Below are 283949 nucleotides of genomic sequence, written 5' to 3' on the forward strand. Positions count from 1 at the left end.
GGACTCCAGCCGCTGCAAAGTAGTTTGAAGTATCAAAGAGGTAGTAAGATAAATCAAGTTAAATTGCTGTCTGAAGGCAGTTAACAAGGTTATAGCCAGAACTGATTTGTTACGCTCATTACCAGGTCTGTTGCAGTACAGTGACAGTGAAAACCATTTGTAAGAAATCATGGGTTTATGTGGTTTTCAAAAAGGCGTACAGCAGGGGAGGAGGAAACAGCACTTCTTACCAAAGGAAAAAAATACTAAATATTGAGAGAATAGTTACCCTGAAGATTCTGAGGGAGCTAAAAGAACAATTGAAGGGAATATTAACACAGCTAATTTGAGCTTGGAGAAGCTGATCCCCTGAGCTCGCTGGGCTGTGGGGAGCCCAAGGGCAACTGGGGCAGCTCTTTGGTTTCTGGTCTGACTCATTCCCTGGGGGGTCTCTCCATGGGCAAAGGGGGTCAAAGTCTGAACAATCCGGCTAGCACTGTACATTGGAAAAAAACAAGGCAAACCTACCGAAATCTCAAATAATAACTATAATAATTTGGAGTCAGTGAGAGTTTTTCTATGTACATGAGAACTTCAGGGTCAGACTGATACTGTATGTGTTTGGTTTGAATTCTCTCCTAAAAGGTTGTTCCTTTGTCTTCTTTAAATTGTTGTGTTCCACTATATTACGTTCAAGCAGTTTAATTCAGAAAGAACAGAGCACAGTGGTTCTGATACGGTCGAGTTACTGGGGTTCAACAGGATGGTTTTTTTATTTGATTTTATTTTTTTTGTTAGAACAGTCAATGTCTGTACTTTAATGGCATAGAAAAATGCTTTGTTTTCACTGTTGTAGAGAAAGACTAGGGAGAACTTTATTTTTCAATAAACCTTTTTCTTGTGTGATTTGGATTTATGATTGCTTTGTGCCTAAATGGTGTTTGGGTGGCCTGTCCTCGCAGTCGTGCAGCTGGGCAGGTGAGCATGGAGAGTCCCATCTACTCACATCTCGGTCATATGAACAACAGGCAAGTAATTATCTCTATGCTTTGTTTTGTTTTGGTTTAAATCCAAGTTGGATAACGGATGAAGTCAAGGTCTATTTTAGGAGGGCAGCTTTGCCACGGCAGTAGTTTGGAATTCCAAATACAGGCCAGCGCTTTTTTATCTATTCTAAAAACATCCATTTGTAATACAGCTACTCTGTAAAACTACACCAGAGAGAAGCAACTGCTGCCGTTCTTACAGCAAAACCTTTTGCCAAGTTTTTCCTATGTCTTTTTTTTTTTAACATGTAAAATCAGAACAGTACAGCAGTCAGTAGCTGCCAGCTTGGGATCCTTTTTTTCCCCTGTCCCAATTAATGCTGATTAACAATAGCATAAGTAATTTCAAACTGAAGTGAGAAGGTGGAATGGCTGCGGGGTGGGATAGGGTTTGTGACCTGGGGTTGGCAATTCACTTGCACAATCTATTCACTGCCAGAATTCGGAAATTTAGAGCATCGTGGTTACACCTGATGGTTTTCTGCTGCACGTTTCTTGCGGTGAGTCTTCAAGAGCCTTTTCTTACTGTTCCAGTGAGGTGAGGGATGTGAATATCCTTCACCAGCTGCCTCTTTTTATAGGTATTTCTTCCTATTTACTTCACCTCAGACTAAAATGGGTGAAAAGTTTGTTGGTTCTGTGTTGCTACTCAACGTGCTGCAATTCCCCAGTGTTTCCATACATCAAAATGAATTAGTGAAGGACGCTGCTCATTCAGTCCCATGTTCTGGTTATTTTTGGAAATGTTTTCCTTCCTGTTTCATTCCCCTAATTGCTGTTCAGCTTTGACTTTATAAGGGGACGTCTGTAAACTGGTGAGCAGCTCGAGTCAGATGTGGGCTGTGCTGCAGTCACATAATGGAAAAAAAATGTATGAAAATTGGAACTTGGACTAAAAAATACACACGCCGTGCAGCTGTTTCAGGAAGATCATTGAGGAAGCTTAAATACTAAATACTTAAACTCTCACACACTTAGATGGTTCAGTCAAACTCCATCTGGTAGAGAGGCCACAGATGGAAACGTTTTGTTGAGACTTTGTGCAGCTCTCAAAAGCTTCATCATGTGAGAGACGGAGCATCCCAGTTTACTGTCTTACAGTGCCCCTTATTTATGGTTATGCTTGTTGGGACTTACACATTATTTTACTGATTATGGAGATTGTATTTAACTAAAATCCTGGTAGTACATTTTTGGTGCCAAAACCAGAATATTGTTTGCAGCAAACAGGCTGCAGCTGTTGAGTCTCGCTGCATGTCCTGCTTTGCCTTGCGGACCCTTGGCTCGTAGGCCTCCCAAACATCTGTGCGGAGGGAACTTCAAAGCAGAAAGTGCCAGACAAAAGCTGCTGTAAAGGTAACGGCACCTCTAGAGCAAGTGTACCGAGGTATGGGCCTCTGGAGTTTCAGCAGGTAACAATTGTTGCTCGCGATGTAAGTGGATCTTTGAAGCAAAAGCTGCTAAATCACTAGAGACCTCTCATAGCTTTTATTTTCTCCTCACCTCTGCAGGCAGGAGGAATCTACATCACTCACCCAAGGCCGTGCCACAGGCTTGGATTCTGTCCAGGGGGTCAGCGCCAGTAAAAGGAGGTTTGGTATTTCTTGTCACTTGGCCATTTTGGAATAGGTGTTGCCCTCACTCCTTGCCCTGTGGTGAGGGTGACAATCCTGGGAGGCCGGGGTCAGTCAGGAGTGCAGAAGGACAGTGAGGTTGGTGGCCAGAGCTGATAAAATGGCTGTTTCCTAGTTACTTGCCAAACTAAGAAGGAAACTTCCCTTCTGTGCAGGCTGTGGATAAAAACTTCAGCCTTCCTGCATCTGAGGGTTCGTGTTGGAGCCGGTGTCAGTCCCTGCTGGACCTGCACACGGGTTCTGACCTTCTGCTCTTGCGCAGTCCCGTGAGGGGGCTGCAGGCTGCTGGGGACCAGCCGTGCTGGGCACCCTGGCAAACTGGTCCCACGAAACAGGGAAAAATTCAAGACCCATTCAGTGCTGCCTCAAACACCGACCTTGTGGCTGAAAGGCAAACATCAGCTCCCCAGCGCGGGAGGAACCGGAGAGGGAAATATCCCTGGGTTGTCTGCTCCTGGATCGAATTATGCTCTCACTTGCGTAACCTGGCCCCGCGTGCCGGGCCGCAGGAATGTGTTTTTGTGCTACTCCTGCCTGGTTACTGGTGCTGGATAAACACAGCTCGGGATGTCCTTGTCACAGCACCACTTGGTGGCACTGCACCCAGCACACACTTCAGCAGCAGAGGTAAGAAATTAGAGGTGCTGCCAGCACAGCAAAACCCTTTTCTACCTGCAGGCTCTGGCTGGGGCATCTAAACAGGTCCGTGCGTCCAGGGATAACCTCTGGTCATGCAGCTCCAGCGTTTCTCTCTGCTGCTGCAGAGGCAGCTTGCTGCTGTCGTGGGCCTCAGAGACTTCAAAACAAAACGGGCAGTGAAGACATTTCTTGAGTATAAATTTGTCTGGGAAAAAAAATGTATTGCCAGGTTGGGAACAAATACTCCTGCTTTGTCTGTTATTAAGGCTTAGAGTTTTTTTCTAGTGATGTAGCATCTCCACGAGCTGGCCCACAGAAAGGATTCCAGAAATGCCTGTGCTTTTTTTTGCCAGGCAGCTGGGATTGCAACAATGCAACTGGTACTGGTAGCAGTGAGGAACTCGGTGGTACCTTCCCAGGTGCAGGTCTACCTGGAGCTGAATTTGACCCCATCTGAGAAGCTTCTAGTCTGTGGTCTTTGCTTCAGGTCCATTCCTGGGACATCATTTTTAGCAAAGAGCTTCTTTCGAGGCTCAGTTTTTCCAGCCTGGTTGGGTGATACTGATTTACGGCTTACCTACTACAGCTAGAAGTGAAATGGGGCTAAATCAGCAAGGGATGGCTGGTGACTTCTTAATGACAGTCTAGGTTCCAAAAAATCTGGCTTTTAGCCAGATATGGAACATTATCATGTTCCGTTATTAAAATATACCTCATGCCTACTTGGTACATGCAGGGCATGGCTTGGGATTCAAGACTGCAGGGGCTGCAGTCCTTACTGTAAGAGGTTTTCATAGCTGTTTCTCTGCCAAACACTATGGCCAAATTCAGAGCACCTGCCCCGATTTGTAGTCACTTTCAGGGGTTAATTTGCAATTCGCAGTTTGGCCAGACTTTAATGTGTCAGTTTGCAGTCTCTGCCCTGGCCAGTGCTGTCCCTTTCATGAACAACAAGCCCCTTCCTTGTGTCCTGCGCACAAGGAGGATTGGGAGGGGCCGACCAGCTGCTGGGGCCCTGTGATCACCAAGAAAAGGGCGACGTTGGCCAGAGCCAAGATCTAGGTGATTAGGCTGAGAGGTTTTGAGCTATTTCAGCTTTGGTAAAGTCCACCCTCCCTTGGCTTAGCTGGAAGCACACTTGTTATCCCATAGTTAGAAAAATCAGCTGGCACAGACATTTAAAAAAGAGAACTACTATAGAGGCTGTTACCTTTGAGAGTGGCCGGCAAGCGCAGAGTGTCTGGGTAAACTGGATGAGCAGTTATTTTCTATTGTCACCACACAAAGTCTCCCTGATGTTCTCTGGCTTTATCAGCAGGTATTTGCTTTCTTTTCTGGTTATCATTATTTCCTGGTCTTTTTCAAGTATCACAAGTATTTCAGTTATTTTCTAGTCTTTACCTGCTATTACCAGAAACGCTTTGAAGCACCAGTGGTAACGGAAAAGTCTCTGCAATTGGTTTAAATTAATCTGATAAGAAAAAAACTATTAACTTGTTTAACCACATCTGCTTTCCAGCTGCTACACAGCTGGAGTCCACACTCACAGACACCCCCTAAGAGTGTTCCAGAGTTCCAGAAAGAACTGTGACACCTCACTTAAGCGTTCAGCTTTGCTTCATGCATGAATACATCTGCGCAATCCTATTTACGCTCAGCATTTTAACAGAATGATTTGCTGTTTGAGTTGGGTGTTGGTTTGAATGTCCTACATACTTTCAGTGGTCTAGGACTTGTAGTAAGTGTCTCGCCACAGCAAATTACAGCTGGACTTGACTTGTAGTAAGTATCTTGCCACAGCGAATCGCAGCTCCTCACGTCCCTTCAGAAGCACTTGGCGCTGGCCTGTGCTACAAACAGGCTGCTGGAGGACACGGCCCTGCGGAACAGCCCTTTTGGTAGTTCCCAAGCGCCATTCTAATGCCTAGTGATGGGATTGGAGACATGGTAAAGCCCCTGGAGAGGCACAAGAGGGTAAACAGCACTAATAGAACCAATAAAACCATGAAATGTCTAATATAGCTCTGGTCAGGCTCTGGTTCTGTGATGCTGAGGCTGAAGATGCTTGACAAAAGCTCGTTAATCAGTGGGGAAATATCTGTTCCACAGCTCATTTCACGGAGCTGTGAGTTAGAGAAGCAGCATAATGGGAAAATACCAGAACTAAGCAAAACAAATTAGGAACATGTGTAAGAAGTCATGGGAGGGTATTTGATATTTAAAAATGCACCTGTGATGAGTACAGTAATGACTCCTATACTGTCATTCTGGAGTCCTTGCTGAATTCATTTATGAAGTATTGTACTTACTTTCGTCTTACCGCTGAGCAACATACAATGATCTGTAACACCATCCTGTGACAGCAAGGCACAAGCAGCATCAGCACTGATAGCAACAATATTTTCAAGTTTGCATGTAAATATTTATCCAAAGTTAATTGATCCAAACTATGTGCAGACAAACTACAGCAGCAGAACAAAATTCATTTTGCTGTCAATAATTTTCTGTTTCAAGCAGAACCAAGTGTCACCTTTCCAACACTGTGCACCTCCCGTGGGCACAGTCAGGTCAGTGACACCCTTGGGTGGTCTCTTCCTACACAGATCATTGAGAGTTGGTTTGTACTAAAGAGCCTTAAGGCTCTGGCTGAGAACTTGCTAAATGATGGGAAACACAGTTTTAGCATCACAAGGCACCAGTAAAAAACAAAAAACAGTGTCCCCATTGTACCTCAGTCACTGAACAGTCTCGTATATCTCTTCTAGCTTGTCATCTGCTGCCATGTAGCCAGAAACAGGCGTGTCTGGCTACTTCACTACTCACCAAGGTCCTATTTTTAACGCTACAGTAGTCTCTCTATATTTTATCCACCTGTGATAAAGAGAAGCAGCAATACTGGTTCTGTGTTGTGAAAACCAACCTGGAACACATAAAATAAAGAGAAAAATGGATGTAGCCAGAGAATCCAGTTTAATAGACTGCTATACAGGAAGACTTTTTGTTCTATGATACATTCTGGAAATAGTTTTCAAATGTTACTTACAGATACTGTATAAAATAGATACCAGTTTTATTGATTATACATCACGATTCTTTGATCATTTAACCTGCTATTAAGTAATATATAAGATGTGTGATGGAAGGTGAGCAACACTTTACAGGACAATCTAAATCTAACAAATAGATCTGTACCTCACCACCAGATTGAGCCACTGCTGTGCCCTCGTCAGACTACAGAGCAACCACAGAGCCACGCACATCCGCATAAAGTACAACAGAAACTGCGAATTCCGTTCCTCGAGCAGCTCCTCTTCCTCGCACAGCGTTTTGGCTTTGGTCTGCAACAGTAATACCGTGGGTGTGCTTGTTTGGTCCATGCAAAGCTATGAACAGTGTCTCGTTAAGAAAAAAATAGAATTTAAATTGGAGAGGTATCGTTTTGGTTAATTTAGGATTAAAATGAAGTATCTCTCTGGTCACAGAAAGGTTTGTACCTGCTCCTTCTGTGTCTCTTTGACTGGGGGGGAGGAAATAGCTACTTAAGTGTTTTAAGCAACACAGCTCTTGGTGTCCAGACTCTACGCAGGATACTCTGTTGGCTGAAGAGGTTAGCGAGGATGGTACTTCTGTCACAGGATGTGTTCGGGAAAATACAGGCCAGGAATAAAAAAATAATAAAAAAAATAATCTGAAACTGGCACTTCTTCACCCACAGGCTCATCACATCATGAAGAACACTTACTTTCACTCTGGAATATACAACATGGCAGCTGGGTTAAAACTTTAAAACTGCAAACTGCATGTTTTCTATTGTCACAGGAATCAATAGCATACATGGAAAAAAAAATGCTGCTGTTTCGCTGAATTGCAAGCAGTGTGCACATTTGCCAGTTTTACAGAGAGATTTCCCATTAAAACAAACTTCAACAAAAACAGACCACGGGAAACAAACTGCATATTTAGTAAAATACCATCGGCACCACTTGCCAAAACGTACGATGCTGTAGTTTTACAGTCCTGACAAAGAAGAGGGTGTGATCTTCACTCAAACATCTCGTAATGGCGCGTTTGCCTTACGCGGGGTATCATATCGATAAGCAGCCTGCAGAGAAAGCACAGGAGTGTTGAAGCAGAGGCACAGGAAAGCCCTGGAGCTGGGCTGTTCTATTTACTTATAAATATTCATCTATTTTACAAATTAAAAAAAAAAGAGCTCATGTGCAGTAACAGCCTTATCGTGCTTCCTCCTGATCAGAATAAATTCTGTCCCACAATTACTTCTGCCCAAAAGGGAGCGTAAAACAAACTGTGTGGAGAGAAACTGCACTGCACCACAGCCACCAAGGGACCAGGGGACGGGAACCGGTGGCGTGTACACAGCCTGAGTTACAGTGGCTCCACAAAACACTTCGGATGCTGTTTGGTATGTTTAAATAAATCACTTTGTATGAATTTACTCCATGGTTTTCCAGAACTTTTCCAAAAACTCCAAACTCGTTTTACAATGGGAGTAGTGATTATAGTGATTTTTCCAAGAATGGTATTTCCCATTAACATGTTAATTTAATTTTCCAAGTTAAAAAAAATAACCACACGGCTTCCAGATGACGGCAACTGTAGCCTGGCCAAGGTCTGCTTCTCAACAGGCACCGTTCCCGTTGACTAAGATGCTGCATGTCCCCCTTTCTCTTACAGCAGAAAGCAGAATAAAATGCAAAAACCCCAGAGTCCATGCGGTTGAGAGAAATAGTGGCAGCAATGAAGCACGTGGCAGAGCTTCACTCTATTTTGTTCTATTGCTCGTGTTGTGATTCAAGAAAGCATCTTAAAATTCAACAGAAACAACGTTTGAAACACGACTGGCTAACCTTCAGTTCAGAAGTTGGGACAGGGTAGGATGGAAATCACCAGCAAGGTCATGTTGTAAACTTGGGGACCTCACCTTTAACCCACACTTCCTTTGGAAAAGAACCCAGTGCTTAGAAAAGTGCCACAAAGGCCGCATGGAGGGATTCTCATCCAGGATTTTTGGTTATTTTTTAAAATATCTCAAAGCCTGTATTTCCAAATTCAGGTATACAAAAGTATTCTAAAAGTTATTCCAGTTTCTTTTCCAAGCCCTGGCTTCTTTCCAAGCCCTGGCTTCTTTCCAAGTGGTGTGAGACGCAGGATCTTTTATCTCTTTCCATACACTCGGCCTCAGTATTGGCAGCTGCCATCACAAATTCCAGTGGCTGATGTGGCTGGAGGTACATAAGCCTTTAAGAGCTACAGCTTATTACATTAACCAGACTGCTGGACATACCAAAATACCTGCTAGCAGGAGATACTCACTTGATTCCATAGGCAAATATTGTGAGTCCAATTAAAACCCCTATACTGCCATCCAGAAACCAGACAGAAGAATTGTGTTTAAAAACTTCTGCGCTGAGAAGGATGGAAAATCCCATTATTCCGCCTACAAGAGAGTTGAAACCTAGAAGGGGAAAAAAAAAATGAAAGTAAGAACAAAATCTCAAGGAATTTGCTTTAAGCATCTCTCCTAAGAAGAGGTGACCTGCAGGGAGACAAGGAATTGTTATTCCAGTGTCACCAGAGAGGGACAGACCTGCGGGAGCATCTTGGCAGCGCTGGCACCACACTAAGGACACAGTGCGACTCCTTCCCACACCGTTAGCCAGGGGTCGGTGCCACGTGTCCTTCCAACAAATCATACACAGAACATCTGGTGTCCGGCGGTACATTGTGAGACCTCTGTCAGTTGTCACGTCTGACAGAAATAACTTTACAGTGATTTTGCTGCACTGTGTGTCTTGATTGGGTCAGCCCTGTCATTCTCATTCTCTGTTTAGTCCCAAATCCCAATTCTAGCTTTCGCCTCTTGATGCTCATTGTCCAAACAACAATATTCCTTCAAAATGCTGAGCCTGCTGCGCCTTGGCCATGGCAGTCAAGCACTGATCTCTCGTACAGCTCATTGTCAGGAATGAGGCATTTTTGAGTTTTGCACAGTAATGTTTCAAAGACCTTCTCTTCCAGTTTTTTACCCCATTCCATATAGTTATTTACATGTATTTGGCACCACAGCTGAGAGCTGCATACACTGCTGAATGCATTAGGGAAGACACTGTATAACCTTAAAAATATTTTCCATTTATGCCTCAGATATATCACAGGAGCTTCGCGTTTATTGTTCGCAATTTTTATGAACATCTTTTTTGATTCCTCTTTCTTCTTAAAAACCTTTGGTAGAGACATATCATATTTAACCTAGTTAACAGCTGAAAAATCGGATATGGAATATTCTATATTGCTTGGTGAGTCAACTGTTGTGAGCTGCTGCTTACAGTACGTATCCAGTTGTTTTCCACTTCCCCACGACTGCCAACAACCACGTACATGACACTTATTCCTGAATGTCTCATCCAAACCTCTTACAGCCAGTCCTCACCTAAATCACGTTGTCCTTCTGAAAAATGTAGCTAAAAATTGACTTTTCCTATGTATCCGTACAGCTGAAATACCTCTATAAGGCATCAATACTGTGATTAAGATTCACCAGATCCCTGGCAGGAGGTGTTGAAATGCAAAGGAAACCTGGCCAAAGAACAGCACTTATCACTCAGCAAACCTGAGGCAGAACGGGGCACACAGCCCTGCAAAGAAAAGGGGGTTCAGGGTTTTTTTGGACTATACAACTGGCATCACAAGCATTGCATGTAAATGCCTGATTATGGATTAATTATAACCCTACAGTTTAACCAATACAGACACGGTTCCTCTGTCAACACTGTAGTCTAGAAGAATCCTGGTTCTTTCTTATTCCCAGGCAAGAAAACTTATACTGCTAATAAGTGCTGAAGAAATATATATATTGTGTGAATATATATATATAAAAGATTAAGTATAAATTAATTAACTATAAACTATAAACCAGTGTTACTTCCTCTCCTCCAGCTTAAGTCAGCATCCATCAGCATGACATGCAAAAGGCATGAATGATACATTTTCCTGTCATTATTGGCTGATGGTTCAAATGATCTAAAAGCAACTTTCCTAAAGAAAGTGTTTTCTCCAGTCAAACCTTTCTCTGCTGGTGTGGCAGGAGATCACGTAGTGGCTGCAGGTATTAATCCAGCCCCATGTGCTGTGGATAGGGCTTGAACAGGAAAAAACAGGTGGCTAAATCTGGGAAGGAAACAGGTATCTGACAACTTACAGAACAGTTGGCTGACATCACCCAGCTGGCACATCTCTGCTTTTGTCCTCCGAGATGTTACAAAATTCAAGATAGGAAAGGCTGTTTTTATTGTCCAAAAGACTTTTGCTATAAATAAATTGTACAAACAACATTTGCTCTTATTAGGATTCATACCTTTAGGCTTTAAAGAGACAAGCTCAACTCTAAAATAAAATTATTCTTTAAAAAAAGTCATTAATAGAGATTGACATGTATGAGAGAAAATTTGCAGTTTTGAAAATAAACCTATTTTTCAGAAAGAAAAATGTATGCTCTTATTACTCAAAACAATTTGTTGGTCTACAGCCAGTAATTGCAAGAGGTAAATTAGCAGGAAACAGAAAACACTAAAGAGAGAAATGCAAGGGAGTCCTAAATCTGTCTCAGCTGCTGAATTACGTTGTCTCCTACTGATTGTTAATAAATCAAGTATATATGTAAATATATCTTGTGAAAGAAGATATTTAACCACACATGGTAAGATCAGCCTCCTACATTTTCTAAAGTAGTTGTGAAGGAGAGAAAAGAGAGATAAAAACCAGACCGAGCTCATTGTATACTTTGTTCCCTAATTTTTTTTAATCAAAGAATGAGCGATCTCCAGCTCTGAAGCAACATAATTAGCACAAGGATGTAATTATGAGAGAAGATATTTCTGTGCCATACAGGAGACCAATTCAGAGCTATGCAGGAATTTTTCAGCTAATATACTGTCTGAAAAAACCTGCTCTGTTTTACAAACAAGTGACATTTTTTGAAAGGGAGGGTTAAACGTCTGCCTGCCTGGACCGAATTGTGAAAGGGTTGACATGTCCCACTTGCACGGTGACAGAGAAGGCAGCCAGACTCACTGGTCTGTAGCTCCCAGAATCCCTTCCTGAAGCCTTTTTGCAGGCTGGAGATGATCTTTTTGGTTTCAGAATGTCTGGGGTGGCAGAGTCCATAGTAAGGAATAACACCACCGAGCAGTGTGGTCTGTTGGGAGGGAATCACAAATGCAGGGAGGCAGTAGCTTTGTCACAACCCCTGCACTGCTGATGTGATGCCCTTTTTGCTTATCTTGTATTTAAAATATAAATACTCATTAAGAAATTATATAAGTGGGACGATGTAAAATATGAATGCTCATAATATGTTATCACCCCTTAAAAAAAAATCTGCGCAGAAGTTACTTAAAATAAAGCAATTGTATGTAGCCCTAGAGTAAGCTGAAAACTGAATTTCTTTAAAGTGAAATCTTTAGCAAAGTAATTTATGTACCACAATCCATGCATCATTAACACCCCACTGTGTATGTTTACAGAGCATTTCAAACTGGCCTGTGCTTGCAGATAAAATCTGCTAGATGTCTGTAGGGCGCTGTGAAACCTTCACCATCATTGTGGCCTCTCTTGTTTGCAAAGCAGATCCGCATGGCTTTGCAAAGACTCACAAGCTTGAGCCCTGTCCGCAAGAGGTGTATCTGAAGCTGCCTTTAAAATACGCCTTTAAACATGGCTTTCAAAAGAGCAACAGTGAGGTGCTATGCACCTGAGCTAACAGTCATGGCAGGGAGGTTTTCTACAGCTACAGCGGATGAGATTCACCTTGTGCCAAACCCGGGTGGGGCAGCAAGAAGCAAATGCTATCACAGACTGTTCTGCATTGGGTTTTGGGGTTTTGTTTGTTTCCCATTTCCCAGTGGCCACCTTATTTCAATGCTCTTTCACAGCTGCCCTCGTGCAGAGGTCACTCGTATCCTCTGTGTCTGCAGCATGTCCTAGAGAAGTCTATAAATGCAGCAGGATCAACTTCACACTCACCATCGGTTATCAGCGCTCTGCTTGTAAGGACCTTTCCCAGCATAAATTTGATTACAGCCAAGACAGTGCAAAGGATTCCACTTAAAACGGAGACACTATAGAGAAAATCATCCTGAAAGAAAAAATGACAGACGTTAGTATGTCTTCTAGTCATGCTTCATATATTAAATGACAAGTTGTACTAGTTATTGTGCAATTGTTTGTGCTGCTGAAGGATACAACCTGAGAAAAAGATTTCCTTAGTTATGACTTGCATGACAGCTGGTGCTTATTTTACTTATGTTGCCGTCTGTAGTTGCTTTTGCAAATGTAATTAATGATGGTTCCAAGCAGCAAATTTAGAATCGACCCAAACTCCTCTGAATCAGGAGGTTGTGTACCTGCAGGGCTGACTGCAGACTGCCAAGGAGTCCAGCGGCCAGTGCAGGCAGTGATGAAGTCCCCTCAGGCAGGAGGAAGGCTTGACAGGAGAATCCCACTTACCACACCTCTGTTGATTTTTGGTGTGAGAAATAACCATGTAGTATTGTTTCTGATTCCGGACTTGCTTGGGTTTTGTTTGGTTTCCTCCTCCTCCTAAGGTAAAGTCTGGTGCAAGCTACATTTGTAAGACTTGATACTGATGTGCAAAGTCAGGCTCAGCTCTTTCTTAGAAAATGATTTTTCCATGGACTTTAATTTCACAGCTCCCGAAATATCCACATTGCTTAATTTGAATGTATAACGTGGGCTCCCGAGGCTCCCTCAAGAGAAAGCTGCCTGTCTATGCAGGGCAAATAAGAGGAATTAATTACTGTTTAACACAGATTCTCTCAAAAGTCATCTGGAGGCACCTGCCTCTATTTGCTGAGCATTTTGTGTTTGGTTGGGGTGGGAGGAAACACTCTTGGGTGCTGAAACACCAGCACTGCAATAAAGTGCCCCCAGAGGTACATCAGGCGAGGGCTGTGCAGAGAAACCCAGGCCAGCTCCCCTGCCATTTAACCACGGAGCTTGGAAATTCATTCATCCATTACCCTTAAGAGAAGCTTTAATTTAAGCTGCTGCAGCATCAGTACAAATAAAGGAAATACTAAGAATATATATTTTTTTTACCTGCAGGTTTAAGTGGGCCAGTGCCATTGGGACCCCGATACTGATTAAAATACTTTGCAAAAATCCCCATTGATAGTAAACATTGTCATGGTGATTCATTATCAGCTCCGTCCATTTTCATTATTTTAGCAGCAATTCAAAACCCAAAGAAATCAAAAAATGGTTTCAAAAGCTGCCTAGGAAGATACTGGGAATTAAATTACTACTATAATGTACTCACATCGCTAAATAAATCATTCAATATATTTTAATACAATGTTTAATGTCATATAATTTTCAAAGTCTGCTTCATTCACTCTCAGTCATGAGTTCATTCTCTCTAGTCCTGATATGATATTGAATATGAAGACAAAATGCACTTAGGGAAAGAGTAAAACAGAAGCAGTAAGAACACAGAACTCAAGCACTGGGTAAAGCATTTGTAAAATTAATCTAACAAAACAACTGGAAAATACCCAGGCAATTTTGGAGTGCCAGTGAAGGACTAAGGAAGGACTGGAGATATTTGCTTGCTCTCAGCCTAGCAAAGAAAACCTGGGAGCTTTCAAAGATCTGAAATGACAACAAAGCTCCAGAAGTCTGGATAAGCTTTGCAAAAAGCACTTGAAATTTGAGATTCTTGTCTAAATTTTGTGCATCTTTCTCAAAAATGTATATACACCGAGCTCAAATAATTAACTTTGATAGCCTGATACATTCTGATTGGTCTTACGGTTATCTAATCCCACATAATATTAGGTACTTTACCTAATATTCGGTATACAGCATATGTGTAAGACTTCAGAATAATCTGAAGCAGAAAGTGGTGCTCCAGTCCTTTCTATCCCAGCCTGCCGAGTTTGTGCTCCAAGCGCCACTTCTCTTGCACCTCATTTGCCAATGCTCAATCACTGTGTGAGGTCTCTTATCTCATCATCACCCCACAGACCCTCCAAAAACTTATTGCTGGCTCCCAGGCATCCCTACCTCATCCTCATCTTCCTCCTCAGCAAAGCACAAGCTTTGCCACTCGCGCAGAACCAAACGTTGCAGACCTGGTGGAGGTGACAGCATAAACTGCTTTGCTATCAGAGGTCAGGTTACTGTCAGCCTTGGGCTGACAAAATGCAGTTTTCCTACACCTATGAAAGTCTTGGGGATGGACCTGCAAACAATTACAAATTCACATAATTTGGAAAAAGAAAAAAAACCGCTATGAATCTCAATACAACAGATTTTGAAAATTATTGATACAAATGCTCAAAAGTCCAAGTATGAATTCAGAATCTTGAAGCTGCTATGCCTTATCCCCTGTGTTACAGCACAAGATTTCATCCTCTGCATGCGACATTATTTTGAGCTGGTTTGGTTTTCAATTGTCACGGCATGTACCATAGATTTTTGGGGTGAATTCGGTTCTTTTTTCTGCCTCTGTCACTAAGCTCATGGTGTGCGAAAATACATCTTGCTATTCGTTCTGGCTATGTGGTTGTGACCAAATTGAGTCTAGCCACAAAATTAGTCTACGTCCATCAACGACTTATCTGTGATACAGATTTCTGAATCACTTCATAAAGTGCAAATTAACAGGCTTGTTTATAGGATTCAGAAACTAGAAATTCTTCATACGTTTGGGTTTTCATTGAATCACAAAAGACAAGCTCATTTCATTGCTAATACTGATCCAATAAACACTGATAATGCAGAAGACCTGACATGCTGAAGGTCCTTTGTTATCATGGTGGACACAAAGGGAAGACCTGCTCTTAATGCAAACACTTCAGCAGTTTCTTGCTTTAGACTGTGCTGAATAGATTTTTTTGGAAGATTATACTAATGGTTTTAATCTCTAAAGCTCTAAATCTAGATGGTATATAAGCAATTATCTCCAGTTGTGTGCAGCTTTGCACAACAGCCACCGGGAGGCAGCAGATAACGCAGTAACTGAGCAAACGAAGAGGAAAAAAAATACTGTAAATTCACTTTCCTCAGTACTTTGCTATGCTTTCTGAGTATCCAGGCTCCCAAGAGCTGGAAGAAGAAGAGAGAGTCTATTTGCTACTAACAAGAATGTTGTAAGAAGATGTAAGAGATCAGCACATGCAGCGAAGCCCAGCAGCCTGGGCAGCCCCTGCGGCGTCTTGCCTGGGAGAGGTAGCAATGGGAGAGGAACGGATCAAATCGCTGCCTTGGCGCTACTGTGTTGTGCTGGCCAGAGCTGGGACCAGTCTCACACAGTGGGATTCCACAAATTACCTGAGGGAGGGCTGCTGGGGGTTAAGCTGCTGCGCTGGAGCTGGAGCCGACTGATGGGACACACGACGGATGCACGTGTTTTGCTGCAGCGCTCCAGGCTCTGAAGAGTTAAACACGTCATACTGTGGCTGTGAAATGATTCCCATTAAACTAACTCATCCTTTGGAGAAATGAAGAAAAGGGAAGCCATAATGGAAGTCTAAATTAATAACATCAGCCTGGCCATCTGGCAGCATGTCCCTCCGGATCTCCCTGCAGCCCTGCCCTCCCTGCACCCTGTGCCTGCCCATCTGACAGTCATTCAGAGCAAGGAGCACATCCAGCCAGACTCATGGTACACATCCTTGGTGTCAGTTTAATTAAAGCAGCCGCAAATTGTGACAGATGATAAAAATTAAAATTCTGATCATTTCCATGTGATAAAGGCTTCTACGCGTGGTAAGTGAAGCTCTTTCCTTCTCCATTTCTTTTCATCGTATTCCCTCATTACACGAGACCTTAATTAAGGACATGTATATCTTATTAGATGGCTTCATGTATAAAACTGCAATGTACACAAAACATCCTGGCCTGCCACCTCATTGCATGGCACAGCTGCAATGTCCCTATTTAAGATTCTGTGCTGTGGCCATTTCCCAAAAGAAAGCTTTCCTAGGATGCTCTGTTTTCGGTCCTGGGAAGGAATAGCAGAAGCCAGCAGGCAGCTCTTCCTCCACCTCACCCAAACACCCTGTGCAGCTGAGAACCGGGGTGAAAAAAAATGTGACAACAGTTCCACCCTACTTTCAAGGATCTCACCAAAAAGCAGCAGTAATCTTATGGCTTAAGGAAAATTTGTTGATGATGACTTTGATCTCTTTCTGAATCTACTGTACAAACTCCAAAAAAAGCCGCGGGGGATGTTTCAGTGCTTGGCTTATTAGGTGGAGATATTTTAAACCAATTCCCAGCCTAGTAACTAAATTTCAGCTGATTTGTGGTCCTAATCTTCTCCTAGAATGCATCTCGCCAAATCTGACCCTAAAAACTTTGCCCTGATTTCATATATTATTTCTACAGACTCTTCTCTGCCCCCTCCTCTTTAATTACAGTCCTTTTACTTCCCCTTCTGGAATGTAAAAATGTTCTAATTTCCTCCGAAGTGTTCAGTGCTGAGTAAAAAGGAATTAGTCAGTATGGGAGAAACGCAGCATGTTCAGTGTTCCTCTCCAGTGGCCACAACACATACAATATTATTAAAATCTGTGTACGATCCTCCTCTCTGGCCATCCTTGGTAGCCCATTGTAGTGTGACCCCAAAACAAGCTGCTTCTCCTGCACCCCCCAGCTGCAGATTTCTTGCCACCCTTCTGCCCTCCTCGAAGCTTCTTCTCTGAACAGGCCAGAGGCTGAACCACCTCCCCGCTCCCATGGGAGCTGGGAATTACTGGTCCCAGCTTTCTCAAGCCATTTTTTCCCTTCCCGGAGAAGCCGGTGTCTCGTGATTGTGCACCTCTGCTGAGCCTCGCTCCTCTTGGCTGAGGAGGCAGGGACATGTTCTGGAACAGCACAGATGCTGTTGGCAGGGGCGATGTCATGGCTAGCCCCAACTGAGCTGAGTTTGTGTTGTTAAATATTAATTTTGCCCATCACTGCGACTCACCATCTGTCTCACAGCTCCTGACAATGACCCTTCTTCAGTCTAGCTGACTTGTCACCATCGTCCCCTGTGTCCACCAGGGTATGCTGCCCCCCTGCTCCACATCCCCACCTCCACAGTTTCCAGCGCCTCCCACTCCTCCAGGTCCCTCAGCAGCCCTCACATCAGCTATTGCACTGCTAAAAGTCCCTCTGTGGAGCATGTTATTTAACCAAAAGGCACTGGTTTCCCTCCTCTCTCCCCTTGAGGATTTTGTTTATATAGATGCTAACTGAGATGGTTTGAATACGAACAACAACCAAAAAAATCCAAACCTCTATCACTTTCTCCCAAATAATAAACATTTTATATAATCAGTCTAGAAGGAGCTTCTGGGAAGCCGAGGGTCTCTCTCACCAGCTAACTTCAAAAGCGACAAGAGTTTTAATTGCACTTCACTGTCAGAAAACAAACCAACAGCCCAGTGTATGACTCAAGTAGCAGACAGTTTTCACATGGAGATATAAAGATCTATTATTAGCGCCAAAAAAAACCCCAACACACCACACCTCTTATGAATGTTTAAACTTATATCTGTGGTGCTGAAGTGCTGTGACAAAGCAATTCCACAGCGCAGAGCACTTCTTCAAGAAACAGATAAAGGATGCGCTGAATGCCACAGCGGGGGCACCGGGGCTGGGAACCGAGGGGCGATGAGCCCCCAAGAACTGACTTACGTGATCTTAGAACTGCTTGAAACTTGGGCTTCTCATTTTCCCAGAATCCATCTACATTGTTTTAGCATCAGAGAGCTACAAAACATAACGTTAAATGGGATTTGTCCACCCTGGGAAGCGCTCCCTAGTCAGACTGCCATTTGTACAACTAGCAGAGGACTGAGACCAGCAATACATTTCACACAACCTACCCAGTGGCAGGTGCCAACTTTTAGTTCTCATCAACATAGCAAAGTCTGAAAATAAGAATTTTCACCAATCACTTGAACAAAGAGCAGCTGATATGTTGTTCCTAACCCTAGCTCCACGTATCCACAACATTCTCACCAACCCATAAGCAGCATACGTTTTTTAGGGTTAAATTAATTGTTTACAGTCAAACATCAAACCACCAAACCATACATAATAGGTAACAGTTATAAAACAGGATTCTAATGTATAATTAATGTACAGGGTACTTTGACTTGAAAGGGTAAGCAATAAATTCCCTCTCCATATATGAGAGATTAGAAATGTACAGTGAAGGAAGTGTAAGGACATGTATTACATTTGTATAATCACAACTAGTTTTTGCTATATTGGCATTGAGCTATAATTCAACTGTTCACATTGTTAAATGTATCTATGATGTATTTATTATGAACAATTAAATTACTAAATAAATTAGATCTCATAAAGCTACACTATGCCACCCCTAGCTCCCCATTCCAACTGCCATCAATAGCGTATGATAGAATTACATGAGCCTGATCTTTCAAGTGATTTCATTTATAAAAGCCGAGGCGCCACATCAGATGTGCTGCACGTCTTTCGTACACAAACTGATTACATTTTTCCTTCTTTGTTCGGCAGGAAATGTCAGAAATATGGCATGATGCTTGCTTACTCTTGCCAAATCATGTCCTTTGCCATCCTAATGAGGACAAATGCCAAACTGCATTGACATAACCTGTGTTATACTATTACCTAGGGAAATGCAAGCAGGAACGGAATAGTAAATGGATATTGATTTACAACCCCAGGTGAAATTAAAATAGTCATTCTCAGTGTGGCTGGGCTGGGCTTTTTTAGCCTTCTTTAACAAACAACAAAAGGTTTGCAAATTCTTTGTGGTCACAGTTAAAATCAAAGATGCCACTTAAATGACATTTCTACTTCCCCAGAATATATAGTAATTGACATGAAGAAGGTACAGGGGCAAATGAAAAAGGATTTTTATCAGGGAAACGGTGAGTGTTAATACTAGCAAATGCTCGAAACCTAAGCTTAAATTAGTTTTATCCCCTTTTTCAATATATTAACAAAACATTAAAAAAAAACCCAATAAAATTTACACAAAAATCTAAACATGACATCATCAACATTACGCAATATCACTTTTCCTCCTAACTTGTAATGAAAAGTGAAGCATATCAAATCCTCAGGGTCAGTACTGGCTGTGGCTACAGCTCTCTGAAACATCAATAAAGGAATGGTAATGCCTTTTCCTAGTGGGAATTATCTTATTACAGCTAACACAGGCTGGAGAACAAATGCTGTGAGTAACAATAGGAGAAATATTCTGAATCTGATAGCTAGGGCACAAAAAAACATAGTAAATCTGAGCCAACAAGAAGCAATTCTATTTTAGGCTCAACACTCAACATTCTAGAAAAAAAAAAAGTGCTTAAATTACATGATCTGAGAAATATTCATTTTAAATTAAGTGGAAGGATAAACAGAATGAAGGTTTTATATTCCAAATGTCAAACACTAATTAGCTTTGCAAGTCAGGTGTATTGAAGAACTGCTAAAATTATCAGAAAACTTAATTCCAAACACTCTGGAAAGAAGAGCAGCTGGCCTGCTTCTAATACTTTCAGCAAGTATATTAGGAATAAAGGGAAAAAGAGAAACTAATAACTGCGGCATGTCATGCTGAAGCAGACCCTCAAACAATAAAGATTCCCAGCTATACAAAAATCAGAACAACACCAAAAGTAGAATTTGTAGCTGTAAGGTTCTCATGCTATAATGGCACATCTCTATTTCCTGTAAAAAAAATCTTGTTGTCTTTGGACTTCGGGATCTTTCAGTATTATTTCAAGTTTTCCAGGTGTACAATTGCATGTTCACAGCTACTTCTCATTGCAAAAATATGCATGGTGCTTGGGCAGATCCACTCTATAGAAGGTCTAAGAGAGTGTCACTTAAAAATTCTGAGAAAGGCTCAGGGCCCCGTATGGGCTCTATACAGCACAAGTGTACCTACTTTTTACAGGAAATCTTACCCAAATATCTGAGTGTCCTAGCTATATCCTAAGGATAGGAGAGAAACAGTAAGATTTCCTTGAAAACAAACGTATTCCAAGATAAATGGAAACATCATCATATCTCTAAATCCATAAAATAAGAAAGCTTGATATAAAATATTTGCAAGCAAATGAGAATGGAGGCCACAGTTTGACAAAGAAAGTGATTTGTACGTATGTGTTGGATGTGTGCAGAAACTGCGTCTGCACACACACCCCCACCCAAATCTGCCTCCAAAGGAAAATGAAACCGCTGCAAATTGAAGGTAAGGTTAGATAACAGACAGATCCCCTCTGGAAGGGACATGAAAGCTTCATTATCATTCATTTCTCTGTCCAAAAATCAGAGACCCTTAATACATTTTCGGACACTCCTTAGAAGTAATGTCCAAAGCTTAGAAAATGTGGGAGAAAAAAAATCCATTACGCTTCCCACTGCCTATATGCAATATTGGCAGTTCCCAGACTTTTTGGACAAATAAATCCCTTCAGTTACAATACTTGTCCTGTATCTACCATATCACCATCCCTGCAGTTCTCGGCTTCGGGATGTAACTCATTCAAAAACACAATAAGCAACAGAATTCTATGGAGCAGTTGCTGAAAAACACTGCTCCACATCACAAATATTGAAAATGCTAGCACAAGGGATTGTGTTCTGAACCCTGAGGATTAATATATATCTCAATTACTTGCAAAGAAAATTTTCCCCATGATGGTAAGTAGCATAGAATTAATGTAAGTGTAGAATGCTATAGTAACTGTCTAATTAATTCACTGGCCAACTCTCCTGACACAGGATGTCATTTTTCAGGGGATGCTTCTTTTTAATTATTATAGAAAGTATTGTGCACAAGGAAAACCCTAAGTTTACCTAATAGTGACAATTTCTGAACTTGCTGTTAACTGTGGGAGATGGAATCTCCAGTTAAAGTGCTGTAGAAGTACCAATATAGTGCAATTTGCAAAAATGGACATATTGTATAAATCCCTGGTAATCCCTATGCCTTGAATCCTGTGGGCTTTTAAGGCTTCTCCATCTGAAAACTGATATAAAACTAAAAAAAAGAAAGGTATGAAGGAAGCCAGTGATGACCAAAAATCAGTTTTTAGACCAACCCAGCATGTCCATGGTTGCTGTTTTGTACATAAACCACACACACTACCAGGAGTCAACATTCCAAACCTTTATCATTAATATCATTCATATTTTAAACCCATTAATTTATCTAATCATCTGTATCCTGCCCTACAGGCTATTCCAAAGGTAACTGCAGTCACTGGTGCATGGAGCAAGGGAACTAAAAGGAGAAATGCACCATTTCTGTGATTCCCAAGATTTTGAAGCATTTAAAAGAGTTACAGAAACAGTGCCTGGTGCTGAAAGCACGTGTAGTGACACACACTACCTATTATTTATTTTTACTTAAAACAGAGAAAAAGGTAAAACAAACAAGTGCAGCAAAGAAAGACAGAGGCAGTATTAAGAAACGCAGAAAGTCAGGAGCTCTAATTGTCCTCTCTCCTATGCCAGTGCAGATCAGGAGTTCCGTCATTCACAGGGTTTCAACAAAATCAAATTCGGCATGGAATAATGGAGAATTCAAATAGGTGACTGAAAAATGCCTGACTGAGCTAAACCTGAGCTCCCGTGCTGTAAATTAAGTAGCTCCTCTCTGCAGTTTAACAAGAAACTCTGGACATTTAAGCCCCTTACAGGATGGGGTGCTCGAGCTGGAAATGCCGTTATCATGTAACCCTGTCATTTTCCTTTTGCTTCTCTGAATCCTGGTGAGGATTGTCAGATCTGCAGCTGAAATCCTTGTATGACATGGCAAAACCCACTGATGACTCCTGCTTTTAAATGTCCACATAAGTAAAATAAAATCTGTTTTCAAAACATTTTTAAAATCATTCAAAATGATTTCTTAATCGTGTGAATTTTATAACCTTTCTCATTGGTATTATTTTCATGAAAGCAACTCTTCTGAGATCCACTTCAAGGACAACAGAAGCTCTACATTAAAGATCTCATAAATTCTTTCCAAGGAAATATCTTTCTTGCTTCATGCATATTAAGACCTGACAGATAAGTAGCCAGTGGATTTTATACACAACAAGAAACACAATGAACTTTGTATGATTGATCCAGAATGATTCAGAAGTGACTGACTACACTTTTAGGATTTTAATCACAGCACCGTACAATTAGCAGGCAGGTATTTAATTGCTTGATCTGTTTAATTTCTTAAATTAAACTTGTCCATATCATACTATTTTCTCCAAAACTTATGCAAATTAAAATGAACTGAGAAATGAGAAATTAGAACTGCTCCCAGTTTTCAACTCTGATAAATTCACTGGAGTTTACCATAAATTAAGATGTAAAAAGAGACTTTAGAGTTGTGAGAATGATACAGTCAGTCACATTGCTGTGCCCTAGCGTTATATGAATTTTAAATTTCTCACAAACAGTACAGCAATGTATTTCACATCATTTCTGTCTTCAAGATTGACAATACTAGCTTTGTATTCAGCACTTGAACATGAAGAGCAACGTCCTCCAATTGGGTCTTAGCTACATAATCTCCCCTAAAAATTAAAGTCACACATCTAAAGTTTCACAAGACACTTTGAAAAGTACCCACATCTTCAACAAACTTTGCTTCAAGAAAGACTAAAAAAGATGTAAACTGTACAAAAAAATCACGTGACTATGGCTCACATATGAAGATTCTGTTGAAGCATATGTCCTCTTAATCTAGTACAGAGATCTTCACCCAAGTTTTAAGCCAGTTTTTTACACTACATTTCCTTGGTATTAATTTTATTATCTTCCTCACACTACTAAGATACGTCCCTGACATCAGAGAAGCACACTAGTATGAAATCTCAGAACTATCAGAAAATATCTCAGGTCACTATTTTGATGCAGAACTGGTTACTTCACTGCCATGCAAAAAAAAACCCATTATCAGAAAATGCTGCTCTATTATTTTTCCATATACATCCATATATTATAGCTAAATTACATTATAAGATATTACAGGAATTAGCTCAGCCTTGGTCCATGAAGTAGAAGACATCACCCTCAATAAAAGAGTAGAGGTAGAAACTTCTTGCCTTACTGATTTAATCTGAGCAGATTTCGACGCTTCTAAGATGCTAGAGACATCACCTGGTACATCCTTGATCGGCAAAGACCCAAACAACAGGGAAGAATGACTAATTCCACTGAGATGCAGAGCAGCTGAGGGAGCATCATGCAGACAAAGTCAGTATCAGATTCAGGCACAGCCAGAGCAACTGAAAAGTCTTCTATTAAACAACGTCCTTCTCCCCAAAATACTTTTAATGTAGCAGCTCTTAAACATAATACCTCACTGGCCATTACTTGCAGCAATATCTTTGCTACAATGCTCCCTGAATGAGCTAAAAGGAACTAAAAAAGGTCTCCCTTTTTTTCAGTGTTATTCTTAGTTTACACAGAGGAGTTTAACCTGTCAAGCAATCCTTTCTGAATCAGCTCCCCACAGTGAGAGGTACTGAAAGACTTTGAAATAAGAATCCTTGCCATGTCATTTGACACTGAGCAGAAGTACCATCTTTTTCATCCCTTGTTCTAACCCACTTTCCAGGCAGAATTGCAAGGTATAAAAGTCCTTTAAGTGTGTGCATGTGGTTCTTACCCTGCCACCAGTCAGCCGCAGTCCATGCCCTGCCAGACACATCTTTCAAACCCTCGATAGTTCTTGAGTGTCTAAATGAGCAAGAACAGTCAGCCCAATGTCACAGGAACAAAATTATCTATTTAACCTAACACTGGGTCAAATGTAAGCAGTATCCACCCTAACTTTTACCAACTTGATGTAGTTGTAGCATGCTGAAGTCTAAATTTAAGGCAGTCTGTGACAAAAGGGATCTGTACAAATTATTCTTACAAGACACTTCAAATGTAATGGGATCTTCTCTTCAGGGATACCTTTCCGTAGCTCTGATTTCACATTTTTCCTGCTCTAAATGCATTTCCAAAATTAAAAATAAAAAGTCCAATATATCTGCAATTTGTAAATAACTTTGATGCTGTAAACAGGAGACATTTCTCCCCATGTAACAAACAGAGCCCTCACCTGTAGACAGTACCTGTAATGATAGAAGAATGAGATATATATGCCACACCTTTTAAACTTTTGTTTCTACTGCTGAAATCAGTAGGGTATTTGCCCACAATGAATTAGATTGAGACATCCAAATTAACATAAACATAAATTCACCAAACGGGTATTTTAGCTACTATTGTAGCCTCCTTTCTTTACATCGGCTTCACAAAGTCAAGACTATATATTTCATTTGCTCACTAAATAGGAGTCACTTTTTGTACCCACTTTTTGGGTACAGCCAAGTTAAGAGTTTGTCCTTCAGTTGGCCATCACTGTAGGGTCTCCCCTCACCCTTAGCAGGATCTCCTTCAGCCTCACTGGCACAAACCCACGCTCACTCCCTTACCCAGTTATGTCAAAATGTTTTGGTTGAGTTTTAGAACAGACTATTGAAAGTGTTTAAGTTAACCTAGATTACTTTGACAGAACCAGGCTGGTGAACAACTACATGTGCTGTTATGCGGCAGAGCTGAGGAGACAGTAAATTATGAAGAATGGAACGGAGTAAAAGTAAAATGCAAAGAGAAGACAAAGCAGCTGCAGCCAAACAATGCACCTGGCTGAAATTCAATAATGCATTAGTTCATCGGCTTTTGCTAAGCTACTCATCATCGCCCAAATTTCGCTAAACTACTGAATATAAGCTTCTGTACCTGCCCAGCCTCTTGGAAGTTTCCATGAGAGCACAGGAACCAGTAGGTCATTTGCATTACTAACAGTGGGTAACAAGGTGAAATTCTGGATTTTGGATTTTTTATTTTCCAGCTCTGCCTCCATCTCCTGGTTGAAAGTGTTTAGGCTTCTCTTTAGTGATGTGTTGAGATGGTACTCGGCAAGGTGAAGCCCTGATGAGAAAGTCTGCATGCACTTACAAATAAACCAGACTTCATGAGGGCTGAATGCAAAAGGTCCGGGTGAGGTTGTATGTACCGTAACTGAACTGAAGCCCATTTTGTTTGAGCACATTAGGAAGAATATTCTGGGAGTGGAACCATTACCAAATGGCAACGAGTAGCTGGTTTGGATGAGCAGAGCTCAGGGAAGTTAACAGTCAGTACTGAGAGGAAGCAAGCAGGACAGGACAGAGCAGAGCTGAGAGAAAGGCCGCTGGGAGAGCTGCTCTATAGGCCAGGTAGGGACTGGCTTTCAGAACCAAAAGAAAGCAGAGAGCAGGAGAAAAGCCCTTTGAATGCTCCACGGTGAGGCAGTCAAAAAGCCAGCTCTTTCACCCAGCATGCTCCCCTCACCTGTTTCATTCCTGCTACTCGTACATGGCTCTGGAATTGGAGGCAAGAGCTGGAAAACAAAAAATACAATCCAAAAATACATTTTTTCCAAATTAAAAATAAAATGCTGAAGCCATTTGAGTAGTAAACTGTGGAAACATACTCCTCATAAAATTCTTCTACTTTCATTAAGCCCAGAGAGACCTCCTCTCTGTACGGTCAGTCCTCTATAAATCTTGAAGTTATTATATGCTGAGAAAGATTTGGCCCATAAAAGTAATCATGGAGATGAAGAGACGGGCTCAAGCCTATAAAACCCCATAAAGACTGGCCTTCATCATAAGGCAAAAAGACTGTTTTAAGACTGGGACCAACATGTGCAGCCAGGCAGGAAATGCACCTGCTACAGCTTTGACGAGTTCAACAGGGGCTTGTTGAAAGGCGACACCGGCCTTTCTCAGTCTCCCTGGCAGTGTATGCAATAAAGAGAACATTTTAAAGAACATGAATGACCTTACCACTTCTGGAAGCACCTTCTTCGCAAGATCGTGGATAGCTTTGATCACAATACATATAGATGACAGGAGGAATATAACACCCAAGATAACACAAGCTCTGGGGAAAAAAAGATAAAAATAAAAAGAAATGTTAAGAACATATTTGGAGTTGTCAGCTCTCCCACTGCTGAAGGATAATACACAACAGAATATTAATGATAAAAAAATCGTAAGTAGCTAAAGATGGAGACTTGAATTACAGAAGAAAATTAAAATACATGTCCAGTTCCTCTCCAGTTCTTAAAACCTGGATTATATATGAGAAGACAGGGCAGACCAGATGATGTTTCAGAGTGAGAAAGACATGTCTTCTGCTCCTGATGATTTATGATAGAGCCGTCTAGAGATCTGTTTCTCTTTGTTTGTTTGCTTTGCTAGGATCTCACATTAGAAATAATCAAGGGAACTTCATGCTCTTTACCAGCCAGGACAGATGTTTGGTAAATATGGTCAGTAGTCTAACAGAACCTGAAACATCTGCTTCCTCTCCAAATCTCCAAGAAAAAAAGATGTTTAGTGCAGATATTAAAAAAAAAATCAGCAGGTCAGGTGCATTTCATAGGCTGTCCAAGGGTCACTCAATATCTTGATGAGGATCAGAGTCTCCTGAGATTAGGTGTTGTGCAGAATTAGACTCTCTATTCCTGCTCTGCAGAGCTTACAACCCAGTGTTATAAAAAGCAGACAAATAGGTTAATAAAGAGAAGATACAGTAAGAGAGAATAAACAACATTAAATAATTAAGTTTTGTATAGGACACAGGCACAATGAGGCACACAAAGCACATAATGCCTACCCAGAAATTCATAGTAAGAAAAAAACCCACAATCTCTTGCTTTTGTTCAAATATACAGACTGATACTACTCCAAGATGGAGCTCCTCTTGCTGTGAAATACTACAGGATATAAGGCTTTGATCTCCTCTATGCGACCAACAGCCACTCTATTGCAGTACTGATATATCCATAACTCCATTTTACTAATAGGTCTCCTTATAAAATTCTGTTACTACAGACAGATATACAGTAAGAGCAATTTTAATGTTTAAAGCATGAAATAGTTAACAAGTGATATCTGTATGTACTTTTTTTTATCCAGAAGTTGTATTTCCTTTGTTATTCATTATTTGGTACTTATCTGTTCATATCTGTTATTCATTATTTGGTACTTATCTGTTAGCTCAGTTTATGGATGCTATAATTATTTCAGTAGCAAGCTACTGTTTTCAACAACTCAGACATCAAGCCATCTTGTGGTTGGCAGCACATGTAATGTTCACATCAAGCTCAATCTAGAGACTGCAGCTGAATGGGTATCGCTTTGCCTAGGTCAGAAGACAGGTGGTGGCACAGGTGAGTAGCTGGTCATTTTGTTCCCCAGAACAAGCAACACTAAATCACGCTTTGGACAATCCACATAATCCTACAGACAGGTCCCCAGTAAAGGGGCTGCTCTCCTATGGAAGAGCTCAGACAATGCAGAGGACAGCATCCCTCCTGGCAATGCAGCAGTACACTATGAGAGGTACTCCCAGGGAGGCAAAACTCTGTGCTACACCTATTTTAAGACAGATGTTTAACTCCTTTGTAGTAAAATGCAACACAGCCCTCATTCTTGTTAAACGTTGTAAAAAGTAGGCAGAAAAGGCTTGAGACAGCGTGGCCACCCTGGAGTCCTTCCCCTAGACTCAAAGATAAGAATAAAAACCTATGGCAATATGGATGTGAGGAAAATTCATGTCCCAAAAAGAATGAGTGATATTGAAAATCAGAGGGCTTTCTATTCTTCATTGCATATTTGCAAGTAGGTCCCTGTTCTGCAATAGACTCTTTTCAGAGATGTGCAGTTTCACTGCACCGAGATCTGTCACCTACTTTTGTCACACTCAAAACTTTCCAGTATCACCTTTATGTTTTACTTCTGCAATATTTAGCACTACTATAACCTAAGGAGCTTATACTGAAGAATCTTACACAACAGATTCTGTTGTCATGATGATTTTGTTTTTTTGGATGAGGTACAAAATGTGTATGAAAAGTTCTGCTCATTTACCAGGTACAAATGCAGGTGTTAGGCAGTTTGAACACAGAACTGGTCCACAAAAGTTGGCTGACTGGCCTAAGGCCATTTGCTGAGTCAGTGACAGGTTGACATAAGATACATACATGTCATGCAAGAATATGCTGACATCTCATCTGAAAGCAACACTGTCATTCTCAGCAGGCTTAAACCAACATAGCCACAAATCTGTGAGCTGGAAACAATGGATTCAACTTCCTCGCACTGGTACGTATTGCTAAATACCAAGAGCACGGGAAGAAAGAGAAGCATCGTCAACTTTCCTTAGCAGAACCTGTTTTCCCTATGCCCATCTTCTGAGGAAGGCAGGGAAACACTCCCTAAGGCTTCACATGAGCTTTGCCGGCACAAGTCTCACGTGTCCAGGGAACCAGCACTTGCCTGGATTCAGCTCTCACATCCATTAGAGAGTCTGGGGTTATCTCTCTAAACTCTCCAAAAGCACAAGCCTAACGGCAAATATTTTGCATTTTTGCCTATGCCAGCAGATAAATAATGACTTCAGCAATCTTGAGCTGCTTCTTTTATTCACCAGATCAGTTTTACTGTGGCAAAAGAATTCCCATACACTTACTTAACCAGAAATAGCTAAAAGTAGAAAGAAAAAAAGGAAGATGTTAATAACAGCGACAAGGGTATTAATAGCAGGCAGAAATGCAGTCTGAGATTTAAATCAGCATTCAGTCATCATATTTAGCAAGCCTAGCTTCTCTTTTATATGCTGGCCTTTGGAATCCACAGCCATGCAAAATTCATGAGTAAAGGCATAGTACTTTAAGTGCAAAAATCCATGTTTCTTGTCTTCTTAAGTGTATCAATTTATCTGCAAAACCACTAGAACAAAATACTGCACAGTGTCTTCTCTTTCAATCGCATTTGCCAGAAAAATAATTTCTATCTAGACTGTAAATCATGCAAAACTCAACTACAAATGTACAAAATAAGAAACCTCCAGAAATTAATGTGAAATTTTAACTGTAATACATAATAAACAAATTGTAACTGGTTATTGTAAGCTTGCTTTATTTCCCAGCCATTAGGCAACAAAAACTTTAACACGAACCCGATAACTTCCATCTACTAACAATTACTCAACTGCTTTGTAACTAAACACTGTTTCCAACTGCATACAAAAGGTGCCAGTGCCAGGGCTGTTGGCAAATGCAATTTCATTAATAACATTCAATTAAATTAGAAGAGCCAACTGCCACTATTAAACAAGTTAAATTCAACTCAGAAGTACTCACAAAAATTAATCAACGAGGGGTTGTACAGAAGTGGGGTTTGACTGAAAATCTAGTGAAGATTTTATCGATTCCCCTGGCTTGGAATCACCTCAGTGTAACAAACGCTCCTCGATCCCCAGGTCCCCTATGATCACTGTCAGCAATTCAGACACTCTGGAGTAACTCCTGGTCCACCTAATGTCCTCATATACCAGAACACTTGTGTCTTCTTGCTAAGACGTGAGGATACTCTCCGTCCAGCGACAACCATGAAAAACATGTCTGCATGTGCCACAGGCCACTAGTACCACTCACTCACAGCTCCAGAGCTATTGGAGATCATGCACTTGTTTAACAGCTATTTCTACATGAGTTAGTAAAAGAGCTTCCTACTACATATCTACTGCATCATTAGAGATAGAGTTGACTTATAACACAAAACAATTGATCACTACAGGTTTGACAGGCAACAGAAAAGATCTAGGGAAGAATGCATGAATCTGAAATCTCCCTCAGTTCCATGTAATACGTTGCTCCTAAAAAGAAAAGAGGAACAGAGGCAATTTAGTCAAAACATTTTAAAAAATAATGGAAACCCATGATTTGATTTTCAGAAACAATAAGCTTTCTGGAATCTTGCAAAGAAAAACAGACTAATTCAGAAAGGACAAGGTGAGGGCACCTCTCTGATATCCAAGCAATAATCAAATTTTAGGTCAACTAAAGCTCAAATTTCCAAAGGCTTTTTTCTTAGAGTAATGGCACTTGTACTGCAAGAGTAATAAAACCATATAATTAAGTTGTTGGTAAAGAGAATTTAATATTATGATTTTAACAGTGAAACCACCAAGTCTTCTTTAGTTTGCTGCAGGTCTTGGTAGCAGATCATGTTCTGCTAAAGATACTTCTTGATGCCTTTTGACACAGTATTTCTATCTGAAAATCCAGAAGATTAAGTCTAATTCATTGCATGAAAAGATGAACTCATCAATTTTATCAGCTTTTCCATATAACTTTGCCACCGATGAAACATACTGTTAAATCCGTTGTACTGCAGCCTCAGGCATTGAATGGATGAAATTATTTGAAGTTTCAAAATGGCCGAAGACTTTATACAGCTTTTGAGCTTCAGTTGCTGCTAGTTCACTTCTACTGGAATTCAGAAACATGATTATGTCTGACTCATGTCTCCAATCTAAAGCTTCGTTCTGGGTACGCTACAGCCTGACAATTTCCAAAAGAAATTCTAAAGAAGTGCTACAACCCATATCCAACCCATTTATATTTATGCAACCCTATAAATGCCCATTTTACATTATACCAGTCCTGGATATTTGCACTCACACCCATCAAAGTAAGATCAGTGTAACTGTATTACATGACATGCAGCTGCCACCTCATCTTTCCATAACACATGCCCTGCCCAGAGCTCTAATAGACAGAATTCTTTGTTTTGATGACAAATTCTCACAACTCATAAGGAAATCAGAAAAGGAAATCTATTACTGTAAGCACCTGAAAAGTCTTTCCCTTAATCACAAATGTGTTACTTTGCAAAAGGTAATGGCTTTTAACTAAGTAGCTTTGAAAAGTACGGAGATTCAGAGGGGGTGTATCTCCACAAACTGTCAATTTTCAAGCTGCTATTAGTAAGCTAACGTTTTTCCCCCCTCTTTTTACCACAAAATTAATTTCCTAAGGAGAAAAAAATGAACTATTCAATTCATTTGCATCTAGCAGACACAGCAAAACAGCCTTCAGATTCAGGGAATTATCCTTAATTCTGTCCTACATTTGTAATTATTTGTTATAAGACTAAATTTCTGTAGTATTTCCATCATGGAACTAAAGACTCAACCAGATCTCTATGGTGATTAATCTCCAAAGGAGTTTTCCTCATATTGGTTGACTCCTATAAAATAGCCACCACAAGGGACTTCCCTTCTTCATTATCATCCTGCGATGTTTCTGACAAACGGAATACAGTGGCACAGCACCAATGAGGGTTCATAATGAAACACTTGGTAATTACTCCTCGAAAGTCAATCTATGCAGCAAAGGTGGTGCGAAAGAATTAAGGATTCAGAATAAATTATTGATGCATACCAATCTAATCTGCAAAGATATGTTAGCTTTCTCCTAGCAGCTCCCAGACAACAGTTGTTTTGGGGCCACGGAGAGGGAATGCGGTCTCACATACCTGGAAGTGTGTCTGTTACATCCTGGAACCTATTTTACCACCACACTTCATTTCATTAAAATAGTCCCTGAAATGTGATAACATTATGTGGAATAAAACAAGATTGTCAGTAGCAGCCTAATTAGTTCCCAGTTTTGTTAAAATATGACACACCTACAATGCAATATTAAAAACCTGACCTTTTTGTCAAATACTGCTCTATTCTACCACCTTTTTTATTAATTGTTGTAAATCAGATTACTTGATCTTTTTTGATCACAGGCACTATTGGGGAGTGGTGTATTTGTTTGTTTATTTATTTTATTACTTCTACCAATGTAAAGAACCCCACAGAACAGTTCAGGTTGGAAGGGACCTCAAAAAATCATTTGGCCCAACCTTTCACAGGAAGGAGAGCCTAGATGAGGTTATCCAGCACCCTGCCGAATCTCATCTTGAAAACCTCTCACGATGAGGACTCTACCACATCCTTGGGGATGTTCCATGACTGATTGTTCTCCCTGTAAAAAAAATGTCTTTCTTGTGTCAAGATTACTCACCTTATTTATTGAAAACTTCACTTACCTTATTCAAGGAAAACATTTTAATAATTTCAGCAGAGCTACAGAGATAAATGTGAGCAAAGAGAACTGTGAGAAAAGTCATTATGAACCACTAGCATTTGTAATAATATTCTAGAGGTAGAAAATATATTATCACATTTGCAAAGCTGCCATCAAAACAAGCTTCAGTTCCTCATCCTCTGGCAGCTATGACACTATAAATAAAATACTCCTAATTACTATGTACCATTCAGTTACCTTCCAAGAGCTGGTTTACTCCAGTTTATTTTAATTCTGTGTTTTCTTGGTTGTTGAGAATCTTACCATGATTTAATTTTCTAAGAGAAACAAGTTTTCCACCATGGGAATAGTGGAACAGTTTGCCCAGAGAAGGACCTGACTGGATAAAGCTCTGAGCAACCTATTCTGTTCTCACAGCTGACTCTGCTTTGAGCAGGAGCCTGGGCTGGAGACCTCCTGAGGTGCCTTCCAACCTGAATTATCCTGTAATCCTATGAATTTTTATTCACAAAATCTTTATCTCTGCAGGCTCTGTCAAGATCTTTCATCACTAATGGCTCCTAATAGCCCAAAGGAAAGGTAGTTAAAATCTCTTCAGGCTCTTTTCACCAACGGAGCAAAGAGGTAGAGTTAAAACTGTTACTTTGCAAGGAACTGTAACTTAGCATTAAAATGAGCTGCAGGCCAATAAGAGCAATATGAGCTCTAAGCCCAGGAGTAATGTGAGCTTTTTCAGGAAAGCTGAACAAATCAGTTTTATGATGGATACAGGATTTAATCTCAGAATAAACCCACTAACGAAACCTCGAGTTTTCATTTTTCCATGCCTTGCATGTTGTGCTCTATGACTTCCCTGAATGATTCCATACATGATATTCCCTCTGTCACTCACTAATACTAAAATACTTTCAAATCACAAGGAAACAGGAATTAGCACATTTATAGGTTTTATTAAATTAATTACTTTTATAATTTAATTTTGGAGTGTAAGTAAGAAAAAAAATAAATTATAAATGTATTAATTCACTTTCCAATTCTTTATCTCTCTATACATTTTTTCTCAATTGTCTTCTGCATCTAGCCACATGACAGGCACCCTTTTGTGTCTCTTTGTTTTGCTGGTACTCTGGTTTTCATCCTTTCTTCCCACAGCCAAATACAAATTACATTCTGTGAATGCTCCTTCATTAGTAATTTGGAGCTTGCAATAATCTGCACATTTCTTCTAGATGAGAGGCAGACAACCTGTTTAAACAGAGCTAGGCCTACTTTCATTTGATATTTGTATTATGGCAGCTCTTACAGTGTCATTACAGTATAAAATTCCAGCCACAGCCAGATCAAGATTTCTCAAGCATAGGCAAAATCGAAAGTTGATACTCAAAGGATGAGAACTTCAAGGAAAAAAGCTGAGTATTCTGGTCACCAAACAATTTTGTTATGGCAAATGAGTGGGTTCTGGCCAACAGGGAGTAAGTGAAGCAGGGTGGAAAAAATACAAGAGGACTCAGAAAAGTCAGTGGACAAGGAATGTGGAAAGAGAAAATGTCAGAGGATGTTTTGGACAGAACAGGCTGAAGGTGTTCATTCTGGTTTGCAGGCCTTTGAGGAGCCAAGGGAGGGCTGGGGATGCTGTAGATGTGGGCTTCTGATCTCTCTTCGCTTCATGTCTCTCCATGTCTTTCTGAGCGCAAGGAAACACCCTGTCCAGTCCACTACACGCTGTGCCACAAGTATAGCTCTGCTGCCCACTATTTTAAAAACATGCATTAAAGTTACAATGCAGTTGTTCACTAACATTTGTTCCTTGCTTTCCATTCTGCAATACTGCTGAGATAATTCTAGCCATGTTTTTCATTAGGGTGACATCCAGAACTGTGAAAACTGTAAAATCTGCTTCTTAAACCCACTCAAGGGCTTAATCAAGAAAGAAAATTACTAGCCACTGTGGCATATTACTGTAATACACAGGCAAAAGATGTAATATCAGCCTCAATCTTTATGTTCCTGCGTCTTTGTCACGCTCTGTTGCTAATCTTAAGCTTCTTTGCGTCCAATTAGATAGTTATATGGCTTGTTCGTATTTGCGGTGTAGCTTATCTGTTATCAGGTTTAGTTTCTGAGGAGTGCTTGGACACCAAACTGTACAGAATCACAGCTGTTCAGAGTATTTGCACCTGCCTGTTGCTGGGTAAAGAGGGAATAGAGTCAATTTAAGATGCACTTTAAAAGGAATTAAGTGGGCTTGCTGTCAATCTCACACATCCCATAATCCACCTCCAGTCACCAGAACCCAGATCAGCACTGTTGCAGCTACTCCTTTTTCTCACTACTAAGTATATATTTTTAAAAAATTTTTAAAAAGCAAACACAGATTACAAAACAAAGAGAAATCAAGTAATATTCCAAATAACCATTCAAAGCTGATTTCTCAATTATTATATTAAACAATACACTGTGTTATCACATGGTCCAACCTCTTATTCCAGAACAGGGGAAATGCTGTTTCTATCTGAGACTCAGATTAGCTATGCTACATATCCATTTCTTGTTGAAATTGTTATAGGCCTCCTAAAACTTTTATTATCCTCAAGAGTTCAACTAGTTACTGCAGAACAGGGTTTTTACATCCTTTAAAAGCAGGCAGCTGAACCGAGGCAACAGTTCCATAAATAAGTTGATTCTGCAAGTATTAAATATCTGCCAATAAAAGCTAACAGGCATTTCTACAACTCAGAGATTTTGAAAAGTCTTACAACCTATTTTCTAGTTCCTGGTCTGCACAGATTGTACAACTGCACTTACAGTACATCTGTCTCACAACCATCATGCCACCTTAGGAAGAGCTGATCTCTGCTCCCAGCCCTGTGGCAGGTGATCAGAGATTCTGTCGTTCCATTGAAGCTGGAAATTCAAGTTTTTTGAGAATTTCTGTAATACTCATTTTTACGGTGATTATCAAATTCCAGCACAGAACGACACCATATCCCTGATTTATAGATATATCTGTGTATGTGTACTAGGAAATATACACAAATATTGCCTAATCAACTACCAGTGAAGTAAAAAGGAAAGGCTTTCATAAATTAGATTTTGGATCTAGCTCCAATAAAATCATTGCCAAGCCTACAGATGCCACACTTTTAGAAACAGATTTTAGAATGTATAAATATATACATTTGCTATTTCATATTTAATATAAATTCTATGTGTGAGGACTTTGTGTGTGTGCATGCATAAATGTATGCATACATGCATTTCTGCCTGGATAAGAGCAAAGTTTATGATTGCTTCACTTTTGCCTCAACATGGGATAATGGATTTATGGAGAAATTCTGCATTTTAATAAGTCAGTCTAATGAAGCACTGCTAAAAGCTGTATCTAGCGCTGTACCTGGATGTAATATTTCAGCTAAATAGTTCAGAAGAAAGAATAGTTTAGAAATTTTCAGTGTAGTTTAAAAAAATGTATGTATCTCCTCCTACAAAGCAGATATCCAAGCACAAGTGAATACTCATTTTGGAAACTCTGCACTGTGCTCCACTGGGTAAGAGATACATGGATGTGCCACACGACAGCAATCCATGGCAGCTGAGAATCAAACAAGAGCTGCAGAGCTGTGTTCTTAGCTATTTGCAGTTTGCAGGCTATCTCCATGCATTTGACGTTTTTCCAGATCACTTCGCTATTCCATTCACTCAGCACAAAAGAGTTTTTCCTCCAGCCACAGAGGTTTGCCCTCAACTGTGGGTAGGTGTGGATTTTGCCATCTGTGCTTCCAGTCGCTTTAGTATGTATGGCATAGATAAAATTGTCCACAGTTTTTTCAATGTGACTGATATGTTGGGTCTGAATTGAGAGGATTATTTTCATTCAATACTACCTAAATAGACAGTGCTCATTTAGTTGGGCTAACCAGTACAGCACAGCCAATCCGCACGAGAATATTTAAATACAGTACTAATATTGAAAATTAGGGGTTTTTTAATTCTGAGAACCAAGAGAGAATATACCCTGCAACTATATAGGTCAGTATGTTCTCTTATTTGAATCAGAGGAAAAGAAAGGAGAGTCAGACCTGACCTGTCAGGATCAAAGCCATTTCCTCCCATAAGAATTGGTTTCTAACCCTTTTAGGATTTGAAAGTAGGAATAGTATATGTCATGACTCTTATTGGCATGCCTAAATATATGTATATTCAATGTAACTTCCTTAAATCTCCCGACGACCAAACCCCAGGGTAAATATTCTCAAGTGGTGTCACCTGAACATAGGCAAAAGAGAAAAAATGGTTACAATTACTTTGGAAGGAGAGGTTTAGTCCATCTTAAGGTCCAACCTGTCATCGCATTTTCTCAGTAAGAAAGAAGATCTTACACAAACTCACCAGCCATGAACTCCCCACATTTCCCCAGCAGCCACACAGACGTGCCCAATTCCTTTACCAGCAAACACGGCTCTGCAGGAGGTGGCAATGGGGATGGCTCTTCGCAGAATCTGCACAATTCCAATGATAAAAATCAAAGCAAAAATCACTGGCAGGATGAAGGGCTCTAGGGTGCCCCGGACTAGGCCACAAGCAACTGGACAAGAGACTACAGAGCTGAAGTAGATTTGCAATTTGAAGAGATAATGTAGTGCAAAGCAGTAAGGTATCACTTCATGAAGCCATACAGCATTTTTCCCTAGCAACTGATGGAGGATTCCATGTACATATCTGATTACTCTTGTCTTCCAAAAATGAATGGCACCAGAAAGCAAAGAGCAGGAGAACAAGGTATCAAAGGAACATTTATCTGTAAGATACCCACGCTGACAAAGGACAGTTCCTTCGGGTATATTCAATTCAGAGTGGATGTCTACTTACTGTACACAGAGCTGTACAGATGATTTTATTATTGCTGTTTACTCAAGTCCAAATTCCAGAGAGAGTGTAACTAAGCAACTGGTACGGGTTTCTAATCACTTCACTAGGCTTCTCCAAAGGTCATACGCCTTAGAAGATGTAAGGTTATAAAGGAAAAGCTGTGTGAAGTTGTATCCTTCTGCTTGATAAACATCCGTTGATTCATGGCAGTATTTGAAACACTAATATGCCCACTTGCTGAACTGCCTGTTTACCTGAAGAGGCTACTTATAATCAAAAGCTGGAAGCAAAGCACATTCTGTGAAAAGATAACTGATGGAGAGTACATACCCACAAGGCTATCGAGTAACCAAGGAAAGGGCTTGGTACACCGGTAATTTTCTAGTCATGGAGTATTCTAAAAAGGTTGCTGATAACGCTTCATAATTTTTAAATATCCTTATTTCTGTGGCATCCTGTCACACAGCTGTAAATTTAATCCCTAGTGCATAAAGTCCTAGGAAAGGCTCAGAATATCCTTGTTCCCTTCCTTCCTCTCTTCACTACATATCCCTGTGTAACAAATAATCCACACAGCGGATTCCTAGAGTTCTCTGACACCTGGAAGCCCCAGTGAACCACCACCAGCTTCTTCTTTCATCAGGTAGAAAAAAAGGTACTACAATGCTGAACACTTAAAAACTGGAGACATACATCGATATGTAAGTACTGAGATTAGAAATACGATGTACGTCTTTACCAGTGAGCATACTTAAACATAGGGGTAGGGTAGTGAAGGATGCAAGAGATCTTTTAATTGTTACTCATTATGAGTCAGGTTTCCTATATACTTTGTCCCTGAGGAGCAGTCAAATATCTTTCTTGGAGACTGGTTTTAGCTCAAACTAAGTTAGAAATTCTTAGATCAAGCTCTTAGAGTTGTTCTCTTTTGGATGTCAAAATATATGAGAATACCAGTTCCTTCTGCCCATCATTTAAGAACCTAATAAGAATCAAATCCTCAGAGCAAGCACTTTGAATTGGCCAGTGGGTTCAGTACTCTGACAGTATAAAATACAGCTGCCACAGCTGAGGTGCAAGGTATGGAGATGAGAGTTACGCTGAACTGACACACAGCAACTTTAGACAAAGTCTAATTACAAAAACTGCAGAGACTGCAAGACCTACCCAATTCTTGATCCACTGTTTTTAATCTTAGCATGACGTGGGAAAAGATACACAAAATAAATACACGAACAGAGGTAACTAAAGCCACCTACTGCTCCAGGTAAAGTGTTACCTTACCCCCAAAAAGCACTCCAAAAGCATATATGGCCCCACTGAAGACAGGAATGACTATTTTCTCCTGGCAAAAAGCTTTCTCAGCTGCAGGTGGAGGTATGACACACTTCTACACCCTTGTCTCCCACTAGGTAATTCTTGCCATTTTAATATTACTGCCAATGTTTTGGGTGACAACTTCTTCAATATAAGAAAAAAAGGAAATATCTGCATTCATTATGTATTATTTCATGGCAACACAGTGTGCCATGAGTTCATTAAAATTATCTGCCTGTGATAGAATATAATTTTCTTATTACAGTAATAAAGGAAAGAATAGCCAAGTCTGACATATGTAATAGAAAAAACACCCAACAGTAAAAGAAATGTGAGCTTTCTCCTCTTGGCTTTATCCAGCGTGTTCATTATGAGTAAGGTTTCCTATTTACTCTGGCACTGGGTTAAGAAAGATGCTGACAGACTGGTTCTTGGGAAACAGAGAATTTAACTTGGTACCATCAACAAAATAATATACCATAAACACCAGCTGCAACTGTCAAGAAACACTATGTTAAATATGCTGTACACAGTTAGTTTTTGCAATATCAAACATACAAGCTCAAACAAAACCCATTAGCCGAATAAGCCTCGGAGCAATGGATCCTATGGGCATAGGCAGGTACTCAGTCCTGCACTGCATTGTACAGAAATGCAAGATTATAGCTCTGTAATGTAACAACAGGGATTTTGCTTTATCACCTAAGAGCAAAGTCCTGTTTTCCTGAACAGAGGGGGAATCAAACAGATGTTTCCTTGGTTCACAGGTTTGGGACTTTTCCAACCAACTGTACATAAAAAGCTCCATCTTTTATAGCTTCTTCACCAGGTTGAGTGCCCAAAGTTTGTTCTTCTGTTTTCTTGATCTTTCTGCTTTTAGTGGTATTTCTTTCTCTTCACACACAGTTCCAGCACTCCAATTCAAGTCCTTCATTCTTGAATTAACAGATCAAAGAGCTGCCCTTTGGCTGTATAGCTGGTTACTAGTTACTAGTTACTAGTGCGACTCATGAGACGTTTTTCCAGGTCCCTAATGCTTCAGTCTTCTATTAAGAAATTACTTCTATTGCTATTTACTGGGTTTAATTATGCACACGAAAAAACACAGTTACCATATCAATTTCAACAAATTTCTTCCTTCAACAGAATTTAGATTTGCTTCATCAGTCTAATAAGTAATTACCTTGCTAAAGATGTAAGCAAAATATTCAAGAATGTTTGTATACTGGTAACGGAGAGCAGGAAGGGGACCACTCAGATTTCTTTGCACATCTTGAATGGCTCAGCGATCATTCAATGTTCGAATCACTAAGACTGGATTCAGACCTTTCCCCCGACAGGCTGCTCTAATCGACCCTGCTTTGAGCAGGGGTTGCACTGATGATCTCTGGAGGTCCCTCCAACCCCAGCCGTCCTACAGCACAGCACCACACAAAACTCAGACCACGAAGGACTCAGCTGTACCTGGCCCTAAGTGCACAGGTAGTGGCTCTACCCTATTTTTACAGTCTCTGGTTTATCAATGACATAGGAGTATATTCCTTCCTTTTAGCTTCTCCTCTCATGAAGAAAAATTGGCAATTGCAAGAATTTTATTTGGTTGTAAATTTTCATCCTTTGTTGATATTCAAAACTATTTCTCAAGTTATTTCAGCACTCTTTTCTTCCTTAGATTTTTTTAATCATTGCTTTTTTAATTATTTGTTCTAAGTTTCCTGCACATTAACTCACAACCTGGAAGATCATGCTGAGAAAATCACTCATGAACTACGCACTCTGACTCTTTCCAGATATCTGTAGTCCTTCTCAATTTTTGCGTTTTCTCAAGACCTACAATTCTTTCAACCACTCTTCTAAAATACATGGAAATGTAGCAGCCTCTTTTATTTGACTGCTGAAACAGAAAGACAGTGAAGTGCGAAACTATCCAAAAAGTACCAGTAACAAACACATCAAATATTCATCCCATTCCTACACACTCTTTCATTAATAAGCCAGCCAGGCAGAACCAAGCAGTGTCTCATATGGCCTACAATCTTACCAGGGTTTATACCTGATCTGATGAATACTCATTATATTGTCCAAGCCGCTTGGTCTATTTTAAAATAAAGTACAAGAATTTAATCATAATTTCATCATAATTTAAGACATATCTTGAATATAACTAGATATATCTTTTTGCAATGACTTAAGAAAAAAAGTCTCACCAATAAAAGACTTGAAAAGCCTGCGAGCTTTAGGTTCTCAGGCCATCAATATCAAAGAATTTTCACAAAGACCAAACTGCAAAGGCAAGCTAAAATATATTTTGCAGTTACTACATGTGAACCAACATGGTAACATTCTTTCATTCAGTACTGATCTCATCATGTAACCTTCGCTGTCTTCAACTAGAGGGCATGGCAAGTAATTCATTGACTTAATTTAGCCTTATGTAAAGGAGGAAGATTATATGAAAGCAAATTAAAAGTGAGCATAAAAAGCAGGAAAATATGTTTGCTGCTTTGCTTGTTCACTTTATTGACTTAGAAAGCACAAAGACTTATATATAACTTTGTATAACTTTGGCACATGTAAACTGAAAAAGTACATTCTCATCTTGCCCCAGAAAATGAGAGAAATTGAATGATTTGGTAAAAATTAAATGCTTTAAACTGATTTGAACTCAGCAGGACAAATTTTCATGATAGTTTTAGCACTGCAATTCCCCAGAAGTCAAAAGGAAATGCATTTGTTCAGCTCAGCAGAACTTGGCACAGCAAGCATTTTGTACTGCTCATTCCAAACACCAGTCCAGGAAATGTTGCATTTCTAAGTTCCATATGGCTGCATCATAAGTAAGATTACGCAGTTCTTTTACATCTTAGCGTTTTATTCTAAGTATTTAATTCTTAGCACATCATGAGTCAGGCTGTATCCTCTGTGTCTTTTTCTGGGGTTTTGTTTTTCAACCTATCTTTACATTCTCTCTCTATGACATACATCGGTTAGGACTAGATCTAACGCTGCCCTTCCATAGAAGGCTTTCCACTGATTTCAACAGATTTTGGATCAATCTCTTGCTGTCAAGTTTATGAAACGGGAAGTTTTAGAAATTTGCAATTCATAATTAATTGGAAATTGCACTTGGTTTCTGTCAAGCTCGAGTTATTTTCAGTTATGTTAGGATACACACATAAATGTAATATTTAAATCAATGAAAGACAGACTGGCACACTTTATTCTGGTAGACAGTAGTTTTTGCAGAAAGCCAGAGTTTTGCACAGGCTCCTATGCTAAGGCGAAGTATGGTAGGCACACAGAAAGAGGGCTAACGCACAGCATGACCTGAGCACCTACATGAATTTGCACCCAGCTCTTGAGGAATGTGAGAGCAGACTTCCCACCGAGGCACTGGGAAACACCTGGTGTGGTTTTAAGTACACGATACAAAGATTATTTATGAGGTAAGTAAGCAGCCAGAAGGAATCATGCAACATTCTCCCAGCACAGAGGAAAAATAATTACATGCAGGCTTTCAAGCAAGAGATTGATTAAACACAACAGGAAATTAGAAATGCGCCTCCCTCAAAAATCTGACACAGTAAGAATTGCCTTAGGAGACACAACCGTCTCTTCGCCTTTCAGTACTATGATTATTCTCCTGTCAAATCTAGAAATGGAGGGATAATCAGACTGCCTTTCCAGTGATTCATATTCCCAGCATATGGTAACATTCTTTCATTCAGTACTGATCTCATCATGTAACCTTCGCTGTCTTCAACTAGAGGGCATGGCAAGTAATTCATTGACTTAATTTAGCCTTATGTAAAGGAGGAAGATTATATGAAAGCAAATTAAAAGTGAGCATAAAAAGCAGGAAAATATGTTTGCTGCTTTGCTTGTTCACTTTATTGACTTAGCCATAGGGATATGTTGATTCTTCTTTTGTATTGGGATTTATTTTCTCTCTAAAGTACTTTACAAGGTTCACTTGAAAAAGCTCAACAGAAGGAGATTTCAAAAATATGTTAATTGAATGTTGACAGGAATCTCTGTGGACGCCCACAAAAGCAAGATACTCAGGAAATGTCTGTTAAGATCTCCAAATTTGTGCTGGAAAACTAATTTTAATGTCTTATTTCTGGATTTATTTTTATGAATCAATGCCACATCAGCCTTCTATGGCCTTTTATTCCAAACTGTTATGTATGGAGCCCTGCCAGAAAGGAACTCACAGCACTGGCAATCTGTTGCATGAGTCTGAATTAATGCACGTAACAACACCGCTTACTGGTTCTCCAGTTTTTAGAAAAGGACTATGAATATAAGTTATAGTCCCCTCTGAGTGGCTTTTTTCTTTCTACTTGATTCTCCAAGTTATGCAAAAGCTCTGTTTCATCAGTTTTCCCTTCTTGTAGAACGGACTTCATTAGAGGTGTTTCAGAACAAAAACTGCCTTACCGCGTTGATCGTAAAACTGTAGCCCATCCAGGAGACAGCTGAACCGTCTTCAAACAAACCAGATAGGACAGTGCTAGCAACAGCAGCACAAAATAAACCCAAAGTAGATCAATGTACTGCAAGTCTCCACCTAGCTGTACCGAAAATTTGAGTAGGAGGTTAAATTCTTCTTTATGCACTAGCTGGAACAATTCTTGAGCAAATCTCCACCTGATCGTCTCAGCTATCATACACATTGCCCATAGGAATGCTGCACAATGCACAACAATGCAGAATATAACTTCCACTGTGATCAATACTGCACTGCAAATTAAAGACTTTTTCCATACATTTATATAGCAATCATTAAATGTACTTACTTTGCAAGAATATACTTTTCTCGATAAAGAAGACACAGAAGTATTGATATACTCTTACTTACCAAAACAGCTCTATAACAAAATGGGTGTATTTCTCTCTTTGTACAGTAGTTATAACAAAACGTGGCACCCTACTATCATATCACTAATGCAGGCTCAATCTTATCAGATGTTCTATATTCTCAACTTCTAATAATAACACTAGCAGTTTAAGTGATTTACATTCAAAGAGAAGGCGTTCATACTCCAATCTTGTCAAGGGAAGCACAAATATAATACAAGCATCAATTTTAAAAGCATATTCTAATAAGAATAATGGAGTAAGATGCAAAATAAAAGATTTACAAACCCATTACAGATTGTGAATACAGTTCATTTGATAGAGATGCTGGAAAAAAAAAAGCAAAGCCCTAACAATTACTATCTTGGCTAACAAGAAACTGAAAATCACAATCACAGGGAGGTTTGCCTATGGAAAGACTACGTATTTGGGACCAAACAGTAAGTTGGCAGGAGGAAAGAATACTTGCTGACATGACAAAATGTTTTTTGTCAAAGCTCTGGAATCTGTAGCATCACAGCTTGACAGCAAAAGCTCTGCAGGCCTCTATCAAAGCCAAAGGTAATTAAGTGTACTTACATGTACTCCCTGTGTGCAGAATGCACAGCAGCTGCGTTGCTGTAACGCCACAGAACTATCGCTGATGACAAAACATCCAGGGTAGCATCAAACTGAAAGAGACACAGAGTCAATTGTTTCATGGGCCATTAAATGTGCCTTGTACTAACAGTAATGCATTTACCATCCTGCTGTACAGGCACAAAGCAGCTTCAAATAAATCATTTTAATGAAAGCGGGATTTAGATTCATTCAACTGATCTTCACATTTTTGCCATGTATTATTGCACAATGATGCACTTCAGAGCTCATTTAGTCAATTAAAAGATTAAAACTTTTTATTTGTAATCCATTACCTGCAGAGAAGTTTAAAACAAAGGAAAAAAAAACACACCAAACCTAACACATGATCTGTCACTGTTGGACCATACGAGTTAAAATATTAATATGATCCTTATGCAAAGATGCCTGTCAAGCATTCCTTTTTCTTTCAAACAAGTTTTCTACCATAGAGTGTTTTGTTTCAAAGTAAGGAAATATTAACACCAGAAACCAGGCTTGTCCCACTGTAAGAACTTTCATCCTCAAGTTAAACTTTCTGTAGAGCCAATCTAACTTTCAAACTTGAAAGCAAAAGCCAAATTGTTTTAAATTAGGAATTTTTTGCTCTGTCACTAATCGGGAAAGTCACAGCAACTACTACAGCAGAAATCTGTCATCCTGAAGTCAACAGGAGTTTTACCATAGACTTCAACAGGAAAAGGGTCACGCAAAGTTCAGAAGGGAACTTCAGAATTTGGCTCGAGCTCAACAACAGAACTGATTAAGCTGAGATTTTGTAGAAGAAAAGCGTATCTGGTGGATAATATCAGTGATGAGATATAATATTGACATTAACACCAGACTTAGTAGTCAGAAATTGAAAAAGTACAATGAAAGTACCTTTACTTTTCTTTCCAAGATATGACTTCAACAATATTTTTCTAATCCATCATTGACTCTGCACACCTTATTATGAAGCCACAATAAGAGAAAATACAGTATTTCATGTTCAGAAAAAAAACCATTAAAAAAATGGTAGAGAACATTTAAATTGTATCTATACTTACAGCAAATCCAAATGATGATGCACTGTATCTCATTACGGAGACAGCTAAAGGAAAGAAAATATTATTTAGAATCACTTTAAATCTTTTTTGTATCCTTTCTTCTTCTCTTGTCCAAGAGCTAAAGAAGTAGTTTAAACATACAGCCCTAGTTTCACACAGTTCCTACTAGAATGACCTGATCGACACTTCAATTTCTACAGGAAAGGCCTTGTGCTGCAAGCAATGGTTGGGGCAGTCGAGAGATGCTTTGCTTCAAGAAATGCTTCAAATTCCATCAGATTGGTGATTTCCAAAGAAAAAAGCATTAGCAGGAAAGATTTTTCCCAGCTCCAATTTAGACTGCGTACTGTCTCTAAAAAAAACAAAGAAGACTTTAAAAATGGGCTAACATATAGGAAAAAATATATATATCATTTTACTCTATGCATCCTAATTCTGTCACCTCAACATGTCCAATTCTAGGAGGTACTGTGCAAGGGAAAATACCTTTCAAGAGGGACCTGGAGCTGGGACTCCACTAAACCGCAGCTCTCAGTACTGAGCAGCTCCAGCCTCCGTGCCACGTTTCGCAGCCTGTGGAGTGAGCACAGGACTCACCAGAACTGTGCTCCCGGATTAAAGTGCACAGCACTCTAGTTTCAATATTAAGAGGGCTCAGAATAAAGCCTAATAGGATTAATTTCACTGCGCTTTCATGAACAGCTAACTTATTAAGAAAAATACATTTTTGTAAAAATAACAGTACTTGAAGTAAAAAACACTCATCAATGACTTTGTCAATCTTAGGCTGACAAACACAATATCTAATTTTCAGTATTCAGTACTCATTAGAACAGTTTGGCAGAACAGAGCCGCTATGGTTTGACTGTTCTTTTCAGTAACGGCAAGCTGCAGTTCTAGGGCACTTATCTGGATAAAAAGAAACTAAAATATTAGAAAAAAATAACGCTTTTCTTATTGACCTAAGACTTAGCTGTGGCCATAAGCATCCCAGATATCACAAATATTTGGACTTCAATGCTACAGCTGGCCAAAACAAAAAGTCAGCAAGTTCATTTCCAGATTCTCATTTTCTCAAAGTTGAAGAGCATTGAAACTGTTAGTATGGATTTACACCTCTCATTGTTAAATCATGATTTCCCACACTTCACATCCTAGGTGAAAAAAGAGGCTGTATTTCTTGGTCAGACTTGCCAGGCAAGAGCTACACTTGACAAGCTGATACTGGTTTGCAGTGATCTTACTGCAAATATGAACACTTCACTGCATAATAATATATTGCCTATCAAACTTTTATTGTATGCCTCCTTAAAGGCACACATTTTCAAAAACTGCAGAAGTTGCATCCAAAAAAATATGGGCTTTCACAGGTACACACAAGCTTGCAATGTTCCCGTTGTTACCGCTTTCATATGATGCAGTTCAAAGCCACACTTTTAACTCCTGCTTCTATTTCTAGCCTGCCTCTGTAGTGGAATTAGCTCCTCGGTTTTTACTAAATTGCCAGCTTTTTTCCCCACTCTAATCCAGACTTAAAACAACCTAACTCTATGGTTCCCTTAAAAATAAATACATAATTTCTACATGTGATGTAGATAGATACAGGTGATGCATACAGAAAGCCACACCTTAAGAATGCTTTAGGGGACATATTTGGTATATTTAAAGCATAAGGTTGTCAGGATGAGAACCATCTTTATTTTTATGTATTCTACCACAGTGAATATCCACAGCACTAACATACAATCTGTTTGGCCTGAAGCTATCTAAAACAGTAATCAAAACCAAGTATTAACTAACAGTGTCACAAGTTTTCTTAAACCTTTTTGCTAGCTAACGAATACGAGTGGAGAAAAGACTTTCCAACAACTGGTGCCCTATAATACTAACTTGTAGTGGTAAAAGGCCATAATAACAGTAGTAATGACCATTTAAGCACTGGAAAGATACAATTTTATATTACTTATTTACATGCTGGTTTTCTAATGGGAGTAACAGCCCATTTGTCTTTCAAAGTCAAATAAAAATGTTAAAAGCATCTTCAGCCCTGACTTAAGCACTTTAATACTTCAGGCTGACAAATACAGTCATAAAGCTCAGCAGTAAATCACCCCGGGTTAAATGTGATGTTTGTCCATGAGTCTCGGCTCTGTGGCAGAGAAAACAACTGTAATATTGGCATCCAGAGTACCAGGTCACAGACTGAGCGCATCCTCTACAGACAACTGGCTCCTGTTCCAGGCACTGAAGCTGAAAGAATTTTAGGGAAGTTTTGCTCAGCATCCAAGCACTGGAGACCCCTGGGCAAAGAAACACCCAGTGGTCCTTCTGTCTCCAGTATCACTGCCATGCTCCAGGAGCAATGTATGGAACTGCAAGAATGGATCATAGAGCTTTTGCTGAACCCACACCTTCCTTCTCAATACACATTTTCAGTTATTCCCAGATAAGCCTCTGATATAAAAAACCACAAAGATTCCTAATATCCGTATTGAATCAGTACAATGGTGGAAAACAAGCAATGAAGAACAGAGCAGGCAGCTTAAAAATCCTGCAGAGCCATCGTATACATTTAGCAGCTACACTGCCATGACAGTGGGAGCCTACTTTTAGCTATTTTATTGGCTAAATTGGACAGCATTTTATTAGCTCTACAATAAAGCAGATAATCTTAATGCATTTTTCTGACATTTGTAAACAGAACTTGTGATTCCTTCTCTATGATGGAAAACCACCCTGGTACCTTTTTGCTTCAAATGCAGGAGGCACAAAATAGGGCAGGGAATTAACTCTGCCTCCAGTTTTCCCAAACAGAATTCTTTGGGATGCGCCTGGCTACAAATGAGAGATGGCACATACAAACAGCTCCTCCATCTGTCATAAAATCTCTTCTTACCTACTCAGGAAAAACTATTTTTAGGAAGCTCCTCTTGACGGGACAATCACTCCATCATGTTCACTTTGAAATTAGCCTTTCTGAAAGACATGTGGACGTCAGCACATAAAATGTCATAGCTTCAAAGCACAAGACCTACACTCAGCAGGAATCAGGTGGGCAATTTTAACATCACTGAAAGTACTGGGTTTATTTATACACATATTGCCCTGTGTATATCTTGCAGGTTGTACAGAATCACAAACAATAGGAACTGGAAGTTCTACTGAATCAGAAGTGCAACTGAAATAGTCTGTTTTCATTGCCCGGTGTTGGTAAAACATCAAAAACTAATGTAACAATAAATATTTAAAAACAAATTAATTCCAAACACAGAAAAACCAAATGAGTAATACTTTTTAAAAATCCACCAAAAAAATCCCTCACAACAACAGAAAGCAAAGAACACATGTGACTCTTGATAGTGTGAATATTTGTAATGAACTGTACTGACCAGGACCAACAGATACACATATACTTCCCCAGGCACCTTCGCCTCACACAGAAATTCTTGTAGAGCAAATTTTAAGGGGTTTTATGCATATGCCCAAGATTTCTGCAATCAGCACAGTAGCTACAAATGGCTGCTAAACATCCAATATCTCAGCCATGAGTCTGCCAGAAATCTGATCTACACAGGCAGACCCAGTGCTATCCATTACTATCATGTTCCCATATTTCTATCCCAAATTCATCAGCAAAACTGTACCAACCCTATTCATACAAAACCTTCAGCTCATTTTCTCAGTTTATAATTGCATCAACATGGTAAAGACCCTTATTTCTGGGCAACAGCATTACAACGTTATGTATGCATCCACCAAGTAGATGCATAAGTTTAACATATACTAAACCTGGATCTTGATCTCATTAGAATTTGTGGCTAATTTGTAAATAAGTCCCTAGGGGGTTCGTTTTTCCAGCTGTGCAGAATGAACTGCAGCAGAGTATTAATATTGGGAGACTCCTGTCCTTGGGGACACCTCAGCTATGGGATGTACAGTGTGACTTGGTGAATGGGGCTCTGAACCATCCAGACATCATGTCCTCTAAATGTGTACAAAAACTACAAACCTAGGATTTACTACTCCTTTCCTTCAAAAGGAAAGTGCATCTCACCAAAAGTATTTATCAGCTTTACATTTTCCTTAAGGACCAAGATCCTTGATATAAATGAGTGATTTTATCCATTATTATAATAACAATTTACTTCTTCCATAACAACAAAAAAAACCACCCAAGGTATCCTAGAAAGCTTGGCAGATTCAGTCTGGTAACAAATTCTGCTACTGGTAGCAGTAAAACTTTCCAGGAATATCTTTCTGTCATTGTCTATTACTCGCTTAATATCACAATTTGTTTGTTTGTTTACATCTATTGTAATGGCCAAATCTCAGCAGCTGTAACTTCCATTATTCCATTTACTTCAATGAACTACAACAGTGAAGAGCGATTGAAGATTTCCCTTATTTCTTATTACGGAAACAGTAGAATTTCAGGGTTTTCTGCAAAAGTTTTCCTTCATGTTTAATGCAAACAATTCTATTCAGTTTGCCGACATGCTAGCAAAACCAATAATTATTATAATTATCTCTGACTCCAGGATTTTCTATCTTAAATCATGCATTTTTCAATGCTTCCATTTCAGAACTTTTTTAAAGCCTGATTTTTGTGGTTCTTGCAAAGAATCAAACACCAGTACTCCCTTAATTCCCTTTGTTTACATGTCTTCTCACCATATTTGTCTTGTGGCTGCATCAGTGCCTCATGATAAAAGATCACACGACTTTCATTTCAGGGGTTAAATATTCATGGTACTGGCTTTCACTCACAGATGTATTTTCCTAGACTGATTATTCATTATATCATGGTGCTCACCAATAATAGCAACCTCGAAGAACAGCAGAGCAGTCCAGTCCTAAAACTATTTAGTCTTCTGATTCACTTCTATTTAATTCACTTTCATTTTCACATTTACTACTCTTGCCTCCACTGGTATGACACAAACGAACAGCAGAGACTGGGCAGCCAAGCAGGACTGAACTATAAAACAATCCTACTATGAAAAAACAAAGTATAACTTATGAAATGACCAAAAAAAATTCATGTGGAGAAAACAGTGAACCAGCTTTCTCTACAGTACACAGTATACAGTCCTCAAGAGCATATAAGTAATATAAATACTATAAGTAATATATAAGTAATATAAAAAACCTGTCCAGGATCCCACTGCTTGACACACTCCTGTGTTTCCTTTCCCAGGTGCCAACCTTCTGTTTTCAAACAAGATCATCTCAAAAAAAGAACATAAATAAATCAGAGAAAAAGAAGAGTGGTATTTTTGGTTAGTTTTGGCTTTCCAGGGGGCAGGAGTTAAAAGGGGGCCCATATGTTATAGTTCCAGTTGAGCTTTTTGGGAATACTAAATGCATACGTTTGCATTTAAGAACAATAAAAGATCTACTAGAAACATACTATTTTTTTTTATTCTAGGTACATGGTGCAAACTCTGTGCAATTGAATATACAGGTGCATAGTTTAATATGTCATATTTCAAATGGGGTCACTTGAATCACCCAAAATAACTCAGTGCAATGACATTAAAGCACATTGTCTTTTAATGAAACTATGTATTATTGATGCCCCAACTCCAAATATAACAACTGAAATGGCCTAGAATGTTGCAAATGCCTTTAACTGCACATTTATGAGGGAAGCTTTTGCAGCTTATACTTAAATCCACAGGCTTTGTAATTTTGAGCCTTAAACTACCTTGAAAAACCAAAGGAAGCAGAGTTTGACCCTGCACAGGGCCAAGGAACATGTGGTACCTTGACTAAAAAAGCCACAACCAACCAGAAATGTTGAGTGATACAAGTCATACTCAACAGCTGTTTCTAAAGCCCTGTGGCAAAGATTTATAACTCTCTGTATCCAAATGAAGGTTATTTTAGATTTAATGACCCAGGAGACTCTCCAAAGGCAACGTTTCTTTTGTGTTACACTGACTGGAGGCAAAGCTAGCAGAGAAGTATTCAAGTCCCGTACAGGACAAAGAATGTATGCTTGGAAGTTTGGCCAGTTGATTAAAAGCAGGTTTTACCTAAGTTAAGACAAAAAGCCAGAAGACCGAGGTGAAGGTTTGTAAATGCTTATTTGAATTAACTGGGTTTCTGGAAGCTTCACAGAGATTCAGCAAACTCATATTTTATATGTGTATCCCCAAATCTGTAACAGCTTGGACTATGTCTAAATGTTTTTACCAGACACAGAAGGTTTTGAATGGTTAATAAAAGAGCTGAAATACTGCCATTATTTCATTATGCCATTATTTCCAGGTTCTAGGAAGCTCCTGTCCTGTGGTCACATACAAAGATGGAGAGATCCTTTCAAAAAGATCATTAAAGAATTGTATTGTATGCAAGCTACAGCTCAGATGTATTGACCCAGAATTTACACACAAGGATTCAGGCTAACTGCAGCACAAACAACAATAAATAGATGGATATTGTTGGTTGTGTTATGTACTAATGTCTAGATAAAAAAAAAATAATATTTTTAATTAGATTTTATTTAGAACATTTAAAAGAACATAATCAGTGAGAAATGCATCCCCTCACTCTGGGCAAGGTTATTTGTCTCCATTACTGTAAAGATGCCTAGTGGTTTAATTTTAAAAAGACGCTTAACTTGAAGTTTCCAAATTTAGACTAAATGAAATATATCAGAAGACTCCAAGTTCCAAACTTCTGAATTCAGTATCTTTTTTTTTCTTTATTTTCTCCCTATTTTTATGCTACTATTTCAAACTTCACATGGTAATTGTATTTTCAATAACTGTGGAACAGCAGGTAGCAAGAGCATTAGAAGAAAAATATCACCAATGCTGCTGTTAAAAAAAAAAAAAGAAAAAGGCAAGTCTGGTTTGAAAATACTTCTAAGAAACAAAAATAGTCCAACATCATAAAACTGAATTCTTAGCATGATACAGAGATTCAAAGCAGAGGCCTTATGGTGCATGCAAACGGTATTGCGTTGGTTGACATTTCAGGTTCAAAATCCTCACACCAGCAGAAAAACACAACACAGCTTTAAATACCTGGAATCATACGCCAATATAACCTCCGCTCCATAGAAATCAGCTGACTGAAGCGCAACATGGAGGATTTAGATCAAGAGAGGATTTAGGTAGCTTTCCCACTCATCATATCTCTTTCTAGAAGTATTCCAGCTACCCTGTACCTTAAATATAGTCCTTCAATAAGAAAAAAAAAAAATCATCTATCTGTGATTTAAGTTTACTCAAGTTGGATTCTTCCTGGTGATGTTTAAACTTTGAGAAAAGAAACATATTTTAGCCATGATAAGCATTTAAAATCAGTCCACAAAAGCACTGGCAAAATCCTCACTTTTCCACATTAACTGTAAGAATGTTTTCTTGGTATCTGCTATCCACAATACAACACAGGTGAATTTTCTAGTTATAAACAAATACAGACCTGCCAGATAATAGTATTTTCACTAGAGTTGCATCTGAACTTCAATATACAAATTTATGATCAAAGGTCGTCTTTTCCTAGAATTTCAGTAAAATTTTAAGCAGCTCAATGGATGCAGCAATGAATTGCAAAATTCTGCATTTACCATAGAAAGTTTTCCAGATAAATTAAAGTTTTGGGGGTTTTTTTGATGGATTTTAACTTTTTCATTCAGTGTGTGTGTGAAGACAGTTACATTTTTTAAGGTCATTACAGACCCATAACTATATTTACAACTACCTCAAAACACAAATCAAACCAAACAATTATAGCAGTCTCCCTATTTTACAAATAAGGAAACAGAACTGGATCAGGGATCTCATGAGGTATTTGAAGATCAGGGATCCAGAAGTTCAACAGCCACAACAACTGGACTCTGGAGAGAAACTACAATTGTTTGAAAAGGCAGCTGGGTTGGCACAGTCTCACACATCATACTGTCTTACTAAGCAGCTTTGTAATAAACCCTTAAATATTCCCTTTTTTAAGTGTTCTTATCTATAAAATGGGACAAAAGTACTTCCACAGTTCAGGATGTTATCCACAGAAAAAGTCATTTTACCATGTGGAAGCATCTAGTAATTCTGCAAAGAGTGACAGCAGGCACCATTAATATCTTATCTATTTGAACAAACTATTTAGTAATACAATTTGCCTCTTATAACATTTCACATTCTCAAAGCACTGCCCTAACTTAGAAATTTAAAGTTTAGCTACTGAAAATGGTAACCCAATTAGAAATGATCTGAATGATCTTTATGGCATTCCCATACCCGAGCAGTTGTAACATACTCTGAACTCTATCAACAGACTTCTGAAAATCAAAGCAGACTTCCTTTTATACAGAAATATAGCAGTAATTCAGAAGTGGATCAAGTGCTGAAAAAGAATTCATACTGATATGACTGAACTGATATGACTACTGCAACCCCATCAATTAGGTACTACAAGCTCATTTTTGTCCTGCTGAAACCTCTAGAACACAAATGCAGTGAGACCCATGAAAGCAAAGGTGACTATTTTAAGCATCCTTTGCCTTAGATACCTTGGAAAGGTTCTGAATTTGGAACACAGAAAAATGAATCCACACAAAATTGTCAGCTGGACACCCAATAATGAAGACACCAAAAATAATTATGAGAAAGAGCTGTGGAAAACTACATTCAGATTCAGGTAACTGAGATCACATAGACAGGTTGGTACTTAAAAAAAAATTAAAAAAAATATTTCTAGTATAACAATTTAGCTGTGTGTCTATTTTTTTGGAAAAATCACACAAAGGCAGCAGAAAATCTGTCAGAAGGAATGAAAGTAAAGTAAGATTGGTATTTTTGTCTGGTTCCTCCCTTAACTAACAGGTGGTTAAATCCTGCAATTCTGTTCATACGGAGGATAAACAGAATTAGAATAAATTCTCTGCATATACCCATTTGTGATTTAGAAATCTAAGGCTGCTACCCTGTCTGGAGTGCATCCGTGAGTGACCTGGGCTCGTTGGATCCTGGAACAAGGAATGGCCACTGGATGCTGGAAGCCGGAGGGCACAGAGCATGATCTGCCGCAGATGTGCCTCACACCATAGTAGCGCTGGCTGCTTCTCTGCAAACAACTTCTCTATACATGGGTCGGTGCCTTCCCCAGCACTTCCTACCCTGTGATTAATGGCACAATTGAGTCCCTCCATCACCAATGGGAACAAGAGACAAGCAACATAATAGACAGGTTTTCCTTATCGTAATAAATGAGATTTTTTTTTAAAATATAAAAGGAGGCTTATACTCACTTCTCTAAGTATGGCTTTCCTGAACATGCCAAGAATGGAATGTGGTATGTGAAGACAAGGCCAGAAGAAATTCACACTCATGACATTTAGTCTCATTAAATGTTTGTTCTCTGAGCATTTTAATGACACTAGAAATATGAAAACCAAGAAAGATTTGAACTGAAAAGCTTTAGTCATTGAAAAATAATTAGTCGTCTTCACAGCGTTTTTCATCATTCCTATCAATTTCAGAGACAAGACACATATCATGGTAACCCTCATTTTAATTAGATGGCTAGTGAGCTACTCCAGAACCAAAACAAGCTGCCAAATACCATTAAGCAGGCTGCCAGAATATAGCACAATACTACAGAGATTTCCTTTTCACAAAGTGAGATTAAGATTGCAAACCATTCCAGACACTTCAGTGAATTAGTGAAGAACCTTTAAATCCTGGATTTACAGACACATTTAAAAAACAGACTTCCAATTTAAAGTTGCTTTTTGGTGTAAAAAGCTATTAGGAAGATTCTTTTATTCACAGAAAGTAATTAAATAGTCCAGGTAACTGCAAATAAAATGTACTGATAAATAAGGGAGGGAATTACAAGCGTATATATTGCTATTCACTGTAAGTGAATTGACGAACCTACTGATTTCCACATGAGTCAATGGGTCTCTGAGGGACAAAGGAGGTTTGTTCATAAAATAAAGGATGAAACTAGGATCTAATATGTATAAAGTCATTTTTTGAGTCCTCCAAGCAGAGAGGAAATAACGTTTGCTGATTGCTTCTTAACGAAGGCCATTTTGCAAGCCCAAAAGAGAAGGAAGCCATGCACGTATAAATCTTTAAGATAGGCACTCCCTACAGCCTTGATTCTACAAAAGCAATCCACTCTTCGCTTTATTTCAGCATTATCTTCAATGGAAGGCATGTTGGTTCATTCTTTTATAATAATTTTACTCTTTTCTATTCCCCAAATACACTTTAAAGTGTACAAGTCCAGAAGATTCTTTCTTTGCTGGACCTTCTTTGCCCATGCTTTTTTAACTAAAACATACCTCATGTGTCTTCTTAGCAGGATTTCAAGTCAGCGACTGAAAGACAGCAGACTCTTGCTTTATTTATCATACATCTGCTGGAATGTCAAGAAATCTTAAAGTTTGAACTGGATTATTAATGCTCCTTTAATACAGATCACCAAACAATGAAAATTCACCCTTCTTACACTAATTTAATTAAACATCCAAATTCGGAACACAGACAATTCTGCTAAATACATCAAAGATCAAGAAGTGAAAAAAAAAAAAACAAACCTTCTGGAGAGAGAATGTGTCTCTGTGTGATGTGTCTCTGTTTAATTTAACTGTAAGAAGGAATCTCAAGTCCTTCAGACAAATCTCTTCCTCAGGTAACATGCTCATCTGAGCAATCTCTTGCTAAGGGCCGCAGTGAAGAATGTTGCCATCAGTCCCACTTTGAAGTTGTAATACAGAGATTCTCTGCTAGGAAGGATGACACTGACACACTTTACACACAGAATAGCACTGCGGTCAGGTTTAGTATACAACTCGAGAACAAACCTGATATATTCAGTTAGCTGTGAGTTCTAAGTCATTAAGTAAAAATTGCGATGAAGTATGAGTCTTAATCACAACTTTCCTTTGTTCTGGGGTTTTTAATTAAGCTTGGGTAGCTGTTTAATGCAATAATTCTAAATAAGTCTTCCTGGAAACTTGTAATGCTGATTTACTAACAAAAACATTTCTTAACTATTACAGTTTTCTTCCAGTTGCAGAGTCTTGACAACAGGCAGCAGCAGGAAATCCTACTCAGCAATTCACAAGACCAGGAAGATTGTAACAGCTTCCCTGAAAGATGCAAAGTTCTAAAACTAAAAGAAAAATCAGGAAATGATTGACATACCATACTACTTTGCATTTGTCCATTTTTGGAGTAATTGCCTTGACATGTCTACTGCTAATTCTGATCAAAGTAACAGAAAACTTCCAATCCTGTCTCTATGAGATGAGATGAATTTATGCAGGCAAAAAATAGTTCAGGTAGCATCAGAATAAAATGTGATGGTAAGACAGAAGGATATTCACAGCTGTACATTGCTATTTACAACATGCAATCATGTCACTAAAACTGTAACTGCATCAATTATTGTTTGTGTTCCATGCACAACTACTCCAAGGAGGAAGCTCTTAAAAAGTGTTAGAAATACATTCCCAGGATAAAACCCCTTATGTCAAGCACCACAGACCTCTTCTTTTAACACACAAAGGGCTTTTGCTGTTGGTTTTTTTTTTTCCTGTTATACATGCTTATTATTAGCATGAAACAGCATCAAAACTATGAAAATTGTCTATGTTTCAGTACACAGAGAATGTTTTAAGCAGAGCTGACTGGTACCTGACTTGCAATCAAAATTACTTTCCACTGGAAGACCCTGAGCACTAACAATCCATGGAGTCATCGAAAATTATAAGCACAGTCTATGAAAACCCAGGCTTGAGTTTTCTATCAGTAGCACTTCTAAAAATGGAGCTAACTTTAAAAGAGTTAGCATATCTTCTACAATCACGACACCAACAGTTCTAAAAAGTTTTGTTGGCAATATATATTTTTAAAAACTTTGCTTCACATCATCTAAAGTGAAAAATCACACACACATTTTTAACATTCTTAGATCCTCGTCTGCTCTGCTTTTAGGGATCAGTCATTCTCTGGCTCCATGCATAAAGTAACCATGCTTTTTCTTTTATTTGTAAATCACATTGAGAATACTTGCTTATTCATAAAATGAGAAATCCAGAATTACTAATACCAGAATTCTAGACTTGTAGTTTAAAAAAAAAATCATAGAATCGTTTTGGTTGGAAGAGACCCTTAAGATCATTGAGTCTAACCATAAAATCCAGTGGTCTGAATTTGTAGTCCCCAATCCCAATCCTTAATTTACTAGAACTGGTAGGTTTTGCAATGCCTGAGAATTTTAACAGTACTGTAGCATTTCATGTTGGCCAAAGAGGTCTTGCTCACTATTCCCACTGTGCCAAACTTACTGCTTCCCTTCCCTGGTGAGGAAAGGCACTGAACTTCTTGGCCTGATGCACCAATACGGCTTAAGCTCGACTCCCTCAATGACGCCAACACCGCAGCCCCATGTGATTTCAGCTGCCTGCTGCAGAAAAGATGTTCCTTTTGCAAAGCCTTCCAAGCCAAAATAGGTAGTTCATATTCAACCACAGCCCAAATAATGTTAACTTATTCACTGCTTTTGATGACGTCTCAGCCTTCCCCATCAGGTAAGACACTATTTAAAGTTTACATGTTATTGTATCGTTTTTTCCCGTACTGCTCTTGCTCATCTTTCCAGCTAGGCTAGTGGTCAGAGCCGTATCAGGATGTTAAGCATGATTCGCAGTAAACAGAAGAGAAACTGCAGGAAGTTCATTCAGCCACTTTAAGAGAAAATCAAGAATTAAATCAGCAGTGTAAAACTAAAGTAAATGATCTGAAATCAATGTGCAAAACCATAGAATTTAGATACCTTTGTAGCAGTGTTATAGAAGAGCCTAAGAAATATTTCCCTATACTCCCAAGCAGGTCCACTCTCAAGTCCAAAGATGTTATTGCAACATTCAAAACAAGTAGACTATATTCCTACATTAAATAATATCATATGACAAAAGTATGTCACTTTTGGAAAGCAGAAAGAGCGTGCTACTATTTATTGACTGTGCAAAGAAAATTACAGTGAGTTCTGGAGTACTATAAATTCACCTCGCAGTCTATTTTATGGTTACTTGATTGTATACATAAGAGATAAGAGTCCAGACTTTTTGGACTGTGTAAATTTACATCATGTTCTTCAGATATGCTTATTTATGCTACTTGATTTTTTAGCCTTTGCATAACTGACTGTGTTCCTAGCAGCCTAAATTTACAAATTTCCCATTTTGAAGTGTGGTAAGGAAGCCTGAAAATTTCCATGGAAATTATTGAGATAACTTGATCAATGACACTGCCAGATAAAAGAATACTTACAATTGAAAATATTATTTTGCAAATACATTTTTGAAATGCAGGAAAGACAATATCCTTTCTTCAAATAAGAATTTGCAACAGCTTCTCAAATATCTTAATAATGTAACTTCCTTCTGCACACTAGATTTCATAAAATAGCCTGCCATATACCTCCTCATTCTACCAAATAATAAAATAAAAGGTGATTAAAAGGAACAGCCAGGGAAAAAAACATTAATTCAGAGCTAGAGCTGAGGCTGCTCTGGGTAGGATGTCAACAGCTGCTTCAGATGGGAACCATGAGATTAGTCAAGTACATACGTGAAGTCTTGAAAGGGCTTTAGAACAATTCTGACATTTCTTCTGCAGCAAGGAGTGTATCCTTGTACATGACAGGAGGTGATCATCCTGTACTTCTGTAGTTATAGACAGATAGACCTAATACTGTTCGTAAATCAGATTTGCAGTAAGTTAAGGCAAATAAAATCTCTGTGCCAGAAAGCCCTTATGATACGGAAGCCAACTTTGATGCTATACATCTATTTATAGGCTCATCATTTCAAAAAAAGTCATTATTTATTTCTGGCCTTCTTAGCATCTTTCATAAATATATGACAGAAAAAAAAAGTCGTGGTTCAGGATCAGTCATCTAGGAGACTACAATAAGCCCACTCTCTTTGCTGGGGCACACGGTACCACACTGTATGTTGAGTTATCAGCCACAGGACTGTACAAAAGATCCAAGAGGCATCTTGGGGCACAACACTGCCAGCCATGTTATCCAAAGGTCTGGCATCCATTTATGACACATCTTCAGCTGTTGCCATGACAACACTGACATCTCCCCATGCTGCAAAGTGCTCTTAGTTTGAATATTGTATAAGTGAACATAAATCTTTCATATATCTTATGCAGCTATTGTTTGTGCAATGGGGGCAGTATTCCTCTACTCAGTTTTATTAGAGGAATAAATATTATGCAGATCAGTCATACTGTTATTCACTGAACACTGAAAAATTTCAACAGCCTAACCCAGCATAACATTAATATTTTTAACACAAAGCAGTATAGAAAGGGTCACTGTATCTCGAGTGTTTCAACAGATTTTCTGTCCTGAAAAGAACAAGGTGTGTTGAAAAACAAGACCTCCATGATAACTAATTTACCACATAGAAACGTAAACTAGCTTAAGTAAAAGAACTTTTTAAAATGCTTTGATTTTCTAAGTGAACATTTTGTGAAGGTTTCAGATTGTTTCCAATTAATAGGCCTATGAAGACATTCACGTAGGCATTATAATGTAAAACTGGCACCCAGTTCTTATACTGTTATCACAGTATCACAGTATCACAGTATCACAGTATGTTCTGGATTGGAAGGGACCTCAAAAGATCATCCAGTCCAATCCCCCTGCTGGAGCAGGAACATCTAGGTGAGGTCGCACAGGAACATGTCCAGGTGGGTCTTGAATGTCTCCAGAGAAGGAGACTCCACAACCCCCCTGGGCAGCCTGTTCCAGTGCTCTGTCACCCTTACTGAGAAGAAGTTTTTTCTCAAATTTAAGTGGAACCTCTTGTGTTCCAGCTTGATCCCATTGCCCCTTGTCCTATCATTGTTTGCCAACGAGAAGAGCCTGGCTCCATCCTCATGGCACTCACCTTTTATATATTTATAAACATTAATAAGGTCACCCCTCAGTCTCCTCTTCTCCAAACTAAAGAGACCCAGCTCCCTCAGCCTTTCCTCATAAGGGAGGTGCTCCATTCCCTTAATCATCTTGGTTGCCCTACGCTGGACCCTCTCCAGCAGTTCCTTGTCCTTCTTGAACTGAGGGGCCCAGAACTGGACACAATATTCCAGATGTGGTCTCACCAGGGCAGAGTAGAGGGGAAGGAGGACCTCTCTTGATCTACTAACCACCCCCCTTCTAATACATCCCAGGATGCCATTGGCCTTCCTGGCCACAAGGGCACAGTGCTGGCTCATGGTCATCCTGTTGTCCACCAGGATCCCCAGGTCCCTTTCCCCTACACTGCTCTCTAATATGTAATTTCCCAACCGATACTGGAACCTGGGGTTGTTCCTGCCCAGATGCAGGACTCTACACTTTTCCTTGTTAAATTTCATTAGGTTATTCCCCGCCCAACTCTCCAGCCTGTCCAGGTCTCGCTGGATGGCAGCACAGCCTTCTGGCGTGTCAGCCACTCCTCCCAGCTTAGTGTCATCAGCAAACTTGCTGATAGTACACTCTATTCCCTCGTCTAAGTCGTTAATGTCACTTTACGTGACTGCTTTTGATTCAGTTGGTCACCTTCTAGGGGGCTGACCCCTGTCTTTGCAGACAGAGCTGATAATTTCCACCCAGATTGGTACAAAACAAGGATGAGTTTTGCTAGTGCTAAATATCTTCTAGGACTGGGAATGCACATACTGCACTAGGCACTGTAACACTAGGGCCAGTGTGTTTCACCTACCCAAATAAATCCACATCCTTCAGTTCCTTTGCCCACAATAGGTATCAGCCTCTTGTGTGAGCGAACTGTTCTGTGCCCTTCTTTCCGTACAGAGAGTATGGAGCTTCTACTAATGCTTCATAACATATCTGTAGATTTTTCTATTACTTATATACAGATATTCCAGAATAAGATGACATGGGGAGCAGGGTATTTTTGTTTGCAAACACACAGCAATGCTCTAATGACCTATAAGGAAATGCAATAAATAAGACCAGACTCATCCTTAATCACTCCCTGCATTCTCCTATAGGCAGGCAGATATACAGACAGATATTTCATCTTCTCCTTTTTCTTTTAGGCTCACTTTTTGTGGCTGCTGCAGCATTTAAACAGAGTTAATCAGTTCCCTCCAGAGCAAAGGCAAGTACTATAAACAGAGCTGCATGGCTCAAGGGGTGCTCAGCAAATGTGTTCAATCAACACTTGCTCCTTCTGGAATAAAGAGGATGTGCCTCTGCATCACATTTAGCCCTTGTCTACTGTTTGAATAGCGTGGCAGCCTCTGTCTATGCCCTAATATGATTTATATTGAGGGTAAAAGGGCATAGGGTTATGCTAAAACTGTATTGCAATGCCCAATTTTCATCTAATGAGGATTTTCTAATTTACATCTGAAAACCTGTACCTACTGCAAATGTGCCAGTTATAAAAGAAGGCGTGTGCAGGGCTGGAGCTGGTGAGAAGGCAGATTTAAATTACTCTGCTAGGACTCTTGTTCTGTATGAGCATGTTAATTATTATCACTGGAATAAAGATTTTATTAAGGAAATGAATAAAATCTTGAATCGCAATATTATCCTTTTTTTTCTGATTAAATATAATTGAAAATAGCAAGCTTACGAGCATAGCACTTGCTGGCACATGAGATGGTGCTGCTTCAAAAGGTGATAGCTGTAGTCATTTAGTCATAATATGCATTAAAGAAAGGATCCTTATGAATGTCACCAATAAATAAGTATCAAATAGTAACCCCTGTTCTGTAAATCCCCACAGAAACTGGCAAATTCAGCCATGTTTAACATCTAATTTAAAACTGGCAAGATTACTCTAATTCTCATAAGTAACATTCTCTCATTATTTTAGTAGATTATAGGTTCATTATGAAAAGATTTGGAGCTTTCCTGACCTATTGCTTTACACCCCTGAAATCCATTAGGAGGGTCATTGTTGCACACAGACATATAGGTTCCTTTCATCTCTGAAGCCAAGTTGTGTGACTCCAATTTACTATTAATTAGATAATATTTCAGAGGATTATTTGCTAATTGTCCTCAGGAGGATTTCGGCATATCAAAAATACACAGAAACAAAACACAAAGCAAGACTTTTCCAAGAAACCTGGCAAGCTCTGTGGAATGCAGCCTGTGAATACCCCACAGATTCTTGGGGATCCTTCAGCCACAACAGTCCAGATATAACAACCTACTTGTGGTAACTGCTCCTGGGCAACAGGGTACCCACGGTCTATTATACTTCAGAACTACCCAAGACCAGGCAGGGCTTGAAAATAAAATTATTTTAGTAAAAAGCATGTTTAAGCAACTACTTGATAGATTTGGAAACAACACAAAAAATAAGTGTGATATCTAATACCTATGTGCCATGTGTTAGCTATGGGAATTTCCTTCTTTTTCATTCTGCTAGCAGAGCTGAAGACAGACACAGGGGGCGATTTTTGCACTTAAAATGACCAAGGACCAATTCTCAGATGAAGCAAGTTTTCCCAAATTGAAATGTTTGCTTGGGTGAGAAACTTCCCTTGTAAACCACCCTACTAAGAACTCCCGAATTCCTCCCTTTTTCCTGTAATGTTTAATTCTGACAGCAAATCCAATCACGAAATATTTACAACTTCCTTACTAATGAAACACTATTTGTGGTAGCCGTACTTTTAGCTATACAATGGTGCTTTTGAAACATGTACCCTGTTCTGCCAGACCTAAAAAATATTATTAAAAGTAATATTGACATGTGGTTTATTAATAATATATTCATATGATGCAAACATGATTCTTTTTGCCAGAACAGCTCAAGTCTCAGTACATAACATGTATTTTGAGAATAACTTCTCACACAACACTATTCATGACACTATGAAGTGCACCTTACTGTTTGCTTTTGATTGAAACTGTCTGTAATGGATTAATTCAAATTTGAGGATTCTGATATATTTGGACAAGGTTATAGCATTACCACAATTTCCAGGATGCGGAGGGCATGAATTTCTATATAGTCTTGCTGCCTACATGCTTTTTGCAATACCACATAAATAAAGGTACTAAGATGACTCCATATACTGGTTAAATGAGCTAAACAAGAAATGTTGAATGGTTGCTTCCATTAGAGCTGAACATATGGTACTAAATAAGCACTCTCAGACAGTATCTGCTTGAAGAAATCCTCTTGTTTCAGCCTTGCAATTATAACTATCCATGCTTTAGAGACCTTCTTTCACAGTCCTTCTCAAAAGTTAAACCACAGTTGCCCGATACTTGTGATCAGCTGACTTAAAAGCTGGGTTCTGGGTTTTAAGTTACTACATGTCCACCAAATGCTACAGAGATTGCACCTTATACCAGTAAATCTTTCCCAAACTGCTACTCTATTGACAAATTAGACAGCTGTAACCAGAAAGGATGAAATAGGAGGAGAGAGCTGTCAGACTTATCCTAGCAGTAGCAGAGTTTTATTCCTTCGCCTCCTCTCAGCTAACCAAAATACGGCACACAGTTTTGGCTGTTGCTGCCCTTGACTGTTCAGACTGGCTGCTGCCACATTCTCCTCCATTATTTCCAAGGCACAGCAATGCCTGTTCTGTTCCAGGATCTCCTACACCCAAAATTTGAGCAACAAGGTGCAGTCACATGACTCGCAACTGAGATAAGCAACATGATACCTCAGCCAACACACTGGCAACCAGAAAAATGATGGATCAATGCTGGCAGCTGCAGACCACAGCCTTGTTTGCTGCTGAGTCAAGCATTTGCAGCACATTTGACAGCCATAGACACAGCCAAGTGTGTTTTAAGTTCCAGTAGCACAGAAACATCCTGCCAGGAACTCCAGAGCCACAAAAATCCTAACGAAGATATCATCTAAGTTCATCAGCCTCCAAGTACTTACTGGATGTGAACTCTGGTCACTAAAGTCACGAGAGCTACTCAGAGAAAGTCAAGCATTGCTTATGCAGTTGTAGAACTTGGGTGCCTTGGGTACATCAGAAATTTAAAAAAAAAAAAAAAGAAAATTGTGTACATGTCTATATGTGAAAAAAGCATCTACCTCTTTTGGTGATTCAAAGGAAAGGTAAAAATCCTTACCTATAATAGATTCACAAATATTTCTTATGCTACATTTCCCGTGTAATGTGCTGATGTCTTGAGCTACTGTAGATTGAGTATAGCCAAGAAGATAAAATAATACTGTCCTGTGGAATTTGTATATAACATTCTCCTGCTGAGACAACAAGAATATTTTTTAGTTCGATACAAAGGAAAGGAAAAAAAAAGTACGACCTGCTCAACTAGATCTGATGGTTTACCAGTAAAGAAGACTTTCTTAGAGCACTTTAGGAAGACCTGGATTAAACATGCACCTCACAGCGCTGCCTATACTTTCTGAGGGATTGGTTTTGTAAAGAAGTAATACGCCCAAACCCACTGCTGAAGAGTCATATGTTTTTTAGCACATCAATCTTTTTGATAGTATTTAGAAATCTAAGGGATATTTTGTTATTGTTACAAACTTAATGGCTATAAATACATTGTAAACAGATTATTCTCACTATACCCCACTGAAGATTTCCAATCACAGATACTATTATTTACATACACCAAAGGGTAAGGAATTCAGTCCTTGAAAAAGGAAAAATAATTGCCAGCACACATATATTCAATGCATGTCTGGTGGTCCAACTACAAAAACTGGCAATTGCTTTCTTCAGTAAATCATTTTATATTTATCTAACCATGCTATCATGCATGTTATCTGAAAGTAGAACTCTAACACAACCTTACTTGCTCATCCTGCCTAATGCCTCCCAAGGAAGGCAAACACATCTAGGTCAGAAAAGGAAAATATAAATTCTAGTACATAATATGAAATTGTTACACTGTCTGTGGCATATAAATGAAAGGTCCATGGGTAAATACGGTGGGTATTCTGTGGCCGTTACAGATGTGGTCAGCATACTGTCACATTCACAGAATGCTCAGAGCAAGCAAAGCAAACAGGGAAAAGGATATTCCAAACAAAGCCATCTGGACAAGGCACTTGAGCAAAACAATGTCCCACATTAATGAATGTGCAACTAAGGGCTATTCTTCTCTCTTAGTACAGCTAAGGCCCAGGAGGGGAACACATCACTAATCTCTGCATTACAATTATCAGAATGATTTAAAATTTACATTCTCTGGTATACACATTTGCTGCCAAAATTGGCTTCCCTTATACTTATTCACCAAGAATACAAATGTAGTGATGCTTCAGACTCTCTCCTGGACAGTGTAAAAGGCTGCACCTAGTGTATCTATCCCTCGTTATGACATTTTTATTGGCATCAAACTGCAACAAAATTTTGAGCTCCCTAGTTGTACCACACAAAGACTGCTGGCATTAAAACTTAAAGAGCAGAAGCACTTGCATTTTTATTTTCTCTTGCCAGTTATCTGCAAAGAAATCTAAGAGACCTTGCATTAGATCCAATATGCGGATTAAAAAAAGAAAAATCTGATTTCTATTCTTTAAATAACTAAAATAAAATAACAGGTACAAAGTTTTATATGGCTAATAAGCAGCCCTGAAACAGAATTATTAATTTGCCCTGACAAACTTCCTATTACAAATGCAGACCTTGAAAGACAAATATTAATGTCAACACAAAAATAATTTGTATCTAAACACTTAGTAACACCAATCATGCCACTACAGTCTACCATAATAGTATATTTTAGAAAATGTTATAAAACTCACCTTATAAGTAGGGTTTTTTGAAAGACTCATTACAAGCTCCTCTACAAATACTGGATGTTCTAGTGTTTTTCAAACCACTGAATTGCTGTAGGCAGTCTTTTCCCAAAGACAGGACTTAAAGCTGCAATATATGTTAAGAGGTTTCTCAAAACAAAGCTAAGCCATAGAGAATTTAGAATTAAATTCTACACTTAGATGATGCCAGTTCTGTTTATCCAAGGAAAAAAAAGCAACCATGTATGATCAAACATATTAATTTTATTTTACATTAAAAATTTAAAAATACACTCACAGAAGACCAGAGTAAAATTTCCACACGAGTACAAAACTGATACTGCTCTGGCATAGTGCAATATCGGTTTTGTTACTGAAAATGCTTCTACACACACTAAGTTCCTAGAAACTCCTGGTTTCAACTCTTATTGAGGAGCCACATCCAAAGCTTCTTACACTTAACAACCTGCAGTCTAAAGTCACCCTGAAGATGACTAACACAATTTGGCTGAAAATAAGAACAGATTTCAATCATGAATCAATTTCAAGCTATAGCATATGCATTGAGGCAGTCTCATCTATGTCAAATGGTATCCAAATTTAGAGAAATTCAAATAAATAAATGAAAAAAAATAATATATATAACATTATGACTTATTCTGAAACTTCCATTTCTCCCAATCTCTGTCTCCCACCCTTCTGACATACTAAGAATATATGCCAATGAAGTAACCCCCAAAAAACCCATCCACCAAAGCTGTTCTGAATAAGGTTCCCTTTCTTCACCAACTATACCTAATTTTCATTATCACCATATGAATCTGACTTTCTATATTCTTCATTTCTCAGTTTTTATATGCATTTCCTTCATAATATACCAGACTGATGAATTACAGGACTGAAAACTGTCATAATAACTACTCCTAAAATGAGGCCTAATTACTTTTCAACTCAATTTCATTAGTGAGCCAAAGCTGTCTGGGATGCTCCAAGGTTCAGAATCTCCTGTGTCTGATTTTCAACTGCTGAAATTCTAAATTTGACAAGTGATAGCTGTTGAATCTTATTCTACAGAATGGGGTGCTATATAGACATCAGACTACAAAACAGCTGAACCTCAGAGTAAAACTGCCTCCTGGTACTCATAGTATTAACACTTAGTTTTTACCAGTACATGGGCAATCCATTAGAATTTCAGTTCCTTAGATATAGCCATGGACAGTACAGTTAAACACAATCTGTTAAAATACGTAATAAGCACAGGAAGCTGAATTTAACACAACAGCTGTTTGCTACTCCTCTGCCAAACTCAAGTCTCAACAGATTCCCAGTATCAAATATCTGAATAAGAGGCAAGAAAAAATAATTGACTCGGAACCATTAATCTTCCACGAAGGACTTTCACTGGTCAAGACTTATGGCAGCTGATGACAGCAGTAGGTATTGTACATGAAATTGAAGATGAAATCCTAGCTCCAAATTCCATGCCAAATTCCAACAGTACTTTTGAGCAATTCTTAGCCCCTCTGACTCAGTTTTTGAACTGTCAGTTGAGTGGGAGGTGTGAATTGAGGAAATGTTTTCATGAGTTTCCTCATTTAGCCATTTTTCCATAACATACATTGGCAGAGCTCACAGGGAAGGAAAAAAATAAAAAAACCCCACACCACTCTGCAGCCTGTTCACTGTTTTCCGAGTGAATTACTCAGCTTTTTAGCTAAGCCAAAGCTTACACCTCCCAGGGTTTCCAGAAATGCTGAAGGCTGCAATTCATACTCCTCAACACAAAGAACTAAAGCCCAGGAACAATTCTCTTTCTACGATCATGTTTTTGCAGGTCCCTCATCATATAGATATCCACATGAAACCTACTAAACTTCAAGTGATTACCGAAAGGAAACAAAAAAAGCTGCTTGGAGACTTTAATGCAAAGAAGAAACACGTTTGCATAAATAATATCAATTATTGTCATAATTTCAATATTCAACATAGATTGAACTTCAGAACAAACTTAAGCAGGCTGGAGTGGGCAGGAATTCCGGAGCAAGAAGGCCAAGATGTCTCTGACTATCAGGCCAAGAGCTGGCAGTGTGATCTCTGAGGTTCCATTTCCAGCTTTGCTACTGCCTGATTCTGTGACTTCAGAGAGTATGGTACGTAATGTAAAATGTAAAGATGCCAGGAAGGCCCAGTCAGCTCGGTAAGTTTTGGCTTGCCTTTATGAATTCAAAACAGAGAGAAAAAAGAAACATCCCCCTGTCTTTGAAACATTTACTTGAAAAGGGATGAACCTTCAGCATTCCTTCTTTGAGAGAACAAAATGTCAGGATTCAAGTCATGACTACAGGATCAGCTTGGTGAGAGGGCAGACAGAAATGAAGGAGAAAGCTGCTGGTGAAGGTATATGGAATTAGGTATACAGGGATTCAGCAAAAGTCTTTTAATAGGTGGGGACATAGAGGCATGGAGCAGCCCATCATTAGATCTAAATAGATTCATTTCAGTTCCGATGGTACAGCATCTTTAGACACTGCAACGGTTTCTTGGACTATGTAGAACAAAGAGCTGTTGGGGGAAAGGTCAGACCTAGAGTTTTCAACAGGACTCTTCAGGTTTTAACTGCTTCATACTTCCAGGACCCTGAGTATTTTAAATATTTTCAGAGGTGTCTGCCTGGCCCACCCACGGCAAAAAGGCCTGAAGAACTGCTCTCAAGATACAGGGGAAGCGTAAAAGCTACAAGAAAATGAAGCATCCAAAAAGCTGTCTACAAAGTGTCTGCCCAAACCTGACCATGCTAAAGAAGATGACATCAGGAGGAGCATGAAGAAACTTTCAAAACAAAGAAACATAAATGTTTGTAGTAACAGCAGGGAAGCAGCAGTGGGAACAGCAAGAACCAAACCCAGATATTTTGTTAATATCTAATGCTGCGGTTTACCCACTGCATTGCTGATATTGATCCCGAATGTACAATGTACCAATTGCCAGTTAATTACCTGTCATTAATGCATCAATAAACCACTTTGATGCTTCTTCGATTTAATCCGTTAACTGAGCAGTTTGTCCCTACAACCAGCATTTAAATTGAGCGCCACTGCAGGAAGAAACTCAAAAGTCACTATTGCCTAAATAATTACCTGGATATCCTCAAATAAAAAATTCCTTTGTGGGCCACAACACGCATGGAGAGCTGCAGGGCAGGCAGCATTTCCAGCCAGAGCAGCGCTGCTCTCCGGATACACTACAGCCCCCTGCACACATCAATCCGGGCAACCACTGCATCACTATAAATCATTATGCATGTAAACTATTGAAAGGATTTTGTATTTCTGTGCTCTGCTCATAGAGCACTTTGCAATGGTTGGGAGAGAACTCATAACCTAATAAATAAAAAATGAACTTTGTTACAGCCACCATTGGGAAAAGTGCTTTTTATGTACAATGTGCCACCAAGAATCTTTGGGCTCTCCTCAGTTTTAGGCAATATTTCTTTGCATAGCAACAGCCATTATGCACAGGGTCTGCAGAAATGTATTTGAATGGATCTGTAAGCTTATCACAGCTGATTTTGTTTAAAAGGTAACAAAGAAATCAGGAGGGAGATAAAGTAAAAAAAAATAAAATTCAAATACATTTTAAACTTAATCCTTCCCAATGGGTCAAATTACTTCTCTTTTCTGTGTCTACCATTATGAGAGCATTTCTCAGTTACACAGGTTTACTAATTGCCAGTCTCCCCACAAAATGTCGACAAAACAAAACCAAAAATAATGAACAGTAGAATACATAGCACTGCTTTCTCAAGGGACACATATACGTGTTGATGCATGACTGCAACATGAATAATTCAGAATCTTCCTATCTGAAAATGTTTTTCACATAACAAAGGTCTAAAACCCCTTGCATTCATTAAGAAATATTAATAGCAACAACTGCTAATTCTGGGATTTATTATTGTCATTAGACTTCATGGTTAGCATGTGAGTTTTATACAGACAAGGGACAATGACCTCCTGTCCATGCATCTTCTGAATAAATCACTCAATAGCTTCTCCTTAAAATGTATTTTAATGATATTGATTGGTCAGGTGTGTCACCTCAAAAAATGCACCATTTAAAATACCATCAAGGGAAACAGCTAACTGGAAAGCTAAAAGGAAGCTTCTAGTAAGCAAGAGCATGAACTCTGCCAACAAGACAAGGATGTGTCATTTTGCATCACATCACTGATGAATCTGAGCAAATGTGGTATATACTACATGGTGCTCAGGGACTCACCCTGATTCAGGAGAAAATCTTTAGCGGGAGGAAGGAAAGGCAGCGGATCCTGCAAGAGCCATTGTCTCTTCTACTAAGGAAAGCCATTCCTGTTCTCTGCTTTTTGGAGACATTAGTAGATGGTGTACATTAGTGACTTTTATTTATGCCAGAGCACTCACAAGTATCATAAGGATGTTGAACTTCAGAGAGGGAAGGGAAGTAAGAAAGAGAAAATGCTCCAGGCCACCATTTTTGCAGTGTCCTAAGGCCAGTTAACCGTGTCACATGCAGTTCAAATAGACATCAGCTAAGCCCTACAAAATTCTCAACTCTATTCTGTCACCTGAGTGTTAGCAAGGGGTGATGTCCAATTATTTGTTAGCTTTGAACAATTTTAAAATCAGAAAATATGTTTATGCTTCTAAAGAGCAGCCTCTTCAAGAAGAGCAGCCCAAACACCAAACCAAAAATGAAATATCCCATAACCTTTTATAAGTGATCCTTCTAATATTAAATAAGGTTAAACAAGCTTCACTAAAATGATTCCATTGAACTATTTATGCTTTGTATTTGTGGCTTTGGTGTTCCTCTGTAGAGCCCACTAATGATAATAGGGCAATTCAATATGCATGCATTACACGGTACTATCTCATTAGCAAAAACATAAAGCCCAACTATCAAAAAATGTCTGATAGTTGCAGTCCTTATACAGTACACCAACAGTCTAAGGGCTGCCTATGTAACTCCATTAGAATTTTAACGATTTAAACTCATTAAATGAGCAAATACTGAAAAGTAGTCAGGTTCCTCATGCCAGATTTATTGATATCAGACACCTAAGTCCACAGTCTAAGTTTTAATTCATAACTACTTCAGAAATGGTGCACGCATTGATCAACAACTTTCTTCAAAGCAAGAGTGAATGATGAATGTCCACAGGCACAAAATAAGCAGGAAATCAGAGAATTGCTACCAAGTAGCTGAATAGCAAGGACACGGAGCTTCCCATGGCACTTGCTGTTTCACTGCTCTCCTCAGTACTTTTGGTCCAGGTCTGCACAAAGTGAGCCCATGGGCCAAGTCTATCTTGCAGCCACCAATAAGACTATACTGTATTATGTCTTATGTGATATTTCAAGAACACTGAATAATTTATATCAAGTATCACTTGTACTTCCAAATGCTAAGACATCAGAAGGCACTTTTCCAGGATAAAAAATAATCGCTGCAGAAGTTGGAAGGAACTGTTCCGCTTAAGCAAAATATTAACTACCAAAAATATAAGTGATATTTTCAAGTTCCTCCAAATGTTTTCAACTTGCAAAATCAGAACCAGAAAAGCTCATGACGTGAAGTCAACAATGCAGCAAAGCACACAGTCCAACCATTCCCTTACGTACAAGTATTTAATTGGTCTTAAAAGACTATATACGTATGATGATAAAAAGTCAGTATTAGGAAATAAACATATGAAAAACTTGGGATAACTTAAAATTATCCACTAAAAACGATGCAGACAGAATTCACTACAGAGGGAAACATTCTCAAATTGCGGTAGGGAAAATAGAGCCTATTCTCGGACACAGAGATTTTACACAGTATCCAACCAAGACCATAAAATACTCTTCAGTAAGGAGGACTTCCAGCCCAGTTAGATCCTTTAAGCTCAATAGAAGAATGGGATTTTTGATTGCAATTTTCTAGCAGAAACTCATATGCCAGACATTTGAACCACTGATGGCAGCATGACAGTTTTAGGTTTCTCTATAATCCTCTCATGGAGTTTCATGTCACTTCAGAAATTTCTACACAGTTTCTTTCAGTGGTCTTTCCTATTCTAGGTCCAGGAATATCTTTTTGTTGATATGCACAATTTCAGAGGTCAAGAAAGTACACAGTACTCCCAAAGAAGTCTCTATTTCTACATAAGCTCTTCATTTCCAACATTGCCTTAACCAAACCTCTTCACATGAATGGCTCATTGCATAATTACCATTTAATTATCAGATTAAATAGATCAGACACCTCAAAGGCACTTCCTTTGACAGTCTTGCTGTTTTAATAGCAATGCATCCTACCCAACTGACATGTGACGTGCAAAAGCTGATGGTGTAGAACTCCACAGTGGTAGCACCTTCAGGTTCTGACACAAACATAGCTTTAATCTATTCATTTATACAGCACACAGCTTGTTAAAATAGCTTGGTGTTTTGAGTTTATATAAATTTAACCCATGGTGTAATTTTTAAAATTACGATTTCCCGGCAGCTTGCTTCAAAGCAGAGCTGTAAATTACAAGACTCCTTTCTGAACTCTTGCACTAATAAAATAAATATCTCATTGGAAAGAATTTTGCTATTTTTTCCTCTTTTCAAAAAAATCAATGCACATTTACGACTACTATTCAGTGAATACAATTATATTTATTATTGGAAGTACTCATAAGGACTATTACCACCCTCTGCTTTCTGATAATTATAGTGGTGTTACACATGGAAAATCAACTCATGCCCAAATCAGAGGGCAGGTCAGATGCTGACTGTGCATAAATATTTGCTAGTAATTCATTAATATAATTCTCAGCTGCACAACAAGCTTTTCATCCTTTATTCTAACAAAATGTGCTTCAACTAACATTTTATATTCCCAACGATAATTGTTGCAAAAACATGTCTCACAAGCAGATATTAAATGATCTTTTCCTTAACGCTCACAGGCCTCCTACTGAAATTCTGAATCCTTACTGAGCATTGGCACAAAGTTCACAACTTCATATACTCTAAAACTGGATTTCATAAATTTCAAAAACTTGTTAGCGCAGGGCACACTATGACAAACACAATGCTAAACTTCACAGGTTTGAATTGCGAATTCCCACCATGTAATGGGTTAGATTTTGAAAACAACCAGTCTGATGAAAGACCAGTGTACTGGCCTATGAGCCCTTTGGAATTAATAAAGAAGATTTTGAAAATATTACAGACAAACTTCCTTTAAAATGGAGAAGGTATGGAAAAAAGTTGCAATATTTCTATAACATCTCATCAGAAGCAGTTTAAGAAAAACACCGTGTAATGCAAAACTATCCACTGGGAAAATATTCAAAGAGATGATCTGAAATACTAAGAGTCAAGATTAGGCCTCTGAAATCGGTATTTACATGTTTCTTCTTCAATGGTACCTTCCCAGTGGCACAGAATAGTAATTATGACCCCATTCACAGGCATTTAGTTGCTAGTGATAAATAATAAACCAAAACCATAAAATACGCAATGTAGTACAGACTCAGGATCTGCATCTGTAGTTCTGAGACATGATCAAGACAACAGCAGAGTTTAGGTCCAGGTAAACCACAGAAACAAAGAGGACCCGGTTAAAATGCCCTTGAAGCCACAGGGCAAGGTTATCAATGTTATTTTATTTAAAGGCAGGTAACAGCTCAAGAACAGGTACCTGCCCTCAAAGTCAATAATCACTGTACATATAACCTAGACAGCAGACTTCCATTTAAGAAAGATAAACACGTAATAAAAAGTATAGAGGTCAGTGATCAGAATGGTTTCTAATGTGCTATTTAAGCACTTACACAAAGCATAATTTGAGATACAAAACAAATGGGCACTTGGGAGAGAAAAAAAATTAAAAAGACACAAACACCGAAAACCAGAGATATGAAAAAAGGGAGTCAAGTGGACAAGAAAGGCAATTTGCAGTTGTTCTAAGGTTTATAACTTCTAAAATAGTATCCTAAATTATTAAGCATGTAATTTAATTGTAATGGGATTTTTATTCTAAAGGCTATTTCTTCAGAAGAGAAAGATTTTCCCCTATTTTTCTGAATATCTACGCCCATAGCAAAAAATAAAGAAATTAATGGAAGAGTAATGATCAGAGGGGACAAATTATCCACCGATTTGTATCCCAACAACCCACTATACCCACCAGACCTGGCTCTGAAATTGTATTTGTCTTCCTTTAAGAATAAGTTGCACCATGACAGAAAACTGGAATTTGGGCTGCGTCTGTGTCCTCATTCTCCGCATTGGGGTGAGAAAAGCGGCACCATGCCTCTTGTTTATTCCTTCAGAGGCTGCAACACAGGCAAACACAATTCCTGTCTTTCTTAGGACTGTCAATCTCTCATCCAACAAACAGCATTTAGAGTAACATTCTTTTCCAGAATAAGGTTGTTTCTCCTCGCCAACCTTTCTTTTTCAATTTTCAACCTCAATTACAAAACGATTGCTTTCTCAAGTACTTCTAGAAAATCTAATTTAATTTTTTAAGATGACAAGCTATTGAGTTGCCTGGGACTGAAAACCACTCAAATGCCAACTGCTTTGAAGTCCACTGTTTTCAAGGCTGACCTAAGTGCAGCTAAAGGCAATTAATTGTATGAACTACATCAGCAAAACAGACTCGCTTCATGAAATATCAGAAATACCACAAAATTACTTGTAGAGTGAGCACAGAAGGGAGGAGGTTGCTTAATATTCCTAATCTGCTACATAGACCATCTATCTTTCCATTAAAAAAAAATAAAAGCTAAGAAACTTTTCTGATTTGAAAAAGGGTTTCATCCAATAGATAAGAGTGGAAATGCATAAAGAATTCATGTGTCCAGGTCCTGATGCTTTCACACCATCCCTTAAAGCTAAATTCTGCCTTTCAATAACCTAAGCAAGTCAGGGAGAAAGAAAAGAAACTGTCAATTAATTTTGGATTCACAAGCTTGACAGTTGTTCAAAGCAGCTACCCCTGCTATTTTTACTCATCTCAAAATTCAACATACGTTATGTGCAGCGTTATGAATCACTAGGTTATTTTCTAAACCAGCTCAGCTTTAATCATCATTCCACAAAACAGAAAAGTAACACGACGTTCTGGATCCTTCACCAATATCTGTGGAAGTGGGCATGGCACTAAAGGCAGACACTCTACATGGGTTTTTCAGTGTGATTCAGGATCAAAGCCTGTGTGAAATAAAATAGCAGAGTACAGTAGCCCTTGCCAATAAGAGAGTGAATGAAAAACTGAGAGAATTAATAACTGTCAGTGATCAAACACTGTTGTCTTTCCATGTATCAAGCAGACAAAAGTTTGTCTCTGTATGGAGCAAGGAGAAAAATCAGGCCTGTCGCACCTCTGTATTGCTGTTGGCCACTGGAAACAGCATCCAGCAGTATTTTTAGGCTTAGAAGGCTTAGATTTTCAAACAGTCCATGTAAATAGATCTGGGCAGCATAAATAATATGTCCAATATACTCCTAAATAGTGTAAATAAAACTGTGTACAAGTAAATGCTACAATCAAAGCAGGTGTATCTTTAAACTCACATAAAGATTTTGTACTCTGAAATAACTATTTTCTTATGGAATACTAATGTGAAATGTCTGTATCGTGTCAGATTTTCTACTACTGCAAACCAATAGTTAAATCTTTGAAATTTATTAACAAATACTGAAAACAAACAGACCTCATGTTTTTAATCAGAATAATATGACTAGATTAATAAAAATAAGTTGAATTCCAGAATGGCATGCCTTTTCCAGGATGCAGACACCTTTGAAAATACCAGTCTTAACTTGCATTTTTCAGGAAAATAAACTTATCTTAAGCGATAGATAAAGTTGTGTGCAACACACTAAGGCATACACAGCAAAACAGGACACCAGCTCAATTCTCAGCACAGCCTCCTAGTTCTCAGAGGAAACCAACATTTCTGAGTTGTCACCTGAACAGTAACTCCAGCTGTCCTCATCTTTCAGCATTTTACGTGTACTGACCCACAACACCTTACACTATTTTAATGGCAACTTGCCTGAAGTGTAATTTGCTGTAGCAATGGGGGCAGGAGCAAAGATAAAATGAGCTGTACAGCAACGAATCCTTCTCCTCCTGAAGCTTCTTCTTACTGGACAGTGCTAATGGGGTTTAGTAAGTCATTCTTTTTTTGAAACAGAAATAAAACATTATTATTTCCATCTGCTACTGGAAAAAGGCAACAGAGGGTGTAAAAACCTGGCCTAGAAAGCAGAGCACACCAGCTTACAACTTAGAACTGAAACATGATGCTTCTTTCTATACATAAGTCAGTCTTACAATGTACAAAAAATAAAAAGGGCCTGTTTTTACTGTTCTCTGTGTAAATAAAATTAAAAGTGAATAGCTACATTTTCAACAGTGGCTATTGCTCCTTCTCTGGCTCTCAGTGATTATAAGCCTTTCAAAATGGACCTGAAATTGCACTTGAAAATCCTAGCTCCTGAAATCAAAGAGTGTTTTTCTCATCATTTGCTCATCAGTTGCCATTGCCTCAAAGGCAGCATTCCAATCTGTATCATTAGCACTTCCATAAAAAATAATATAAATTTAATGTTTAGACATTCTGTAAGATCACAGCCTATTATAAACCACAGGAATTCACTCAAATTTCTGAGTCTGAATTTGTTTTTTCAGGTTTTTTAAAATCCTTGCTTCCAGACAGTATAATGCAACACAGTTGCTCCTGTACTATGGAACAATCCTTTGCTCAAACCTTTTGTCCTTCCAGAGAGCAAAAAAATAGCACTTTTTCAAGGAGCCATTAGATTTCTCCTAAAATAAGAATGGGAATAGATGAAGCAAGAGACACATAAAGCACTGTTAAATATAATTGTGGGACATGAGGGGTTAGGTTTTGTTCTTCAGCTTTGAGTTGAATACCACCACTGAATCTGAACAAAACAAGATTAACGATTTATTCATGAACAGAAAATTGTATTCAAGTTACAGATTTCATCATAACAACCAAAGGCAGAAAACATTCCAACAACATTACAGGCCAAGTGTTTTTAATGGGGGAAAACAAATACTCCTTGAAATTCTTAATACTGTTGGCAAGTGACATTCTGGACCTATTGAAGAAAGAGGAAAAATCCTATAAAAGCTTCACTGGGGCCAGGGTTCTCACCCCTGCCTTGCATGCTACAGTGTTAGACTTATGGGTGACATGGCAGCATGAAGTTTTGATCCCATTCCACCCAACCTCAGAAGGAGGACTGAAGATGATCTAAAAAGACAGTATCAGAATTCTGTATTACGTTTTTTGTGGGTTTTTTTTTTTTTAATAGATGAAGTCAAGTGGAGGAAATTCAACAAAACCATACGCAACTACATTAAAAGCTTCTTCAAGATTCTGGGTACCTTCTCCTGTATTTCTATAATTGCTGTAACTATCTTAGTGTCATTTTTACCTAGAAATGGTGGAATTCTAGAAGATATTCTACACTATACCAACACGTGGAAAAACATTATTTCCTGAGAATCTCAAAGCCTAAAACCATGTTCTTACTAAGGCTTATGAATACAATGTGAATAATCCAAATTAAAACAAAAGGAACAATTACATCAGTCATTGAAGTCCTAATTTCTGTTCAATTTCTGATTCTTCATCTTAAATTAGAATGACCCAAACTGAGTGCAGTCCTCAAAACCCAAGTGCAATGTGGTAACAGGAAAATTCTACCAGTATCAGAACTAGAAAGTAAATTCAGATTTTCTAGAGCCTATTTTTTGACTGAGCTAAAACAATTTACCTACATTTAAAAAAATCTGGATTTTATGAGGTAGTAAATGAAGCACGGGCAGTAAATGAATACACTCTGTCCTGCTAACTCCATTGTAGGGACAGCACCTAGAGGCAAAGGGACAGAGGAGACATTCTAGGACAGTTTGCTGATAAATTTTTAAACCACAGCAGCAAGATTCACAGAGCTTGATTGCTTCAGTGAAAATCCCACCTCTAAAGAGTGAACAACAGTTCACTGCAGTATCTTCATAATGGGAATGTCTTTCTTCGAAGCAGACTGATTCTTAGGGTCATTAGTCCACTGTTTCCAAACAGCCACAATGCTTAGGGCATAGTGCTTGGTTTACCCTCCATGCTTATTTGTTTGATTTTATTTTGTGGCACCTATGGAACACTGAATTGGAGAACATAACCTAACTATCTCTTTTATATATTTTTATTCTTTGTGTTTTGTGTACTTTTTTGCAAAGTCAAGTCTTCACAGCCATTGATCTCACCCTATGTCACAGGATTTCTTTTGGTTTCAGTGAAGATAACAAATACCAAGTATCTCCCAAACAGAACTTCTTTATCAACATCTTCTGCTGGCCCAGGATGTTGACTTAGCTTATTTTTTCAGCACCACAAGTCATATATTGTAGCACATGAATGTAAAAATTGATTCTGATCAAAGTTATGCAAATTAAATCAGAGCAGATACATTACTGTGAGTAGAAGAGCTACACATGATCATTAATGGGACAACTTCCCTGCATCATACCTAACCTGCTAGTGAAATCATTGTATAAACATACAGAAAGTTAGAATGCAGAAAACAGACGGTAAATGTTTAGGTCTAAAAGGTGTTCTTGCACCATATAGTAACTAATACTTTTTGCAGTTCTAGCTCACTGCAAACGTGAGGCCCAGGCCACGAGGAAAGGCAAAGTATGTCATCTGTATTCATTCCTAATTGGAGCCCAGAGATGGACAGTTCAAACTGAAGACCAAATCTGCTGCTTTTTGCAATAAAACTGCTGTGAAGCTGCAAAACTGCCTGTAAAGCACATGTAGCACTACCACTTCTTAAACTACAGTTAACTGTGAAATGTATCACTTGGATTATAGTTAAATAGATTCATTACAAGCAAAGGTCAGGTCCTCATGTGTCCTCTGCTTTTGATGAATAACCTATTTATACTTGCATGAGAATTTCTAAAAAAAAAAAAAAAAAAAAAAGCTGAACACAGCAAGCATCAGCAAAAGCCATTCTTTACCTTCAAAAGTGCCTTTTCTCCAAAGATTTCTGAATGTTTCAAAAACTGACAGTCTGGGACACTGTCCTTCTGAATTAAATCAGTTTTGTATCATTATCTGCCATAAACAACCTTGCTCACTGTGCCAATCAGCAAGGGAATTGCCTGTAGTGCAGAAGAATACAAGTCAGGTTTTATAACCCTTGTCCCATAGCTGCCCCAAGTCTCTTGAGATTTTACTTCATCTGAAACTGAGAATGCATTTTTAGAAAGAGCGCATCCACGCCACGTAGCTCCTTATTTCACAGCACTTAGCAAGACACCACATAGTTTGTACTCTGGCTTTAAATGACAGTATCTGCATTGCTTATGTTCATACATTCACATTAGATTCCAAACCAATATATTATTTCTGCAGCTTCTTTGCAACTCAATTGTGCAATTTGTTTTCCCATGTGCCCTCTACTATGCAGGACAGGATTATTGATTATCACCTCCCTGTTTATCAAGTGGGGTGCTGCCACGTTTGATGTGGTTTTTACCCTGGATGATCCACTGACGAGTCAATTTCCACATGTATTTAGCATTGACATCACTGGATTCCATCCCTGCTTCCCAACTGGAAGCATGTCTGCTTGCTTCAACTATGTGAAAGTCATGGAAATGCTCAGGCCAACCTACATTTTTAAGACTGTCATTAAAAGAAAGGCTGAATGTGCTCACCTCTATACAATATAACAGTAAAATCAAGAATACACAAAAAATCAAAAAGTTCCCATCTTTAAAATCACTCAAGTCACTTGCCCGTATGATGATTCGATGAGCCTTTGGCTTTTCCTCATTCCATGGACACCCAGCATTGCCAGTGTACAGGAGAACAGTGAGGACACTGGGACTGAAAGCAGTCCTGTAAACAAAGTCTGTTTCAAAGACTTGACAACCACAACACAAGACATCAAAACCTTCTCAGGACTAACCAATAGATCCAGCGGATTCAGTGTTAGCATGTAATCTTCCATCCCTAAGAACTTCTCTTTGTGTCTTGCCCAATTCCCATCCATACCCTCAAATGCTGACTATGCCATGTGAGGCTGCAACAGCTGCAAAGATTAGGCAATACAACAATTCTTCTGTAGGTCTTCCTCAAATCATCTACCTGAAGTTTCTCCCCATGCCATGCATTGAAATAACAAGTATAACAGAATGCATCATCACAGAATCATGTACCTTGTGCACTCAATAAGTGATGAGCATTTGATTGCGAAAAATTGATGCCATCAGTGATAAGCACAGTCTGTCTTAATTTTTAAACAGACTTAACACAATATTTCTGGTGCTTTTTTTGTTTTGTTTTAAATCAGTATCATATTTAGCAAATGTTTTTTCCTGTATTACAGAAGCTGTGTATTATTCTGGCTTGCTTTTTGTAAGAGCAAAATTTAACAAGGTTTTTTTCTGCTCAGCAGAAAACTGCATTGCAGCAGGAAGCCTATGCAGAAACTGCATATAGTACATAGCAAGAGCAACAAATCACCAACCCCACTAAACTGCAGTGTGCCTAACAGTCACTGCAAAACAGCATTTACTTCACAGCGAACTCTAAGAATACCAGCAGGAGATATAAAGTTAAACTACATATGCAGAAAGTTTATTATGGTTGTAAATCGACACGGCAAGACTGTCTTCCCCATTCTAATATAGGTGAATACAAACTTTCAGCCACCTAAGAAAAACATTGGGGACACCATTCTGGTTGTCAGAATTGATGCTCATTTTGGTAGACTTGCTTAGCATTCATAAATGGATCCTTGCTTAATTTTTCAGGATTAGAGACACATCTTCCAACACCATAGCAATCTTCGGGGACATACATGCTGTAGCTACTCTGACCCATTAGACTTCCATCTCACTTCCCTGTGTCATGACCTGAAAAATATTCACAGCTCAGTTACAAATTATCAGCAGATTCTTACAGAGTGGTAAATGGAGTGACCAACCTGTATATATTCTGTGAAAGACATAACTTATCTAGTTTTAGAAGGCCACACCTGAGCCAGCCAAACCCTAAATGCTTGTTCAACTCCTAGGAAGGAGAAAAAAAAAAAAAAGAAGTAGAATAAAAGAAAAAACACATTTGGTAACCTCATGACCTCATGGAATCCAACTGCACTTTTGATGCACCTTTCAAACCTTATTTGAACTGTGGAGTGCTGAGCTTTATTACAAAAAATTTCAACACCTCTGGCTCAGTTTTCCAAAAAAAAAAAAAAAAAAACACAGTTAAAAGTATGTGCAACAAACCCAGCACAGCCCTACAAAAAATAACATCAGACTTGTGCTGACATGAAAAGTTACATTGAACATTGGGTCAAACATACAGCTACAGAAAACAGGTTATTTCTTGAAAGTCAAGGCCTCAATAATGTGTTCCTGACAACTGTTAATGGTTAAAACCATCTTACTTGCTACTCAAATACACTTTAATTTTTTTTAAACTGTCATCTTCCATAAGGATCTCTTCCTTGATCTCAAAACCTTCATGCACTTAGGATTCAAGGAAGGTTATTTCCTAGTATTCTCCCATCTTCTATTTCTCAATGGTATTCTATTAACACTAGTTTTAAGTTGTAAAAAGTTATTTCCAACATCTATCCGACCAATGAAAATGGTCAGATATATGTTTCCCAGCACGGAAAAGCAAATGTTTATAGCATTTACCTTCCGCTTCCATCTATGAAAGAGAGGAGGAAAAAAAAACACAACACCACACCAGAAAAAGGTCAAAGGCCTCAAGTACTTCACTTCATGAACCTCGAGGTGCACAATGCAAAGCTATTCCATCAACACCCACCACCATACGCAACTGCACAATCCTGTCTTCTTACTTTCAGTAGTCTAGCACAGCCTTTACTCTGTTCCAGGTCAGCAGCAAGCAGGTTAACTGCATCACCAAAATACAAACAAGAATAACACCACCACATTCTTCAAAACCCAGCCACCCAAAACATATCACTCAATGGCAAAATTACCACCGGCCCGGCAACAAGAAGTCAAATACATCTAAACACGTTCAAATCACAAGCATTACAGCACTAAAAATTATTTTATTTATGAAAGAGCCTTCACAAGATAAATCACAGCAAACCACGGAAATTATCCCACAAATCAGCAGGTCTAGAACTGATTTGCAGCCTGCAATACCTGCCTAGAACTGCATACACAAAATTCAGAGCATGTTGTGACTAGGGAAGACTTAGGATACACATAAACGTGTCAACTACTACACAGCAAAACACTCCATTTTTTTGGCAGAAAATTCAGTTACTTTTTCATGTATCAAAAACTGATGTGTATAGATGGAGAAGAAGCTTACAGCAGTAAAATAATTTTCCCAAGGCTACATCCAGGATTAGCACAGTCCCTGGAGCAAATTCTTGGCCCAGTCTCTGTGAACCCAGCAGGATCTGAGTTAGCATTAATACATTTTTTTCCTCAGCACTTAAAAACACTTGTGAAAGTTTAAACAGGCTGCCTTCAGCAAATATTATGTCACAAAAATGAAGCACAAAACAAGAGTTAGTATCAAAAAACCCCACAAATAAACAGCAACAAAAAACCCAGCACACACACCACAAGAAAATGCTAAAAGGAAATATGCCTGAAAACACCTCATCTAGTCTAAGTCCATCCTATGATTTGCCATAAGCTCTAAGGCCAGGTGCTTGTCTGTTTCAAATTGAAATAACCACATGGAAGTCAACAAATCTACATACTCCCACTAAAGATCTGTCCCTATAAACTACTTTAAGTGTATGTAGGATATTTCAAGCCTAAAGATTCCATTAAACATTACTTGCCATTATCCCTTAAATCTAAGTCTTGTTTCCATCCACCAGATGCTTCTCAGCAGGGAAATGTACACACAATAACCCAATGAGTACCTCTTAGTGGGAGAGTAACAGGAAATCTCCCTTCAAGTTGGATTTGTTCGAGTGTTCACCAGGGCTCAAAATAACAAAATGGATCATTTTGCTGCCCACATCTCAACATCAAATTTTTTTCTTGCTTTTCAACATGCACAAGCAATAACTACGGGTTTCCCACAATCCGAAGTCATATAGTAAAAGACACATAACTATGAATTTTACCTCCTTAACTAACAATCAGTACAAATTAATTTGCTGACCTATTTTTCCATGACTAGAGAGAACTCTTAAAGAAGCTCTCCTTTTCTTGTCACAGCTAATTACACACAGAAAAATCAAGTCATGCTCAATAAAAAGCAGACATGGTTTACTATCAGTTTCTCATATGCCACAAAGATGAGCAAATGAATTGGCTCTTTTGGGTACCATTAGTTCCACATAGTTAGACATTATAGTCCAATATATGTTAGCTGCAGCAGCATGTCAGAGAATAGTCATGTCTACCAAGCCAGGAGGTAGTGAATAATTCTGCAGGCACACATATAGCCCTCATTCAGTCTCTTACGAAAAAACAAGCTGAGACAGATGCTTTTCATCTGCCCTTCTGTATCCTCAGCAGCATTCACTTACATACACATCGATCAACATAAAACACTGCTCGTACAGGCTGTCTTAATTTTTCTTACTCGTAACTCCTTAGCCATGTAGTTAGGGAGTGATTTGCCACCACTGCAATCACAATCAGTTTTGTCAGTAGCTTCCACAGTGCTAGCCAGGTCTGATGCTGGTTACTTGGCTCTGCCCTATGTTTTCCATGGAACTGTTACAAATGTTTTCCTAGGATTAACTCAATTCACATTAAACGTGAATCTAACTATTCTAAACATCACAAATCTGTTATTAAATATCTGAACTCACTTGTTGCTTTGAAAGAGCGTTCTTATCATCAAGGATCACAAATCATTATTTTGATCCAGGTAAAGTAAGTTATATAATTCCAACAAAATACTATTTCTAAGGAAATTTCTAATTTGGACTTCAGCATTTCAAGAATACCTTCACCTGCATATCAGTTGTCTATCAGGCCCACCAGAATGGGAATGCATGGAGCTACTTTTCCCCAGCTACACATCCTAGCTGACACTGCAGGCTGCATTTCCATTCTATTAAATCTCCCACTGAACAATAATAAATCTTTCCTCTAAAATTTGGGATTTTTCTTTTTGGAGCCTGGGGAAATACTGTCATTATTTGGCCATTGAAATGTTTCTTTAAAAAACATGATCTGAGGACCATGCACTTAGAGGTATATTTTCTCCACCTTGATATATTGAAAAGATACATTATACTTAATGGTTCTTTGATGCATAATCTCTAATAGCAGAAGATAAACAGTCTTCATATCTGATGAGAAATCTTCGTTTAGAATTCAGCTGAGGATCCTGTTCTGCAGTAGATCTTACTCATGTTCTCAGAATTGCACCTAGCATGAAAATGGCCCAGAGATCTCTCCAGAAAGGCAGAGTTTGTGGTGCAAGTACTCTGCAGCAGTTCCTGGAAGGCAGATGCCTCCTGTCTAACTATTTTTATGCTATTTGTCAGACTATCCCCCTTCCTCTGCAGTTTTTCTGTCTAGCAAAAATACCAGCTGGCTATTTCTGGTCACTCTTCTTTGACTAAGCACTGACTAATCTGCTGCTTCTAACTCTGAAGCTGAGCTTATCTGTCCCCTTTTCTGCACATTCAGAGAAAAATGAATGGTAACGGGTCATACACGAAAGTCAGAAGAGATACTCAGAAGCTCTTTATGGATTTTCTGGAGAAGGCTGGTTTGCAAATGAAAGTTATTGTCTTTAAAAGTTATCTTGCATTCAACAACATCACCTCCTGTTATAACAGATTTTCTCCACCACCAGTCTATACAAAACCACAGCCCCTCAGACGCTCCCATTTCTCACCCAGCGCTCCCATTGCTTCACCAGAGCTGGCACAGGACAGCACAACCCACAGGACATTCTGCTGCAACATGGTATGGGTCTGCTGGGAGCTATATTGCATCGTAAAGAAGCAGGTATTATTTACGTGATTATTTTACTGTTATTAAGTCCTCCTACAGTGCAGGCATACCGAAACATGATGAGTCATCTGCAAATAAAATTCTGTACTGAAGGAGGATTAAAATCTAATAAGCTTCGACTTTCAGCGGGAGGAACTCAAACACTGCTACTGAAAAATCACAGAGAATAAGTGCCAAGAAGTAAACACCAAGCGCTATCAACCTCCCCAGTAAAGCAAAAACTAGAAATGTTATTAAAAAAATTAAGTCAGGTCCAAGCTTACATTGTCGTGTTTACATTTTGTTATCTACTAAGTTAAAAATTACATTAATATTTAAAAATTTCTGGCAGAAATGAAGAACACATAAGGAAAAGAAAGCTCTGTTCTGATTTTCATCACTTTCATTGCTGCCTGAGAAGCGTGTTTTAACTCAGTAGTGCTTTACAACCTCACAAATTTCAAACAATAAAGTGATACTGTACAACGAATATTAAACATTTTCTTCCATTAATCTTGGTTTTCAGCTCCAGATACAAAGAATTACAAGTTCATCGTTGCCAATAAGCAAAGAAGCACATTTTTAAAGTTGCAGAGCATAGGAAATATCTGATAATCTATGAAAATCAAATTCTACTGGTATATCAGGCTTTCATAAAGAAATCTGTTAACACGTTCATGCCTTTGCACAAGAGATAAGCCTGCAACAGCTGAGGTACCTCTCTGTAGAACCGATACTACAGTGATCGATTGGAAATACATTTGACTTTTAAGACTGCAATGATGTTCCTTTAAAGGGCAGATGTACAACCACTTACCTATGTGATATACCAAATAAAGTAAAAGCAGCAACTGAAACTTGTACTAGAGAATAGTTTTAATTCAATTTTATACAGAAAAATCGAACAGTTTTTTACAGACAACAGTTAATACTAATCACACGCAATAAACATAATATTCCATCCTTTTCTAACTATTTTTGTCTACTTCTAGCCAAAACAGACATTTTTCATCCACTACAGGCTAGGGATGGCTGTTTGGCACATAATTCCCACATCACCCCACTATTGCCAAGCAGCATGCCCAAACCCTCCCCATTTAATGTTCATTTCTTCTATTCCCATTTGCAAAATTCACCTTCTACCTACATCTACCTCTTATGGCACAGTATAATTCTCTCAGGCATACTAGTAGGATCCATGACACCAGCCAAATTACTTAACACTGCCTAGTTATATTTGTATATTGTGCCTTGCTACACACCTGTTTTTTCACAGTTGGAACCTCTGAATCAACGAACACAAAGTTGCCTTTAATGGAATCCCAGCAGAAATCTGATGGCAAAACTGAAGACCAATTTTAAGTGTCTAAAATCTCCTGCTATAAAATAAATATAATATATATTATAACATGTATATTATATTTATTTCACATGGTATAAATTATGTAATATGGATGTTAACTCATTTAAAGGATGTTACTGTTCTTACTAGTCTAGATAATGCACAGACTTCTTTCAGATTTTTATACAAAAGAAACAACAATCCCAGAAAGAAAAAGAAACAAAAACCAAAAAACGGGAAAGAGCTGTGGTTATGATTTTTACACTAAATAGCCTAGACTTAACATACTTGTGTGTTCCTCATTCTTCATGAAATGCTGTTATCGTGCTAGTATTCCCTCAATATCAGCATCCTGTTTTAATTTCAGAATCCTTTGGGATGATCTCTCACGAGGAAGGAATTGGTACTTAGCACAAAGAATAATTAAACTGCCATTTTCTAATGCAAAAATACAACAGGCACATACGTTTTAAAGGTTAGCATTTAAACGTAAACTCCAACACAGCAACAATTTTTTAAATTGTTTACTGTTCAAATACACAGACAGAGATCATTATATAGCCTGTTCCAGATTTCAGACTTCTATCATCATTTTGCCTGCCAACTAAGGAAAAGATTTCATGATGTGTGAAGAATTGCAGATTTTAGACCTATACTTCTGTTCAACAGCTATCAGTCTTGAACTTGACATCCATATGCTATTTTCTCCTCCCAAGAAAGTCACTTAGACTTTTGTATGCCTAAAAAAAATCATGCCCTTACTGGCCTCTCATTTCATTTTCAGTGAATGAAAATTGCATTTTGCTGTTGTAAGTACAGACTGACCTATACAAAAGGCTATATTTGCCAGTGCTGCACAGGCAATGGATTTTTTTTGTCCTTTAGATCTTACGTATAACACGTTTAGGATCAAACTGTTTTTGACTGTATTGATGCAACTATAACGAGGACGATAGGGTTGCACAAGTGTCACCAACATCAGAACGCTACCTTGGGGATTTAAGTTCTATATTTCATTAACCCTTCTGTGAGACTACAGGCCTGAAGCATCTGTCCTTTTGTAACTGATGTAATGAAATGCCCTGAGAAACATGCAAAATGTGGGATCTGCATCCTATCACACATCAGTTCTATTCTGTATTTAGCCTCCACTTGGTTTTAAGGGTCTGCATGGTATTGTGAATTGAAATGTAACTCTCTGAAGAAATGTAATGTGCTCCACTGAGGGGAAAAGATAGATAGACAGACAGACAGACAGACAGACAGATAGACAGACAGACAGATAGACAGACAGACAGATAGACAAAATCCCTCAGGTCTTTAGGAGTGAGAAATGCAATTCTGTATAGCTCCTGGAAGAGAAAACAAGACCAAGGCTTTTTATGTGGTCAGTGATCCTGGAGAATTCTGTTTAGCTACCCAGCTGAGACACTCTCAAACAGGTCAGAGTTCTGAATGCCCATCATTTGTCTGAAATTCAGTGACCTTTAAAGAATGCTGAATTGGATATCCAAACTAAAGGGCCTCAGAACCATGAGCTTTCACTTATGTTCTTTATTAGTATTATTATTCACAGCTGTGCCCAGGGTATACTAAGTATTGTGCAAACATAAGGGAAAGCCCATATATATTTAATTTTTCAAGCAAGAATAGGAATGGGTCACTGAGAAAATGATATATTCATCAATGAATTAATATAGTCACTCCCCAACTCAGTTGTCCAAGTAGTATGCCTGAGATAAGGAGTGACAGATTACATCAATATATCCACATCTGAGCATCCAGGGGATAACACTTTCAATTGCTCAATGTTTGTCGCATGTAACTCCATTTGCAGTGCACCAGAGTAGCATAATAGGGGAGGAGGATCAGCAGTCATGTCCTACAGCTAATCAAAATGAGATTTCATGGCTCAATTTAGTCATTCCGATGAAGAAAGTGCACCTGGATCCATACTATCTAAGGCTTGTTGGCATTTAAATCTGCCTGTTAGAAAGTCTGAACTGGGACGAAGCTTTTAGCTGAAAGCAAGCTCTACTGTGACATTTCTGAGCGTATGGACCATGCATTTCAAACAAAACTCCAGTAAGTGGAACATCACTTTAATAAATTATTTTCCAGTAATTAATTTTGAAACACAAATAATTTTGTATATAAAATCATAAAATCAGTTTCTTTGTATTTCTTTCTAATATCTTAACCATGAACCAATAGCTAATCCTATAAAATACTCCCACTTACAGAATTGTGTCTACCAAGTTTCCATCTGATATACTATATAGATTAATAGAATCATGTTGGTTGGAAAAGACCTTTTAAGATCATCAGGTCCAAGCACTAACCTAACACTGCCAAAACCACCTCTAAACCATATCCCTAAGTGCCACTCTATGCATCTTTTAAGCCCCTCCAGGGATGGTGACTCCACCACAGCCTGTTCTAATGCCTGACAACCCCTTCTGTGAAGAATTTTCTCCTACTATCCAATCTGAACCTCCCCCGGTTCAACTTGCAGCCATTTCCTCTTGTCCTACCACTTACTGCTTCGGAGAAGAGACCAACACCCTCCATGCCACCACCTCCTTTCAGGCAGTTATAGACAGTGGTAAGGTCTCCCCTCAGCCTCCTTTTGTCCAGGCTGAACAGCCCCAGTTCCCTCACCTGCTCCTCATCAGACTTGTGCTCCAGGCCCCTCACCAGCTTCATTGTCTTCTTTGGATGTGCTCCGGCACTTCAGTGTCTTTCTTGCAGTGAATAAAATTCACCTTCTCAAAAAAGCCAGTGCATATTTACTACACCGGACTAAATACCAGGATAGGACATCAAATCATGGACCTATTAGTTGCATTCAAGTTTTCAGGTATTTCTATAAAGGTAAACCCATAAATATGTCTGAGTGATCTCTAAAGCAACCCTGAGGACAGATTTCACAACCTGCCTGCTGTTTCCCCAGCATTTTGCAAACAGCCCAGCACCAACTCTTCCCGTGAACCATTCACATGCAGAGCCTCTTCAGGCACACCTGACCACATTGGGACATGCTGGCTGCAAGTTCCATGTCGACCGCTGCCTCATGAACGCCCTTTACAAAGCCTACAGTTACAAAGGCATACATTCTAAATCTTTACTCAACCCCTGACTACAAAGAGAGATTTTAGTGCAGAATTTGGCCTATACATTGTTTTGATATATTGATATGACTACTCCATTCACTGTGAAGCAATTGTAGCTAATCAAATCAGGAAGATGAATGAACAAACTACATTCTGTGAATCACAAGTCTACACTGGACAAGAAATACCAGCTAGAACGAGACTTTGTTTTCTGCTTTGACAGTATTATCAGACATTAGCTGCTTGAGCAGAAATTGTAACGACAAAAGCTGTATTTGAATGTTTTTCAAAGTTATGTTTTAGCAACATAAATATCACAAAACTAAGAGCAATGGGTTTCAAAGCACTGTAGTTCTATTCCACCATAATAGTCCCTCATCCTCTGTTACAATTCTGAAACTAGGCTCAGTATGAACCTACAGTACTACAGCTACAGAAAGGAGAAGTTATAGTTGTTATTATGAACTTATTTAGACTGGAGCCTTATACTACACATATATGTTGCAAAAAAATGACATACATCTTATGCTATCATTCTTTTCTTGTATTATTGTAAAACAGAAACAAGTAGTTATATTGAAATTATTATCTCAGTACTTACTTGGGGTGCTGAGGAATAAATTAATGTTCATGTTAGTAATTTTTATCATGCCCAGTCTCAGTTTATGACTACATATTTATAAAAATGGAAATCCACTCCTTATAAGAATTCTACAAGCATACATATTTGAGGCAGCATCAAAATGAAAAGTGAAATGAACTTATTTCTCAGGCATTGCTCAGTATCCCACCATAAAAGTATTGCACAAAACCACAAATGTCAGAATATGCATAACCAATTCTAAGCGAGCCTAACTTTCGGTCATTAAAGACGATTCTATAGCGCTCCGTTGACCCTAAGGATCTTACAGATTTACGTCTATAAAGATTTTACTGAAGCCTTGGCCAAATATATGCTGGAAAGTAACACCTTCAACAGCATTCAAAGCCAATGGGAACACAACCATTACCGCAGAGCACAGGAGCTGTACTTAGAGACAGTAACCAAATCTCTCAAATGGTCTTTTAGAAATGTAACATTTCTGTGGTAAAATTTGGTATATTAAATACCTGACAGGAAGAGATCTGTTCTTTCAGCTAAGGAAAACAGCTGATTCTACAGTCTGTGTAAGTCCTGCTTCTCAATATTAGTGAATGAAAGATGATGACTTAATTTTCCCTTTAGCAGCTGTCCAGCTCCAGCCTAGCCTAGCCTAGTTTAGATTTCCAAACCTAAAGAGACCAAACACATTTTGATGCATACATCAGCGTTTCATCTTCTGTGTTACAATATTTCAGGCAACAGAAAAGTCCACCCCAGAGAGAATATCTACTATGTATCTGTTATGAATCAAATAATGATATGTATATATCATAATTTGAATGTATACACTTTCATAATACATTCCACATAGTTTCTTTTTAATACTAAGTCTAACACACAGTTCAGATCAATGGATCTCACACCTGTTGTGCCACAGATCATTACCTAATAAGGAAAACACTTTATGTATTCAGGTCAACATGAGATTTATCCATCCCTTTCAATATTACCAAGCAAAACTTCAGCTGGAGCATCAGTATAATCCCCCCAAAAGAAAATATCTCATACCAGTCAAGATAACCCATTCCAACTCACTCTAATGCGGGAAAAATATAACTTTGGAAGCAAATATACTAGTCTTGAGAGGAAGGACAGTGATCAAGCTGCAACACCCAAGGGAGGGGGCAGACCATAAAAAAGACGCTCCTGAATCACTTCCCCACTCTCCACACAGACCATGCACACAATTATCACTTCCCTTAGTATTTTTTCTTACCCTCCATGTCCTCCATTTCTCTAACTACAGTTATAAAGCAATGTCAGTTCCTTGGTCTAATATCCTCACTATATCGTGTGCTGTTGCAAAAGCAGCACTGTAAGATACACTTGCAAGGAAGTATTTTGAAGCATACAAGAGGATAAAACAGAAATTTATAGGAAAATGTATAGGGAATCAGAAAGATTAGTGAGAACACAGCCAGTGTAGCCTGACAGTTAGCATAGCAAGGCCCCATTTTTGACTGAAATGGAACATCAGGGCTGCATTGCTAACATTTTACCGCTACAGACAAGAGGCAAAACAAGAATGGGATGCTTTAAATAGCAGGTGTTCGCAAAGAACTGGCAGTGTCAGACACCCCAAAGTGACAACTAGTCATTTATATCAAGCAGGTAGCAAACCCTGCTCACCTAGCATGTCTCCCAACTTATGGATTGGCTAGAAGAACCCATCAAAAGGACAGCACAAAGGAAGAGAGAAGCCAACGTGAGATGATAAACTGAGCAGAACTGCTGAAATTGTGTGGGGGAGCAAAGTGATTCCAGAAAAAATTATTTTCTTCAAAGACTAAAAAGTTTTAATACTAAGCAGATCAAAAGCACTGGCAATGCTTTTGTGACATGTAAGTTAACTGTCAACTGTCTATTAAGAGTCTGTTTCTACAGATTTAACATGTATTTGTGTGCTTTTATTTATTTGTGCTCTTTTATTCTTCATAAATTTAGCCCCTTCAAACCATGAGGAAAGATACATTCCAAAGACATACAACTAGTCAACTAACAGCTGATTTCAGTTGTTCAATGCCTATCCACTCCAGCTGAGTATGCAGTCACAGTACAGCCAGGCAGAGACTACCTTCTCTGCTGGGCTTTTTTGTAGAGTTTCTAAACACTGCCAGGGTGCCACGAGTAGTGAAAATGGAAAATAAAAGCTTTCAGGTAGCCTTACTAATCTTAGAAAAAAATTTTAAAGACCCTTTTAAAAGAAATGGAGTATTTCAGTTATCCATTTGATACTTACGTCTTGCAAATCTGACAAATGAAAACGTAAAATAAAATGAAGCCATTTCTCATTATTCTCTAAAATTGTATTGTTAATAGGTAATAAAATTGTTCTATAACACAGTACTTACTTTTATGTTGCTTCAGTAGCAAAGACAGACTATTGCATTTTCATGAAGCAGAACAAAATGGAAAGCCAGATGTCCTGCTTTCTTGTAACATTCAAGTTCTTTACAGTGTTAGATTCTGCTTTTAAGTGTTTCTTCTCTTTTCTTTTTTTGAATCAGGTTATTGTACCTGTGTTTCTATATAAATCGCTCCGAGTAATGTATGTTGAATTTGCAGAGACCATTTGGTCAGATTCTAATAATCTCTCCTGGGAGCTGACACCAACTTCCAGCAGCAGGTTGTACACTGCAAATTAGAATAATAAAACACATGCTGCTGCAGCTTCAAAACAAAAAAAAAAAGCAAGTCTGTCTTTATTAAGCTGAAGGATGATGTTTTGAGACATCTCAGATGTCTCCTAGACAGAGCTTTCCTTTTATTTATATAAACATGTAAATCCAGTCACTTCTGGTTTTCCTTCTTTTCAACAGAGAATGTGCTATTGCAAAGCTTTTGTTCCAGATTCCACATTTCTTTTTGTCCTTATAGTCATGCAGCATTACTTAATTGACCAAGAGAGAAAACTGGTATTTTAAATTTGCATTGAACGACGATATATATTTATTTACACAATGTAGCATTTTCTTCTGTTTTAAAATGAAAGAAATATACTTCATTTTCTCCACATAAAAGTGTTTGGGGTTTTTTTTTAATTATTTGTGTAAAGGTAATCTACACAAATGTCTTGAAACGTAACCAAAAATACTAGTTTAAAAAGAAACTTATTTCTCCTCCAGATTAGCACTGTGTTTCGGTATCTGTCAATGTAATACAGATAAATTATATATTTCTCCCTTACAATTCACTATTCTTTATTACAGCGTTCCCACTACAAATCCCAGGTGGATTAAGACTTGTCATATTTGACCTCTTTGGTTAAAGGCAATCCACTGCATAATGAATTTTACACTATTCTGTAAAATGAACAGTTCCACATGCATAAATGTTAACAGGAATCAACATCTACTATTTCTTTCTCTGACCTTCAACAACCCTGTCCTCTGCAGAAAAAAAAACAACAGTTTTACTAATTTATAAGCACCATGCAGACACAAGCAATCTAAACGTCTTTAGCAGTTGTGAAGAAAAAACACGAGAAAGTTTCTACAAAGTGAGAAATTCTGAGAGCCCAAAAGAAAAAAGAAAAGAAAAGAAGGAAAAGGTGTGAAGATTTAAAATATTCCCAATACTCACTGAATGCAGCCACTGCAAGAGCCAGTGTGACAATAATGGAGACCCAGGAAACCCACAATGCCTTCTTTCTGTAGCTTTGAGCTTCATGAGGTTTTAGCCTTGTACTGCTTTCTAGTAAACCTGATAAGCAATAAGCAAAGAGGGTATGAACAATACAGTGCTCCTTTTAAAAACACAGCTGTGTTACTTCAGACCTAGATCACATATTTACATTCTATATTACATACAGAATCAAATCCTGCTCACATTATAAAGGTTAAGTGCATAAAGCCACCTGAAACATATGAGTACACAAGGAGAGCACACACAAGTTGTTTTGATTTCACACACATCAGTCACTTAAAAAGAGCACTGCAATTGTAGGGCAGTTATGGAAATTCACATCACTTACATTTTGCACCTGTACATCTAAACAAGAAAGGGCTCAGTCCTATACTCAGATCAAAACTTGTTTCAGAACTTCAAGATCCTGGACATAATTAACATAGGAGAAAACACGTGTGCTCACCAGTCTCTGCAAAATAACCTACCAATGCACAGGAACATACTGCACACATTGAGCATCAAAGCAGAAGCAGGCATGCTTTAGAATCAAAGCTACCACTGTTGAAAAGACCTCTTCAAGCATAATGTCCTTCATGTGAGGTAAGAGCACATCCCCATCTAGAACTCACTGAAGAACCAATTCTGTCCCCACTGCAACCAGCACAGAAGTCTGTTGAACACTAGGGAATGGGATTGCTTTCTTTTTTGATGCTTTCAATTTGTGGAAGTCTTTTGTCCACTCAACTTAAATCACACAGAATTCAGGTTAAAAATGAAGAAAATAACAACATTCCTCAGTTTTCATTCTCTCGGTCTTAAGACACTTTTGAAATGCACTCAGAATTTAACATATTTGCCTTCTGTATATCCCATTCAGATTATTTTGTGTTTAATACATTAATCTAACTGAAACCAACATTCTTTTTCACCAGCAAGTTCCAGCTCAAATGTACTTAACTGGAGAGAACTCCTGATGGCTTTTATATTTCTTAACAAATTACTCCAGAAAATGTCGGTGGCCCCTCTCTGGTGATAATCACTTTTCAGAGGGATTTGCCTGCACTGAATGCACTGAACTGGGGCACTGGTTTAATAGCACAACCTCTCAGTAGCTCATCTAATGTCTTAGACAAAGGGTTGAGAACAGGGACTCTGGCAGACTGAGCAGCAGATTAAAACGTAACAGCCCAAGCTATTGATATCCTCACCTTCCCCGGTTTTCTCTCTGATGGCTCTTGCCACTTTCAAGGCAGGGACACCTGATCTGGTTATCAGTGTACTCCCAAATCCACGCCAGATTCATCCAGTTTATTAACAGATATTAATTTTCAGCCAGTAATATACTGGCTGAAATATACTGGCTGAAAACTGCAGTGGTTTGGGAATCAATTCTGCAGTGAATCAGCCATCTCTGCCCCAGGGGCAGCCACGTGTCAGCAGAGGGGCAGGCATCCAGGGCTGCTCACAATTCAAGCCACCAGACCTTTTTCTGCCACTTGATGTCTGTCAAAATTACTGGTTCTAATCCTAGCATAATTGGTGGGATTCACACTGTCTTGGAAAAATACTCCATGCTTTTTTCACCTCAATTACAATTAAAAAAAAAAAAAAAGAGAGTTTCCTTCTGGTAGTTCAGAAAGCCACTGTGGGAATATCATGCTTGTACTGTCTTTTTAGAAGATTTAAAATATTACCTCAATTTTGTGTTACACATTCCCCTCTTTCTGAATGGAAAAGAATTTCCAAACTTGAAAGCTAGAAAACTTCTAGTCCCTGTATAGAAACTATGTGTTTCTTATTATGTGTGTTCTTTGTCTGTTTAATACCTGAAAACTACTAGATGACAACTCTGAAAGGTTTGAGTCTTTTACTGATAATACTGCACAGATATTTCTCACACAGCCCACTTTCATTTGTGTGAAGAAATACTTTTTTTTCCCCAACGTTTGGCCTATCATCTGCCACTACATATAATGATCAGCAGTTTAGCTGCTGTCTGATAGGAGGTAACTTAATAACACATCTTGAAATATAGGAGATATTTCTACTAATATAACCTTAGAGAAAACACATCATATCAGGTTTGATGTGTTCACCCCTCATGCCCCCTCCCCAAATCACGGATTTTAAATTACAGCCCAAATCATATTGGAATGTAACACAAAGTACATTTTCTTAGCCAGTTTTGATTCTCGGTATTCCAGACCTGAAATAAATACTGATCAGAATGACAGACGTCTTCACCTGTTTCTTTCTTTAAAGCCATGCTATGATTCATCGCTACAGCTCACTGTTACCTGGGAAGTCCAACATACACAGTTGATACTTACAAATCAAATAATATCCTAATTAAGCTGAGAAATTAATAAGCCCCACTACTAGTGCAGCACTGCTGATTACTATTCACACATCAAGCACGTGTCCAGTATGACAGAGACTGCAATCCTTACAAAACTGAACCACTTCTGCCGTGTGTGTATGTCTTTCCCTTGCTCTCTCAAAATGGCTGGCATATTCTAGCTATCAGAGATGTGATCCCTTCCTTCCTAAACTAATTCAAATATATTTTCTGTATTTACAATTTTTATCCCTGGGAAAGATCATATTATTCTTACGAGTGTCCCAGGGGAAGGCACACAAACATACAAACTCATTCACATGACCACCAAGCCCATAGGATGAAATTATTTAGAAGCAACAACAGTTCATTAATTTACACGCAACAACACAATTCACAAGGTAAGCCTCCATATTTTTCCCACTGACCATAAGAAAACAAGTTCTAAGCATCCACAGCAGGCTGAAAGATAATCTTCCAGTATGATCTGCAATGCTACAAAAAAAGCTAGTACCTACTGATAAAATTCCTCACCCTGAAATTAACATAGTGAGTAGTATTATTGCCTTTAATTTATTTAACACATAGATATCCTTAAGGTAAATAAAAGATTATGAGCTGGTTAAATCCACTGGATTTTTACTTTATTTTTCAGTACCTTCATATATTAACAGATTTTCTTCCCATAAAAAAAAAATCAGGAGAAAAAAACCTGCCTAACAGTTGCAGAACACAAGCTTGGCATATTTGCAAAGTGATTCTAGGATATTCTTTACCATATGCTGACTTACCAGAAGTACTTTTCTATTTGGCTAACGGATCATTTTAAAATGTCAAGTTAGAATTTGTGGAAGAGATAAGGCTAATAGAAAAATTGTTCCTCTAAGATGTTAATTTAAGGACCTCATCCACAAAATTATGACTGATTTTGGATCGAGCTCTTAAAGAGCAAATATCTTGTCCCAAAATTTAGGTTTAGTTTTTATTTTTAGCAAACATGGAAGTATCATCTCTATAACTGGACCAGCTATGATTCATTGGAAAGGATCATAAGAAAAAGTACAATCTAGAAGGACAGACTGTAACAATTTCAACAGGGACAACCTGCAAAAAGCATACCAGATTTTCCTCTACAATGACTGGGAATTATCCTGGTAGATGGAATTAGCAACTATAGGAAATGCTAAGAGAAAGCTACTGCAAGGGCCATAGAAAGAATGTGAAGGCAGAGAAGGCAATTAGCAGCTTTACTCTCATCTCCCTCCTAGAGATAAGGTTAGGTACATCAGACACTCTCGTTTTGAAATTACCCTTAATACCAAAATTGCCACCTTTCACCTTCAGCTCTGTCATACTGGGCACTTCCACATTTGAACTATAATCAAAATTCCTGATACCCATTTTTTAAAATAGAACCAAAGCCTCAAATTGCCCTCAGTCACCATGTCTGTCCCCTGCTGTTGCTGGTGACAGTGAGGAAACCCCTGGAAAAGGGCTGTCCCCAGCCCGGACATGACTGAAACCTGTCAGGGAAGATGGTGACTGCTCTTCTCCCTTACTTCTCCACTTCGTGTCTATGGTTTGCGAGCAAGCACAGACATTTGTGAAGCTGAAGAAAGAACACGGGATACAGGGGTCGTGTGTAGGATGGGATGAAGACTGAGAATACAAAAGGGACTCTGGGATGCTGAAAGCAAAAACAGAAAGGAAGAAAATTCAACAGGGAGGGTAAAGAAAGCCTGTACATGTAATAAAAAATGGAGACAAACTGTGTGGAAGAGGCGTTGAGGAGGACAGGGCAATGGGCAGGGTTAAAATGGCAGCTGTCTCTGTGGGCAGCCGGTGAGTGAGCGCCTCACACACCGGGAACAGATGCCCGAAATTGGTGTGCTTCGCATTAAAGAGTAACACCGTTTGGAAACAGGCGGTTTTTCATCCCTAGTCAGATATTTAGGCGAATAATAATTTTAAAAAAACGAGTTGCATGCAAGTGCATTATACACTATGGAAGGGAAATGAGGGGTAAGGAAAGTGCCCTGACCTCACTGCCCAGCCTGGTCCGCACTGAGCCACCACAGAACGCCCCGTTGTGCCCCTGCTCGGGCGGCGGCCGCAGCCCCGCCGGCAGGTACCCTCAGCGGCCTCCCTCTCCTCAGCGGCGAGAAACCCTCCGGCACTGCCTGCTCCCCCCCCGGGCCCTGCCGCCCCCTGCGCCCCTCGGCCCGGGCTCTCCCCCTCGCCTGCACAGCGGGAGCTGCGCCATGTGCCACTCGCACCCGCTTCCCCGCCAGGCAGGCAAGTTTTCGGGCGAGGTGGGAACAACCACGGATAGAGTTTATAAAAATATTTCAAAGCTGTCGCGGGGCGTTCGCATGGGAACTAAACAGGGGAAAAGCTTCGAGGGCGGAGCGGGCTGGTGGGGGAGAACGTTGAGCGGGTGCCAGCGGAGGGCAGGCGGCGGGGCGCTGAGGCGGGAGCGGGGCCGGCGGGCGAGGCGCGGAGTGAGGGAAGAGCACGGGGTCCGGAGGAGCCCCGAGCGCTGAGAAGCGCGGCGGGCGGCTGCGAGCAGAGAGCGGCCGCTGGGAGCAGTTAGGAGGGCAGGAGCCGGTGCGGGGCTGCCCAGCGCTGAAGAAGAGGGGGCGGGAAGGGCTGCTGTGGCGGAATGAGGAGAAGGGCATGAGTCCGGGAGAGCCAGGCGTGAGGCCGCTGCAGGGACAGCGTAGGGAAGGCTGCCGGGGGTGGGTGTGAGGCGTCTCGGGGCGGCGGGACGCGATGGGACATGCCACACAGGAGGGCAGCGTGCAGGAGGGCGGCGAGGGACGGGCGGGTGCTCACCTCTGTCCTCCAGCCCTTCGCTGAACTGCCCGCTCTCCCCGATCCGCAGCTGCTCCGGCTGCTGCTCCCGGGGGGGCACCGGCGGGCTGGCACCAGGGGGCTGCACGATGGCGGGATCCGGAGTGGTGTCCAGGGGGGCAGCGGGCGGCTCCATGTCTTGCGGGGCGGCGGGAAGCGGCTGGCGACTGTGGCAGCGAAGCGGGGAAGGAGCGGAGCATCCAGCCCGGGTGCGAGCCCGGGGAGAGGAGGAGACTCCGGCTCAGAGCATCAGGGAGACGGCGACAAGCAGCAAACAAACTCCTCCGGCTGCTCCCCGACAGCCGCTCCTCGCGGCCGCCTCATCACTAACCTCGCCGGCGGCGGAGGGGAAGCGGGGGGGGGCAGGTGGGAGAACGGTGCCGCCTCCCCGCGCTGCCCTTCCCCTCCCCGCCCCGGGGAGCACCTCCGGCGGCGGCAGCGGCACCCGGCTCCGCAGCGGGGCGGGGGCGGGAGCCAGGGCCGGGCGGCAGCTCGCCCCCGTGCGGAGCGGCGTGTGGAGGGCAGCTGTGAGGGCAGGAGAGCTGGCGGGAAGGGCTCTGGTGGGTCGCCCTTGGGGGCTCCTCGCCCTCAAGAGCCCGCAGGCACCTGCGGAAGGTGCGGCAGGACCTTGGGCCGAAGAAGCGGGAAACCCGTCAGCCCCCCTCGCCGTGGTGCGCCTCAGCTTCCTCCTCCCGCTGCCGACTCCCTCAGGGAGAAGAGTTGTCCAGTGAGTGTCCAAACCCGGAGCCCTCGCACAGCAGAACGAGAGGCAAACACCTCCCGCTGCCTCGCCTCACCTCCCCTCACACAGGTAAAGACCCAGCACTCCTCTCTGCTCAGGGGTTTGCTCGTTTTCCATCTGCCATAACCCTTTCTTCAATATCAGAGCTGAATTGCCACACACACACACACACGCACCCCTCAGACTCCCCAGCACTGATACTTTGTTACGCTGACAGTTGGTTTTACCAATATTGGCCTAAATGCTGGCCTAGAATACATGGCAGTCTCATGCTGATTAGAGCTGGAGTCTCCTTGGCCTTCTGGGCCGGTCTCACTTAGCTCACCTGGTGGTCCTAGGGCTGCAGAATAACATAGGGAAAAAACTAAAAGCTCAGGAGAACGGAAATGTAAAAAATAATAATAATAATTATAATTTTACTGATAGATCTGTGCCAGAACTGCCTGCTTCTCTGCTGGTTTCTAATGCCTAGATAGAGAGGTGCAAATAAACAAAAGCATTTTCCATGCTAGCATATCTCCCAGATGCATGCTCACTAGCATGCGATGAATTTTGAAACTGCGTTGTATTTTGGCTTGGGTCTAAGAAAACGTCAGAAGACAATCAGACATTGCAGAGCAGGTCCTCAGCTCATATGTATGGATATAATTCCCACTTAAGTTATCTGAAGATCAGGTTGCCTTTCTCTTTTGAGAAATTAGCAAATTTGGGGAGTATAGAAAGGCCAGCAGGAAATTAATATTTATGCTAGCATAAGGACATGATTTCATAAGCTGTCAGAATCTTGCTGGTGTCAGCCTTATAAAAGTTTTGCATAGTTTAGTAATACCTCTTTGGGAATGGTTAGTGAAACATTGCTACCAAAATGTCTTAATTTTAATAAATTACTCAATGCTGTATGTATTTTTTAAAAATCTTTTCAGTTGTATTTCAAAGCATAAATTATTTGAAAAAGTAAATATAAGTAAATGTTAAGGTAAGTGACGTAAAATATTGTTTAAGAAACTGATTGGCATTCTGGCAACCTCGTAGAAAGGCGATGGCTGTTGTGGTGTTAGGAATTAGTGTTTGCTTTTTACCTAATCATACAATTCCTTTGTGTATAGTCTACCATACCTACTATATGAAATTGTTTTGAAGTCTTCATGCCTCTCGCCTGAATTTCATCTTCACCCTTAGCTATCCTACCCTTTGTGATCCCAGAGCTTTCGCTCTTCTAGTTGGATCAGCATTAATACAAATATAAGCAATGTCAAATGTATTTTCTTTTCCCTTACGCAATGGATACAAAATTACAAAGTGCCTATTTGATGTTAATGTCAAGAGAGGTTCTCATGTGCGTAAGCAAACACAAGTGAGTTCTTCTGAGGGAGGTGTTGTTCTTTGGGTTTGGGCTGAGTTGGGAAGGGCTGAAAACCAGTAACTCCATAAAACAAGTACAGTTATTTTCTTTATGGGTTCTTCATTAAGCTCTGGCGGCCTTGAACCTACGAGATACAAGAGAAGATCTGTATGGGTATGCATGTGGGAAATGAATGAAGAGTAGAAAAGACTTACCTTTTGCTACTTGCCATAAATAACAAATTGTCATGTCTCTCTACCACTTCAAATGTGTTTGTAAAGTGAGAATCTTTAAATGGGTAGAACCAGTTTTGTAACGTGGTCACAGACAAGGGATTGGGGCCAAATAACTTTTCAGGACCTCCCAGGGATACAGAAACCTTTGGTGAGTGAGTCTGGGGAGACACTCTCTCGTGCAGAGTGCATCCAGTACAAGCCATGAAGAGTCTCTTGAAATTACTGCAATAGATCTAATGCTCCCTAATACAATTATTGCAGGATCCTTCCTCTTCTAGGGAGATAGTTAATATCTGATCCATTCCAGTAGGAACTTTCTTGTTCAGTACATAAATGAAAAAGTGACCAGTGACTCCCTTTGGCCACTAACTTCTTTCTGTAAGTCTCTCTAAGCTACTGTGGTATTCTTATAACTTCCAGAAATCAAACCAAGAGGAAAGTCCCTGGAGATTCTTAACTCCATTTCTTTCAAAGGAGGTGAAAGGGGTAGGTTTCCAAATAATTTGGAGGAAAACTGGAACTAGGAACACCAAACCACAAGTTTTAAACTTTAGTATGTTCCTTTTTATTTTTTTCAGTTCTTCTCATTTGCTGTTCTTACATAAAACTGTGTCTGGCAGGGACTGCAGCTGTCTCCATCTGTATAAATGTTACAGTGTTCAGGCTATAGCAAAGACTATAAGGCTTGCAAGGAGTATTATAATTTCTTTTAAATGATTCTCTTTAGTGCTTTCAAATATGTCCTCATGTGAGAAGGAATATACTCTGCATTTAGCAAATACAAATTCAAAACATTAAGCAGATCCACAATGAAGAGCCTTTCAAATCAGACCGTTATTTATATAAGCTAGCTACTAAGAAGCAGAAAGACTGCCATATCATAGCAGCTGGAAGCTACTTGGTAGCATTGCCACTTATTTCCCATGATGCCTCTTTCACCCAAAATATGTTCCATTGGGTAAAGATGTAGGGCTAGGGTTCTAAAGACGTGGATCCTGTTTTCCAGCCCTGTTGGACTTCTTGTGTAGGAAGCCTATAGGCAAAGTCATTGAAGAGGAAAAAGGACTGACTGGAATAGCTATATTCTTATATGATTTTATTTCTTGGTCCCTCAAACCTCCCTTTGTTGGATATGAATAAGGAAAAGCCAAAATCGATTAAAAAAAAACCAAAAACAAACACATCTCTGGATCAATTGAAATAGACTGATTCCATCCTGTATTTTATGTCTGCTGCAGGATGAATACACATTTGCAGAACTTCGTTGCCGGTGGGAACTGCCTATAATTTCCATAATATTTTTGCTTCCAGAGAAAGGTGATTCCAAACATGATGGAGGTTTCTTGCACCACAGCAACCTTGAAGAGAATTTCTGTTGTTTTTCTTTGTCTGGATTGTCTGTGGTCTGGTTTTGCTGTAGTTATTTGTGGTGGTTTCTTTCTTTCTTCCATTCCTCCTTCCTTTCTTCCGTTCCTCCTTCCATCTGTTGAATAAATGAAACATATCAATCAGATTTGAGGCTCTTCCTCCAGGCCCACTCTAACTTCTCAGTAAAGTCAGAGAAAGAACTTCAATTATATTTGAAGAAAATCAGATTAGGTCCATCATTTTATTCTTTTTTTCAAGTTAAGACATTTTCCTGAGGGAATAAGCCATCTCTGGGCAGTAGGTAGACCTACTTTCCTAAGTCACAGTCCCTTTGGTTCACTTAAATGCTATTCCCATACTACCATCAGCACCCATTATGGGATGCCAAAGAGGAGCATGGTGCAAAAAGGCAGAAGGAATGTGGTGCTGTTGCATCGTGTAGAGTGAAAGTAGAACCAATGGGTGACAATGGCAAAACAGGTCCTGGTCTGTCAGTGAGATATTGGTCACTGAATGAATGCAGAACACTTTCAGTTCCTCCTCAGTCAATGTGGAGCTGAAATAAATCTGTTTTCATTGTAAGCAATTTTGGATGTGTTAGCATTATATATGTTCATTTGTCATTCTAAAAATGAGAGCTGCATCTATTCTGGACTTTCTGTTTTTCCTTTTCTTTTTAGCGCTACTGACTGGAATGTTTTCACCTGAATTAGCAGAACACAGTGGTGCATTCAGAGACTCCTGAGAAGGAAGTTTGCTTGATTTCATTGATGTTAACTAGTCAATGTTCCGTATTGACCATCATCCTAAGTGCAGCACTTAAATTAAGAGCACTCTTGTATATTTGGAAAGAGTTGGTCAGCTGGCCCAATTATTGTTTTTTTAGTATGTTTAAAGGCATGGAAGCAAAATAACTATACTGTCACCATTCACCATTTTGTTTGCAGGGTTGCATTTCATACACATATTAAACACAAAGCTGCCTTTTTCTGGCAACAAAATACTTTATTTGTCACTGGCATTGTATTACAGTGTCAGGGAGTGCTAGTGTAAGCCAGGGTGGTTTATCAGTTTGGTCTGTTGATGTCTCATGCCTGACATTCAAAAGAAAATGCTTACTTCTTCCTTTCAACAATATACCTTTCATGGAACTACAGCGGGAGGCAATGGCATCCCCATTCAGTTTTACAGGAGACACAACTGAAACAAAACCAAGGACCAATCCAATTCTAAACGAACAGCCAGGCATCAGTCCTGTAAAGGTCATCACTATAGATCTTAATCTTAAGTGTTATTCCTCTAGGACCAAAGTCTGAGAATTATTTATGCTGGTATTCCTAAAGGCAACACCTTCAAGTGTTTATGCTGTTTAAGTGCGCTGATAGTTTGCACTACAGCTACCATTTTGTGCCTGTCCTGTGGATGAGATAGTAAGATACTTCCGATCATTCTCTGCCTTTTAGACATGTGTCCTCTGCTGAAATTAATACATTAAATAAGTCTCTTTAGTGATGAAAACCTCTAGGTTCTGTATTTCACTGCCTTTTTTCATGAACCTAGTCTTTTAATAGTCTCTTAACCATCTTGTGCGAGATTCACTACCATAGTTTTCTTTTACAAACAAATACAAATTAGACTAGATTTTGCAGGATGTTTTTTAACTTTACTTTTGTTTGCTGGCTTACTTGATGGCATGTAGGCAGAGGCAGAGGTGTATTTTGCTGTTGTTTTCTAGATCACCTGTAGTCCCACAGCATGTTCAGTGGTCAACAGAATGAGAAACTCTGCAGTAGGTTCTTTTAACTTGGTCTAAATACTTCACAGCCTGGTATTAGTCATGCTATTTTTTTAATTTAAAATAAAACAATAACTATGATGTTAGTACAATAATTCTACATTAATTTTTAAACTGCAGAGCATGCTTAAATTATCATCTAGTACGTGGGGGTCATTTAGTGTTTTCCTCTTGCACTGGTTAAATAGAGGTTAAATAGAGTCTAAATTGAAATCATCTCTCTTCTTGGCATTTTTAGACTGAATAATGTTACGTCAAAAATAACCAGAATGTTGTTTTGAAAAAAAGAATATTATAGTTCAGTATCTTTTCCCTCAGGCTATGAAAGAGTGCCTATAATATGATTCCGAGAGAATACAGCATGTGGTGACCTTGGTGAGTGATGACACCTCATAGAAGCACCTACTCTTCCTCTATGAGATGTTGCTGCAGGATCATATTTGCAAAAGATGCCAAAGCTAGCAAGAGCCACAAGCATGAATAAATTCCATCATGGCAACAAAGGAAGAATACAAACATAGAATACAAAATATGTCATCTTAAAGTAAGCAGAAGATCTTGAAAAAGATTTTTCACAGTAAGTACTTTCCATCTTGAAAGTATTTTAAAAGGGGTTTTTAATTTGAGTTAAATTTGCTGTGGAAATACGGGAAACCAAAGGTTTACCCACCAAAACTAAACTTACTGTTTTGTTCAGAGAAACATTATGCAGTCAGGCAAGACTACATGCCTTTATTTCAAACATGTTATTTTCTGCTTCCCATGCTATGTGGAAAGATCTTCTAGTGAGACTCTAACCATAGTCTAATAGATGACATGAGTGTAAGTAGCTGAGATTTAATTTGTGCATCAAAGAAAAGAAAAAAAGAAAGCTAGGAAATTCCTAGGAAGCAAAAGTCAATATAATTTTGTAATAAACTTATCCAATGACTTATGATCACTTTATGATAATTCCTATCCAAATGCATCTTAACTACTAGGGATATCTAATGTATTTGCGTAACTTCATGTTTTCTCCTATATCTTTTCAAAAATAATACACAATTTTCCATTAAGTTTATATGATTGACCACAACATGAAATGCAAAATCACAAAACATTATTTTCATTATGGGTGACTTTTCCTATTGCCAAGCCAATGCTTATCCCTCTGTTTGATTTAGCATGATTAAAAACACTGTGAATGTTCGCAATTATCTATCCTATGGATAAGGTAGTTGGTTAGTAAGCCTACTAAAACATCTATATTACGTTTAGCAGCACTATGGCTTTGCACATGGCTTTTAGCAATAAAACTGTCCCGTACACAAAAAGGAAGAGGGAGATGTCAGTCATATAATTTAATCTGATTATAATAAAATTCAATTTCTGCCTCCTTCAAATTTTCTCTTAAGCTGTCGATGGTGCCTAAAAGTAATCAAGGGACAGGCAGTCACATCATACTGTAGACAGCTTCCCCTCCACCATCAAGAGTACACATATTTTCAGTATCGTGGTGCAGATGTGCTTCAACAGCAGCAGAAGTTTCATTTGATTTTCACATTATTTTATTAGAAAAGGTGTATTTTAAGAGGTTTTATTTTACTGACAAAGTTTATATACTTGGATTCAGTTTATTCATTGACTATCACAGCTATCACTGGACTACATACTGGGTGTAGTTGTATTTACAAGTTTAGGCAAACTGAGGCCAGATCTGTAAAAATAAGTAGTATGTTTTATTAAACCAACTGGTGTAATTAGTTTCCCACTAATATGCTCAGAAAGTGTAGCTAGATGTACATTCTGCATGACTTCAGGAAGGGGTTTGTGTGTCCAAAAGTACCTGATTTTTTCACCTGTTGGCTTAATTTGAAAAAACTATCTATAGACATTGCCTTATTTTTGTACCAAAGTGTCTTCATTTCATATGTCTGGGTTTTGTCATATTTAGGATGTCTGTATAATTCGTTGGCAGGAGATGCAACATAAAATGACTTTTCAGGTTGCATCAACTATGAGTTGTATTTGGGTCAGAAAGAAAATAGTATATTTCTATAAAGTTTGAAAATCTGCAACAGCTGGCTTGCGGAAGGAAAAGAAACAACTTTGGTTTTACACCCCTTCCCTGAATCACCTCAGTTTCACTTTGAGTTCGATAAATGTAATCCTTCATTTGAGACTCAACTCATTGCTTACAAAGAAATATTCAATTGTTGTTTTGATAATGTGATGTACCAGCACTATATCTTGCCCTTCTGGCTGGTGAATTGTAGGTTGGATTGACAAGCTGAATTTAGTAGGTGGGACTTCCAATTGGCCAGTTGAACATGGCAATATGGCAGTTCTGGGCAGGAGTGCCCCCATCTGTATTCTGTGGCATCCATGTCAGCAGCCGTTCAGACAAAGGTGAGATAAAGATGCAACGGGGTAAGGTGACGTGTGTTTTAATTAGCTGGACTTTTAACAAGTATTATAGCACATATGTGTGACAAAGATAAAGGCCTCACTGTGTCAGTTCCAGCCCCCAAATATTCTTACAGACCCACTGCACATTTCATGTACAAGAGGAACACAGTTTATGTTCTCAGAGCAGCCAAAATCATTTTTACATCAGGCAATACTTATCAGAGGTTATTCGTGCTTAAGTATAGCTATTATTGAGTTGTAAAATAGATCTGGCCTTTTGCTTCTTGGCTCTTAACTTACACTTCTCCAACTTTGCTATGCATCAGCACTATCTTGGCTCATTTATTGGAACTTTGTATGGAGACTGAGAATTTGGAACACACAATCAGTTCATGCCCATAAGATGCGGGTTTTTTTCATTATTCTGTCCAAAATCTCTTTTACTTCTTCAATAGAATTGCTCATTCTTCTTCCCCTTTCAAAACTGACGAGGAAAAATAAGCAGTATTGTAAGAATGGATGGCCTGAGCCAGTGGTCACAGACTGTGTCTTGAGAGGTTGAGACAGGACATTAGGAAAATATTACTCACTATGATGTTAGTGCAGCAGTAGAAGTGGTTATGGAAGAGCTGATGGACTCTTCCCACTTGAAGGATTGATTTATAAATTCAGCTAGCAAAAAAGCCACAGGTAGCCACAGCTGACCTGGTATAGTGGTGCTTATAGTCCTCCTTGGGGAAGAGAGTTGAACTAAATGATTTCCATAGGGTCCTTGAGGCCCACACTTGTATGATTCAACCGATATAAACATCAAGGGCTATTTAACTAAGGTTTTACCCAGTAAATTATAAATTAAGTAATATCAAAATAGGTTGACACAAAATGTGCAGCAGTTTAGACACAGTGTTAATTCAGGACTAAGAGCAGGTTTATTCACCAAAAAAGGGCAAGTGATATGTTTTTTATGAAGGATAAAATTCTGATGACTTACTCCTCGTAGATTGTTTCTTTCCTGTTCATTTTAGAAGAGCTATTAATGGAGTATATTACTTATCTGATACAGACAGTCTCCGTAGGCCCTTTATTCTACTCCAGTCTTTTTATGACAACCCTATTTCCTTTACTTTATATAACTTTGATTTTGAGGCTCCTTTTTCACTGTTTCATTTTTTATCCAGAAGCATAAAAAGGTGACCTCATAGTTATAAAGATTAAGATCATTAATTTTGAAATGCTCTGGAACTACAGGTTGTTCTGGCTGGTGTATCAGTAAACTTCCTTGAATTGCCTCTTTTATCAACTTAAAGGGCGTGTAATTCTCTTGACCAAAAAATTCAATCTCTAAATAGAAGTAAATTACGAAAGAAAATCAAAAGCCTTTCAAGGTCTGTTTCACATCCTAAAATCATTATAAATACAAGTTCACTGAGATTGTTTTGCATATCTTAACCTTGAAGATAAAATATCTTTGGAAGCTATTTAAATTTTGTGAAGATTTTTTTCATGAAAGTTTTTAAAATTAAATTATAGTCCTTTTTCTTTAAATATAATTCAGTATTAAGACTGTCAAGTGGTTGCCACACTAATTAGATTCATATTGCATGGAATATCTAGACAGACTTGTTGCATCTATACTTGTTGATTTTTCCACTAGATGGCATTATGCATTAACTACAAGTTAATTTATGAGTTTAACCATAATTTCACATGCTAAAGATTTAAAAAATAAGAAGTGATCTATCGTGCTTGCTCTTAAGAGCTCTCGCAAGGGCGAAAGAACTGTGTCTCAAAAATCACTTGACCTATTTCTACCTAACAGTAACCCAATCCCTTCGTAATGCATCAAGTATGGATTTACTCAGAAGCAATAAAGGAAGTCAGCCATGGCAACAGTATCTGATCCTGTGTGCGGAGTGTCTTCTAGAATAAAACTCTTCCAACCTTTTCTGCATTTAATTTTTAAAGAGTGACTTCAGTGTTGCAGATTCCTTCCTTTTTGGCTACATGGCTTCAACTGAAGTGATAGGAAGTGTCCTAAGTAAAGCTGCAATGCTGAAGAATGCTGTAAATAAAGAACCTCAGATGAGCTTTTTTTTTTTTTTATTTGGAAGCTAATTCAGGATAGATTATCAGAATAATTTATCATTTCAAGTTTAAATATAGATATGCTTTTGTTTCCTCCACCCAGATAACAGTGATCCCTAACAAAATTATATGGTGCTCAAGAGTGAGGTTTGTAGAACTTAAGCTCTTGACCAGCGAAGCACCATCTGATGTGAAGCAAAGGTCAAATACCTTCCCAAGAACTGACTAGTGGGACTTTTGCTTTAATCCCAAGATTTGTGGTGACTGGACAAGGTAAGATCAGCAGTCCTGGCAGCAAGAAGGCAATGGCAAGGATTTGGTATGTGAGAACCAAGGGAGCAGCGCTAGTGGTCTGGGAGATGGAAAGGAAGGAGATGAAACAGGGACAAGTAACAAAGCCAGAGATGTAGAAAAGAGGAATCACGGAGGGAGAACAATGTGGTGAGAGGAAGGCCCAAATTTTTCATGCCAGGCTTGCTGTTGTTTTTTACGCGTGCTAGTGTGTGTAGGTACATGGGTATTAATTTTAAATCTGTATTCTGGGGTGATCCTTTGTTTTAAACTTGTCTTCCAGAACTGAGATAGTATTCACAAAAGAGGGTGCATCAAATTGCTGCTCAAATATGTGTTACTTAGGATACACTTCCCTGCATTCCATATTCTGAACTGGCTTTCTTCTTGATTCTTCATGTAGAAAGTAAGAGGCTCCAGGCTGGAAAGGGATAATCTAATATAATAACAGCTAACTTTAAGAAGGGGTATAGAATACAAGCTGGATGAACCAGTTCAGTTAGCTTGGGCTGGTAATGGGAAAGCATCCGAGGCCAAGAAAACACGTAAATATTAGCTTGGTATTAAACAGGTCTTTTAAATTGTCGTTGTGGGCAAACGTAATAGAAAAGGAGTTAAACTTGTGCTTAGAGTTGTCTCTGCATTGGGGTTTTGTGAAGAGGACTACCAATGCCACTTGTAAAAACTTATCACAGACATTGCCATAAATTCAGGCTGTTAAACTATTTGTGTTTTCTATTTAAAACTTTATTTTACTCATGCTACCTCATGAGCTTTAATAAACTAGAATTTTAACTGTCCTATGCAGTGCATGGCTGTAGATAATGCAATATATCATTCTTTTACATACAAGTGTTTATGGTTTGTATTTGTCTATGATAGTCAATATGATTCAACTCTTTTGTAACACTGTTATGAAAGAATATGTCATGATACCTGCCCTCTACCACAATGCTGTTAAACTTTTTTCAAAGACTACGTCAGCAGGGTGAGTGCCAGGAAATTTTGGCCAAGCATCCATCTTTTTCGCAGCACTGATCTCTCCTTTCTTAATCCCCAGCTCATGTTGCAGAGGCTGGAATCAGCTCAGAGGTACATCGCTGTATGATGGAGACTGTAACACTAGTTAATGCTGGTGTTAATTTCTATCACTTCCTGTCACACTGAGGTATGGGACCATTTACTTATTCCAACCAGTTCAGGCTCACACTCTGCTCTTGCAAGATCGTGTTTTTACCTGGGGGCTTTGCTCCCCTTTTTTTTCTATGAGCAAAGGGAGACACCACTAACTAAGGAGGAGGGCTTCATACATTTGGAATTGCAGTAGCATCCTGCAATAGTGTCTGTACTTCTAGTCAGTGACCAACAGCCAGGCTGTGAAGGAAAGAGGAGTGAATCCTTGGCAACTGGTTCCGTAAAGGATCCTGTTTTATCCCTGGCAGCACAGGTCTCGGTAAACTCATGATTCCACTGGACCTAACTATAGGCATCCAGAAATTGATGTATGAATATTATTATTTCTGGTTCCCAAAGGGCAAAATATACTTGCAGCATATATATGGCTTTTATGTTAGGAAAAAAACAAAACAAAACAAAAACACCATAAAAAACCTCTCACCAAACCAATAAAAGAATTAAATATGAAGTCTCCATGGGAACATAGCAGAAGGTCCATTTTGCTGTGGCAGCCCTCCTCCTTTGTTCTTTCCTGGCCACGTCCCCAGCAAGCAGGTGAGTGTCTGAAAGAGGCTGTAAATACAAAGTATAGTAATAGAGGTGAGAATGAACCAAATCCTGAGATTTTGAGTGAAACACAGAGATCCACGTATAAAAGACTAATTTAAGAAGTCATTTAACTACATTTCAGTGATATTTTTGAAGCGCCTACAAAATGCAAGTACGGACTAGGATATAGTTCCACTGAATTAGAGTAACTGGTTTCCTTTTGTCATTTGAAATGAAGAGACTGAATGTAGGTTTTAGTTGGTTAGTAATATTAGAAATTTATTCCCGTTAATTGTATTATTGGTTAATTTTTATAAGCATACATATTTCATTACTAGGATCCAAAATGTGAGAACTTCACAAATGGTAGCAAATCTTATTACTAGTTATCAGATTTTCATATGAAAAAGGTTAGTGAGATGAGCAAGCATGTTAGAAAAGTGGATACTTGGAAGCGCGTATTTTCTTTTTGTTCCTAAAAATGCTCTATTACTAGAGACAAAGGAATTTTAAAAGACCCATTCACCAACCAATTAATTACCTGAATATGTAAAACATTCTTTACAAATCCACCATACTTAGCAGCAGCTCAACCCAGCTGTATTTTGACATTGCAGCATTAGCCACAAAATCAGACAGCCCAAGCTTGCGTCACTTACCACAGGCAAAATCCATTTCAATCAATGTGAAATAAGTGCTCTATGTGTATATTGTAATCACTGTTTGGTGCTCCACCTAATGCACTACAAATTGCAACCTGTGGTATTCACAGTGAGCTGCACAATTATTTTTAACAAATTTATGGTTTATAATGCCGTTCTCTTTTTTGAGGCACCATACTGACATGGGCAATCGGACATAATCCAAAACTGGCATTCTAAACTGCCTTTGTATTAGATTACTGAAATCTGGGCAAAGTTTACCTGTAATTCTTCATTTAAACTGGTCTTTCCAGTGGCTCAAAACTATTTTTTGAACCATGACTTGATAGCTCTCTTCTGAAACAACTGGATTTCCTGGTAACTCCAGTGGGTTTTCTGTTGGGTTCAAAATGAATAATTATAACAGAGTACTTCTAAAACACCTTCACTATTTTTACATCGTAAAAAAGTTAACATGAAATGTTAGGTTGTGAAAGAACTGGTATGAGTGAAAGCTTCAATATTTGGATCTTTCTTAATTCCTGTGATAATCTGAACTGTATTCTCACTCTGGTCCCTTAATTTTAGTATCTTGTGGATTTCAAAAGAAACAATTCTGAAACATAGATCCTATATTGGAATTAATTTAAGTGGAAAAAATAAATCCTGAAACTTAAAGACAGAAAAATCTTTGTATCTCAGCAAGTGAAAGCAGGCTCCAGAAATCCTCTGTGGAGGCATTCCTCTGCCAAGCTCCCTCCTCCAGATGAACAAATAAATGCAGCTGCACCGCTAAACCCTAAACATTTACATCGTAACATCTGCATAGTTGGAAAGGTCTTTGCTTTGGCACTCACTGCTGTAATCTACAGATACCAATATTCCTGCCTGTCAGAAACTCAGTAAATGCATCATCAGTCTAAAGGCACGGCTGACCACAAGCACAACACTTACTGGGAGCCAGGGCTTCAGTGCAGAAGAAAATCTCTTTGGTGACAGGGATTCACAGCGCCTCAGAAATGATGGAACATCAAACTCCATGCTCAAGCAGAACCTGAGGACCCAGGAGGAAAACTCTGTCATTAGCCCAGTCCTAGGAGTGCAGCTACTGCTTCTGCAGGGTTCTAGAGGCAGATGTAGGAATTCATTGAAGCAGCTGAAGAAATTCGGATACCAGCTTTTTCTGTTGGTTCATTGGCTTCCTTTCTGAAGCAGTAAAAGCTCTGAGAAGACCATTCTTATCCCCAAAATTCAGATACCCCCAAACAAAGGCACAGAGAGGCCTCTGCAAGGAGAGAAAGGTGGGAATTTGAGTATCTAACAAACAGGAAAAGAAGTTGTTAAAGACAACATTTGGCAACAGTTACTGTTTATTCATTTTAGACACCAACCTTCTATATAATTGCAACAATCTCAGATGTCACCGTGAGGTATTAGCTTGAAAATTATGACTTTTTAATAGCAGTATCTGTAAGCTTCATTCCATCTGTTCTTTCTGGTCCATGTTTATGCTACTGGTATCTGCCTGGTTGCTCCCACTGCAGAAGAGTCACACTTGGCCTGATATGTGCTTAAATAACGTTTTTTATTTGTTCTTGTCTACACAGGAAAAAAATCTGGTTTACTTGTACTCACATTTTGGAAAATATTTAATTATAATTTTTGATAGAATATTTACATGCAAGATAAATGCATAGTAGTTGTAAAATGCAGAATTGCAGCTTTAGTGTATTAAGAAAATAATTATACTATCTTAAATCTAACCATATATTTTTATTTAGAATACTAGTTGAGTTTGTAATATTTTCTAGAAACTTGAAAATAAATGGTGATTTATTAGGGCTTAACTTACACAGCAGAGAACACGGTGATGGTCAGGATTTTGGCATGGGACACGTTGTTTGCTTTCACCACTGTGTGATTCATCAGAACTCTTGCTAGGCTAGCAGTCACAAAGCAGTGCAGCGTGCTGCCAAAGGCGTCAGCAAACTTGGCCACCTTTACACTATAAATGTTAAGTGACACAACTGTGGTGGCTGTGGCAGGTCGGAGACAACCTGGTAAGCGTCATCCTGAGCTTGTGCAACCATGAAGCTTTACTATGCAAATTTAATAGCTGAGATTTTAGGAGCATTAGAGATGCATCAGTACAGCATCACATCTAAGCTGAAAAGCCCAGCTTCTCTGCAAGGCTAAACTGACTCAGATACAGACCAGCATCAGCTCTGATGTTTGTCTAAACAGGGGCTCTTTCAGTTGTTAATTTCTACAAAGGCTTTTGAATAACAAAATGAAAAATCTAATCTACATGTGTTTGGTGTTTCATGATGAATACACCTGCGCTGCTGCCATCTTGAGCTGATTTAGCTGGCTGTAGATTGGAGATGTCTGTACCTTTTCTCTATTGCATCCTGTAAACGTGTCTAAATGAAATGCAGACATTGCAGACCAGCTCTCTGTGCAAGCTGCCAGGAGTTTAGACAGTCACACTGAAGCATTTGGTACATGGCATTTACAAAGAGGTAATCATAATGCCATCCGCTTTCGGGGATACATCTTTGCTAAGGACTTTACTGGTGTTCCTATAGCTGGACATGTCCTCCTGTTGTAGCTATGTGACGTATACTAATGTCTTCCTATAAAAAACAGAATCCACTGTAAAGCACTTGAGATCTACGTGCAGAAAGTGCTACACAGGAACTGCATGATGTTATTCCTCATTAGAAGGGGAAACATAACCATTGTTATTATTCCCCATGAAAAGGAAACCATACAGCTACCAGTAAAATCTGTGTTCTCTGGAGTCCCAGAAGAGGATTAAGTTCTGTGATTAGGCTAATTTAATAGGAGAGGTTTAATTATTTGATACCACACAAAAAATAGAATTACTGACTTTTGCATCCTTTCCAAATGTGACATTTCCAAGCAGGTCTGTCATGGCAGTCTCAAAGGACCGATGCAGTCCCCAGCACAGCCAAAGGACAACCTGTTGCTTAGCAACCAATATAAGTGCACTGCTGAACATTCATTTCATTTGGAAAGGGACGTATTCTTTAAGTCCTTCATCTTAGCTACTGAGCACAAAGAGTTTTCCACTTGTTTTTCCATAGCTTTGCACATGTGTAAAACGGCCAATTTGCACAAAGAAATGTGCAATTTATAGAGCAGGTGCCAGAGAAGAACATGCAAAACTGAAGGTCTGAAAAACTGGCACAAGTATTTTAGCTCTTTCTAGCATCAGCATCCTGAATTTACCTCTTTGTTTCCTTGTTCATCCTACTTGAAAACAGGCTGCCTTGGTAGCATGTATGTGGCAGGGCTGTCTGCAGAGTCTACTGATGTTTGTTGATGCAGGCTCTTTTGAAGAAAGCCGTGTCATGGTTTTCCCACTGATATGAGGAAAAGCTTTCTCCCCCATAAACAAAGGCCAGACCCTGACTTTCCGGCCTGAAGACTCCAAATCTCAGATTCTGTAATTGTTTCAGAAAAGCAGCTAAATAGCTTTGAATAAGAGCATTTAGTGCTTTACATCTGACACCACTTTCAGTGTAGCGCTTGTCCCTACAGTGAAATAAAACCCTATAGTTCTGCTCGACTTGTGTCTGAGTATCTGAACTCAACCCTGGCCTGAAAAGTCTCTAGCTAAATTGTCCTGAAGTTGTTCATCACATTTCCCAGTCTAAACCCACACAAACAGAAATCAAATAATGCACAAAAAATATATTGGAAGTTAGTCAAAATCAATGTGATTTGGTTTCTAATGGCCATAATAAATGCATGTTTTATTGCATGTGATCTTAAAGACACATATGCCGTGCATAAGCATACTGAGGCAGCTGGGGCATGCCATTTTAATGTATGTCGCATCTTAATGTATGGAGGAGGCTACTTTTGGCTGGGAAGAAGTTTGTATGAATCTTAGTTCTCCCTGGCAGATGCTGCAAGTACATTCATTGACTGATCTCTCTTATTTTTTTCTAACAAGCTTGTGCTCTCATCCAAATGCTCTAGGATGTAAATTATTTGTGGGTAGCCCAAGAATGGCTACAGTTCAGGTCTTATATGGGCCCACAAATGGTAAAATGTAACTTTCTGTTGCCCCAGACATTATGCATGTGAAAGTTTCCATCTGGTCACCATCTCCTGCCTGACATTACAGTGAATTTAAGCTCAGCTGCAGGTTTTCCTGGCTACTGTCATCAATTCCTGCACCTCTGTATCACACTCCAGAAACTCACAGGCAGGTGAAGACAGGTAGCAAGGGCCATGCTAAAAGCCATCATGTTGCCCTAGGCCACAAACCCAGCATAGAGACTGAGAGGTATACGTCACTGACTGATATCAGGTAGATTGCCCAAAACATCAGTGAAGGTGTCCTGTTTTTCAAACCCATGCACTCAGAGTAGGCAGAGTGCCTGGCCAGCTGAAGATGCGCTTTTTTTTGTAGCCACTGATGGTCTTTCTCATGCTGATCCAGTGGATCATATCAGATATAGACAGATTATTATTATCCCTTTGATCAAGTGAAATGGATACAAATTTTGCCTTTGACTGGTATGGTTTCCGACTGATGTATTTTGTTAAATGAAATGCAGTGTGGGAGTACTGCACTGTTTGCAAGCTAGTATGTGTCTTGGGAGCAGCAAGTAACAACCACTTCTCTTTTTAGAGCTGAGAAAAGTGAAGCGCAGTGTGGAAGAAATGCTGCTGATCTCTGCATGGGAACCTGCAGCTATGGTGACTTAGAAGATATTTGGTGTCTTAGAGTGTTCAGATACACAAATCTCTTCCTCCCCCTCTCCTTCCCTAGTACCTCTACTTTCTATGCTTATGCAGGGAATTGTCTTCCAGACATCTCTTTATTGAAGGACTCATCTTAACTCTCTGCCTCGTGTCTATGGATTCAGAGGGTGCATGTCACAGAGTTCCCACAGCTGAATCGATAATTCTTTACTATCTCTGCTGTCATATATGCAGGAACATTGCTTGCCAACAGGCTAACACTGGAGTGCTAGATCATGTAACGTAGCTGTCTCATTTGGAAGCAAGAGAACAAATACGCTGCTTAACTTGGCAGCCTGGTCATGAAGAGATTGGATTTGATTTTGAGATGGAAATAATTGCTATTTTCAGTCCCATTGGTTTGAGCTGTTGAAGTGAATTATTTGCTGTCCTGCTTTATTTAGGGAATACTCTCCCAAAGCTGCTGTTTCCTATTTCTTGTCAACATTTGGTCTTCAGTGATCTCACGCTGCAGAGAAGCAGACCATCAAGCAAACAAGCAGCCCTGTCGCAAGGAGCTGACTTGAAGAATAACTCTAAAAAGTTTAGCTGACCAAATCAAAAGCAGACTTGCTTAATGAGTGAACAAACAGAGAAATACAAGAGTCCATATTTTTTTTCAAGTCCAAACAAAATAACAAAGTCTGAAAAAGGATGAAACAAAATGGGCCGTTTGTTTTTCAAGTTGCTTGACTGAAGTTGCAAGAGTTGCAACAGCATTTAGTTTTGAAAAAATCAGCATTTTTCACCAGAAACAAATTAATCAATAAATGGTTAACCAGCTTCACTAGAACACACTACATGAGTAGCATGCATTGAAATAAAACTACAGAGGAAATAAATTACAGAGAAAAATAGAGCACAAAGAAAAGGCAAAAGTACCTCGAGGAAAGAAGCGTAATACCAAAATGAGTAACGGGCAAAACACAAGATGTAGTTTCAGAGAAAATCTGAGCTAGCTCCAGTTAAACTTTACTGAGGATGCAGAAACTGTTTGCCATATTAGCTAGTGAACTCCACTAGCATTAATTACCAAGGTAATCAGAGCCATTCTCCTGCCAGATCTTGAGCCAGCCTGAGAGGCTGTAAGCACCAGTATGTACTGAATCAATAATGAGGAGGGGGAATAAAGCGCAGACCATAGATTTGGCTACAATTCATTATTTCTGTGATTTTTTTTTAAATTTTATTTTATTTTTACATAACTTTAAAGAAAATACAAGGGAAAGAAAAGACAGTAAATGAGGAGGTATGACTGTCTACCAAGGGTGTATTATATGCTCTCTACAGTTTATTTCAGAATGTAAGAAAGAAAAGGGAGGAACTTCAAGTCAGCAAGTTTAATACATTTATTCGAATTCAATTTTATGGAATGATTTTCAACTGCAAACAAGTTTGCATTATAGATTCTGTGTGAAATAAATCCCTTCAGAGTGCCAATATAAATATACATTTTCCCTTTGCCCTTGGCCAGCTGTAGTTTATGCATTAACAGGGACTTTCTGCCCGAAGTCTTTGTTTCCGAGAGCCACTCCTCTGGGATTTCAGCTCCCTGGTTGGCCACTGTCCCCAGCCCTCCTCATAAAACAGCAGGTGGATGTAAACAGCAGGCAAAGTTAATAACCTGCTGAACCAGGGGCAGGAGAGATAGTAGCAATTACACAGAAAGCATTTTCACAGAAGCAGTATTTCTCCTTTGGTACTTCAGAAATGAAAATTGATATTCATAGCCACATTCTACCTAAGGAATGGCCTGACCTAAAAAAGGTAATAAGAGTTTAGATATTCAGTGCCTTATGTTCTCAGCAGCCATTTCTACCAATGTAATTTTTGAAAGAGCAAAGAATGAACGGTTCTGTTAGAAATATCTCTAGGTTATTGTCTAATTTGATTTTTTTTTCAGGTATTTGTATTGCATTGCTTTACAAAACAAGAGTCCCAGTAAAAAAGAGATGGAAAACTGAGCTCTGTTCCCCACTCCTCATTTAGCTGGGAGCAATTCTTATATTTTTGCTTGGTTTTTTTGTGAGACTCAACATTGTCAAATGATGAGGTGTGAATTCCACGTTTTTCATAAAACCAGAGCTGTCAGGTTCCCAAATGGTATTCACTTTTTTTTTAAATAAGAGAAATAAGCAAATATTAGACCAGATCAATATTACCTAAGATAAAAGTCATTCACATCTTATACCCATAGGTATGAAAGTCATTAACTTTGACAGGAGTGGGGTCACTCTAAGTACAGTTAATTGATTATTATGATCATTTTGCTAGTATCTGTTATTTTTTCAGTTATGGGGATGAAGTAGCATATTGTATTAAAAATACAAAATCTCAGTTGTCAAAACACTGATGCTATAAGTCAACTTGTCTTTGTGTGGTATTAGTATTATTATTATTAGACAAATCTATTCTTCTCAATAATAATTTTCATGATCCAGTGAAAAGTACTTGAGAATGGAAGGTATAATTTAGGTTTTTGTGTAATAATTCTAATCCTTTTCTTATTTCAGATTATCAAAATCCATGTAGTCATCTCATTCTGAATTAGGTTTTAGAGTTATTGCCAAAATAATTAATATCACAATTCAATATAGAGATATCTGATCACTTTTTGACTGATAAGGGATCACATCTCCATTGCTACAAAGGATACTGAAAAAAATTACATGAAATTATATTTATATCTAGTTTAAGTACACACACATATAAAATCTGCAATTAAAGAGAGTTCAGATTTCCAGGATATCTGGTTTTTATAACTCTTTTTGTTTCCATTAGTCCTAAAAATGAGAGTAAAAAACAGACGACCTGCACTGTTGCTTCTTATTGTAATTCTGTGCTGGCTGTCGTTTGAATGAACATTCCCTGTGTCTGACAGTAATATGGAACCGCTTGATTTCATTGTGCCTGTCTTTGACAGCAAAAGAATACCATGATTTATTTCAGCCATGCTCTTAGGCATCTGACACATTGACTGAAACTCTGTTTTACACTGTACATTTCTTTCCCTTCATTATTTTGAGGTTGATGGTGGCAAATTCTCAGGTAAGTGTTTCATGTGTATTAGCTCTGTGTTTCTGTGATTTTAAATGTGACAGTCCAGTATTAGTTCAATATTAGCCAGGGAGCAGCTGGAAAATGTAAACAGCGTATTAGACAAAAGTCAGGAGGAAGCATGGCATTAAGAACATACATAGGATTATTTCTTCATTAGTAGTGAAAAATAACATCATTATGTATTTTTTAGAACAATTATGTCTGTTTTAAGTGAATAGGAGTTTAAATATCCAGACTACAAAACCAGGTTACTCTTGCTTGTTTCAGATTTTGTTTCCTTGTTTGTGCAATATCCCTATAAAAGCGTGTGCAAAATTTCTTCATTCTGATTTTACACGATTTAATTGGTTTGTCTGTCTATTCTTTAAAAGGACAATAAATGCACTGAGATAAAAGCACGCCAAGAATCCCTTGTTCACTGACATGCATCAAGACTGAATTCACTACTATAGGCCAGTGTTACATTTATTTAAACACTGATAGAGACGCAAATACCACATTTTTAAAAGTTAATTTCCACCTGCTCCTGCTAGTTTTTGTTTCCTTTGTTCTAAAGACTGAGCGATTCTATGGTTTATTAATGGGCACAGAATAGAAAACAACTCCAGAATTCCCTAGAGTCCTCTGAAAATTCAAGCCATTAACATAGTTTTCTGCATCATATGCAGGGAAAAACAATGAGGCAATCCTAATATACACACATAGTGCCAAACTTTATTTCTTTTTTCCAACATTATAAATACTGAAACTTGAACCTAGAAAATTCTATTGTCAAGATACTTATGTAAGAGCTTAAGAACCCATAATAGGTATAAAAATTCATAGAAGTAAATGAAGATCTGTCAATACATCCAACTAGTAACTGAGGGGAAGAAAGAAGAAAATAAGTACAAAACCAGACCACTGAGTTTCTCTATGGCCTAAATGCTCCTTGGGCACCTTTAAGGCACTCGTTTTCTGCACAGCTTACAATTGCAATTAGCATGGAGCCAGTGGAACCTTAAAGTTCTCATTAGGCGTGACTCAAAATTTTCGCTAAGTTTAAATATTTATATATATACCTAAACTAATACATGTATAAATGTAAATAAAATACACAGAGCCACATACCTAAATATAGCTGAATAAACAATAGACAGCCTCAGTCATTACCATCCCTGATTGGCTGGAGTCAGGAGGCTTGGGTCTGCACACCCACATTACAGAAGCTCCCAGGCATTAGGTAATGTTTTGTTATTATGGGAAATTCAGGGCTGTATTCAAATTGTTTACACTTCAGTGAAAGAAATGCATGCTCTTGCGGAATTTCCTTTGAAATGTTTCTTTACAGAAAAATGGGAATTCTGAGCATTGTTTTCAGTCTATTATGATATTTCAATATTTCATTTATTTTTAATCTGATAGTTGATTAAAGGAAATCAGCATCTTGTGTAGGTTTTGGGGGTTTTGCATAAACAATTTTGAATCTCTGTGGAAGAATCAGTGAGCATCTAAGCTTCTCCTTTTTTTAGCCTCTCTTGGCTGTTTAAATATTAATAGACTGACCTTCAGTCCTGCTGCTGAATCATGGAACCTGAAAAGCGGAATCAATACATCTTTGTGCTAATGATTAACTGATGACAGATTGGAAAATTGTCAGCTTAGTTTTCATATTGCCAAATGCTTGATTTAATTTCTCCGTGTTAAAATCATTCCAGTTAGACTCTCAGTATTGTAAGCAAATTCAAGCACTTTGAAATCAATTGTAGGTCTTACTTAACCATGGGTTTGAACTGGGATCTAAAAGTTCAGATCTACAAACACTGCTAGTCCAGTCCGGTTAAACGTCAGCACTTCTGCTGAAGTCAGTGGGGCTACTCATAGGCTCAATGCAAGTGTTTCTCCTGAGTAAGGTACCACTGGATTGTAGGAACTGAGATTTTATTATTATTGCAAAGTGCTAACTAGCGCTTGTGTTCTTTCTTTCACAGAGATATGGATATGGTGGATGGGTACAGCTGGATCATCACTGCCAGGTTTGGGCTGTTTGGTGCTCTAAGCTGATCTTGTGTTGTCATCTGGAATAGAAACTTGCAGTAAATCTATTAAAAAGCAAAGTGGCAATAAGATTGGTTATCTTTTGATACAGATTTCTCTAGAGGTATATTTCTTCTGTGAAGTAATATCACTCCAAATCCTAATATACCTCAGTAGAACTTTTTGCCTGAGAGCTGAAACTCACATTCTGTTCTATGAAGCAGTATCCATTTTTCATCATCATCTCATTTTAACACTTAGAATGGATAGCTCTAAGGAATTTTGAATAAGATAGGTCAACCTAAGGCAGATTACATATAGATTTCTTTTAGTTAAATGCAGTCATCTGCATGAGAAGCAAAATCAAAAAGAACTGGTATTTTAATAGAAGTTAAAGAACTCAGATGTGAAAATGTCTTCACATCTGAGTGAAAGGGAAAGAGTAGTTTCTGTAGCTTCATGACAAGGAGAATGAATAGCAGAATAAGGACAATCCATATAATTGGGACTATGATGTAGAAAAGTAGGAGCCTGAGGTTTATTAGCAAGTAAAAGGCAAACTGGGTCTGGTTTTACTTCACCTTTCTATCACCATCCACTCTATTAACTTTACAAAGGTGCTTCTGCACTACATTAGTACAACTAGAACATGTCTCCAGATGCTGTGAGTCTATGCAAACAGTCCATGTGCATTCAGAATCCATCCTGCTGGTACTGGTGGAGACAGAACTGATTTCTTAACGGTTTGATTCTGATCTCACTCGGAGTAGGGCAAAACAGCGGCAATTTCAGTGGCATTCACAGTGGAGCAACAATGTAAAACTTGTGAAAGCAAGATCAAAATATTGCAATTTACCTTTTGATTAGAACATTATCAGTATTAGTGCTTTTTTTTACAGGAGGGCACAAGGACCTAAGAGGAGTAAGGCTGATGTGGCAAAATAGTTTCCTTTGTACATTACTATGGAGGATAATTGAACCAGCTAGTTTAAAATATGTTTAAATATATAATGCCTGTTAATTTCAGTGGAACTAGACATTCCCTTATCTTCATATCACTTTTCAAAATCATACATCTTTGTGATTGTATACATGCATATATTAACTGAAAAAAAAAAAAAGCTTATAAAATGGACACAACACTGTGTCTATTTATTGCAACCTAATGATATACACACTGTCATTATTCTGTAACATGCAAGGCTACCCTGTCAAATGCCTCACAACTATTTATGAAAAAGGACCACAGAATATGAAGGTTGGGACCGAGAATGAGGAGCAAATAAACGTTGTGCTGAAATTTCAGATCTGAGTCTAAGCAGGCATAGGAGGAGAGAGCAAGCCACCTCCTGAACCCAAGTGTGGATGGCACAGCTTCTGAGAGACATGGTAGGTGCAGGAAGGGGAGAATTCTTGCAGACATTTTTAGCAGCTTAGCTGTTTGTTACAGGTCTGATGCTGAAATTTCTTGCTAAAAATAGTTTGCACAGGAACTTTGTAGCAAGTCAATAATAGCCTTAGACACTCTGCAGAGAATTCTGTCTAGCCTACTTCTGTCTGAAAATGTTGCATGAAAAGAGTGCATGGCAAAATAAAATCCTGTGCAGATTTTTGGAGCTGGGGAACTTAACTCCTAAGATTAAAAAATAAAGCAAAAGCTTCTCATGTCATTCTGTGCAGAAGCATCAGGGTCAAACAGCAAGAAAATAATTACATGCGTTTTTAAAGCAGTGCAATTTGGCATGGGACTGAGTAGTTTACGGATAATTTTAAATGTAGTTTGCTGAACCAAATCAGTCTGCTGGACTTGATTCTTCAATCTCTCTCTCTTAATTTCCACATAAATTAATTAAAGCTTTAAATATAAAATAATGAATTAGAATAGAATAGAATAGAATAGAATAGAATAGAATAGAATAGAATAGAATAGAATAGAATAGAATTCTTCAACTGTGTCCTTAGAAAATTGTGCTAACCTTGCAAATAAATATCTCGTGTATTTTATGAGATTTTCAGCACTGCATCCATTGCTTTGGAACTTGAAAATTTCATTCTTAATACTGCAAAAAACTCTGAGAATTGTTTCCCAGTTGAGGTGTCTGAGTGATTTCTCATTTTAAAAATATCAGGTGCAGATTAGTGGCAGTGTCTAGAGACCTACAGCAATATGACTCATTTTCCAGTAACAGTGTTGCTGGACCAGATCATTCCATCCTTACAGACACAAGCACGAATCTGTTCAGGTGGTTTGCTTACCTGCATTAGCAGGTTTGTTGTTGCCAACAGACAATGCTGTGAGCTTAGCCTTGGCCTGTAGTGTGTTCACAAACAATGAGTTAATGCAAATGAAAACAACAAACTCTTCAGCTAATTCAACGAGAGCAGCACATGGTTTATTAGAGACCTTTCCTATATTGCAAACCCTGCTGCATCATTCAGAGAACAACATCTCAGCATTTAGGTATGAGCACTGTCAAAGTTGCTAGTAAAATCACAATCCATCTAATATTGTTTTCAGTATTGGCAGACAAAAATATATACGAGCAGGTCAGCTGGTAGGCTATTCTTCACGGAAAAGGTTGTCAGGCATTGAAACAGGCTGCCCAAGGCAGTGGTGGAGTCACCATCCCTGGAGGGGTTTAAAAGGTGTTTAGACAAGGTTCTTAGGAACATGGTTTAGTGCTAGAATTAGGTTATGGTTGGACTTGATGATCCTGAGGGTCTCTTCCAACCAAAATTATTCTATGATTCTATGCCTTAGCTCTGTCTGAGGAAAGAATTTTGTGTTCACAGAAATACAGTAATCCAGTAAAGTCCACACAGTCTGTTCATATGCGGTGCGATGCTCAGTTCTACTGTCTTTTTTTTTACTCACACCCCAAATGTTTTTCTGTTTATTGGGCAATCTGCACCAATGCACTGATCTTTTTTTAATGTATTGGAGTGTATGGCTAGAGTAAACCTTTCTGTCTGGATGGAAAATCAATTTTACAAGAACCTGAAGTATTTTACTAGAGGATCAGGACTATGTAGTTGTTATTACTGACTGTAATATTTCAAGTGGTTTTGACAACCTGTGATACAGCTAACAAGCAACTTGACAGTTTGCCAAGGCAGCACAGTTAGATTTGTTGAAAAAAGCTTTAAAATATTCATTAGGGCAGTATATTTGTGAATGATGTATGAAGGTAATAACAAATTCAAGGTTAAGATCAGTCTGACTTCTCGGAAGGAGGGGACAGAAACCCAGTTCTGCAAGAAGTAATGAAATTTTATTAGTTATTTCTGATTTAGCATACTAGTAGAGAATATTCTGATTTAACAGTTTGGGGGTTTTTATTTAGAAAAATAGACAGGATCCTAAATAAACTGATTTTGAGAAGAAAAATAAATTGGCCTTTGGAGAGAGGGAATTCCCTTTCCAGAAGGGTCAGAAGACTGCCCTGCACTTAGCTTCTGTTTACTGTGAAGGTGAAGGAATAGCTGCTATGTTTTCTCATGTGGTTTTCAATTTTCAACTGCAGATGCAGCGTGTTCTCTGTCCAATACATCTGCTGCATGACCGCCCTTCCCCATCCCAAATACACAGGGTCATGTGGATCTTCTGACTTCCATCCATTTCCATTTATCCCTATAGTAGCTGCAAGCAACCAAGAAATACTCAGGCCTGGCAAGTATTGGTGAATTGTATCTCATCGATTTGTGCAAGCGTAAGCCAACAGAAAAGACTGTTTTGTCTGTCTCTACAAGTCCATAGAAGCGTGTGGATACCTACAACTATAATCAAAAGTTTGCTTAATGTGATGACACTGTGCCTCCTCAACCTTTTTGGACGATTGATAAATCAACCAAAAATTAAGTTTAAAAAGGAAGTTTCCATGTTCATAGTTAAAGGAACAGTATTAATAGTATATTTGAACTTTGTAAGTTTGGGAATTGGTGGCGTATGGGGAAGGTATTACACTAATTCAGGTAATGGCTGTATACTATGTTTAGGTTTTGTTTGGGTTTGGTTTTTTTTTAATTTGTTTTGCTTTGTTTATTTGTTTGTTTTTTCCCAAGGAGGAAATGTAATCTGAAGACAAGATAATAGGTCTTCTTTTGTCTCAGTATCACTGGTGATATGAAACAACTGGACTGAAATTAACAGAGTTGCACAATTATTTCTCTAGTTACTGGAATCACTGCAGTGCTATTGACTTTAAAAGAACACACACATACCCAAGGGGCAAGTTTAGCACAGATTTAATTAGAACATTGTTTTCAGGTCAAAATTTGGTTTGAGGATAAACTTGGATTAAAGTACCTGATATCTTTTCCACACAAATGTAGAATGATATATATTGCAAAAGAAAGGGGATTCTTTTATTATGAAGAATTCATTCCATCTGAACTGTAAATGACTGTTTTATTAATGACTATTTTTAAATAGTCTTTGATTAAAAATACCTACTGAATAAAAATAAAAGAACAAAATTAATTCACTGCATTTCTGTGGGGAGCACAATATACTCAAGCGACAATAAATTAGCATGTACTACTTTGTCACATTTATAATTTATAAAAATGTCATTTCACAGGGACAGGCAAAGATGATGAAGGATGGAAAGGTTTTTAGAGTTATTCAAGAGAACTGCTGGGATCCAGAAGTACGAATTAAAGAGATGGACCTATCAGGTACCTCCATAAAGGAACTGAAATCATTGTGTCTCATTTAGAATAACAGCAACGTCTCTGTTAGTATATCTGAAAGTGCTCAATAACAGTATCAAAATTAAAGAGTTAGCATACTGATTCATTAGTTTAAATCTGTTGAAAGTCAGTGAAAATTGATATGCTTTACATTCAGACTCAAATGGGACATCTTCTCAAAACTCACCTCATTTTCAGTAGCAATTCATTCCCCACATGGGCTCACTGATTTGGGTGGGATTGTTAACACACTAAGGAACTAGTTGATGTAAGTAAATATGACTGACTGTGGTCTTGAAAAGGCGACAATTCCTTTCTCAGAAAAGATAGTTTTCCCAATTTAGAAAGAAACTAACCAGATGCCAAAGTTGAAGGTTTAAGTTACTTACATGCCACTAAATAAGGTTTTAAGACAGGAGACTGAGAATGGGAGAAGGAACTTCTAGTCTGATCAATTATTTTTGTTAGTTCTTATTAACTCTGTAATTCCAAATAATTTTTGTGAGAGAAATGTTATGTTACTAAAGATTACTTGTTCTTAGATTGAGACCTGAATAATTCCCTACATCAGTTTCTCAGTAGACACAACTTTAATATCTTCTCCAGCTTTTCATAAGGAATAAATATCTGAATTACTTCAAAGAGTGAATAATTTATAAGTAGCGTCTTTATTATTATTGTTTTCTTCTCTCATGGGATAGCACGTTAGGAGATACTTCAGGTCATTCTCCTTATGGAGGTTTCCTGCAACACATAACACAGGCCAATTTGGGAACTCAAGGCCTAGTGAGCAATTTATGTAAACACAATGTATGTAATTTTCAGCTACCTCATTTTCACCCTGGAGAAGCAATATGTCAGACTCCAGCCATTAGACTATTAATGGGAATGCTAGAATGTCTTCGCAACGCCTGTGAAATCTGCAATCTTCACTAGACTCCAATCATTCCCTGAGTTAGCACAAGGATTTAGGGCGCTTCCCCATCATTCAACAACAGTGTAGATCATAAATAGCCTTTGGGCATCTTTCCCTTTCAGATATTTCCCCCAACACTAAGGGCAATTTTCTATAAAACAATTCTACCCCATTTATTTGTTGTAGACGAAGGGAAAACACAGGACCAATTTTTTTTTCTAATTTTTGCAACAGCTCTCCAGAAAAGAAAATGTATCACAAAGCCAGCAACACAAACTAAACAGTGCTCACTTAGTTAAAAAAAATCTTAAACTGTGTGTTACAGCACCATCTGGTGACTTGTGCCATAACAATATCCCAGTATCACAGCACTCCAGAGATATAGGCATCAGCCAATTAAGTGGGACAAAAAAAGAGTCTTTGTGTTTTTCATTCTTACTGATCTTCTAATTATAAAGACTATGAGCCATATTTACTCTTTTTCAGTTTACAAAGCTGTAGCTACTTAGTTCAAAGACTGTTTTCTGTAACACAGGCTGAGATAGATTATACCAAAAAATTTAACCTGTGAACACAGGTTTTGGAACAAAGATGCAAAAAGTCCCCCCGCTGAACAAAACTAGCATCAGCCACTGTAAGGTATGTCATGGCTCGGCCCCAACCAGCAGCTAAGTCCCACACAGCCGCTCGCTCACTCCCCTCCCTGGTGGGATGGGGAGAGAATCAGAAGGGAAAAAGTGAGAAAACTCGTGGGTTGAGATAAAGACAGTTTAATAGATAAAGCAAAAGCTGTACATGCAAGCAAGGCAAAACAAGGAATTCATTCACTGCTTCCCATGGGCGGGTGGGTGTTCAACCATCTCCAGGAAAGGTGGGTTCCATCACATGTAATGATAACTTGGGAAGACAAATACCACCACTCCAAATGTCTCCCCTCATCCTTCTTCTTTTCCCCAAATATATACTGAGTGTAACATCATATGGTGTGGGATATCCCTTTGGTCAGTTGGGGTCAGCTGTCTGGCTGTGTCCCCTCCCAGCTTCTTGTGCCCGCTCACTGCTGGGATGGTGTGAGGAGCAGCAAAGGCCTTGACACTGTGTAAGTACTGCTCAGCAATAGCAAAAACATCCCGCTTCTCAGCACAGATCCCAAACATAGCCCCATACTAGCTGCCGTGAAGAAAATTAACTCAGAGAGATAACTTACAGCTTGGTTGCTAAAAGGCTTTGCCTGTGCAATGCCCAGGAAATCTTGCCAGTAATTAGAAGTGGTAGCCAATGTACCAAAGAAACTAAATTAGTTCTCATAATCAGATGTCCTAGGTCTATTTGGTATACAAAACTGTGTCTTGATCCACTCAATAAAACAAGCTATCAAGGTAATTCAATAAAACAACTTGTAAAGGTAATTAACATCACAGTTCTGTGACACAAATCATTACAATTTTGTTGGAGAAAAACTTCCAGTTAATTCTAGCTGCCTTTTCTTATTATTTTCTCCTTCATAAAACCCCCTGAAGAGGGTATAAAATAAAGTTTTTTCTGTGCTGATTCTTCTTCTTCCTAAAACTAGTGTCTAGGAATGTTCAGCTTGGAAATCTACCCTTAAGGTTTATGTTAAATTTGCTCAGAAACATAAAAATGGATTGAAACCAGATGTAATGCTCATTGTGGAAAACATGGTAAAATGTTATCAAACACACTAACCAAGTGTGCAGTAGCATATTGGTGGTTATCACAACTTAAGCTGTACTTTGGTATATACATATTTCTGCAGACCTAATCCTCAACCCCAAACCATTGCCACTATACATAATATTAATCAGGCCTTATAAGAGAGAGTCAGCTTCCCCTCCTGTTTCCTACTTAAAATACTGAGAAGGAGAATAAAGCATTTTGTTAAATATTTGAGTGCTTTGGCAAGTTCATTGTCTTAGAAGAAATTCTCTTAGTGTTTTTTCTGCCATCTTTTGCATTACTAGTTTCATTACTAACAACAAAGTTAATTTTTTAAAATCATGACAAAATATGTGCATAAATATTACAATCAGATGTAAAATTAAAAGAAATTAGGTTTGCAGGTAACTATTTAGTGAAGTGCTAATTATTGTTTATTGTTTCTTCAGTTGTTAATCTGCCAGGTTTAGTGTGTTCATTCCTGTAACCTGTCACACTCAAAGTTATGGCATAGAATTGTGTTTGAACAGAAACCAAACAATATAGACTTAATTCTCTTGATTGTTAATATCAAAGTTCTTTCTAAAACCAGACAGAATTTCTTATACTTACAACTTTAGTAGTCCAAACAGAGTATGAATGAAACCAAACACAATCTATCTTTGTGGAATGTGTTGTTTAACAACCATTGTTAACATTGTTTATCTTTGAACTAATTTACACATTTGCTTATTAAATATATGTGATAAACATGACGCCAAAGCAAACTGTATTTTGTTGGTTTTATGTCACATTCATTTTTGTGAGAGTAACATTAAATTGCTATTTTAATTACTTGTACACATTCATACCAAATACTACTAAAATCAGAATACTTAGTTCCACAAAATAATCCAGGATGAGTGTGAAAGTGTTATTGAAACTGGATTTATTAATACAGTAATAAATTACTACAAAATTTACTACCATGATACTCAAGTAGCAAAAAAATGATTCTGTCCATGTCACTGTTAAATCAGTCTTCCTTACCATGAAAGCTTTTGCCTTCTACCTTTCAAACCAAAGCACTTTCTTATTTTAAACATTTAAAAAAACCCACCAATAATTGTTTTTTCTTACTCAGGAGTCACCGTCCAAGTCCTTTCCACAGTCCCTGTGATGTTCAGCTACTGGGTAGGTTCCTACAGGCATGTTTTGTAATTCATATGTTACAAAATTAAAAAACAAAATAAATGCATCCTCCTATAAATTAGGTGATTGAAGTAGTCATTAGAGCTGGGAAATTGTTCTGCTTTGAAAAACAAAAGACAAAAATATAGTCCAGGTATCGGAATAGCCAGCAGGGTGTCCTGGCAAAGCCCAGATCTGCAAGACACCTGGAAAGAAAGAATGAGACAAGAACAGAATTTCTGCTGGGACCCTGTGCGGGTAGCTGGAAACACAGAGAGAGAACTTACACAGCATGAATCCCTGGTTAACAAGTAGACAAATACATACAGATTCCATGAAAACTAGACATCAATCAGTATTTTCTCATTTAAAAAGTGTGCTCTTGTCCCACTTTTTTTTTTTTTTTTTAATGTGGCATGGGACTTATTGACCTAGAATGCTTTGAATCTTAAAATTCAGTAGCAAATTGGAAATTAATATGTTCCCTGCTTGGTGATCTTAAATGCATCAAAGAAATAAAAACAGTCCGAGGAGATAAATCATAGCAAAATGCTAAATACCTTCTCAATTTGGCTATTTAGCTATGTGCACAAGTCATTACATGTACACAGATAAGCTACATTAAAAATCATTGTGTCAAGCCCACATACAAGTAGTACCACTGATCTTCAGAATTTCTTGTTGGGTGACATGTCTTTAAAATTTTATTATTGTATTTGTGGGAATATTTTCCATTTAATATGTATTTGGGGGAAAAATAGGAAACTAATTGTTTGGATATTGCAGTTCCCATATTAGAATTATGACTGTTACCTCTGTCTAAATGTTAGAGAAGTTTGCTGAAGTTTTCTCTGTAGAATTCTCATACTCCAGCATCTCGCATTTCTTATTTTTCTCTCTTCAGCTCCAGTAATAGGAGAGTAAGTAGTCATTGCTATGTTTAAAAATGATATGCTGAGGTTTTTGCATTGGGATAAACAAAAACGTAGGACTGGTTTACATAAAAGACCAGATACTTGTGTATCAGCAGCTTGGGCTTTGTTACACTCGTACTGAGCAGTAAAGGGAACAGCAGTTGATAAAATATTCAAGAGAAGCAGCAGAACTGCACCCAGAGGTTATAAAGCGAGGCAGAATTTAGCTCTACTGGTTTCCAGTGATTCAGAACTGTAAAGTAAACTTTAGGTTCAAACCCTGTCTCTGAATTGTTTGCATTGACATTTATCCAGTATCTTCCAAAGGTGATAACATTTGAGAACTATATTTTAATGAACTATTCTGCTTAATATCTTACCAGGCCAAACCTCAGGATACTTTAGATCTAGCCCAGATATTAAATAATGACTTAGCTGCTACAGTAAAAAAGTACCCCAAGAGGTTTATTGGCTTGGGTACATTACCTTTGCAAGCTCCAGACCTGGCTGTGAAGGAAATGTATCACTGCGTGAACGAACTTGGGTTTCCTGGAGTACAAATAGGATCTCATGTCAATGAATGGGACCTGAATGCACCGGAACTGTATGATATTTATGCTGTGAGTAAATGCTTCTTTCCTTAATTTGGGGACTTCTGTGACATGGAATTTTGTCTAAAAATATCTTGGTACATATTCAGTTATCAACTACATTTATAGATATATTAAAACAATTGAGCCTTCTAATCTGCTTAGTGATCAGAGATATTCAGCTTTAACTATATATGATGACTCATAGGATATAATGGCAGTAATGCAATATAAAACATTCTGAAACATACTTTAGAATAATGAATAACAAAATATTTTTATTATATAAATTCTTAGTGTACAAGTTGCCTTCTTGCTTTATGAGTTTAAGTGCAGTATAAATGAAGTATTTTTGCACTGTTTGCTTCTGAGTTCAAGTTACTGTATCCAATTCTATTGCGATAATTGATGAAACTCCCTGAGATTTTCAGAGCTACGTGTACAGCCAGAGTACCATACAGAGTTACGCAAATGGAACCAAAAGTTCCAACCTTAATGTATTGATTATAAAATGAATTTAAAGATTGCATTTCTTAAGTAGCCTGAGGTCCAGATGAGTATGGTCATTTGTCTAAGTTTTGGGGTTTAGTCAATGTACATTCTGTATCTGTTGCACAGGTTTTATAGCTGTCAGCTTGAAATTGATCCATAGAGTTTATTTTTCAGAATGCCCAATTTATTCAAGAATCCTGTTAGTGTAGCATCTGGACTATTTGTTGTTATGGTCATACACAGTTATCAGCTTCCACTTGTGGAGATGCATGCATTCACAGAATCACAGCATGGCTGAGGTTGGGAGTGACCTCTGGAGGTCACCTGGTCCAACCCCTCTGCTCAGGTAGGGCCACCTAGAGCCAGATGCCCAGGACCATGTTCAGGTGGCTTTTGAATGACTCCACAAGTTCCTTGAGGACAACCTGTGCCAGTGCTCAGTCACCCCTGCGGTAAAGAAGTGTTTCCTGATGTTCAGAGGGAACCTCCTTTGTTTCAGTTTGTGCCCGTTGCCTCGGGTCCTGTCACAGGACACCAGAGAAAGGAGCCTGGCTCTGTCCTCTTTGCACCCTCCCTTCAGGTATTTATGTATATTAATGAGTTTCTCCCAAATCTTCTTTTGCCGAGGCTAAACAGTCCCAGCTCTCTCAGCATTTCCTTACAGGAGAGGTGCCCCAGTCTCTTAATCATCTTTGGACTCTCCTGTAGCTCTATTACTCTCTTATACTGGGATCCCTCTCTTATACATTCTTCAGCTTATGTTTCACGCATGTAGGAAGTAACCTCTGTCACTTGTAGAAACATCCTTGGATAAGAAAGATTGTGAAATGAAGCCATATTTGGTAATGAACTTCATCAATCTACCAAGCCAGTTATTGAACTGCTATTTTGGGGTTACAAATGTAGATGGCAATTACTCTCTACAATCCAAAAGTTGCAGCTTTATTTGTGCTTGCATGGGTAAATAAACCCAAATCTTTCAAATGTGTGATAATCTCCTTAGCAACAAGAGGAGATCCAGAAATACACCTCACAAAATTAAGATGTCAAATCCTGGTTAAGGATATGAATAACTTTGATGACTACATACTTAAATTTAAGCAGATAGTTAAATTACTCAGTCAAAATCCGCATCCTATATTGTTTGTCTGTTTTCCTTTCCAAATATGTCAGTAGTTTTGGAAAAATTACTGGAGTGGAGATGAGTTATTGGTCAGAAAACAGGTAGATTGAAACTCTTAAGGTGGATTAGGAAAGTTTTAACTTTCTTTTTTTTTTTTAAGCTAAGCAGAAGGCCAGAGGGGACAAATATACTGCAAAACCAATGAAAGTTCCCGAATGCAACTGGAACAGTTCTGCAAAAGCATCCTAAAATTGTTCTATAAAACATCATGAGAATCATTCTCATATGTTTTATGAAACCAAAAGAATGCGAGTTTGAACTGAGTTTTATACTGCAGGACGGTTGACAAACACAGCTAAAAAAGTATTTTTGTACTGCATTAATCTGAGGATCACTTGGCTTATGAAAAAGATGTTTCCAATCCTGTAGTCTGAAAAGGAACTAAGAAACTGAGTGAAGATTTCAAGGTTATGGCCCAGAGAAGTAAATATAACCAACTATTGCTTATAGCTCTTACTTCTGGGCCTATTTCCGTTACTAGTACTAATGCTCAATACAGTTTTTCAGGTAATCTTTCGAGTATGGCTAAGAACTAAGATGCATTTTGGTATGATTACTTGAACTATATACTCTTTTTGCTGCAGGCTGCTGAACAATTAAATTGCTGTCTCTTTGTGCATCCCTGGGACATGCAGGAAAATGGAAGGATGTCCAAATACTGGTTTCCCTGGCTATTAGGTGAATATATATTTACTTCACTTAATGTACATTTATGAACTGTCACTGGATTATGCCCAGATGATACTTGCAAAGGTACAGAGAAAAATTACATGATTTTTCTATCAGTCTTTTTTTTTAATTGCTATTAAATCTGTTGGGCCATGCAAACCCAGCACGAGGACATACCCAACCTGCCTGTCTGCTGTCCTAGTGATGTAGGATAAAAACTGGGCTTAGCATTCAGAAGATCTTAGCTTCCAGCCCTCTGTCCTCATTTTGGTTAATGTTCAATTCCACGTTCCTCTAATAGAAAAGATATGTAACCTTTGCAGCTGCTCTGTAACTTATATTTTCAGTAGGCTCAAGCCTAATTAAAGAAAATGAAGATAACATTTTAAACTCAAATACAAAAATAAAAATCAAAAATAAAACTCTTATACAGTAAACCAATTTTTGTTCTTAGGCATGCCAGCAGAAACAACCATAGCCATTTGCTCCATGATTATGGGAGGAATTTTTGAAAAATTTCCTAAGCTGAAAGTTTGCTTTGCACACGGAGGTAGGTAATATTCCTTGTGAAACACCTGTTCTTTAGCTGAGCACGGTACAATTGTATTTTCTGGTATGCCAGGTAACAGGGTCACCACTTTAAGCCTGCCACCAGCTGAGTACTGTTATCCCAGAGATTATATTTGCCAGATGCACTGCTTGTATGAACACTCTCTAGCCAGTTTCAGCCAGTGTTTGAACTGTTACAATAGCCTTTCAGGGGAATGAGGAGGAAGGGGAGATAGGAGATGGTTTGGGGAAAGGGACAAGGAAGCAACAGAAGGAATTGGGTATCACAGTAGTGAAGAAATGGAGAAAACAGAAAATAAGTTAATGAAGAGTAAGGAATAAAAAAAATGCTGGTGCAGAGCACTTTCTTTCAAAATAGCTGGCAGTAAAGCCTATGAAGCTCTGTTGATAATGTGGCTTTTTTTCCTCCTGTATATTTTCAGCTTCTGTTACTAAAAATTTCTTCTTGCAGGTGGAACTTTTCCTTACACAGTGGGGCGAATCTCCCATGGATTCAACATGCGCCCTGATTTGTGTGCAGTGGATAATAAGGTGGATCCAAGAAAATACCTTGGTTCGTTTTACACAGACTCTCTTGTCCATGATCGTGGTGCATTAAAGCTGCTAACAAGTGTAATAGGAGAGGTGAGTTTTAATGCTTCCAGAAGCAGGTGAGTCATTCTTTAATTCTCTATGAAACAGCAAAAAGAGAAGAGAAGAAAGCAGGAAGAAGACAGCATATTCACCCAGTAAAAGCAGAACCTGAGCTGTTATAAACTGATGTGCTTATGCCACATTTGTAATGTTCCTACTCCATGGAGTGATTGAAATGGTGGTTTTAATCCAGAGAATCACACGCTGTGAACCTTAGTTCAGTGAGGCTAGTTCCTTGTGTAAGGTAGCACAGTAATCAAGTATCTTTAAGTAGTTTTTACAATAGATTTAAATTACATACAGATGTGATGTGCACTTCCATTTTACGATACCCGAAGTCTCACAGAGTTCACTTTTCTGACAAGTCTCCCCAAATCTAAACCATATTCATCCTACATATGTTGTCTTTCTACATATAATTATAGTATAGAAGGGGTAAGTCTAGCTCTTGAATTTTAAATTGCCCAGTTTAGGTGGTCAGATTCCTTTTTTTTGTTGTTGTCAAAGAAACAAGATGACTTGCTTATTTCTTCTGTTCAATTTTAAAATGTTGGGAGACGTGTTTTGCCATTGTTAGAAAGACCTTGGTAAAATAGAAGCTGTTGTGACTCAGCCTGGCTGAGACCCACAGAGTGTTTTTCTGGTCTGATTCTGTTAAGCTGAACTGTAGATGTCAAGAGCAAAGCAGGAGAGAAAGTACAACATGATGCTTAATCCATTGCTCATGAACTTGACTTTTTTTCCTCTTTTAACTTGTATAGAAGGCAAGTCTCTGAGCAGTTCTGCTTTAGAGTAACAAGTCAGCTTTGTGTCTTAAGGCTGCTCTAAGCTATGGCTGTTGTGGGAAAGCTGCTGTTTTCACACCACGCTTACATTGTAATTTCTCTACCTTTATTCCTAAGAAGCAACACATAGACTCTGGCCCTTAATGATGATTAGTCTTTGCAATTGAAAATTAGTTGTTTTGGGAGAGAGAGGTTATGGATTCTAATTTGATAATCTAAAAGTCACTCAGCAATAGCCTCTCTGGTGTCTCATTTATTTTGTCAACAGACTTCTGAAATGAAGTTTCTTAATGCAATAAATTTGACTAGTGTATACATGGGATGTTGGTGTCTTCTTTAATTCTCCTCTGAGTATTTGGAGTTCAAGCAATGTGATATAGGTGGAACCACAGTGCTAAAAAGTCATGAGTCAGATGGCAAAAACTTAAATGCTTCTAACCCTCCAGAGAACTCGAAAAAAAGTGTATTATTTTCTATTTTTCATAGCCTAAGGCATCTTATCCTCGAAAAGAACATTCACATCACATTTCCAAGCTTTACCTTATAACCATGAAGATCAAAAAGTTACCTCTCTTTTTCTGATGAAAGCTGATATTCTTTCATAATGCCATTCCAAGAGTCAAATGCTTAAAAAATTGTCCAATATCTCAGTGGTTTCAGTGCTGCCATGTGTTGGCAGAATAACAAACAGAAGATGAATAAATGCTGGGCTGAAAACAATGTGATTGGGTCTCGAGGATGACACTGTAAGTTGATGAGCTGCAGGTTTGAAATAGGACAGCTCTCTGGAGTATAGTTCAGAGCTGCGCCAGGAGGGCAGCGTGTGTGCAGATGTACTTAGACATGGCTGCAGGTCCTTGGGGAACAGCCAGTGCCTGGCACCGCAATGTCATGTGTTGGCTTTGAGCTTAGGAATATTAAAATCCAGTGACAGCTGTGATGAGTCATGTACATCTAACTTCATCCCTCCTTAGTTTTGGGTGCAGGTTGATTGGAGCCTATCCCAGTTACAGGAAGAAGTACACATTTCTGAGGAAGACTGCAAAATTGCTGCAGTCCTTCGCTCCCCTCAGGATGAAGGAGCATGAGGTGAATTTAAAGAAATACAAAATCCCTAATGATGTTGGCTATAAAAAGTGTAGAACTGGGCTGACAGGGGATTGAATGATTCAGTGTATCTCTGCAAAAGCTTCCTCATGGTGATTCCTCAAAACCCATCACCCAAACATAAAACATTCTCTGGACACAAGCTGAAGCTGAACTGGCTATAGCAATCACATTTTTTCTTGAGATGTATCCTGATAGTAGGAACCAAGGTGAGATTCAAGGCAAATACAATTTTTCAGTAATATAAGAGAACAAACTCATGCTTGGTGCTCTTTGAGATTAATTTTAAGATTCAAGTCCCTGTTACTGTGAAAAAAAGATCTGCTGAGTAGAAGGGTCCACTGAGGTTAACCATTAGCCACATGTACCTGTTAAAGGAGAGGTGCACTAATTAAGGTATCAAACTGTAAGTCCTCTAGGGAAAACTGACTTTGTTGATATCCTTTGGAATAATATAATAATACATCTGTGATGCTAGGAGTATTATTTATCTGTAGAGACTTCACAGGACTTCTCTGAGGTTGGTTGCTAAAGACTGAAGCTTAAGAGTATAAATGAATAATCTAATGTCACTAGTAGCAGAGCAATAATGCTGCTTCTAGATTTTTCTTATTAATATACAGTTCTTAATTTTACTGCTAATGGAGAGATCACATAATTAGCTGTGAAAAACTTTAGAGGAAAAGAAAAATATACTTGAAATAATATATATATTATTCCAATGAGGACATGGGATTTCCTTCTGCTTTGGTATGCAGGTGATGTAAACAGGAAGGTACAGACCTTCCTGCCTTCCTTAACCTTGACTAGTAAACAGATGGGCAAATACTACGTTTCCTTCTCCTTTACTTAGAAATCAATTTTCTCATATAAAGCTAGTATGCTTATTGGGTGGGGGTTTATTTGTATATGGCATACATTTGGTTTTTGTATATGAAGAAAATGTATTTGTATCAGATTGAATATTATGTAAAATAACGTATTTAGCTGCTTAAACGTACACACATCCAAATTTATTTTGCTTAACATAAACTCAGAACTCGATCCGGTAGACAGAGGAGTATAAATTCTCCTATTCAAATCTTATGGCAAGACTTCTGTAAAAAAGTATAAACAATACAGGACAGAACAATAGAATGTGTATCTTCATTTGGATTGGATTTCATGTAAGCTTTTGTATAGGTTCCTTCAGAGACTCTCGGGTGACATCTGCTGGAAGTAAAAAAACAAAAAGCATTTGACAAATAAGAAAACCAAATCATTTAATAAAATAACTGAAATATGTTTTCTTCACCCTATTTCAGTATTGGTAACTGAGTTCAAATATTGTAACAAGTGCCTCAAATTAATGATTTTGACTTCAAATTCATGAGACATTTAAAAACATATATATTTTTAATGAAAACTGTGGGTTTCAAATATTCATGTCTCCAGGACACAAAGCTTAAAGGAAAATAGACTTTTGATAAAATCAAGAGAGTTGGCAATATGCCCTCTCCGAGGCAGATAAAATGGGGCAATGTTATTCCAGTGTGAAAATGAACCTATAACAACATGGACCTATCAAGGATCTGCCAGTTTATTTTCATCTTTGATAACAGGAATTATGCATACAGATTTTTATTGAATTTCTTTTCACTGTCTTACTTTCAGAAACAAATCACATCATGTCAGTCATATTCTCAGACACGTTTCAAACACATATCCAAACTAATATCCAATCCTAGTTAAAGACATTTGTAAAAATTATAGACTTCCAAACACATATGAAATTTTGTAAATGAGATTTGGGGTTTGTTATATGAAGCTGGATACTAGTTAAATAAAATTAAATACTTTTTTAAAATTTAAGTGTTTGTAGTGATTCTGCATTGTACCATGCTTTAAGTAGTAACACATTGCAATTATTACAGCTTTTAAACTATCACAAAAAATATCATTTTGATTGCTTTATGATTTTTATTACATGTCCTCACATATATATAATTCTCTGTGTGCCCGTGCATGTGTATAGTCAAAGAGTTTCAAATTCAGGAACGCAAATCCAAGCATCTTTTCTGAGATTGGTGGAGAACTTCCTGAGATTCTTAAAGAAACGTGTCAAAAACTCTCATAGTCAGTTTGGACTACACACAACAGTGCAGAGCATGCAGTGAGCATGGAAAAGAACCAAAAAGCAAGTTAGGAATCAGAAGGAAGAATTCTGTGTATCCTTTGTTGACCATTTAATTATGGCAATGCTTAACTAAGAATAATCACTGCATTTTAGGCATTTTAGGCAAGCTACTTGCAGTAGGAGTAGTGCAGGAGAGCACTAGATGCCTTTCGCTTATGTTTCAAACCAGCACTATAGTACAGAAAATCACTCTGAGTAGGAAATTACCATTTGCATTTTATTCACCTGGGCAATATACACTCATTTCCATGGGCCTGGGATTTGTGGTTTGAACTTTCTGTGTATAAGTATAAAAATACACCAAAGCGTAGTTAGACACCACAAAAACTATTAAGAAATAACCTGTACTTTTTTCACACTTAAATTCACCCAATAAACTCAAGTCATTTTTTTCCAGCTTCATTTTTTCCTGGTGAAAGTTGGAACCCAAACATTATCTTCATGTTCAGTTTCATAATTAATCAGTCCAATACATCCATGTCATTTCCTGTGTATTTTTATTAATTCCAGAAAGCACATGCAGCTATATTGTTTAACGCTACTACAGAATGTACATCATATGTTTTTATTACCAGGACAAAGTTATTTTGGGGACGGATTACCCTTTTCCACTTGGGGAACTGGAACCTGGAAAATTGATTGATTCAATGGAAGATTTTGACAACAAACTGAAAGTATGATCTTTATATTTGAGGTATTTTTCCCTCCTTTTAAAGCCTCTGGTTTTAGACATGAGATAAAACACTGAAAAGCCAGTGTAATACACTGATTTCTGCAAAGACTGGAAGAGGCCCTTTAGTCTCTCTGCAGCAGTTCATTCTAAAGCACAAGTAAAAGCATTTCAGCAAAATATGAGTTTAGCACACACAAACATATATATGTGGTTTGTTTTTCCAGGATAAACTCAAGGCTGGCAACGCTCTGGAATTTTTGGGTCTTAGCAGAAAACAGTTTGAATAATGAGGAAGATTATTAAAGAGACCAAACTTCGGAAATAATGTTGAACCCTTTATTTGCATGTACAATTCTACAGGTGAAAAATCTATTTTAACAACTCTATTATGATCTACTGTTATTTCCAAAACAAAAGTGAGAGTAGTGGAAATCAGTATGCACAGGTATTTCTGTGCATCTGAGGATTTAGGTTGTATTCAAACAATTCTGAAATCCCTGCTTTCATTAAAAAGAAAAATTTCATCTTTTGCAGTTGCACTAAAAATCTCTGAATGATAATCAAGGTCATGTTTATTAGGACTTGATTCTCAGGAACAAAGAACTGAGAGAATGATGACTTGCATCCATTACATTTCAGTCTTTGTTAAGCCAAATAAACAGAATTTAGAAGAATCTTAAACCAGAATTTAAACATAATCTTGTTGATGCCTTTAAGCCAATTGAAGTTGCACATACCGCACTTCAGCTCAGCACTGCAAGTATATGCACTGACACTTTGTAAATGTTGTGATGGAATAAAAAGGTCTATGTGGGGACTTGTGTATGTTTTAGCTGCTGCCTACACCACTGGCAACTTATTCATCAGAAACAACTTGAGCAATATGGTTGTAGGTGCAGAAATAATGTATTTGTGTGGGTAATACTTTGCACGTCACTGTCAAAATAAATACTAGTGTTTATCAACAGTGTGGTTTAATGTTCTGTTCCTTAAAAAATACTTCCTAAAAGTAAGGTTGGGTACTTTAAATGTTGAAATGTTAATGCTCTGTATAGTTGGAATCCTGCTATAGGAATGGAAAGATGGTTTACTTTAACTGAAATGGATTTTATACTAGTCAGAAAAATGCTGATGGGCACTTACAGTCTCATGATCGTTTGTTGGCTATGTGTGATGTCACCATTCTTCTGTTTAGTTGTAAAACACTCCAAGAAAAATATTAGACAGAGTTCGTTTCTGTCCATAACTGTCTTTATGTCACAGTCTGAACCTGAAGGACATAAGCAGTTCCTGCTGATGCCAGCAGCTGCTGGACTACAAAGGCTTTGTTCTGATTTACAATGCCCCCCCCAAAAAAACCAACCAAAACCAAACATGGTTTGTGCAAGTTAGTGATATGTCTTCTCAGCTCTTGCAGTTGAATCTTTACTATATTGCTTCTCCAAACATATTCCATAAAAGACTACTGGACCTCAGAAGCTGAAGTTGTCAGCAGCTCACAGGTTTAGGCCCTGGGAATGTCAGGTTTTCATACAAGAGGAAAAGAGGACCTAGACAAAATAGCTTTAACAGTATTAGCTGTCCTCAGGCTTGCAAGACTTCTGTTGACCTTTTTTATTTAAATATCTACATGCGAGTATTGAGCTACTTAAATGTATGATTATTAACAAGATTGTTTTAATTAAATTTCAAAGTAGAAGAAAGGCAACTTCATTCTCATATAATATTATTTTCCTTCAGCATATTTGATTTTCACAGCTGTTTAAATGGATTTAAGACAAAAATACATTGTGGTTCCTCCAATACATTTTAAATTTATTAATTCTTAATTTTTTTAATGAATGAAACCAGTTAAGTTAGTGAGAATGCAGTGTCACATCTTTGGGGACCAAGGTCTGGAACCTCTCCAACAGCAAGAACAGTCTTTAATTACCTTAACCTGTGACTGAATGGGTGATTGCAGCACTTTGCATGGTAATTAATTAATGTGCATACTCTGCATAAATCATATTCACTATGGACTGTCATTATTTAAAGATATTCTACTTATTCTTGATATGTTCAGATTTTTAAGACAGGGAGATATATAATCTTCCCTGCATCTTCCTTTTTTTCATTAACAAAGATAATGGAAAATTCTAATGATACAGTCAGAAGATAACATTCTTAATACTCTTCAACCAATTATTGAAGGAATAAAAAAATGTAAGTTGAACACCCAAGCACCGTGAGATTACGTAATAATTTAAACATTGCACTTTAAGATTGTTAAAGGCACAGAAATAGAAGGCAAAGATCAGCTATGAATTACAACAGAAGTCTTTATAGTTAAATTTCCTCTGCACATGCAAAATCTTAAAAGATGATTTACAGTTGGGAAGATCAGGCAAGTAACGCACCTCTGTCCGTGCTGCATTATACTTCTATGTATTTCACCAGTGTTCTGTTGAGTCGTTACAAACTTAAAACTGCTTGTACAAAATTTCCACTGAAGTTGTAGAAGAACCAGCTGCTACATAATTTCAGGTGAACGAGACTGCTGTAGAGTACTGGTGGCATATGCTAAACACAAGAACGCTTGGAGCTGTCATTTTGACCAATGATGATCAGAACTTAAGACAAGTACCTTTTCGTACCCTTTGAACCCTGAATCCAGTTATGATGCACACGTACAAGTAATGGTCGGTGCTATATTATTAATTAATGGTGAAGTAGGCAGTAGGTGAAACATTTAGCAAGTGATCTTAAGTCTTGTTTAATATTCACTGAAAGCCTAAAAGTTAATGATTGTCACATAACCAGTAGCATTCGTGCTGGGAGATGGAGATTCACTGTTTTAAAAGGAAGGGGGTGCTAACAGAGCTAGACCACACAGCATAGCCTGCGCCTTCAGGAGGGGCAACTCTTATCTGTCAAAGCTCTGTAAATTAAAGTTATCTTTTCCCACCATCACCTGCATATGACAACCGCTTTCTCCTTTGTACTGCTGTGTTACATGTGAGGCAATGAACGGGATCACTTGACATAAACGAGATCAGGGTGTTTAACCTTGCGAAAGGACATGCAAATATTCAATGGCTCTACACCAAATCGCTCATTTATTCCTATCAAACTACCAGGCCGCACCAGGCAACCCGCATGGTGACAAGCCGTGCCAGAAGCCTGCAAGTCTAAAACGCCGGGAAGAGCCGGCGGCTGAGCGCCCCCCGCCCGGCGCTGCTCTCCCCCCCGGCGCTGCTCTCCCCCCCGGCGCTGCTCTCCGCCGCGCACAGCACAGCCGGACCCCGGTACGGAGGCAATGCACCTCGCAGTGCGCACACACACACGTCTCCCCCGCCCCGTACCCTCTGCGTTCCGAACTCCGGCGCTCCCGGCGGCTTCGCCCCGTCCCGTCCCGGCGCGGCCGCTCTGAGGGGGCTCCGCGAGCACCACCTCACGCACCGCGCGCCGCAACGATCACCGCACCCTCCGCGCGCGGCGGAAGGGCTCAGCCACGCGCGCGTCACCGCCGCGCCGCAGCCAATCAGCGCCAACGACCAACCAATGAACACGCAGCTGTTACTCCTCGTGTCATGTGCCGCGGGAGCTTTGGCGGCCCTGCGGACCACGTGACCACCACCTCCACGCCGCCGTGCGCGGCCGCTCTTGCCGCGCTGCCGCCGGACTCTATGGTTCAGAACGCATAGGAAGCCGCGCGCCGGGCCGGCAGTTCTCGCGAGAGCCGCGCATGGAGGGCGGGGGGGAGGGGCCGGGCGCGGCGCTGCCGCCGGCGGGCGGGGCCGCGGCGGGAGGGGCAGGAGGAGGAGGTGTCATGGCGGCGGCGGGCGCGGGCTCCTCGGCGCGGGGCGGCGGCGGCTCCTCCACCGCGTCACGCTGGTTCTTCAGCCGGGAGCAGCTGGAGAACACGCCCTCCCGGCGCTGCGGCGTGGAGCCCGACAAGGAGCTCTCGTACCGGCAGCAGGCGGCCAACCTCATTCAAGATATGGGCCAGCGCCTCAACGTGTATCCGAGCGGGGGGTGGCGGGCCGGGTGAGGGGGGTGAGGGGGGTGAGGGGCCGCGGCGCGGTACCGGCTGCGGCGGGGCGGCGGGAGCGCTTCCCCGCCGTGTGGGGAACCTCCCGGGACCCTTCCCGCCGCCTCGGGAGCCCCGGCCGGCGCTCGGGGGGCTGGAGCCGCAGCCCTGAGGCACAGAATGGGGGGAGGAGCCTGGCGGGCCCCCGCGCCGCCGCCTTTGTCGTGTGAGGGACGCGCGGGCTCGGGCGGGCGCGGAGCCGGCCCTGCAGCCGCAGCCACCCCGGCTGCTCTCCTCGGGCCGGGCGTCACCTCCTTAGCCTTGCTTGGGTTTCTGTTTTAGGAGATCAGAGTAAAACTAAAACCTCAAGTCCCCACTGAAATAGTTGAACAAAACAAGAGCACTTAAGACGGGATTTCCGTTCACGTCCCCTATGGAGGAGTTTTCATTCAAGGGGTGTAATGTGGCCGGTCGGGTGTGGGGAATCTCCACATTGTCTGTGAAGCAGATGGGAAAGATCCGTGTTAATGCTGGTTAAGTATGTGTTTATATCAGTTAAGTTCTGACGTGTCACGTCCTTAATTAATTTACAGCTCTGAAGACAGTGTGTTGAAAGCCATGAGTGATGTAGAAAGCATGTTGCTTTCTGTTCTTGTAAACAATTTTCTTTATATGTTGTGTTTCCTTAATTTAATCTTCCAGATCTCAGCTTACGATAAATACTGCAATTGTTTACATGCACAGGTTTTATATGCATCATTCCTTCACAAAATTTAATCGAAATGTAAGTATGGTTTTATACATGGTAATAATATGCCCATGATTTTGGCAGTCTGACTGACAAGTGTTACATTCCTTGGCTGAATTGTAAAGTTTGGTGCGTTTGTCGGAATTCTAGCTTCTTATCGGTTGTTTAGATGCAATAATGATATTTCTTTTCAACTTCAAATTATTTTAATTAGTGGCAATTAGAGTTTGTCTTCTGCCATCGAAATGAAGAAGTAGGCACCATCAGCAAACACATTTCAAATGTGTGAAGATGTTTCAAACCTGGCTGGTGCTGATGTGCTGCAGTTTGAAAGGCTGATGTGTAGGAACACACATTTTTCTTAATTAAGTCAGTGGCAGCGCCAGCATCGTATGTTTGACAATTGTAATATGGTTATGTGTGTATCCATATGGATTATGTATCTGTTCTTAAAAACCAGTGTGCATTCATTTAACTAGTCTAGTCTTAAGCAGCTTCCTAAGTTACATTAGACAAGAAGAATCTTTTGTGAGAAAATGCTGACTCTCTTGTTTCAACTAATGAACTGAGTGTGCTGAATTTGATTACAGAATATGCTGTGAAGAACTGAATTGTTCTGTAAAATACTCTCTGTAACTGAGTGATTTTTCTAACAAGTATGGAACTGGAGATCCCAACCTGAAATCTTCAAGCCTTTTTTTTATGTCTAGTATTGTTTGCAGTAGTTAGAAAACCGGTAATATTTTGGGTATTTTTGTGTTTAAAAAATACTTTACATCGATATTTTATACCAACCTTGCAAGAGCAGCTAATAATGGTGGTGGTGTATCACTAGTTGGCAAGGATGAATATTTTCTGATCTTTGCTTTTCATTATAAAGTACACAGATTGAGGTGGTGACAGATGTTATGGTCTAGACAAGAGTAGACCTTGGTCTACCAAGGGGTAGAATCTTGCAGACCTTGCCCTGTCTAAAATTTGGGCAGGTACACAGTGGATTACAGTGTTAGCCAGTGCCTTTTTCTGGCATGAATTTGTTTGTCATTGTTGGCTGAGCAAATGGATGTCTTAATTGGTGTTTATTTTGCAAGAAATACATGTTAGTTTGTAGATGCATTCAGAAGCGTATTTAATTATTTTTGCGCAAAATCCAAGGTAGATTCAAACTTGCAGCAAACTTGTTACCAGGTCTTTATGTAATAAAAGCGTAAGTGTTTATGTACAACCTGAGGTAAGTGTGCATAAGCTCGAAACACTTTAATGGGAAGAAATACATAGTGTGGGGTTTGTTCATGTAGTGATCGAGAGCTTTGTGTTGAGTGGATATACTGTAAGTCAAATGTACCTCCCAAAAACAGTTTTCTAGTTTTAGAGCATGAATAGCACATGTGAAAATCGAGTTCCTGCAACCTTTGTGGTGGAATATGCCCTTTGAAAGCGTTTGTGTGATATATCGGGTGAAGGCAGTGAAACTGTTGTTCCGTCTGTCTCCCTATGTGCACCTGGAGCTGCTGAGGGGTCCAGAGTTCCCTGTGTCTCTGGGTGGTTTGTGGGGTTGATAAACCAGGCAGAGCTGCTTGGAACAGAGAGGTCACTCCGTGCAGAGCTGCTGTAGCCAGGCCTTGTGTTATGTACATCACCTGCTAGATTACTGTTTGTACCGTCATCTGGTAATCTAAGGATAGATTTAGGTAGCAAGAAGATTTAGCTGCTGTGTTCAGGTTTTCACCGGGCACTGGAAAATGCTGGTCACTTGGAACTGGAATCGAAAGAGTAATTGGATGTATAGCGCCCTTGTTACAAAAACTGCATCTTAGGTTATATTTATAAATCTTAACATTCACAAGCAGGCTATGTAAGGGCTGAATGCCATGGAAACTGCAACTGCTATGGGGGAATGAGTGCATTGTTAAATTAATTCTCAGGTAATAGTATTGAAGTAAAAGTTAAAGGCAAGTGCACTGCAAGTTAACAGTCAGTAATATTGATTGGTGCTGAATTGCCTTCTGTAGTTCCTAATGAGTGTAAGGCCAGACAGCAGCTTTGTGTGTGAACTGATGGGCAAACACATTTTCTTGTGTATTTTCCTGTTGGATAAAGGGGGTAGTCTCAAAGTGAATGAGTCACTTATAAATACTCCCAAACCATCTGGCAGGTTCTCCGTAGAGATATCAAAAAGCCAGTGACTGTAATAAATACTTAATATCAAATATCCAGAGTCCTTGGCAAGCTAAAAAATTGAACAATATTCATCAACTGCAAGAAGAAATTAACCCTTAGAAATGAAATAGTAAGGTACTGGCAGTCTTGAAGCTAAAATCAAACTAAAGTTATTTATAGTATATGGTAGTGATGTTTATCTGTGGCAAGAAGGAATCTGAAGGCTGGGGCTAGAAAATTAAATGGCCATTAGTTAGAATGCCTTGTGATCTCCAGCTGAAAAAAATGTAGCCTTTGTTTTCTTGCTAAGTAGATTAATGCTTTTAGTCAAGTAATAAAATCTTGCATATTTATTGTTATTGCTGGGTTATACACATATACATTTATGTCTTCCATACAAGTCACATGCACTGAATTGTTAATAAACAGGTCTTGTAGTGGAAGCTCATTTACTGAATGGCTATTATCTTAACTCTGGGGTTTTGTTTGTTTCATTTTTTTCTTCAATATAAATTATCACTAAACAATTTTACAGGCTTTCAAGATTTTGAGAATCAGCTGTGAATAGAGAACAGAATTCACAAAAGTGTCTTCAATGTGTAGAGCCTGGGCTGCCACAGGGGTGGCACACACTGGTTAGTGTAGTCCTAGTTCATTTTGAATGTGTCACACTTACTGCTTTAATGACCCGATATCCCTATTTTTGCCAAGTTACTGGGGGTTAGCAAGTCACTTTTGAATTGCTGTGGATTGGCTACAAAGTACATACATTTAGTTGCAACAAATAATCTGTTTAGGTTTTGATCTTACTACCAGAGCAGATAAAGACATTGCAAGGTTGCTGCTTCCCAGTAATAGAGTGGAAACTTGCTTTACCAATTCTGCTAAGCAGAATTGTATGCCCTGGCTTCTAATTTTCCCTAGCCATGCAAATGATGTTTTAGGAACTACTATGAATCTCCTCAGCAATAGCACAAATTATTATTTCCACGTTACTCTTGGCCAGGGCATAGTAACTTTGGTTTGCTGAGTGTAAAGTTAGTCAATGCTGATACCAGGGTAGGACGGGAGCTTGCTGGCTTTTTAAAGGAAATACTTGCCTGACTTTAATACTTTAAAATATCTTGAAAATTAAAATTCTTCTGGAAATACTGTTTCTGTAGTACTTGGTGTGTTTGATATTGTTATACAGCAAATACCTCTTTTAGAGGCGTATTCTTCAGTGCACTGTGATTTGAAGAACAGAGAAGGGGGAAAAATCCTTGGTATGCTGGCAATGAGAGGTAAGGCATCCAAATGGTAGCTATATTTGAAAATATAATCCTCAGAAATGCCATGTGGAATACTACACAGCCAGTTGAAAATATACTTCATGATGTCAAGGAGTTTGTGTGTGACATGCAGTGGAACTTAGTAAAGTGCCTGAAGAAGGCTGTGGAAGGAATTATTTCTCTGAAGTGCAAGGCAGGTGAGTTGTGTGGAGGGTTTTTTTTTTTGTTTTCCATCCATCTGTATTCCCTTCCTGTCTCTTGTGCCCTGTCCAAATTGCAGTATTAAACAGTTGGCTCTGCAGTTGTGCAATGTTCTTAAAACTTTCATAATATGCACCAAGCTTTAGCAAGGCTGTTTTGGACACTTCAGTTCTGGTTTTAATATTTCAATTTAGCATATTTTCTAGTTTTATGCAATGTGAGCTCCTGGTTATAATAAAATAAAATTAAAAAAAAAAACAAAACAAAACAACCCAACTTGCAGCTCTCTGTGTTTGCACTTGAAAAACCTCTATCATAGACCAAGAACAATTAATGTCTTAAACTGATTTGTATCAAGTCTAAAAACATATTAATATTGTCATGAAAAGGGGGAGGGAGTTCTCAGAGAAACTACGTGTATGTTGGAGATGGATTCTGAAATTATCCCAAATGCCTTCATTGTAGCAACGCTGTTTTTGCAATATGTCTTGTAAGTGAATAAGGACTTGTACCACATTTGCCAATAAAACTTTCTATATAATGCTCTTCGACTGTCATGGTAAGGTTCTTATTGTTTGGGGTTTTTTCTGTTTAAGTGGGGGCTTGGTTTCTGAGATTCTCAGCTGGTTCAAAAATGGGATTTAATTTCATAAATCATGTGTGTTCCTCTGAAGATATTTCTCAAAGTCTTGAAGAATATTTTGGGTGCCTGGAAGATAGCTTTATTTTGTTTGTTTTATGCCAAATGAAGGTGTCTATATGTAGGAAGCTTACAGCTTTGTGAAGGCTGTGTCTTTAATTTTGCTATTTGTTCTACTTTGCTTTTTCTGCCATTTTTCAGAATTGGAAATGAATGAAAGCATTTGAGTAACTTTGCCAGTTCTACGCTTAGCAGGGTGTGTCGTCTTCACTGAAGACTCTATGCATGCCAAGTCTGAAATTTTTATTAGAATGTCTGTTTTCAGGCATACTAAGGGAAATAAAAATACTGACCTACTCGAAACTGGTAATGTGGACCAAGACAAAGACCTTAAATTCTTTGGGCCAGAAGCCAACACTTCTTTTTTAAGGAAATAGATAACTGGCATGTACATAGATTTCTGATGGACCAGAGTTACATGCCAGTTTATCAGTTTGACTGATAAATACAGATTTGGAGGTTGTTTTAAGGTCTTGGAGAATAGGAATTGTGTGGAGACCTCTTGGCCAGAACTGATCAGTTTCAGTAAATGAGAAAATATCCTGAAGTCAGCCTGACTAAGGCGGTGCTTTTTTGGAATGAAGTAAGCGTTCAATGCAGTCAAACATAGAATATAATAGTGAGAGAGAATTTTCTGATGATTTACATATGTGGCTATTGGTGACTTGGTTCAAAGGATGTTTCTGTGAAAGGTAAATATTTTCAGTCATGGTAATTGTTGGAAGTTGATTTTTTAGAAATGTAAATTGTGCATATTCCATTTGTTTGTAACTATACCCACAAACTGTGTAGGAAGAGACCTTGTGTCAGGACATATTTGAATTAAACTTGTGCACAAAGCTAGAAGAACTGTAGGGCCTGAATGCAGGTACTTGAGGATGAGTGTGTGGTGCTTACTGGGAATGGTGAGGCTGGAGAGGGGGAGAAAACAGGGAGTAGAAGTTGATTGCTTGCAGTGCATTTGCTTTTGTTCTTCAGCCCAATGGTAAGGCACTGCTACAGGTTGCTGACTGGATATCTGTTTGGTTTGTTTTAATTAAAAATCAACCAAACAAAAAAACCCCAGGGAAATTGTATCATTCTGGGAAGATGGAAAGGATCTTCTCCTGACTTTCTGTTGAAGCCTCTTCCCATCTCCCATTCTATTTCTGATTCCATATACTTCATGATGCAACTTTCCTTCCTCACTGACTTGACTATGTTGAGTCTTAGTTTTTGGTCCATTATGGTCTACCTCATTGTTTCCTTTTTCCTAAGGGGGGGAGGGGGAAAAATGAAGCAGTTCTAGTCTCTCTGGCATCCTCATTAATATCTTCTTGTTTCTGTCAAATATCTTGCTGTCAAACTTGTTTCTTCATAACTCTGTTGATTCTTCAACATTCCAAATTTCCTTTCTTTGTTCGTGTTTCTCTGGCTTCCTGCCCCTGTCTGCTAATCTGTCTTTCCCCAGAAGCTCAGGATTATCTCTGAAAACGTAATCCTTTCTCTTAGGCTGGTGCAGAAGGTGCTAGGCTCACACACCTTCCTCAGTTAAGCCTGCTCTAAATCCCTGAAGCGCACTGGAGAGAGGTTACCACAGTGCTTTTGTGGATGAAACAACCGTAGACAAGAGTGGTTTGCCTGGGTTCTTGGCCTGGAGCACAGTTTGTCTGCTCTGTAAAATACCTTTATATGGCATGCCTGTGTTGGGTTATACATGTCTGTGCTACTCTATGTCTTCTAGCACTCCCAAGCTGTTGAGCCTATAGCTTTCTGAACTCCAGAAAGTCTTTCCTTCACATTTAGAATTTTAAAGTTTACCTCCCAGCTTAAGTGAGACATATTTCAAATAGTATGTCCCTAGCAAAGGGAGTTTCTTCCAGAATTTCAAATCAGTACTTCAAGAAATGTGGGTAGGAACTTCCCAAAGATCCTCAGAAGTCTTAAATGACTGTGGTGTTATGGCTTTGTCGAGCAACATCTGACTTCAGGTTTTTATTTCATTCATTTGTAGGACTTAAGTTACAGGCTTCTTAAGAAGAAAGTAGTTCTTTTGTCTCAGCTGTGGAAGAATTTGCTCCTTGTGACTTGTTTTGGGCAGTTTCAGTTTTTTTAGAATACTAGATTTCTTCATGGCATGTTTCTATGCATTAAAGGGTATCACCTTCCCAGGGTGTCAGTTTTCCTCAAGTCTGCCAACTTAGAAGTTTTTAAGGAGGCAAAAAGGGCTCCCTCAGTACATTTGAAGGCTCCTGAAATGTAATGAGTAATTACTTAAATGTTTGATTCTAATTAGTTTGTTGCAGTTTTTTGTATATTGTGAATTTCTGTACCAAATGTTTCATTTTGGCATAACAAAGGGCTGCTTGCTGACCAAAACAAAAGGGGAAATCTCATTTAAGTAGGGAGAGGTGGATGGCTGCTATTCAGTTCATTCAGTGTAACTGGGCATTGAATGAGAAAAGCAGTACCTGCACTGCTTGCACTGTGCATTGATTAAATACTCAACAAGCAGCTGTTTCAGTTTCTGAAGAAATGCTTTGTACTTCATTTTGACCCATTTAATCTGCTCATGTCTATGTGAAGATTTCTACTGTTACATCAATTCCTGTTTAACATGGGCAATTTTTGCATACAAAAAGGACGCAGATTCTTCCAAGCCATTTGTGGTTAGCCATGTTCTGTATATAGACCCATCAGTCATTCTAGCGGACAACCAGGCACCAGGGCTCCACTTCATAGTGAACTCCTAGGAGATACTGAACTGCGAAAGGGTGCTTCACTGCCAGCTTATGACACCTAGAGTTCTATAAAAATGTTCATCTTTGAATGTAATTTGTAGTCTTTACTAACATTTTATGTAACTGGTGTCTTGTGATTCCTTGTGCTTTGTTCTTCAAATACTGCTCGGTATATAGTAAAGTTTCTAAGGGTAAGCTTTAACTTATACAATGGATGTTGATATAACAAACTGTTTTTATTAAAGTCCTCCGCAAAGTTTCTTGCTTTTTAGGAGAATCAAATGCTAGCTGAACTTGTGATCAGCTGTTTTGACTTTTGCTGAAGTAATGGTGTAATGGCTCACTACTGTGCAAGAAATTGGATGAACTTTCTCACATATTTAACTTGAAACAGCCTGTTCTGGTGTGACTAAATCTTCTGGATGAAATCTTTTCTTTTTATGTTGAGCTAGAATCAGTTTGACCTCAGACATTTTACTCACAAATGTAATTTAGTGTTTATGCTACTCCTTCCCTGCGCTGCTGTGCGGATTACATCGGTTATAAAATAAAACATGACTAGCTATTTTTGTTGCTTTGCATGATTTCAGACTTATTTGGAAAAAAAAAAAAAATCCAACTTCTTAAACCCTTTCTAATTACCAGTTTAGACTCTCCATAAAAGTTCAAGTCCTACTTGTGAAAAGTTAAAAAGTATATATATGTGTTTTTCTTCTTCAGATAATATCTCCTACAGCATTGTTTTTGGCTGCAAAAGTGGAAGAACAGCCACGGAAACTTGAACATGTTATTAAAGTAGCACACGCCTGTCTTCATCCTCAAGAGCCACAACTGGATACAAAGAGTGATGTAGGTGGAAGTCATGGTTTTAAAGATAATCAGATAATCTGTTATGTTGTCTTGACTGGATTATTGCTGTCTGCAAAACAGAAAACAAACCCCTTGTTTTTACACCATTTAAGTCTTCCGTATTACTTAAGATAACTTACTAAAGACTCAAATGTTTGTGTTACGAAACTTGAAGAGATTGCTCCATCCTGAACTTGCATTATTTTTAAGATGTGTAATAGAAGAGCAGCTGTTAAACAGGAGGTTTCGTGCACAGTTCTGTAAGCCGCACAGTTTGCACAGGGAGGAGTCCAGGACACGGTGTTTGTCTTTCCCAGCCAGAGGCTCACTGTGCGCTGTCATCTGCATTCCATTTTAAAGGATGTGGTATGGTTCTCAGCTGTTGCCTCTGCTATACATTAGTCTTCCTTTCATTTGCCAAATTTGTCCAGCTTCCACCTACTTTATAGTCCGCTCATCCTAAGGTGAGTCTTCCCAGCGCCAAACATGGAAGGAAGCTCCAGACTTGTTCTGCTTGAAGATCAGGCTGGACCTGAGCTGATGTATAGAACTATTTGAGCATCTTTGCTTTGCTCCCTGTTCTTGGAATGACATATGAAGGTAATATAGATATATGTATGCGTTTGAGTCCACAAGCTTAAGCTAGCTTAACACAGGCCAGCTGAGTATCTCCAGCTGTATTTTAAAGTACTTGCAAAAGGCATAGTCTGCCTAGAGGTATTTGAGTTGATTTGCACTGGCAAACCTTCATAATTGTTATGGCATTCCCTTCCCTTCTCCCAAAAATGCTTTGTTGCAACAGTTTATGCGAGATCCAGACTAAGCAAATCTTACTGTGAAAGATGGTTAGGCTGATATAACTGAATTTAAGTAACACTTATATTGGTAGAGGAAAGTATTGCCACAGCGAAGTCTTCTGAGTTGTCAGTGTTAACTGGTTTAAGCAGTGATCTTGTGTTGCTAGTACCACTATTCAATAGGAAGTATATGATTAAAATTTTGAGACAATAGGTAGCTGCGACCTGACCTGTTTGCTTATTTGTTTCAGGCATATCTTCAGCAAGCCCAAGAGCTGGTTATACTTGAAACAATAATGCTTCAAACTTTAGGTACGTCTTTCTAATTATCTCCTTGCAACCAGTCTTACTGTGAATAAGTAATGGGACCTAAGTAACTGGATTTTTGATACGTTCTTAGTACACTAGAATTTTACTATTTTTGTTCTGACCTGTGAGGTTCATATTGGCAGTTGCTGTTGTGTTCACTTTGGAGAGGAAAAAAAATCTGTACCTATACTTCTGAAATAGATGCTTCTGACAGTTTGGTGGGGTAGAAATGTGTACCCTTCCAAATAGGTTTTACTCCAAAGTAGTAACTACATTGATATTTCTTCACATAAGGGAACATGTCGTACTAGGTTAGCTGTGGATGTGTTCTGAAGCAGTTGGGAAGAGCTTTATACCAGGTGCTCTTCCTCATTTTGCCTTTCAACAGAACAACATTATGTAATTGAGCGTGGTTACTACCTCTGAACATCACAAGTCATAGTGTAACCATCTAATGGATTCAGGTGAACCCAAAATTTGATATTGAATGTTCTGGTAAGAAATTCTTCAGGTGTTAAAGTACCATAAATAGAGGCAATTACAGCTAGCAGGCCAGAGAGTGCTGCTGACTTACTCAGATATTCTTAAATACCACTTTGAGTATATTGTGTTTGGGTTTTTTTTTTAAAAAAAGCTAATAGTAGTGACCTAATTCTTAAAATAGCATCATAAACAACGAAAGGTTTCTTAAATCACTGACCTACAAATTGACTTAATTTGTAATTTCATAGATGTAACGTGTTTAAGTCCTGGAAGTCAATTAATAAAGTGCGCATGCACACACATGCATTTCAGGGTGTCTGTAATGTAGCTTTTACTGACTTGTTAATGTGCTATAAACTGTTCAGACATGTTCAGCTTGAAAAATACAGTAGCTTCACAAGCATATATTTTTTTAGTACTTAAGGTTACTGAAGGGAATGTTTTACTAATTGATCTTGAAACTGCTATGCCATCTACCATTCAAATGTATGTAAAAGTGTGGAAAAAAATGCAGCTAAATTGTGTCACTTGATCTCCAGCGCAAAGGTTTAACAAGCATTTTAGGTCTGTGGGGAAAGGGAGGGAGTTTGGTTTTTTTATTTAACAGATGGAAATGTAAAGTTCTAAAACATTTTCTTAACTCTTCAGGTTTTGAGATTACCATTGAACATCCACACACAGATGTTGTGAAATGTACGCAATTAGTGAGAGGTCAGTGACTTTTAACGCCTCCTGTAAGTCCCTTTTTACCTTTCTAGTAAAATTTTAAGGTGATGTTATTTGTCTAATATGATCTTCACCAACTGTCTTATCTAAATACTTTGTTTAAGGCTAATTACTAAAAGCTTGATCTTAGCTTGTAGAGTCTATAAAGAGTCCATTTCTCTGTCTTTCATATTTTTTTTTGCTTGCTTATTAGCTTTGATTTTAATAATGTCTGTTCCATGTTTTCTTACATGACAGAAGCAGTGAGTAGTTGAAAACTGCATAGCCAGCTGCTAATATTTAGTGTCACTGGGTTGAAGTAGTTTTACCGAAGGAAGTTTAGTCTGCAAATGGTTTGCTGGCTGATGCGAGCTTTCTGCCTAGCCAATCTTTTTAGGTAATGAACTGAGGGATAAAGAGAGTGCACGGGAGGTTTGATATCACGTGCAAATACTTCCAAGATGTGACTAATTCTTTTTCTGGAGTAGGGCATAATTACTTGTTTTGGATGGTACCACAAAACCCCAAACCTCTGTTAAGGAATCATATCCTCTAACTTGCATGCGGCTCATTCATGGGACTCGGGCTAGAAACCTGGTTTGTTCTTTAGTATTTTTTTGTTGAATTTTGGCACACCTTCTTTTATTTTTACATTGATTTCCTTTGGAGCATTAAAAAAAAAAAATAATCCCATAAGATGCAGGATGAAAAAAATTAGGGATCAGTTGTAAAAGCACCTAAAATAAGCTTTTTCACTTTGTGTTCCTTAATTAGAAAGTGTTTGCAAATGTTTAGACCATGGTGGTTAGTCTTTAGTCTTCAGTTGTTGCACTGAAAAATGCAAGTGCTTCAAAATTTTGTTTTGTTTTTCTCTATAAAATGTAGGATGGTTCGGTGCAACTTAATCATGTTACCTAGGTCTGGTTTGTAGTAACTCTAGAATTAATGTAGTTCTTTGAAGAAACAGTGTATCTCCTTTCTCATTTTGAAGTAGATTACTGGTGTAGTGTGTTCAGAGTTTGTTTCTGAGTAGGACTGGTGCTCTGTGTAACTTACCTGTGTACGAAGTAGCTTTATTACTATTCTTGCTATAAGATAATGATTCTTTGCTTTCTGTCCCGATTTGATTGTGACTCAGTGCATAAATCCAATAGCGCCTGTAGTCTCAACAGTCTGCATCAGCAGCTCTGGAGGGTTTTACTTTGGATTTTCTATGCTGTGGGCACATATTTTGGTGTTTGTGTGAGCTCCCGCACTTCTGCTCGGTATTTGAGGCTGTGGGGAGGGGTGGCAGGTGATATTGTAGCTGTATCAAGAGGTACGTGCTACTTTTTAAACCTGACATTTTAAAGCTAGTATTTAATGTCATCATAGTTTAACAAAATACTTAGAATCCAAACTTATACCAGATCTTGAAATGTGAAGATTCCAGTGAGGACTGGAAATCCATGTACCGTATGCATGCAAAGAGAATGTCATAGATCTGATGCTTGAAAATCTACTCACTGGAGTAGGTGTGCACCTTCGTATGTGTGTATGCAAATGGAATTCTTGTCAGCATATGTCCCTCCGAGGGGTGGTGTAGGCTGTGAACACAAGACTTGAGTACCTCATATTAAAACAAATCAAACCAAATCAAAAACAACAAAAAAAATTAATCCATAAATTAAAAACATTGAGCATGAAATCTGTAGTCACGCTTGCAAGTCAACCAAGTAGAGAATAAGTGCTGTGGAACTTTAGTCTAATGTACTGGGTGAATAAAGAGTTGAACTTTTGAGCACAATTATACATCTTCAAAGGTGTGGTGGTATGATTTTAGTTCTCTATCTCTTAACACTTATTGGACAGTGCATTGTTTGATTGTGAATAGGTACAATATTTAGATATCAAGTCGTTAAGCTGTCAAGATATATCTGAGGCTGTTGTCAGTGTTAAGCCTTTAGTGCCACAGAGATTGACTGAGAAGTTAAAGAAATGCAAGGTTGCTTCACCCACTTCTGGTAACACGTCTTCTTGGACAAAAAGCACTATGTCAGAAGACAAACGGACACCTTTTTGTTAAAGGTGATTAAGTTATCCTGTACTATTATGATTTAAACCTTCAAAGGTATGCTTGAGGTAAGAAAGAAGAGAGGACTACAATGTGGCTGACTATTTAAGTATCAAAAGAAAGGCAACAAAGTTGGCTGAGGTCTGCAAATGAACTTCAGGCTTTGGCTTAACATGTGTGCGCTGAACTGCCATACAGTGAGAAGATACCCTGGTCCCTCAAACTTTTGCTGGCAAAACTTAAGTGGCTAAGAGGATGGCTGATTCTCAGTATCACTTTTTGTTGTCTTACATTCAGGGTAATGTGCTTTATGCTGTCACTAGTTCCTGTATTAATCTGTAAGCTACCACCTTTGAAAGCAAAATGAAAAAAAAATCTGGTTCTGTTGATGATGCTCAAAAGATTCAGCAAAGTCCTTTGTCAGAAGACTGTTGAGTAGTAACACACCAGAATCAATTGCTGGAAGATGAACTTGTGGGAGCTGGTGCAAATAAATGTAATTGCTTCAACATACAGCTAAAGAAAAAGTTGAATTCTTCACCTCTAAGATTGAAAGCCTTTCTGGAGATAGTATTAGACAACACGGGTCATTGTAGGTAAGGGGTGACTGGATAGATACATAATGATTCATGATGTTCAGTCATAAGGTATCTAATTATTCCTTCTGGTTTTCAGAGATTCATGGTTCCATGAAATTGTTCCATCTTTACAGTTTGATCAGTGTAGTAGCCAAGGAGAATGGTGTGGGCTCAGTCTTCTTTTCTGCACCGTTCTTCCTCAGTGGCAAGAGACTGAGAAGAGGAGACAGGATCATCAGTCCTTAGGATCCCACAGGTCCTCTCAGGAATATGGAGGCAGTGGATCTGTGAAGGCCTGTCAGCAAGCTGCAGTGCCCATTCCAAGGATGCTCCAGTACTGAAGAGAGAAGAAAAAAGAAAAGCGAAACAGAAAACACAAAAACTGCTCTGGTGTCAAACTGCCTTACTGGCTTGAGTGCTAGTTGAACGATCTGCAATGAAACTTGCCCTAAGGCTGAGAGCATGACATGGTGTGGTCCTCTTAGCCTGATTTTTGCACCAGAGCTTGTTCCCAGCCTGTTTCTGGTGAGACTTGAAGGGGAGGAATCTATATCCTCATCTCCATCTTGGGAAGTCTTCATTTTTTTCCTGTGTTGGTACACAACCTTCTTTTGGCACTGAAGATTGGATCCCAAGGATTTCTAGGATTGTTCTCACTACTCTGCAGGTTATCAGGTATCTTGAACACCCATGATCCTTACTAGGCTTTTGTGGAAGTTGCACTGTCAAAGTCTTCAAACATTCCATACTGTCTGTGTACACAGCTGCCATTGGTTAAATTGGGCTGATAAAGACCAAGGTGACAGAAGAGGAGATGAATCTGAATATATCTGCTTTTTCAGAGGGTATTCTGATGAGCAAAATCTAAATTTTAGTATACTTAATGTTGTGGAAATATCTTGAACACCAGCTGCAGCTGTGGTGTGTTTAACAGGCAGCCTTCAAATTCTGAACTGTCACCTCAGGCTTTTACAGGCCTGTTCCCAAGGTTTAAATACTTTCAAGACAGTAAAGCCACCAGGACTGCTCAGACCTGAATGCCTCCACCATGCCCTCCTCCAGCCCTGTCCAAATCCAGCAGGCATCCACCAGCACACCTCCATTCAAAGCCTGGGGCATTTTTCCTTTTGCTCAGAAGGAATTCAGTAAGCTTACTTTCTTCCGATACTGACAGGCTTATCTGCAGTCCCCTCTTTCTGGGGAATGCTTACATATGTTCTCAGGGTCCTTGGCATGCCCAGCTACCATCCTCCTAAGGGTGACTTGCTAATCACATTTTCATGATTATCTCAAGATCTAAGATAACCTGGTGTTGAAGAAGAGATTCAGATACAAGCATTTTGGTTTCCACTTAGGACATTCTTGGAGACAGCAGCCTTTTGGAAGGTGTATTGGAGAGCAAATCCTGTTTCAGAATCTAATTACTACTTTAGTAATCCCGTCTCATGCTTGCTTCTGCAGCAGTGAGGTGGGGTGGTTGTTTTAAATCACATCTGAATGATAAAATATAAAACGGATTATTAATGTCTGGCATTGTAGTCATCACTCCTGCAACCTGTGAGTTGGAACAGAGAAGCTCTACTGGCTTGTTTTAGCCTCTGCTTCAAGATTATTTTAATGTGGAGATGCACTTTCCACTACTATAAAGGAAATAATACGCTAAATTATAGGAACCAAAATTCCTTAGCTTTAGTTTGAGTGGTGGATTCTACTAAACCAAAGCTGTCCTCAATGTAAGAGCTTGGAACGGTTGTTTTCAGTTGTGCCTTGTGTTACTGTAGGCTTTAGTTGTGAGCTGAAATTTCTTGTTGGTTTTGGTGATCATGATTATTTAGCTGTAAATAAGTTGAAACAGTATTATGCTTCTTGTAGTGTAGGTAAGGTATTTAGCACATTAATTTTTGATTGAGGCTAAAATGTGTGTTTCAAGATGTGATTCTTTTCTTCCAGGTATGTGTGTTGATTTACTCAACTTCCAAGCTGATGTTAAATAGAAGTTTTCTGGCATCTGGTTTTCTTCCTTGTTCAAAAGTGACTTTTCAGTAGAGATGCTTTTTGGTCCAGTCCATTAATTCAAACATGTAACTTTACAGAATATAGATGACACTCAAGATCCTTTAAACATTACTTCGATGAAAAACGAAGAGCAAGACATAAATTTCAGTCTTATTCAACCATTCTGTATTTTTGTTTGTTTTGTTACGATATTCTAATTTCACTTCAATTTTTTGGTAATACTGCCTTACTTTTTTTTGATGGGAGGGAGGAGAAAAGGTTGAACTCCATGGTTGTCTGGCATGCAATTACCACTGTAGTTTGCAAACTAAATATTATAGTATAACAGTGCCACGTTGTCAGTTCACCTTTTGATTATTATGAATTGGTAGAATTTGTGTGTGTAGGAACGGATCCTGTTACCTTGCTGCTTCCACATTCTTCTCGGGTTATGGCACTGCCCGGCTGCATAGCTTAAAGACAAATCTGATTGAAACTCCTTGTCAATCATTAGAAGTTGAGTTAAATCACATTTTTAATATGCTTTTTAAAAATTAAATTTAAAAGCCATTGCAGTCTTTCTCAAACTTTATGGAAAGATGATTATTATTAAAAGTTTAACAGTATTCCCTTTGACATAAAATTCAACAATACACTTTCTGCAGGTAGCACTGATTTCAAGTGATAGTGTCAAAGTAAGAATTCAATGAAGGCTGCATTCAATCTTCAGTTAAAACCACTGTGCCCAGCTATTCCGTTATATGCGCGTTACAGTAAGTTCCCTTACTCGAGTGAGGAGCGTTGGGGTTTCGCTGGCAGGGGTCACTGCTAGATGGCTGTAGCAGCCTCAGTCCTTAGCTTGTCATTTCTAACATGTTGCAGTCTTGTGTGGGTTTTTTCCTGACTGTAACTAAAATGAAGTTGTTTATTTCCTCTGGAAGCTTTACCATAGGCTTAACAAACATGGACCAAACTGTTATGAGTACGATGCTCTTGACTAAAGGGAGCAGAAAACTTGTTTTTTTGGTTTTTTACCATCTAGCTTGGGAGCTTGCTGTGTTGTAGCGCTTTGGGATAGAGATGTGGCTGGTTTTGGGGAGGTGCGGGGGGACGGGAGGGCGTTTTCCAGCTGGCCTGCCGTGCCCCTCACCAAGAGCAGAACTTGCACTGTGCGATGAATTGGCTTTTACTGCCTCGGTGCAGTCCAAGGCTGTGCTAGGGATTGTCTGTATGTGAGGAAGGGGAAGCAGGTACTTACCTTACCTAAATTCCTAGCGGAGAGCGTTTTTGCGGGGCTGGCCTGTGGGGTGACCTGCGGGAGGGGCGGTGAATGGAATGACTGGTCCATCTCCAGTCACTGAATGTAACGGGCCCGCTGTTTCTCGGAGAAGATAATTTTAAAGGCTCGTTAGCTAAATTTGCATCTGTTCTGTGGAAACACCAAGTGGTGCTTTTGGAAGGTAAAATTGCTTTAATTTTGTTCTGAACCTGGCAAGTTAGAACAGATTACTTAATCTCTCCATTTTTCTTTTTCTTACAGCAAGCAAGGATTTGGCACAGACATCCTATTTCATGGCTACCAACAGGTTGTTATCCTGAACCTCTTTGTTGCACTGTTGTAGCACACTATAGCTTCCTTTACTGCAGGGCCCCCGACATGTGTCTTACCCTTGTTGCACCAGGCGACTGGGCCATCTCCAGTGGTGGTACCTTCCTGGGTGCAGTGCGGTGTATTGGACAAGGGCCTGATGGCACAAAGGGGTTAAATGCACGATGAGAAGTGTAGTGGTGCTTTCTGATGGCATTTTTCTCGATTGTGAGTGCATAAGTCTAAAATTGGTAGCCTGAATAGCAGCTAAAGATTACAAAGAGCTAAACTTAACCTAGAAATTCGAGCGTCTTGGTAAGTACAAAACTATTTTTAGTTTACACTTGTAGTTAATGGCAGTTTTCTCTTAACTTTAATTATATTGATCCAATCTTAACTTATAAAATTGTAGTGGGCCTAAGATCTTTTCAACTAGCTGATTTTTCTTTTCAGATAGACTAATAGTGCTCCAATGTTCTTTCTTTTACAAACAGCTCTTTAATGTATAGTTTTAAAACTTAAGTACTTACATAAATTTCAAGTTCTAGTATTCCAAATGGGGATTGTGTGTACGTAGCCTGTTGTAGAAAGATGGAATTTGAGAGCAGACTTCAGTCTTGATTTCTCAATGACTTCAATTTACTTCTTGCCAAAAACCTGAGCTTTATTTAGAGGATTATGTTACGTGTAGATAGTTTTAAAGGCAATTATCTGCTGCTTATTAGAACTCTTCCAGATAAATATTTCGTGGTGGTTCCTTGATGGGTTCTGTATTTGAAACAGCTGTTAAGAAAAGCTGTGATAAAGCAGTGAAACGGAACCATTATTTTTGTGCTGCTGCCAGCTGGAAGCTGAAGGCAAGTTCACAAATATCACAGATCCAGGCCACAAGTAATTCACTTGGCCTCTGTGGAACTACTGGGGCCCTTCTTCTAATTGTCTCATTCAGAGGCTGCATCATCAGCTGTATGTTTTTACTGTAGAATTTTAGTTGACCATATTGTACTTCTTTCTTTTTAGTACTTAAGTACAGTAGAATAACTGGTAAATTTATTTACTGTTCGTCACACTTTTTACAGCAGAAGCAAATTAAACTTTTCTACCAGATAAATGCCGTGCCCTTTGTTTTCTCAAGGCATTAAGATATCTTACAAACTTTAATCAGAAATATGTTCCATGAACTAATGTTTAACTGCTGTTGCTTGACAAGTTATCTTATTCTGTATGTTAATGGTTGATTTGTTTGGGTTTTCTGTTTTACATGTTTGATTTCCTTTGGTTCCCCATTACGAAATTTGTGCAACAGCCTTCACCTTACTACATTCTGTCTTCAGTACAAGCCCACAGTGATAGCATGTGTGTGCATTCACTTGGCCTGCAAGTGGTCCAACTGGGAGATTCCGGTATCAACTGATGGAAAACACTGGTGGGAATACGTAGATCCTTCAGTTACTCTAGAATTACTAGATGGTAAGCAATATTGCCTTTCCACATCTTGAAATTCAAGGGTTTATTGATGTAAAAACAGGAGCATAGGATAGTAAGAGCATAGCTTGAAGCCTAAACTAAGTCTCACTGACTTCACCTACTGGATCCTTGGGTGAGATAAAGCTTGTAGGAGAGGGGAGAACTTTGGAAGGCAAACTTAGGTTTGAGACCCTTTTTGTTTCATCCTGTGGGCTGGAGCATCCACTAACCTCTTGCAGGTGCAGGTCAGAATCTTGTTTTCAAGCACTTTCCAGAACCAGGAAAGAGATGGAGATCAACCGGTACAAATCTGTGCAGTCCTGATCATTTTATGTGCATCATTGCTCCAAGTTCATGGCTTCACTGTCACTAAAATAAATGTCCTTAAGGCTATATGTAAAATTCCCATATTTATGAAGGTAGCTCTACATTAACAGTTTGGTATAGCTTATGATACCTTAAACTCCTGTAAAACATATTTTTCTTGTTAAATGGCTCTTTTCCGGAAGAAAGCACATGCCTAGAAGATCATATACCTAGAAGTTCACTATTTTTTTAAATAATACTTATTACAGTGGAGTCTGAATCATTTAAGGTCCACATATGCCAGTGCAGGGGAGGCAGTAGCTTCTAGGGGTCTCAGATCCATGTACTGGACTTTGCTATTAGATGGAGAGTGAAACGCTTGTTTCCGAGTAGTGGTGGAGGCCTCCAGTTTTGTTATGGTCCAGCACAGCTCCCCGTGGCCTGCTTTTCTCTTCTGCTGAGCTTTTACTTCTTAATGGCAATATTAATCTTTTTTTGAAAGTGAAAACTTGGGTTGACGTCATGTGAAGCACAGACCACCATGAGCTTGAAATTGCAAGTTCAAATGTCTCTGTCTTGGTAGGCTTCTTTAAGTCGTATCTGTAGCTTCAAATACCACCCTGCCTTCTGCCTCACCTGACAGTTGCTTTAGTGTGTTTGGTAAGCATGCATCACTTGATTTTTAAAATGCCACGAGATGTGTGCTCTGAGCTTACACCGCTTCATTTTTCAAGCGTTCATGGAGCTGGTGTGTGTAATGGACTCGGGCAGACCAAAGTGCTGAGGTAGTTTCATGCTTGGGAGCAGCTTGGTTTATAATTGGTCTGTTGGAGTTTTGAAGAAGCCAGTTCTTCCAGACCTGCAAGAGATCTACTTTTGCATTTACATTCTGACTGTACCTAATTATTTTTAGCTTGTGAAGGTGTTTTTGTTTGCAGCTGTCAAGCATAGAGATCTATGTTTCCTTGTGGACATACCAGTCGCAAGGAGCTTGGTTTTTTTCTTTTAGCACAACCAGCTACTTTGCCTTGAACACAAATGGATCAAAACCTGTTGTTTAAAAGAGTGCTTCAAAGGGTCTGGCTTTTATTTTATGCAGAGCTGTTATTGGTTGTTCCTGAAGTTGGGTGGAATGACTGAAACAGTGACTTAATTTATACTTCAAAGGAAACTTAAATTTGTAGAGGAAATGCCCAAGCTGGATGGCAAGTATATTATTTTAGGAGCTGTTGTTTGTACAGATCTCTCTAGAAATGTTTGGTCTAACACATCCAAGTCCTGCAATAGGAAAAATAAAATCTGAAATTCAAACCTGTTTTTCAGAATGTGTGTAGTGGTTGCAAGTCTGTCATAGTGAAGTACTGTGGCCTTTTTTGTTCAACGTTTGTCTAACAGTTTTTAATTAAATATTGATTCAAATTATGTAGCCTGGAGTAACTACTGCCAAAGCTCTACGCTGTTAGTCTAGAAAGCACATGAAGTTCAACCTGCTCATTACAGAAACAGATGTAAGAAATGGCTTTTGGTTTTGTTTTGTTTTCTTTTTTGTCTATCCAGAGCTAACTCATGAGTTTCTACAGATACTGGAGAAAACACCGAGCAGGCTCAAGAGAATTAGAAATTGGCGGGTAAGAAATTTTCCTATAACAGTGTCTAGCAAAAAGAGATGAACTTCTAGGAGAGTTACGAACCCAGGGAAAAGCTTAAGTTGTATCTTATTTATTTGTTACTCCTGCAACTGGGTTGGGAGGGGGTGAAACCTTGAGTCAGCTTTTACCCTCACCACACTAAATTAGAACGTACTGTACGAGTATTCTAAGCTGTGTATTTTCTCACATCTTTCCTTTTTGCTTAGGCTAATCAAGCTGCTAGGAAACCTAAAGGTGATGGACAGGTATCCGAGAACTCGCTTCTTGGTTCATCTTTGGTCCAGAATTCCATTTTGGTGGATACGGTTACTGGTGTCGCTGCAAACACGAGTTTCCCAAAACCATCAACATCATTTCCTGCACCGGTACCTCTGACCTCAGGAAGTATTTCTGTTCCAGACAGTCATGCACCTGAAAATTTGGCAATACTAGCTACAGGAATGCCAAGTACCTCATACAGTTTGGCATCACACCAGGAATGGCCTCAGCATCAAGAACAAACAAGGACAGAACAAATATACTCTCAAAAACAGGAGACGTTACCTGCCAGTCAGTACAACATGACCTTCCAACCGGGGACATCCGTACAGTTGCACTCTGGGGTACATCACAGACCTGACAAACTTGCTGAGCATTCTGCTGTCAAACAAGAATATTCTCATAAGTCAGGAAACAAACACCATGGACAAGCTGCTGCTCCCGTAATAATTCCTCAAAAAATGTCTTTGGATAAATACAGAGAGAAGCGCAAACTTGAAACCCTTGAACTGGATGTGAGAGAACACTACGTAGCAACCCCAGGTGAACAGCAGCACAAAAAACACACGCAGCCCCAGCCAGGTGGCAGCTCCTCTGTTACATCGCCTATTAAAATGAAAATTCCTATTGCAAATGCAGAGAAGCCTGAAAAACACTTGTCAGACAAGAAAGAAAAGAGTGGCTCGCTCAAACTCCGTATACCAATCCCTCCCACGGAAAAGGGTGCCAGTAAGGAGGAGCTGAAAATGAAAATTAAAGTTTCTTCCTCAGAAAGGCACAGCTCGTCGGACGAGGGCAGCGGGAAAAGTAAACATTCGAGTCCCCACCTTAGCAAAGAGCAGAAGGAAAAACACAAAGAACACTCTTTAAATCGCCACCACGGCATTGGTCACAAGCACGCCCACATGCACGGTGGCGGCGGTGGCGGCAGTAAGCATAGTGCTGATGGAGTGACACCGACTGTTCTGAGGAGTCCTGTTGGCCTGAGTAGCGATGGCAATTCCTCTAGTTCCGGCTCTTCGAGAAAGAAGTTGCACAGCAACGATGCTTCTCACAACCACCACTCCAAAATGAGCAAAAGTTCCAAAAGTTCAGGTAGTTCATCTAGTTCTTCCTCTGTTAAGCAGTATGTATCCTCTCACAACTCTGTTTTTAACCTTCCCTTACCCCCTCCTCCCCCTGTCACATACCAGGTGGGCTACGGACATCTCAGCACCCTCGTGAAACTGGACAAGAAACCAGTGGAGAACGGTCCTGATGCCCATCACCAGTACAGTACAAACAGCCAGCATATGGACTACAAAGATACATTCGACATGCTGGATTCGCTGTTAAGTGCCCAAGGAATGAACATGTAGTCAATTCTTAGGTTGTTTTTCTTTACTTTTTTAATTTAAGAATTGTTAGAATGGAAAACTTTCCTAATACAGTAGCAGCAACGCCAGCTGTTGCTGCGCTGGTTTCAGTATATATAAGTGCTGCTTTATCCTTCACTCTAAAAAGAAGAGGTCTAGTAAACACGTCTTTATCTCCACATATGGTAGTGTTATAAGTACTGTAATAGCATGGAAGGTGCAAAAATCTCTATTTCTACAACTGCAGCTAAGAGCAGTAGAATGACTGTCCGCTTTTAGGTGTATAGGATGCCTTGAGCATTGATTATTTATAATTTTGAATACTGCAGCCACAACTTTTTGTTGCGTAGTTTTTGGATGAGTGTATTTGTTTTCCTGTGTATTTATACTGTATGTATGATTTGCATGTTTCAAAGATAAAGGGATTAAAAACAGTATACTGACAACTGTTTACAAGAAAGTGGAGAAAAATGTACATACATTTTTGTATGTTTAGATATACCATAAATACTCAGGATTGGAGCTGCTTGTAAGTATAACAAAATACACATAACTTTATTTTATCTTGCCAGAGTCCATCAGTATCCAAACCAAGATGGCACTTTGTCTTCTTTATCTTTAAACTGTAGGCCTTATTGGAAGCCGCTTAAAGGGGACACTTCACTAGCGAAGGTGTTCGGTACCACGTAGGGTCAGCACTGGGCAGTATTAGCAGGGAGGCAGGGAACTGGGTAGGCCTCTGCTCCCTCCTTATGGCCAGACCTTGCAAATGTCCCTTATTTTCTGAAGGAAAAAAAAGGAATTAAAATAAAAGTTTACATAATCTCTTGATGTGAAGTGCATTTAAATGTTTATTGGCTTGATGCAGTAAAATAGACACAGAGCTGTTAATAATGGTTATGTAGATTAATGTGACTTAACTGCAGTTCGTAACTGTCATTGTGGAAAAAGTCATCTTTAAAAAAAAGTCATAAATTATTTTAATAGTTAACCAGGGGTCACTGTTTCCATTACCATTTCAGAATAATACACACGTTCTGAAATCCAAAAAGTGTACTTGTGTGTGATGCCATATTTCTTTTACAGGTGAATGCAGTCTTCACAGTAAATAAGAATTAAACTATTGATATCCCAACTTTATATTCCGACAATAAAATAGTTATCATCGATTCTGTGTATTGTACTTGTCATCAGTTACCAAATTGGAAGATACTTGTTCTGTTTTTTCAGCTCTGTGGGGGTTAAAGTGATCAGTCTCCCAGTTAAGCCACTGGCCTGTTTTAGCTGCCTGCGGTGTCAGTGCGGTGGCTTGTGCGCTCTTCCCAGGGTGTGTTGCTCTTCACAAGAAGTGACAGGTGTGAATGTTCGTGTGTTCTCAAAGCCAATACTCCAGATAACCGTGACCTGACTTTCTGGGTTGTCACTCCAAACTCATAAGCTATGAAGTACCTCAACATGAACTCAGTAGGCAGTAGCAACAGTAGGTTTTCAGTGACTTCTTTTAATGTAGACGTGAACACGATGTGAAGTAACGTTTTGCTAAGCCACCTCATTCCCTTCGTGCCCATGTAATTTTGTATGTCTCGGACGTTACACCTGAAGCTCAGCCCTTCAGTTGCGTTACTCACGTGTGCTTTAAATGACAAAACTGTTCCGTATCTACTCGGTTGGTAGTTGCTGTATTATGTAACTACAGGTATATCAATTACTATGTAATACTCTCTTTCCAGTAATGCACACTTGTACCTACTTGAATAAGTATTATTTGAACTATGGATACTTTTTTTACACTTAAGGAATATTTAAATGGACACGTGATCACATTTTCTGCTAAATCTAAGCTTAAATCTTGGCTCATGTACAAAATCTAAAGTTGTCTTATCCCTACCGACTTGGTTATTTTTCTACATTTGGAATGTAACTTCTTGTTACATACTTCTGCATTGTTGAATATTTTCTATCCTTTTATAGTCTGTTTCCTTTCCATCTCAGCGCTACTCTTGGGTCTGATTTTTAACCTATGTAATCTGTGTTATATACTGTCCAAAACTATAGCGTGGGCAGACAGATGAAATAACAATAAATGGTCTTAATCTTTCTTTGAAGCACTACAGTACTTTCTTTTTGAGTCTGTTTAAGTAGCTGTGCCATGAAATGCATCTTATACAGCCACTCTGGATAAGCAATATATTGTACTGTAAATATAGCAATTGCTGTCATAACTTGGATTTAAAGTGTCTGGATGGTAACTAGTGCCTGCCTGATATAAACTGGAAAAGAGCATAGGCCTTCATCCTAAGGTGCTGTTTCAAAAGAAATGTTTCCTATTTTGATTCCGGGAAATTGTGAAATATCATGGATAAAATGTTGCTATTTCACATTGAGATCCAAACAGTGATATTTTTTGGTTTCTCTGTAAAGGGTGTCCATAAAACTCATCGGTTTTGGTTTTCAATGTGATTGTAAATACATGAAACTGTATGTGTCTTGTGTCTGAATCTAAATTCCACGTGGTGATAATAGGGGCGGAGGGGGAGTTTCCCTGATTGAAACCCACTGAGGGTCAGGGAATGGGGCGAATTGCAGCCTGGCTGAGCTGATCACAATTAACGGGATCAGCCTCACACGTGAATGACTGAATAAATGCAATAAACAGCTAATAGACAACACTATTACTCTGTTCATCGCTTTGATTACAGATTTTTTTTTTCATTGTTATAAATTTGAGCACATGCATTATGTAATTTGTAAAATGATGCTGTAGTGGAGACCTTGCTACAACACTATTAAAAATCTTCCCTTTTTGTGAGATAGGAGGTTTGTAGAATAGTGAGATTCTTTCGTACGTTGAATCTTAATCGGTTCTTAATGGTGGGAGTGTTGAAGTAATGTTATCTCACTGTGACCTGGTACTTTGGTATTTGCATAAAATGGCAGTTCTGTATACTCTTTTGGCTAACTGTAAATATAAATGTTTTATATTAGCATAGTTGAATTTTTGAGGTACAGCCATTTGTGTGAGATTAGGAAAAACAACTTTATTTCTAAGAACTTGTACAAAAAACTATTTTCAATAAAATTCCCTACCTCACCTCTATTGTGCAGAAATTATCCCATTTTCCTGTTTAATTTTCCAACTTCATTTGTATACACAAAGAAAAGATCCCTTTTCATTTATTGGCAAAACATTGCTGGTTTTTATCAAATCAATCGAATAGTGGAATGCTTGAAATTCTGAAGTCTAATTTGTTTCCTTTGCTTCCTTTACATTATCGTGATGAGGTGCTTTATACCTGAAAAGTAAATTCTATAGATTTTATGCCATCTTATGCTCCCTCACTCTACCCTGGGCTTGAGAGCCTGTCCCCTGTGGTTTTGCTGTACAGTGACTGGCCAGGCTTCATTTTCTTGTATTTATTTTAGCCAGGGAGGGAGTGAAGGGGTGGGTGACAAGTCTACCAAGGGTCTGTAAGACCTTAGTGGGAGAGGTTCCCAACCCTTGTTCTGCAATGGAGGGGACTGAGCAAACACTTTGTTTGCTTTCTTTGACTGGGATGTAAATGCACATTCCCATGAGTTCTAAAAATATATGTCTGAAAAGACCTGGAAGTTATGCTAAGCTGAACTAGCTAATTAACTCCTTGCTCTGAAATGCTTAACTCCTTCCACCTTTAAAAATAAGAAAAACCAGGAGTGTTCTCTTGCATTGCTACTGGGAATGACTGTTTCTCTGGCTTGGAATTTTTAACCTTGAAAGCTTCAGTACTTGGGTTAAATTCATATATATTCCTGCACTAATAATGACACCATTTTTCTTACCATAGTTCAGAGGCTGTGCTCTTTGATAACACCTGTAAAAGTCAACTTTCTGAAACTGTCTCGTGGTGTAGGTCCCTGTAGGAAGCGGAAAGTAGAGGAGAAAAGGCACCGCTGCGCATACTGGAATCCCTTCCTTGGGAAATCTCTCTCATTCTTTTTAAATTATGTGCAAAAACCAGGGTTTTGACAGAAGGGTTGTAGAAAATGGTACCAGTTCCTGCTGAACTTTGTGGAAAAAAACCACTAATTTTGAACCCAAATAATCTCAGAAGGCAGCGGGCCTTCTGGGTTTGATGTCTGCTTGTATTTTGAGATGGGAACTTTTACATCATATTTCTGTTTGTAGTTTTGAGACCAGTGTATGATAGCTGGGTTGGCATCCCTAAGAACCTAACCTTTTCCTGACAGCTGAGTAGGAGCTTGAGGCTTTACATTGTAAGTATCCCCTACAATGACACAAGGACACCATATTTTCTAGTTCTCAAACGTAAGCTGCAAAGCATGAGGAAACTTGGCATCACAGCAAAGCGATGACGTACCTCCAGCCTGGCAGCCTGCATGCTTTCTAACAGGTTCTTGACTGGGTTTAGAAATGAAGGCTCTTAATACAGGAATGTTCGCCCAGCTCAAATACTGTAACTAATTAAGGAAGTATGACCCTCCTCACTGAGTCACTTTTCATGGAGTTTTTTTCAAGGAGGCTTTTAAGGTTTCTCACCTTTCCTCCTTATTGCATTAGATACCTTATTACAGGTGCCTGAATTATCTGGATTTTTATGTGAAAATCTATGATCTCATTAAGTAAGAAACATGCAAAGTTAGACTTGTTTACAGAACGTTCTACTAGACTGGATTCAGCCACCATCCTCCTTGGCTCAGCTGTGCAGAGGCCTGGGGTGCAATCGCATCTCCCCTCTCCTGCAGTGTCATTAAGTGTAAAGACTTTTGTCACAAGTGCTGGCCTTAAACACCCACCTCGTGCTCTAAGGCTGGTTAAACAAAAGCAAAAATGTGCTTTCGCATTTTGATTAAAAACTCAGGCTAAAGTATATAAAACCTTTACGTTGGAGACTAATTTTAGTGTAATTAGCTGGACTAAATATTACATTTAAATTGCAAATAACTAATAACCTTAATATGAGAGGACTCAGACTTCAACAAAATATGTCAGTTTTGCTTATAAGACATGTGCATAACAATGGGGTTTTGTAAGTCCGACCTTTTTTAATAAACTGTACATCCTAAAGCATTCCCATTCTTTCCCTGCTTATGACCACCATCTCAGCTTCATTTCACGCCAAATAAAAACTCATATTTACTTTGCAGCTTTGTTGGAGACGCTACCTTAATCTGAGAAGAATTAAAATCATGAATTATGTACATCCCCCTTGAGTTCATATGCCAGGGCTCCTATCTTTATTCTGCAAAATGTGAAGTTGCCATGGATTTTTAGCATGAGGACCAACTGATACTCCTCAAAATGGGACTGTTAACTGTTTGAAGGTTAGTGTGATGTTAGGATTTCTCTTATGCTGGCATAATGTTCTGTCATTGTTATGTGACATTATACCTACAGAAACTATTAATAAAGAATTTTGCTACAAGTACTGATTCCTCTTTGCTTTTATAAAGTTTAGACCAACCTTCTGAAGTCAGCCCACTGGAATAAAACAAAGGTTGAAAGCTACTTAAGTAACGAAAACATGTAATGCTCTGGGGAAAGCTGATTTTATCTAAAACTTAGAACTTGCCCCTCTCCTTTTTGTGAAACACTATTTTTCATGTTACTGATGGCACTGAAGTTGGGGTCTTGAATTCTTGAGAGCTCAGCCCTTAACAGCTGTAGGGCTGAGTTTTAGTGCAGCTCTTCCCGGAGCCCAAGTGCTCACAAAGGCATAAGGTTCACCACATTTTGACACACTGAAAATGATTTTTGGTTTCTACAGTGTCTCATTGTCCTGAAATTTTAAATTTGAAAAATACCAGGAAGAAGCTTTATCAGAAAGAAGACAATCTAAATACTAATAAATACCTGATCTTTCTGTTTTTATTAATGTTCTTCAAATTGTATTTAATTGTGTGCAGTTAGTAGCAGCTAGTTGTACTAACTGTAAAAATTACTTTTGTAGTGCAGTTGGAGACTGTTACACATCATCTAATTACATAGTGCTGACTCAGGCGTTTCTCAAAACAGTTCAAGCTTCAGAATCAAATTTGCTTTTCTATTTCAGATTAAAGATACTGAAAAATAGCAGTGGACTATCTAGTGATTCAAACAGCACTTTACAGCCTTTGCGAACAGGAAAAGGGTAATGCTCCTGTGCTTTTGCTTCTTTGCATGAGCAAAGAGAAAGGTGAGGGTTACAACACATCCCTCTGAACACAGAAAATATGCCAGAGGGGAACATGTTGCTTGCAGAGGCTGTGGAGACTCCAACCTTGGTGATGCTCAAAGGGATGAGCAACCTGCCTGTTACTGCTGCTCTGAGCATGGGGCTGGACTGGAGCATTGCCAGAGGCCCCTTCCAACCTCAACCATTCTGTGACCTGAATCTGCCCATAAAATGCACAAAAGACAGTCACAAAGTTTAGATTCATAATTCTAGCCAGAGAAGGAAATGATCATGATGTAAATAAAGATGCACATGTGGACACCTAAGTATCTTGTGTCATTGTCACTACAGCATCTTGTAGTGACACAGTACCTCAGTAACAAACACCTCTTATATCTATGCAAAAACTGGTTATTTTTTTTACCAGCTAAAAGTTAAGGGGCCTGTATAGCTAAATAAAAGCTTCAGTATGTTTTAATTGGATATGTGGTTTGGGCTTCCCATGGGACCATCACAGCATGCTTTTAAGACTCATTTGAGTAGAGCTTTCACAGAGCTTTCAGCACCCGCAGCGCTTTATACCAACAATCCATAGGATTTTACAGACAGTGGCATTCCAACATCGTACAGACAAACCGGCGTTCCAACTTACCTTGCCTGTCACATACCGGTGATGGTGATGGGCGTTTTTTCTCTTAAAGTCTCTCCAAATACAAGAAAACGTGGTGGCGTGTTCACGCTGAAGTAATACGCGCTCCATTGAGCACAGACGTTGCAAAAAGGTGACTTTAATCATACTGCTGTCTAGTAATAGACTCCTTGCACACGATCACTCTATTGTTATTTCTGCTGTCACTTTTAAGTCCAGTTCCTTCTGATCTTTTTTCACAAGTGGAAACTTTTTCTATGGAAAATGTATACTCCTTTGGCAAGAGTTCTGAACAAAATCACTGCCTTCCTTTCAGAAAGGGATGGTCCAGCAACTGCAGAGCAGAAGGGCGTTCATGCTGATCTCTGCATTGAGGGTTTGAAACATCAGTACATTAAATGAATATGTATGCATGCCTGTGATATAATTGTAAAATTTAAATGCAAACTTAGCCTTTATTTTTCCAAATTTCTCCAGTCATTACTCCTGAACATCCTTTTTAGGGTTTTTTGATAAATCCGGTAGAAAAGAAGACAGGATTTATGAGAAGAGACTGTTGGAATTTATGAATTATAAAACAGAGATATTTAATTATTACAGAAATCATTCTCTGTTCCTTTAAATTCCTTCTAAAACTTCGAAAAATTCTGCTAAGGTGGCTGTTGCAGGTGCATCAAAAACTTACATAAGGAGAATGACAATTATTTGTTTTATGCTGTGTCCATCAGGCTGTCCTGATCTCCAATCAGCATCATTTATTTTAAGGTGCCCATTTGGAATTACAGGATTGTAATTACCATATTAGTTTCCTAAAGCCAAGGGCTTTGGGGCTTTTCAACCTTTAATTTGGAGAAGAACAGGGAAGGAGTTAAGGACACCGATTTGTCAGCTAATAAACTCATAGAAAAGATGGGCTGAGGGAGGCATTTATATTCAGGACATGGTGAGATCATACATTAGAACTTTGCCACCACAAGAGCATCCTGACTTTTGAAAAGATAAATACTTTTTAAAAAATGCTTTTTATCTGTGTGTTTTTTTCCCACCTAACAATTCCTTCTACTTTTTAAACACCATTTTCTCTGAATCAAAGTATATATGATGTCTCTATAGACAGTCCTAGCATTTTCAAACAAGTATGTATTTCCTGGATCAGCAGTGATAGAGTTTTCTGCTGCAGAAAGTAAAGAATGAAGTAAAAGCTCTTTCATTTAGAATATTGTCCTCAAAACAACTTGCGTGACCCAGGCCAGACTCAGCCAATGAGATAATGGACCAGCGAGACACCTCCAAGAAATGAATCAAACATTTTGTCTAAAACTCAATGGTGCCATGTTTCTACACAAAAACTGCAGGCAAAGTGCATGATGAGTATAAGGCCTACAAAAAGAGAATTTGTGACGGCTTTTTCATACTACTACAGAGAGTAAACCTCTTTTATGTACACTATTATTTAAAGGCTTTCCTGCAATGCTGAAAACCCGTGCATTTACAATATAGTTCTTCCATATCACATGTACCATACAAGAAGTAATCTAAACTGCCATCAACACTCTCTTACTATGCAAAGTACTCGCATTTTTCCTTTCTTTTAAAAAACAGTTAAAAATCGACATACCTGGTTAAGCACGCATGCACAAAATCCACTGCAGCGCTGGAAAACCGGTCAGGTAGGGAAGGCATCAGTCCTCTGTGTGCCCCGATGTAGAACATGGCTGCTATCCTGTCCATGGAAGCCAGTGGTGGTTTTCCTGTTGCCATCTCAAAAACGGTGCAGCCAACACTCCAGATGTCTGATTTTCTTCCATATCCAGATTCATTTATAACCTCTGGTGCCATCCAGTATGGAGTCCCATGCACAGACTTGAGCATCTCGCTCTGTGTGCCGCTGAGGCTTACCCGAGCTAAACGCCTGGCACAGCCAAAATCAATCAGTTTTACTATACCATTTGGCATGAGCATCACGTTATTGCCTTTGATATCTCTGTGTACCACACAATTGTCATGTAAATAGGCCACCCCTTGTAGAATCTGTTTTGTATATCTACAAAGGACAATTTCTGGTAATGGACCAAAGCGATTAATAACACTAGAAATTGAGCCACCAGGAACAAACTCCATGAAAATGCTCAAAATATTGTCTTCCAGACAAGTTCCTAAATAAGTTACAATATTTATGTGCTTCAACGTCTTCAAAAGATCGACTTCCTCATGAAACTTCTGATACTCCTTTTCTGTAGTGAGTTGATCTGATGTATCCAAAACAATCTCTTTTACAGCTATCAATTGTCCCTGGCTTGTCAGACCACAGTATACCTACAATGAAACTAGCGTTTATTAAAATGAAACATGGAATGAAACTGAGTATTTGCTTATTTTAAACAGTATCTTTGTGTTTGTCATGCTTCATGTTTCACTGTATAATCCAAAATATTTGTTATTTGTTGAATAGGACAACAGCCAGTTATAAGGTAAGATGTAGCTCAAAGACAACCAGCACAACTCTTAACATTTAGACGTTAACTTACTGTGCCGTAGGCTCCCTTTCCAAGGACTTCACCTCTTGTCCACGTGATGGGATCTTTGTTAGTTAAACTGCTTCCTGGTACCTTAGTAGAGTCCTCGAAGTTTAGGAGGTTATTTTCTTCATTTGATGCCAAAAAGGCTTTACTGTAACTCTGCTTGAAAGATGATGTGTGAGGAGAAAGCAGAGAGAAAAAGAAAGGCTTCATATTACCCTTAGGTATTTTATACGGAGTAGTTTTTATCTGGCATGACTCTTCTCTACAGATTTATATATATATATGTATATATATATACACACATATAGTCATCGCCTAGCTCACTAATTCAATTGCTATACTAAGACTATGTAAATATTTTCAAGCATGTATCACAATAGTGCATAACCAAAAGGGTATAGCATGACATCTTTTTCCATTGACATGAAAAGAGACAGAAGGCACACTCAAAAACCAGGATATACATCTGCTTACTATTCGTTTGTGCGCAATGTAGGTACAGTTTGCTAAGCTGAAGGGTGAATATGACTATCTCTAGGTAACCCAAGTCTGATGAAAACAATTTGGACACGACTTCACAGGAAAAAGAGGCTGCTTCAAGGAAGCATAAAGTGTATCAACATGTAGTGAAATTAATTTCCTTATAAATTTGTAATTTAAATAGGCAAAAAGCTAATGGCCAAGGAAAAGCAGTACTGGTAGATAAGCACCTTAGTAGGTGAAGGTTCTTAACTGGCTTGAGGGCCGGAATCTAAGCCTTCTGAGATTGAAGTTTTGATTACATTAATAAAACTGCCTTAAGTCTGTCTGATAAGCTGATACTTCTAGTTCATACATAGAAAAGTATCTGGTTGCACTCAAAGATTCAATGACATTGCCCTTTTTGGATATACAAGAACCATTTGTAGTGTCTTTTAATATTCCTTAGGAGTCAAGATCTCAAGAGCTTTTGCCTTGCCCCTTTTTATACATGCTCTTCAGTTAAAATAGTTAAAATCCTTCATATTCACTACAATTTCTCAGTGTATCTTGATGCATCATATAAGCTTTGATAGCTATTCCTGTCATAATGTAGTATCATCTGGCTTGTGTCCTGACACGCAGTCTCTAACATGGGTATCCTCAGCTGAGCATTGGAAGAATCAGTGGGCAGCTGGCCCAATGGAAAGAGACTTGATCATTCATGAGCACACATTTCCTATCTTTCAGGCAAAAGAGCATTGAAGGATCACTCAAAGGAGCTAGCAATTTACAAGAAATTAACTTTTACCTTGTCTAGAGCACTATTTACTATTGCTCCATCTCCATTCATCATATTTTCTTCTTCTTTAGTATGTGTATTTTGCATTTTAGAACCTGCATTTTTTGTTCTTGAAGAGCTGGTGTCTTTTTCTTCAAGCATCAGCAATTCTTCAGCCAGACAACAAAGCAATTCATCAGTCACATCCTTATTATCTGCCCAGGACAAAATGTTTTGACTTGTCTGGAAACTGAGGCTTGCAGCATTTTTTGTCTGAATCTCTGAGGACTGAGTCAATGCATTTGCCAGACCGCTGTTTTGAGGTGTGTAGGCCCAACTGTGATTTAGGTTTTTTACAGGGGACTGGCACTCCAGTCCATCTGAAAAGGGAAATGCTTCATGTTTATTTATAGTCCTGAAGGAGGCCTGCTCTGGTTCCAGGCCTTTGCAGCCATCCACATCCACCCTGCACTGAGGCACACGAAGGTTCTGCTCTGTTGTTAGCAGACTGCTGCTTGGAGCAACACATTCACTGTAGTTTTTATCCCCGAGCTGAAGAAGATTCTGGCTGCAGGTAGCAGCTCTCTGATGGCTGAATATATCCTGACTGTCTAAAGGCTGCTCCAAAGAAACTTCTTTAATAGTTGTTAAGTTTGAATTTGAAAAATAATTATTTTGCTTCGTTGATTGTGCAGGCTCTTCTAAAAACATCAGCTGATGATCTGTGTCTTCAGGAAATAGTGTCACACTCCTTGAAGTGTTTATTTGAAAATCTGAATCAGAATTTATTACATTATCTTGCTCTGTGTTGCTGTCACTCAGCTCGGTACTTCTGTCTTTGGCAATTAAACCTTTCTGCTTTTTTTTAGTGCCGGGTATGGTCTTTTTTGTCTTAGAGTATGTTCTCTTTGGAGTATTTCTTACCCGGCTGCCCTCTCTCCCTTTACTGCAAGTAGATCTGCGGGTGCTAGCGGTGCATCTGCTAGATGGAGCAGAACAAACATCTCTATAAAATCCGTTCTCATGCTGATCAAGTTCACGCATGTGGGAATAGACGGGAGTCCCAAACATTTCATAAATACCTGGGCCTTTGTCATTTGAATTTATTTTCTTGAACATGTCACTATATTTCAGATCTACAAAATCTGAAGCAGACTGTGCATGTGGTAGAGAAAGCGGAGTAACAGGTTTCTTTAACATAACTGAATTTTTGCAACTGCAGGAAAAACTTTGCTTTCTAAGTTTCTCAGCACTCTGAGCAAAATGGTCTTTGTCTGCTTGAGAGGGTTTTCTTTGATGCTTCAGGGCAGTCCCAGATTCCACGTGTGACAGTTCCAAAGATGGGAAAATATGATGCTTGGCATTATGTTTTGTGGAAATCTCATCAGAAACAATTACATCTTCAGATGCATTTATCTTGCTACTCATTTTAGATTTTGATGAATATTTATTTCTATTCATCTTTATTTTACTTTTGTCATTTTCTTTGCGAGCAAGAACGTTGAAGCTCTGAGTAACATGAGGAGGTAGGCTACGAAGGAGACTCTTTTTTGTGGCAGGCTGTTTGGCAATATGTGGTTCCCTAGCTGGTTCTTCTTCAGAGAATGTAACTTGAACAACGGGTACAAAGTCACTTTCGTCTTTTGAAGGTGTTTCTGACATTGCTTCTTTTTCCATTTCAACTTCAGAGAGACAAACGCTATTTTCTGTCTGTTTTCCAGAAGGATCTTGCACTTCTGCTCTGGGAATTACCATAGCTACAGGATTATCTTCCAAGGCATGATAGGACTCTATCAATTTATTTTTGCAGTAAGAATCTAAATCTTGATTGTCAAGCACAAGGTTCACACTCGTAGCATTTTCATGTGGTCTATAATCCAGTATCATGTCTGTAGCATTTTCTTCCTCTAGCCCAGTTCTACAGCAATTACCTGCTCTTCTTCCCTCATCACCAGCTCTCAAGGCATCTCTGTTGCTTGGTATTGTAAATGTTGTTGGAGCTGTAAATATTCCACAGTCTATCAGTGCATTACTTGAGCTCAAGCAAGGATGACTGTCATCATAGAAACTGGCTTGGGTCGTAAGTTCTACGTGCTTAAATGCCACTGAAAACTGGTACTTTGTCTGATCATTCTTTTCAGCATTTGTAGCTATATCAGCTTCCATCCACTTTAAACTGTTTTGAATTTCTTCTTTCTTGTTGCTAGGGTAATTGTAATAGTTACCCATGCTGAAGTAGTACAGGTCTTTCACTGGAGTGAACTTCTCAGAAATCGTAGCCACAATCAGGTCTGATGGCTTCTCAGTGTGCCCTCTTAATAGACCATCTAACTGATACTGATAACATTTAGTAACTGGTTTTATAGGCCGAGGAACAGAGTTCATAATATCAAAAATATTTCTGATGTTGGTGCTTTCCTTGACACTATTATCTTCTAGAGGTACAAGATGAATCATTCTTACAGGTTGAAATGCCACTGGTGGCAAATGAAACTGTAATTTCCATAAAAAATGTTAATAATGTGCAACAAAATAGATACAGGTAAAATCTAGTTACTAAGAACCAAGAACACTAAGAAAAAAAGAGTCAGAAAAAGATTATTCTTGTATATATTCCCATATTTAACTGAATATGAAATGTAATATCAAAACCTGGAGAAAGTACATTAATTTTCTCATATCCATACATGAATTTTCTCACATCCAGAATTATTCCGAAGTATTTCATAGCAGAGAAAGTGGGATCCTTTGCTATAAGGCACAAGTCATCCTCCATAACTTAAAAATAATAAACGTTGTCCACACCTACAAATAATCTGGTCAGTTATTAACTATGTCTTAGGCCACATAGCATGCTTACTACAGGAATTCAAAGGCTGGTCAGTGGCTTTGTGTGCCAAAGTTTCTTTCTTGCTGTGCACTCTCACTGAATGAGTGCATCAGTCTTTGCTGATGTTTAAAGGTTTTTACGTAATTGCCCAAAGTGTGCTGACACTAGTAATTATATTCCCAATGGAACTAGATCTCATGTAAGCCATTTTTAAAAAGCAAAAGCTAGGCTCTTATAACAAAATGGTATTTTATCCATGGAGAAAACAATTCTTACAAATTATTTATAGGTTTTAAAAGATGTTATTATAAATCTAAACTTATGCATCTTCCATATGTTTAGCATAGTCTTATAGAATTCCATAAACAGTGTTAAACGGGCCACAGATTTAGCTCAGAGAGTTTTGAGTACACTGGGAGACAGCACAGTGTGCACTTTGCTTTCAGTGTCATTGAACTGATAGCTGCCCAAAGGCCATTTTTACATGGCAGCTAACACAGAAATGCATTGTATGAGAAATGTATTTTATTTTTCTCCCCTTCTTCCTTCTCTTTTCATCCCATTAGTTGAAATGTACTGTATATCTTAGAAAGTGTACAGATCTGAGAATTTGAGCACTTTGTTGTGATTATTCAGGTGAACGGTGAGAACAATTTTCTGAAAATAATATTACTGTTCTTTATTTTACAGGAAATGGAGAAAAAATAAGCTCAGATACACTTTATCATTTTATGCAAATGAATGCAATAAAAATAATCACACAGTCATATGCTCTGAGTACTCATTTGCATATCTATATCAACATCAGTTTGCATTCAGTAGGAGATTTTTCTTTGCATTCCAAGGGCAAACTCAGGATTGAATGTGCCAGGAAAAATAACATGTGTTGGTTTGCAACGTATAGTCCTGAAGGTTTTGCATGGCATTAGTATGAATGTTTAGTTTATGCCAAGTGATACACCTTTAGAAACCACTACAGCCTAAGACAGGGAATAAGGCTGTATTAAATCACACTGAGGTCAGAAAACTATTTTTCTTAAACATTTCCCTTCATTTGGAATGTTTTTTTCCTGCCTGAACTCTTGCTATCGCTTCTATACTTTTTTCCTGTGTACACTGTTATATTCTGTAGTGGGGTCACTAAATTATACAGCTGATTCAATGAGTCAAGTCTTTTGTACAAAGGGCTCTTAATTAATATCCATGAAGACCAAATTATCTTTTTTCTAAATACAGTACATTTTATCTTTCGTAACTTTTGAGGATCACACAGTCTGAAGCACCAATACATGTAAAATTGCTACCTTGTTTGTAAGTGCCAAAGTTTTGTCAAAAATCCTGTTTCCACTTACCACAAAACGTCAGGTAAAATATGTTTAATCCTAAAACCTTATTTTTTATTTGCTAGCATGATAAATTTCAGCAATTAACTTCAACTCAGCTTCAATTTTAAAGTACCACTCAATACAACAAAATTGTTTGTTTGTTTGTTTAAAATTTGGCAAAACTAGACATCTAACAGGTTTAACATACAGGATGCAGCTACTGTAAATTAACTTACATATTTATATTTTTATAAAGTTTTCTATCTTTTTGAACTTCCAACCATTCACCCCAAAAAATCCCTAATGTAGCACCTTACTGACAAGTTATCGATATACTTCTGAAGATTTGCTCACACACACACATATATGTAATATATGTAAAAATACTTTGCGTGCATCCAAAAAACTGAAGACCAGGCAGAGGAGATTATCTATGCTACTTCTGTATTTCTATTTTTAAGGTTTTGAAAGCATAAAATATTCTTAGTGGTGTTCAGCTTTACATATAATGCCATCTTACCTCAGATCCTTTGTTCCTGGTTTTTAGCATTGTTATATTTAACCCTGAAAAATCAAAACAAAGGAAGTGTTAATTTCATATTCTTAAGCAGACTACAATTTTAATCTATAAATTAATTTCAAACTGTAGGGTTCTGGGGACCAAGAATCTGTCTGATGTGTGGTTATAGGACTATGCTATAAATCTGCTACGCAGAAAAATATTTAATTTGAAATTTGATTGTGATACTGAAGTTTACAATTCAATTTTCTATAGAAAACTATAAAATGTGACAATTTTAAAATACTTTTGACTCTAATCATTCAAGCAAATATTTCTCCTCAATTTCTGATGTTTGCTAACTCAAATATGTGGCTAATTAATATTGCCAGAATGAAGAAAAAAGTGAAAGAGATGCCATCATGGCTCCTCTACAGCTACTGAATATGACGTTACATTTTGTGGGCTCAGTTTCATTATATAGTGTACCAGGAATGGTGAAATGTCATTGCTTCTCTTTATCTCCTTCATTTTGCAAATACATACACTGCTATAATTAAAGAAGAAGGTCAGCGTGGCTGAGCTCTATTTCAGGTGATGAAGTCAAATAGATATAATATAAAGGCAACTTAAAGTTTAAAGAAACAGACTTCTAAGACCTTGCCATCTAATTTGATAAGCAACATATAACTTTATTTAAAAGTTGTGACTTTTAAAATTGAACTTACTTTGTTGTACTTGTGCTTTTATTATCTGAAAAGCATCTAAATCCACAAACGACTTTGAAATGTTAGATTCTGGGCATGAGGCTTGTAGGAGAAAGCTGAAGTCAAAGCCATGCTCCATGTTCTCCTTCTTCAGGAAGAAAGGTAAGGAAGTGTGATGCCTCAGGTGCAATGCTAGCTGATTTTCACTCGGAAAATATGTCACCTGTTGACCTGGCCATGGTCTGGATGTTGGTGCTATCTGGCTAAAAGGCAAAACCAAAATACACTGTGAAAATAAGTGCAAGGAGCCTACTCAGTTCAAATAATCACGGCGAGTGGAGAACAATGTGAACAAGAAATTTCTAAGATCCAAGAAAACCAAACTATGTTTTCTTTCTTGGTCCACCTGGGAAGTTGTGGCTCTCCCTGGAATGCAATGCCAGAGATTGACAAGTGAGAATGAATGACAAAAAATGCAAACTGAACAACAATAGGAATGGAACAACATATTTCCCATCTTCCCCTTCTTGACAAAACCAGATTGCTTCCTGTATGTATTTTTTATGAATAATCACGAAAGGGTGTCAGAAGAATTCTGAAGACCAGATGTGCCTTTGTTATTTATTATATAAAATATGCTATGGCCTGCCTGAAAGAACAGAGGCTGTGCTGACAAGCCTCAGGTTTCTGCCACCTGCTTTCTGAAGAATAAAAAAATGCAGTACAGACAAAGATAAATAGTGTGACTGAGAAGATAGCCTAAATTAATTTTAAAATTGTATGCATGATAATTGTCTGGTTTTAATAAATCAAATGCTGATCTAAAGCCATATACCATATGTGTTTTCATATTGTATTAAATATTTTGTTCATCTAGTGCAATATCCTGCCTCCAGCAATGGCCAGTACTTGACACTGGGAAGACAGAAACACTATACAACATACATACAAGTATAAAACATCTGGTACTAATGAAATGATTTCTTACTCCTACACGACTACCTGCTTTGTCTCAATTTTTGCATACCCAACTGCAAATTAAATATTAATACTACTCACCTGTTTTTTCCCAGAGCTTTGTATGACTGATGCATTTCTTTCATTATCTTATCTGTATTCTGGAGAGCAACGACACTTCCACAACCTGCAAATATACATTAGTATTTGCATAAAAGCAGTCCAGGTCACTGACCAGTAACACAATGCAAATGCAGTTATTTTTGGACATTAAAATATTAGAAATACAAGAAGTGGCTATCAGAACTAAAAAAAAAAAGAGCATGTTGCTTTTGATTGAGATACCTATACATACCTATACATATGGCCCGATACAATTTTTAGGAATGTGAATCCATAAATACGTATTATTATTAGTTATTTAGGTAAGTGTATTAATTTGATGTATCATATAAGCAAAGAACACCCAAGAAAACTCCAATTACAGCTCCTATTTCAGTAGAACAGAAATATAATAAAAATTTTGATGGAAACACTGCAAAAGTAGAGTGTTTAAAAATATGAAAGCTATCAAAACAAAAACAAATTCCAGGGCTTTTCAAAGGTGGAAAAAAACTCTGAGTTTGGTTTCAAAGTTTTTTGTGGATGCTTGGCTCAACCACAAACCAACAAGTAGTGATTTCAAGTTAACATTGTACTTTTTCTTATTCAGATCCCACATGTTATAATTTATACATACAAACTTTGGTTAGACTACCTTCTTTTCTTCTCCTCCTATTTTGTTTGTTGTCAGACATTCTGCCCTTAGATGTATTAAGGTCCAGAAACCTGAAAAAAAAGTTTCATAATTGGTTTCCAGTTCACGTGTACAAAGCACTACTGTATATTCCATTATTTTAGAGCCGTAAGACAAAAGCAACACTTAAAAGATACTTGAAATCTATACAAATATTATGATTTTACTTAATATCCAATGCCCTCTACTGCAGATACACAGAACCAAACCTCAACATACACTATGTTGAATAGGACATGAAACTGTCAGTATTATTTTGCTGATATTATCCTTACTGTTGGACCAGAAGGCAACACTACACATTTGGGAGATAATTGCATTTTTGACATATTACTGAGAAACCAAATCCAAATTAAATGGTTATGTTTGCCTACTTGGTCAAAACTATGAGCAAAAGAGGTTCAACATCCAAAACTTTCTGAGCACAGAATAACTTGAACACTGCAGCCTTTGATAGCTTTTGCCAAAGAAATGTGAACTCAACACTTACATTGCGTATTTCTTTACAAAATTTTATTTTCTTTCTCCTTGTTTCCTCAAATGCATATCTTTTACCTCATTGCTTGTCCTTACATCACTGAACTGAAAAAAAACCAGTTTGTTTTATACATCTTCCACACCTAGTAGTATATCATATTTTCAACATTCATTATACATTTCATTACAAATTATTCCTAATAGCAATCTCAGGTACTACACCAGCAATGTTTGTTTTCTTTTTTCTTTTCTTTTTTTTTTTGAGGTCCCTTATAAATTTCTATTCTTAATTTATCAATAAATACCTATTTTTTTCACTTGGCAGCTGAGCTCATGGCTCTCAGTAGTACCACTAATGTATGGGGTAAAAACAGCTAATGTCAAAATACTACCAATGGTAAGACATATGCAAAAGTAACAATCATTGTAGCCATATGACCCTAAGGAATCCTTTCATTTCAAAGTTGCTACAAAGTCAGTAGAAGTAAGGGGCCTAGGAGGTTTTTGTTGGATTCAGTAGCATTTTGCCACCCAATACTGCTAGTCGGGAGAAGAATTGGGCCTTTGTTACTGATTCTATCAGCAAAAAAAATATAATTGCTTGGAAGCATGCAGCAGCCTTCCCAGGAGACTCATGCATTTATGCTAGATTAAATCAAGTTTTAATAACAATTTTATATAACACTTTTTATCTGACGAAAGTGCACTGTTTAATAACTATGTAACAGCTGGACATCAGACAGTACTGTCATTCTTAGTTTACAGAAGAGGAAACAGAGAACCTATAGCTACCTTCAAATTATCTATAGCTGATGACCAAGGTCATCCAATGAACTGTGCAAAAGTGTCTATAGAAGTCAGCACTCTTGATTTCTCATCTTTATGCTAAATAACAGATAATCCATTGAAATATATATCCATTATATTAGTCTGCTAAGAGTCATATTAGATGGCGAATTCCTTCAAACTTTACATTTTTTTGGGATACACAAAAAACCTTCCAAAATAATAACTGAAAAGATTTCATAAAAAGGTAAAACCAACTTCTTACCTGGTGTTTCAGTAGCAAAGCGTGAAAGAGGCACAGCAACCTGCAGAGAAGTTACAGAGCATCTTCAGCTCACAGCTTGTCTCCCTTTGCTGGACAGCAAGGAATTTAAACAGTAATTACATACACTTTTACTTTATTTTTGGCGTGTTTTTCTGACTGAGGAGCAGTTACTACCATTTCTGAGGCAAGATCTTCTGCGGGAAAATCGCCTGGGCAGCTCCTGCCACACTAAGCTGTTGAGTTTACACGATGTTGCCGCGGCAACTCCAACCCCCCCAGGGGTGTTTGGCTTGGAGGAGTTTGATTTAAAGAGCAGTGGTGGCCTGTGAAAGCAAACACAGCTCAACTCAGGGGCAGCGTTTTGAGCCCTGATCACAGGACAGTTCTCCCAGCACCCAAAGCAAAGTGTATCTCTCTTTTCTATTTACTTCCATTTATGTTCTTCGTTTCTTATCTATTTCCATGTCTTTTTAACTTTGCATTCAGTCCTCTCACCCAGACGCTCCCTGTTACACATGAATAGAGTTTACTAGTTTTTTTTTTTTCTCCTTTACACAGAATCACAGACTGGTTGGGGTTGGAAGGGACCTCTGGAGATCATCCAGTCCAACCCACCTGCTAAAGCAGGTTCACCAGAGCAGATCACACAGGAAGGTGTCCAGGCGGGTTTGAATGCCTCCAGAGAAGGAGACTCCACAGCCTCTCTGGGCAGCCTGTTCCAGGCTCTGGCACCTCACAGTAAAGAAGTTTCTCCTCATATGCAGACGGAACCTCCTGTGCTTCAGTCTGTGCCTGTTGCCCCCCATCCTGTCATTGGGCACCACTGACAGGAGTCTGGTCCATCCTCTTGACACCCACCCTTGAGATATTTATAAACATGGATGAGATCTCCTCTCAGCTTCTCTTCTCCAGCTGAACAGACCCAGCGCTCTCCGTCTCTCCTCATAAGAAAGATGCTGCAGACCCCTCATCATCTTGGTAGCCTTAAGCAGCAACAGCAGACGTCAAGCATACTTTTCTCCTTTTATTTATTTATTTTTTTTAGTAGCAGACTGTGCTAAAGGGGAAGAATAAAAGATATATATCCAGGCTTAGGAGGATGAGCTGGAATGGCTTTGAAGCGAACCACTTTGCTGGATGCCAGAAGGACCGGGACGCTGTCCCCCTTTGTTTCAGGCTGTACGAGGGACCCCTTTGCTCCGGGCTGATGGAAAAGGGGCTGTATTACTCATTTTTCTGCAGGTACCCGGCACACAACTGACCTAACGGTGACAAGATGTGACACCAGTCACACCCCAGGCACCCAGCCGGTGAGCACTTTATTTACTCTCTCGGGCTGCCCCTGACAGAGCTGCAGGGTCTCGGCTTCACAGAATCACAGAATGTCAGGGATTGGAAGGGACCTCAAAAGCTCATCCAGGCCAGTCCCCCATGGAGCAGGAACACCCAGGTGAGGTTACACAGGAAGGTGTCCAGGCAGGTTTGAATGTCTCCGGAGTAGGAGACTCCACAACCCCCCTGGGCAGCCTGGGCCAGGCTCTGCCACCCTCACTGAGAAGGAGTTTCTTCTCAAATTTAAATGGAACCTCCTGTGTTTCAGTTTATACCCACTGCCCCTTGTCCTATCATTTGTTGTCACCGAGAAGAGCCTGGCTCCATCCTCCTGACACTCACCTCTTACATATTTATAAACATTAATGAGGTCATTAAGGCTTCGCACCGCCTTGAGGTAACGGCCCGTGGGGCACTTCAGCCGGCTGCCAGGGCGGGTGTCCCCTCCTGCAGAGGGCTGCGGGAACAGGGGACGCGGTATCTCCCGGAGCGCCGGGCTGTAAGGGAGCGGGGCCGTGAGGCGAGCGCGGCGCCCAGCGGGACAACCCCGCACAGCCCGCCGCGTTCCCGGCAGCCTCCGCGCCGCGGGGTGTCCCGGCAGCGGCGCAAGATGGCGGCGGACAGCGAGGTGAGCGTTCGCCCCCTCTCCTCCCCTGCGCTGTCCGCGGCGGTCTCCCGCTCACCGCTTCTCCCGCTCACCGCTTCTCCCGCTCTCTCCCCGCAGCCCGAGTCGGAGGTGTTTGAGATCACGGACTTCACCACAGCCTCCGAGTGGGAGAGGTGGGTGCTGCCGCCGTTCCCGCCCACCTCACTGTGAGGGGATCGCGGGGCGCTGCCGTGTCACCCCGGCCGAGGGGAGCGGGCCCCGCGCTGCCCCCGGGCCCACCAGCCGGGAGGCCGCGTTGGGCGGGAGCCGGGGCAGCCGGCGCCTCGTCCCGCCTGTTCTGTGGGTACCGGCCCGTCCCTGCGACCGCGGCTCAGGCCCAGCTGATGAGGTGGTTAAGAGGATCTAGTCAAGCTGTTTCTGAGCTGAGCGAAAGGTCTGGTTTAATGTCTGTTTGCAAGGGATTAGAATAAACATCTACAAGGCTTATATTTTTTTTTTTAAAGTAGCTACCTGATGATTAAACTAGTCACCTCATAGCTGAAGCCTTTAAAAGTTTGTAGAGCAACGTACAAGAAAATTTAAGGTGAAGAATGCTCTTGCATTCTTAATGTGTTACACTTTAAAATGTTATTTTCCAGTGATGATGTCTATGACAGAAAGAGAAGGATTCTAAGCATTCTATTTTAAGTTTGAATTTAGTTTATAATTTTGTGTCAAATGCTTATTATTTGTAAACAATGAAACAGGAGTGTGTGTATATATATACATATATACATATATACATATATATACACATACATATACATATATATATATATATAACGTGCTGCAATACCAGAAAAAGGTGAAATTCTATAATCACTCAAAGCATGCTTTTAACAGTTGCTAAAAGTAACTGTCATCTGAAATGTAAACATAGGAGGACCACTTTATTTGTACAAGGAAGCAATTGTTCTGTTTTTATTGCAATACTTCGGGGTGTTTTGTGTGTGGGTTGTTTTTTTTTTGAGGAATTCTGTAGTAGGACAACATGTTCCCTACTTATAGGAAGCTGAATTATAATACAAGTTTAGTGTTCACATATTAATGCCTTTTCCCCTCCCTAATAGATTTATTTCAAGAATAGAAGAAGTATTGAATGACTGGAAACTTATTGGGATTTCTTCAGGCAAACCTCTAGAAAAGGTCAGTTACTGCTTCTGAATTTTAGTTTAGAATTTGAATTACTGGCTAGCAATACACGTGTGTTATGTGTATTGCCGTTCTGTTAGGCGTGGCAGATAATGATTTGTATTGAGGAATTTTGCATGTAAAAGTAGCAATTTGACAAAGAGTTGCTGTGACTGTCTGCCAAACAGGCTATTTCCCTGATAAAGTTGGATCTTCATGTAGGGCCTATTGATTTATTTTTTTTATTATTATTCCCAGCTTTGAATCTGGCAACATGGTTGAAGCTGTTCCAAATCCTTAAGGAGTTTCTTTTTGCCTTGCCTTGTGCCTTCGTCACATACTTATAATTGAGGTTTGCGTAGTACTGCTTGTGACTCAGTGTGTTTCGTAGATCGGAGATATTATTTTTCTAATTCTGATTAGAGCCTTTGTAGTACTTTCTCAGCCCTGTAAAATGCAGAAGGAAATTACTGAGGCCTTCTGCATACTAGTGCGAATAAATTCAGCTGTTTGGATTGAATGGCTGCTGTGTTTACAGAGGAATTTTGATTCTTAATTTTAGTCAGGGTACAGAATATTCAGAACAAAAACTTATCTAATGAAGTAGTTTTCAACTTTAGCTACCTGTCTGTTTGACCAGACCTCTCTTGATTTCCAGTGAGAAGACACCCTTAACAGATCAAAGGGTTGTCCAGGTTGTTTTGTTTTATTAGCAGCATACAATTCCATACAGCAATGTTGTTTGTTTTATTTTTTTCTAGAAACTTTGCTGTGTTTTTGTTTAAAAATTATCCTTACACATAGAAGTTTTACAAATTACAGATACAAAATAATTTTATCAGAAAAAGCATATTCAAAGTAAATATTAAAGTAATATTTGTGTAGAATGGTATGGATATAGGTACAGATAAAATCCCAGGTGGGAAACTTCTGTCTTTGGGCAAAGTTGGGGGTGCATACGCTTCAGATGTGTAGTTGGGTATCAGAGGTTCTATCTGCCCCTTTATTGCCGTATAATTCTGAAGACTTCTCAGGGAGATAGCTGGTCCTTGAGATGATTATTTGCAACATTTTTAGTATTCAGCTACCTTTATAATGAAGTGCTTTGAGAACTGGCGTTTTAAAAAAATTAAACTATGTTTATCTATTTAAGAATAAATATTTAGCAGTAGAAAAAGATGACTAAATATTTTAAATTGTGTAGACAGTGTACTTTTCAAGTCCTATGAATATTAACCTGAATTTGTGTGATCAAATAATACCTTTTTTATTTGCAGGGTGTATACACCACAGGAACATGGGAAGAGAAATCAGATGAAATTTCATTTGCAGACTTCAAATTCTCAATTACCCATCATTATCTTGTACAAGAACCCAGTGACAAAGATGGAAAAGAGGATCTGGTGGAAGGTAGCTGATAGTTCTCTTAACGTGCCTGTAAGGATATTACAAAAGACAATTTCAGAATGTGGAATTCACAGTGTGTTGATCTCTTCTGTGTGAAATTTTGTGGGATCTGTTGGGTGTGATCTGACATTTCTGCTTCTGGTGTGCTTTGTGTTCATCAGATTGCTAATATCAGGAAATTACAAGTTAGTTGAATGGATGTTGATGCTCTTCTTATGTACCAATTTTTGTCGTAGATGTCCTTCCTCTGCCTATGCAGGACTTGCTTTGCATGAACAATGATTTTCCTCCTAGAGCTCACTGTCTGGTAAGATGGTACGTGTACTACCTCTCATTTTTAACACAAGCATAGCAATTGAAAAATCTTTCATGCTGGCACAATCATTTGCATGTATTTTTTTTTTCCATCAAGAGTTAAGAGTTTGAGTAAAATGATTCTTTGTACTAGACACAGAAAAGTAGTGCAAAAAAGTCCACTGCAGTGGGCCTATCTTTACTTATTATTTTTCTCCCTCAAAATATTTTTTTCTTAATTTCACAAACTAACCAAGCTTTATATTTGTAATGTTTAGATGCATTCTTAAAAAGGAAAGCTGCAGCACCTTAAGAAACAGCAACCATATTCTTAATAATGCAGATCTATAGTATATTGTAGCATTGTTCTAGAGAGATTGTTTTTATGTATAAATACTTAAAAAACTCAGGACTAATAGACCTGGGAGTCCTCATATTATTTTGAGTACAGTGTTTTAATGCTGTTAAGCTCTAGTAGTTCGTAATTTGAGAGTGTGCAGCGCTCCATGCCCACTGAGTTCTTGACCTCTCTGAAAGAGGTATTCACATCAAAAACACAGATTCCACACAATGTGGGTGACAATTGGGTTATTCAGGTTACAATACTTCTAAAAATTCTGTGCTTCAACTGGGTTGCTAAAAACAAGAAGTGTGCTCCTTTTTTTTTTCTCTCTTTCTTAAGGTATGGCTTACGTGAGTTTGTGGTTGTTGCTCCAGCTGCCAATAATGATGCAGTTCTCAGTGAATCCAAATGTAACCTTTTGCTGAGTTCCATTTCCATTGCACTGGGGAACACTGGCTGGTAGGTGAAAGCATAAACCTTGTTACTTGTCTAGGTAAAACTCTGGCATACTGCTATTGCGAGGAAAAAGTATTAAATTGTTAGCGAAATACATTCAGAGTTTGTTATTTGTGCACCATAATTGTTACAGCAGGATTTTAAAAAATATTTCTCACAGAAACTTTAAAAAGATTGATTCAATATGTTATTTATATTAATTATTACTTGAAAACCTTAAAAACTTTTAAAAGCTGTTAGAAGTTGTTGGAATAACTGATATACAAAATACAAGTTTTGGCAAGGGATTTTTTCCCTATGTGTGTTAACAGTTATGTTCTAATATTCCTGAAAAAATACTTAGGCTGAAAATTAGGTAACTGAAGTCACGGACAGGGCTACACTTATGACATGACAGTTTGTTAGGCATTCCATTTAGTGGTGAAGTTAACAGTGTTTTTCTTTGATTCCTATCAAGCATTTTAAAGTGTGCTCTGTGAAGAGAAAATGTATTCTAAAGAATACAAAATTGTTGAAATTTTGTTAAAATATTTAACTAGTTTTAAAGACTGCTAAACCGCATGACATTTAAAATAATCTGAAATATTCGTGTTTTATAGTCAAGTACCACTATTTGTGCAAATACATCATAAATGGCGACGAATGTATGTTGGAGAATGTCAGGGTCCAGGAGTTCGAACTGACTTTGAAATGGTTCATCTTCGCAAAGTGCCAACTCAGTATACTCATTTGTCAGGATTACTGGATATCTTCAAATCCAAGATTGTAAGTGCATTTGAATGTATGTAACTGATATTAAAAATAATTATTTTATTACCTGGTTGCTTGAAGATTCACTTCTGTCTTCTAGGTTGGTTGTTTGTGGTTTTTTTGTAAGGATGGGGTTTACACTGCTGATAGCAGCAAAGCCTTTTTCCAGATATTGTCAGGATCTAGTGATAAAGAGTGAAAATCAGGGCAGGTTTTGTTCCTCAGTGTTACCACCTTTCCCATTTTTGTTTTCCACTGGCATGTGAAAGAATGTGTCTGTTTTACAGTCCCCTTGGAACAACCTTCCCTTCCCCAAAACAAACGCTGTTTTGCTATTTAAAAGGAGAAGGGAGGGTTGGGGTGAGCTTTTAATTTCATATCGTGTAGCGTCCCAAGCTCAGTTAAGAGGGAACAGCATGATGAAATGTGAGGAGCCTGAGTGGGCTCTTTGTTCATGGGTGGCATGGCTGACTGCAACACTTCACAACTAATATTGGTGGATAGCAATCTTGTCAAAACACTGAGGAAAAAATCCTTAATGAAACCCTAATGCATTCTGGGTCAGAATTACTTCTGAATTATCAGTTAAATGGAGCATATGAATGTCTCATGCATTTTAGAAAGCTTATGTGCTCATTTTTACCTGCGAGTGTCTTGTTGGGTAGTGGCTTTACTAGTAATACTTGGGGTGTTACAGTTCTGGTAAAAGAATGCTCTGATACAAGCTATCATAACTAATTTATGTTCAAGGCCTGGAATGTTTGGGAATATGTACTCTTCCCATTGCCTTTCTTTTTTTCTCTAATATATTTAAGGGCTGCCCTTTAACACCACTGCCTCCAGTTAGCATGGCGATCCGGCTTACATACGTACTTCAAGACTGGCAGCAGTATTTCTGGCCGCAGCAGCCACCAGGTAGGAGATTTTTGTCCGCAGAATAACTTGCTTTAAGATAACAGTTAATGCTAAAGAAGACGTTTGTGTGTCTTGCCAGAAGAATTAATACACTTTCTGCATTGCTAGGAAAGGCCTCAGTTACAGCCGAGTGCCATCTCGCTCCCTGTGATAGGCTGGCAAGCTTTAAGCTGCTCTGAAATCATGTCTGTGGCTGTGTGTTATGGTTAGGGCTGTGCCTAGAAATATGCTTTTTAATTAACATTTAGAGATACTTCTAAAATGGTAATATCTGTTTGGAGAGAAAAGGGTGACTGTAGGTCTGTAAAGAATTCTGCCCTGAATTCCTTAGGAAAACATTTGGATTCAAGTTCTAGTAGGTGCTAATACTTCACAGGTGTATTTGTCAATTATTTCCATAAAGTAACTTATCTTAATACTTCACTATTTAAGTGTATGAACAATAGGAAAAGGAGAAAATATTATATGGACCTCACTTGAGGTAAAAGTTTGGATTTTTGTTGTTCACACAATACTAAGCCAAGAAGTTCATTTGTTTATTTTTTTTCATGCAGGAAAGGTTTCCAATCAAGTCTTATATTGTAGTAGCTTGGTATGAGGGCAGAAAACGGGAAAGGTAGTGTATAGACTTCAATCTATAGTACGTACGCTAGACTTGATAAGTTTTTCCTGTAGTGATGCTAGTTAGGAGAAACATTGAGTTTGCTCACTTGGTATTGTCACAGTGAACTCTCATATGCTTGCTTGGTGGTAACACTTTCATCCTTGGGTATCAAGGATTTGTTTTTAACAGACCTATTTCTAATGGGTAGCAGGCTCAAAAATAGACAGATCTGTAGGAAAAGGGTAGATGTTAGTTCCCTCTTAACCCACATTTTAGTAGTGATGCGGTATTTTAGGCATAAGGTGGTGGAGCAATTAAAAAGCCTGAGTTCTATTCTTGACTTGGTAGTAGTTTTATGTAACAAGGTTAAAGCATTTAGGGCACGCTTAGGGAGGCAGAACCTGTGTGACCTTGGTCTGGTTACCTAATTGTTTGTTTTTCCTTTGCTTAAAAAAACCCCAGACTAATCAAAGGTATGTTTTGAATAAGTCTGTAGTGAAGCTGATCCTGTGTGGTTTGTACTTAATGAATGTTGAAAGTATGTTTAAAGAGAATCCTGGTCTTCAGGGTCAGAGAAATACAGCGCTGTTTTAAGTGATAGTTTCTCTTTGTAGGTAAACCATGTTTACCTAGAGAAGTTGGGAAGCGAGTTCTACAGTTTTCCTTTTTTATTACGTCTGCAGACACAGAAGTCAGTGTTTTCTGTAGTCTCTCGTGCCTTGTTATAGTTATTCAATGAGTCAGGGTGCCTGGTTTGTGATGAATGAGTTGTACCACTCTGATGGTATCTCTTGATTTAACCAATTTGAATAAATTCTGCTCTTTCAGAGGATTCTGGTTAAGGGAGCTAGTGGCATAGTGCATTGGAGAAACTGGAGATGAACAACATCATTTTGATTTCTTTTGCTACATGCAGTTGTGGTTTTATGTTTCTTCTGAACAACTAGACCTGTACTTTATTACCCTCACTCAATTAGGTCTTCTGAGGTAAAAGCAAAGAACTTAAATGTGTCTTTCATCTTCTCTGGGGAAGAAATTATGTAATTAAGTTATCCAAAGATTTTATCTGTTCTAATACCTCACTTGCTTTGTATGTAAACAGTTTGCCAGGTGTGTTTAAAATCAAGGATCAGATACTGTAATAGCATTATTATAATGGCATTACAATACATTATTACTCATTTAAATTTTTGTGCAGAGAAGGCTGTCTGTTTTTGGTTTGTATATTTGAAGGATAAAGCCCATTGAAGGATGCGGCAAGTGGCTGAGGATGCTGGAAGGCATCTTTTAAGTAGCTGGGATTACAGGAAATCTCAGATCTTTGGGTTACATCTTTAACTGCAGGAGACATAAACTGTCAGTCTTTGGATGAAAATGTCAGCCTTTTAAAAGTAGTTGTTTTTTGACTGTGCAGAGTTGCTTTTCTGGAGTCTTCCTTTTCTGCTTGGAACCAATTTCCTGCCTAAATATTTTTATGGCAAATTCATGTCTATTTGTTCTTGTGTCAACATTGTCTCTTTAAGCCTACCTTTATAGCTATCATCTTTGCCTATATGAAGGGAATAACCTTCCCTCAAGATGGATTATAAGAATTTTATCTTCCTTTTTGAATGTCCTGGTGCATGAGTACTTCCCAGTTTCTGCTGGAAACAATTATTTTGACTGTATGCTAGGATTGTGTTTTCATAGCCATGTAACATTAGCTGCTCACTTACTCTCTGGTCATCCTACACTACAGTGTTTTTACTGTGAAATTAGGTTGATGTGCTGCTTAAAATGTTCCATAAATTCTGTATGGAAAATGTATTTATCTGTCTTCAGATATAGATGCTCTAGTTGGGGGAGAAGTTGGAGGCCTAGAGTTTGGGAAGTTACCATTTGGTGCCTGTGAGGATCCTATTAGGTAAGATACGAGTTCAGAAAACTGTGGTTTATAACTTCCTTAATGGAGGACTTAGAGGCATATTCTTTCAATTCTTAGCTTTGCTTGCCTATCACTTAGCATGTACATAACAGATATCTAATTATTCAAGTACATTAAAACATAAATCTGTGAAAAGTAATGGTCTAATAGCAAATAAGACCATTTGCAAAATTGTCTAATGATATTCAGGGTCCTAGCTCATACATCTTTCACCATAAACTTCTGGACCATTTATCTCTGAAACTATTATGTTGAAATATACCTTAACTGGAGATAAAATTTAAAGATAGTGTGCCTTCATTCAGGGGCTGGACTTAAATAGTGAGGGTCCATAAACTGAATTGTTACAGTCTCTGTCCTCTTCTGGCACGTTTCTGGATGTAGGTGCGAAATACATAGAGGGACTTAAATGTGAACTGTCACAAATACTCCTCAACATCTTAACAATGATAAAGAGAACACTTTCTACTGGCACTGACAGATTTAAGTCTTGTTTTGTTTCAGTGAGCTTCATTTAGCTACCACATGGCCTCACCTGACAGAAGGTATAATTGTCGACAATGATGTTTACTCGTAAGTATTTTGTCTGAATTGCAAATATCTAGAAATGTACTTCATTTGTGAACTACTGCAGTTAGTGACATCTGAAATGTGCATGACTTTGTGTGTGAAAGAGAGCCCATTTTGAGGAATGGCGAGGTCAGTTGATAAAATGCCTTGTTTGGGAAAACAGCCTATGTTGAAATGCATTTCTGTGTGAGAAAATATTAATGTATCATAATCTCAACAGAACTTGCACCTCCATTTTTGGTCATATTCTCATGCTACACTTGAAAGTCTTGAGTATTGCTTATTTATTGGGAAATATGATAATGGAACATGGAATATACTGATACTGAAGAAAGAAGAAAAAAATAGTGGTTTTATTGTTTTAATTAATGCAGAATAGAATTTTCAACATTAATACACTTTAAAATAAGACAATGTAGTTGTGTTGTAACAGAATTGTTCTCATGTATTTCTTATTCCTGTTATGTGTACAGATGAGAACAGGGACTCTTGCTTGCATTTCAGAGGGTTTCTCATGTTGTTCTCCTGTGTAATGTGGTGCATTTTGTGGCCTAATTGGCTGTGACATTCCATTTATTGAGAATTTGATATTTGTCTCTTGCATACTTATGTTGACAGCATGTCATTTTTGTTTGTTTGTATGTTTTTGTGTGTGTGGTTTGTTTTGTGTTTTTTTTTTAAAGTGACCTGGATCCTATTCAAGCACCTCAGTGGTCCGTGAGAGTCAGAAAAGCAGATAACCCTCAGTGTCTATTGGGTAAGACACTGGAATTCCCTATCTTCTGTTATGGCTTGTAAGCTATTGCGTTATGAAGTTAGGATTGAATTGTTGATTTCCTGATGACTTCTGTTTCCTCACACTATTTTGGGCTGCCTTTTCAAGAACATAAGCTTCGCAAAAACATAAGTTTCTGCTGTAGGTTATTCGGCATCTGTGTACTCTGAACTGCATTGCTTTTTTGCTTTAGCAGCTTCTAGAGAATAAGCACATGCTGTGTATGTTCTGTGAAAATTTGGATTTCCTAGAACCTTTAGATTTTAATGGGTGCTTTGTGGATATTTTCATTACCTTAGTTGAATCAATCCATCTGACAGGCAGGATTGGTATGCCTGGAGACCTGTACTGTTGTTAGTCCTTGACTTTTAGCTTGTGGGGAAAAGGTCTTCAAAACTAAAAAAATAAAACAAAATTTAAAAAAAATAAATTCATCTTGCTTTGCGTGAAGAAGTGGATTAATCTGTATGCAAAACTGGTCTCTGGAGTGGTTGCTGATAGCTGTTGAGATGAGCGTTTTCTTAAGCTTTAATTATACAGTTTAAAGATATTTGTGCTTCAGAAGGAATTATATCATGTGCTGTCAGATGAAAAGATAAAATTGACTGTCCCTTAGGAATCACTTTGAGGGTTAGCTTATTGTTCAATGAGCTTTGAACTGAGTAGTTGTTCAGAAGCTTTTTCTCTTATAGGTGACTTTCTTACTGAATTCTTCAAGCTTTGCCGTCGGAAGGAGTCAACTGATGAGATACTTGGAAGGTCTGCATTTGAAGAGGAAGGAAAAGGTGAAACTAAAATCTTGCTAATTTGTGTTATTTGATTTTGATTGTTAGGCATTTTCTGTAATGCTCCTAGGAATTTTCTGATGAGTGCTACATTGTATAATTTCTCATGAATTCTAGGCAAGCCTAGTTCTCAAAGTCCCAGAGGACAATTGCCTCTGTTATAGGTGTGGATGGTGGTTTTTTTGTTTCCCCCCCTCCCCACCGCAAAACAAGAGTTTAAAATTTGACCAGCGTGTACAAGAGTTGAACGAACATCAAACAGATTTGTCTGCATCTTTTAATGTATTTTTGTATTTTTTTCACTCTTTTTCTGCTTTTTGAAGTACTATGTAGTGCTGTAGTGCATGTTTTAAGGGCCAGTTTAAAGAGTCTTTAATCTGTTTGAGGGGCTTTGCTGTTATCCTCAAAAAAAAAAAAAAATCCCAAACCAACCAAACAAAACCCAACAAAACCCACCAAACAAAACACTAAACCAAACTAAAATTATCCCAGCAGCATAGATATCAACATATTTTGGATGTCTGTGTCCCTTTCTTTTGCTTTTCTTGCTATATATGGTGAACATTCCTTCCTCTCCTGCCTCTTGTCACTTTTTCTTCCCTCCAAATATGACCCATAGCACTCTGTTTTCTTTGGTTATACTTGGTCTTAGTTTTGAAGTAGCTTCCTGGTTAGCTGAAAAAGGTGTTAGACCAAGTAGGGTGTGTATTACTCTTAGTGCTTGACGTACAGTCTCATTAACCCTCCTTGTCTCTAATTTTCTTGACATGTTTGCCAATATGAGGTTTTTCAGGTTCCTGGTAATGATTCACTTAAATTTCTCTGCCCCTCTTTTTAACAATGCCAATTCCTGTTATTGTAAGAGAGGTTCTGAAGTTTACCAGCAACAACTCTGGAAAAATCATTTGATTTGAGGAGTTTACCTGAGGACTCTAAACCAGAATTGTGCTTATGCCATATAAGATCACATATATAGTGACTGACTAATACTGGATTTCTTTAAGGTTTATCTAAAGCTCTAGCACACACTTGAACAGTCTCTGCTGTCTGCAGCGTATTCATTGGTTTCACATATAAACAAAGTTTAAATACTGGTTTGTCAGCAGGCTTTTTGCTGATGCTCTAACCTGTAGTTGTCTGCAAGTATCAGTACTGCTACAGTAGGTGGCAGGCGCTGTCTACAGCCAACCCAGTCTAGACTTAATTCAGTAAGATAAATTAAGGAGTCTGTGACTCCTTCGTGATCTGGTTCTTCTGCTTTATTTTTGTGGCTAAGAATAGTAAATATAATGTGTGGAATCTGACAGCACAGGGGTGTAGTTTTGGTTAACAGGTTGTTAAAAGTCAATACAAAATAAACAAACTGGATATGTCAGGTGAACTTTTTAAAGAAATGGTTGTATAGGGTGGTTTGTTTCAATTATTTTAATTCTATTTTCTTTTATAGAGGTTGCTGACATTAGCCATGCTTTGTCGAAGCTCACAGAGCCAGCACCAGTCCCAATCCATAAATTATCAGTCACAAATATGGTTCACAGTGCAAAGAAAAAAATTCGCAAACACAGAGGCGTAGATGAATCACCTTTAAACAATGAAGTTCTAAACACTATTCTTCTGGTAAGTGAACTGTCTACGCCTGTTAAATGCATATAAAACATGTAGTTAGTGCTTCCACTGATGCATTTGGTTTATAGTTTAAAGCAGAATTATAAATAAAGGTCTCTGATGTCAGTTCCTTTATTTAAGGAACAAGGTGCAAGTTTGGATTTCTTTTTTTCTTTCTTGAAGTTCTTATTTCCTGATGCTGCTGACAAACTCGCAGAAGGATTTGAAAGCAGAACTGGCACTTCAGCAGGAAACAATCCTCCTCCAGAGAATGAGGATTATGTAAGTTTTACTGACTGGCACTCATGAGAGATAGAAAGAAATTTGGAGTGTGCGCTCATCCAGACTTTACTATGGTTGCCCTGTGTCTTGTAATAGATCATTTTTGGAAAGATGAAGTTACCTTTGTGGAATCTCCAGGTAGAAATAGTGATTATTTTTTTGCCTAATTTATTTTTGTTTCTTTCAAAGACTCTAGTGTTTTGTAGTTTGTACTTACAGGTTTAAAATATAATTTAGCCACTTGTATTGTCAAACAAGAAAGAGATTCTGTGGTTTTGGAAAAAATGCCATTGTTCCTGTATGTCCTACTTTCTTTTGTTTCTTATGTAGAATCTCTTCAGTCAGTTTAAATCTGCTCCTTCTGATAGTCTGACGTACAAACTAGCTTTATGTCTTTGCATGATAAACTTCTACCATGGAGGTGTAAAAGGAGTGGCACATCTTTGGCAAGAATTTGTGTTAGAAATGCGCTACAGGTGGGAGAACAACTACCTTATTCCAGGGTAAGATTTGTTGTTGTTGTTGCTTTGTTAGAGAAAATGTTCTTTGTTTCAGGAACAGAATTAGTTCATTCTGACTTTGAAACACACTCTTTTGTTTTTTTAAATTGCAAATGATGTCCTCTACTTTTATTGCCCTACTTCCATAAAGCGAGAAAGGATACGGAGTAGGGAAGGGCATCTGTGCCCTCCTTTGGAAACTTCAAGATGCCTGGGGAAGTTCAAGTTAAAGACCCCACTGTGTGAATGAGGGAAAGAGGGAGAAAAAAAAGCTTATCTGAATGCTTGGCTTCAGTTTATCACTAGATAAAGGTGAAGGAGCTGACAGAGGGAGAAACAACTTTGCTCTGTGCTGTAGTTTCACCACTTTTCTAAGGGAGCTGTTGCCAGTTCCTGCTGGTGTAACAGCCTTTGCAGGCAGCTAATGCTGTCTCAAGTACTCCAGCCCTTCCAGGTTGTGTCTGCTACAGCAGAGCTTGTTGCAGACCAGATTAAGGGTCTGTCAAGATGAGGTATCAATGTAGAGCAAAAATGTATCCTTTTTTTAAAATAAAATGGGATGGACTGGCCTTTTATTCGCTAGTTTGTACTTCCAAGTATTTACACTAACAAATAAAATAGAAGTTCAAATAGAGATTGCTCTACTGTACCGTTGCAGTTTTAAAGTACAGTCAAAGGTGCTTAATTTTTGTTTGAAAACAATTACTCTTTTAATTTCCAAATGGAGAACTGAACATGAAATGCAGGCTGGCTCTGGTAGTAGCGTGAATGACCCCTGAGCTTCAGAAATGACCTCTAGGAAATAAATCTAGTTCAACTTCTGGGATTATTCAGTCACTAGTTTGTTTTCTGAGATCACAGAAGAGCTGCATAGTTGAAATTGTGGGGATGGGTTCAATGTGAATATTTGCCTCTCTTGTGGATTTCATATGATTTAAGACCAGATGTGTGTGAAAGAATCAACTTTATAATTCATCATGGTAATGCTTCTACTTTTTGTTAGATTAGCTAATGGCCCTCCAGATCTGAGATGCTGTTTACTGCATCAGAAACTTCAGGTAAATATCCCAAATTTAAGCATTATTTTTCTCCTAAGGAAACTGTGAAAATTATAGCAATTATTAGCTTAATGTATTGTTGTACTTTTAGTTATGCTTGTATTTTTGGGTCTGGATTTAATTTCTTGGGAAAATCTTTGCTAAAGCAACAAGTTCAATGAAATTGTTATCTTTTAGAATTGTAAGAGATTTTTGGTGCCTCCCCAGATTGTTTCCCTAAGAGAAGTAATTGCTAAATGATTTTTTTTTTCCTTTAACTTGTTAGATGTTAAATTGTTGCATTGAAAGAAAGAAAGCAAGAGATGAGGGGAAAAGGGGGAGCGTGTCTGATCGTTCCCCTGGTGGTAGTTGTGGTGACGCTGGGAAGGGAGCAGACCACTCTGCAGATAACCCTGAGAAGGAAAAAGAAGTTGGCAAGTCTTGGGAATCGTGGAGTGACAGTGAAGAGGAATTCTTTGAATGTCTAAGTGACACGGAAGATCTTAAAGGAAATGGACAGGAAAATGGAAAGAAAGGAGGAGCGAAAGAAGGCAGCAAAGATCCTGTAAATTTGAAACCAGAAGGTCGTCTGCATCCCCATGGAAAACTCACTCTGTTGCATCCAGGAGAGCCTCTCTACATTCCAATAACACAGGTGAGGCAGCGAGAGCTGAGCCAGATGTGCAATATGACCCTCATGCTATATGGCTCATACCTAGGACTGTGAAATTGTATATAGTTTGTGGGTTATAGCCTTATTTGTTGTTAAAATGGCTCACTGTTTTTGCCTTAAGAATTTGTTTTCCATTTTTAAAACCAGATGAGGCTGTTAAACTGAAATCTCACATGCTCTTTGTTTTATTTGAGAATGGGTCTCCTTACCAAATTTCACTCAGAACCACTATTTTTAAACAAGAATTAAGCTGTCTTTCCTATCTTAAATTTGAGTTTCTTTTTATTTCCAACTCTTGAGGCATCTTCCACACCTCCTTTCTTTCTTGTGAATTAGAAACTGCTGTGGTCCTCCTGCTGTGGAGATGTGTAGCTGACTAACCAGAGTACTGCATCAGTTTTGCTGTTACTTTTTTCTTTTTTTAAAACTTATATCTAAAAGGCCATAGTCGTCAGGTTCTTGTTAGCTTTACCTAAAGCAGATTTATTGTCAAACACATTAAAGCGTTACCTGACACAGACTTTCTTGCAGAGTGATTAGGGAAGAAATAGGAAGCAGCGGTGTCAGAGGAAGTAGGTTGAAATCAGCCATGCATGAAAAATACAAGACTTTTCATTCATTTGAGAGAAATTCTTTGTAATGGATGTTGTTTTGTGCGGGTAAAAGGTCTGAACAGAGTGTAGTCTGACAAAATGTTGTCAATTAATTATGTGCTGACAGTATACACGGCAATAATTTTGCATTACTTTAGGTGGATTTTCATCTATCCCAGAAAAATACTATCAGTCAAACACTTCTTGGACTTCACTGGATTTAGGGATTTTAACAATATATCCTTATATTGTTACTTCATTCTCAGGTTGTTTTTAATTTCTTTTTGTTAGTGTCATCTTCAGATGCAGCTTTAGGCTAAACAGTTTAAGCAGTAGAAATGTATGCATATTTTCTTTGAGTACAAATAAAGCAGAATGAACTTTTGGTGACAGGCAGTTTTCAACTCCCCCTTCCTTAAAACGGGCTAAGTCTAGGAGAGGTGATTTGTAAACTCATCTTTTTCCATGTTGCAGGAACCAGCACCCATGACTGAGGATTTGCTGGAAGAACAGTCTGAGGTCCTGGCAAAACTGGGGACATCAGCAGAAGGTGCTCATCTTCGGGCACGCATGCAGAGTGCCTGCTTGCTCTCAGATATGGAATCTTTTAAGGTAGTACTACCTGAAGAATTCTGTGAGACTGCTTTCTTTTTAATTAAACTATCTCCCTTGCTTGTGTTGACCAGTTTTGAAGGTTTTTCTGACTACTTTTTTCTCCTCCACAAAACAGTTTCAAAATAGTTTAAAGTTGAAAATAAAACCTTATTGATAAAACTTTCAAAAGGTAGGACTATCCAATACATCATGCTATATGTTCCAGTAAATTTGTACAACGTCTATGGGAGGGAAGAAACCCCTAAAACATGCAGTTGATAAATTGGGAATTAAAACTCAAGCCCACACAAAATGATGTCAAAAGAAAGCTGAGCATCGAAGTCCTGAATCAAAATTACTCTCTCCCTCCCACCACCCCATAGCTTCTGTTTAGTGTCTCTCTTACCTGTACTTTCCACGGTGGTGAGTTTTGTAAAATACACCTTTAATTGGCTCCAAATGGATAAAATGTAAAGGTGGTGTAAAGGAAAAAACAGAACAAACAATTAGGAACATGTTCACCATTCTGTAATTGGACTTTAGGGAGGTGGACATAGCTGAAGGTGTTTGGTCTTTAGTGGGAAGGATAAGTTATCACTGTTTAGAAGTCCTGTGCAGCTGTTCATCAAATTGGGACTGGACTGGCTGTGGTTTTGGGTAATTTGTTCTATTTCTTTTCTGAGCTCTGTAGAGGGAGCTAAGAGCACGTACGCTGCTGGCATCAGAGGATCTCAAAAGTCTAAAAATATTGGAGATTCTGTCATGAAATAGCTATATCTTGTGGTTTTGGTTTTGTTTTTAAATTATTGCAATGTTACTTTGTAGTAAAATGATACAGATGTAGTGTAGAGTAGGAGTATTTATAACATATCAATATCAGTTTATTAGCAGTGATTCATATCAGATATACGGAGCAGTTTTATTTCTAAGGTGCAAGTGATCCCAAAAGTCGAAGTAACAACACAGAACCATAAATTGAAGCGAAAATGCACTCTTCAGTAGCTACTTCAAGCAGAAAGCTGGGTTTCCTTTTATCTTCTGGACCTATGGTTGTGTTTGTGTTGACATTGCATCTATGAAAAATGAGGCTTTTTGGGGGTTGGAGGAGATTTTTTTCAAGTTCCTTTTTAAAGGAAGAAGAAAAGGTGAATTTTGGTACTGGCGTGTTAAAAGATGGAAAGTCAGTGCTGTAAGCATATGAATGCAGCCCAGTGATTCTTTTAGGTTTGGGCTGTTTTTCATCTGGTATAAGCTTATACATTAAAAAAATAGTGAGTTGCATGTATCAAGTATCAGATGGAAGCTTGACTTAACAGTATAATTTTGAGCTTGCCTGAAATAAGTGAGGAATGTGCTGTTGGGGGGGTTTTAAGAAGAAGGTTTCTTTGTTTTTGATGACAATGTGGGCTATCCATCGTTGTCTTGGTTTATACTTACTTATCCACCTCACCCTCTCAGGTCTCTTTTCTAGTGTCAGTTTTGCTGAGCGTGAACGGAATTCCCTGAGTTTTGGCTCCTCACACATGCTCTACCCACTAAACCATACTGCCAGGTTATTATGGTTTTTAGAGGATTTTTCAGGCACAAATTTTCTCTCTTCCTCATTCCAGGCAGCTAATCCTGGCTGTTGCCTGGAGGATTTTGTGCGGTGGTACTCCCCTCGGGATTACATCGAAGAGGAAGTGGTTGATGAAAAGGGGAATAGAGTAATTAAGGGTGAGCTGAGCGCCCGAATGAAGATTCCAAGCAACATGTGGGTAGAGGCCTGGGAGACGGCAAAACCAATCCCAGCCCGCAGGCAGAAGAGACTCTTCGATGACACGAGAGAGGCAGAGAAGGTAAAAAGCTGTGGCTAGCGATAGTCAGATCTGTAACGTTTGTACAAAACTGTCTTCTTTCTCCTGCAGGATTTAAACATAAACACATCATTGCACTATATTCTTGGAGTTATTAAACTGTTCAGTACGTGGCATAGGGTTAATCATAAATGATTGCTGCCGTACAACAGTGTGTTTGAAGTATCTGAAATAGAGTGTGTGGAATGTGACTTCCTAAGCTATATTACCTAGGTGCTTGTAAATAAAACAGATTTTTGTCTGCATGTTTCTGTTAAGAAACTAAAGTGTTCTTAAAACAGAATTATTTCTAGTTTCATTCTAACCTGTTGGAGACTATAAGCAATCACTGAATGATTCATGTAAAAACTACCTATTGAGTCCTGTCTTATAACAGCGCTCCCTTGTGAATTCTGCAATGTAGGTGCTCATCATTTGTAGTTAACCTAATGTATTACATTTTCTAATGTCGTAGGTGCTTCATTACCTTGCAGTTCAGAAACCAGCTGACCTTGCAAGGCATCTCTTGCCCTGCATCATCCATGCAGCCGTACTCAAGGTAAAGGAAGAAGGTAAATAATGTTCATAAATTATTAAGATATTTTAGGGTGGACACTGATGCAATAATTAAAACTTCTTCATTTCTTTTCCTCCTAATAGAAGCACTAGAAGATATATCTTCAGTTAAGAAGATTATTAAGCAGATAATATCCCATTCCAGTAAAGTTCTACGATTCCCCAATCCAGAGGACAAGAAGTTGGAAGTAAGGCTTTTGTACTGTCAGGGGCTGAACACTTTAGACTTTTACACTGTTCATGGGAGTGCTAAAATAACATTTCAAATTCCCATTTTTATTCAACTCCTGCAGGAAATCATTGCTCAGATTATGAGTGTGGAAGCTATCATTGCCAGGGCCAGGTCTCTGAAAGCAAAATTTGGGGTAGAGAAGTGTGAAAATGAGGAGGAGAAAGAAGATCTACAAAGGTGACATTTTTTTTTTCCCCCTCTCCCTATTCCCCTCTGTTTTGTGTATGTGTTGTTTTTTTTTTCCTCTGCCTTTTTTTGTGGTTTCAAAATTTAGGGCAGATGAAAGTGGTGATAATACAGAAATACTAAGGAATTGTATTTAGTAGCAATAAACATCGGCGGTTGTCCCTGTCCCTACACTATCTGGAGATGTTACATGTGGGTGCCCTGAATGCCGTTCTCAGTAACCATCTCTTTGAAAACATGTGATGCAAATTATTCTAATGGAATTCGGTTTTATCTTGACAGTGCTGAGCAATTGATTTATTTTTTCATGTATGTAAAAAGTACATTTGATGAACTTCATTGCAAAAGAGGTAAAATTAGGAGGAGTAGGAATTTAGTATTTTCTATAACTAATAGAAATATCCCCCCAAAGTTACATTTTCTTTTAGTCTCCTTACTAATTTGAAATGTATTACTGAGGAACGATATGCATGAAAAACAATGAGCCGTGTTTCACTGCTTCACTACCTGCTGTCACATTGTTTCTCAAACATGTCAGGAGTTCAGAGGAGCGATGTCTGACCAGTATCTTTGTGCTCAAAACAATTGTCATGTTGTTACTACTTCTTGTGTGTCCGTCACAGCGAGGGCTTTTTGTTTTGCATTAGGAGCATGGGTTCAATTTATAGTTAATGGAAAGAAGTAGGTCCTTTCAGAGGGCTGAATTAATTGGCCCTGCTGCCTTTCCTGACCTTATGTGGGAGGTTGATGTGTTCAGCTTGGTTTTGACCTATGTTATCTGTGAAACAACAGCTACTTGTGTTAGCGTGAAAGAACAGGAAGGTAGGAGGGAACAACCAAAGGCTAAGGGGAGTTTAGGGTGGAGGGAAAGGAGTAAAGGGTGTAAAGGCGATGATAGCGTCTGAGTGGGATGCTGAGCAATGTCAGTTTCTTCCTTAAACTTCTAGAACAGACAACTCTTGAGGGCATCCGCCGCTTGTCACTCTGTGTGAGTGGTGCTGGGTGGAGACCTCACAGGAAACAATTCTGCTTTTAGATTAGCAAACTGGATACTGCTGAGAATTAAACGTTTCTTTTTTCCTTTTCAATAATTTGTACCACCAGATTCGTAAACTGTCTCCTGGAGCAGCCAGAAGTGTCAGTTATCGGTGCGGGAAGAGGACCTGCCGGCAGCATTATTCACAAGCTGTTCGTGAACGCTCAGAGGGTAAGAGAGCTCTTGATTGCTTTGCAGGCACTTCTGATTCAAGCACTATGAGACAACGGCTTATCATGTGATGCCAGTTTATTTTGTCTGCATATATGCATGTGTTGTCATAAATGTGCTTGAGGGTGTTTTTGTGACGTTCAACATGGTTTTGGCAATAACAGAACCTTGGAAGATGAGAGAAGAGTAGACAGACTGTGACGTGAAACAGTTAAAGCCATCTGGGTAGACAGAGGTGTCATTAACGTTTGAGTTACTTCAAATGGTAACATCAGTAATGCCGTTATGGCACAGATTTCTGCTTTATTCAAGTTACACAATATGTGCAACGTCACAGCAAGAACGATCAAGTGTGTTGATTGTTTCACATAGGAATGTAGAGAAACACATTATAATATTAAACATTTCAGAAGGAGTAACTTTTTGGAGTTAGGCTTATACTTGGAATACTTGAGTTTTCTTCTGTGGAAACTAGCGTGTTTAGCAAGACTTTCAGTTCTTTTCCAGTACAACTGTGCATTCAGTTTACTTATTGCCAATGTTGCATCTGCTTTCTGGAAACCCTTCCCCAGCCTTTATTGGTGTAAATGTTCCCTTTTTCTCTCAAACAATCTTTGTTGTAATTAGCCTTAAAGTATTGATTTCCAAACTTCTTGGACTGCAGTCAGCCTTCATTTTCTGTCAGAATTACACCTATTTGTAGCATCAAACTATCTAACTAAAATTTAACTACAGTGGTAACAACAAGGTAGTGCAGGCACCTTAGAGCCTGAAATCCCGTTTGGAAATCATTGCTGTAAAAATGCTGTGATTGGGTATTAAATACTTTTAAGAACTGGATGCTTTTGTAAAAAACTGTGTTTTGCAGTTCAGCATGAAAAGGACCATTCTGAAAACAGACCATGGCTATTCTGACAAATGAAAAGCAGGACATTTATTTTCTCCTTCTAGTCTCTAGGGAAAATCTGCTTGCAAATCTCAGCGTGTCAAGCAGCTTTACTTACAGACTTCCCTGTAAACGCAGGCAAGCGCGTGCACTTGCCTTTTTAATATTGAGGCATTATGTTTTTAAAGCTGGCTGAGAGTTTCTAGCATTGATGTTTGATAAAGATGTATGTACATTTCTAGGGTTTTGTTTCTTTTGAAACATCGGGAACTAAAGCTGGGTTACAGGTACTTCCCACTAGGAACTGTTCACTGTTAATTAAGACTTGTTAGTGGGACAGGAACTAACTTGCTACCAAAAACCTCTTGTGTTTAATCTACCGTGAATTATTTCAGTAGAGAGCTGTTTGGTAAATAGATGTTGAACTACTTCCTTGTTTGTTACCTTTTGAACCTGAGCTCCTCTCTGTGTAAAATGTGTTGTTATATTCTCAAGTTTTCCCAGGAAAATTATGATAGCAAATGCATGTTCTTGGAAGTGGTGGAGTGTGTGATGTCTCTTAAACCTACAATCTCCTTCTAACCTCTCGTAAGTCACCTCTGACTTGCCTTTGTTTCTATCTTTCATCACTGGTTCTTTTCTCATCCCTTTCCAAGCTGACTGAATCTTCTGATGAGGTAACCAACTTTGTCCCTCGTTTCCCACTCATCTGCCCTAGCTGCATAGACTCCAACCTTTTGGTAGATGTAGTACAGCAACCTGATTTAGTTTGTACTGTTGTTCACACAGAAGCATAAAACTAATTCTGTGTTTCCAGAATGGTTTTTCCTCTTTCACAGACTATTTTTAGAGCTTAACGGGTAGTGAAAAGATAGAGAGATCTCTAAAAACAAAACCAACCAAAAAACCAAAACCAAACCAAACCACAAACATTTATTTGAGTGAACATTAACATTTTCTGATGCTGAAATATGTGGCTTTGCTTTTAGATTCTTCTGTGTTGCCATCAGTGTGTTTAGTTTATTGAACAGCCAGATGACTGGGGGGGTGAGGTAGAGATGGACAGTACCTGGGGGAGCAGTGAGGTGGCTGAGAGGGGCCATGAGGGTCACCAGTGGGCTCTGCCATGCCTCAGTGACATTGATAAGCTTGAGTTGTCTCTTAGGACCCTATAGGCTATTGGAGTGTGTGTGTATATATACATATATATATATATATATATCTGTAATTAGGGAATGTTTATTGGGCTGATCGGAGCATGCCAGCCCTTCTGCCAATACTCGGACTTGAGCGTTGCCAGTAGCGGCTCTGAGGCCATGAGCATCGATGGAGATTGCACAGTGTCTCACTTGCTCTGCAGAGTCGCTTCCACAAGCCCCTCTCTGGCCATGAAAAGCACATAGTGAAGTGGCGTTTTGAGTTGGAAAAGGGGACTTTTTGTCAAGACTCCAGTAGTGGCGCTGCTGGTTTTTCAGAGGAGGCTGGCTTGGCCTTATGTAGCCACAGTGAGCTGAGGAGAGCCCTGCGTGAGAAGGGCATTTCCTCTGGTCAGAACCCTCGCTTCACGCTGTCAGAAACCGAGGAGCTTAGGCTGACCTTCACCATCACACATGAAGGTTCTTCCATTTGATTGTGCACAGTTTATTTCTTGACATCCCATTAGCGTCTTGCTCTGTGTGCACATAATGCCTTTTGATGTGCTTTCCATTTCTTATCTTCCTCTGTTCCTCTTATGATTTTTTTCTGAATCCCAATGTTAAGAAACAGCTTGCCCTGTAATTACACCTCTGCTCCTGTTTCAAGGTTTCTGCGGTGCCTCCACTTGACGAAGAACTGAGGAGATCGGGTTCATCAGAGGAGCGAAGGCTCAACGTGGGCACCACTTCAGATTTCCCGCCGCCCACGGGCCGCGAGGTGATTTTGCGCACAACCGTCCCCCGGCCTGCCCCGTACTCCAAGCCGCTGCCGCAGCGCATGTACAGCGTGCTGACCAAGGAAGACTTTCGACTTGCAGGTGCCTTTTCAGCAGATACAACATTCTTCTGATTTAACCAGCTGTGTTATCTTGTGTGTCCGGTAGGATGCTATTGGTTTTCCTTTGGGGAAGTTCACAGAGTGACTGGCTGGTGGCGAGGAGCAAACACGGTTGTGTTAGTGACAGCGTGTCGTGTTCCTGAGGACAGAGCTGAACTGGCAGCCGAGGAGGGTGTGTGGAACAGCTCTGACCTGAGGGTTTGGGGTGGCTTCACGAGGAGCTTGTATCAGATCCTTGGGAAGGACAGTTCAGCCATCTCCTCTCTGTCCAAAGGGAACAGGTGATTTTTTTTTTGCATTAGCTTGTTTAATAACGGATGTGAATGGGCTGTATGCAAATACTTCATGCTGCTTTACCGTTCTTAATCAGACTTTATCAAGTGATGTTAGTTTACTTAAATTGATGTGCAAATATTAAGTAATTTGTATTTATTGCTAATCATATATATTGAGCCCAGTATTTTTTGGTTAATCACAAATTGCAATTATTTCCAAAATATCCTTATTTTTATTTAAAGTATACAGTGCATTCTAGTTCATGCTAAACTCTCCTAGCATTGCAGCAGAAATGTATTTATTTGAGACTGTAACTGGACGGGAAGCCCGATAGCCTTAAGTGGATCACTCCTGGTTTTAGATACTTTATGTCCTTCCCTGCACCAAGGGCCAAAGCTGTAAGTAAGTGACATGTACAGGGAGTTTCACTGGAAGCAACTTGCTGGTATGAACAGAGACTGTTTGGATGCATATCTCTGATCTGATGAAACAATTCCATCACCTGCTGCCAACTAACCCCCAGATATCATGCAGACACTCTGATGTGTATGTGCCAATGTTGCTTTACAGTGATCTTCATCTGTTTTCATGAGAATCAGCAAAAGATCAGCGTTACTGTACAAACTCAAATGTAAAAATAGCTACAGTATTGTTGACATTACTCAATAAATCTAAAGTTATTATTGGCACTCAGACTTGTTCAGGTCCTTGCACTGGTTTTGTCAAAATACTTTAAAAATGTCATCCTGGCATTGTATATGACTGTGACTATGTTAAATGGGGAAAGTTAAGTCAAGTCCTGTCTCAAATAGTAGGACCCCAGGTATTACCTTAAAACTTCTTTGAGGGGCAGGGCCTAATGTGTTTCCCTCAGCTAAAGTCATAGCAAGTAGAAATGCATTTTTCAGGATAAAGAAGAGTTTGTTTTCTTGTCACAGAATTTGTTTGCCAGGCTTTTTGTGTTTTACCCAAGGCACATTCCTCTGATAAAAAGGATAAGAAAGACAAAGACCGATTGAGCTGTCTAGCTTCTTTAAAAGAAATGGCACAAGACTAATTACTGAATAAGTAATCTTTAAGCTTCCTCCCTGATTCTCTTTGTTTCCTCCTCACCTGACATGATGTCTCTGTGACATTTTACATTAGAGCATGTCCTCCTGTAAGGGCTGTATAAGCTTGAAAGTCTTACTGTTATCGGGATCTTATGACTTGGTCTTTTAAACTCTGAAGCAATGATTCCTTTCATCCCTTGAGAACACAAACGTTGTGTAACACTTTTGTTCAGACAGTTGCCTAAAGCTGTTTGTGTCTTTGTTGGAAAAGTTCAGGTAACTTCTCTTTGTAGAAAATTGTGCATTTACAACACCACCTTCTCCTAAATCTTTAAGAGAAAAAACCAGAATATTTAGGACTTTTTCTTATAAGAATAAAATACACTGATAAAATTCACTAGATATACTTCAAATTGCAGCCATGTACTTTCAGAAAAAGCTGTGTAGAGTACAGATGTGCTTTATGAAGTAACTACTGTCTTATGGCATTCAAGGGGTCGGAGAGAGAATGATAAAGCATAAAAAAATCATCAGGAGAAAAAGACATTTATTTGAAGCAACTGTAAAGAAGGTCACATAAACAGTCCAAAAGAACGAGCATCTCTGCATTCACTAAAGAGAATGCGCCTGCACCGTTTATTTGCCAGAAACTACCTTTGATGAGATCATTAGTAATATTTATTGTTCCCTGTCATGAGTAAGTTTTTAATACAAGCTGCTTTAAGTAAAAACAGGTTTCAACAGCCCTTAATTCTAAATGCTAACGTCATGTAAGTCAGGCCCAGTGCCAAATTGCATTCCCAAGGCTGCTGTTGAGTGTTTTGTAGGTATGAGACAGTTTCAGAAGAGACAAATCACTCACTTACGTGATTTCTGTCATAATAGAGGGCAGAGGCTGTAGTTTCTTCAGTAGTTTTGATACATGAACAAAGAAAATAATCTAAGAGATCTTCTTGGGCCACAAGGTCCCCAACAACTGAACCATGTAAGACTAATTGAAGCCTCAGCGGAATTTCCTCAAATTCTTGCAGGTGTAACTATACAATAATAGGAAAACACTAATGCTTCAAAACTGCATTAAGATTACCCACAGAAATTTAGCTTTAAAGCACAGGGTCATAAAAATATAACCATGATCAAGTACCTTGAATGCACTCACCCAAGGCCCTCTGACAGTCACCATTAGTTTCTTGGTTTTAGTTCCATATTTTCTTTCCTTTACCGACAGCATGATAGACTATAAGTTTTGGTTGTGGTTGTTTTTTCTGAGTTATAACGTAATTGAATATAGTTTGCATTTTACAGCTTCACAAAAAATTTTGTGATATCACAGCCGTACTTGGTAGCTAAAGATCGTCTCTTCATCTGGCTCCTTTCCTTGGCCTGTTTTGCAGTTCTCTGCAAAAGAGAAAGGTGGGTCTGTTAGCAAGTGTTGTCACCTGGCAACAGCGCGCTCCAGGGAAAGCAATAGTGCGCAGTTCAACCTCAGTCTGAGATAATAAACGTTTGTATTATGTTAAGGTGAGAGTTTCCTAAATCCTGAGGAAACTGTTGTATTGTAACAGTTCAGCCCAAAGGAGGGGAGCCCAGGGGCCCTGCTCTGACCCCAGGGGCTCCCTGTGCCCAAAATACAGCTGGGATGTGGTAAATGTGCCATGACACATCCCTGTGAGAGGGCGAGGATTTGTGAGCGCAGCGCACTGACCTCTCTGTGGCAGGCTGTGCACAGGGTCTGAAGGTTCTCCAGGGAGCACTGTCCTCCTCCGCTGTAGACAGGCCTGATGTGGTCCACCTGCCAGAACTGCCCTTCCGTCGGGTTCCTTATCATCTCATTCAGCTGCAGTAAACAAAGGACACGTCACCAGGAGCGTCAGATGTTCCTTCTGAACCACATATTCTACCATAAGAACAAGAAAGTAATTCAGGGAAGTAGCTATTCATAATGTTCGTCAAGAGAAAAAGCAAGCGTCAGGATGTTTTTGTTACTCCCACTGGACGAGCAAACAACTGTCAATATAGTTGGCATATGGCACTTCACATAGGAATGTTCTGCCATCAAGTCAGTGAAGAAGCCATCAGCACCATGGTGGCAGGCTGGAATGCATTTGAGGTGACACTGAGAGGAGCTGGGACAACTGACTTCTCTTAAGCTCTTACCATATATTCTCCAAAGTAGGAATAACATAATACTAGTAGACTGCATCCAGTCTTAAATTGTTTCATAACCATAAAGTTTATTAACAAAGTGTGTTTCAAGTAAATCTGGCTGCAATATTCATATCTATAAGGAATCTGAATTCTGATGCCTGTGGCTTTCAGCAATGAAAAATGTTTTAGAAGACATCGGGGAATTCTGTATTTAAGAGTTTTTCTTATGTTGTTGTTGATGCCGGTTTAACCTTTGATCTTCAAGCTGTAAGAACAACATTTTGGATTTTCCTCAGCTATCTGCTGTGGGAATACACAGATGAGCTGTTACTGATTACCTGTCCAAGCGGAAGGTGAGACATCCAAGAACCCTCCAGAAGTTTCTTCCGCTGACTCGCGGGCGCATCTCTGACACTGAGATAAAGCTCCTGGGCGTTTTGATGACAAAACTGGCAAACGCCGTGTTCAATCTCAAACACTTTAGTCCTGAGGTAGCTCTGACTGGAGCGAATGGAGAAGTCCTCCTGGCAGGCGTGCGAGCAGAAGCGCGTGTCCCAGGCCGGGCGGCCCGGCTGGCGCGGGGCGGTTGGCTGCTGACAGCTGAGGCAGAGCGGGTTTCCCTGGCTGTCCAGGGCTTGCAAGTAGCCTTTGGGTGGGGAGGAGCCTTCTGCTTCTTGCTGCTCTGAACAAAGAGCTGAGGGGCCTTTGCTGTCTTCTGGAAGCAACCTGTTAGCAGAGAGCAAAGTACAGCTGATAATAAGGGAGATAATCAGCAACGCAATTCAGTAGGGTTTTATGCACTGTACGTTTCCATTAGGTGTCTTTAATGCCACAGTTCAGCCAAGAAACCTAATACTCATGTGAACTACATGCCCTGCTTTAGGAATTTTCACTTTAATGTAACCTAAGATATGCATCTGACTGTAAAATAAAATATCTATTTATTCTTCCAGCTATACCTAAGCCTTCTGCCGCTTCCACCTCCATTTATTTTCAGATTGATAATTGCCCCCTTTCCATTTCCAGTAACAGACCCACACACATCCAGTGAGTCTCCAAATGCTCTTGCTCTGAAATACCTATTTCAGTTGAAATACTATCTGATCGTGCTCAGGTTGACACCTGCACAGTGCAATCATCTACTTGGTTTAGATTTCTATATAAAGAAAATTTGACAATGTGATAGATTTTTCTTCTGCACATCTTACTACATTTACACTGAATTATTGGCTGAAATGACACTGTGTTTATTAAGATATAGTGGCATCTATCAGGCCTGTACACATACAAATATAAACAGTTTCAGGCCCCTCTTTACCAGAGGAAGAAAGTTGAAGGAGCCGTCCTGGTTTCTCTATGCCACTTCCACAGCCACCTAGCAGCCTCCCACTCTAAGCAAGGCTTACGTCCTGGCAGGACATACAGCTTGTGTAATAACACTTTAAAAGGGCATTTTTTGTCTAGAATTCTCACGTTCTCCCTTTTTCTAAATTTTGTGGCAGAAGAGAAGAAAATTTGTTGTCTCCAATTTGCTATTGACCTCACAAGCAGGCCCAAGCCAACATTCTTTTTTCCTTTACCAAATCAAGTCACTGTTTTCTTGTTTCATTTTGATCAGACTCCGTTAGCAACTGTATCAGCAGACAACAGACGTCATCTAAACTGTTAGAAGAATAAAACATAACTCATTAGCACTACAGCAAGTTTCTTATCGATAGACTGTACTTCAGCAAGGTGAACACTCACAGCAAATAATATTTCTACCTTAAAAAAATCTGGAGAGAAACAGCTTAATCACCTTATTGCATTAATAAACTTACTTTGTGGAATGACCTGATTGTTCGACAGAAGCATTTTCAGTCTTCAGCCAAAGCCCACTGGGTTTGGAGATGAGGCGAACGCTGCCCCCGCTGCTGCTGGCTTTGCTCAGTGACGCTGCTGCTACATCCTCCTTGGTCACGTACCTAAAATAATCCAAAACTCTGTCAATGTACTAGAAAGGGAACAATCTCCCTCAAAGAATATTCACTCTTGGCTGGATCCAGATTGCTACTGCTTGTTCATCCCTCATGTCTAACATGGGTCACAGATCTTTCCTACTTTTATGGAAGGAAACAACTGGGCAACAGATTAAGAAACACTTACAACCTGCTGCTTCTCCTTATGTTACTGGAATTAGAAACTCTATTTATTTACTTGAATTCTTACCTGCAGCCAAAATAGTGACCCTGGAGAATTTAACAGTAGGGACTGAGAGGAATAAAAAGGTCTTGGATTGTTTGCAGAGGCACCTCGGTGAGTTAACCTGTACGCAGGAGTTTTGTGGAGAGCAATGACCACCCTGAAGCTGCAAATCTGTCAGGCAAGATAGCGTATGAGAAAAAAGGAAAGTGGAAAAAAGGTAAATTGAGGTTTTCCTAAGGGTTAAACACTGGCCATTTTCAGCGACAACCAGCAAGGAAAACAGTAGTTTTGAAAAGGCCATCTGGAGAGAACAGAACTGCTTAAATAAAAATGAGTATTAGAAAGGGTTGGAGTGGGCTGTGACTTATGAATAAAGCATTAGATTGTCAATGGCAACTAATGGTTTGTTCCTCCTTCCAGGTGGGGAAAACAACACGATTATCTGACTCTTTTTGAGTCTCTGAGGTCATGATTGTTCCTCAAAAATCTCCGTCAAGTTGCAGATGTTTAAATGTGCAGCAAAGCCAGAACAGCTGCTGATCAGGGCACAGTGAAGCAGATGTTTCTATTCCAATAGATTTACCTCGTGCTTGGTTGCCAGTGGAAGTTACATTAAATATATTAAACTTCCTGTAGCAATTAGTAAGAGGGAGAAAAATTTAACACCACGTACCTTTTAGTGCTGCTGCCCACTGACTGCTTTTTAGACAACTCCTCTGCAGCATGAGCAGGACTACAAAATATCTGACCGCTTTTTCTGACAATCTTCTGTCTCATTGCTGTTAGATGATTCCACTCCTTCACGAATCTCAGTATCTGGTAGATATCACTGTTGTCAGCAGCATTACAGACATTACACAGAACTGTTTCATTACAGTGAAAGAGTGCTATGAATTTATACAATCAAACTGGATGCAAACAGCTGGTATTCTCAGAAACATCTTTCTTCTCACAGCAGCCATTCTCCCTGGTGCAGCAGCCCTCTCAGAAAAGGAAAGTTCAACTCCTGTTACTTGAACAACACAATAATTTGGTTTACAGACCACCTTTCTTCGTTAACGCTTGGATACATGCCTAGCACTGGATTAGCAGTCTGCAGCGTGCAGCCCCTCGTGACAGCGTGGACGGCTGAGCTGCAGGTGAACTGGAAGAGCTGTTCAATCCAACCAGGTACCAGCCCATTTTTCACAGTTTTCCAACTTGTAAAATCTTAACAGAATCTCTGACATACCTGCTTCGAGGTTACTGCAGCCCTTTACAATAGTACAGTGTCATGAAAATATGGGTAATAAAAATTATTACAGTAAATTACCAATTAATGACAATGAGAAATCAGATCACTGAATTATCTTAATTATGCATATGTTTTGATGGCAATACTGGCACCCTCTTTTCTGTGGCATTTCAGTGCAGCGCACAAAGATCTGACTAGCAAATAGCTCAGTGGAGCTGTGAAAACTGTGAGAAGACCAAAGGAAGGAATGAGACTGGAGCTCTGACACAATTCAGCACATTCTTATTCATAATGTGCCCTGTTTAATTCATAACCTTTAAAATGCTATTTTGTTGGCTTACGAATGTTAGTTACTAATCCTGTAAATGAGAAGCTAAATGATGCCTGGTTGATTCCACCTACTGAAATGTTAACAGGAGGCAGGAAAATTTGCCAAAGTAACAGACTGCATAATTAATATTCACATCTACATTTAGAAGATCTGCTTGCATTGATGAAACTGTGCCTACAACCCAAGGCCTGGAAGCGTTCTGCATTTATTTAAAAAACGTCAAAGGACTCCATATTAAATATGATATTACTGTGCCAGTAGAAATTCGTTCTTACCAAGGAACGATTCCGTTTATGCTGGAAAGCCTCTGGTAAATCCTCCCAGTTATCCAGCTGTATGTCCAGTGGAATGAAATTATGATTCAGTGGTTCACCATCCTACACAAACAAACAGTTGTGTTTACAAATGCAATGTAGCACAATCTAGAAAAAAAAAAAAAATCACCTGTTTCAAGTGAATTATCTTCCCTTACTATTAAATTTAGTCCCCCAAGGTACGTTTTTTGCAGAAAAAAAGAGCCACAGATGTATGATTATATCACAGATGCAAGAAACACAGTTCACATTAACGTATGTAAAAGTAAACAGGATGAAAACTTCATCTTTGCAAATATCTGAACGTTTTCTTTGCAAGTAGTTCATACACACCAAATGCCTTAAATTAACAAGTTGAAATTATAATCCTCTTCACTGAATTTCCCAGGGAAATGAATGATCATAGACTGAAGAATGTCACTTCATTATCATTGAAATTCAGACTCTTAGCTGGATCGTTGTTTATGATACTTTTAGCAGAATCCCTGTGTCTCACGGGCAGGCAGAAAGATTTCATGCAGTATCTGGCATCATCAAATTCTGACCCAAGCCAAAAAACCACAGACCAATATACAGCTGCCCAAACACCACCCAAAATCCGTCATTATCTTAGAGTAAAATGTGTCAAGCTAAGAAGTAGTGTACATTTAACATATACTAAACAAGTTTTCAGATACAACAGGGTACTCTTTTTGACCTTTTCCCAGCTGTATCCATTAGGCAAATAAAAATGCATTATCTGAAAGACTTGTCCTGAGTTACTGGTGAGGCTTTGCAGTTGTACTTGAATACGCTGACCGATCCAGCAGCTTGGAAGAATTCTTCTCAGTCAACCTTTCTATCCCTTAAAAGAACTGGAAAGTCCCGATTCCCCCTTGAAAATTACCACCTGCTAGTTTCTGTAGTCCCATTACCATTGCAGGTTAATGAGTTTTATTTGGGAAGTTTCTGACTTATACACAGCACCGATATGTGTAGAAATGTGGTGACAATCTATTTGTGTTACTTAGCCTGTCAGGATTTCACTGTCAGGTTTATTTTGAATGTTGTTCTATTGAAAAAGTTTGTGATAAGACACTGTAACAAAAAAAAAGGAATCTTAAACAACTATCACTTGCATTTCTAATAGATGGTCTGAGTGTACATCTAAGGCATTAGCTCCATTTTGTAAGCTAAGAGAAGAGTTCGAAGTTACAAGTATAGGGAATTATTACTGAATTCCACTGAGAAAAAGAACTAGAATGATAAACTACCTAATTTTTGTACATTTCAGCTAATATGCATAGGACAATATTTTACTAAAAACTATAACAAACATGCATATTTCAGGTTTACCTTTGTATAGAGGTGAATTCTATCAGTATTCCTACTCGCACAAAACATAAGACCGTCATATATTGGAAGCGTTTCTGATTTATCTCCATCTCCTATGAAGAGAAACAATGTTAGCATTAAAAGGCTTTTTTCTTAAATAATTTCATTCAGTCTTTAGTCAGACATTAAAAATAATATTATACATGTTTTTAAGAAGTTATTTGTGAAATTTCCCATTTTGTTGTACGTCTAATGTTCACACAAAAATGTGTTTGCAAATCTTTCCTTTTATGTTTTCTTTAAATGCTCAGCAATCATGGAACAAAACCCCAGAGAATAGGTACCCCATGTGAGGATTCTGTATCTCATTCCAGAACAACATAAGACACACAGCTCAAGCAGCAAGCTATGCAGATATCTTCTGAATTACCTATCCTCTGTTTTGCCTGTGGGTGTCCTGAACACAAGTAAATGCCATCCTAAGTGTCAATGGAACTATACAGTTTGACATTTGCAAGTTTGACGTAGTTCTTTTGTCAGCCAAAAACTCTGTATTGCTGCAGGAGTTGTAAGGAAGGGCTGGGTTTATCAATCATCAAAATTCAATAAACATCCCAGGCTAAAATGAAAAAGCCATGTGCTAGTGTGTGAACTTCTGCCCATCTTCCAAACGTATAGGTTTTTATTTAAATGTTATTCTTCATGCCAGAGGCATTTAACAGTTTCCACAATGGCATAGAATCTTTCTTTCATAGGAGTCCCACTTTACCTTCTCCAGGCTTTTTTTCACTGTTTTCATTTTCAATTTCAACAGTTTCCTCTTTGCCGATTTCAACAAATTGCTGGGTCACTGGTTCTCCCAAATCTTCTTTCCGATCTCCAGCATTGCACGCTGCTCCCTCTTCATTTCTTCTGGAGTCCTTCGACAAATCATCTTCCTCAGCCTGCTGAGTGGGAGTTTCCCCATTTCTCTCACCTACAGATGAAGAAACAAGAAAAGCAATTATTTATGCTACCTGTACGAATAGGAACCTAATCAATGCACATCTGGAGACAGCACTATGGAATTGAAATACAAAGATATTGCATTTTGTTCTCTAACGGTGCAACCACTTAGGAAACTAGAGCTACCTTTAAAATTAGCAGAATAAACACATGGAACAAACTTTTATGCAATTTTATCCATGCAGCTTAATGTCAAAATATAAGCAATAAATAACGCAGTTAGCAATTCTATATTATATAGAGTTACTGTATACCATAAACATACAAAGTGGTTTTCCAGGTATTGATCTATACCTGTGAAATTCAGAAGTTGCCCTTACTTAAACAAGCACAGAGACTTCAATAAAATAAAAAAGAGAAAGAAAAATAACCTTACTCATTCCTTTGCAATTGAAATAGCAAATACGGGGATAGATTCATAAAAATGCTTTATTAAGTTTCCAGACTTTAAATAAAATTCATCTACTCCAACCTGTTGGAGCAAGAAATGCCATATTTTCTAGGTCATGTCTCTCACAAAAAAGATACAATACCAAGATACAATATAAAACGTTTATACCATATAATTCAGTTCTGACAGGTAGAGAAAAAGTTTGCCATTTAATTGGATTCAGAATAATTGTGAACCTCAAGGAAAAGCAAAGTTACATTTGCTGCAAAGAAAACTGAGCATATATTCTTCCTCACTGAATTTCTATCCTGGTAACACTTACCTGAATTTTCCATTTGTTTCAAATTAGGATAATGTAAAAGATCCTTCGGGAAAGCAAAATTAAGAAGGATCGCTTAATAGGTATCTGTTCACGTAAAGACACCATTCTTCATAGTTTGCCTGGATTTGTGTATATTCATATATTAAAAAATACTGTATTTTCTGAAACTAATCACAACTGAAACAAAAAAACGTCTATTTTTCTCTGCAGCACACATTACTTACCATTACTGCTTCGAGGGCGATTGCACATTTCACAGTAAGGGAGCAATTCATTATTTTTATAAGTGCAAGCACCACAGTGCCAAACTTTATTTAACGCTGTACTTTTGCTTGAGGTATTTAAGCCACAAGGCAAGACTTCATTGTTTTTTTCTGAAAACAAAGAGAGCTTTTCCCCAGTCAAAGATAGTTTCTTCTTCTTACTGGAGTTGACCGGAGTAGATCCACTTATTCTTTTTGCTCTTTTAGCTTCACGTTCACATGTACTTTCAATACAAATTGCATCCACATCAATTATTCTTGTGGAATCCAGGTTTTCATTGCTCTTCTCTGCACCCTCTTCTTTTGTGACTTCAGAAGATTCTGAAGCATTATGTAAATATTCATTACCAGAAAATATTTTGCGTTTCTTCTCAGTGGAGGATTTTGGGGAAAAGAAAGACCGTATGTCGTTCTGTCTTTCCTTTTCAAACTAGGAAAGAAATAAGTAAACTTGACTCACAATTATTGCATCAGAAGCTGTTAAAATTACATACAAGAAGCTATGTTTAGTTTAGAGATGGAAACAAAATCTATCTTCTTTAAGAACAAACAGCTAGCAGAAAGAACAATTCAACATTCCTCTTCTGGTTTGGTAAATAGTATCTTCAATACTCTCATGAAAATTCTGCAATAGCACTACCAGAAAACAAATACAGGGAACTGCTATGCTACGTGCCTTTTTTGATGATGCCTATTACAAAAAAAAAAGGTTTTAAAACATTGTTTTTAAAATAATAGCCAACTACATTCAGGACAGCTAATAAAGCTGTAACTTAAACAAGAAATTACTTGGTTTTATCTGACTCTGAGGCTGGGTCAGTCACCTAAACATTACAGAAGGACCCATCAAAAGCTTGCAGATGACATTTATACCCAGCAGAGCACTTTCCCCAACTTCACCTGATTTTTAAAATGGAATTTACATTACTTTTTCCCACTTATTTAGTGTTTCTCCCTTAATAAAGTCTGCAGTGCACGGAAAGCATAAGTGAACAATGGTTATAATTTTTTTTAAATGAAAGAAAACAGAAGAACATAAGTTTCAAGTCTTACATGTGTAAATAAAAGTTCATTTTTGGGATCTTCTAGACTTTCATTTGGGGTCCAGGTCTCAGCAAAACTCAAAAAATCCCATTTCTCCTTATCGCCTTCTTCAGCCTGCATTTTCTCCTTCTTGCCGTTCAAGGTGCTGCCTGTAACTTTGGCCTGCACAAAGACGACTTGCGTAACGTTTCCAAGGAATTCACAAGTTGGAACAAATTTATTTACCTGTATTCACTCAATTTCTTTCCCTTGCAAACTTAATTCAGCATTTGCAAAGTAAGAAACTCTGTAGTAATTCAAAATAACTTAAGTGATTAAAACTATTCCTCTTCCAGCAGCTATTTCTGCAAGAATACCCATTAGGAGTATATTTAACACACTATGACTTGTGAAAAGGTCTATATAACATGTCAGTATTTACTGAAGTTAAAAGAGAATATCTACATTATATACATCTCCTACAGTCTTTACACATTTTTCCTGGCACATGGTAACAAATAATGTTAGAATTAATTGAAAGAAGCAGTTCAGTGACAGAACTCTTGTATGGTAAATAGCTGGTGATTTACTGTGACCCATCTGTGCTATGTTTAAGGAGACTGAAATCTATTTGGAGGCACCTACAGGAATTAGAATATAGAGCTTTATTCCCCAACTAAATGTCAAATACAGTTGCAGTACCTAGATTCTTTAAGCTGTGATTACTTTTCGGCAAGAGAGGAATATACTGGCAAAAAAATGGTTCTCAGTTTCTCCACTAACTATACAGACACAACCTGTTGGCAACAGCACAATACAGGGGGAGTCAAATGCAAGAACAACCACAAGCTGGTGTTTGCATCAGAAGAAACCCCATGTAACCGCAATCTCAAATAATTCTGACAACTAGAGTTTAAAAGGCAGTTCTTTCGATGTTGACACTTCTGGAAATGTCAAAAAACAAGAGCTGACAGAATACAAATACACCTCAGTTATGGAAAGAAGACACTAATGAATGGTATCAAAGGCTGCAAAAGGTCACAAAAGCAAAACAGCTAAATTAGTCCTGTGAACTCTTCAAGATCTTCCAAGGCGAGAAAGCAGGATGGAATTACTCCTTCTAACAAGGACTGGGTAATACTTGAGGAAAATGGCACCAAAAGACAAGATTACAGTGAACTTGGGTCTGATGAAGAAGAATTATTTGAGAATGCTTCTGCCTCTCAGAAACGAAGTTTAGTAAGACACAACACTCATCCAGCTAAAAAATAAAAACCAAATAAACCCCAAAGATACAACCCCCTCCCCAAAACAAACACACACATCAAGCAAAACCCCCAGAAAACCAACCAACTCCAGCTGTTATTATTGTGCAAAAAACGTTAAAACGGTAAATCGAACAATCAGAGAAAAGCTAGAAGGAAGATAAAGCAAAACCATCCCATTTATCTTGGAAAAGAGTTACCTTATTTATCTTTGGATCAACAGAGAGCAAAAAGCTAGAAAAGACTAATTCAGAACAGACATGGACACTTTAATGATTAGCAGTTCTAGGTGTACCAGTTTGTCTTACAGGAGGGTGTACCAGATGAGCAAGAATGTTATTGGGCACAGGCACTTAGGCGCTACCTTAAACCCAGTGAGTTCTTGATTATTAATTTCTGTTCCACACACACCTTGCGATTCAGCATTGCCCACATGAGCGTGTCCATCGTTCCTTTGGCAATGAGGAAGTGAACGTTCACAGAGCTGCACTGCCCAATTCGGTGTGCTCTGTCTTCTGCCTGCTTAATATGGCCTGGATCCCAATATAATTCAGCAAACACAACGTGAGTAGCAGCAGTGAAAGTTAAACCCTAAAGAAAAGAAGTAGACGTGTTTTAGAAAAAAGATTCCACACACAAAGAACGGAATATCTGAAGTAAAACAATGGTTGTACAGAACATTTTTATATGGAAATAAGCTGGGCTACCTCGACAGCAGATGGGCCTCTTACACTGATTTCTTCCTTGGGCCTCAGATACATGTAAGCAAGATTCAAAAAATACTTCAATATTGTGCAATGACTGCATGCTGCTTTTCACTATGGAAGGTACATTTATTTCTTATTAATCTGGTACTTTCAGAGAAACTGATTTTTCACTAATTATTCAAGAAAGAGATGCTGCTGCTTATCTTAATTTCAGCTCAAGTGATTTCAATAGAGGGTTAAAACTGTTAACAATTAGTGCAAAAAAAAGGGACACATGAGCCTACAAAACTCATATTGTGTGAAGAAAAACCACCTTGGGTAAATCACTTCAGTCTCCAATGACTTTAGTCCTTATGATTCTTCAAGTTTCTTATTTCACATATTTTCTTTTTTTGTCCTACCTGACCAGCTGCCTGAATACTCAAAATAGCAACCCGGGTATCGGGATCCTTCTGGAACTGATTAACAAGATGTATTCTTTCTGCAGAAGGAACGCTTCCATCTATTCGTATGTAGCGAACCTGTAACATTACAATCGAGACAAAATGACATTAACAGTGTCCAATTCTGGACCCAATCATCCTCTGTCCTCCAGTGAAAATATGAAAATCCCTGTTCTATTCCTGCCATGGGGGCGGGGATGCATCAGCACTCTTTTGCCCTTTGATTTACAATTATGCCTTTATCTAGAGAAGTGCAGATTTGGTATTCCCTTTTGGCAAAAGGAGAAGACAGAATGAACATGGGATCTTAAAACTGAATACTTGCAGAACAATCTGTAATTTCCCTAACATGATTTATTCAAATTGCAAGCATTTGCACAGTAACAACAATATAAAACTGCAAAATCAACCACCACTCCTTAGCAATGGTTGAGAGTCTATGATCAAAATACTATGAAGGTTGTTTGCAAACATTTTTACTGCTTTGAATTAAACATTCAGGAGAGATGATGGTGTTCTGCTAAAAGAAAAAAGTAGACAGAAAAACATTGGTAGAAAAACTTGGGAAACAAGTGCCCACAACACTGATTCAATAATATAAAGTATCATACTCGATACTAGTGTTTGCATCATCTTTAAATACAAAACAGTTCTTCAAAACCACACAATCCTTTTTAATCCAGTGGCACTGATCTGTATGTACTTAAATTCCTGTACACACAGTTAATTCTACTGAATTCAAACACAGCTCACATGTATTTGTCAAATCTGACCTTAAGTTTGTATGCAGATTTGTTAAATCATTACCTTATTTTCTATAGCCGCCTCTGTACAGGCTTGAAGCATGCTTAAGTGATGAGCGAAAACCAGAAACTTCAGTTTGTCGTTTTGAAGCATCATTTTGATATAGTCCTTTACTGCTCCTGCCTGGAGTAAGAGAGCACGTTTTCATTAGTTGGACATACAAAATGTTCAAAGAGACAGTTTTCAATGTCTTTCAATTTCTTGTAATACAAAAAGGTAAATTTCTATTCAAGACTTTATCAAACACTAACATTGTTAAATATTAACAGATAATTATCAAACTAATTTTATTTTAAAAATACCACAACTTTACGTCTTTGAGAAACCCATCTTATTCCTTCAACGAAAAAAATAAATCCTCAAAAGATCACATACACAGCACTTCTTCCAGATTAAGATGTATTCAAAACTCCTTTTAGTTACAACATCATTATCTGATGTTTTAAGCCCTATTTAAAAAAAAAAACAACAGATTTCTGCACAAACATATTTCAAACAGAAAATGTATTGTTTAATCAGAACTTTTGTATCCACACCCACATAAGGCTGAGTATCAAAACGGAAAGAATAATTTTGATACTTTCACAATACCCTAACCATAAATATTGCTCTGTTTAAACATTCATAGATATCTTTTGTGTCAAATATAATTTTCACTATATTTTACAAAAACTATTAAAGTCATGATTGCAGCTAATAATAAAATGTATCACTGATCAACGGTTAATGCAATACCCTCTGCAGCAGTTCTCAGATTCCTTAAAAAATAGCAACAGAACCACAGTGATATTTTTAAGGCAAGAAGAAAAAATGTGAAGCAGTTGGTCACATTCTCAACTCTTGCTGCTCCAGCAGCCTGCAGAGCGTTCTTTTTTTTCTATCTTTTCCTAAAAAATAGGTTAGCATAATGAGGCCTGATAGCAAGGTAAAAAGCAGGCGTGCAAAAGATTCTGCTGATTAACTTGTTTTTCCTCCCATCTTAAGGTACAGTACTATAGAATAAAACACAGAGCATGGGGTTCCATTTGATAAAACAGAAAGGGACCAGCTAAAAGGGATTGTTCTTCCATTTTTATATCCATGGGGAGAAGCAGCGTAGGGGCTGCATCAGCACAGTATCACAGTATCACAGTATGTTTGGGATTGGAAGGGACCTCAAAAGATCATCTAGTCCAATCCCCCTGCTGGAGCAGGAACGCCTAGGTGAGGTCACACAGGAACATGTCCAGGTGGGTTTTGAATGTCTCCAGAGAAGGAGACTCCACAACCCCCTGGGCAGCCTGTTCCAGTGTTTGTCACCCTTACTGAGAAGAAGTTTTTTCTCAAATTTAAGTGGAACCTCTTGTGTTCCAGCTTGATCCCATTACCCCTTGTCCTACCATTGTTTGCCACCGAGAAGAGCCTGGCTCCATCCTCATGGCACTCACCCTTTATATATTTATAAACATTAATAAGGTCACCCCTCAGTCTCCTCTTCTCCAAACTAAAGAGACCCAGCTCCCTCAGCCTTTCCTCATAAGGGAGATGCTCCACTCCCTTAATCATCTTTGTTGCCCTACGCTGGACCCTCTCCAGCAGTTCCCTGTCCTTCTGGAACTGAGGGGCCCAGAACTGGACACAATATTCCAGATGTGGTCTCACCAGGGCAGAGTAGAGGGGAAGGAGAACCTCTCTCAATCTACTAACCACCCCCCTTCTGATACACCCTAGGATGCCATTGGCCTTCCTGGCCACAAGGGCACAGTGCTGGCTCATGGTCATCTTGTTGTCCACCAGGACCCCCAGGTCCCTTTCCCCTACACTGCTCTCTAATATGTAATTTCCCAACCTATACTGGAACCTGGGGTTGTTCCTGCCCAGATGCAGGACTCTACACTTTCCCTTGTTAAATTTCATTAGGTTATTCCCCGCCCAACTCTCCAGCCTGTCCAGGTCTCTGGATGGCAGCACAGCTTCTGGCGTGTCAACCTCTCCTCCCAGCTTAGTGTCATCAGCAAATTTGCTGATAGTACACTCTCTTCCCTCGTCTAAATCGTTAATGAATATATTGAATAATACTGGCCCCAGTACTGACCCCTGAGGCACTCCACTAGATACTGGCCTCCAACTAGACTCTGCACCATTGACTACCACTCTCTGGCTTCTCTCCTTAAGGCAGTTTGCAACCCACCTCACTACTCTGTTGTCTAGACCACACCTCCTCAACTTAGCTGTGAGGATGCTGTGGGAGACTGTGTCAAAGGCTTTACTGAAGTCAAGGTAGACCACATCCACCGCTCTGCCATCATCCATCCACCTTGTTACATTCTCATAAAAGGCTATGAGGTTGGTCAAGCACCATCCTGGGTGAGCTGCAGCAGCTGCCAACACACAAGCCTGGCCCTGCAGCACTCACCTAACAGCTTTAAGACTTAGTCACGATAACTGGATTCAACCTGTTCCATTAACATACAGGGGACAAAGAGAATGCTTGTCGACATCGTGATTATAAACCAAATCAACCTCATCTAGTGTCCAGGCCGATACAACTAATTGTATAAAGTTAAAAACTCACCGGGTATTTGAAATACATTAAGAAAAGACTTCCACGCTTACCTTGGCAATGGCTGTTTCTTTATACATGCGTGTGATTAGATTCATGACTTGAGAAAAGTGGCTTTCAGTGGCATCTGAACTCAGATTTCTCATTAATTTCTCCCACTCTGCAAAAGTGTTATTCAAATTCTAATTGGCAGAAGAGATCAGTGGTTAGATATCTAGTACAAAGCATGTCCTACCTCAACATGGACATTTCAAGCATTAAACATTTAGGAACAGAGTACTTTCAAGAACTCTATCAAGTTTGGCTAAAAGTAAGTGTAAGATTCAAAATCTAAGGGCAAGGAAGACAGAAGGAATAAGGTCATATTAAAATTAGAACAAATTTTATCATTATCTGATGCAAAAAAAATGCTATGCTCATGTTCTTAATGCTATATTTTAAAAATAACAGATGCTATGCTATATATTCACACTTTCTGTGTAGCTACATAGAATACACATGCATACACACAAATACACATGAATACACAGATTACATACTAACAAATGTGTTTTTAGCAAAAGTGGAAAATTTACCTTAGCTGCAGCTTGCGGGAGGTCAAATGGAATACGCTGCCTAACTTTGGGAGGCAACTGAGTTAGAACATCATTCTTCAGTCTCCTGATCATTATTTCACTTAGAAGTTGATGTAGTTCTTCTAAATTTGAGGCTCCTCTGCAATCCCATTGAGTTCTTTTACCAAAAAACCTGAAAATGAAAAATAAATACTGAGGCTAGCCCTTCCAAATTCAACAGAAACCTTCAGTACTTAATTTTAAAACAGACTATTAGATACGAAAGCGTGCTGGATAACAACACTTGGTGTCCCCGTTTACATCAGAGAGATAATTGTTTTCTGTCTGATTCTTTCCAACTCTAAAATTGGAATTGCTACCTGCAGACGTTACTACCCATCAGCCACACACAGTCCTATGTATCATCCCAGCTACACTTTCTACAGGAAGCAGAAGTTTCAGGTATAATTTTATAACTCGTTTCAGTGGACTAATGGGAAAAATATACCACCATGAGAACGCTCTTTATTATGTTATAGAGGGGAATGAGTGAGAAGGAAGCTATCATGAAAGCTGCAAATATCACCATTAATATTCCTTTGTTTCCCTCCCTCAGAATTCCTTCCTAGTTACAGTCAGAGATTTATAGCTTAAGGTACCATCTTTAAACGTAATACTAGTTAATGAGCAAGGTTACATAGAGGAAGTAGGTTTAAGGTTAAAAAGAGAAAGAATTTATTAACTTAGTCTTCCTTGTTCTTTCTTTGCTTCATTGTTTTTAAGGAAGTGTCACAGTCTCTATACGGCTGTCCTTAAAAAGGTTTGCTCCCTCTAGCTTCAGCATTCGGGATACAAAAGAAATGATAGGCTAGACCTCACAGAAACTCTTTGGAAACAGGTGTCTGTGAACACCTAAGTAAAAAAACCCACATTTTCACACAACGTGCTGCATAAAACAATCCTGTCAGGTTTATTACCACAGGATGTTTTGTTTCAGTCAAGTCACGAAGACAAAGTTATTTATTGAGAGCTTGCCAAATGCCGAACTTGATTTTTGGTACATTTATGGTATTCCAAAAATAAGATAATCATCTATGATTGAGTAGCTAACCATGCTGTACCCACGCACACTTGTGGTGTGAAAATTACAGATGCATTCAGTCAAAACACCATGGAAAAAATAGCATTTCTCTGTCTGAAAATTAGACAGCACTCTTCCATGTCATTTGAAGTTAAATGCTGATAAAATGCTGATAAAATGATGGAGGGAGAAAAAGAAGTTATATGAAAATGAAACCATGTAATTACTACTGTAAAAAATTAAATTTAAATGCTAGGCAATTTAGCTGACAAAACCTATTATTTTGAACATATGCAAAGTTGAAGATAAGAAATTTTTTATCTAAGAAATTTTTAAAGGTTCTTCCCTTCTCACAACTTCTTTCATTCCAGATTGGAATATAGATTCAGATGGGTAAAACTAAGCATTTTAAACCAGAGCTGCTTCTATCCCCTAGAGAAACCAATAATTAAGCTAAAACTGAGGGAAGCAAGTCAGAGGGAAATGAATCCTCCTTAAGTTAATAAATTAAAGCACATGAAACATGAAAATTCATGAAACATGCAAGGGATAAAAATGGGTTAAAATTCATTAGACACATGTGTTGAAAAATGTGTAATGATCAATGTTACCCAGCAAATTGGAGGCAAGGTGGTGGACAAGAAATTACAACGCCTATATTTGACCCCTCAATAAAATTACAAACACGCTACTCTGCTTTTGGGAGCCTTATACATTTACTTTCACTCAGTCAATCTGTAAAATACAGAGACAAATATTGGACTTTTTTTCCACTCAGGCATGGTGAGATAACAAAAAGACTGGATCCCGTAATAAAGAGAGATATAAATTTTACTTAACAGAATGCTGGCCCTTAAACTTTATTTGTGGACAAAACTGGAACCTACTAACATTTGAAATAAAGTCTTCTGTCAATTTAATCCTTTTCCCAATCTTTTTGATGGAGAAGATGGTATCAGACCCTGGGTTTCCAAGCAAGATAGTATGATACAGCAGAGGTACTACTTGCTGATTCTCTCACTTCACATGACAAGAAAACCAAAGATACCCACAGGAAAATAAAGAAGCAAGTACAGTAATACCTGACACGAGCATTGCAGTATTTTTTGGCATATTCATTCCAAGTGCCAAACCTTCTTGGAAACAGTGCCTCAATCTGCATGAAAAGCTGTATAAATAAAAAGTGATAGTGAGAAATCACTTGCAAATATAAGACTATTCAGAAATAATTATGACACAGTTATTGTGTTAAGTTTACATTCAACGGTTGCACAAAAAATACACAGCTTGGTACACATACAAATGACATTCCATAGGAGTATGCGTGTCTTGAAACAGGACAGTTATGGGCAGCCCTCAGAGAACAGAGCACCCTGAACACTGTAACACAGTGCTGACGACTTGGAAAAGGTTTATACTGAACAAGAAAACACGGATGAGAAGATGCTCTTCCTAAAAATACAATTTTTGTCATTTGCCGGGTACATGGGCTTTGGTAAAGCTTCATGCAGGTATTCCATGAACAGTCTGCTTCTTAACAATGTCAACATAGACCAGAAATTTCACACCTTTCTTCCCAGTTGAGTAACAGGAGGTAAATATCAGTTTAGACAACCCTAGCCAGAAAGAATGCTACTTTACAGGCTGCTTTACTGTCAAAGCTTTCTGGATTCAAAGATCGCTACTCGATCCAAGACACACTGTTGAGGGGTAGCACAGGGACAACAGTAATATGGAAGGTTCTCTCTTAAATTTCCCTTGAAGACCTTCAGCAATGTTGCTTACTGGTCTTGGTATCGACACACTGTTTAAAAGCATAACACTTTCTAACTTCCGTTCTTCCAGGGTTGGTTGCAACGTCTTTGACGTATGTGCAGGAAGTTTCGAATTTATCTACACCCATAGATATAAGTATTTGTTTTAAAGTTTTAAGCAAACACTCAAAATACACCAAGCCCTTTTTCATGCAGTGGATATCTTTCTCAAGTTATAAGCTCTCTGAACAAACAATTATTAAAGGGTCTTGGCATAATTTCTATTTACACAACAAACTGTAAACAGTAAAGTATTATTTATATAACCCCTATGAGTTCCCTGGATACAAATCAGCTCCTATATTCCATATATGTCTACACCTGATAAATAAAGACAGTTTTCCTGGGTTCAGTATAAAACCCAAGTGGTTTCTTGTTTCCTCTTTGCTTCTCCCCAATTCCATATGCTGAACTTCTTTCAAAGGCAAACTTGTCTTTCTGGACTGCAACAAGCACAGGATATATTTTTTCCACTTATGAAATACAAGTGAACATTAGGAATATTCAAAAGACCAGCAATAAACAAAAAGCCTCCTATAACAGATGATGAAGCAGATTTAATTCAAGTTCTTGTCTACCAAGGACTCCCCTGCTCAGTAGAAACAAATAGTTCTCTATTTGGGCTCTTTATTTTCTATTTTACCCAGTCAATCTGTTCCACGAGTGATTAATTTCTTAAGAGAAGCCCTGTCTCAAGTCACCTGTGCATGAACTCCAAACAGGTTTGTAAAACATCAATATAATCAACTCAAACCAAAAGACATGGTTTCAGTCCACTGTTTGATGTCATAACACATGTAAACTGTACACATTGAAGAAAAATACAAATTTGTTCATTTATTACTCATACCATCCTTAAAAACCAAATAAACCAAAACACCATACATAAAATACCTCTTCAGGTCTTCCTAGAGCAGGAGTTCCAGTAAGAAGAATCGCTCGAAGAGACTTCTGCACAATTGGCAATAAAATCTTGCTGCGGGTGGCATTTCTGGATTTCATATAGTGCGATTCATCGACCACAACTACCTTAAAGTTCTGCCTGTACAAAGCGTCTACTAAAGTCTGCGCATCAGAAGTTAACAGGCCGTACCCCAGAATCGTTACTTTACTGGTTGATATTCTCCTGAAAGTGGAAATCCAGAAGTTTTCTTAGTAAATTTTCATTGTAGGAAAATTAATATAGCAAAGGAATTATACCAAAATAATGTTTTTAAGAAGGTATGTATGACACTTTTTGGATTGATTAATTAGTGGTCTGTCAGGCTAACGACAACAGGTTTTGGTGTTTAAAACATTCTAGCATCTCACACTTACAAATCACACACATTTCACAACCATTTTCAGAAGATATATGTTGCATTTAAAAGGAGGTTCATTTAGCTGGTTTCATTGCTTCAACTTGTGCACCTTTCCAGGAGTATCGCATGGGACAAATTCACTTTCTGAATAACAAGTTACACAAACAAGTCAGATCATTATGAACACACTATGTAAACAGCACCCGAACACCTGAAGTAATAATGTCACCATGCAAGCTATCTGCTGCTCTGTGTACAAAAGTCACCTCATTAGCAGCCTAAGATGACTAACGAGGTGGTCTCTGAGCATCTGGTGCTGTAAAGGTACAGTCTGGGCTGAACATCACCACCTGAAAAACACATTCCGATCAAAGCTGCCTATCCAGCTTTTCTCTCCAAAACGAATATAAAGAAAACAAAAAACTAGAAGCAATGAATCAACAAGGCACAAGATGAAAAAATTAGTTGGAAAGGAACTACTTACAATAAATTTAAAGCCATACACAGGCCCAAGGCACAAATTGATTTTAAAACAACTAGAGAGCACTGGGGCCCTTCAGGAGCCTTCGAGCAGCACAGGAACTCTTCAAAGTTGTTAGACAAACAAGTCACCGGAACAAGAGTCGTAGCTGGTCTCCCCATCTGTCAGACATCACCGCGCTGCTGGCACCATGTCTATTTGCTCTCCAGTAGCAACAGATCAAAAAAACTTACTAAGTTGAAGTTGTCTTGATTATTTACGTATGTGCACATGCACATTCATGTTTCTGGATATGGAGGAGGTAGCCATGGTTAGAACACTGGCCCTGTGGTCAATGCACTCCAGGCTATTGCTGTTACTGTATAGATAAATAGAACAGCCAGGAAAACGAGAATTTTCCCCCCATCCCTTTGTGAAGGGTAGATGAAAAAAAATACAAATAAAATTATTTATTCTTAGTGGAACCAATTTATTGAAGAAACTTCCAATTTCAAATTTAGCTAAAGTTATAAGAACTTGAATTGATGCCTAAGTATATTTTAACCTGTTTAAATTAAGAAGTTAAGTAACAGTCAAGCAGTGAATTTCATTGCTGAAGTTTTGAACAGAAGTATTGAACTGAGAGAAATCCAAGCTGAACATACAGAGGTAGAATTTAAGAAAATGTTAAACCAAGATGGGCAGCTCTGTTTTTGCATTTGCATTTTCTTGCAAATGCAGAAAACATTTTTTAATATTAAAATATTAATTAGTTCAACAGCTAACTCACTTGTAGCTAGGAAGACTCCTGGGAGTTAAACAAACAAAACCACAAGTTATCTTCTTCCTTTGTTGTTGAATAAAATGAAGTGATAATAGCTAAGGTGTAGTCTTTTTTAAAATCTTAAAAGATAAAATGGACAGAATTCTGTTTGCCATGTACTTTTGTCATAATTGCCCTTATTCCACATTTCTCCTTTCTGCATTCAGCATTATAAGCATTAAGTTTGTGTGCATTTTAGCTAAACAGCTTAAAAAAAGGCTCATTAGATCCTTATTTTAGTTCCGTTATTCCTATGATAACCAAAATTTAAGCTTATCAGTAGCAACAACCCCAGATTAAGCTTTTAAAATGCACTTTCGGTTGGATTTCTCTGGTTACCACACGGAAGGTTCCAAGCTACTGTCTCATCTGCACATCTTGACAGTCAAGTCACTTTCTGGTACTCCCCAGACAACATGAAGATAAGTCTCCCTTATCCAGAAGTTTCAGAACAACATCTAGACATTACCCTGAAATCAACCAAGTCTTTTACAGTAAAACAGACTAAAAAATACCCTTGTAATTCAGTGTAATAGGAACGTTTTTCTAATAAAACACAAGACATGTAATCCCTCTTTGATGAAATCATGCTATTAAGTCTAAAGATAGAAAGCCTAGGTCATTATGACCTTTTCAGTTATTTAGAGAATACTTCTTCCAACTTACAAATTTTCTCAGTGTGCTAAATAGAATTTTAACAGTAATTACTTCCTTACTTCGTAACGTATACTAGGAGTTTTCCAAAAATGTGTTTAAAATGTTTTAGAGAAGCTAATGAATACAAGCTAATTTAGAGGTGAGAAATAACTGTATATATTTGAGATACACTGAAGTAATCTAATTTTCAGCAGACAAGCACTTGTTACTTTACAAATCCCAGACCTCTCAGTTTCAAAAAAGATGAGTAACTACTGTAATATAATAACACAAAACTGGGAGGAGTGGCTGATACACTAGAGGGACCTCGACAGGTTGAAGAAATGGGCTGAGAGTAGGTAGGAATACATGCTGGGGGCCACCCTGCATGGAAAGCAGCTTGGCAGAAAAGGACCCAGGATGCTGGTGGATACCACGCTGAACATGAGACACTGAAAGAGGACAGTGAAGGGCCATGAAGATGATGAAGGGACTGGAGCATCTCTCCTGTGAGGAAAGGCTGCCTGGGACTGTTTACCCTAGCAACAAGGCAGTTCAGGGTGTTTCTTATTAATATATATAAATACCTGAAGGGAGAGTGCAAAGAGGACAGAACGAGGCTCCTCTCCGTGGTGCCCTGTGACAGGACCACATGCAATGGGCACAAACTGAAACACACGAGGTTTCCTCTGAACATCAGGAAACACTCTGGAGTGACTGAGCACTTGGAACAAGTTTCCCATAGAGGTTGTGGTGTTTCCATCCTTGGAGACATTAAAAAACTACCTGGACACAGTCCTGGGCAACTGGCTCTAGGTGGCCCTGCTTGAGCAGGGAGGGGTTGAACAAGCCTTTCTATAGAAGAAACATGAACTTTACTCACCCAATATCAGTTTTGTTCTGAATTATGCTAATATCATCTGGAGAGAGTTCTGGAATCCACTTCTCCATCTCATCAACCCAAGGGTATCTCAGAGATGAAGGCACTACAATTAAGAGAGGCCATTCGTTTTTGTAGTAATAGGAAATGGCAATTGCTTGAATTGTTTTACCTAGCCCCATCTGGGAAAAGAAAATAAAAGAAAAAAAAGTAAAATAGAAGTTTCTGTTCAGAAAGCATATTCCATTCAGGAGACAAAAATATTTGTGAAGACAGAACCAGATAAGGGAAGCAAAGCCAAAGAGCTAGTTACACAGTATCTATTTCATTGTCAACCATGGATAATATTTTATGAAAGAAGATGCTTCTCTTTAAATGGATTAATACATATGTTATATCTGGTTAGCTCATTAAACCTGAAATAAGCATTTCCATTCATTTCAGAGGATTTTCTGTTCAGGGCCTGAAGAATAAAGGAAGATCTATATGAAGAACTCTGCTTTTGACTCAGTAGGTCAACAAAAATAAACTATTAATATTTCTTTCATTCACCGTAGCTACCAGCTTCTCTTTATTCTGTAACACAGAAGAGGAAGTCCACCTAGTGGAGAATTCAGATTTACAGACAAGATATATATTTAACAAGAAAGTTACACTGCACAAAACTTTTCCCAGTGTCAGACCTAATGTCATGAAGTATGTACTATTTATTTCAGAATAAGCATATCTCGCAGTACTTTTTATTGCTAATAATTATTCACGCTTTATATTGTCAAGCAAGGAAGGAAATAAGAAACTTTGTTTTAATGAACAAATAGCTACTGCTGGTATTTTGATTTTTCCCAAGCTTCCCTTTTCTCCTCCCCTAAATGCTTTTCTATTCTCCACAGTTCCCAGAAATTTCACATTCCATGCCAGGAGAGTTTAGCTCCAGCTGTATTAAGATTTTTATAGTATGAGGAGATGCTTTAATCCTAGTAATCCATCTCTCTCCCTCTGCCTGCCAGTGTTCCAAAAAAACCCAAATTAGAATTGGGAGACTATATCAATCCCCACACATTACCTCTTTTTCAGTAAGGTTTTATAGTGAGAACACATCAAGAACATAATACTCTTTTACTAATATGCTTCTGTGAGAAGAAATGCTGGACTCAAATTTCCCTAATATGGACTAGAATAAAATACAATTTTTTTAATGTATTTAAAAGTAATTATTTCCACTATTACTTATAGTAGATCAGTACCTTTGAGAAAATTCAACTTTGTAAGGCATATCTTCTGAAAGATTCTTTTACGCTCATGTCAGGTTTCATTTTGTTCCCTACTCAGATATTTTCAGAATATCTGCTGAAGATCACAGGAATTAGGCTTCTTTCATTACCAACCTTTCTGCCCACATCTCAGACAAAAGAAGTCACATCTACATGAAGTACATTAAAACAAGAAAAATGGTGTTGTAGGAACAGGAATACCACTTACCTCATCAGCAATCATACACCTAAAAAAGAAAGAAGAAGAGAGGGGAAAAAGCAGAAATTAATAGTAAATATAACAACTAAACCAATACTTATGTATTGTTTACTATAAATTTAAGTTATGGATTCACTGAACCAATGAAAGGAAAAAAGCAGACTTCATTCCTAGAGATATCAACTACAATAGGTAAATTGGGTACGAATTTGAAAGTATGCTTGCCAATTATTCTAAAAACATATATTTAATTTGTTAGCATTACTGAAGAACTTGCATTGTAATACTGAATTGCTGCTTCGGTCTAGTGCTATATTAATTGTAACCCTGAGAGACATTTTGAAGGCAAGAAGTGCATCTTTTTTTTAGTTATTTTTCAGAAACAGCAATGTTTTTGTTGCTTCGTGATTAACAATTATTTATATGTCAGATTGATTTTCAAAACCTGCTTTCCAGAGCTGTCACATTTGTTTTGAAATAGAAACACACTCTCTCCCCCACTAATCATACTAGCTAAACTATTAGAAAATAAACTTGATTTTTTTCCCATTTTAGAGTCACCTAATTAATGCTACTCCATGTAAAGACAATGATCACTCCAAGTCCCCAGTCAAAACTAGTAAATTTTGTTCAGCACATTTACATTTTCTAAACACTAAATGCCATCTTTGATATAATTTTATTGTGGGTATTTTAAGCTATTTAGTTTATTTCAGTGATTTAGTACATACATTCTTCACTCAAGTAGGGTCCAGGGAACTTAAATGTTCCCAGCCCAGGCAAGTTGCTTCATCAAATCTTTGAGACTGGATAAAGGACAAAGGAAATTATTTGATGGACATCTGGTTAAGTCATTAAATGGGTGTTGCGACATCTTTCCAAATGTGCACCCTCAGCTATTTTACAAACTCAGCTCTTGGTTATTTCACAAACTTTTACTTCCACTACTTTATAGGCTTTTCCAAGCTGGAAAACAAAAACACAAAACAAATAAACAAAACCCCCTCAAAAATCTAACCAACAAGCCTATCCAATTCAAAAGCATTACCTAAATAATTACAAGAACTTTTTTCCTACCTCTAGAAAATAGTACATAAAACATGTAGATTAAATTGATATATACTAATAAATTCAGAGGAAGGCACTAGTCCAAGCAAAAACTGTGAAGATAAGAAAGCTGAGGAGAAAACCCACTCCCTTTAAGTCTTACAGCAAAGTGATGACTTACGGTTCCCTTTTCTCCTACAGCAACCCTGGACTGCATGAGGATACAGATTTACTAACTATCTTCTGACCAGAATCAATGCCGGGAATTCCAAGGCAATATCTCACCCAAAGCGTGAATTTTTGAAGCTTTGTAAGGATTGTCAGAGTTCAACAGCAATACCTGCTTGGGTTGCAGGTAACTAATCAGCAATTAGATGATTTTTCCAGCTACTAAGTAATCTAGGAAGTTTTTCAAGCATTGTATAATTTTCTATATTGTCAGAAAAAGCAAACTGGAATAATAACTCCCACCAGCTGGCACCACGGTGCCACACAAAGGGCACGGGCTTCATCAAACCACTGACTGAAATGCAGCAGTGGGTGCTGCTCATTGAACTAAGTGACAGCAATAGACTGACAGCTCTGTGCAGTCCATTGCTTCGCTTGAGGATTTATAAATGTTTACTGACAGGAAAAAAAGCACCAAGTCTTAGGAACTATCAAATGTTTCAAGTTCTGGAAGGGAACAAACTTTACAGGCCACTCTGCTGGTTTTCACCCTGGCTCAAGTATCCTTCTGCCTTGTGCTTTTCACTTGTTATCCCCAGTAGCTTTCAGCTGGGGACACAAACTGGTCTTGATGGGTTGCTCTGGGTGAAGTCTTCTTCAGAGTCTGTTCCCAGACACTGCAAATTCTAAAGAAGCTGAAACCACTCCTATGCCATATAACTAGATATGTGCTCACTGTACCATGTAACTCAATGTTCCTTCCATAAAAAAGTGGAAAAGTTCTTCCAGGTCTTTATGTCTATAATAAAATTTAACACACTGTATTTTGATACTGAAAACCTTTTGAAGTAACACAGAACTGCTTTTATAGTGTTAGGTGCTCTGAAGTTAGTGTACCTACCCAAAACCACAACAGAAATTGTCTTTTCTGCATGAATCCCAGCCACTTTATACTGATGATTAATGCTTGTTATAGCACCATCCACTTAGAGCTGCCATTGTGTCTAATGCCATGCATCTTGCCATGGGGAAAAAAGGACATTTCTGAGGTCAAAATAGAAATCTCAGAAGAAAATGTTCACTTGCACTTTTCAGACATGATGTGTGAGATACATGTTTGGTATCCCGAGAAAGAGGGCACACTGCTGTTTGCTCTCTCCATCTGCCAGTGTCAATCTTGAGGTCAACCATTTTCATCAGTATCTTTCAACTAACACACACACAAAAAAATTCAAAATGTTTCTTATATAACTTAATTTTTATAAGTAACAAACTATCTATTTGCAATAGCTTTGTAACCATCCAACCCCCCCAGTCATTAGGGATGGAGTGATGAAAACAAAGGAAAAAATTATAACAAAACAAACCTCCCCAGCTCCGTGCAGATTTACAAAAGAAAAAAGGCAGGAAGAGAATTATTTTTAGTGGCAACTCATGATTGTGGGGCCTAAATGCCTGTGATTTGCAGCTGGGCAAAGACATTTCTTTGCAGACAACTAATATACAATTCTAATTTTAAAATAATGACAGTTTTTGCTCACTTCAAAAACTGATTTATTTTTTTCCATTTACTAATAATACTCATTGTTAATTGTTTAAAGTGAAGTTTACAAAACAAGGCTTTCTTCTTGCAGATTCTTTCAAAGGCCATCTGCTTTCAGGACATTAATTGTGTTTTTAACAAACAGTCTGAAGCCTGAAATCAATTAGAGTGCACAGCAACTTAGTGTTGCAGAGTCCTTTAAACTCTTTATACAAATGCAAAAAATTAGTAAGACTATAGCAATTAGCTACAGAGCAGAGGCATCTAGGGAGTAAACCAAAGACCTTCAACAATATAGTATATTTAATATAAGGATATCAGAGCAAATGCACAAATACAGCAATAACCAAGAGTCTATTGCATCAAAGTAGCATCTGGTAGTATCTGGTGGTAAGGAAATGCGGTAAAGAGGACAGGAATACAAATATTCCTTGTCAACTTGTGCTGACAAATACAGTATTTCTCAACATATCAACTTATATTTTAGCAGAATTGCATAAATAATGAAGTGTTAATTATGTCAGTTCAGACACACAGAAATTAAAGTGAGACTACATAAGATTGTATTACACATTTGGTATATGTGAACTATTTGGACCCTCTTTTTTTTCAGGATAACAAGCTAAAATGAAGAAATTCAGAGTGATTTACAAATTGCTCTGACAATTAGAAGCTGGATAGCAATTAAAATAAAAGGTTTTAAAAACATGTCAACCACAGTAACAGATGTTTTTTCCATAAAATGAGATTTTTTTTTTCAATAGAGTGAACTGTAGCCACTCTAACTTTTTTTACTTCAGTATCTGCCAAAGAATAAAAAGTTGTTCCGCTTTTCTTTTTGCACTTTTTACAGTATGCTGCTATAGGGTATCTTCTGTTTTCATGTGTATTAACTTCCACCTAATATGTCAGAAATAAAACTTCTTACATAGAAGTGAGAAAGGTCCTGGCTTTTAAGTGTTTATAGAGGCTCAACGTTTTGTTGCTGGTAAATAAATGGAAGTACAAAGTAACTGCCATCATTTTATCTATAATGTAACCACTCCTAAAAGATAATCATGGTAAAGTGATCAACACCATTTTATCTTCTATGTTTCTGCAGTACCAATACAAATAGGGATTCCACAGAAATGCCCATGTGCTTAAAAGTTACATATCTAGGGTGATTTTTCGCTTTTTACTTAAGTTTTCATTCTCTTTTGCCACTCAATAATGAAATAGCTTTGTCATAAGTCATTTCAATCTGCTTCCTTTACTTGCAACCCATACATTTAGTCATTTAAACACTTGACTAGACACAGATTTATATGAATCAGGTGCACAAAGTAGTTTTTAAAGCTCCAGTTAGAGTATGCGAATGTGTTAAGTCCTCTGTTATGATGCAGCCAGCAACATGAATCACTGCTTTGATCCACACTGTTCATACTCCAATTCCTGAAGTACTACAGTTTTAAAATTGCTGATTTATGCCAATTATTTAATATTATTGACACTTACACGCGATAGGAGTTTTGACATGACACACAGGATGAGACTGTGATACAATTTGAAGTTGATAAGCCAAACATAAGTGGAAATTAAGAATATTAATATTATTTTATGACTTAATGCATTTTAGAGCATTCATCCTCTGTAGCTTTCACAGTTTTAGAATAAGAACCTCAAAGATGTCTGCTTAATGTAGTTACAAAATACGACAAGTCCAATATTTTTTCATTAGACTCAGGACAATGAAAATAGCTTAATATTACTGAGAGGGAAACCATAAAGTGTTCCCCATTTATAATCTCAAAAATTACATTTGAAATGTAAAGAACTTCCCCATCATTATAGCCCAGATCACACAGAACTTATAAGAAGTCTAATAGATTCATTAAGCTGTTAAAAAGCAACACTTTACATTTTGCTTTACATAACCTTAAAAATATGCAGCCTCTATTTAAAAATAGCTTCAGTATGTTCTATATTTTTGCAGTCAGACAAGCTGCCAACATGAACATAAAGGTTCCATGCTGTCAAAGCAGAAGAAACAGATCTTCAGCTACACTGAAGGGACAAATATGTATTTTTGTTTCACATATTTTGACTGCAAGAAGACAGACTTCTTGTTCTCTGAAGTTCAATTAGTCATTTCCTCTCAACTGGTAGTTACCCAATCTGAGCTTCATCATTCATACCCCATCTGTTCCTATGACACCTTAATAATAGCTCTATCCAAGAATATAAATCAGAGCTATGATACGCAGTTTCATATCCTGTTATAAGCTCAGCCCACATGGTCAAAAGTTTCAGAGAAGCAGGGAAAAATATCATTTAAAGTGTCTCAGTTACTCTCAGCAGCAAAGTTCAACAGTGCAAAAAGCACCACAGTCAATGGCAAGTTCTTTCAGATACTTTCCCATTTCATTTTTAATTGTTTCCTTCTTCACAGTGAATCCTGTAGGTAGCATTTGAATCCCTGCCCATTTATCAAGGAAATCTGTTTTTTTTTTTTCCCTAACAGAAAGCATCAGAATCTCATTGGGATGCAGCATATTCTGCTACAATCTTCCTACTCTTCATAACCTCTTTGCAGTCGTAGGGTTAGCAATGGGCTTCAGACACTGTGGTATCTCACATAGATAGAAGGGAACCATATAGTCTGGTGTCCACTAGGATTTAACAACCCTTTTGATTTGAAGATGTATTTGCTTTAAAATAAAACTACATTTTCCATTAAAATGCAAACACAAAGAGCAAAACTGGAAGCTTTGTGTGACAACATATCCGGGTAAGTGAATATGCATGCAGAGAAGAGAGCAACAAGTCCACTGTGCTGGTTCACCTCAGGTGTACATAGGTCCAAAACCTTAGTGTTAATCCCCACACAAATGCAAGCACCTGAGGTTATGCACAAAACCCATCGCTGTGTTTGAAGTTTTCTTCTAGATATAAAGAACCACATAATTTATGGGACCACACAAGGCTGGATGAATCAGAAGGCCAGAAGCAGATAGTCATGAGTTAGGATGCATTATTGGAACAGTCTTGTAGAGGTCTCAAGCACCAAGCAAAAGTGCATGTACAGAGTCTTACTACAGCAAACCTTGGCAAGAAACTAGAAGTTAGGAAAAAAAGAAAAATAAAAAAAAGAAACTAATAAAGAAAGCCAAAAGCTAGCCCTGTGGAAGCTCTGGTCAGGAAGGTTCTGCCTCTGGAAGGACTGAAAGCATAACTTTTCTAACCTCAAAAGCGTACAGAAAGAGCTCCTGGTAGCGCCGATGTCAAGATTGGAACCAACTTTGCAAAGCGAAAGGAGAAGCAGATCTTTAAAATCTTACGTAGATGAGTTGATTGGAGAAGCAGAAGGAAACTGAGGCTAAGCTCATGTAGCATATGTTATATAGCCACGTGAAAACAGTCTGCATCAGAAAGAGGTTAATACTAAACCAGATTCATAAAAATGAGTTTCAGAGAAGGAAAAAATGTTTAAATGAAAATAATTTCTATTTCTGTGTGTCTGGGTTACATTTAGGTCATCTCTTTTAAAATTTTAGCAATATTAACCAAGCAAACAATATAGAGTTTCTTATATTAATTATGTCTAATTCAGCAAAGTATCTTTGCAAAGATGAAGAATTTCATTTTGAACTTCGCTCTTGCAAGAAGACCAATTAATAACACACAGGCATATATCTAAGGTCTATATAACCACGAATCCGACAAAGTCATACAGTCAGTGCTAGAGCTTTCTTGTAACTACAGAAATACTTTGCAATCATATTCTGTCTAAACTAGACAGTTCTGCTTCCTTACACAGAGGATTAAAAGCTAATGGGCTATAGCAACCCAATACACCTACTCCTTGCTTGTGGGGATAATTTAACTTGTGTATTAATTTTCAACAGCTATTTATGCAGAAAAAAATAGTTAGAACCACAGGTAACTTTTTCAAATGCATTTTCGAATACAAATACTCAAAGCAGTAGCACTTCATTTCTTAAAACACTGAAAAATTTTGTTACTACTCAAATAAATTAAAGCTGATTTTGTTAATGCACCCTCTGGAACATGCTGTACAGAGGAAGCTTGCATCTCTTTTTCACTAGTGTGGGTGTCCTGATATTCTTGGGATTCTCACCTACTCATGTGAGTCAGTTTTATATAACGCTACAACATATAATTTACCTCCTACTCGCAAGCCAACACTTTAGCACTAACATCTTAACCAAGGGTTATTTAAGGAATCTGAACTTAGTACATTTTTATATAAAACTGTGCAAGCACATTTGTGTGTCAGTAATCACAGCGTGCTGTCCTAAAACTAGAACAAAGAGAGCTGACTTCCTTGCAAAAATAATCAAGGTTGTTTCACCAAAAATAGAGCCCCAGAAGATTTAAGCTAGCTTATACCCTTGCTCTTGAACTACACTAAGTATTAAAAAAAACCCCAAAAAACAAACAACCCTAAATCTAATGTAAAATGCACTGAATTGCCACATCTGCAGTGTTAATGATTCTCCAAAGGAGTGTAAAGGAGGAGAGTTGTGCTGTCTCACGCTTTCCTCCAACACTCCTCAACATATACCTGAAAAAAACATCTAAAATGCTTTACTAAAATCTGAAAGCTACAAGAACACATTTACCAATATATTGTAGTAGCTTTCACAAAAATGTGTGGAATAACACATATCAAAGTGGTCAAGTTAAAGGTTAAGCTCAGATACTTCAATAGGTTTTTAGAATATATTAATTGAACTGTTAATTGATAAAAATTCTAGTCAAGAACACACCTAATAGTGATAATGAAAACACTTTACCTACTCAGTTGCTGACTTCAGAGACAAATTGGTTCCCTGGCTGACTTAATGCAAGAAAAATTTACTTCAGTTAATTGGAACAGTTGGAACAACATCAACTAATTTCAGCTACTGACAATCTAGGCTACAAACCTTAACCTCGGTATTAATTGGTGTGTCTGAAATACCTGGGATCAACAGTAGCTCTTCCTTAGAATGCAGTCTAATGGCTTTTAATGAAATGTAGTTACTTATGGTTACTTTCTCAAGTGACCCACTCCCTGCAGTGATCTGCACTGCAAGAGCTACAGAAGAACTAGTCTCTGCATGTCTTCCTCCTTTAAAGTTAGCTGAAACAGGCAAGAAAGAAAAGAATTACCTAGAAAAATGTCTCTTCACTAGTCTCCCCATTTTCAGTAGTTCCCAGATTCAATATCTTTTCCCTCTAGTACCCCAAGGTCTCGAAAACGGTGTTTAGTTTTCTCCTACACTTGGTTCCTTCTCCATACCAATACTTCAAAATACTTTTGTACCTTCCAAATACTTCAAAAACAACCATCCATTCAACTGTTGACAGACTATCCCACTTGTTTTCTGGCATATATCTCTGAACTAAGCAATTCTGCTGATCTGTATTGATTTATTTCCTCTACTCTAACTTGTCCCCCCTTCAATACAATACAAAGACATCATAAAGTATGTGGATTTAAATTGTTTACCCAGCTACCTTTGGGTAATTTTCTCTTCTGCCTATGTTCTCCCCCTCCTTCCAACTTCCATTAAGTTAGTCAGAATCTGACTCATACTTGTTTAAGACCTTACTTTTTCTCACTTGCATTAAAGCAGCTTGTCTCACATACTCAAAGCGGATCGTTTCCAATCTGCTCATAGTTAAACACCAGATTTTTCATTTTGGATTCTCCCATGGCAAACTTTCATCGCACACAGCTAACACTAAAACCATTTCCCCTGTCTCCATCACTGCTGACAACCTATTACCTACACTTGTAGTCTTTATCTCACTTGGTTCTTCTATTCCATTCTAACAAATTGTGCCCCATATTTCTAATACTCTGTATTTTCTTCTCTCTTCTGGCTGCTAAAATTCCACATTTAAGATCAGGTGATTTTTCCGATTACTACCATTTCTTTTTTCTGTTCTTAAATCTTTTTTTTTTTTTAAAACTGCACACAATTCCTCTCCCGATTGACACTCTACATTCACTTATTGACAATGCATTTTTTGGTTCCATTTGAATTGCTTCCCAGTTCCTCCAGCATCACTGCCAAACAAGCCTCCCTGGCCATGAAAGCTCTGCAGATTTTGGCTCAGTCTCTCATTCATAATTCCTGCATCTGCACCTCATTCTGTGAGCTAGTGTCTTCATGTAATCATCTCTCTCTCTCTCCTTTGGCACTTGTCAGATGTGAAATGTACTCAAAAACATTACAAACCAACGTCTTTAAAAAAAAGAAAACTTTCTTTAAAAATACGGTACGTACAGAGCTACCACATATTTAATTGCTGAAAAGTATTAAATTAACTGTTTGATCTTCTACATGTTCATTAAACAGTCACTCCATTCTTTTTCCCTAAGGATTACTGAGAGACTGAATACAATCCTTATCAGGACAATATTTCTGCATCTTAGATATTTTGCCCAAACTTCTACCACTTTTCCCAGAGTATTATGCTTTGACACTGTCACCTCCTCTTCGATAACACCTGACCATGGGCTGGCGACTTCTCAGTACTGTTTTTGCCTTCATTCTCAAGTCAGCCTTTTCCTGCATACTTCACAGATTTTACATGGAAATTCCACTCTGTTGCTCAGAAAAACTAAACGAAATAGGCAAGATGACATGTTTACTTTAAGGTTTTCAGTTTATGCCTCTTCACTTGCAAATAGGTTATCCTGAGCTCTCAAGAAATGGGGATTTGTACACATATTCCCAAACAATGACTAATAACCAGCAAAGAGCAGAGAGAATTGCTCACCTCCATCTCCCAACAGCGTACCCACAACTGAGGTGAAAAATCCTAAATATTTCCTAAGCCCATTGCTAAGAGTTTATATTCCTGGAAGGGACAAGTTTGTTGCTTTCTATTTAAGAGACAGTTTAAAGCACATATAAATAAATAAATACATATTTTTAAAAGTAACTTACACTTTTCCTGGAAGAGAAGCATACCAATAAAATAGTTTTCAAGAACAGAATTTGTGTGCACCAATCTTTTCTGCACGTTAATGTTTGAGGTTTTAAGTAAAGGTCAAATATTGTTTCTATCCCTAGGTACCTGTCCCCAAGTGCACTTCTGCAGGATTATTTCTAGGAAGGAATAAACAGACATGCAGTTATTTACCTTTAAGGCATGTATCTGAACTAAAAGGTTATCTTAGCCTGTGTTGAACTGTACACTGTCTTAGTGGCTCTAGAATTATTATTGCCTAGAAAAGTGTTAGGTAGTCTCTGTTAGTGTAGACAATACCTCTGCAGCACCTACTGAAAAAGCCTTTGATTCATTTACTAATTAATCAAAAGCACAAATCACAACACCATACTTATTTTTTGCTCTGCGAAAATACAAGGGAATTAATAGCTTCTTCCCAGCCCCTTCCATGCAAGAAACAAAAGTTTGTCCTAATAATAAATACTTTTTCACAGTGGGTGCTTGTCTAACCTAAGATAATATTAATTGAATCTCTTCAGTCAACAACAGAACACTTTCTCTACACCAGTTCCCTGCCACTGCAGCAAAGCATGGATTAAGTGATGACTGCAAAGGGAGTGCATAGCCTGAGGGAGAGAAGAAAGAAGAGCTGAGATGCACATACTGTTTACTTCAAATCTTATGTTTATGTATTTTTTAAACTAGAAAAGACACTTGTATGGAAAAGTACCAGACTCTGCTAAAATATACCACTGGGAATACTGAAAGAAGGCTTAAATCATTATGGAGTACACAAAAGAGAAAGACTAGGGAGAGCCAAGGGCTGACAAACTAATAAGAAAACTCAGCTACAAGCAGCAGAGACTCCTATATTGTTTAAGGACAGAAAGAAAATCAGGTCTGCCTAAGCAAGGGATAAATTTAAAAAAATACTCCTCAGGAAAGTCTGGCTTAATACATTCTACTTTACACAAAGGCTGGCTGAGGAGTGTACACCAAATCCTCAACTTAACCCAGCTAACGTAAAGAATTTGCTATGCCAAAGAATGAGATTTCTTGCAATCGTTACAAAAATACTTTCATAGGCATGCCACATTAAAAACATTAGTGCCGTATTACTCAGTCTTTTGTTAGTGAAGGGTTTCAAGAAAAGAAAACATAAAGGTCATTACCCTAAGTAAAATAACATAATTCTCTCCTTGCCAGAGGGTCATCAGCCTAGGTATCCTGAACTTTTTTAGGTACTTATTGCAGACAACTGTTACTTCTCAAAAAAAAAAAGGAAGAAACATCTGATTAAAAATTATCTAGCCCTACAGTTAAGCTGTTTCCTGAGAAAAGTCTGTAACAGACAAAAAGCTGCAAAAGATTATGCCACTTTCAAATATATCCACTAGCCTACACTAATTAACATTAAAGAAACACGTCTTCTGTTATTTCACTCTTTGTATACAAAAATGCATCTCAATTACATACTTTATAAACCTCACTTTCCCTTATTAGAATCAGATCAACTGAGATATGGTAGCCAAGTGCTTGGGATTTAATAAATCAAACAATAACGTAGACTTTACTGTCTGTTCTAAGTCTTAGCGATCCATTAAAACCATAGGCATTCATTCTCACAGTCACACTGTGTAGCAGGATCATACCTAATATGACCAGCAGTCACAGGGAAATCAGTGCAAATACAGCATAAAGCCTTTTCAATCTCAGATTTGCAGGTCAATGGCTGGGCTCATCTTTTACTCTGGCAGCATAAAACAGATGGCTTGCTTCACTCCCTGAAGACAGCAATGTTATAATTGTTGAAGGTTTTTGGCCAAATGAATAGAATTAAAGCAAAAAATTTCAGAGGAAATTTTACTTGATCAAAAGTTCCATGCAACTGCAGGACCTGATGATAAACTTTTCCTTTCCAATTTTACACCTTTAGAGATATGCACATTTCTACCGAAAAAAAAAGAAAAAAAAAAATCACAGAAGTCAGCCATCAACCCCCTTAGACCCTAAGCCTCTTGTTCTGAGCAAGATGATGATCAGAAACTACCTTATCCTTCTTTAAAATGTAAGCTAAAATAATTTAATTTGTGCCAGACTTCTAAAATGTTGTTACTTTCCAAAAGAACAACATGCAGTAGTTTCATGGGTTTAGGTTACCATTGCCTAAATTTTCTAAAAAATTTATAAATGTGGGAATAGCATTTCCCTTCCCTCTTCTTTGCCCCTGTAACTTAGTAACAGGCTCTTACTCAACAAAATATTTCCAGCCTCTGATGCATAAACTATTTTTCTGACTTATCAGGTACTTAATTGTTGAATACCTGCTCCATCAGTTGCTGCACTTGCTAACTGAGCACTTTGTAAGTCTTCTGCTGTGCTGTTGCAGCTCAGTGAGCTCCAGAACACCCTGATTACATGCCAGAATTGTACCAAGTTTAAAATAGAATACCACACAGATGCATCAAGATCTGTTAGTCATTCTCTTAACAGCTCTACCATGCCATTAAGAACTAAAGAAGCAAATGTGAATTAACTTATTTTAAGAATTCTCTATTAACATGACAAAAAGGATGGTCCTACTGATACCAGCCTCCTCTTATATGAGGAGATCTTTGATACTACAACACTTTGTCACATAATGCATTATTAAACATTTCTTCATCCTCTGGGGAAAAGACAAAACAACCCTCATTTTAAACCAAGTTACCTTACAGTTTACGAAAGATTCCTGTAACCTAACTCACCGAAGAGCTGCTGGTAGTGCATAGCCTTTGTAAAAATGAATTTCCATTTACCTAAAATAATTATTTTTAGCATAGGATACAATGAGAATTTTACCTGCCATTTCTCTGAAGTGCAAATATGATGCCTTTCTCCTGAAAAGGAAGCAGTTTCTTTCTCAGTCTTTCAGGTAGAAACGACAGCTTAGCATCAACATTTTCTGGATATGAAGCTTCAAGTGTAGGTGTTTCCTGGAATGTACCAGCCATGTTGAACCTAAGGGAAACAAAACAAAGAACGTTTTATTTAAAAGATAGGTCTACAATAATGTTACAGAATAAAGCTTCATGGAACAATAATAATCTCCCCATCTTGAAATATTCAATACCTACACAATTTTTCTCAAGTCTTTAGAATTCTCCCTAGATAGTATAAAATACTGCAGATGATGGAAGAAGAGCCCACCACCTCCATATCAATAAAATATTCTAACTATTCCAGTATGAAGATGTCAGCATATATCACTTCCTCAATGCTATGAAATAGTTATTTAAGAAAGTTCTCTATTAATGAATAATAGTTAGTGGCCATTCAAATAGAGGTTACTTATAGACATTGAAATGCAACTCTTTTAGTAAACATTTTCCGGAAAAGTTACAGGAAAAAAGGTTATTTAACCTTCTGATGATGGAACTAACAGTCCTCTAAAGTTCTTAATCCTAAGAATCAAACCAGGAAAAGGGGGCAAAACACATCCAGTTGGGGGAAAAGAAAAAAAGAAAGAAAAAAAAAATGGGGGAAGGAGGGGAAGAGTAAGGAACTTTATTCCCCTCTGAAAGAAATGATCTTAAACCACAGAATAAACCAGTGAAAATTCTCATACTGCTTCAGACTAAACATGTCACTTTTTTTTGTCCAAGGAAATAGGGTCAGAGAAGAAATACTAGCTTTTATTCTCTTGTAACTTTAATAGACTTTAGACAAACAAATGGTTAAAAAATCCAGTAGCAGTGTGCTAACTACACGAGGAAAGCAACAAATCTTTATAACAAAGCATTATCTAATTATTTTAGATTCATGACCTGCATGAGGAGCAGGATTACCTTAGCAAGTATAGGAACAAAGAGCATCAGCCAAAATATGCTTCCTGTATTGTTAACAGTAGATATAGTGCCAGCAGATTTGACAGCAAAATTCTGAGCATGTTGCGCTCAGATATTTTTATACTCATTTATTTCTGAAGCAACTGAGAAGAAGTCAGAGATGATTCGATGGGATTAACCATTATATTCAGAAAAGGAAATGTGCTGAGCTAAACGGTCACTCACTTCAGGGACCTGCAGGACTAAGTAACCTGTTTTTTTTAACACTGACTGGTTACAAAGACAGAGTTGGGGACAAGGCAAGTGATTAAAGAAATCAACATAATAAAGCATGATTACGCAAAACAGAGTTTGCAACAGTTTTCTTCTAACATCATGGATTAAAAGCAAGAAAGTAAACCAGATTGATTCAGATGAAATTATATGCCACAGTGAAAGAACAGCACCTCTGCATTCCCAAAGAATTCCATTCATGAAGTTTTATCTCCAAAACTTGATACACACTCTTCCAGCTGAAGTCACCTTCTCTTCACTGAAAATAATATAGCTATAACGGCACTACGCACACACATATGTATATCTCAAGTTGATAGAGCCGGGGCTTTTGTTCTAGTGCAACTATGCAAGCACCTTTTAACATTCCATATTCCACAGGTCTATGTCAGGTTAAACCTGAGCAATCCTCGCACCGGGGTGAGCCAGGGGATCCTCCAGGAAGTTTCCCCAGTGGGTGGGAAGCACCCAGTCCCTGTGAGACCTTCTCCATGGTGCTGAGCCCAGTGGAGGTGGCACGGGAGACCCTGGTGCTGCCTGGGGTCCCCTCACACTGCCAAGTCAGCTGGAGCCTGGCTTGTTGGACAGGTAATATTGTTGTAAAATCAGGGAAATCCAAAGGAAAAGGGAAAGAATAGAGGACTAGAGAGATCGGCAAAAATAGGCTATCGGGAATTTGCCACTGTTGGAGAAAAAACAAATCCAGCAGTCAGTACTGTTGACAAAAATGGCAGTAACAGCAAAAAAAAAAAATCCAAATCAAATAAAAAATGGACCACCAACCCACCTTGCTCCCTTCCACCCACAAACGACTTAATTGTTCCAAAAATCCACTAAAGTCTTGTAGAACTCTAAAAAAAGGAGGATTTTGCAGTATACTGTCACTGTCTTCATCAGTCAGACTAATGACATCCAGACAGACAGAAGATGAGTAAGCACTTTTTTTTGGTTATATTATGAGTTGTAGGTATACCTATCAAGATACACATCACAGACGTTCAGAGAACTGGAAAAAAAAAAAATGCTGCAGATCAACCCATGGTCAAGTCCATGAGATTATCATAGTGAAAGTACTGAACAGGGTAACACTGGAGAACGTCCGCACACACCTTCTGGGGCATCTATTACCACTTCTACAATGAAGTGGTGCATAACCACAACAATTTTAGCGTACCATTCTGCTGGACAATGAGGTGGGAAAAAGTGAATTATGCGGAGGAAAAAGTGAATTTAAATTTAAAAGATAAAGCAACATTCAAAGTTGAGGCATAAGGGTTGTATTTAGCATGGATTTTGGTCCATTCCATATTAAAATACTTAACTGGTAGAGAATCTATTTTAAGAAGCATATTCCTGAAGAGTTATCCTTTTTCCCACATGTAAAGCCCTAGAAATATTATAGCACATGTATGAAAACAATCTTAGCTGTAATCATAGATGTGTGTGTGCACATATATACACACATTTAAGGACTTCTGTATAAACATGGTTTTAACCCTGGGCTCAAAAACAAGTAACTCAAGGGTCTGAACACTTGATGTTCCTCACTGGATGAATACAAGTGATTCACACAGCAACAAGAACTTCACAGCTGGAGAGAGGCTGCTCTTGCGCTTTCAACAGCATGATCAAGGTACAGAAATCCCAGTTCTCAAGTAAGTCTGGTACTATCAGCAGAAAAACAGAATCTTTTGTCCCTTAATTCATATCGGGCCATGCACTCAAGATGCTAACCTAACAAGAGACAAGCCCAATGCTGCTAAACCTCCTCCTGATGCAGACATCTAACTGAAGACTTCTAGAACATAACCTGTCCAAGGATAAAGAAGGACACCTTTTGAATATCAACAGAATAGCCAGTTGCAGAGAAAGGAAATCTGGATTTCTCTTGCAAACCAGATATTTTGTGTTGTCTAAGTGTGATTGCACTACTGACTGTGACTTTTTTTTGTCTCCCATTTTTGTAAGTAGAATCTCATATCTCTAAAAAACCCTGTATTCTTCTACCCCAGGCCTCTGGATCATTTGACAGAAGATAAAAGTACTATGATCAGTATTAAGGCTCTTTGACACATGCTCATCAGTGAATTTTGTTTAACAGAAGGAAAGCCCTGTATATCCAAGAGATGCATTTCACAGAAAAGTTATAAGTCTCTGGTAAATACCCACTTCATCTCTCAGTTGAGCAAACAGAAACGTTTCAGCTCTAATTGTTGGGAAAGCAATCACAATCACTTCAATAGTTTTATCACAATATTTTCCACAGAGCTTTTTTTTTTTTTTTTTCATTTGAAGTTGATTTAAGTACTTCAAGATTGCTGGCAAAAACAAACACTAAACATCTCTGTAGAGCCCAAATTACACAAGTATGCTGCAGGACTGGTGGACCGAGCAAACCTGTTCATCACTCACTTCCGTGATTTACTTCTAAAGAAAATTTTGTAAACACACACTTTTTAATAATCATACAAAGAATCATATCCTGAAGATTCAAAGATTTATTTCCATCATGAGTTCTGAATAAACAGCAGTGATTTAAAAAATCCATATTCAGTCTATATTCATACCTGCAGCACTATTTTATGCTATCCAAAGCTGTAAAAGGCACTATGAAAGGTATTTTGGCCCTATGAAAGATTTATTTTGGTTGTGTAGAAAACAGGTATGAACAGTGATGAAACAAGACAAGAAAAAGAAATTAATTCCACCAAATTGCTTTTTATTAATTTCCTAAGGTAATAATTACACTGAGAATTTATGCCTTCCTTGTGTAAAATGACTTTGGCAGTGGTGGTCATTTATATTTTGTTTTGAGACAGATCAATTATGTATACCACCATAGTAATGTCAACAAATAAAAATAGTCTTAAAAAAAAATAGTCTGTGTAGCAGAAGAGCAGTTTATTTATGACTGCTGTTCTACCCATTGCAGATTCGGAAGCTCTAAGAAGAGATAGCAATTTTAGTGCATGTTTTCTCTAACTACAATTTTTTGTTTGGTTCTGCGTCCTTAATATGTTGTAATACACATCCCATCAACCTTCCCACATCTCTAGATCACAAGCTCTGGAACTTCAGTTTTCTCATACAAAGTAGACCTAAAAAGTTTGGTGTGGAGACCTAACTTTTCACTCAGTTCATTCAGCTATAGGAGTTTTATAAGTAAAAAAATAAAAGGAAAAAAGTATGATACTTTCTCAAGTGTTTTAAAGGGAATCAAAGATTAAATAGCTGAATTACTAAACCCAGTAACTTTTCAACCAAATTTGCTTTAGTATCTCAGGACTAGCTAGCAGTAAATGATCACAGCTTTTAAAAGCAGGAATGGGGAAGACTCATGGAACTACGACATGATTCATTTATAAGGCATAAAAATCAGTAAAAATGATGAAGTGCAAAACTTGGGAACACCATAATAAACGTGTCTATTTGGTGGAGTCAACGAGTCTTTTGCGAAGTTGAGTCTTATCTTTCAAGTCTACTGAAGGTTTTAATGAAGGGGATCTACAACAATGCACCTATAAAAGGGCTGATGCAGTGCACTTTCCACTATTTTTCAAAATCAATTAAATTAAAATAGAATAGGTTTTAGAAATATATTTGTACAATAATTATTTCCAGGAAAACTGTTAAGAAAGTCCTTCTATCTTTTAAGAAAACTGAGCTGTCATGTGAAAAAATTGCACTAAAACTTTTTTTTTTCAATAAAAGCATGTAGACTGTTCATACATGAGAGAAACAACATCAGCAATATTTCAAAGTAATCTGCTCCAACTTCTACTATGTTCAATGAACTCATAAGTGATCTGGAAAAGAAAGTAACCACTGAGTAACAAAGACAGTGTAAATACTAGTAAAACAAAATTTAAAACAAACAACGAACACACAACAAACTGGATTTGGTTCTGTTGCTGCTATACTGTATTTCACTATGGACACTTCTACTTCTGAGATGTATATATATGGAGACTTAACTTGTTGAGGATATTACCCAAGGTGATGTTTTTTTATTGGAAGGTTGGGTACAGGACTGACAAGTATTTCAATAAGGACCATTCGAGTTTTGCAATAGTTGTTTGTCAACCCAAGCCGGTATCACTCTATAAACCCGTTATTTATTTTTACAGGCTACTAAGTATAGCCTTTTAAAGCAGCTTAATAGCAGATGCCTAAAACAAACAAGTATTTCCATTAAGCATTTGCTTCATAAGTTTTCTCTTGATAGTAGTAACTGCTCCACAACTGTATGTTCAGTAAAACTTAATAGTGAATTTAAGGCTCTAAGAAAATAACACAACCTTGGCTGATTGATTCATCAATCATTTTTCCATCAGTGGAATGTTAAAGAATTGACAAACTATTCAAGTCATTAAAATACAGCATTTTAAAAAAAGCTACAAGAAAAAGCAATCAGAACAAAGGACATCACAAAGCTCTGTAGCATGCAACAGCTCTTCCACAGGCCAGTGTACTAGGGTTGAGTAAAACAGACACCTTAATACCTGCCTAGAGGCAAGGATTTTCTTGACATACGCAATTCCCTGCACACAGCAGCGCCACGCAACAGCAGAACCACCCGAGCACACGCTACGATCACCCAGCAGCAGCGTCGGCGGCCAGGCCGAGCGGAATAGCAAGACCTTCTGGCACCAGCAGGGGCAGAGAAAGAACAGGGGTCATCTGGAAGCTCGTTCCCCCAGGGCAACCCCACTGCCGCCCACTGCGCATCCCCTCAGCGCGGGGCCGGGCCGCGCTCCCGGCCCAGCCTCCACCCGTACCACAGGGCCTCGCCGCCGGGCGCACAGCACAACCACAGAGAACAGGCTGGAAGCGGCTGCTCCCGACAGGCCGCTCACAGGTGAGGGCAGCTCGGCCGGACCCCGCCGCGCCCCTCACAGCTCTGGCCGCCAACCCCGCACCTTCGCGGGCTCGGAGCTCAAACCGCCGCCGCCCGGAAGTGACGCACGACAGAGGGCGGCGGGGCGGGAAGCGCACTCGCGCGCGCGGCGCTTCCGGGCCCGGGGAGCGTTTTTACTTTATGTTTTCTGCAGCACCTTCCCCCCCGCCCGCTCCCCCATCTCGCTTCCCCGGGTGCGAGTTAAACGGCCCGTTCCTGCTCGGCAGTGCCTCGTACCGGCCCTTGCTTCGCTCGGATGGTGCGCGGGGGAGTGAGGGAAGGCGGAGGGAGCTGTGAGGGGCGGAACGGAGGAAGGAAAGCGGTGCGGTTACCTCACGACAGAGGCCGCTCCGAGAGAGGCGGGCTGGCTGGGAGGAGAGGGCGGCAGGCGCAGGGATGGCGTTAAGGGCCGGGCTGAGCGGGAGCCCGCAGGATGGGGCGCTTCAGGCGGTGCCACCGGCTCTAGAGGCTGAGGGCTGGAGCCAGGCCGAGGGGCCCGGAGGGGACTACAGCTCCCAGCCTGCCTTGCGCCGGCCCGGGGTGCGGGCGCCTGGTGCGCCTGCCGGGAGGGCGACCGGGGGGCACCCGGCGAGGCTGGGGTGATGCTGCGGTGATGCTGCTTGGGATGGACCGCATGCCAGGCGGCGGCGGGCCTGCTGGGACGCGTTACGGTCAAGAGAGGGTTCCCGTTGCCTGGGGGCGGGGGGCCGAGGGGACACACGGGCTGTCATTAGCGGCGGGAACAGTCCGTCTGGGGGCCGTCGCGCTGCCAGTGGTCGTCGGCTGCCCACAGGGGGCGGGCGCGGCAGTGCTGGTCTCAGCTCCAAGGTGGCGTTATTATTGGTGGCTCTGTTCGTCTGTCAACTCAGCAGCGCCATGCGGTTGGCCGCTGCCCTCTGGGCGGGCTTGCCACCGCGTAAGAGCTGAGAGGCGCCACTCGCCGGCCGCGCTGGGGGAGGGCGCCGCGCCGCCGATTGGTCCAAGCCGCCGTTAATCATTATCTTTCTGCGCTGCTATTGGTGGCGGTGGGAGGGCGGGCCTTTCTCCCCGCCGCGGCAGCAGGAGGAACCCGGGCGGCTGTCGGGGCTGGCGATGGGGTTAAGCGCCCCTCGTGCGTGAGGCCGCCGCCGCGCCGGCCCCAGCCCGCCGGCCGCGCTGCCGCGGTAAGGAGCCCGCCGCCCCGCCGGGGAAGGCGCCCTTGCGGGCGGGGGGGTGTACGGCGCTGCCGGGGCTGCGCACTTGGCTGAGGAGAGCGGGGGGAGGGGGGCGGTCGGCCGCGCCCGCAGTGCGGGAGCGGGGGGCAGCCGCTGAGGGAAGGAGGGAGGGAGAGCGGCCGCGCCGCCGGAGCGGGCGGGCCCGCGCGGAGGGGGGGGGAGGTGCGCGCGCAGCAGCCGTTGGGGCCGGTTGCACCTGCCCGCCGTGGGAACAGGGGGTCCCGGTCCGGCGGGGAGAGGCCGGGCCGGCTTCCCTTCCCTAATATAGGCAGGGCTGGCCGCCGCCGGGGGAGCGGGGCACGGCACGGCGGCCTGGAGCTGCGCTACTGCGCCGGCCCACCGTAGGGCCGCTGGCCGGCCTCGGGGCTGTGCCCTCGGCCCGCAGCAGCCCTGCGCCGGCCCGGCCTGGGGTCTGTCCCGGCCGCACTGCTGCCGTTCCTCGCTGCGGGATGTTGGTCCCTGGGCGAGCCGGGGCTGAGGAGCCGGTCGGCGGGGCCGGGCGCTAGGGCTGCCAGGTGTTGCAGGGGCGGGTTGTTCGGGTCCAGCCCCCCGGGTTAGCAGTAGCTGCTGGGCTGCGCTCGTATCGGCCATCCTGGGTTCCTATTAGATCACTCCTTATGTTGTCTGAGGGGAAAATATTATATTCGTGCTGCCTACAATAGTGTTGGAAGAGGGCTGTTCTATTACTTTTTTTTGTGTGTGTGTCGCATGTTGGGCAATTCTCCCTGTGGATATGTCTAGCGTACAATAATCCAAAGTGTAAGTAGAATGGAGCACAAATTGTGTCACAGCCTGGTTTTTACGCTCTTTTAATAACATTTTAAAATGAGTTTTCAACGCTGAAAAAGGATTTTACTTCATGAGTGAGACAGAATGAGACAGAAAAAGAAGTGAGGTGTAGCAGCTTCTTACATTGAGTGTAAGAAGAATTCAGATTATTCACACTAAGATATTAGCACGAATTCTGGTTTTTATGATTAAGCCTTTAGTACAAAATACACGTTGGTGGATTTGAGTGATCTCTATAGAGAGCTGCAAGGTGATGGAAAAAACTCCAAATGAGTGATGGATACTTTGTTTGGGGTACATTGTCAGATAATATCATCTACAAAACTGTGTGGTTTGCTTGGTTGGTGTCTGTCATTTTTGTTTGTTTGTGGTGGTTGTTGTTGGTGTGTGGTTTTGTTTGGTTGGTTGGTTTTTTATGCCCTTTTTCATTAACCTGAAATTGGAGAGATCTTCTGTGCCTAATATAGAATAGGGAATGTGTTGTGTTTTTTCTCTGAGTGTCTGAAACTAGCCTTTTTGCATTGAGGCATTAACTTGCAATTTTCAACAGGATTACTTTATAATGTCTTCTCTTATACAGGGAGTATTGTACTTGAGACTTGCTTTTTGGTTTAATACTAAGCAGAAGACATGATCACAGCAATCTTCCAGTGCAGTATTTCTTGTGAATATTAGCTTAGGAATACGTATTTATTGCTGAAGTGCAAGCAACAAAAACTATGTTCTGAAATAATTTTATCAAAAGGTTTTATTCAAACAATTTGCTATTCGGAAGAAAGAAATGGAAACATTTTCTTCTACAGTCTTCCATTTGCTTGTTACAAATGATAGTATTGCCAAGCAGCTAATATTAAACATTTGTTTTACAGTAAATACTGTGATGTCAAGGGTTAGAGTGTTTTGTAGAAAAACTGTAATTTATAGCTTGTATTTCTCAATTTAAAAAAAAGCCCTGAGGTAAAGATGATCTTAAGACTTGTGTCTTAAAAGTCTTTGAAGTGTAACTGTATTGCTCACTATTGGTAGGTCACTTTTTATTTTACAAAGCTGTAAATTGCTATCAAGATCAACTACTACTTTTCTCAGGAGTGAAAATGAGTTTGACTGAGTACCAGTTATTTTAAGGGGTGCGCAGTGTACTGGCTTAGATTTGTTAGCAGTTTTCCAGAAACTGTTAAAGATTTGGGAAGGGTGAGTTTCGCAAATCTGTAGCGGTGGTCCTCTGATTAGATCTTGGCTTTGTGTATGGAAGAATAAAGAAGGAAAAATTACCGCTCTCCTCCTCCTTAATCATAATTCCATCTGTGCTTTTTTTTCCCTTTCTTTAACTTGTTTTTAATTTCTCATGTTTTGGTGTATTTGCCTCACATCATAGTCTTACTTACTTTATACTGCTTGGCTTAAAGCCTGTTTGTGAAAGTGCTTCAAAATAGCTGGGTGTTCTAGGTGGAGTGTTGTAGTTATAGCTCTGCGTATGAAACATGAATACTCTGGGGGTTTGTTTTATCTAGTTTATAGGTGCTGTCAGTTTGCTCCAGTAGCCTGGGTTATTTAAGTTCGTGTATCTTTGTATCACCATTTTGACACATTTACTTATCCCCAGAGTTAATTTTACTAAGAAATGTAGCGCCACATCTCTTAAAATACCATAATGTGTTTGAAGTTTGAAGGTACTGAATTCTGGTCTTTTAGAAGTAGATGATACTGTTGCGTGTTTGGTCTCTTCAGAGGAAATGAGACTTTTGACTGCACCTTTATAGAGAGTGGGTTGTCAAATAATGCTAATGAAGCAATATAAAGTTTGAATTGGCTGCAATGAAGCTTACATTCAATTTTTTAAAACCTTTAGTACATATTGACACCAGTGTTCAATTTTGGGGAGCTAGATGACCCTATGCTATAACTGTTACTTCCTGCATAAAAAATAGCAACAACTTGGGATGTCCTGATTAGTGGTGGCCAAAAACATTGCTATTAAAGTGTATGGATTCTAAAATTTCCCAGCATATTCTGATACATCTTATTTCATAGATAGGAACAGAATTAAGCAATAGCCAGTAAATACAAAATACTGTAGTTCATGGGTGTGACATCTAAGGAGCTTTCATAGAAGTGGTGTTCTGTAATCCTGGCACCACTGGATCAGAAGGACTGCAGCAATGTTGGGGTTAGGAAGCCCAGTTAAGCTTTTAGTGGCAGTTTTCCAATGTACATTCCCCACCTAGTAATGGCTGGATAGGAATGACTCAGGGGCTTTTGTTAACTACTGCATTGCAAATTGAGCCTTTTAGTAAAGGAAATTTATTTATTTTAAATTTTTGGCAATACAAGGCCTGAATAATAAAGCCGTTCACACTGTATTCTTTGGGTAAGAAGAATCTATGTGAATGCTTTAATATGGTGCTTACTGTGGATGATGGGTAGTATCTCTCCAACCCCATTAATGCAGACTTTGTCTTTCTTTGTTGGATTTTCTTTGAGGTGGTGGACTGATCCGCTGTATAACAGTGTTAAGAGATTTTTGAAAAGGGTATTGGAAAGCTCTGTTTCTAGGAGATCATAAATCAGCAAGGGATTATGATTAAATATTGTTGGGAGAATTGTGCTTTCAGCCTACCTATAACCTTATGTTGATTTTATAACTTTTTGAAGGAATGCTGTAGAGGAAATAATGTCTGAAACCAGATTTATGGAAGCTGCTACACTTATGCATAAGTTAGTCTTCAGTTTAATGTATGCATTATGAGAATCCTGTCAACGTGTCATTTTATGATAAGAATTCTTCTCCAGTATGTAGAATTAGTTTTCCAAGAATATTATATTTGATTATTGTAAGTTTGTATCCAGCCTGCTGAAGCAAACTGTAGATTTGAAGAGCAGGGCTGTAGGATGCTTATTTCTTTTCTGTTCTTTATCTTGGAGTTCTAGAAGGGAATGGGGCATTATCCCTCTGCAGTCATTAGTTTCTGTATAAACGTTTATATACTGTTTTGTTCACCTGTCTTTGTGCATCTGCTGCAAAGTTATTTTATTTCCTTTCCAACATCAATTCTTGTTAGTCTTTAATATATAACTCAAAATTTTGTGTGTAAAATGGTCTTTTATTGTCCTTCACTTAACACTCTCAAATTTCTCCTCTGCCTCCTCTCCAGGTTTGTGAGCCAGTTTCTACTGCCATTTATGAAAGGTCTTCGTCCAATCATGTGTATAGAGTAGTCTGAAGGCTGAAGCTTGTTGGGACAAACATCTTAAATATCATTAAAGCTGTGGGTAAATAGCATAGCATAGTTGCTGCTTCATTGGAAAGCATGATTTTAGATAACTTGCATTACCAGGTCAAAAAATCTCTAAAAGGTGTAAATGTAGAAAGTGTCATTGTTTGATTTGGTTTAACTGACCATTCTTAGCAAAGAGCTGGTGCTGAGTTTTGTATTTTTCTAAAAATTGTTTTGTATGATTGCCTAGCAATTAACCTACCACACTTGTTTTGAAGGAGTATATTCACAGCTCAGTAAGGTGCAATAGCTTTCTGTTAGTGTCCAACTAAACCACTTTACGTTATGGTGAAGCAGGATAGAAATAGATGTGCTCCTTGAAAATATCTGTCTTTATGAAAGAGGCCATCGTATTGACATATTCTTAGCTGATCTGTTAAGTGAGTTATTGTGAAGACTGCCTGAACATTTTACTTTCAGCTGTGTGAGATGTAGGTCTTTTACTCATTCTATCAAATTGAAAGGTATATGGGGAGGCTCACAGGAGCAGTTTAACAGGCAGATGGAGAAAATGGTGACTGGAAGTGAGATCAGTGGCTTCTCTAGCACAGCTGAATCTAGAAAAGGCTGTTGATGTGCAGCTAGTGAGTGGAGTCTGAACTCATTCAACTGCTTCTGCCAACAGCAGATTGAGGAGTGTTCTCGCAGTCCCTTTTGATGTCAGAGCTTTGGGCATAAAAACCTCCTGCTGGTGGTAAGTAGCTGGGAGCAGTTGCATCATTGATCAGCATGCTGGATCCACAAGATTTCCATCTGTTTTCATGTTCTAAGTGATCTCAGAAAATTCAGTATGTTCTTCTGGAGATACAGTAGGTGTTCTGAGAGACATAGAGAACTTGTTGACCCTTATAACTTGGGCTTTGATCAAATGTCAGGCTTTTGCACCCAAACGATGCGGTAGCAAAACCAGTAAATCAGGTTGTGGGGAATTCTTCTCCATGTTATCAAGGTGTGATTTGGAGCATTTCAACAGAAGGTACAGTAAAAAGCCTATTTCCTTTAAAGCCCATTTCCTTTCTATCTTTTGGATGAAGAGTTAAATTTCAAGTTCAATGTGCTCTGTAGGCGTTTAAATAGTAAAACTTGCTGCCAAGATTATTTTTCTCCCTTTCTTTTATAAACTGTTGAATCTATTCCATTACTTAAAGGAAGAACTGAACCCTTGCCTATTTCTGTTTTCACTTAAAAGTGGCTTGATTGGTTAGCATAGGTGCATAGAATGTCAGTATTTTGACTCAAAGGAAAACTTGGCTTGTCTTTTTGAGTTGATGCATCCTTATCCTTCTTACACTTGGGAAGCCAGACTGTTCCTGGACAGGAGCTTTCACCTGATGGCTTTCCAAGGGAAAACCAAGGGAAGCTGACTGATTTTCTTGTGTTAATGGCTGTTGCATATACTTCAGTGGAAGAAACTGTGGTAAAATGGATAATTGGATATTAGTAACATCTGCTCATAGTACTCCTACTCTACAAATTGACAATAATGAGTCTTTGATTTGTTTTTCCAATGAAGATTACAAATGATTAGTGTCCTAGTTTAGGTGTTGTGGTTTCTTTTTTTTTAAAGCACATCAAAGTTATCTTTAATGTATTTTCATTGCAAATAATCCCTAAAAAGGATTCTAGTCATGTGTTTCATTGCACATTTCATTATTGTCACAGAAAAATAAGCAACTTTTTCAAGGGTTTAAAACTGTACCACAACCCAGGACCAGTATTGCTGTGAGAAGTCATCCTTGCGGTATAGATTGGGAGGAGGAAGGAGATATTGCAAAGCTATGAACTGACTTTATGGAGGCTTGGTCCACAACAGTGTGAAGGCTTAAAATTATAATATTCTGTAAAGATCAAGAAATGTAAACATGTAGGTATTCTCTTTCTTGCCGTCTCTTCCAATATGGAATGAAATATAAGCTAATTTTAAGCAGGAAACCATTTAGCCCATTTTTAACACCTGAAACAGTGTAGGGTGAAAGACCTTGAAAAGATTTTTCAGCTTTGATCAGACAATGTGTGAATTCATTCATGTTTTAGATCGGTTGTGGTAATGCTAAAGCCTGTTGCTTGACTGAGATCAGAGTGATTCTTAGTTGTCTGTCTAAATGTCTTGTCTCACCGTGCTGCTCCAGAGAGGCAACAGAGTCTCCTGTAGATCTGTGCCATGTCTGCCCATGCTCCACGTCTGTATCTCGGCAGCTGACTAGTTCTTGATATGACAAGTAAGAAGGTCCTCATGCATGAAGTTAACAGGCATTCAGCTTTAATACTGCTCATAACTTATTAATGTTTGTGATATTAGTAGTTTTCTCTATCCATATTTTATTCATGTCTGCAGATGCTGCAGTTATGTGGTTATAATGGCAGTGATTTTAAGCTATCTTTGAATTCAGAATGCCCATCTACTGTATGTAGGTTAAATGTAGGCATGACTACTGTGAAGAAGATGGATTCTCTCACATCTGATATTACAGGATAGACTTCCATAGGAAATTCTGGAGGACACAAAATTGATTTTTAAACTATTCTTTGGAATTTTTAGGAACAAAGTACAAGTAAGTAGACTATCCAGTTTCTTTTAATTTAAAGGAAAAATTCTTGCTGACCCTAAGGAGACTTCTTACCAGGCTAACTAAAAGTAAAATTGGATGAACAAAAGTTTTTCAGTTGATTCCTACTAAATCTAGGTGTCAAGGCACTCTGGTATTGAACAGCAGTAATTATCAGTAAAATAATGAAATGTCTGTGGAAAAGCATGCAGTGCCCTCTGCACTGCGTGAATGTGCCTGAAGCCTGAAAGGAGAGACTTTGTGGGTCACTTAGTTCAGGCCCTTCTTATTATAGGAAATAATCCTTTCATCACAGTGTCAAAATTTATCTAAATGTCAATTAAATTGCTGGCTGTTGTCTTTCCTGCAGTTGTAAAATCTGGTTCTGTGATGTCTCCTGGCCTCCAGCCTGGCTGACTGTGGCGAATTTATAGACATATGGTTTTGTGGCAGCATTTTATTCTCCCTTAAGTAGTTTTTCTACCCACCTGTTACCTACTATAGCGACAAGTGCTGTCTAATGAAGACCTGTCCCATTCAGTCTGTATTTTGACTAAGCTAGGTGGCCTTTGTCAATCTCATTTTCAGTTACCTAGATTTTAGAATGAAATAATGTTTTCCATACAAGTCTTTATCAGTGCAAGTACCATCTTCCATATAGGGTCTCACCAGGGCTTTATTAGAATGGCATTTATGCTTCTGTAGCTTTTCTGAGAATAACTTGAATGGTAGGTACATCTTACTGCATTTACCTTTTTCAAGGCTACCTTGCATTGTGAGTTTAGTCTTAGAATCAATACTCATTAATATTATTGAACTATTTATCTTCCATCTGGTTTCTATTGGATGACTACTTTGTTTAAGAATTTGGGTCATTGGTAAGAGCCAGTACTGTTATCAGTATCTTTAAGATCATGTTTTTGCCTCTGCTGATGGTAATTCCCACATTTGTGATCCAAAGATGAGTATTACATCTCATGTAGTAGGACTGATATGAAAGAAAGCTCCATTGCTGACCCCCTTGCCCATTTTCCCCTTACTGCCTTACCCATTTGTCCCTTTTAATCCATTTTAATTCCTTGTTAAACCTTTTGTTAGTAAGCATTGTAATTACTAAAATAGTTTTTGTTAATCATCATTGTCTCTATCAGTTTCCTGTATAGTACCACATATAATTCAAATAGCTTAGTCATACCCCATTTATTTTTCATAAGAAATATTATTTTATTAAATATAACTGTTTGGCATAATCTCTGTGTTAAACATGTTTTTCTGTTAACTCATTTTCCATTGACTTTGGTGCCTTTGATTCATTCTTTCCTTCAAAATTTGTTGAAAAGCCAGGCATTCAGTTATTTTCCTTATGTTTAGTTCTGTGCTTGTCATTCTAACATCAAATGATACCATTGTGTATTTTGTACTGTTACAAAAAAAATCTCTGCTTCAGGACTGTTGATCTGATGAGACAGTTCTTCTAATTTTCTGTAGTTAGTGAGTATGCCATTTTCAGCGTTTACATTGTGAATATTTTTTTTTCTTTTGAATGTACTCTTTCAATTCACATTTCAGATGTGCTGTAGCGGTTTTCTTGTGTTCTTTTTCTATTTATATGGATAATGAACATTTTGTTAGCAAGTTCTGACTCAGACTGGTAACGTGTTCCTGTCTTTCATGGCTTACCTTTTGGTTGGCCAGTCTGCTTTGGGCTGGCATTTTCTTTTTCTTTGCCTTTATTCACCCAGGTAGATTTGCAGTTATTGCTTTTAAAGGGTTCTCCTCCTTTTCCAGCCCCTTCTCCCTCTGCCTTAGGGTTCCACAGATATTTTAGAGAAGATTTCTTAAGTAATGTACACACATAATGTTGTTAAATGCTGCATAAAATTAATCAGTATCTTTTCATATATATACATCAATGGTAGTGTGATTATCCTCAGTCCATGGATTGTTGTATCCTGAGGCTATGTCAAAGTCCCTGTCCTAGACTGCCTGTGAGTAAAGCCTTTTGGTCAGAGAAATGCGGTATTCTAATAATTATTAACAGCTGTTCTATTAATTATTAATAATTCTTCCTTGCTTGAATACTCCGACTGTATGAATAAGATCTTTAAGGAGTGACTTATTCAGTAATAGAGCAGTATTAAAGATTACTGTCTCTTCAAACCATCTCCTTTCTTTATCCCACGTTTGGTATCACAGAGAATGACTGTAGCACTGATCTTCTGGTCTGTTCACACCTCCTGAGTGTGTTAGGCAAAGCATAATCCAGATTGTAAATAAGCACCCTTAAGATGTAAAAAATCTGATTTCTAACAAGATTTGCTTTCCTGTTCTTTCAAGCTTTCAAAATGTTTCTACCCCCAAACTTAGGTGTGTCTGCCTGTGTTCAGCTAAAGAAAGGTGCATTTGGTATTTGCATTTTGAGGGTGGGTTTTTTCTCCTGTCAAATCTGCAATGGCTTGGTCGTGCCATCTTCGATGTATTTTTGCAGGAAGCTCTGGTGCTTGTTTTTCAGTTCCCTCATGCATTTATATTTGTATCTTAACCAGTTTTCCAGAGAACTTTTCAAATAAATTCACTGAGTTCTAATTTGCTGTATTGGTTAGTCATCTAAACTTTGAAGGCTAAGAGTTAGAGATCCTTCAGAATATAAACTTACTGGTGGTGGTATTTGTCCTATGTTCCTACTTTTTTAAAGTAAAAAAAAAAAAAATCCATTATGCTATAAAACAAATGTTCGTCAAGTTTACTTTTCCACTCTCCCTTTGCTCTAAAGAGAGATACAGTGTTTGATCCTGGTAAGTTTCTTTAATGCACAGCCTCCTGTTTTGGTGATTATACCATGAAAGAGGAGTATATGCAATCACACAAAAAAATATATTTAGCATAAAGGTTAGCATTGCTTCCTTGACTGAATCCTCTACTTCTTAAGACGATGGAATATCTTTGAGATGTCTGAGTACCAAGGTGGCTGAAAATGATGCTCCATGTTTTTTTTCAGTTAGAGAAAAGAATAATCAGCTCTCTGTCTCCTTGTGCTTAGGTCTGGACAATTAAGCTGCTGTTCTGATTACGTGCTTTCAGAAGTGTTCATTTGGAAGCAGCAAGATGCTGATTTTACTCTACTTTCCTTTGTTATCAGAATTTTCAGTTTAGAGATATAAAATCATGTTTAACAGCTGTTGGATGAGGCCATCATATTAATGAGGCAATTGTCTTCCGACCTCCCTTTGACCAGAAAGCTGAACAAAGGAATTTGTGAGGTTCAGTTGCAATGCAGGGTGCTGCTCAGCACTGGATCTTAAACCCATTTAGACTGAAGCTGCTGCGGAGGACAGAGCTCATTTATAAACAATGTGGAAGACTATCTGTGAGAATCAGATACTTCAATCTTCTGCAAGTTAGACTGTCTCCACTGAACATTCTTCTTGAATTGTGGATTCTACAGAAAGCTGGTTTATTTAAAACCGAATTCAAGAAGCTTTGCTGACATACCAGGCTTTGCTGGTAAAACTTGACCAGGTGTTAGCTCATTTCTCTGAGATTTCACTGGATAACTTCAGTTTAAAAACCAGTTCTAGTGGTCTGTGGGGTATTCAGATCTGTAAAGCTGCCACATGTGATGACAGAACAATTTCATGTGTAGCTTATTTCAGGGCTTGTCCTGAAATTAATGCACATTAATTGAAAATCAACTCAACTGAAACAATTGCACTTAGTATATAGAGGTACTTCACAGAGAACCGAAGAGTATTTATCAAAGCGATATCAAATAATTAGATTATCCAACTTTTACTGTCGTTTTGCAACCTTTTTTGATGTTAGCTTTGTAAAACAAATTTGTAGTTACAAACATTAATATACAGTCATCTTGTGGCATATGAATTTATATCTCAATACATATACTGTTAATCTCCAGAACTGGGGAACTTTGCTTAGAATAACTACAAATTTTACTATTTTTATTTGTGTTTAAAACAGAGATCTGAGACAAAAAGCCCCAAAAGGTGAGGCAGGTTGGGGTTCTTTTTGCATATCTCACTGCAGCTTCTCAGTGGACTCCCAGGGTGGAACAGTTCAGTCCTAAAATAAATTAAACTAGTTATCTTCTGTCATATGCAGCAAAAGAAGAATGTTATAGCTTGCTTCATCCAGATATTCAAATCATTGCTGACCAACTAATCACAGACTTTGTTGGAAAACCAGATGGAGGAATTGTGTTTTTCTGAAGCTTCACTAGTATATTGACTTAACAGAGTTGAAAATTTTAAATTAACAAAAATCTTGCCAAGTCTTGGTGCCGTTGCTTTTCAAGTGCGATAACGGACTATCTCTAAACTGTGCGTAAGGCCTTCCTCCACGACATTGTGTATGTGGCAAAATTCCTAGTGTGAATGTTCATGATGGATAAAGTTTGTCCAGTTCTTCTCAGTTAGTCTGGTCGTTATTTTGTAATTGTCAAGATTTGTTCCCATACCTCTGGAGTTATTGTTGAATCAGCACAAGGAGACTCTTAGACAGAAAATCAGATTTAACTTTGATTTAGAAAACCTACTCTTTTAGATTGTGTAACTGTATTTTATGCAAAGCAATGGCTTATGTCTCTTTACGCTAGAGCCATGAGCCTTTTTATGTTCAGACTAGTGATCTTGCCTTGCATATCATGTTAAAGCAATAAAGAGATGCATGTTTAGAACTCTAATAAATATTCTAGACAGGGTATATAGTATTACCATTTGTGGTGATGGAATAAGGCTATTGCTTTTATAAACTTCGCTATTCAGGAGTACATATGAATAATTCAGTCAGGAGTCTAAGATCTTCGTATATTGCCACCTGCTCATTATTCAGAAATTCTTGTTGCAGTCTGCTGTTGCCCTGGCAACATTCTGAAAATTAGTGTTGCATCTATGAAAAAGCTTTTGTTTATCTAGCAAAACCCACTATCCAATCTGTATTATTGCAGGATGCATCTCAAGTGGCAACTCTGGGTCCCAGTCTTAGTTGTTTAAAAAATAATAGTCTCCTTTTATATGGCATTAATTGAAAGTTGTTCTCTGTTGTTGTTTGGTTTTGTTGTTTTTTTTCTTTCCTCCTTTAACTAGTCATAGATATTATATATGATGCTGATTTACCTTAAAGTCCCTTTAGGCTCTGCTACTGCCATTATTTAATTTGAATAGAGATACTTGACTCTATAGACAAATCACATGTTGACTCCCGGTATTCTTAGGGTCCCTCTCCATTTCTCCTACTCATCTCCTCCCTCCTTTCTCCCTCCCCCTGTTGACTTTTACATGAGAACTCGGATCTTGCTTAACGTTGAACACTCTGGGTTTTAAAAAGATATTTCTTTGTACTTATGAAGTTGACATTAGCCAAATTTGGGGTGGGAGTAGAGGTGGTATTAACAAAGTCCTTGAAACTGCTAATGCCACAGCTAACACAAGTCTCTCACAGTTTCAGCTCTCACTGTTTTAAGTTGAATGTATTTATCTGGAAAAATATTCCAACGCAATGTACTTTCACAACAAAATTGAGGAATAAAGCTGATATTCTGGATTTTCTTTTTTCAAGAGAGAAAAATAAACGTAAAAAATATTCAACTTCCCAAATCATCTCCATTGCCATGAAGCAAGAGAAAAGCTACAACACTTTCCTTAGCCCCTCTTATGTAGGTGATTCAGATGCTTCTTCCATGTTGTATTGTCATTTGGTTGGTTTAACCCTACAGTTTATCTCGTTCCTTTCTGTATGGGTGGTATGTAACACATATCTGCTCTGAGGAAACTTCTCACTCTTCTGTGACCTGTTCATTTTCAGATTCTGAGTTCTGGAGAGAACTTCTGCTAAATTAGCAAGCTGTCGTCAACCTTCACTCAGGAAAAGTATCTATTTGTCCAGACTCTTGAGTCTCCCTTGGTTTAAACTACTGTGTTCCTTGGTCTTTTGCTGCTGAAGTACTGGAGGATTTGAATTGATGAGAGGTTTTATGACTTCTTAGGAGTTTTCTTTGTGCCTGCTTCATGACGTGAAAGCATGCTGGCAGCCATTGCTACCAGTTTGCAATGTTTTAAGAGTATAAGGAACTGCAGAGAAAGAACACAGAAGGAAAGGACTTCTGACGAGCCACACAGGCTTTCCAGAAGGCTGGAGTAATATTGTTATTTTCAAGAACTGTCTGGTTTTGGCATATAGTGGTCTCAAGGGTGTTTAATCTGGGCACCTGATAACGAGTGACATAGTAAATGTTAAGTCGTGGGAAAGGACAAGGAGCAACTGAAGTAAGTGAGAAATGTGGGATTACAACTGAATTGCTTGTGGTGATTCTAGCTGAAGCCTCCCCCTTCCCTGTCTTTTCTCTTAGGCACCTGGCACTGAAATGGTGTTCTTGTGTTCACAGTTGTTTAGAATTCTCTGGGATGATAACAAAATTTGTTGTGTTATCCAAACATGGAATTTTTAAAAACATGAGAGAAGGTTTATTGTTTGGGTTTTTGATATTTCGAGAGTAGGCGTTATTATTTTGAAACTTCTATTTCAGCTGTCCTTTTGCAGAAAATAACTCTGGTTTAGAATAAACAGTTTCTTAGAGTTTTCGATTCTCACGTCTGTGTTCACAAAAGTACTGGCCATTGTGTCTTTTTGCTGGAATAGAGAAAAACTTAGCTTTATTTGTTGCTTGATAGTATCTTTACCCAATAAAAATTGATTTTGCACCCTCTCAACATTCCTCTCCCTTGCCTAGCGTGACAGCTCTCTATGAAATGCTCATGGATTTTGGACAGCATGGCTTCAAAATCAGTACAGATCAGTATATTATAGAGAATGGTTATTTGCATATCACATACCTTATGGAGACCAGATTTTGTTATGAAAAAAAATGGGGGAAAAAATGGATAAGTATATAGGGTGAGACAACACAAGTTTATTATGAGCGTTGGTACTTAAAGCAGATATTTTGATTGTGAACATTTTCTGTTCAACATCTGGGACCTTCATATACCTGGCCCACTGGGTCATTTATGGGGAGGCCCAGAGGAAATTTATCAGAGATGTTACATTTTGTTCAAACTGTTGTTTTTTCATTACTAAATCCAAAACACAATGAACCTCATGTACTGAGAGGATATTAGAATATATTGGTTTTGCTTTCAGGCAGTTAGGATGACCTTAAACTCCAAGCTGCAAGTGAATAGCTTAATTCTCTGCTTAGCTAATGCCTGGCATTTGGGTAAGACTGTATAAAAGCAGATGTCTTCAACAATCTGAATTTAAACTACAGTTCAGGAAAATGTTAAGATATGAATGCAAAACTAGATATGTGTTCATTAGGTTCATTTATCATCTTGAGACTAAATTTATTTATTTATTTATTTTCTTTTTGTAGACGATGAAGTAGGTTTGATAGGTCATTTGTGGAAAAAATGTGGAGGTCTTGAAGGTTATTGGGAAGTAATAGTGACAGTCAGTAATAGCAACAGCTGGGGATGGAAGGACAGAGATTACAATGATAAAACATGTATCTGACAAAACTAGGTAACTGATCTTTAGTCTGGCTCTGTGATGTATTCACTGCTTTGTTTAATGTGAAACATTTATCCATTTTTTGCTTTAGCTACAAAGCCATACTTTGTTTAGCTCAATAAGCAGCATTGTTTGCTCTAGATCTCAAAAATCAATCTGTGGTTGAATATAATCTGAGTGGTTCTTCCAGATTAGGGGTATAGGCCAGAGCTTCTGCTAGTAGCTCTTTCTTTTCCCCTTCTTGTGTAACACAATTATCTAGCTCTCAGTAAATAAGAAATATGGCTTTTTATAATGTATTGTAATGTGCTTTCTAGAGGAAAATAAAATGTTGTGTTTGTTTTTCACTAAGCATGACTTTAAGGACGATAATTAGTGAAGTGAATGACTACCTCAATAACCATAGGATCATTTTCTACTAGAATTTGCTTTTCCCTAAGTTCTCCTCACTCCTTGAAATAAACAGGAGGTTAGAGCTGCCTGGATCAAGAGGAGAAGAATTGGACAGAATATATCTTTCAGCTGCTTCTTTTCCTGATCCCCAAAACTTTGTTCATAATAACTTTTACTAACTTTGAGAGGTGCCAGGGTTGTTTGTTTCTTTGTTTGTTTGTTTCCTTGTTGAATCTGGTCAGGTGAATATTATTCTTATTTAATTACTTAGGATTTCAGTACTCTGCATAACACCAAAAGTTTACTTATACCCAGAGATATAGTTGATATTTTTCTAGTAGATTGTTATAATGAGTACTTGTAAAGAGATTTTTGGTCTTGAATTCTGTGAAAGCTAGAAGTACTTGTTCAGCTTGTTTTTATACTGTTACTCTAGGCTTTTTAATTAACAATAAGTCTCTCACCAGCAATCAGCCCTACAAATGGACCTGTAAGACAGGCACTTGCTCTTTTGCTATCCATTGTCCAGAAGGCATTTGAAACATATTTGCATTTAGTCTTCCAGAGTAGCTTTGCACAGTCAGTGGTTTGGAATTATTTAAATTTAAGGATTTAACTTAAGGTCTACCATATTTAGACCTAGACAACACTTTGTCATTACCTAGTAACCATAGCTAATTGGTGACTAGTTTTGAAACAGTAAAATTGTTTCATTTATGCTAGTAAGAATAAGGATACATTTCATTTCTTGGAACAAAAATGAAACCACCAGAGAAATTTGCTTATTTTAGCTTTGTCATCGTACTGTCTAAACTGTGCTTATGATGCAAAGGAATGAAATTGTAGTGCTTGATTGTTTGTGCTTTCTCAGAAGTGAGGGGTTTTTATAGGGAGATAATATGCACTAAATACAGAAAAGGCATTCATGACCAGTGTGGAGTTCTGTAGTTTCTCTAAGGGTAGAGATAAAGATATTTCCGTTCAATCAAATGTTTAAGACTTACTAGCAGTTCAGAAGAGACAAACTCAAAATCAGTCAAATGGTATGATCAGAAGGTGACTTCATGTGGCACTTCTGTTCATGTAGATGGGCCAAACATTACTTGTACCCTGAAGTGTCTCCCTTTCTCATGTAACTGAGAAAAGCTGCTCTATTTCCTTTAGGTTTATAGATAAATGTCATTTTGGAATTGTGATAATTAGTTTACTTAGTATCTCATTCTAATCTTTTTTAAGCTTTTCATTTCTCAAGCTTTTTTTAAAATGTCTTTTGCTTTTCCAGAAACTTGCTTTTTAGCTTGTTCTTTGAGAGTCTTCAAATAATTAATTTTCTTTCTCTTCCTTTGTTCTTCTAAAAGGCAAGGCTGTTAGAACAATTTTGTTTGTTAGCTGTGTGCTTTCTCCTCCAGGAGTTTGTGTCCTGCCTTTTCTTCTCTGAAAATGTACAGGCCTGTAAATCTTACTGTGAGTTCTTTAGGAGAATATAGAGCCCTTGTGTCTCAAGTGGTTGCATATTGCAGAGCCACTTGGACCTGCTTCCCAAGTATATCCTATGTAACAGAGCATGCTATTTTATTGCTTTTTAAATCAGTTTGGATTTCTGTCTGTGTAAATATTCCTGTTCAAGTTTGAAAGAAAATTTAATTCAGGGCAGTCTAGTTTTCTCTGTTCTGTGAGTCAGATACTGGTTTGGGGGCACTTTGGCTTAAAAATAAAAAAGGAAGTGAAGATATTAATTTCCACAATCACTCATTTATATTGAGATTTTCAGTACAACTAGCATAGAGGCTATTGTTTTGTCAGGAAAATAATTTTGAAGTGGTTGTGGCTGTGTTGCATGTCTTCACTGTTGTCTCAAGCAAGCCTAGAGAATCTTTCCTCCTTCAGCAAGCACCTGATTGCTTTATAGGCTGTTTTTCATTTATCTCTTGAATATCTGTCTTGTGTGCTTGATATGTGGTATTGCTTTGAAATTTAAATTGAATTGAAACTTTATATTTGTGTATCTGTTTCTGAGCTAATAATGCCTATTCTGTTAGATAGTACTTCAGCAAATGTAATTGTGTGTGTTTGATAAGAGGCACAATTTACGCATATTCTGAGTTGAAGACCAACTAAGTCAGGCGTGATAATGCAATTGTAAACTAGTCCTGAGTGCTTCAACTCTCATTTCTAGGATATAAATTTTTACTTATCTTAAGCCTATTAATCCTGTGTCTTGTCTCATTTCAGATAAATGTTAAGACTGTTTTTGTGACACTCAGTTCAAGTTATTTTCCCCTTTCACATACGTTTGAGTTATTTCTATATTCATTTAGACATAGTTACATTTGGCATAATCTCTGTTAAAAGGCATTCATAGAGCTGTAGACACAACATCAAAAAAGCATTTATACAGTACATTTCCTCAGCAGGAATATTTCAGGTAACTTGTTTCCTGTCAAAATCCTCTTTTCCTTTTTAATGTTAAGCACAGTAGCACTGAAGACTATTTTAATATTAAGCTAAAAATTATTGCTTATCTCTTAAGAAAAATTTTTGTTGTTATAGGCATTGGTGGTTATCTTGTGGTTTCAGTGCAGTGGCTGTAAGGAAACCTCCCTCTGAAGGGATTGAAAGACTTGCCTAATGGTAATTATAATAACTAGACCAGCATTTTGGGATCTTCCACCTTCATCACCTCTTTTTATTTTCCCCTTCCTCTCACTTCAGTGTCTTTTCCCATTTCCTGCTTAATGAAATCCACCACTAAACCCTGTACCTTCCTGCACCGGTCTACATGGAATAGCAATAGCTGAAAGGAAGACAACCTCATGGGAAGGAACATAGAGTGAAGTACAGCAGATCGTACAAATTGTAGTGGAAAGGATTCTAATCCACTCTCTCTGTAACTGTGGGCTAGGAATATATCTTCATATTTTCATATCTTCATATTTTGCATGTGCTTAAGGAAGGTTTTAACGCCTCCCTTCACCTGTTTTAAAATTATAGAAACAAAATGTGGTTTTATCTCCCCTTTTTGTATTATTTTGTATTAAAAAAATAAGATGCAAAAGAGGCACCTTTTAATAGAGTGCAACTAATGAAAACCCACTGCCAAAAGTTACGTTTAATACTATGATGGTCACATTTTACTGATAGCTTCATTGTATTTCTTTAAGTTAACATTTTCATTTTTGTTCAAAATTCTGCCGTTTTAAAGAGGCAGACAATTTTATTATGTTGACTCCTTGTATAAATTTTTTCACTGGACCGTATGTCTTACCTTTCTCTGCTTTTATTCAGAAGGGCATCTGGTAGTGGTGGTAGTTAACAGATGTAATTGGCCATGGGTACACATTGCAAATCTTATCTGTGAGTTGGTTGTTTAAATTTTTTCTTAAGAGTCTATTTTTAATTACCAGTTGTTCTCAACCAGATTACAATTTATGGAGTCCTATTGCAGTAATGGAAATACTGCAGTATTAAGATGAAGTTTATTCCATAGTTCTGACACACATTCGAAGTCATGAGAGGAGACTGTAGTGCTGGTGCGTACAGGGTGTAATACTGTATATACAAGCCTGCTTTGGTTTTGGCTTAGAAATTTCCTTTTTTCTTTTAAATAGCATTCTCCTCTGCTCTCTAGTTAGATATGTGGTCTAACCTTTTCCAGGAGGGAAAGGTATTAGAGATTCTCTTCTGCTGGAAATAATGAGAAACAGTGAACTCCTAGAAAAGAAGGAATGTTATCTAATAGAATCTGGACAGCTAGAAGGTGGGGATTATGTGAAAGTTCCTCCTGGAATTCACTGGAGACTTTTTTTTTCTAAGCTTCTGCTGAAAGTTAAGCTTCTAGTTATGGGGGAAGAAAACCATAATGACTGCTATTTCCACTTTTAATCCATCGGTTAGAGCAGACCGATAAGTTTATGTGGAGAGGGAAAAAGGTTTTGTTTTGCTTATGAGAAAGTAAGCCCAGACCAGTCTATCCTGTGTGGTGACAGCCTCCAGGATAGGAGTTACACAAGCTATTAGAAGCGAAACCCAAGTATTTGATATGTTCACGACTCTTTATAAAGTATGCATGCATGAGTTTTAGGAAAATTAACAAAAATTTTCAAAGGGGCAGTGCAGAATGTAACAGTAATTCATTGCCCAGTTCCTTTTTCTCCTTGGGTCCTGCCTGGGGTTAGCAAATGTCCTGTTTGGGGTTAGCAAAATACTCTAGGCTCTCTGCAGTGATGTATGTGAATGCCAAATCTGTCTGTAACAGTAGTTAGATACACACGTGCACACAGATGTGTTTTCCTAGTGCTGTGTAAGGAGACTACTTAGAAGATTATTCTGACATTAAAGTAATCTGTCTAATGTGTCCAAAATTAAAAACTATTCTCTTTGACAACATTTAAAGTACAAACCCTGCAATGAATGGCTTGTGCACGTAAGTGTTCACCTATATGGAATTCATTATATGATTAAAAAAAATAAAGAAGAATTCTCTGAAATCCTTCCAAAGAAGTCTTTACCATGATGAATAATGCTCTTATTGCAGACCAGATTAAAGAGGTGAAACCTCAGTGAAACTATCAAGGGCCTCTCAGAATTATGCCTTTTGTATGTATTTTCTTAGTGCTGTTGTAGACTTGTCTGTTGGGAGCTAATTGGGTGTGTTGATGGGACAACAGGTGTGAGATGGTACAGTGTTATTTAGATCAAAAGAATTGTGAAGCCATAGCCTGGGGTAGAACAACAGGAATATCTGGCTTGTGTACTAATGTCAGGAGGTAACTGTTGAGAGAAGAGATAGCCAGCAGTTACATTGAACCTTCCATGCACAAGGAGAAAACAGGTATTTAAAGAGCTGCCATCTTCAGCTAAAGGAAAAAGGTTCTGATCTTCTACTGGCAAGGAACTATGGCCTCCTGAGATCCCACCTCCCCTCTCTGGAGCCCCCAGATTAAAATTACTGCTCCATTTCCCTTGCAGCCTTACTTGGCATGCAAGATTCTTCACTGGTTGCTAGAGAAGGAAAGGGGATTGTCATTCTGCACTAACTGCTGAGCACTGTGGTAATGCTACAGATGGGCTAGCGAGAGCATTTTCTCAGAAGCAAGAAAATTACAGACCCTTGGTCTGGATACTGATTTTTTGGAAGTATGATAATTAGCAAATCATAACTGATGCTTTTTTTTCTATCCCTCTGTTCAGAAAATGTTTTTCTTCCTTACTTGGGTTCTGATAGCAGTTATGTGCCAGCGCAGAAAATTATCATGGCATTTCTACTGCTGATGACAACTACGTTTATCTGCTGGCACTGTGAACAAACTTGTGTTCACAATGCCAAACTGAAGAGATAGAAATGTTTAGAAAGGAAATTTATGCCTTTACAATATGAAAGTCTTCATCCTACTTGTACGTCACATCAACATTTCTTTTAGCATGGTATAAACTTTCATTTTGAGAGTAGTCGGTTAATGGGGAAAGTGATTAAAATCTGTACAGCCATTTTATAGCACATTCAGAGCTTCAGAAGGCTTTTGCGTCAGTTGCTGCTGAACTGCTCAGTGCAGGCTCTGTGCGTTTTGGTGGCTGTGCCTGTGATTGGCTGGGTGTCACTGGCAGCACAACAGCCAGCTGTTGATTTTTTGGTGTCTTGGAGGCTTCAGCCAAGTGCCTCAGCAGCCACTTCAGTGCAGAATGAGGGACACTGAGCAATCAGCTCCGTTTGTCTGTGCGCTACACTTGCTCTCCAGAGGTGCACACAGAGCCTCCTGTGAGATAGTATGGAAAGCACGTCTTCAGTAACTGTGTAGTGAAGGAAAACATGCTGCCAATATGATGCAGGTATGTGAGTTTTTAAATAGGATATTTATACATTGTCTGAGAGGAGAAGAGTAAAATACCTATACGCGGATTTAAGTTTGTGTGTGTGTGTGTGTGTGTTTGTTTGTTTTCCACAAAAGCCATTTTAGGCCTAATCAATTAACATCAGCATCCCTAAATCTCTTCTTTCTTTGAGCATTGACTTTAAACAGACTTTCTCTTATTGGCTTTAATAATGGCATTCTTGCTCTTTTTTATTTACTGGATATTCTACTTGTGCTAATATTGGAAAACCATTACACATACATCTGCTAAAACAAGACAGTTTCCCTCAGTGGCAAAAATGGGGCAGACATCTATATTTTTAAGTGTTACTAATTATCCCCATTCTAATGAGGAACTATGATTAAGATTTTGGTTTTTTTAAAGATAAGTTTTGTACTGAAAAATAGATTTCAAATCAAGATAGGAAGAATATTTGCAGTAGGCTACATACAAATGTTTTTTAAAGCAGGATGTTGATGACTCTCTTTTGTTTTGTGGGCCAAATCTTCTTTTGTTGAGGTAACAAGTACTTTTGGGTGGCTGTTAAAAATCATGACACTTGATTCCATGAAGATCAATGTTTGTGTTTTTTGTTGTTTTGTTTGTTGTTTTTTTGAAGTTCCTGCACTATCAAAGCAGACATCAGAACTGCTATGGCTTTGTTATAGACTGAGCAAAAATACACTGCCAAGGAATTAATGTTTCTATCTATCAGGTAGATGCTTCAGTTTTAGGTGCTTGAACTGGATGACTTAGACGTAAAGGTATTAAATAGGTACACAACAGTTGGTGATGCAGTGTTGTGCTGTATGATATTACTGAGTTTCGTGGAATTGTTGGAGGCTTTCTAAATATGTAGTTGAAAATGAGTGAAAATTTTATGGAAGAAATTATGCCAAATGACAAAAGGATGATGGATGACCATGCAATGTAAACAAAATAAGGACAGAAAGGGAGGAGTTGGGAATTGCTTGAAAGATGGAATGGCTTGAAGCTGGGGCAGGGTGCTGGTGTGGGCACACGGATACAGAACTGTACGTGCATCTGCCATAGAGCTCCCAGAGCAGAAGCGGCTTAAGAGACAGCAGGAGTTTTTCTGCTTTCAGTTAAGTTTCTCTGAATGATGTCAGCTGAGCTAACAAAATCTTCCGTCAGCATAGTTGCTGTACCAGCAAAATCTGGGTAGAAACAATGTCACGTGAGAAGAGCATCTTTCACCTCCCAAGCCAACAGAACTACGCTAGCAAAAACTGAAGATATGTCATGTATTTCATAAGCGTTTCCAAATAGTTCTTTACTCATGCCTTCAGACAGACATGTTTTTGAGGAGAGGAGAGGCTTAGCCAATCAACATATGTATTTTCCACTAACCTAGTGCTTTGCTATTTTTGAGGTATGTAGTTTTTTAAAGGTTAATGCTATAATAGTGTTTGGGCTAAAATAGCTTGTCTGCAAGCATACTGTGTAGATGCTTGACAGTGAGATGGTATAGAAAATAGTTTTCAGGTAACTGTTTTGAAGTCTGTTTCAGAAAAAAAATTCTTTCTCTATCTCTCCTGCTTTGCTCTTGCAATATGCAGTCAGGGAGCGTTTGTGTGAGCTTAGACACCAGGCCAGGCTGGAGTGATTGAGGTGTAAACGTGCTCACTTCTGCCAACTTCTGCTGTTAGAGTAGTGCCTCTGATAGAGCGACAGGACAAATAAATAAGGGAGAAGATTACTTTGTATAAGTGGTACAGCAAGATTAACTATAGCGTACTGTTCACAGTTGTGGGATTTTTCATTCTGTCTTCTCAATTTCCTTTGGAGGGAGTTTTCTCAAGAAAGTCATCAAATATCTTCTGGTGCATTTGATGTTCTTCCTGTCCAGCTGATCCTTTTAGTGACGTCTGCACTCGGTAGCTAGTAGGATATAATTTGCACAGACAGTGGGATGCATCCAGTCCCTAATTAATTTTGGAAGAGGTAGAGTCACTACACGTTTTGCTGTTGTATTCTGATTTATCATGGTACTGTTGCTTTGAAAATCTGATTACTAAATATCTTGGTAAATTGAATCAAATAAAAAGTATCTTCTCATGCTAATGAAGGAAATAGCATTCAGTTGTTAACTGATTAATGTATTAACTTCAAAACCTCTGTAGATGGTATCATTGGGAAAAGCATAAATCTTTTAAGTGTGTTTAAGTCAATGCATCATGGATTCATTTGTACAGCATTTTCCAATACATAAATGTAAATAAGGTTAGGAACTTTTTTTTGATTCGTGCTTCAAAAATGGACAAGTTTCTCATTTAAATGCTGTGTTATTAATAGGATGGGACCTGCACGATATCATAGTTGAGCAGGGAAGCCAGGACTCTTTGCTCCCTGGTTAGTTGTTTAATGGATCTCAAACTTTAGACATAAGATAACATGCAGAAAGCATGTGAACAGAGTTGTGTGTGTTGGCTTTTTTGGAAAAAGGGAACAGCTGCCTCTGCATCATTCCAGTTTCTGTGTCTCATAATTGTGCAGATCTGCTTTGAATTTTCTGTTAAATGAATGGTAGTCTTAAGATCGGCTGCTACATTCTAATAAAAGCTGCATAGTAGATATAAAGTCTTTGAATCCCTGGGCCACAGAGGTAAGTAAAGCATGAACTGAGAAGGGGAGAGCAAAAGTTTGATTGCAGACTCTGGCTCATGGCACTCAGAATATCTGAGAGTGCAGCTTGGCCTGTTTGTGGGCAGGGGATTGTTGCTCCCTCTGGAATTCTGGAATCCTCCCTTGCTCTCCAAGTTAAGGTTTTTAAGGTTGTGTGGAGTTTTTGTTTTTCATTCTCCTTTATCACCTGGGGCAGTTCTCTCCAGTCCTTTTCCCTCTCCTCCCCCGAGGAAAGTTTTCCAGAAGGGACTAATCTGTTCCAAATATAGGTGTCTATCGGCCTGTCCATTTGTGTCTCAGGATTCATCTACAGGCTTTCAGTTAATAAGATACCTATTTTTTTTTTTTCCCCAAAACATTATTAATCTGCACCCTCACATAACTTTATTTTAATTAGGCTGATGCTGTTGAAGCTTCATTGACTACTGAGACAGAGCTGGTTATGAAAGTCACCACTGCAAAAGCAGAAAATACAGCTCTCTCTCTGTCCCACTTGTTGCTTACTTCATGCTGGCTCCTGCTCATATACACGTTCTGTGCACCACCATAGCTCAGCAGCCCAGCAAAAACTACCCTAGCCGAAGAGCTTTATGGTTCTCAGTCACTTCCAGTTGAATCACACAACAGACACATTCAACAAACGCCAGAGCTGATGCAAAGGTGGAGATGGGACCACACTTCAAAAGCGTTGGGCAGAGGCCACAGGGAAAAGAAGGAGCAGCAAGACCTCCCCTTTAGACATCAGTGAGTTCTCTGATTTAGCTGTCTGAGGTATTGGTCTAACTTGCCAAAATTATTTCTAAGAACTATGTGTGGCTAGTGGTCCTCAAGAACTAAGCAGTAGCTGGATGCAGTAATTATGTTTTGGTTATACCCATACTTTTTTTTTAATGGAAGAATGAGAATTTTGATCCATATTTTTCTGCTTAAGGTATAAACATTTTCCCCTTTCATCCTAACAAAGAAACATTTTTGTGAGTCTTTTTGGTTGGTTGGGAAGGTTGATGTTTGTTCTAATCATGGGAACCTTGAGGTTGTAGTTCTAATATAAATATGTTTATATTGTGTTTAAATGTTTCCTAAAGCAATTACGGTGAAAAATAGCTGGAAAAGCTCTTGTTGTGGCAAGTCTTTTATATGAGTCTTCAAAGTTTTTTTTCCTCCCCCTAGGGAAGGACCTTTGGTGTGAGTGGGGTTTTTTTTAATTGTTTTTTTTCTCATGCAGCTACTTCTATTACAGTTCTTGAAATAACATTGATCCTACACAAAGCTCAAGTCTCCCAGAGAAAAAACAGGTGAATTTGTAGATTGTCCTTATGCGGACAGTACAGCTTCTGATGAGATCAACACTAGTCTAGTGTTATTGTAGTAATGGTAATTGTTGTTTAGTGCAGAGCATCTTTTATGCATTTTTATTCTTCCTGATACTTCCTCTCTAGGAAAGATTGTCCTTATAATCCTCCTTCAAAGAGCACAGAAGTGAACCCAACATTGATTCTCCTCAGTTTAATGGAATCCAGCATAAATAGGATAGAAAATAACCTATGGCTGTGATTCCTCTGGGCATGTGTACATGCATAAAGAGGTCTTTTAAGCAGAGGAATGTCAGATCTGTGACTCCAAGTTAGGAGAATTAAGAAATAAAATCCAGCAAAAGCAAACCAACAGCACAAATGTGTAATTGTAGATGTCTTTTATTAGATTCATATCGTCTGTCCTCAACTCTGTCCTCACTGGTTTGGGCACGTTCTCAGCCTCTTCACTTAATTTGATTGCGAAGATGGTTTTTGTCGTTGTGAATGGAGGATTCCTGATTGGTTAGAAATCTTCTATATTGCATCCTCTCTGTTCATCTTCCCTAGAACCGCTTTTCTGAAAGACTTTGGAAGTGTGAAGTGTTTTAGAAACACTTGCAGGCAATCTAGGGGTACCAGAGAGAATCAATTTCTTTTGCATCTCTTCCCACACTTAACATATGGGAACTATATAACAAATGCAAAAAAACTATACAATTTTTTCACATGTATGTAAAAAGCTGGGGCAAATATCAGACTTCCTTACTGCCTGTCTCTGTGTCTAAATATTTACTGCCCTCGCCGCCAGCTGCTTCTTGGTCCTGTATCTCACCTGTTGTTTCTGTGGTTGCTGGCCTTCTGGTGCTGGGATAAGCAATTCAACTGCTGCTGCTTCCTGCTTTAAATTTTAAAACATTGCTTTTGCTTTCTTTTCTTTAAACTCTAATATAGATATACAGTGCAACAAGTATGGCTTTCTCTGTTCTGTTCCACATAAACTTGGTCTGGTTTCAGGGAGAGTACAGATGGCTAATTAAGTTCCAGCCTTTAGTGCTCCGATAATAAAGTTAAAGCAACTTCTGAAGAGAAGCACAGCTTTACATGTAACTAGAACGAATGTTGAGAGCTAAGACAAGGGGCTGTGTATAGTCTAGAGATTTCTGAATGACCTGGAACAAGCCTCACTGGGAATTTAGCACTGACTGATTTTTTTGACTGTCAGATTAGGAGGTGAACTAGTTATAATTGTAGTGAAAATGAGGTAGGTGGGATACTCTTCAGACCTGTGCAATAATCCAGTGAACAGAAGCCTGCTTAAGAAATAAATTTTCATTTGACCTTTCCACTGATAGTGTGTCCACTTTGTGTTGAATGTAGATTTTTCACCCCCATCCTTCTAATCCAATTTCCTGTCCCCAGTTTGATTGATACCAGTTATTTTGACAGTTGTTTCTGGGGTCTTTTATGAGAGCAATGATACCAGTAATAGCTTTAACAAAGAGCAAAAAAAAAAAAAAAAATTACCTTCTGTCTTTTACCTTCTTTTTAAAAGGAAAAAGAATCGATTTCTTCTCTCGTGGGCAGAGCAAAGCTTTCTATCTCCATCTATGTTGCCAACAAGAAGGAAGAAGTCGTGATGCCTATTAGAGAAATTGGATTAAGTTGAGGAGATCCTGTTCCCAGAAATATCCTCACTCGTTACAAGTCAATTTAGTGGGTTTGCATATGATGATTTTCAAGTCAGAACCTGAAACAAAGGACCCAGTAGCTTTCCACGTATCATGATTTAATTTTTCCTCTGAAAAGGGGCACATTCAGAATAGTTCGCTAAACGAAGTAGTTACCTCTTTCCAGAAGGCAAAGTAATAGAATTTAGGATGAGTGATGGTGATACAGTGTTACCAATATGACTAAGGGGAAGAGCATACATTTGAACAGCAATCCCAAAGGTTAAAGAAGATAAATATGACATGTTATCCTCCACTCTTAAACGTGCAAGTCCTTGTGCTTCTTGCTTATTAGAGTTGGTACCTATTGTTGTCACCTGTAAAAGATACTAAAATTGGAAAGCTATGGATTTTTAAGTGCAAAGCCAGGTAATGTTCTACCCCTAATGCTCAGTCCTTTCAACTGCTGGGATAGTTTTAGGACAAGAGGTATCATGTCCCTATTATTAAAATCTGCTGACCGATATTGGTTGATATTGCTATCCAGTCTATAGCCACTTAATCGGTTTGCTTACTAGAACCTATTTTCTCTCCCAAGAGTAGAGCGAATCCTAAGTTCTGCCTTCTTGCTTGCTTCTCCTTTTCCCTGTCCTGCGTGGGACACGAGAAATCAACCTCCAAATACGTGGGGAGGTGACAGAGGTGGGATTCCTAAGGATGGACTGTGGTCCGTCCCACTCCCCTTCAATCTGCAGCACACAAAATTCCTTAAGCCTCTTTTAATCAAATCAGTGCAAGTTTAGAAACTAGAACCAAATTATCTCCACTATGAAAATTGCCTGTATTAGAGAAAACTTAAGGAATGGAATGTTTTCCATAGACTAGTAACTCGCTATTGTGAGTCACAAAGTTGCATTACCAATTTCAATGTAACTATTTGTGAGGAATGCAGACCTTTTAACACTTAGGGAAGGGGTGTTAAATGTTACCTACTTTTTAAATAGTAATTTAAGTGTCTTCTTACCCAAATTTCTTTTGCAGGGTTTCTCTGGAGGCAAGGGGGAAATATCTTATTCTTGGTTCTTTGTGTACATATCTTCTGAAGTGTTGCTTTGTGCTGTTTTTACAGTTGTTTTTGAGGAAGGGATCAAAAGATTTCAGTGTCTAAGTGTGTCCAAAACAATTTGAATACAAGCTGGTCATACTGTTGTGAAACATAGAGATTATTAAGTATTTACTTTCTTTTGTTTCATTGTAAATCCTACTTCCCATCTTCAGTTCTGTGGATTTTTCTTAAAACACGATATGGCTTATGTCTCATGTAAAGCCAGTGTTATTTTTTTAGCTAGTTTTCTGTTATGTTATTTTACATTAAGCTCTTTGTTTAATTATTATGTGACAAAACATTACAACTGATAAAAGGCTGGGGACTATCACAGCCTGGCCTTGTAAATTGGATATGAATTGCCTTCTAGTGACCTCATACTGTAGAATGCAACTTGTTGGAGACATGAAGATCTTGCAGGACTTGTCTTTCCATCCTTTCTTCCTATGTGTAGTGCAACTTTTCATTTTGAAATAGAACAGTTTAGTGCAGGTTCTTCACCTACATTGACTAAAACAATATTTATAGCTGTGGAGTAAATATCTCATTTGTTTCTTAATTTCACTTCAAACAATTCTGATGGGTTTTTATTTGCTTGTTTGTTTTCCTGAAACAATTCTAATTACCATGTTACTCACATGGAAATTAAGTAGTTCAACTGAAGTGACAGAAAGTATTATTGATGTTTATTATAATTTGTAGTGTTTTTAATAGCCTCTGACTAGTCATGAGAAAAATATTTGGTGAGTGAAATACAAGAGATCCTTTTCAGCTATTTTATTTCAGTGTATCCTTCACAGGTTTGAAAGATAGTCATTTGTCATCTTTGCTTTAGGATATTTTTGCTATGTTAATAGGTTACACTTTGTTTGCTTTTAGATGTCTGTTGTTGCCTACCACTTCAAATGCGTGTGGGTGCTGAGGTTATTCTTCAGAAAGGCAAATCTGAAAAAAAGGGAATATGGAACATTGTCAATTTTGTAGAAATTTGTAATTCCTCATTTAAGAGCAATTACTTTGTTGAAGAAAATAAAATTGTCTTCTGTAATTCAAGTTGCCTAAAATATGGGTCATGTATTGTGCCTGTAGATTATTAACTATGACAAAGAGAAAAATGATGTTATGCTAACAAGGATTTGTGAGCTTTCATGGCCTATTACTCCTCCACACCTGCTGGGCTGCTTATTTCAAACTGTGTTTTCAGACTCTTCTGGAAGATACCTGCTTGTTTATAGACAG

At 38.7% G+C, this 283949-nt stretch overlaps 6 protein-coding genes across 12 annotated transcripts; 3 read left to right on the plus strand and 3 right to left on the minus strand.

Annotated features, from left to right (window-relative positions):
- Nucleotides 1-7339: 7339 nt before the first annotated feature.
- TMEM163 (transmembrane protein 163) lies at nucleotides 7340-98900 on the minus strand (the record flags this gene model as incomplete). Its single annotated transcript, XM_080346941.1, has 8 exons — nucleotides 7340-7400; nucleotides 8633-8774; nucleotides 12341-12452; nucleotides 26221-26317; nucleotides 43956-44047; nucleotides 45044-45087; nucleotides 93529-93648; nucleotides 98747-98900. The coding sequence occupies 8 exons, from the start codon at nucleotides 98898-98900 to the stop codon at nucleotides 7340-7342; spliced, it is 822 nt and encodes a 273-aa protein (XP_080203067.1).
- An 18969-nt stretch (nucleotides 98901-117869) lies between these two features.
- Nucleotides 117870-139769, plus strand: ACMSD (aminocarboxymuconate semialdehyde decarboxylase; the record flags this gene model as incomplete). The annotated part of the gene is made up of 10 exons (XM_080346864.1): nucleotides 117870-117926; nucleotides 121190-121234; nucleotides 125816-125912; nucleotides 129644-129693; nucleotides 130988-131224; nucleotides 133454-133547; nucleotides 133993-134088; nucleotides 134560-134732; nucleotides 139385-139483; nucleotides 139707-139769. The coding sequence occupies 10 exons, from the start codon at nucleotides 117870-117872 to the stop codon at nucleotides 139767-139769; spliced, it is 1011 nt and encodes a 336-aa protein (XP_080202990.1).
- Nucleotides 139770-143209: 3440 nt separating this feature from the next.
- On the plus strand, nucleotides 143210-165717 carry CCNT2 (cyclin T2; the record flags this gene model as incomplete). 3 transcript variants are annotated; one of them, XM_080347212.1, is made up of 10 exons in its annotated part: nucleotides 143210-143484; nucleotides 144197-144278; nucleotides 152015-152143; nucleotides 153192-153252; nucleotides 154381-154443; nucleotides 160604-160649; nucleotides 161958-162121; nucleotides 163982-164052; nucleotides 164280-165426; nucleotides 165525-165717. In XM_080347212.1, the coding sequence occupies 10 exons, from the start codon at nucleotides 143210-143212 to the stop codon at nucleotides 165587-165589; spliced, it is 2103 nt and encodes a 700-aa protein (XP_080203338.1). In that variant the 3' UTR covers nucleotides 165590-165717. The 3 variants fall into 3 exon arrangements, with proteins under 3 accessions (XP_080203338.1, XP_080203336.1, XP_080203337.1); XM_080347210.1 differs by having other exon boundaries at nucleotides 144197-144299; nucleotides 164280-165717; XM_080347211.1 differs by having other exon boundaries at nucleotides 164280-165717.
- Nucleotides 165718-172785: 7068 nt separating this feature from the next.
- Nucleotides 172786-183364, minus strand: MAP3K19 (mitogen-activated protein kinase kinase kinase 19; the record flags this gene model as incomplete). Its single annotated transcript, XM_080346975.1, has 8 exons — nucleotides 172786-172852; nucleotides 174106-174803; nucleotides 175016-175165; nucleotides 176280-178742; nucleotides 180925-180968; nucleotides 181632-181873; nucleotides 182670-182754; nucleotides 183325-183364. The coding sequence occupies 8 exons, from the start codon at nucleotides 183362-183364 to the stop codon at nucleotides 172786-172788; spliced, it is 3789 nt and encodes a 1262-aa protein (XP_080203101.1).
- Nucleotides 183365-186824: 3460 nt separating this feature from the next.
- RAB3GAP1 (RAB3 GTPase activating protein catalytic subunit 1) lies at nucleotides 186825-211740 on the plus strand. Of its 5 annotated transcripts, none has more exons than XM_080346344.1 (25): nucleotides 186825-186851; nucleotides 186948-187003; nucleotides 187940-188015; nucleotides 189278-189410; nucleotides 189644-189722; nucleotides 190384-190503; nucleotides 191100-191265; nucleotides 192066-192165; nucleotides 194591-194672; nucleotides 195198-195266; nucleotides 195947-196020; nucleotides 196731-196823; nucleotides 198271-198440; nucleotides 198612-198710; nucleotides 199041-199213; nucleotides 200214-200268; nucleotides 200534-200902; nucleotides 201988-202125; nucleotides 203718-203945; nucleotides 204418-204514; nucleotides 204603-204706; nucleotides 204812-204927; nucleotides 206041-206143; nucleotides 208833-209043; nucleotides 211697-211740. In XM_080346344.1, exons 1-25 carry the CDS (start codon nucleotides 186834-186836, stop codon nucleotides 211714-211716), a joined length of 2949 nt encoding a protein of 982 aa, XP_080202470.1. In that variant the 5' UTR covers nucleotides 186825-186833; the 3' UTR covers nucleotides 211717-211740. The 5 variants fall into 5 exon arrangements, with proteins under 5 accessions (XP_080202470.1, XP_080202471.1, XP_080202469.1 ...); XM_080346345.1 differs by lacking the exon at nucleotides 211697-211740 and adding an exon at nucleotides 209110-210120 and having other exon boundaries at nucleotides 208833-208943; XM_080346343.1 differs by lacking the exon at nucleotides 211697-211740 and having other exon boundaries at nucleotides 208833-210120.
- On the minus strand, nucleotides 211618-248402 carry ZRANB3 (zinc finger RANBP2-type containing 3; the record flags this gene model as incomplete). The annotated part of the gene is made up of 20 exons (XM_080346342.1): nucleotides 211618-211789; nucleotides 212097-212228; nucleotides 212878-213265; nucleotides 214360-214503; nucleotides 215397-215539; nucleotides 216564-216665; nucleotides 217938-218029; nucleotides 218686-218892; nucleotides 219859-220327; nucleotides 220951-221103; nucleotides 222597-222776; nucleotides 223294-223413; nucleotides 224143-224262; nucleotides 226735-226863; nucleotides 227257-227428; nucleotides 229399-229484; nucleotides 231025-231256; nucleotides 234234-234412; nucleotides 235710-235728; nucleotides 248251-248402. 20 exons carry the CDS (start codon nucleotides 248400-248402, stop codon nucleotides 211691-211693), a joined length of 3318 nt encoding a protein of 1105 aa, XP_080202468.1. The 3' UTR covers nucleotides 211618-211690.
- Between the last annotated feature and the right edge of the window lie 35547 nt (nucleotides 248403-283949).

This window comes from Nesoenas mayeri, assembly GCF_963082525.1.
Source record: "Nesoenas mayeri genome assembly, chromosome: 6".
In the NCBI taxonomy this organism is placed as follows: Eukaryota; Metazoa; Chordata; class Aves; order Columbiformes; family Columbidae; genus Nesoenas; species Nesoenas mayeri.

What these genes read in the sequence shown, in the direction of transcription:
- RAB3GAP1 (XM_080346343.1), top strand. An exon ending in CAGGCAAACCTCTAGAAAAG is followed by an intron (nt 188,016 to 189,277) that starts GTCAGTTACTGC and finishes TTTTATTTGCAG; the next exon opens with GGTGTATACACCACAGGAAC. An exon ending in GAGAAAGAAGATCTACAAAG is followed by an intron (nt 204,928 to 206,040) that starts GTGACATTTTTT and finishes TTGTACCACCAG; the next exon opens with ATTCGTAAACTGTCTCCTGG.